The following is a 288,358-nucleotide window of genomic DNA, read 5'->3' as shown; positions in this document are numbered from 1 at the left end:
CCTGGTCTTTTGTGTTCAAGAAAGTTGACTTGTTCACTGGCCCACTCCAACACCAACATGGAAAAGTGTTGATACTCTTCCTATCCTACTTCTTCACGGTTCACTTCCATGCAGTCTTGTAGGGGATGCCATGGCTTGCTCAATTCTGATTGTTATGGGCAGAGGTGGGTTGCTGCCGGGGTTACTGCTGGTTCGTTTTGCTCGCGCGCACGGGCAGAATGCACAGAACATTATAAAATGACAAAAAACCATGCCAAAAATGGCATGGGTGACGGGGGAACCAGTTCAGGGGCATTGCCAGCCTGCCATCCATATTGGTTCGGTGACTCAGTCCCAAATGCCACTACCGGTTCACCTGAACTAATGCAAACCAGTAGCAACCCACCTCTGGTTATGGGGTATATCGTGGCATTTGAATATTTTTTCCATGGCCCTCCTAGCTACTCAGCCAAGTTCTGCACTGCCTCTCTTGGCTGCTGCTTTCTTGACTGTTGATGCTTGATTCTAGAAAGCAGAAGCCTTCTACTGCTTCCATATCTCCTTTAATCACTGGTTCTATTGTTCTCCTTGATCTTGTTATTTTAACAAGAGCTGGAGGGTATAACATTGAATTAAGGAAACCACAAGGAGCTCTGTGTTTTCCCATTGCTTTATGCCAGGACCTATCTATAAGAATTAACGATATCAGGGCTACAACCACAAAGTATATTTTGATCCACAGGTAGTCCTCGATTTACAACTACAAACTCACAATTTCTGTTGCTAAAGTGAGATTTGTTAAGGGACTTTTGCTCCATTTTACGACCTTTCTTGCCACCGTTGTTAAGTGAATCATTGCAGTTGTGAAATTAGTAACACAGTTGTTATGTGAATCTTGCTTCCCAATTGACACTGCTTATCTGATGGTCACTTGACCCCCAGGACACACCAACCATCATAAATATGAGTTAGTTGCCAAGTGTCTAAATTTTGATTGCATGACCCTAGAGATGGCACAAAGTCATGGTGTGAAAAACGCTCATAAACTCAATTTTTTCAGTGCCATTGTAACTTTGAAAGGTCACTAAACAAACCATTATAAGTCCAGGACTGCCAAGTGTTGATCTCAACTTTATTGATGCTGGCCTCTATGGCTATCACGTTGTTCTATTTGTACACCGCTCAGAGTCGTTGTATGAGGGAGATGGGCAGTTTCTAAATATGATAGGTCAATGAATAAAGTATGCAAAAGAAAATTAAATTATTTTAATTCTTCGATGAAGCTAACAGATCCACTGAAAAAAGCCACAGAATCCTGCAGATGGAAGGGATCTCACAGGTCTTCCTTGTCCATGTAGAATGCCATCTCAGACAATCAACTGTGAAGCAATTGCTTGAAAATGTCCACTGATGGAGCGCTCACACCTTCAGCAGAGAGGTTGTTTCACTGCTTAGCAGCCCTTGCTGAATCTCTCTCTGTAAAACTCTCGATGGTTGGTTCTATGCCACCTTTGGGCATTATGCAGCATAAATCCCTACCTTCCTCCTAGCAAGAGACCTCCAAGGCAGTTATGGGATTCAGCCAGTTCGCACCTATTTGGGAGAACTGGTTGTTCACTTTCTAAGCAGTTTGGACAACTGGTTGTTGGAAGAAATCTCCTATTGTTTTTTCCCACTTTACAGGGCTAATCCTGTAAGGAAGGCAGGAAGGAAACATTCTGGTGTTGTTTCTAGCCTAATCTTTATTGTCCTGCCTACAGAAACTGCCCCTCCTCATTACATTGTAACAGCTAAAGTGAAGCGCCCATCAACGTGAGTGACATTGAGTTGGCCATGCCCACATGGTCACATGACCACCGAGCCATGCCTATCCAGCTGGTAATTAGGGCAGAGGACCGGTTGTTAAATTATTTGAATCTCACCACTGCTCCAAAGATTAGAAGACTGCTATCACATCTCCTCCCATTCTTCTCTTCTTGAAACTACGCATTGTCAGTTCTTTAAACCATTCCTCCTAGGAGAGAGCTTTCCAGCTTCTTACCCGTTTTGTGGCTCTTCTCTGCACTCTCCCTTCATCTCCTTTTTGTATTGTGGTGACCAGAACTGGAGACAATATTTCTGGTATGGTCTGACTAGTGCATTGTAAAATGGAATTATCGCTTGTACCTTGACACTATGCTCTTTTGATGCAGCCCAGATTACATGGGCCGTTTGGGCAGCTATAGCACTCTGCTGGATCATGAATGGTCTTCTAGGATGCCTAGATCCTTTTTCACAAGAACTGTGATTAATCCAGGAGCTGCCTCTCTTCTCTCTATGCATCTGGATTTTCTTACCTATAAGTGGAGAAATTCACATTTCACACCATTGTACACCATTTGGTTGGATAGTTCAAGTTTATCAAGAACATTAGAAATCCTAACTTTGCCTTCTGGTGTGTTAGAATTCCTCCCCAAAGCTTTAGGTTCTCTTGTCTCATTTAAATCATTCCAACGTATTGTTCTGACCTAAGCTTTCTGAGAAAGCATAAATCACAATCTTAGTCCCCCAAACCCTCTTTTATTTATACAGCTGTGAATTATGGTCATTCACAACCCGCAAGGCTTCACAAACACTCTGTGAAGATTCTGACAGATGTCTGTTCGAGTTGCCACAGTCTTTCAGGGTAATTTTGATAAACACCCACCTTATCTCCCTTAGAAAGCTGCCAGACCTAAGTGCCAAATTAGTTTTGCAAGACCAAGGCACAGAGTCAAATAGAACTTCTCAAAGCTTGAACCGACCAGAATGAATTAATTGCTTCCTGCAAAAGTTCAGGTTCTGTTCGCTCCTCTTTTATGCCTTATGGGAGGGGCCAATCATCTCCAAGTTTTACTCCTGAGCCGACCCTGTTTTCTTAATTGTTCTTACCTTCTGGCAGCTCTGCGCATGCGCATACTGGGAACAGGCTACCACTGTTCTTCTGCCTCACTGATGTCAGACTCTGGAGGCTACCAGACAGCCTTGGCCCCCTCTCTGCCTCTGACGCAGAGCCCTCATCTGAGCCTTCCCCAGACTCCAGGACTGGCCCATGTTCCTCCCCAACCTCCTCACTGTCAGATTCTGCTGCCAGCTCTGCAGGCCACCAGCGGACCACAAGTATGCATTCTTTGACACCTGAACTTCTGCAGTGTTAAGACACTTAGCTTCCTGCTTGCTCTCACAAAGACATTTTAAAGAGAGTGGGACGTATTTTATGATAACCTCCCAATATTTTACTGAAAAGCAGCAACAAACAAACACCTAGACTTCAATACAGCCACCGAAGGCTTGGAAGGTCATTGATCACTAAGTTAAAACTGTGCGTACTGCAGAGTGTGTGCATTTGGAATACTTAAACCATTGGAGCTTATATTCCACTTTCCTTTCAGATTTATGCCATTTTCATATTATTGTCCCTGACAATTTGGTAATTGCCAGTATGAGTCGCGATTGGAAATTCAGGTTCTCTAGAATCGTCATTGCTTCTTTTTGCTTCCTCTCTTTCTTGAAGCAAGGGAGGATTCTGAAGAGAAGATAGGAAGACAGCATTGCTCTTCCGACCTTTGACGGAGGCACCAGCATCACAACCCTATTTTTAACTCTGGCTCCCACTTTTATCTCCTAGAGCTTTTATTGGAAGTATCAAGTCAAAAAGGCAGCTGGCAAGAAGAAGCTAACCTCTGAATCTCTACACCTTTACAAAGTGAATGACTTTGCTTTGGTCAGATACAACTGGATTCATTCAGTGTTTTTAAAAAAGTAAGTATAATAGCCTCAAAAAAAATTCACATTCCACATGTACTATATTTGCCTAATGCAGGGGTGTCCAAACTTGGGAACTTTAAGACTTGTGGACTTCAACTCCCAGAATTCCCCATCCAGCTGGCTGGGGAATTCTGGGAGTTGAAGTCCACAAGTCTTAAAGTTCCCCCAAGTTTGGACACCCGTGGCCTAATGAATATACAATTTTGTATGAAAATGTGTTTGTTCATTCTATTTGTATGTTGCCAAATCAATATAGATTCTTGGCATGTTAGAATCAGCAAAAACATCTGTAAGAATTTTTTTAAAAAAAATCAAGACTAAATATAAATAAATTAAAACAAAAAAATGACTAGTCAACACTGCCACAACACAAGGACAAATTATAATAAGAGTGATAATGAGCAATGGATAAAACTATGGTATTTTTCGGAGTATAAGACGCAGCTTAGTTTTGGGGGAGGAAAATAATAAGAAAAAAAAATCTGCCTCTGCCTACCAGCATCCATGGTATTCAACTGACACATGGTAACAAGGTCAGCCAATGAATAGGCATAGCAACTAAGTCAGCCAATGAGGGCTATTTGGACCCTAAAATTTGCCATGTGAGCAACAAGGAGACAGGAAGGAGCCTGGCTTAGTCCAGAACTGAAAGTGAAACTGCTTGTGTTTTGCTTGTATTTACTGCTCCCTTGGAAAACCTGCTTTTGGCATTGTATTGTATATTATTATTATTTTGAATCCTGCTGAATCAGGTACTTGTGTGTGCTTTCTGACTGAGATGGCTGCTGCACACTCTGACCAGCCAGGTCAGCTTCAGCACTTATTGCAGCCTGATTCAGCACAGCTGATTGGCGGGTGGATTGGACTGCTGGAATATCCCTAATCAGCTGTTCCAGGCTGGAGGGATCGCCACAGACCATCGCTGCCTCCATGCCTTATGTTTTTGGCCTCTGGTGGGGGTGGGTGGGGCTGCATTCAGTGTAGCCCAAATTTTCACCCTCTTTTTTTTGGGGGGGGGAGGTGTGTCTTACACTTCAAAAAATACGGTAATCATAATGAACCAAATGATATATCCAGAATTAAATCAATATCAGTAATTCAACTGAAATAAGATGGCAAGGATAAAGAATACAGCGAAATGTCCTTCAGAAAAGTTCCATCTCCAGTAACTTCCAGAAAACAAGGGGTGATGGAGCAAGGCTTAATCCCAGGGGAATCTCTCCCAGAAGGCTGTGGCACATCTGTATTTATCATCTCTTCTGTATCTCACTCACATTTCCTGGCCTCTCCCTTCTTTTCACCAGTGGAGTTTTGATGGAAGGCCTCTTCTGGACCAGACAGCCTGCTTGAGCCAATTCAGAAAGGAGAGCAGAGTCTGCCGATTTGTAGGTGCCACGCAATAGGAAGTCCAGGGTTAAGAAGTGCTCCCTCTTATAATCTAAAACAGCATCCAGGCGGTAAGAGAACTCTGCTTTAGGAATGTTTATTTATCTGAGATCTAATTCACAGCTTGATTCAATGTTTGGAAATCAAGCTCATGCCAACCTCAACTAAATCAGTCTTCCTGTTTCAAATCAGGACCCAATCCAAAGCAGCATTTGTACCTCCCATCAACTGACATTGGGAAAAGCACAAAAAGGATAGTTGCTTCTTCTTCTTCTTCTTCTTCTTCTTCTTCTTCTTCTTCTTCTTCTTCTTCTTCTTCTTCTTCTTCTTCTTTTTCTTCTTCTTCTTCCTCCTCCTCCTCCTCCTCCTCCTCCTCCTCCTCCTCCTCCTCCTCCTTCTTCTTTCTTCTTCTCCTTTTCCTTCTTCTTCTTTCTTCTTCTTCCTCCTCCTCCTCCTCCTCTTCCTCCTCTTCTTCTTCTGCTGCCTCCCCCTCCCCCTCCTCCTCTTATTCTTCTTCCTCCTCCTCCTCTTCCTCCTTCTTCGTCCTCTTCTTCTTCTTCTTCTTCCTCCTCTTCTTCTTCCTCCTCATTATCTTCCTCTTTTTCTTCTTCCTCCTCCTCTTCTTCTTCTTCCTCCTCTTCCTCAACATCATCTCCTCCTCCTCCTCCTCCTCTTTCTTCTTTCTTCTTCTTAGCATTCTGAAGCTAACTGCTGTTTCTGTCAATTTTTCACTCACAGATAATAAAAAAAAGAAGCACGCACATACATACAAACATACATACAAACATACATACATACATACATACATACATACATACATACATATATACATACTCTTGCTAAACAAAGGCTCATAGCACTGGTTACCAGGCTAAGGAGATACACTAGAGTGGGAGAAGCCAAGAAGATCAGTGTCCTGTTCTCCAAAGAATCATCCAAGGCTTACTCCCAACTGCAATGCAATAACACAGTAACAGCACAACAACCAACACCAGAAACTGAACAGTACTGGAAGAACATCTGGGAGAAAGAGAAGATATATAACACTGGTGTAAAATGACTGCAGGCCCAAGAGGAGACCACAACAACCTCCCAAAACAGGAAGCAGTTCTGCTCACGGTAGAAGTGGGTTAAGAACACGAAGAGCTGGACCGCAGCTGGTTTGGACATGATTCTCACCTACTAGCTGAAGAAACAAAGAGCAGTGAATGAATGCTCAGCAGCACAGATGAACCAGAGGCCAGCAGCAAGCTCCCATCCCATAGAAGGGGACAACTTGCCCTGCCAGTTTGCCACCACTGGGTTGTCCAAGCTGGGCCGCCTCTGCTGAGTTGATGGAAGCAACCTGGCAGAGGTGACCTGGTGGTGGAGACCCAGCTGCAGTGAACCAGGTCACCACCGTCAGGAGAGGTTGACGAATATTTAAAGACGATGTTAGACTATCCACATCATGGGAACTTGAGAATTTTTTATTAATTGAATAGCAATAACTTCTCTATAAAGAAAAGATGCTGAAATTCAAGCTATCTGTGAGGTTGAGCACATCCAAACTCGGAGATGTTGAGTATTTCTTAAAATCTCCAACCCCTTTGAAAGGATCCCAATAGGGAGGTTCGAAAGAGCCCTAAAACTTGCAGGGACCACTCTTGGTACACAAGTTTCCATTCTGTGCAGAGTTTACCATCATCTTCCCCTCCTTGTATCTGGTCAGCCAGATCTGATCTTTCTTCTGGGGGGGGGGAGTGTGTATTCCCCTCCCCATGAGTTGTCCCCATGCCCAGATGTTTCTTCAGATGGGGGAGAAGAACGTCTTCCCTTCCCTGCTTTGTACTTTGAATTGTCACATGGCAGTGAGTTGTCTCCACATCCAGTTGGCCAAGGTGACTTGTCCCATGTCCAGTCAGCTGGGGCAAGCCTGTGGTGGTAACCTAACTGGGGTGTGCCAGCAGTGGTAAATTGTCCTAGACCCCTTCACCCAAACTGACCCAAGGAAGGACAATGCTGATCATGGAGGACCCTCACAAGGGAATGGCAACAGCCAACTGCCAGCCAAGAACCTGCCTCCTCACAACATGGAAAGTCCTGTCAGACATCCACCAAGGTATAGGCCATAGGGGCCAAGGCACACTCTATCAAGCATTCAAAACTAAAAATGGGGATCAGATGTGGTATTCAACAGGTTCTGACCAGTTTTGGAGAACTGGTAGTGGAAATTTTGAGTAGTTCAGAGAACTGGCAAATAGTACCTCTGACTGGCCCCGCCACTATGTATTCTCTGCCTCCTGAGTCCCAGATGATCGGGAGGAAATGGGGATTTTGCAGTAACCTTTCCATGCCATGCCATGCCCACTAAGCCAAGCCATGCCCACCAAGCCACGCCCACAGAACTTGTAGTAAAAAAAATTGAATCCCACCACTGATGGGGCTGCTAAGAAAAGAAAAAGATAAGTGGGCCACACATCTGAAATAAGATTGAGGGGAAAAAACCGAAGGATATAAAAGTCATCACATCTCCCTCAAGCAAAACTGTACCATGTATCACTTTCCATTTATGGTAATTAAATTTAGAATGAATAATTGTATGATCTAACAAAATATATAAAACTTGTTTAAAATCTCTATCTACAATTATCTGATTGGCAGCAAGATTAAAAAAGGTTATTCAAAATATCTATGAAAGACATGAATGCGGTCTATTCATATGAGTCTCTGAAATTAAGAAATGCAATGCAGTTATTAAAAATCAATCCAACAGAATTAAAAAATACCTTTACAATTGCTCATAGAAGAAGCAGCCGTGGGACAATCAGAAGCCGCTAAGCCAAACATTTCCTTTAAGGACCACAGTTCAGGGAAAGGTAGCCAGGTGTCCTCCATATGTCAGTTTATGGCTTTTTTAAACCTCAGCCCCGCCATAAAGGTAAAGGTTAAGATTCCCCTTGCACATACTGGATGTGCTAGTCATTCCTGACTCTAGGGGGCGATGCTCTTCTCTGTTTCAAAGCTGAAGAGCCAGCGCTGTCTGAAGACGTCTCCGTGGTCATGTGACCAGCATGACTCAACACCGAAGGGGCACGGAATGCTGTTACCTTCCTACCAAAGGTGGTTCCTATTTTCCTATTTGCATTTTTTACATGCTTTCAAACTGCTAGGTTGGCAGAAGCTGAGGAAAGTAACGGGAGCTCACTCCGTTATATGGGAGTGAGGGATTCAAACCACCGAACTGCCAACCTTCTGATTGACAAGCTCAGCAACTTAGCCTGGGTTCTCATACTAGTCTAACACCTAGAGTGACTTATTCTTGAGAAACAGATGCTGGTTCTAAGTAGGTGCCCTTTTCAACTCTCAAAGTCTGCAACAGCCAATTGTTAAAGCATCAGGATAGAAAGTGGGAGGTCCGAGTTCTAATCCCATCTTAGCCATGAAAGCCAGTGGGGTGACTTTAGGTCAATCCCTCTCTCTCAACCCAACCAACTCTTTTGGGGGAAAAGAGAAGGAAGGTGTATTGGATATGTTCACCACTTTATTATTTTTATTAAATAAACAAATACAAAGCGATTCCTAATTACATCTGTATTGTCTTGCTGCATACATACATACATACATACATACATACATACATACATACGTACATACATACATACCAGTGGAGGGTTTCAAATTTTTTTAGAACCTCTTCTGTAAGTGTGGCCTACTTTGTGGGAGTGGCTTGCTGGCCATGTGACCGGGTGGGAGTGGGTAAAATGATCATAAGTCACTTTTTTCAGTGCTGTTGTAACTTTGAACGGTCACTAAATGAATTGTCGTAAGTTGAGGACTACTTGTACATAATTATATATTATATAATAATTGCACACAAATGTTCTATTTAAAATTGGAATCTCAGGTACAAATATCTAGAAGTATGTGTACTTACACACTCAAAACAGATAACATTTTGAATGGCAAAGTTAAAAAGCAAACAATTTAGAACATTCTAAGCAGAGAAGCACAGAAAATTCTAAATTCAGTGTTGAACACTGGAAATACAAAGACATAAACCCATAATCAGGCCTACTGCTGATGTATAAAACTTTGTTCACACCTTGAATGCACAAATATGTAGACCAGTGAGAACGTATATCGTGTGTTGCATCTGTGAAATGTTCCTGGTCAACTACAGTTAGGGTGAAAGGTTGGAGACCATGATTTATTGCAAGAAGATAAATATGGATTAAATGAGTATATCAAGGTAAGCCAAGAGAAAATGCTTATCACTGTTTGCAAAGAAAACATCCTGAAAGTAGCAGAACAAAATATAACTAAAAAAACGAAACTATTTCGAAAATTGGAGACTGGAAGTAAACATTGACATGCTGATGCATAAAAACTGACAATGAAGTGAATAGCAATTAGCAATGGTTATAACTTGGCAACACCAAGTAGGAGACAGAAGGATTCGTTTTTGAATTCAAGAACAAGATCTGCCAAAATCAAGAACAAACGTTACAAACAACCATGATAAATTCAACATGCATCAACCAGGAACAAATACATGCTCTATAAAGAGAAAAGGTGAAACGGAACCACATAATTAGGGCATCCTTAATTATTCATCATTCATTCATCCAACAAAATTGCTTAGACTATAAACATGTTTAAAAAATTGGTTTTTCTATTAAATACATTTCTTAGTGCTTAATAAACATCAGGTTGTCTGGGTATTTAATTTGCTTAACAATACACGCTTACATTCTTAATCTCCACCCCTTTTTTCCAAACATTGGTAAAATAAATTCCATGTTGGATAATATTCTACATCTTCTTTCTGTTTAATTTTCAATGTCAATCTATCCATTTCTGCACAACCTAGTATATTCCTGATTGTCTTCTCTTCATCTCGTGGTATATCTTCATTTTTCCAGTATTGTGCAAATATAATCCTTGCTGTTGTTAAGACATGTAATATTAAATACATACTTTTCTTATCATTTTTTCTGATATTATACCTAATAAAAATAATTCATTTTCAAAATCTACATTTCCCCCAATTTTCTTTTGCTTTCACACAAGTCCACCACAAATGATAAAATGTGCCCGTTTTTTGGTTACATTCCCAACATTTGCATATTTTTAAACATTTTAGCTAACTTAGCAGGTAGTAAAAGCCATCTATAAAACATTTTATACAATTTTTCTTTATAAGAGGTTACCATTGTTAATTTATGGTTTCTTTCCCAGAGATTTTGCCATTTCTCTAGTTCTATGTTATAGCCAAAAAATTTTTTCCCATTGTACCATTGTATCTTTTATTTGTTCATTTTCCATTTTCAAATTTGACTATAAACGTTTTCAACAAGTATGAGTTATTACTATTTATTTATTTGTATCTCACCTTCATTATTTTTACAAATAAGTCAAGTTGGTGAACATGTCCAACGCGTCTTCCTTCTTCTATTTTCCTGAAAACAACAATCCTGTGAGGTAGGTGGAACTGAAATTCAGCAGGTTCTGGAGAACCAGCAGTGGAAATTTTGAGTAGTTCAGAGAACCGGCAAATATTACCTCTGGCTGGCCCCAGAGTGGGGTAGGAATGGAGATTTTGCAGTATCCTTCCCCTGCCGTGCACACCAAGCCACACTCACAGAACCAGTAGTAAAAAATATTGTATTTCACCACTGGCTGAGAGAGAATGACTGGCCAAGGTCATCCATCCAGCTTTCATAACTCAGATGGGACTTGAACTCATGGTCTCCTGCTTTTTAGCCTGGAGCCTTAACTGCTAAACCAAACGGGCTCTTGCTGGGAGTTGGGCAGCCAAATTTAAGAAATAATGACTGATAACATCTGTGCAATTTTTTTTAAAAAAATTCAAATTTCCCAAATATAACTACAATAGTTGTTGGGAATGATCCTGTATTTTTTTTAACATTTATCAATTATATTTATAATATTGTTATAAATATCATAAATAGTACATTAAATATTATTCAATCATGTATTGCATATAATTATATATGTAACAGCTTGTCTCCAACAGCTGTGGGTACTCCATCATGGAAAGCATTTAAGAAGAGATTGGACAACTACTTGTTTGGAATGATGTAGGGACATGGTGGCTCAGCGGCTAAGACGCTGAACTTGTCAATCAGAAAGGTTGGCAGTTCGAATCCCTGGCGTAACGGAGTGAGCTCCCATTACTTGTCCCAGCTTCTGCCAACCTAGCAGTTCGAAAGCATGTAAAAATGCAAGTAGAAAAATAGGAACCACCTTTGGTGGGAAGGTAACAGTGTTCCATGCGCCTTCAGTGTTGAGTCATGCCGGCCACATGACCACAGGGACATCTTTGGACAGCGCTGGCTCTTTGGCTTTGAAATGGAGATGAGCACCGCCCCCTAGAGTTGAGAACGGCTAGTATATATCTGCGAGGGGAACCTTTATCTTTAGGGTTTCCTTTATGAGCAGGTGGTTGAACTAGAAGACCCTCAAGTCTCTTCCAACTCTGTTATTCAGTTATTCTGTATAATTAAAAATGAAAGAATTTTTTTGTATTTGTGGCAGTCAATGAAACAGATTGGGGAAAAATATATGAAGATATAATGATCAAAATGGGTAGAATGGAGAAATATACATTATGCAGAATAACAAACAGATTACACCATGTTTTACATGAATGAAGTATTTCAACTATGGCAACTGAGGATTTACTAAACAACCCACCTTGCCAAGCACATGTTCTATATCTTTAGAATGATGCTACTTGGATAATTCTGGTACTGTTCCAAGGTACTGTAGAAGTCTACTATCTTTCTATTCAGTTATAGTCCATGCTCAGCTGAGCCGAGCTGGCAGTCACATAGATGGTGTGCAAGAGTTTCTCCCAACACACTGAGAGCCTCATTCCACCTCTGCCTTGGTTCAGTCTACTTCTTTCATAAGCTGCCTCTTTGCAGGATTGTCCAATACATGGGTCGACTTGTTTTCCAAAGCACCAGAAGGCCATACAAGAAACAATGGATGGAAACAAATCAAAGAGAGAAGCAACCTGGAATTAAGAAGAAACTTCCTAACAATGAGGACAATTAACCAGTGGAACCAGTGGTTGCCTCCAGAAACCATGGGTGCTCCATCGCTGGAGGTTTTAAAAAAGAGATTGGGCAGCCATTTCCCTGAAATCATGTAGGGCCTCCTGCTAGGGTGGAGGGTTGGACTGGAGAACTTTTGGTGTATCAACCAACTCTATTCTGTTATTCTTTCTATCATCACATGTATCCATCCCATCAAACCCAAAGAAAGCCTGGAACAGTATAGAATCTTCTGCCACGGGTGGAGGCTGGACTAGAAGACCCCCAAGGTCCCTTCTGACCCTATTGTTCTACGTTAAATGAAGGCGAATATACGTTTCCCAGAATAATCTTGCAGGATTGAATCTGAGTCGCTCACCAGGATCAGAGGTTTAGTCCTCAGGTTTTGGACTCATGCTGGAGCCCACCCTCTCTCTCATTCGTATGTTCTGTTGTTGTTGTTCCATTGTTTTACATTTTGGTTTTTTTTTTTGTTCTTTTGGAAGCACCAAATGCCAAACACCAATCACTGAGGGTAGCAGCCGCAGATTTTGCAAAATTCCCACAAATGCTGGCATAAGACAAAGTTTTCAGGGGCCCTACAGAGCAAGGGTTCCTTGTGTAGGCAAACCAGAGTGATAGAAATTTGACTAAAGGGGTAAAACCTTCACTAAGCCGACTTATAATGGGATGGCAGAGCAAATGAAACCAAGACAGGATTTCCCAGGGTTCACGTGAATCAGAAAAGTTTCTCTGAGGGGGACCAAGCAGACTGTGCTTCTACTAGGAAGTCCTGGAGAGGCTCTCTGGCTGCAAGAAGAGCCATCTGGTCTTTGGGGGGAATGAGTCTGGTAGATCCCTCCACCAGGCGGGAGGCCCTCTGTGCTAAACCACAGGCCAGAAGAGTTGAGTTACCTATCCAGCCTGGCTGAAATGTATTTATACGAAGAAGTTGATTTGTAAATGTGATAAAGTGGCATAAAATTAACTGCAGCTTTCTCCAACCAAAGAAAGTTGTTTCAGTTATTCAGCTAATCAGAGAATGAACGAAAGAGAGGAGTTGTTTACAGAACATGGTTACGTGGACCGGCCAGGCAGGATATGTGTATTTTTTTGCTTTTAAAAAAAGCAACACATCCATTTCTGAGTGCTGCTGATCCAATGATAGGAGGTTTGCTGTAAAAAGACGTAAGCAAATGCTAATGAACATAAAGCATTTGGTAAGTTGATTGATTTGCTGAAATGGCACATCCCAGCCTTGGGGTGTCTTATAACAACATTAATGCAATAACATGAATATCAGGAGCTGAAGGAGCTGAAACCTCTGTCGCTTTCAGAGATCACCATTCATGGTGGACCCATTGGCTGTTGGCCCTTTGCATTTTCACTGTCTTCTCAGGAGCAGAGGTTTCCTTCATGGGATCCATGAGAAGATCACAGTGCTTCCTCAACCACAAGCATGGTGCTCTCTGGTGAGCCTGAGATGGGATAGGCACTGAGTAGTTGATCAGCCGGTTCCTGTCTTCACATATCTGCACTCGTCTTTGTCCTTTGCTTTCTAGGCTGGGTGAGTCCGATGTGGAAATGTTCATGACTGATCAGCTCACAAAACTCCGCAAACTTTTAACATTCCTCATGGATCCTCAATCTCAATCAAGCCCAGTCCTCTAGTTCAATATCGGCCCATCGCGATATTCCCTTTCAAGGTAAGGTACATTATGCAAACCATAGACATGGGCTAGAAATAGTAAGGCAAGGAAAGCAAAGCAGGAGATAAGAGAAAAGAAAAGAAAGTTAAACTAGTTTATCTCAACACTATTAATATGTCCTTTATCATCTTCTATCTTTGAAGGCCATTCTTGCTTGTCAATACATTACATCGAATATTCTTTTCAAGGATATCATCGGTTGCATCCAACAGTGACTTTCTTAGTCTCCTTCCTTCCTTCCTTCCTTCCTTCCTTCCTTCCTTCCTTCCTTCCTTCCTTCCTTCCTTCCTTCCTTCCTTCCTCCCACATTTGTTTTGCAAATCAGTCCTCATTAATGCTCTCTGTATGACCATCTACCTTAAGATACTTCTTGTGTATTGATTACTCATTTTTGTATTCACATTCATTCATTCTCCATTCGTTCTTGACCGTCTCTCTCCATGCTTTGCCACACACATTTATGAAGAACTCCCCCCCTGTAATCAACTTACCATGACCATCTACCATAATTTCTTGACAAAGCCAACTCTTGCCTCTATGCTTGTGAGAACAAAACCTGCTCTGTGCACAGATAAGCTTGTCTTCACTTCTTCCTATTTAAGGATGTGACCCAAGCAGAAAGAGAACAATTTTAGAAGTGAATATGGACCATCTAGATCAGAGGTGTCAAATTCCCAGCCCACAGGCTGAGTGCCTCAGGCGCTGGCCCCACCCTGCCTGGTTTAGCGAAGGGGGGGGGAGTCCTGATATGTCACATGATGACGTGAGTTTGACACCCCTTATCTAGATGATGCCATGGAGAGCAGATTGGATTCTTCAGTAATGGGATGAATGCTGAGATGAGAGACCACTGGCAAGAGATGGGCTACCCTTCGTGAGAAGAAAGGAGGTGCCTTACAAATCTGATTCACAGTGGTTTTTTTTTTCTCAGTCTTGTGTGGAAAGAGAAGAAAAACCAGAAAATAAGGTTATTTATTTTCCTCCCCCCTCCCCACAGGTTTCCAATGAATGTGCCCCAAGGGATAGCATCTAGAAAAAGCCCGAGTCACTGGAGGGAACTCGTACCAAAATCTTTTCAATGAGAATCATGGAAAAGGAAGCAACTGGTGCTGCCTTGTGCACACAAGTGGGAAAGGAACGAAGCAGGGGTTGTGGTGACATGGATTGCCTGACTGTGAAGGCTGAAGCAAGGGCCCTGATCTGGAGAACACCTTGCAGGTGGTGTATTCTCACACACAGTCCCTCTCTTTGAAGGAAGGTGCCCATGTTCAAGATAAACACATTGGTGGTGTGAAATGCTCCCATGTGAATGTCGAGGCAGAATATCAGTGTCTTTTGTTTCAAAAGACATTCAACCTGGAAATGGAACTCAACTATCCATTTCTTTCCTTGATACTGGAAAAATGGGTGTGTCCCTTTCCTAAATTAAATAACTCCCAAATGTTTGCTTCCTGTTTATTTGAACTGGATTGAGAAATGCCATTTTTCTGTGCCGGGACAAACAGATCCATCTGCATTCGTAGTATTTTTTTTCTCCAGATTATTTTCTCTCCTTTAGAGAGTAAAACAATTCTGCAGGTAATTAGGGTGCATAGTTACAGAAATATGTCATTTTTTTCCATGTGGTGGGGAGGAGGCTTCCCCCTTGCACTTTCCTCTCTTTCCTGCTTATGAAATGACCATGAATCCGTCAGTGGTTTGAGCATCTTTTTATAACAATATGAAGAACGTAGAGAACTTTCCAGTTGCTCAGCTCCTTCACTGAAGAAGAGCAGTAGTGATCTTGGCCACATGACCTCCATATGTGTTTAAGACAGTTCCTGGGAGATGCAACGCTACTCAACGCCACCCCTCTCAACAGACATTTCAGCAGGGAATAGAGCTCTTTTTTTTTACCACACTCCCTCCGGCCCTCTTCTGCCTCTCATGGTCAGGCCCTGTGGCAACCCTTGCAAAATGCCATGGCCACAGCTAAATAAGATTGGAAACAAACCCTCTGCAGGAAATCAGTAATTCCTGGGTCCTTCACTTTTGAACTGAAAGGTTGACAAGAAGACAACCTCATCATAACAAACATTATCACAGACAAGAGGTCCGTTTCTTTTGCTTCCTCAGAGTTTTCCCTGTGATTCTGCTCTTCCTTTTCAATGCAGATACTTTCTCCTGGCCCAATGTATTAAGGTGAACGTAACCAAATGAGTTGAGTCTTGGCTTTCATGAAAAGCAGTTGTGATCCATGGCGTATCAGTTTCCAAAGCAACGTGTTCAAAGGTCTATACCTAAAGAAATTTGAGTCTTTTTTCAAGATAATAGATGCATAAATCTTGGGTGGGCAACTGGAATATATACACATTATATATGTGACTACAGTATGCCAGTGAAACATGGACACTAACATCACAATCGATACAAAAGCTACGAGTGGCGCAAAGAGCCATGGAAAAAGACATGCTCAGCATCACAAGATAAGATAGAAAGACCTGCACAGGGATTAGAGAACAAACAAAAGTAAACAATGTCATCAAAAGAGTCAAAGGATTGAAATGGTCACATAGCAAGAAGAACTGATGGTAGAGGTACAATCAAGATCAAGTGAGGTACTAATATCACTCTATGAAGCCCTAGTAAGACCACACCTAGAGTACTGCATCCAGTTTTGGTCACCATGCTATAAAAAGTTGTTGGGACTCTAGAAAAAATGCAGAAAAGAGCAACCAGGAAGATTAGAGGACCAGAGACTAAGACATACAAGGAACGATTGCAGGAACTGGGCATGGCTAGTCTAGTGAAGAGAAGGACCAGGGGAGACATAATAGCAGTCTTCCAATATTTGAGGGGCTGCCCCAGAGAGGAGGGGGTCAAGCTATTTTCCAAGGAACCTGTAAGCCAGACAAGGAATAATGGATGGAAACTGACCAAGGAGATATTCAACCTAGAAATTAGGAGGAGTTTTCTGACAGTGAGAACAATCAACCAATGGAACAAAAGTTGCCTTCAGAAGTTGTGGGAGTTCCATCACTTAAGACTTTCAAAAAGAGATTGGACTGCCATTTGTCAGAAATGGTGTAGGGTCTCCTGCTTGAGTGGGGGGTTGGACTAAATGACCTGTAAGGTCCCTTCCAAATCTGTTAATCTGTTAAAAGACTTAAAAAAAAGATGGAATAACAACAACATCAGAAAATATGACGGGCCCAACTGGCAGAAGAAAGCTCAGGACCGTCTGGGTTGGAAACATGCGGAAGAGGCCTTCATCCTGCAGTGGATAGACAATGGCTATGATGATGATGATGGTGATACATACAGTACATACATACATATAGTGATGGCAGAATATATTTTGTGATTTCCTTCCTGCAGGACCTGCATTATCCATTTTGGCCATTTGCAAGAGGGCTAACCGTGCCACACACACCCCATTCTCTCCCGCAGATCTTTCTTGGCAACATTCAATATTGCATTTCACTTTATGTGTCATTTAGGTCCAGCTTGAATCTCAGACCTTTTGTTACTCATGATGAAAGAAGTTCGTGACAGCTTCTCCAGCCCCTGCCTGCCTGCATTCATACCTTCTGCCAGCTGCTAGCCTGAGTGAAGGTTAACCTTCTCAGGTTTCTCAGACATTTCCTTTCCGCTTCTCCATTCATCACACACCTCAATTTTAGGCAAAACTACTTCCTTACAAATGTGCATCGCTAAGGAAAGGGTGAGGTGAATGGACAACTTCAGGCCAGAGGTGGTATTGAGCAGGTTCTTACCAGTTCTGGAGAATTGGTGGCAGAAATTTTGAGTAATTTGGAGAACTGGTAAATTCCACCTCTGGCTGGCCCCGCCCCATCTATTCTCTACCTCCCGAGTCCCAGCTGATCAGGAGGGAATAGAGATTTTGCAGTATCCTTCCCCTGCCACACCCACCAAACCACACCATGCCCACCAAGCCATGCCTACAGAACTGGTAGTAAACAAATTTGAATCCCACCATTGCTTCAGGCTGTGCACAGGTAGTTCTTGACCTATGACCAGAATGGAGCCCAACATTTCTGCTGTTAAATGAGACATTTGTTAAGTGAGTTTTGCCTCATTTTATGCCCTTTCTTGCCCCCGTTGTTAAGGAAATCAGTGCAATTGATAAATTAGTAAATATGAACCAGTGGCTAGGCATCTGAATTTTGATCCCAGGATCATGCTGCAAAAGTCATAACTGTGAACCACTGTCATAAGTCACTTTTTTCAGTGCTGTTGTAATGGTCACTAAACGAAGGGTTGCAAACTCAGGACTACCTCTGTAGATTTCATCTCTTTCTGGCTCTGAATTACTCAAATAGAATAAAAAACTTCACTGGAGGGAAACCTAGAATGATTCTCCATCCAAGGATGATTCTGTTTATATTCGCACCAGGAGAAAAACTAACTCGTGAATGGCAGAGTCAGCCTGGGTCGCCCACTGCTGCACCTGGCAAAACAATTCCCAGGTTTGTCACCATCCTTTGTGCCATGGGGGTCTCTTTGAAAGCAGCGAGGTGTTCATGAAAGAAGGTAAGGTGTCAACTCCTAAAGTTGGCATGGTGAGGGAAGGGTAGAGGAGCGCATTCCATGTATACCTTTGGCTAGAGTCGGATCTCAGATTACTGCAGCAGGCTTGGGAGGGGTGCACCTCATTTGGGAATGTGATTTATGACACAGACTGAGGGGAGGGGAGGAACAGGGGTAAAGTTCACTTATAACTCAAACAAAGCTCAGATCTGACTTCAAAAAGGCCTTGCCTAATGGTGCTCCTAATAAATGCCTAGCTTTGTATTGAAACGGCTCGATATTCATGAATCAATAAGGGCATTTTTAGGAAACCAGACATAAGGATTTGGGAGGAAAGGAAGCCAAGGTGGAGGTGGAGTTGGTGAATGACATCAAGGGGCATCCCCAGACAGTCACAGCAGGCCAAGCATCTGCCTCTCACTCCAGATGTTCTCTGCTCTTCTTCCTCTGTCCTCCCTGCCAGCTGCATTCTTCCAGTGCGGTGCTGCCTCTCACTTCCCCAGGACTGCTTCTCATTTTTTAGAAGTCCTCCTTTGTTTACGTTTGGCAGCTCATTTCTTGTGTGCATGTTTGTTTTCTGTGGTGCATTAAGTATGTCATGTTTGAAAACAAAAAGGTCTAGTTACTAATGAAAGACATTCTGAAGGGGACTCGGGCAGCCGGGCTGTGCTTTCGATTAGTGGCTGCCTGCCACCCTGACGAGGAAGCAGCCCTGATGAAATTTGTCAAGATAATCCAATTGCATTCCACTCGTGATGTAAGTCTAGAGAAAGGGGTTAAAATATAATTGTACTTCTAACCACTAGGAAGAATATGGCGAGCTACTACTTTATGCCTTTCCGAGTTCCTTTATAACTTCCTTTCTTTAATTCCTCTGTTTTTCCTTTTTTATTGCACTTTTAGCATTTTCTGTTATTGCATTCTTTTTGTTTATTCTGGTCTAATTTAATTCAAAACCTTATTATTGCTATTAAAACTTTCAGTAACAATTACTGTGCTTTCCCCAAAATAAGACAGGATCTTATTTTCTTTTGACCCCCGAAATAAGCGCTTGGCCTTATTTTCAGGGAGATCTTATTATTTTTGAGGTGCAGGAGGCGGCGAGCGAGGTCACCTCATGGCTGATGCTGTGTTGCAATATTTTCAGGGAGGGCTTATTTTTTTGGGGGAAGTCTTATTTCAGCGCATGCCCTCAAAAGCCAATGGGGCTTATTATCCAGGGAGGTCTTATTTTCGGGGAAACAGGGTATATTTGCACATTTCTTTCTGCCTTTATTTACGTGTATTTATATACATTATTCTTTTCCTTTGGGATGAAAACTCTGTTTGTCAGATGTTCTAAGCAGGTAATTATTAGCCTGTTAAGTTTTGGGGAGGTGGGGAAATGACATGGATGAAACTTGCTGAAAGCCCCTTGCCCCCAAGAATTTAACGTGACACCAAGCAAAGAAGAAATAATGAACCTTTACAGGTGAAACGCTACGTCATAACAAACTAGGTTAATCATCCTATATGTCTAGCTGTTCGTCATGATCATCTGAGGCATCTTGTAGAAATGAGCTCACCTGGATTGTGACTGGACAAGACTTCCAACTTTGAAGATATGGATATTGAACCCAGACAATACACCATTAAGTAGAAAAGGCAGGGAAGAGAGGGGGAAATACGGAAGAAAATAATAATATTCCAAAGTAAGATATAAAGGGGGAAAAACACAATCAGGATAGATTTGAGAAGGAAAGGGAAAGGATATTCAAGTATTTTTGGGTCTGCGGAAATACCACCCCAAGAAAACAAAAATTAAGAGCCGGAAGAGACACCTACAACAATGGAAAAGGAAAGGAAGAGAGGAGCTGAGAGAAAGAGGAGGGAAGGAAGATAGAGGCGAGGAGAGGAAGATGGAAGGGAGAAGGAAAGAAGGAGAGAGGGCAGGAAGGGGAAGAGGAAGAGGAAGAGAGGAGTAGGGGAGAGGGAAGGGAAGAAGGAAGGGAGAGGAGAGGAGGAAGGAAGGAAGTAGAGAAGGGAGGGAGGGAGAAAAGAAAGGGAAAAGAAGGTGGTGTCAAAACAGGCGAGGGATGATAAACAAAGCAACCCAAACAGTATGTTATAACCCTGTAAATAAAATGTATAAGATTGATGAATGTAAAAAAAAAGAATAATAACTATGTGAATGTATACCTATAATTGTATATAGAGAACAAAAAATAAAAATAAAAACTTTTTTTTAAAAAAAAAAAGACTTCCAACTTTGCTGAGGTGGTCAGGTAGCGGATGCCCAGATGAGAAGATTTCCTGGGACAATTTTGACTGGCTCCCAGAATAATGAAAACACGACCCCAGACAGACCATACCCACATGATCATGTTATTAGAATGACCCAAAGTCACCTTGTAGAGGAGATGGGCGGTATGAGTTTTTAATTCAAAATTTTAATAAATGAAGTGAACATTTAATAAATGAAATGAAATGAAAACAAACATTTCCTATTGCAATTTTCTCAGATACCATACTTGGAAGGGTTCCCCTCCTCCCTCCCCCTCCCCCGCCCCGATACAGTCTGTGATAAACTTCAAGAACCTTTAGAAATAATTCATGGCTCTACTTTTATTGCCCAAAGGTTGGGTTCATACATGGCGTTGATGCATAATACGTGTTGCTTGCATTTGCCTTAGCGTGCTGTGTTAACCCAGATTTTGTGCCTTGTCCATCAGGGCTGGTGGCTGAATACAAAGCCAGACATGTTGGCTTAGCCAACAAAGCATGTCAATGCTCAGTGTGTGTCCTACATCAAATCAATTTGGCCAGGTAGTCCAGGGTCCACTGCCATGGCCAAGTGCTGCCCACAACTGGTGTGAGGGCTCAGACGTCAGAGGCAGGGATGCTGAGGCACAAGGACTCAGACATTTTGCTCTCAAACCAAAGAGGCAAAATGATGTGGGGGCTTCAGGAACATAGAAAACCATCAAGGGTGGGACTGGTGGCCCTGGGTAATACACTTTGTTGTAGTCAGAAGACGGAAAATGGCAGTAAACAACACAATATTCTGCCCCTTGCACAGCTGCAGCTGGTTCCTATGGAATCAATTGGAATAGAATAGAATAGAATAGAATAGAATAGAATAGAATAGAATAGAGTAGAGTAGAGTAGAGTAGAGTAGAGTAGAGTAGAGTAGAGTAGAGTAGAGTAGAGTAGAACAGAACAGAACAGAACAGAACATAGCTGGAAGGGACCTCTGAGGTCTTCTAGTCCAACCCGCTCCTCAAGCAGGAGAACCTATAAACCTATACTAATTCAGATAAGAGGCTGTCTAGTTTCTTCTTTAAAATCTCAATGATGGAGCACCCACGACTTCTGGTGGCATGCTGTTCCACTGGTTAATTGTCCTCACTGTTAGGAAGTTTCTCCTTAATTCCAGGTTGCTTCTCTCTTTGGTTAATTTCCAACCGTTGTTTCTTGTCCTTCCCTCCGGTGCTTTCTGGAATAATTTGAGCCCCTCTTCTTTGTGGCAGCCCCTCAAATTCTGCTATCAGGTCTTCCCTGATTTGTATTCAGAGTTTTTTAGATTTTAATCCTTCCTTATAAATGAAGCTTGCAAGGTTTCCAGAGTGTGTTTAACATTAATTGTAATGCTAGCAGTTAATATACTGAGTTATTTCATTGTGAGACACTATAAAGAAGTCCTTGAAATTCTATTTCTGGGTGTGTCGAATGCAGATTAGGATTGTGTGCATATATTCTTCGGCCTGAGTTCCATTGTGTAAATGGATCTTTATTTGGGGTGAGGGAGGATTGAGTCACTCTGTGTTGCATATACCCACATTGCAGCTGCGGTGAAATCCATGCATATCCCCAAGACACAAGACACTCAGTGGATGATCTTAAATAGCACAGAAGAGGTGAATTCACAAGCTTTTTCAAACAGCCACTACAAGAACACAGTGTAGAATTGACCATGTGAAGAAACATAATCTTCCTCCTGGGGGGCAGAGAGCTTTCCTCAGAGAACGAAGGGAGCCTCGTTGGCTTCTTTAAAACAATAATGTGGTTGAGATGATGATGATGATTTCCAAATTGTGGAGAGCCATGAAACAGGTTCAGGAAGTGCCTGGAAGGATTCCTGAGAGCAGAGGAAGGAGAATGACTCACTCCTCAAGAGGGAAGCAACAGCAGTCTAGACCACCACCAAGCCAGCCAAGGGAGCCACAAAGTCCCATTTTCCTGCCGGGAGCATCTTCCCACCTTTCTCCCCATCCTGCCCTCAATGGCAGGGATTTTTGTTTTTTGTTTTTTTGTTTTTTATTTATTTTTAAACAAACATAAAACAAACAGACATAGACACACACAGTACATAAAAATCATCCTCCAGTTACATACAGTATGTCGATTGGTTACAAAGCTTTGTGTTTCCACACAATAGTCTCTGCTTGCAATTTACACAAATTCTCATATCATCAATCCAATATATATACAATTATTATGAGTATTAAACATTCATTTGACTATAACTGTTATTACATCCTTTTATGTAAAATATTCTAAATTTAAAATAAATCTATATTATGGCATTTCATTACATCATCCTAAAATCATCCAATAATATTACATCTTTATACCATATTCTATATATAAAAAAATTATATTTAATAACAAGACTTTTAAACATTCTCTCCATAGTCCTCACTTACAATTTGTATAAAGTTTCATGTTATCAATCTGGTGTATATATATGCATTATTATCATTATTATTCATTTATTTGACTATTCATTTATTTAACTATTATCACTTGATTTTATACATGATACTCTAAATGTAACTAAATTTAACTTAATTTTTATTATGACCTTTCATTACATCATCCTGTATCCTTCCAGTAGTAGTGCAATCTTATATCTCTTGCCATTTGTAGTATTAGTGTTCTGATTGCTTTCTTGGTGAATCTTATATGGACTTCTCTTAGCAACTTGTTGCTCGTTGCATATCTTGTAAAGACTCAAAACCCTCCATCTGTTCCTTCCATCAACTTGCCTTTGGTTATCACCAATGCTTCTGTCAAAATTTCTCTCATTACTTCTGTCAAATTTTCTCCCTTTTCTTCTTCTATGTTATGAGGTCTGAGATAGAGTTCCAATCCGTCAGTCTCCCCTTTCCATTTTCCACTTGTAATTTCCAACCACGCTCAATTTGCTGTCAATATCAACAATTTTCTTATCTCTTTGTTCATCTTTTTTTTTGAATTTTTTGAACTCTGTCCTCAAATTTCATCATCGTTTGATAAATATTCTCAATTTTTCCATCTATTTTTCTGTCCTTTGTTCTATATTCTCCATTCTCATCTCAATTCTCTGTTGTTACTAGTATTTTTTGAATTTCTAGCATAATCATTTATAATGTTAATGTTTCTTTTTCATGCTGCATCATTCTTCCACTTGTAAATACTGCCACTATAACATCCAAGCTTTTTTGTTAAATTTCAAGCAAGTTCACTATAATCTTTCAAGTCAAGGCTTTCTCTTCACTCCAGTCCAGTTACTGATAGTACTCCAGAAGAGCACCTGTATAAACAACCCGTGCTCTTCCCACTATCACTTTCAATAAACAAACTCAGAAGCCTTGAGATGTTCAAAGAGGAAAGAGAAAAACAATGTTTCCAAACCTCCAGCCTCTAGGTGGCAGTGTTACTTATTTTTCCTCTGCTTTTACACCCCTCTTTGTATTCCAAACTTAAGGAGAAAAGTTCTTAAAAGAAAAACAATCCAATTGAGCATTGTAAAAAGAAAGAAATTCTTAATCCATAAGTATGAAAAAAATGAAAAATGGAAGAAGAAAAATTAACCAATCCAATTTAAAAAGTAGAAAACATTTGTAAAAACGAAAGATAACACACTAAGTTTAATTCTGGCTTAATCTTGCCGCTTACTCTCTTCTGTTTCAATTTTAATTTAACTTTTGGTTTTTTGTTGTATTCTCTTCTCTAATAATAAAATTTATCTCACCTATTCGACACACTTTCTCTCCCGCTTTCCTTCCATTCTGGAGCTGTCCCAACTTCAGCAGCTTCAATGGATCTTTCTCTGTTGATGGAAAAAAGAGCTTCTCCTGGATCAATCAGGGACTTTGTGATGTTCCTGAGATCAGCAAGGTGTACCCATCTCTATCACCGTCTCTACGGAGTGTTTAGGTCCAAAAGAACCATCCAGTGGCAGAGATATCGACGGCAATCTTGGAGCTCCAAGATCGCACGTTGTATCGTCATGACGTCAGCCCCACCCCAATCCTCAATGGCAGGTTTTGTTTACACCATACCCCAAACCAAGCATCCTGGGCTAGTCAGAAGCATGCAGAGCCTTCCAGGTCCCTGGGAGGTGAGCAAGAGCAATCAAGATTGGAGGCTGATGCTGGACGACTGGATATCACTGACAGGACAGGCAGATTATTGGGGAAATCTGGGCCTTCAGGTTCACGGTGGTTAAAAAAAAGCTAGATAGATGGTGACGGCTTATGGAAGACTGCAAGTTCTTCTCCTTCATTCATAGTCTTCTATTCCAAAGAAAGTCACAAATACTTGGTGATCATGTGACCGGGTGGGAGTGGCTTGGCAGTCACGTGACTGGGTGGGAGTGGCCAAGTCGATGTCACTGAATTCTTTGCCCCATAGAATGACCTACAAAAAGAAGCTATAAAAATGAAATTTATTATTTTGTGCGCTTACTACTTAAATAAGAATAAAATAAGTATACAAAACAATAAAACAGCTACTTACAAAGGAAATATAGCTGTCCTTGGCGGTCTTCAACATTACTGACCAGTATACGTATTTAATTTTAGCATATATCTTCCTTCTTTTTTTTAAAGAGAGAACAAAAATGTATACATATTTAGTCATTATACTTTTAAACCTCCCCCCCCCCCTTTGCCTAATTTTGGCTGAGATGCAGACCTGGTGACAATTCCCAGTAATTCTCATCATTATGTTTATATAATTATACTTCTTTAATGTATTGAAGGCTGCCTGTGTGCCTCATCCAGCAAGGATGACCCTGTGCAGGGGCTGCTGCCATGGACGGGAGCTTCAGCTGATTGGTGAGTCAGTGTCCCGAGCTCTGGGTGCCACTTCTTCCAGGGAAGGGCCAGTGAGCAGAAGGCACCCTCAGGTACTCCTGCCAGTGGTGACCTCCCTGCAAGCAACTTGCAAAAGGTAGCAATGAAACCACACACACACACACACACACACACACACACAAACGGGCCCTCAAAACAATACCAAGAGCAGGAACAATAAAATGGTGTCCACTTCCAAGTAATGATTATTGAAAAGAATCCTTTTTAGGATTTAGAAAGGAATTAAGCATGACAGGCCATTCATATCAGTAGTGCCTGCAAGCATCTCCTATCAGCAGAGAAATAGCTAGATCTCCTTCAGGAGAGACATCCCAGCTTTATCTTATCAACTAACTAGTTGATATACCCAGCGTTGCCTGGGTATTTATTTATGGGGGGAGGGGGGGAAATGTCCAGATCAAACGTAATTTCTAAAGTTGCAATTTCCTCCTTATCTGTGGGAGCCTCCTTGTGGAGTATTGTGGCAACTGCACTGTGCTGTACAGTAGAAGTCATTTTATGGTAGAACAGTAGAAGCCATTTTAAGGAACAACAGGCTATATCTTAACAGAACACAAACCCTGAGGGGTGTTAGGGTTGTCTTACTCCCACAGTATTGGTTTCCAGAGAGTAAATCATTTGTGTACCAAGTTTGGTTGAAATTGCTCAAGGCGTTCCAGAGTTATACTGGAACCCATACACACAAACACACACACAGATATATGGGCATACCAGGGGTTGTAACACAAATACATACATACATACATACATACATACATACATACATACATACGTGTGTGTGTGTGTGTGTGTGTATGTATTGAGTTACAACCCCTGGTATGCCCAAATATATATATATATATTCTGTAAAGTCTCCCAATTTCATTCAGCTCCCTGGTCCCCAAAAGTGCATCACCCAGGGTATGTTTAGGATGGGTTGAGAGTTTAATAATGGCATCTAAATAAATAAACCCACAAAATATCTCAAAAACAAGCTCAGTTTTGAACAGCAGATTAAACCTTGATGACAAACAAAATAGCATTGTTTAATCTTTTTAATATGACGAAGAAAAAAGCCAACTCATCAGTGTAAAGCCAATGTATATTTTTCAAACCAAGATTTAAAATCAGGTGCAGCAAATTCTTTCCATTGAACTAAAACAAACCTTCTGGCCCTGCGCCAAGCACTATAAATCTAATTTCTTTGCCGTTTGTAAATTCCAGGCTTATAATACATAGTTCAACACAATATGTAAAACTTATTTTTCTTCCCAAGGCACCAATATTCAACCAAAATGGGAAAATCTGAAAACATTTCTGTGGGGGATCCCTCATCATCCAACAAATGCTTTCTTGATGCCACCTGGAATATTCCCAGGACCACAGAAAAGCAGGCCAACTCTTTACTCCAATGTGCCTACAGTTCAGTGGTGAAATTCATTTTTTTTTACTACTGGTTCTGTGAGCATGGCTTGGTGGGTGTGGCAGGGGAAGGATACTGCAAAATCCCCATTTTCTCCCCATTCCCAGGGGAAGGATATTGCAAAATCCCCATTCCCATCCTACTCCAGAGGATGGATACTGTAAAATCCCCATTCCTACCCCACTCCACGGGAAGGATACTGCAAAATCCACACTCCCACCCAACTCCAGGGGAAGGATACTGAAAATCCCCATTCCAACTCCACTCCAGGGGAAGGATACTGTAAAATCTCCATTCCCTCCCCGCTCCAGGGGAAGGAGACTGCAAAATCCACACTCCCACCCAACTCCAGGGGAAGGATACTGCAAAATCCCCATCCCTCCCCACTCCAGGGGAAGGATACTGTAAAATCTCCATTCCCTCCCCGCTCCAGGGGAAGGATACTGCAAAATCCCCATTCCCACCTCACTCCAGGGGAAACATACTGTAAAATTCCCTCCTGATCAGCTGGGACTCAGGAGGCAGAGAATAGAAGGGGGCAGGGGCAACTAGAGGTGGTATTTGCCAGTTCTCCAAACTACTCAAAATTTCCACTACTGGTTCTCCAGAACCTGTCAGAACCTGCTGACTTTCACCCCTGCTACACTTCACCACTTACCTGCTTCAGGGACTGTGAAAAATGAAAGATTGATTTGAAAGATTGAGTCATCCAAACACCTTTCCATTTTTCTACATAGAACATAGATTAATAGAGTTGGAAGGGACCTTGGAGGTCTTGTAATCCAGCCCTCTGCTTGAGCAGGAACCGTATACCATTTCAGATAAATGGCTGCCCAGCACCCATAGCTTCTGGAGGCAAACAATTCCATTGGAATATAGTTTTCACCATTAGGACATTTTGCCATAGTCTTAGGTTTCTTCTCTCCTTGGTGAGTTTCCGTCCATTGTTTCTTGTCCTGTCTTCTGATGCTTTGGAAAATAATTTGACCCCCTCATCTTGTAGGAGCTCCTCAAATATTGGAATACTGCTATCATGTCCTCCCTAATCCTTCTTTTTACTAGACTAAACATACCCAACACATAGACAACACATGGCTAATGTGTTCTGCCCAAATTATATGGTCAAATGTTATCCACTCTAATGATGAGTAAGTGAGCAGATGCCATAGGACAGATCTCGACTGATCTTTTGGTATGAAGCCACAGACTAAACATCATCCGTCTCTCTCATCCACCCTCTCACATTCACCAATCTCCTCCTCCATGGCACATTCTGCTCTTCAGCAACTTCCAATTTCAAGGGCACTGAACCTTGAAAGACCATTCACTCTATCATTATCCATATTTTCATAGTTATTATTGGTGTAATATTGCTTATGGACACCACTGATGTTCTCAAAGTTTTACAAGGTTAAAAGGAGCAGATCCTTAAGGAAAGATACTCATTGGTGTAAAGTAAAGAGGTTGACAAAGGGGAAAAAACAAGGAAAGATTAGAAGCCGAGGATGTCGCAGGAAACTGGAAAACTGTGCTATGAATCAGAGCCAATGCATGGGACATTTTCATGAAATTGGAGCCTTAGTTGCCGTCAGTTCTAATATGTGACAAGCATGAGGTAACTCTTGTCAGAATAAAACAGACCAGAATAGAATAGCAGAGCTGGAAGGGACCTTGGAGGTCTTCTAGTCCAATCCCCTGCTCAGGCAGGAAACCCTATACCATTTCAGACAAATGGTTATCCAACATCTTCTTTAAAACTTCCAGTGTTGGAGCATTCACAACTTCTGGAGGCAAGTTGTTCCACTGATTAATTGTTCTAACTGTCAGGAAATGTCTCCTTAGTTCTAGGTTGCTTCTCTCCTTGATTACTTTCCATCCATCGCTTCTTGTTCTGTCTTCTGTGCTTTGGAGAATAGGTTGACCCCCTCTTCTTTGTGGCAGCCTCTGAAATCATCTAGCCGAAGCCATGTCCTTCAAGAGGACTATGCAGACTACTTATGTCTGAGTGATTAGTTTGTACTTTCCTGGATCAATATTTGTATCTTTTTTTGAAGATTGGAACTTCTGTTGTTCCACTATGCTCCAGGAACTTTGAAAGATTTCATTGTGGTTCCAAGATCACATCTGCCAGCAACTTCAGTATCCTGGGATGGAAACCATCAAACATGAAGTGGTTCAGAGCAGGTAGGTGTTCTTTAACCAATTCCTTATGTATTTTCACCTGCATTTCTCTTCTCATAGTGCTGCTTTTGACAGGTCGGGGTATTTTTATCTTTTGCATTAAAAAAAAGTTGCAGAAAAGGAATTAAGCAATTCTACTATCTTCCTGCTGCTTGTCACCTCCTTGCCATCATCTCCCACTAGTGGATCAACCATTTCACTGATTTTCCTCTTGCTTCTTGCAGTTCAAAAGAAAGGGGTTTTTTTTTGTTATTTTTGGCATAGACAAGTCTTAGCTCATGCTTAACCTTCCTAAACCCATCCTTTCAGATTTATGCTATTTGCTGGGATTCTGCTCTAGTTACAAGCTCCTCTTTCCATTTTTTAAAATACTTGTCCTGGTCAAAGTGTTCTTTTGGAAACATGCTGGTCTTATCAGATGTTTCTTGATTTTCTTTCTCTGTGGTATTGTTTTTGTATCTTTATTATTTTGTTTTTCAGAGTTTCTCAAATACCTTTCCTGTTGACATTTCCATCCATGGAATCCTTCCTAGTCCATGGTCTTAGTTTATTTTATTTATCTTAAAATCCAGAACACTTGAATTTAGTGTGACTTCTAATTAATGTAAAGCTATAATTTCATGACCATATGGGCCCTTAATTTATTTTTACTTTATTCATTTATTAAATTTGTTTGCCACCCATCTTGCCATTAAGCAACTGGGGGAAGCTTTATATTAAAGTGAAAACATAAATATATGAATAAATACATAAAATCACATTAAAATTACAAGTTATACATTAATCAATTGTTAACTTTCCAAAATCCAAATTCTAAGCATTCTTTTTTAGTTTAATCCCAAAAGTAATAATTTCCCAAAGCTTTAAAATTGTTCTTAAAAGCTATTTGTCAAGGAGAAGGCAATTCACTCAGTGATTGTAATAGCACTTGCTGATCTGAAGAGGCCTAAAATTTCTGAAGCAATTAAAAAAAACCAAAATCCAAAGTGTATGAGAAATGAGGCCTGGTTGAACTGTATGTCCTTAAATAGCAATAGTAATAGCACTTAGATTTATATAGCACTTCACAGTACTTTACACCCTCTCTAAGTGGTTTACAAAGTCAGCATATTGCCCTCAACAATCCGGCTCCTTATTTTCCTGACCTCGCAAGGATGGAAGTTTGAGTCAAGCTTGAGCCGATGAGAATCGAACTGCTGGCAATTAGAAGAATTAGCCTGCAATACTGCATTCTAACCACTGTGCCACCAGGGCTCTAAACGACTGTATTGATGACTGTGAGTAAACTTGGTTCCTCCCTTGACCCCTCACAAGTAGATGGTGAAACTTAGATCCCCGCAGTCTACTCACAAGGAGCAGCTGTATGGAGAACATGTGTGTTATCTCAAAGATCTTTCCTTACTCTGGAGAGAATTTTGGCAGTCCAGATCCTGTGTTCAGTTGCCAACTCAGTCACAATGCCATTCTGCTGTGAAAGCAACATCTAGCTCACCTTGGCTTTAAACCAGAAGTCCAAAACTTCAGATCTCTTATGAAGATACAGATAAAACTTAGTTCTTTTTATTTTCCCCCTAATTTTTAAAATCTTAATCAATGTAACATATTTACATTCTTACTCTGCTATCCCTCATTGTTTTTTTTTTTGTTAGAATTTACTAATACAGTTTTTAAATTGAAAAAAATAAGTTTAACCGGTGATCAGCATGGAGATGCCTTTTTTGTATACTACTCCCAATCTCCTATGCTCTCTGCTTTTGCTTTTCATGTTCTCTTTCTTATTGCAGAATTTTACATTTCTCTCTGTTCAATGGCATCCTATTCGGTTCAGCCTTTTAAAAACTTCTTTCTCTCTTCTAAAGAATTTAGCCACTCCTCCCGGCTTTGTATTATCTGTACGCTTGACAAGTATCCCCTCAGCCCTCACACAAATCATAAATAAGATGTTAAACAGCATGAGAACTGCCAAAAGCAGATTCTGGGATGCTCCACTCAATACTTTCTTTCAAGTTGAAGTGGAACTGCTAACCAGCATTCTTTGGGTGGGTCACTCAGCCAACCACGAGTCCATCTCTCTAATAATCTCAATATGTAAGCCACATTCAACCATTTTATTAAAGCAAATGCCATGTGATGCTCTAATAGATTTCATCAGGTGTATTATGTCTACGATCTTCTTCTGAGTCAAATAAGCTAGAGCCACTTTATCTCCAAAGAAGGAGATAAGATCTCTTTAGCAGAAACAGTGACAAACTTCTGCTGGCTCCTGTTAATTATAGAATGCTTATCTAAACACTCTCAAGCATGTTCTTTGATCATCTGTTCATGCAGCTTCCCCAATATAGGCATCAAGCAGATGGGTCTGTAGTTTTACAAATCCTCCGGCTCTTCCTTTTCAAAGAAGGGGGTGACATTTGCTGTCTTCCAGCTTCCTAGGTCCTGGCCAGGCCTGTAAGTGTTCACAAAGTTCACTAAGAACTCTTTCACAATCTCCTCTGCTTGTAGGCTAGGATAAAGGTGAATCTTTGTGGTCCGGAATTTGTTTGAATTTGTTGAAATTAGCTACTGAGCATCTCCTTCTCTGTCCTAAGGTGTAGTTTCTTCCTTCCCAGAGCAGCATATTGATTAGCAGGATGAGTTGCCAAAGAGGAATTGGGCAGTTCAGACTTCCCATTATCATCCGATGTCATGTTACTTCTTCCTCGTTGCAATCTTCTTTGACTTACTTTTAACTTTGACCTACACCCAAAATCCCTTTTTAAAAGTATCTTATGGCTTATTTGGAGCCATTCTGAAACAGTTCTGACACAGTTCCCATAGACTTAGACTTAGAATAACGCTATTGTCACTTTGAATGTACACTAATCGGCATACATTAAAATGAAATTTCATTGCATACAGCTCTCAAAGGGACACCACCTCTAATATACACTATCTAAACATGACTAAATAAATAAATAAACAAATAAATAAATACAAAATTGTGCACATACCCACATATATTATATGGCACAGAGAAACAACACAGTCTAGTTCAGATGTACACATGTACATGGCAAGAAAAATGAATCTTGTGAGTTTACCAGATGGATGGCACAAGGAACAAGCTGTTGCATAATCTGGTAGTCCTACTAGAAATCCTTCCCAATGAGAGCAACTGAAACAGATCATGGGGTGTGTGGGTAGGTCTCTAATAATGCTTCAAGCTCTAAGTACATAGCACTTATAAGCAGTATTCTGAACAGCGGGAAGCAAGCTTCCTATAATCTTCTCCACTGTCCTCACTTCTCACTGTAGGGGCTTTCACTGCAGTGATGCAGCATACTTTCTGGAGACTACTGTACATTCTTATTTTATTATATCCTCCACTTTCCATATACGTCTCTGTTCCTCTGTTGCATTTTAGAGACCTCTCCATGTTTAGATTTCTTCCATTTTTCCATTTTGTTGAAATAGTTTGCATCTGAATCCTTAATATTTCATTTGATAGGAATTTCAATCCTTCCCAGATATTCTCTCTTTCAGGATATCAAGCCATTGCGTCAAACTTCCCCTCCCTTCCCTTAGAGTGAATTAAAAACCACTCTTCTCATCATACAGTTTTGACTCTTCTCGGTTCCTCCTGTCTTGGATATCATGAATTCAAGGATAACACAATCACTCTCCTCCAGAATGCTGGTCCCCTTCATTTTTTCAAACAGTTCCTACCTGTTGGTGAGGAATAGTTCCTTCTTTTGCCTTCTGATCAATAAAGTCAGTGAGAGAAGAAAGAATTTGATGGGGTTCTAATACTTTTTAAAATAATTGTTAAGATAATTGAAACCCCCCATTATAAGTACTACATGGCTATCAGAAATGTCCTGACACAGAAAGGTTTCCAAAAGATGTGAACATTTGTAAATCATGGTTGAACTATGTCATCCTTGCTCTCTAAACTTGGTTATCTTCTTGCAGACATTTCATGATCCAATTAGGTAACATCATCAGCCCAATAGCAAGCTCATAGAGCACAAAGGACCCCACCAAAAAGCTTCATCTTCATATATTCTGCATATTCAGAGATGGTGTGTATGTGTGTGTGTATATATATACACATACATACATACATACATACATACATACATACATACATACATACATACATACGCCCTGCCTTGTTGGTAACACTTTTATTCCTCTCTCCCTTTATTCTTACCCAAGCATTTTCAACCGGACTTCCATGTGTAGACGAAGAAATTAATGACTATTAGGTAAACATCAACTTAGCCCTAAATGGCAGGTGGGAGTGAGGAAGAAGCTCAAGATTGCCTTCCCTTGATTCTCTTTTGTATAAGAAGACGAATGAGAATCTCTCACATTTTCAAAGTTATGTTGTTAAATCTTGCAATATTGGAGTCCTATTAGTCTCCATGGGGTTAACATAATACACTGATTTCTTGATTTCTGAAGTGTATATTATTTTTCCTTTACATGCAATGTGTCATGCTCACCATTGTTGTTGGATCAATTCATTTTGAATAAATTGTAGTCATCACAGATCATTCCAACCAGTTTCAGTGATGCCCATCATATCATGCTTATCTTCCTGAGTTGGTTCTCTCTGTTTACTTCATGCAGCCTGTGCAGTGGTGTAGAAACAGCAGAATCTTTGAGTGACATCATCCCCTGGCACCTCTGGTGCAGCGGTCTGCAAAATTCTTAATTCCTACAATGGCCTCCTGCTTCTTTGTGTGTGTGTGTGTGTGTGTGTGTGTGTCCTGCTTTCTTGGGCCCAGTCCTTGTCTGCATATTTAGTTCTGGGCTTTTACCACTCTCCCATCTGTTCTGGATGAATGCCCTCCTGATGAGACTGGGAGATACCTGCCAAAACTCTCTTCACAATGTTGATAAAATGCAGGAAGACCTCTTCCTAGGGGTCCTTTGTGAAAGTGGCAGTTGGATCCAGATCTCACTCAACAACTTCATCTTTGTAGCCAGTTGTCAACTTCTGTTTGGTCTTCTTGTGCCATGGCCCTGAATTGCAAGGATTGACAGAAAAGGTTCCTACACTTTTAGTTCCTTTACCTTCCTTCCCACGGTCTTGTCAAGCACCAGGGAAATCAGGAGATTCAGGCAGTTCAAATAGGAATCAAGATTTGTTACAAGCTTAAACTCTCCACAAGAATCTGAACTACTAACGGTCAAAGCAATTTGGCGGTAGATAAGGGATTCAAGGCAGGCTGGACATAGATCTTTTGTGGATGTGAAGAGACTCATGACTGATGACACAGTTGATATCTCCCTTGGGCACATCTTGGTCATCTCCTACATGCCTCATAATAGAGCAATAAAGATGATCAGGCGACTGGAGACTAAAACATATGAAGAACGGTTGCAGGAACTGGGTATGTCTAGTTTAATGAAAAGAAGGACTAGGGGAGACATGATACCACTCTTCCAATATCTCAGGGGCTGCTCCAAAGAAGATGGAGTAAAACTATTCTCCAAGGCACCTGAGGGTAGAACAAGAAGCAATGGGTGGAAACTAATCAAGGAGAGAAGGAACTTAGAACTGAGGAGAAACTTCCTGATGGTTAAAACAATTAATCAGTGGAACAGCTTGTCTCCAGAAGTTGTGAATGCTCCAACACTGGAAGTCTTTAAGAAGATGTTGGATAGCCATTTGTCTGAAACGGTATAGGGTTTCCTGCCTAGGCAGGGGGTTGGACTAGAAGACCTCCAAGGTCCCTTCCAACTCTGCTATTGTATTGTATATCCAGAAATTCTTTGGAATTCTCTTCTGGCTGTGTCATTTTCCTCCACATGCCCCCCCAAAAGAAAGGCTAATTGGGGGAGTTGAATGTTTTTTGGTAACAAGGTTTGCAAGCTGCATGGAGTCACCTCTAGACAAGATGGGTTGCAAACAACTCTAATACACAAAATAAATCAATGAAGATTTTTGCCACTGCCAGGATACTAGTGCGTGGAAAACAGCGTATCTCCTGGGATGACATGTAGGGTTGGTGCACACAATACACATAGTAGGGAATGACTTACAACCACCACAGCAAGGGTGAAATCCTCCCGGTTCGACCGAACCAGTAAGGATGATTGTCATTGGTTCTATGAACCAGTAGTAAAAAATAAGCCTCCAAAGTTCCTGTGGATCAGCTGAGAGCCGCGTGATCATCAGAAACTTTCCCCTCGCTTTCTAAAGCCTTTTTTTTCCTGCTGGTTTGGGCAAATAGGCAGGAAAAACATGCGTTAAAAAGCAAAAAAAAGAACTTCTGACAATTGCGCGACTCACAACTGATCCATGTGATCATTGGAAGCTTTTTTTCCTCACTTTTCAAAGCATTTTTCCCTGCCTGTTTAGGCAGGAAAAACATGCTTTAAAAAGTGAAAAATAGTTGGCCACACCCCCTAGTCACATGACTCTCCCCCACCAAGCCACGCCCACAGAACCAGTAGCAAAAAAAATTTAATTTCACCACTGCACCACAGGCTCCTTTTTCCTAGAGAGGCTCTTGGGTTTCTTCAAGCCGTGGAGGTCCAAGTGTCCTTACAAAGGCCCTCATTTGCTCAATTAATTTCGAGATCAGTGCTTCTCAACCGTGGCAACTTGAAGATGGGTGGACTTCAACTCCCAGAATCCCCCAGCCAGCTGATCTAGAAGGTTCTACGTCCCAACCTCTGCAGGCACAGATTGCTTTCTCATTATTTTGCTTCTTGGGGTCACTTTCTTCCATGTGTCACTTTACCATTTTGTCTTGTCCTCTGATACTCTCTTCCCCTGCTGAGAGCTTCAATTAACTTGTCCAGGAAGTTCCTGCCTTCCTTGATCAGCATTTCAGGGGAGCAACACTCTCCCCACATCTCTTCATATCCTCCTCTTAGAGGAGAGGTCAGCAATTTGTGGCTCTGGAGCCGCATGTGGCTCTTTCATCCCTCTGCTGCAGCTCCCTCTCACCCATCAGCTCCACAATTGATGGGGCTTTCAGTTAGGAGAGGTAGAGGAAAAAGGATGCCTTTCTAGGAGGAAACTCTAGGAGGGGGGAAACCAGATTTCTGGTCAGCTCCATAATTGAATGGGGGGGGGGGTTCTGGTTAGGACCTTTGTGGCTCTTTGAGTGTTTAAGGTTCCTGATCCCTGCCTTAGGGAGGCCCTGCAGCAGGCGTGGTTGGGTCCTCTTCGGGCAGGAGGACAAAGAATACGCACACAGTTTGCCAGTCACAATGACTTCCATGGCTGTCATAGGATTATAGAATCCTATGGGTTGGAATGAACCTCGGAGGTCTTCTAGTCCAATCCCCTTCCCAAAGCAGGATACCATCCTGAACAAATGGAGGTCCAATCTTCTTGAAACTGGCAGTCATGGAGTACCCACAATTCCAGAAAATAAACTGATTACCATATTTTAGGAGTATAAGACGCACCTCCCCCCCCCTAAAAGAGTGTGGAAATGTTGGTGCATCTTATACACAATACAGCCCCCGCTCCCATTTTTGCTAAAACTGAGTTGTTTTTCACAAAAAAGGCTCATTTTTTTGCCTGACCGCAGCCCCCAGCAGCACTCTGCATGCTTCAGTCAGGCTGGCAGAAGTCAAAAATGCCTCAATTTTTGTGAAAAATGGCCTGTTTTCCGCCCATTTTTTCGCAAAAACTGGCATTTTTTGCCTTTCCCCAGCCCTGCTGAAGCCTGCAGAGTGCTCCTGTGGGCTGGGGAGGACAAAAACTTTTTTTCTTACTTAACTATTCGAAATCTTGGTGCATTTTATACACCGGTGCATCTTATAGTCCAAAAATACAGCAATTGTTCTTATTGTCAGGAAATTCCTCCATATTTCCAGGTTGAATCTCCCTCTGATGAGCTTTCACTGGTTGTTTGTCCTCAGGTGCTATGAAGAATAAATAATATGACAGCCCTTCCAGTATTGGAAGAGAGGTATCATGTCTACCCTGAGCCTTCTCTTCATTAGACTAAATATACCTAAGTGTCTTTTAGCCATTCATCATATGGTTTAGCCTCCAGATCTCCTATTATCTTTGTTGCTCTTCTCTGCACTCTTTCTAGGACCTCAACTTCTGTTTTTGTGTCATGGTTGCCTGAACTGAATGCAGTATTCCAAATATGAACTCAACAGTACAATGTAGAGCAGTATGACGTCTTCCTGTGATCTTGATGATATTCATCTGTAATTACAGTCTAGAACTGTGTTGGCTTTTTTTCACTGCTGGCTCATATTTAACAGGTTCTCCACTAAAACTCCTAGATCCCTCTCATTGTTACTGCTATTGAGCTGACAACTGTGGCTCTTATATACCTGTGCTTTTGGTTTTTCTAGCCTATGTGTAGAAACTTACTTTCCTCATCACTGAATTGCATTTTGTTGGATAGGGCCAAGGGTTCAAGTCCTTCAAGATCCTTCTGAATATCAAAAGTAAGATACAAAGGGGGTGGGAAACACAATCAGGATAGATTTGAGAAGGAAAGGGAATAAGAAATGATATTCAACTATTTTTGGGTCTGCGGAAATACCACCCCAAGAAAATAAAAAGTAAGAGCTGGAAGAGACACCTACAACAATAGAAAAAGAAAGGGAGAGAGGAGGAGAGAACAGGAGGGAAGGAAGATAGAAGCAAGGAGAGGGAGATGGAAGGGAGAAGGAGAGAAGGAGAGACAGCAGGAAAGCGAAGAGGAAGAGAGTAGGGGAGAGATAAGGGAAAAAGGAGAGGAGAGGAGAGGAGGAAGAAAGGAAGTAGAGAAGGGAGGGAGGGAGAAAAGAAAGGGAAAAGAAGGTGGTGTCAAAACAGGCAAGGGATGGTAAACAAAGAATCCCAAATGGTATATTATAACCCTGTAAATGGAATGACAAATGTAAAAAAAGAATAATAACTATGTGAATGTATACCTATAAATTGTATATAGAGAACAAAAATAAAAAAAACTTTTCCAAAATAAAAAAGATCCTTCTGAATATGCCAACATGTGGTGTTCTACCATCAGTATGTAGGCTGCTGCATTCTGGACTAGCTTCCAAGAAACCTTTAAAGGCAAACACAAGTAGAGGGTCTTGCTGTAATGAAGGTGTGAGTACAGAAGTCCAGTTTCCTGTCCTACAATTGGGCTGACAGCCTTCTAGATACCTCTTCCACCGTCTGGTCAAGCATGAGGCATGACTCCAGAAGGAACCCCTAATCCTAGACTTGCCCTTCATGGGTATTGCTTGCCCATCCAGAAATAGACCTAATAATGTTCTGGGGAATGCAAGTGGGGACTGAAAGCTCCTTTTTTCCCCAGGCTCTGGGCTTGATTGAAACCCTTTCTATGTCTTTGGCATGTTTTTGTTGTTGGCTGGATTCGCCATCTTGTTACCATTTTATGCTTTTTGAGATTGTATATTGCTTTGGTTTTATACTGTGAATTGCCTAGAGCTAAGGAGTTGGGTGCATCTAAATCAAAGAAGAAAAAGAAGGGAGGGAGAAAGGGGAAAAAAGAAAGGAGAAAGTGGCTCAGAAATGCTTTCGTGATATAAAAGAGAAAGGAGATCGATCAGTACAGAACTAATAGAACTACAGTTACACTAAAATAGAAATAAAAAGTCATACAGAAAGAATAAAATGAAGCGAAAATGAAACTATTAAAGTAAAATTACAGAGTACAGGAGTTAATATGCAAGAGAATTCTATAAAATTACAGTTAATTTAACAACGAATAAGCTAAATGCTATAAATAACTAGGAAAGGGCACAAGTAGTACTGGAATGTATAAAACACTTGGAGAATGTAATGCTATGCTAACTTTACAAGTCTAATGCTTGCTGAAGCCATGCTAAGGTTTGTTGAGATCAAGGCAATTATGCTTCAACCAATTATAACAAAGCAGCAACAAAATAAAAATAAAATGATATGTGTATAGCTAAAAGGAGGAGAGAGAGAAAAGGTAGGAAGAGAGGAAGAAGGAAAGAGGGGGAAAGGAAGAGAAAATATATTGAGTTATTGAAGCTGAGTTAAGGCTGAGCAATGCCTTACTTGGGAGTATCTGAATCTTAGGTATCTGAATCTTGGGAGTATCTGAATCACTGAATCATAGTCTGACCCACGGCCTGATCAAATCCCAACAGAATCAAAGCATCAGGGAGGAATACACAATGGCCTAGGGTGGCACCAAGTAATTTTCATCAAGAAGTCTGGAATTCGTCTTGAAGAGTCAAAGACACAAGATAAACTGTGTTGAAAATGAGTTTGAGACTGTAACTAACCTATGCTGTTTGGGCACAAGTTTTAATGGAAACCATTCCAGCTTCAGCCTGAAAGTTTGAGTAAGAACACGACAAGGAACCAAAACCAGGTTCCTTCCAAAGCTGGATTGTAAATCCTCTAATGGTTCTGGATTCCTAAATGCACTTCACCTGAAACTGTAGGATAGCTGTGACATTATTTTGGCCTCAAATGTCAAGAATCAGGGAAATCAGGCAATCCAGGCAATTCAAATGTATATAAAAAATTATTGTAAGCTTAAGATCTCTACAAGAATCTGAACTATTATTGGCCAAGGGGAATTAAAAAGCGGGAGTTAAGCATAAAAAGGAATTTAAGATGCGCTGGACTTACATCTTTTGTGGGCACACAGGGACTAATGACTGATATGTATGATGCCTCCCTTGGGCTCAGCCTGAACATAAAGTAAAGATAAAGGTTCCCCTTGCATATATGTGCTAGTCTTTCCCGACTCTAGTGGGCAGAGCTCATCTCTGTTTCAAACCTGAAGAGCCAGCGCTGTCCGAAGACGTCTCCATGGTAATGTGGCCGGCATGACTAAGCGGCAAAGGCGCACGGAACGCTGTTACCTTCCCACCAAAGGTGGCTCCTATTTTTCTACTTGCTTTTTTATATGCTTTTGAACTGCTAGGTTGGCAGAAGCTGGGACAAGTAACGGGAGCTCACTCAGTTACACGGCACTAGGGATTCGAACTGGCAAACTGCTGACATTTCTGATCGACAAGCTCAGCATCTTGGCCACTGAGCCACCTTTATTTTTACTTACTATCATGTGGAAAAATCTTAAAATGGCAGTTATGCTTCTTCTGACCTTTTCTTTCAAGAACTGAATTTGGGGCCTTCGTGAGTGCTCAGTGTCATTCCCAATTCATTGCCACATGTGAATGCATCTAGAAGGCTTCTTTGAAAAAGACACCCTCCCTATAATTAATAATCAAATCATTGTCTATGCAGTAGGAGGTAGATATTGTTAAAATAGCCCTAGTGATACCACTTAAGACTTATATACTGCTTCACAGTGCTTTACAGCCCTCTCTAAGCCATTTACAGAATGATCCTATTGCCCCCAACAACCTCATTTTTCCAACTTTGGAAGAATGAAAGGCTGAGTCAATCTTCACCCAGTCAGGATCGAACTCCTGGCAGTGTGCAGAGTTAGCCTGCAATGCTACATTTTACCTACTGCACTACCCTAGCTCCTAATAATAATAATAATAATAATAATAATAATAATATTTAATGCTTCTAGACCGCCCCCTCTCCCGCAAGGGACTCGGGGCGGTGTACAGTTCATACAAAATATAACAGGATACAATAAAATTAAATTAAATATGTACAGTTGACAATTGACATGGAGGAGGTTAAAATGTAGTTAAAAGAACTGTACAAAGCAGATATAAAATAAATTCAAACCCCTAAAAACAAATACAGTAAATTAAAAAGCCCCTAAAATAACCAGATATAATACATTTGCCAGGAGGGACAGTTGAATTATGCCAGGCCTGCTAATCGGAACAGGTGGGTCTTCAGTTTTTGCCGGAAGGAGCGGAGGTCAGAAGTGGTTCTAATGTCGGGGGGGAGGTCATTCCAGAGGGTTGGGCCCATCACAGAGAAGGCCCTACTCCTCGGTGTCGCCCGCTGGCATTGCCTAGTGGACGGCACCAGGAGAAGTCCCTCCCTGTGTGAGCGTATTGGCCGCAGGGATGTATGTGGGAGGATGCGATCCCGCAAGTAACTAGGTCCCGTGCCATGGAGCGCTTTAAAGATGGTAATCAGCACCTTGAAACGCACCCGGAAAACCACAGGCAGCCAGTGCAGCTCGCGCAGGAGAGGTGTTACGTGGGAGTACCTCGTACTCCCCATCACAGCCCGCACGGCTGCGTTCTGAACTAACTGCAGTCTCCGGGCGCGTCCCAAGGGCAGCCCCATGTAGAGAGCGTTGCAGTAATCCAGGCGGGACGTCACCAGCGCATGAGTGACCGTGCGTAGGGCATCCCGGTCCAGTAGGGGGCGCAATTGGCGCACCAGGCGAACCTGGTGGAACGCCCCCCTTGCCACGGCTGCCACATGGTCATCCATTGACAGCCAGGCATCAAGGAGGACGCCAAAATTGCGCGCCCGTTCCACAGGGGGCAATTGTTCGCCCCCTATGGCCAGCGATGGGATCAGCTGGCTGAACCAAGGTGCCGGTAGCCACAGTCACTCAGTCTTGGAGGGGTTGAGTTTAAGTCTGTTGTCCCCCATCCAGACCCCGACAGCCTCCAAACACCGGGACATCACTTCGACAGCCTCGTTGGGGTGGTTTGGAGTTGAAATATACAGCTGAGTATCATCAGCGTAGAGGTGATACTCAACCCCAAAACCACGGATGATCTCACCCAGCGGCTTCACATATGTGTTGAACAGGAGAGGCGAGAGGACCGACCCCTGTGGCACTCCACAAGTGAGTGGCCTCGGGGTCGACCTCTGTCCCCCTGTCAACACACATTGCCTCCAGTCGGAGAGGTAGGAGCCAAACCACCGCAAAACAGTACCTCCGACTCCTATCCCCTCCAACCGGCGCAATAGGATACCATGGTCGATGGTATCAAAAGCCGCCGAGAGGTCTAATAGGACCAGGATAGAGGAACAACCTCTATCTCTGGCCCTCCAGAGATCATCAACCAACGCGACCAAGGCCTAAAAATTGTTTGGGCAATTGAAGAGGTTGAAGGGGCCTCCCAGGTCCCAGAATCAGACTTCCTGGGTCTGAAAAGGTGATCAAGAGAAGCTCCTCTGGCCCAAGGCACTTTCATCCTGTTCTTTTCCTGATAATATAAAAAGGGCCATTTGTTTTTCTCGATACTTCATGCCTGTTTTGAGATATAGCCATCCAGTTCACTTTTGTAGCCTCCATAGGGAGATGTGCAGGAGCAGGAGGGGAAAAGCGGGCTGGGAGAGCCAATTGTAGAATGACGAGGGTGGCCTTCTGTCCTGGTAAAAGGAAGAGCTTACTCCGAGGTGGTAGGAAGCTGGAATTCCATCAGGAGCAGGGAGAGCTTGGATAAATCGCTCTCCTGCCTGCTCTCAAAGAAGAAAAGCATCACATGAGCTCATGTCAACCATTACCCTTCAGTTCCACTGAGTCTCCTGTCCCAGCAGGCTCAACTGATTGCCAGATAAGACTGAAGGCTGAAAGGCCAGAGAGTGCAGAGGGAGGGAGAGACACACAGACCTTGCCATGCCCATCCTGATACACAATTAAGTCAAAGGCAGCATCTGGGCAAAGGGACCAATGTTGCCCAGTTTAGCAAGCCAAGGAGAGTTCTTCTGACTTATTCCCAGGAGCTACATTTTAAGGATTTTAAGAGTCAGATCAGTGTATTGTTTAAAGCACCAGGCTAGAAACCAGGATACAATGATTTTTTGTCCAGCCTTGGGTATGAAAGCTGGCTTGATGACCTTGGCCCAGCCCTCCTCTCTCAACACAACTCCTCTCATAGGATTATTGCAGAGAAAATATGAGAAAGAAATATTAGGTATGTTTGATTAATTTATAAAAGTAATAAAGGAAGGATAAAACATTAAATAAATCAAATGATAGGCATTGTGAAAAGATGCCTAAAATCATTTTGTACTATCACATCAGGTTAAAGTCCGCAATCATCACAACAACTGCAATAGTCTAGAAGCTGAACTATATAATGAATAGTTGCAGGAACTGGGTACATCTAGTCTAATGAAGAGAAGAACTAGCAGTAACCTGATGGCTATCTTGGGCAGGGTGTTGGACTAGAGCAGAGGTCTTCAACCTTGGCAATTTTAATGTTTAGAGCCGAGGGAGTTCACTGTCCCTCAGATACCCGGGTGTGAGTCCCTTGGTGTGAGCTGGGGCCCAGGGAGGCAGTGGGGCTTGCTGATTGTATACTTGGCTCCTCGCTATGCATCAGCAGCCCTGCCCGAGCTCCTCGAGCTAATCGCAGCGACGGCAGTTGAGACTCCCAGACTTTTGGTCATGGGGGACTTCAACTTGCCGTCAACGGGAGCGGCTTCCGAGGTGGCTCGGGAGTTCATGGCTTCCATGACGGCCATGGACCTGACCCAATTAGTGCAGGGCCCCACTCACGAAGGGGGCCACACACTGGACCTCATTTTTGTATCTGAACAGTGGACGAGTGATCTGGGAATAGGGGATTTAGTTATCACGCCCCTGTCATGGTCAGACCACTCATCCCTCCGGCTGGACTTCCCTGGTGCTATCCCCCACCGCGAGGAGGCGGAACCAGATTCTATAAACTGGTACCGCCCCAGGCACCTGATGGAATCGGATAGATTCCAGACGGAGCTTGGGCCAATACCTGTAGCCTTGTCCCGCTCCCGCTCCGAGGACCTAGTGACTGCCTGGAATAGGGCGACGACTGGGGCCTTGGACCGGGTTGCGCCTTTGCGACCTCTCCTGCGGCATCGACCCACCCGGGCTCCTTGGTTCACTGAGGAGCTTAGGGTGATGAAGCGCCACAGGAGACGTCTAGAGAGCAGGTGGAGGTCCTCACGCTCCGAATCTGACCGAACACAGGTAAGAGCCTATTTGCGGACTTACCTTGTGGCAATAAGAGCGGCCAAACGTAGATATTGTGCTGCTCTTATTGCGTCCGCGGATAACCGCCCTGCCGCCCTGTTTAGGGTGACTCGCTCCCTTTTATCGCAGGGGGCGCGGGAGACACCCTTACAGGGTAGAGCAGAGGAGTTTGGGGAATATCTTCAGGACAAAATCGATCAGATCCGGAGCGGGTGGACCTCCGTCAGTGGACCAGACGAGCCGCCAACAGCGAGTCTTGAGAGACCATTCTGGGAGGAGTTTGACTCTGTTGCCCCCGAGGATTTGGACAGGTTGCGTGGACGGCTGCGACCCACCACTTGTTTAACGGACCCGTGCCCCTCCTGGCTGGTACTGGCAGCCTGGGAGGTGACACGAGGCTGGCTCCTGGGCCTGGTGAGCGCCTCACTGGGTGAGGGATACTTACCAACCGCCTTGAAAGAGGCGGTGGTGAGACCCTTGCTCAAGGGGCCTTCGCTCGACCCAATGGAGCTAGCTAACTATCGTCCAGTCTCCAACCTCCCCTTCTTGGTGAAGGTTGTTGAGAATGTGGTGGCGCAGCAGTTCCCACGACACCTAGACGAATCCGACTATCTAGACCCACGCCAGTCCGGCTTCCGACCCGGGCACAGCACTGAGACAGCCTTGGTCGCGTTGGTTGATGATCTCTGGAGGGCCAGAGATAGGGGTTGCTCCTCTATCCTGGTCCTATTAGACCTCTCGGCGGCTTTTGATACCATCGACCATGGTATCCTATTGCGCCGGTTGGAGGGGATGGGAGTCGGAGGCACCGTTTTGCGGTGGTTCGGCTCCTACCTCTCCGACCGGAAGCAATGTGTGTTGACAGGGGGGCAGAGGTCGTCCCTGAGGCCACTCACTTGTGGGGTGCCACAGGGGTCGGTCCTCTCGCCTCTCCTGTTCAACGCATATGTGAAGCCGCTGGGTGAGATCATCCGTGGTTTTGGGGTTGAGTACCATCTCTACGCTGATGATACTCAGCTGTATATTTCAACCCCAAACCACCCCAACGAGGCTGTCGAAGTGATGTCCCGGTGTTTGGAAGCCGTCGGGGTCTGGATGGGGGACAACAGACTCAAACTCAACCCCTCCAAGACCGAGTGGCTGTGGTTACCGGCACCTCGGTTCAGCCAGCTGACCCCATCGCTGGCCATAGGGGGCGAACAACTGTCCCCTGTGGAGCGGGCGCGCAATTTGGGCGTCCTCCTTGATGCCCGGCTGTCAATGGAGGACCATGTGGCAGCCGTGGCAAGGGGGGCGTTCCACCAGGTTCGCCTGATGCGCCAATTGCGCCCCCTACTGGACCGGAGTGCCCTGCGCACGGTCACTCATGCGCTGGTGACGTCTCGCCTGGACTACTGCAATGCCCTCTACATGGGGCTTCCCTTGGGACGCATCCGGAGACTGCAGCTAGTTCAGAACGCAGCCGCGCGGGTTATTATGGGAAGTACACGTTACTCCCACGTAACACCTCTCCTGCGCGAGCTGCACTGGCTACCTGTGGCCTTTCGGGTGCGTTTCAAGGTATTGATCACCATCTTTAAAGCGCTCCATGGCAGAGGACCTAGTTATCTGCAGGATCGCATCCTTCCACATACGTCCCTGCGACCTATCCGCTCACACAGGGAGGGGCTCCTCCTGGTGCCGTCTGCTAGGCAATGCCAGCGGGCGACACCTAGGAGTAGATCCTTCTCTGTGATGGGCCCAACCCTCTGGAATGACCTCCCCCCAGACATTCGAACTACCACCGACCTCCGTTCCTTCCGGCAAAAGTTAAAGACTCACCTGTTTCAATCAGCTGGCCTGGCACTTTCTTAGTTTTACCTCCCAGGGATTTATTTTATTTTAGGGTTTGGGGTTTTAATTGTGATGTTTTTAGGATTAGAATTATTTATTTCTTAGTACAGCCTATCTCCCCTCCAAATGTATCTTAAATGTAGCTTAAATGTATTTAATTTTATGACTGGTTTTATTGTATTGACTGTACACCGCCCCGAGTCCCTTTTTGGGAGAGGGGCGGTCTAAAAATCTAAGAAATAAATAAAATAAATAAGACTTGTGGGCTTCAACTCCAAGAATTCTCCAGCCAGCAGAATTCTGGGAGTTGAAGTCCACAAGTCTTAAAGTTGCCAAGTGTGGGGGACCCCTGGACTAGAGATTCCAACTCTCGTTTCTTTAGAAAGGCACAAAGCAGAACTTGACACTCTACATTCTTGCCATCACCTCTAACAATTCACTCTTTTCTCTGTACAACCTTCAGTTCCTGCAACTTATTTGCCTTTCCTATTCTTTATGACATACCCAAAGCATGTCTTGTTCTTTGTGGAAATCCTTGCAGGTCAAGAACTGGGTGTGTCTAGTTTAATGAAAAGAAGCACTAGGGGATACAAGATAGCATTGCTCCGATATCTCAAGGGCTGCCACAAAGAAGAGAGAGTCAAACTATTCTCCAAAGCAAGAAGACAGAACAAGAAGCAATGGGTGGAAACTAATCAAGGAGAGAAGCAACTTAGAACTGAGGAGAAATTTCCTGACAGTTAATACAATTAATCAGTGGAACAACTTGCCTCCAGAAGTTGTGAATGCCCCAACACTGGATGTTTTTAAGAAGATCTCGGATAAACATTTGTCTGAAATGGTATAGGGTTTCCTGTCTAGGCAGGGGATTGGACTAGAAGACCTCCAAGGTCCCTTCCAACTGTGTTATTCTATTCTATTCTATTCTATTCTATTCTATTCTATTCTATTCTGCCCTTCAGCCTTTCTGTCACGATCCTTATAAGGCTGGTATCCTTCTAATGGAGGAGAATTGGAACAAAATGGGAGCAGTTCTCCGTCTTCTGGGAATATTTACAGAAAGGGAGCTAAAAGGAGTGGGGTGAGGGAGGCCCTTCTCCTCCTAATCCTCTGGATCAGAGTAGGAGCAGAACTGGATCGATGCCAACCAAGGAGCCATGCAAAATGGAGAGCACCAGTGTACGGCGCTCCCTGGTCTGCGTGGTGGCAAGGGTTAAGCTCGGCGCTCCCTGGTCTGCATGGTGGCAAGGCCGAGAGAGCAGACTTTGTATTCTAATTGACCCATCCAGGAATGCCGCAAATGGAGTGGAATGCCTTCCCTTGCGCTGGATCCAGCTATCACTCCTTGATCATCCAAATATTTAGACTCCAGAACGGGCTGAGATAGAAACAGCCATAAAAAAATAAATATTTTAGCGAAGCAGTAACCAAAAACCTAAATAGCAACCTGGTGTTCTCTTCGCCTCTCCAACTTTCTTCCTCCGTGCTTTGCCTTCATGACCGACGTGGAGACGGATGGCTACATACTTCACAGCCGGGCTCCTGACATTTCACTTCCTTACAAAGAAATGTTATGTGCCTACACAAAAACATCAGGCAACTTTTATTAGGCTTGGAGAACAAGGATAAACTTTTAAAAGCCCCCCCCCAAGTCCCTTCCAAAGCCATGTTGCTCTGCCTGTGGGATTGCAATAGGGCAGAAAGAGGTAGGTTCATGTCATGCCAGTAGAAAAGATTATCCAGCTTTTTCCTTGGGTCTGTGGGTAGATTTGCTTCATTATTGTGGTTGTTTTGTTTTAAACATCGATAAAGAAACAGGTTTCAAGGAGGAAGATGCTTGGTCCTGAATGATCTGGCCTCCCTGGTAACCCATCTGTTGTACCTTTCATGTTGGGATGCAATGCAGACACAACTCTGGTAGGACGTCTAATGGCCATTTTGATGCCAAGGGGCGCCTAGATTTCCCTTCCCCATTTTCAAGTGGATATGATGCTTGCTGGTATGTTCTCGGCAGAGGCCATTCCTGAGCCCCAAGAGTCTCATATCATATGGAGGCAGGCATGGCTGGGCCTGCAGCTGGATTGGGGGTGGGTGGGAGAAAATAAATCCCTAGGATGGGGGGGGGGGTAAAAAAGGGGGCGCTTGGTCTTTGTGGCCATGCAGGTTTGTCCTCTTCAAACTTGTTGAACTCTGAGGGAGATTTTATGAAGGCATCTGGATAATCAAGATGATTTGGAGGAAAAGGTCAGCCCTGCAAAAAGAGTGAGAGCAAAAACACCTTCCAGGCACACTGGATTGGTCAAATCATTCTGATGTCAGGAAGCTCCTCCTGCCTTCAAATGCCCACATCCAACTTCCTTGACTAGTTCTGAAGGAGCTAACAATGTGGTCTCGGAACTACTGAACCATGTCTTTCAAAGCTCCTGGAGCAGCGAGGAATTAACAGAGGACTGGAAAAGAGCTGATGTGGTTCCAATTTCCAAAAAAAAAAAAAAAGGGGGGGGGGAACAAATCCAGGAAACCACAGACAATCAGTCTGACATCAATACCTGGGAAGACCCTGGGAAAGATAATCACACAACAGAGCTGTGAACATCTAGAAGGCAAATTAGAAGCCAAATTAGAAGCCAATATGGATTTGTCAGAAACAGATCATGTCAAACAAATCTTATTTCATTATTGGACAAAGTGACTAAAGTAGTAGACCAGTGAAATGCTGTGGAGATAGTAGACTTAGATGTCAACAAGGCATTTGACAAAGTAGACCACAGCCTAATTCTTGGTATGCTAGAAAAAAACATATGATAGACAGCATCACCACCTGATGGATTCTAACTGGCTGATCAACCGCATTCAATGTGTACTCAATGGAATTACATCTACGTGCAGTGGAGTGCATTCAGTTTTGGATGCCACAATATTGGCAAAAATTGCAGAGACTCTAGAAAGAATGCAGAGAAGAGCAACAAAGATAATTAGGGAGCTGGGGGCTAAAACATATGATGAATGGTTGCAGGAAGTGGGCATACTTAGTTTAATGAAGAGAAGGACTAGGACAATAGTGGGTTGCCAATTTTTTTACTAGTGGTTCGTGTGCGCTTGCGCGCACAGCACTTCTGCACATGCGCAGAAATGTCCAGGTGGGTGGGTGGAGCCTAACGCCGCCCCCACTACTGGTTTGCCTGATCTGGGCCAAACTGGGAGCAACCCACCTCTGGACTAGCGGGAACATGATATCAGTGTTCCAATATTTGAAGGGCTGCCACAAAGAAGAGGGGGTCAACTTATTTTCCAAAGCACCCAAAAGGCAAGATAAGAAACAATGGATGGAAACTAATCAAGGAGAGAAGCAACCTGGAAATAAGAAGACATTTCCTGACTGTGAGAACAATTAACCAATGGAACTGCTTGCCTTCAGAAGTTGTGGGTGCTCCACCACCGGAGGCTTCTAAGAAGAATCTGGACTTGTCTGGAATGGCATAGGGTCTCTTGCTTAAGCAGGGGGCTGAACTAGAACATCTCCAAGGTCCCTTCCAACTCTGATCTTCTGTTCTATTATTCTACTATTCTTTCTATGACACCATCAATCTCAAAGAAAGTCCAGAGTGGTATGGGGGAGGGTGAATTAGAAGATCTCTGTGGTCCCTTCTGACCTATTCCTCTATAAGAGAGGGTTGTGGGAAGATATGGGGTAAATACCTTGCCTCTTTTATACCCCTCGACAGACCCCGGCATGACTCTGTTTTTTTTCTGCCTGCTGTCACATTAGGAAGCTCTGACCCCAAACTCTTCTTAAAAAGTGGATCCCTGACAACAGACAATTTCAAATCATTCCTTCAGCAAAGCCTCTTAGGCTCAGATTCACGCCAGTTGCTGCTCTTCTTTCTCTAAGCAGTTCTTCCAAAAAGGTGCTTCTTTAGAGCTACCCAGGAAGTTATTTTATTTCTGCTTTTCCCATCTTTCCACCACCACCTCACTCCCACCCTCCCAGTTCAGTAGGTTCCATTTAGAGATGCTGCAGGGGACCATCCTTTGGAAGGTAAAGGGATCACGGAGTTCCAGAGTCTTCTTTCTTAGGATTTCAATTTCAATTTCAATTTTATTTAATTTCTAGACCGCTCCCTCTCCCCGAAGGGACTCGGGGCGGTGTACAGGCACCACATTAAAAAACCATATACATAGAATAAATACCCTTAAAATCAAATTAAACCTTAAACCCTGTACAAATTGATAAAAATTAAAACTCGGCCTAAAACCAACCCATAAAATTTAAAAATGCAGACTTGAGGTGGGTAAGCTGGGATTAGGCCAGGCCAGCTAAATTGAACAGGTGGGTTTTAAGCTTCTTACGGAAGGAGCGGAGGTCTGTAGTTGTTCTGATATCAGGGGGAAGGTCATTCCAGAGGGTTGGGCCCATCACAGAGAAGGCCCTTCCCCTGGGCGTCGCCCGCTGGCACTGTCTAGTGGACGGCACCCGGAGGAGTCCCTCTCTGTGTGAGTGGATCGGCCGAAGGGATGTATGGGGCAGGATACGATCCTGCAAATAACTAGGTCCTGTGCCATGGAGCGCTTTAAAGATGATAATCAACACCTTGAAACGCACCCGAAAAGCCACAGGTAGCCAGTGCAGCCCGCGCAGGAGAGGTGTTACGTGGGAGTACCTAGCGACTCCCGAAACTGCCCGCGCGGCCCCATTCTGAACCAACTGCAGCCTTCAGGTGCATCTCAAGGGGAGCCCCATGTAGAGAGCGTTACAGTAGTCCAGCCGGGACGTCACAAGCGCATGGGTGACTGTGCGTAGGGCGTTCCGGTCCAATAGGGGATGCAACTGGCGCACCAGGCGAACCTGGTGAAACGCCCCCCTTGCCACGGCTGTCACATGGTCATCCATTGACAGCCGGGCATCTAGGAGGACGCCCAGATTGCGTACCCGATCCACGGGGGCCAGATGTTCGCCCCCAATGGCCAGTGATGGAGTCAACTGGTTGAACTGGGGTGCCGGTAGCCACAGCCACTCCGTCTTGGATGGGTTGAGCTTGAGTCTGTTACTTCCCATCCAGATCCGTACGGCTTCCAGACACCGGGACATCACTTCGATGGCATCGTTGGGGTGGTTCGGGGTAGAGATGTACAGCTGGGTGTCATCCGCGTACAGATGGTAATCTACCCCGAACTCACGAATGATCTCGCCCAGTGGCTTCATGTATGTGTTGAACAGGAGAGGCGAGAGGACCGACCCCTGCGGCACCCCACAAGTGAGCAGCCTCAAGGTCGACCTCTGCCCCCCTGCCAACACAAATTGCACTCGTCCAGAGAGGTAGGAGGAGAACCACTGCAGAACAATGCCCCTCACCCCCAGCCCCTCCAGTCGATGCCATAGGATACCATGGTCGATGGTATCAAAAGCCGCCAAGAGGTCTAATAGGACCAAGATGGAGGAGCAACCCCCATCTCTGGCCCTCCAGAGATCATCTACCAACGCGACCAAAGCCGTCTCCGTGCTATGGCCGGGCCGGAAACCAGACTGGCGCGGGTCCAGATAATCAATTTCCTCCAAGTGGCGTGGGAACTGTTGTGCCACCACACTCTCTACAACCTTCGCCAGGAAGCAAAGGTTGGAGACGGGACGGTAGTTGGCTAACATAGCTGGGTCCAGGGAAGGCTTCTTGAGTAGGGGCCTCACCACCGCCTCTCACTCACGGAGTAGGAGATGCATTTCTCACATGGGGAATTCTCTGCTTTTCATCTTAAGTTTCATCATCCCTTTGATCCAGTCATATGGCAAACGGTTTTTGGTTATCTATGAGGTCTCAAGATAGGAAACAATCCAAGTGTATTTATATATGCATCTCCTTTCTTCCTGTCTTCCTTTCTGTCTCCTCCTCCACAGTAAATAGTTTTAGGCAGAGGAGCTCCCACACTTGGAGAAATACCTAAAGATGCCAACCCTTTCACACATGTGCTTGACACAGGGCAATGCGGTTTCTTTTAACTGGGGATGTATTTTGCTTTGCCAGGGTGTCAATTGAGATAGAAAAATTAGGTACTGGGGGTCTTTGTGCTCACTCCTATTTACAGTGCAGCTGTTTATAAGAATTCCTGATGAATGTATTTTTTTTCCTTTTCCTTTTTTTTCCTTTTATGTACACTGAGAGCATTTGCACCAGTGGTGGGTTCCAGATCCTGTTGCAACCGGTACGCTGCAATGGGGCCCGGTGTCCACCATTGGTAATGTACGCAGCACACGCATGCGTACTTCGCGATGCTCCAGCTGCTTGGTGTAGCATCGGGCAGGCGCCGTACACTTCATGCACGTCAGCCCCAATTGGCTCAAATAGTGGTAAGGAGAGCGGGTGGGCGGGTAGGCCTTCTGGAGCACTGTACCAGAACGGTACCTGGTGTTCCCAGCAGGCACTGGTATGTCTGTACTGGGGCATACCGGTTGTATTCCAACACTGATTTGCACCAAAGAAAAAATCCTTCTGTGTCCAACCACACTTGGCCAATAAAGAATTCTATTCTATTCTATTCTATTCTATTCTGTTCTTTTCGATTCAATTCTACTCTACCCTACCCTGCCCCACCCCACCCCTCTCTACCGTACCCTATACTTATTCTACTCTACTCTATTCTAATTTACAGCTGACATATTCAAGACAGTCACCCTGTGTCATGTCTCCCACCCAGAGATTATTCCCTCTGGTTCTCCTACTTCCTTTCCCTTCTCTTTGCCTGCCTTCCCCATTCCTGGGCTTATGGGGAGGACAGGAAGAGAAAATTCCCCAGCCAGCAATCCAGAAGAACATAAAGAAATTCATCCTGTATGACTTGAGGAACCGATAAAAGACGAGCATAGTTCAGGCTAGCTTAGCATCAAGGGCTTCTAGGAGAAAAGAAGAACATGAGACATGGAAGGTGAACATCTGGAAGCAGATGTGCAAGAGCAGCTCTATATTCTTTCTTGGAGGATTCTGAAGAGAAGCTCCAGAGTAAGAGTCTGTGGAAATGTCTCACCGGCCCCTTGGTCTTTCCATTGGCCATTGGCTCTGCTTTCACCGAGCCATCTTCTGTTAGCCATACCCCGCCTCCTCTGCAAGCCCCCTAGGACCCTCAGGAGCACTGCATCCCAAATGAAAGGCACTGCCTCCTCCCTGCATTCAGTTGGGAGGGAATCTTTCTCAAGTGCTTCTTATTTTTAATTGAACTCTACCGTCTTTGTGTTCCAACACTCTGGAGGTTTACAAACATTCCTAAGATGAAGTTTCAAACTTTACAATTCTTACTTAACTGTGTGTGTGATATCAATGTAGTGTTTCATTTTGTCCTCAAATTTCTGGTGAAGTCCTCTCACCTCTGAATCTGAATGATTGGAGGAATTGGGTATGTCTAGTCTAGTGCAAAGAGGGACTAGGAGCAACATGGTAGCAGGGTTCCAATATTTGAGGGGTTGCCACAAAGAGGAGGCGATCAACCTATTTTCCAAAGCACCAGAAGGCAGGAGAAGAAACAATGGATGGAAACTCATCAAAGAAAGAAGCAACCTGGAATTAAGGAGAAACTTCTTAACAGTGAAAACAATCAGGGGCCTCCAGAAGTTGCCTCCAGAAATTGTGGGTGCTCCGTCGCTGGAGGTTTTTAAGAAGAGACTGGACAGCCATTTATCTGAAATGGTCTAGGTCTAGGGTCTAGGCAGGCAGTTGGACTAGAAGACCCCCAAGGTACCTTCCATCTCCTGGGAATAAGTCAGAAGAACTCTCCTAGGCTTGCTAAACTGGGCAACATTGGTGCCTTTGCCCAGATGCTGCCTTTGACCTAATTGTGTATGTTCTAATTGTTCTAATGTACCTTCACCTCAAGAGTGAGATGAGCTTAACTCAAAAGAAGGAGAAAATTGGAAGGTTTTCCTTTTTAAAGGCTTGTGTGGAGAAGAACAATATGCCATAAGGTTTGATTTAGGCAATTATTTTTTCCCAATTCCTCCAGGAAGGAAGACTAATAAGACTAAGGCCATCATGGGGTCCAGCAATAGCAATGATCAATTTGGTCCCAGGATCGAATGGCTGTGGAACAGAGCATCATGTAGAGGTCGAAGTTTGCATAAAAGCATTACAGTTCTCCATCAAGTGTTCCACCGAGTCCGTATTTGGCTGGTAACTCTTAGCACGTAACAGATCGCTGTGTACAGAAAATTCAGCAGCAAGATGCTTAAGTGAACGGGAATTATTTATGGCTGTTTGTTGCAGCGAACAACATGCAGAAATCCTTCGAGCTGAGGGTTTTTTTTGGGGGGTTAAGAAGCAAGGCAGCGTTCTCTTAATGAGGATGCCTCAAAATCCAGCACCCATAAATCAACAACCCTGCTCCCATAGTCCTCTGCCAATGAAAGTGATCGTGAATCAGGGAAGGGAAGACCCTGGAAGAAATCAAGTACATTCAATTTCAAGCAAGCAACATCCAAAGGTTGCACTCTTGGGTGGAAACATTGGAGGTTACATAGCAGAACATGGTTTTATGCGGTTGAAGCATTTGTATGAACAAATTGTGATCCGTTACTAACACAAATGCTTATCTCAAGGTTAAACCAGGGGTGGGTTTCAATTTTTTTTACTACCAGTTCAGTAAGTGTGGCTAGATGGGGGGGGGGGGCATGTGACTGAGTGGGCGTGGCCAATTTGATGTCACTCATGCACACTCAGTCACATGGTCCCATCACCAAACCATGCCCACCGAAACAGTGGCGAAAAGTTTTGACATGGGGGGGTGGGGGGGTCTCCAGCCTCGCCAGAGCTAAGGGAGTGCCTGCAAACTACCCAGTAAGAAAACAAAAGGTTTTGACTTCCCTGGCCCCCAGGATCACTCTGCAGGCTTCAGCAGGGCTGGGGGAAGGCAAAAATGCCCCCGGTTTGGGGAAAAATGGGGGGAAATGGGCTGTTTTTCACAAAAACGGGGGCCTTTTTCCCTTCCTCCAGTCCCGTTGAAGCCTGCAGAGTGCTTCTGGTAAATGGGGAAGACAAAAACGCCTCTGTTTTTGTGAAAAACAGCCCATCTCTGGGCCCTCTCTGGGACTGGCATGCACACACCATTAAAAAAAAAGGGGGGGGGGATACATTTTTTTCAATGAAGATTGTTCTGCGCATGTGCAGAACAGAAAATAAAGGTAGCAGCACCCAGAATAGTACGGTCACATGTCCGGCCAAGTTACTACCTATTCGGCCAAACTGGCAGGAACCCACCTCTGGGTTAAAAATTTTCTAAATGTATGAATAGCTTCACTGTGGAGGAAAAGAAGAAAACGGCTGGCAGAGGCCAAAGGCTTTTCTGATCCAGGTTCTCCTGCCCCACAAGCCACAGGACGGGCTGGAATCTCTACACAGGTTGGTGTGTTTTATAACAATGTAAGCAAGATTCCTTTGTTAAGGCATCTTTCATTTGCTAAAGGGTAGAGGTGGCTGCTGCTAACCCAAGCTGAGCAACTCCTTTTTTGGCCATTAACTGGAGTAGGTCTGTAATAGTCATGTAATGAGGAGTAAATTTCACCAAGGGTCTACAAATAGCTAGAAAAGGACAAAGCAGATTTAGGTCCTTGGGGATTGAGGTTTATAGAATAGCCTCTACCTTTTTTGGATCAGGCTTAATTCTGTTAGTTTCAGTGGAGACAACCTATCCTAATGTAATAATAACAGAACTACAGAGTTGGAAGGACCTTGGAGGTCTTCTAGTCCAACCCCTGCTCAGACAGGAAACCTTATACTATTTCAATACAATACAATACAATACAATACAATACAATACAATACAATAATACAATACAATACATACAATAGTATTGTACTGTATTGTATTATTGTATTGTATTATTGTATTGTATTGTATTATTGTATTGTATTGCATTGCATTGCATTGCATTGCATTGCATTGCATTGCATTGCATTGCATTGCATTGCATTGCATTGCATTGCATTGCATTGCATTGCATTGCATTGCATTTCAGACAAATGGTTGTCCAATCTCTTCTTAAAAACCCCCAGTGATGGAGCAGCCACAACTTCTGAAGGCAACTTCTGTTCCATTGGTTAATTGTCCTCACTGTCAAGAATTTTTTTTCTTAATTCTAGGTTGCATCTCTCCTTGAGTAGTTTCCATCTGTTGCTTCTTGTCCTGCCTTTGGGTGCTTTGGAGAACAGGTTGATCCCCTCTTCTTTGTGGCAGCAGCCCCTCAAATACTGGAACACTGTTATCATGTTACCCCTGGCCTTCTTTTCACTAGACTAGACATGCCCAATTCCAGCAACCACTCTTGATATGTTGTAGCCTCCAATCCTGTAATCATCTTTTCTGCTCTTCTCTTCTCTCTTCTTTCTAGGGTGTCAAACCTGTGTCGTCAGGGTGGTGTCACGTGACATATTGCAACATTTCCCCTCCCCCCGGTCTCTAAACCGGCAGTAGGCGTGGCCAGCGCGTGACACATCCAGCTCCTGGGCCACGAGTTTGACAGCCCTGTTCTAGAGTCTCAACCTCTTTTCTACATTGTGGCAACCAAAACCGGATGCAGGATCGTAAGTGTGGTCTTACACTTGGAATACTGGATTAAGCGCCATAAAAGTGACATTTGCATAGGGTTGGGGGAGTTGGTGCCATTATGTCAGCGGAGGTAGGTGACTGCCTGCACTAATCTGACTCTAATGCCATTCTTCAACAATTTGTCTCATTAAGAACTCATAGCTTCTCACATGGCATATGGCTGTGATGGTGAACCTATTGCACACGTGCCCAAAGTGGCATGTCGACTGGCATGTACAGCATTTCCCACTCCTCTTTCTGGTGCAAATGCATGTGCAATGATCAGCTGGCCTTCGTGCGCATGGCAGTGCTGGAAACTGGAAGAGCTGTTTTTTTGTTTTCCGGAGTGAGCATGCGTGCCAGCCAGCTGATTGACTCAAGCACATACACGCCAGTAACTGTGAAGACTAGCTGGTCAGTGTGCATGCACACACCAGAAATCGGAAGTTTATTTTCCGGCATGTGCATGCCCCCTGGGCAGCTCCTCTTCTGAGTTCTGTCCCAGATGCAAGTGGGCATGCGCTCCCTTTTTGGCACTCAGTGGCACTCCATGCCAAAAAGATTCGCCATCGCTGGCATATGGTATACATCTGAGGTTCCATCAGAATAGACTAACCAAATGTATCTTTGTGAGAATATTCAGTCATTTAGCCAAGTCTCTTAAACAAGGAGTTGTGCCATGCAGTTGACCCTGACAGTAGCCAATCATGCTCTTTGGCTCACAGGGACCCCTTTGTGAAGAGTATTGGGGATAAAAGAACTTTTTTGGGCAAGGATGGTTCCAGACCTTCTTTAAGAACAGCTCCAATATCATCAACCTCACGATTGTTCTAGGAAACTCAGGTGCAACATGAGCAGAAGTAGTTGGGCTAAATGCAGGTAAAAATGGTTTACTTTTGGCAACACTTGATTTTAGACAATGCTTCATTATATTTGATGCAGGAACTCCCAGGCTCAATCCCCATGTCTCTTCACTCTACATTTATGCTCATAATTTATTTCTCCTCAGAAGCCACAGAAGGAGCAAACTCTTTCTCCTCCCAGTCTTCATTTCCCATTTTTCCTGACGGTTTTCACAAGCTTTTTTCAACCAATGGAACAGAAGTTGCCCTCGGAAGTCATGGGAGCTTCATCACTTGAGACTTTCAAGAAGAGACTGGACTGCCATTTGTCAGAAATGGTGTAGGATCTCCTGCTTGAGCAGGGGGGGGGGGGGGGTTGGACTAGATGACCTATAAGGTCTCTTCCTACTCTGTTAATCTGCTTTCTCCATGCTTGTGATGGGCTATGCCACTGCAACTTTCTTTAAAATAAACCTGAGATAGAGCTTCAACTCTTTTGCAATATCAACAGGTTGTGTTCAGTGCACCACCTTGTTCTCCAAATGACACCATAATCCAGAGCAACAAAAAAGACTTCAGCCTGTGACTGAGGGAAATCCTCAGCTTCCTTTTGCCTGCACCTGGCTGGCCTTGCAAACCCCCTTTTCTGATGAAGAAGCCAATCCATGCTGCTCATCCCTGCCACGAAGCGGCTTGTCTCTTAAATGGGTAATTTCACCATGGCAACTGCGTCACTCATTGTCAGATCTTCCTGCATCAGATATTCATCACCATTTGATCTTTGATCCGATCCATTTCTGAGCCTGAATATATGTAGCCTCCTTAGGCGTCTCCAGAGTCACAATGTTTATAGATCATCTTTTAACTGCATTCGCATATAAAGGTGGTCTTCGACTTACAACAGTTCGCTTAGTGACCAAAGTTACAGCGGCACTGAAAAAAGTGACTTATGACGGTTTTTCACACTTAAAACCATTGCAGCATCCTGATAGCCACACGATCAAAATCCAGATGCATCTGACTGATATTTATTCACGAAGATTCACTTAACAACCGTGTCACCAACTTAACAACTGCAGTGGTTCACTTAGCAACTAAGGCAAGATAGGTTGTAAAAGTGGGTAAAATTCACTTAACAAAGGTCTCACTTAGCAATAGAAATTGTGGCCCTACGTCGAGTACTACCTGTATATCTATAGATTTGTTGGGTGCTATATCCCAGGGGCAAATGTAATCATTTCATGCCCTCACTTATGAATGGAATAAAGTAGTTATTCAAAGCAGAGCTGGTTGGTGGAAAGATGCAATTTCCGTGGAAAAAGTCACTTTGCTAGAGCCTTCAGAGCAGCCCAGGAACTGGCTCCTCCCAATTGCATCCTCTTCCGTTGTCATCTGATCACAATTCCACAAAAAGTCAAGGGCTCCATCCATCTTTAGACCTTGCATACAGGTAATCTGCCTTAATATTCAGAGGCCGGGGAAGCAGCCAGATTAGTGGATTCTGTGCTTAGATGGTGTTCTTGGATCCCCTCTTCATCCCCAGCTGTATTTTTTTTAAAACTCCTTAACACAGATTCCAGAAGTCAGCTCTAATCCCATAATAGTACAGCACAGTGTTCGCAGTTCTCCATCCTCTCCTTTTCTCCAGCTTTTAATTAGTCAGAATTGAGCCAGAAGGGACCTTGGAGGTCTTCTAGTCCAACCCCTTGCTCAAATAGGAGACCCTATACCCGTGATGGCGAACCTATGGCCCACGTGCCCGAAGTGGCAAGCGGAGCCATGTCGCCTGACACACGCAGCATTTCCCGTTCCTCTTCTGGGTTTCTGGTGCACATGTGTGTGCAACAATCAGTGGCCTTGCATGCAGCAGTGCTGGAAACTGGAAGAGATGGTCGTCTGTTTTCTGGCGTGAGCATGCTGGCTGGAGAATTCTGAGAGTTAAAGTCCACAAGTCTTAAAGTTGCCAAGTTTGAAGACCTCTGGTCAAGATCATCTTCTTTGCACCTTGGGGAGGAGGGCCTGTTGCCTCATATCAGAGACAGGAGCCTGAATAAAAGGGGTAGAGCGGGGCTGGTTCACCCAATATGGAAGAGTAAGCAGAAGAGTCACGTTGTAAAATGAGGAGTCTCCTGTTATTGTGATGTCTGCTGGGCGTCAGGCTCTATTAAAATGGAGAGATCAAATTCCCGTCTTACCTCACAGACAATCTCATTTTCCAGGCAAGGACATCAGTCTTCTTATACCTGATCTTCGCTGACAGGAAGAACTGGGGGAAAAGCGGTGGAGACATTGGGTGGAAATGACCCCACCATCTTGGGATCTATGATATTATGGAAATGAAAGATGAGCACACCAGATGTTTCTGTGCGTAGGCAAAAAAATAATTGTATGCAGTTTCTCGTTTTTCCAGCCTTACAACCATCTCTCCTATTTCTTTATCAAGGAGTGATTCTTTGGTGAAAGTTTCTATGAACACTGATGGGCATTTTCATGTCCATCTCTCAGTTTTTTTTACCATGCAAATATTCTAAAAAATATTTTCCCCAATATGTCTATGCATATACTTTTTGATGTCGTGATTTTCCATATTTTAATGCATGCTGTGGATAAATTTGTGTAACCCGTGTACTTTAATGCATTTTTGGGATTGCAGCATGCATTATCAAATTGAGGAAAGGGTGCAACTGCATTTCATTTTTTGCATTTTGGCTTGGAAAGTGGGGCTGGGTTATAGGCTTCCATTAACATGCACGCTGTATGATTGTTGCCCTTTTCCAGGATCCTGATTGTAATTAGCTTAAGATAATCCTGACTATAATCTCCTGAACAGAAATACTGAAGTAGAAAGAGTGTCTGACAGGTGGGAGCTTCTTAAAAGTGAGCGATGAAAAATAAAATAGCAATGGAATAGAATGGAGAGGAGAAGAGAAGAGAAGAGAAGAGAAGAGAAGAGAAGAGAAGAGAAGAGAAGAGAAGAGAAAATAGTGCAATACAGAATAGAAATATTGAGACCCCTCATATTCTGGACATAAACAGATTCAACTATTGAAACAGTCCAGGATGCTAGTATAGGGCATTATATGCCAAAGCAACTAGACACAGAGACAGTTTTTGGCTCATTCTATCAATATGCTAAACATCTATTTCTCACAGTGTTGTCTAATGTCTATGTATTTTACCCACGCAGTATGGTTATAGTGTTATCATTTATCCATTTTAATATCTTCTTTACTCCCCCTCTTATTGGGCTGATGATGATGATTCTCTTGCTTTGCACTGAATGCTTCTGCACCGGAGATAAAGTCCTTGTGTGTCTGGTGGCACATGGCCAAATAAAGCATTCTATTCATATCACCTTCTGCCTGCAATTTTCTAACTAAGAGAAGTGCTGGAGACTTCGAGTCAGCAGAGACACATACAGCCTCATTGTGCATAAAGAGAACATATCTTGCCCCAGTAACACAACTGAGATGTGCTGTTCAAAGTCAACCTCATCCATTGACCAGAGTATAGGAAGATAATAGAATTAACCCAGTTAAGATGAATGAGATAAATTAGGAATAGGAGTAAAATTGGGCCAATAAAAGTCAATATGTCTGTGTGGATGTGGGCATCAAATCAAATCAAAGTAATCCTAGCAAAGCCCTGATCAGCTAAGAGGTAACTAAGGTGAAAAGAGTCTGTGTAATCTGAAACCGGAGATAATGAAGCTGCAATAAATTTGCTTTGCAGTTTATGGTAAAATGGATAGTAAAGAAGAATGCGAGGAGTTGCTTCCAGGACTGCTTCTTGGCCTTGAGAAAGGCATTTGTTGCAGGGATTTCTCTGGAGTCTCCATTCCAAGCCCACCATTTGCAAAGCACTGTAATGTGTAAGTTTTGCAGCTCTGCAAACTTTTGGGACAGCAATGGGATTGAGATATCTGGCAGGCTGTATCTGGTGACTTGACTGTCAAAATAGACATTGGTGGATTAATCATTCATGTATTAACCGCAGCTAGAATTGTATTTGCACAACATTGGAAAAGTGTAGAGATCCCTATTGATGAGAAGGTGATAAGGAAAATATTAGAATGTGCAGAAATGAACAGATTAACATTAGCAATTAAGGAGAAAGAGGAAACTGAATATTATATGATTTGGGAAGCATTTTACCAATGGTTGGAGAATTTTAAAAAGGAGTTTGGAAATGAAGAAGGCTAAAAAATAAGTAGACTTAGATAAAGATATAAATAAGATTAAAACTGTTAGTATGTGTATGATGAGAATAATGATGTTTAATGTTAATATGATATTATGATATTATTACTATCTTTGTTTGTCAGATCCATTTGCCCCTGACCTGTGTGGCTTCAAACCATGTAGAATAGGATAAAACCATTGCAGAATCAACAGCATCAAATAGGAAGAAAAATCCTAGTAAGTCCAATTTCAGACAGCACAGAATTACTCCCCAAATACTCATCTGCTTTACCTTCTGGAAGGCCATTATTTGTGGCAACTAAATGTATGGAAACATTTGGAAAACCAAACACTAAATAACTTTAGTAGCAGTGAAAAACATTTTAGTGTTGTGAAGCACATTCTTTGTTGGACCTTCTGGCAATCCGAAGGGGGGCTTCATGGGACCTTAGAGAAGGGGAACCTTAGGAAGACTCATCCCAAAGGATGCAAGCTGTGTTCTGCCCCATTAGATGAGAACCCTTTGGGTTTCTCTTACCAAAATCCTACGCTTAGGTAAGAAAAACCAAAAGGACACATATAAACTGGGTGAAACCAGGCTTAATAGCAGTGACTGTGAGAGGGATCTTGGAGTCTTAGTGGACAACCAGCTAAATAGGAGCTAGCAGTGTGCAGCAGCAGCCAAAAAAGCCAATGCAATCCTAAATTGCATTAACAGGGGGATACAATAACACCACTCTATAAAGCTTTAGTAAGACCACACCTGGAGTACTGCATCCAGTTTTGGTCACCACACTATAAAAAGATGTTTAAACTCTAGAAAGAGTGCAGAGAAGAGAAACTACAATGATGAGGGGACTGGAGAGTAAAACATACAAAGAATTGTTGCAGGAACTGGGCATGGCTAGTCTAGTGAAGAGAAGGACCAGGGGAGACATGATAGCAGTCTTCCAATATTTGAGGGGCTGCCACATAGAGGACGGGGTCAAGGTATCTGAAGGCCAGGCAAGGAACAATGGATGGAAACTGACCAAGGAGAGATTCAACCTAGAAATACAGAGGGACTTTCTGACAGTGAGAACAATCGGTCGATGGAACAGAAGTTGCCTTCGGAAATTGTGGGAGCTTCATCACTTGAGACTTCCAAGAAGAGATTGGACTGCCATTTGTCAGCATTGGTGTAGGGTCTCCTGCTTGAGTGGGGGTTGGACTAGATGACCTATAAGGTCCCTTCCAACTCTGTTAATCTGTTAAATGTTTCTCTGAAAGGATTTGCCCATTGGCAAATCTGCCAATTGTCCTCAGTTTCCACATCCATTTAGGGAGCAACCACAGGTTCTTCTGTGCAAAGAGCAGCTGGGTTTGATTTCTGGGCTTCTCGGAGAAAAAAGAGGCAAAATCGTGTGACCGAGAATGACTCAAGCCTTTAATGAGGACAGTTTGCTTAAAAGTTCCCAACTGCCTTTTCTTCCTTCTTGTTGCTTATAGCGGAGGTCCTACACGTCTCAGCAATAGGACCCAGGAGCTGCTGGACGGTCGGCGAGTCTCCTTACCCGAGATCTACATCTAGTGGCCAAAGAGGGTTAGGCGGCCTCGGAGGAACCAGGGGCTCTCCTTGGAAACAAGCAGCAGCTGTGAGGGTCTGCCCTCCTCCCAGGCAGCCTGCCAGACTCTGCTTCTTCCCTCCCAACTGGAGGAAACCTGTTTCTCCTGGGGCTTCCTGCCAGCTCTGCTACCTGTGGGAGGACTGAGCCCTCCAAGGGACAGGATGAGAGTTGAGAAAAAAGGCCTGTAGTGGTTGGAGAGGAGGCAAGGAGGGAGGGGGCACCAAATGCCAGCCTGAGACCTTCCTGAGTCTCAAGGCTAATTTCTTCTTGACCTTGTTGATTATCCAGAAAGGGGAAAGATCAGATTGCTTTGCTTAAAATGCACATCAATTTGATCAAGCCAAATCCCTGCCTGTTTTGACACGGCTTCAGTTTCCCTCCCTTTGTCACCCCCTCCCCACAGCCTTCTCCCCACCCCACTTCCTTGGGGAAGGCTTACCCCCAGCAGCCTCTAGTGCAACGGCCAGATCGGAGCATATTTAACAATGGGGGCAAAATGAAGTGGCCGTTTTAAAAGGAAGACCGGCTACAATTGCGTCTCTATTTATCTGTAGGGATGCTTGAGGGTTGTGTCCTTAAAAGCCGACGGTGCTCTGCTATCTTTCAGAAAAAAAATCAGAGAAATAGTTGGGCTTGGGCTACGAAAAAGAGAAATGTAATCCTAAAGCAAATGTAGGTTGTTGTTTTTTCTCACAGCAAGATGTGAGTAAAGGAGACTTGGGATTAAAATCCTCAGAGTTACCGTCGCTGCCCCCTGCTCTGCAAAGGTGAGGGGTGGGAGAGTCTCTTGCAAAGATCCTCCCACTCCAAAACATAAAAGGACTGGACAAGGAGTGAGGAGGCAACCTTGGAGCCTTCAAGCTAGTCTAGGAACTGGGGGTCCCACACTAATAGGTTAACCATGTAAAAATTAACAGTGATCACTAATCTGTCTTTATAATACTTTATTATATTAACCGTCTTACTCAGTCATCCAGCAAAGAAATACTCCTGGCCCATTGTTTTCACCAAGAGCAGAGCTGTCAAACCTGTGCTCATGCACTGGCCATGCCCATGTCCAGTTTGACAAAGGGGAGGGGGAGTCATGATGCATCACGTGATGCCGCAAGTTTGACACCCCTGACCAAGAGTATTCTTTACTAAAGCTTAAGTGGTTACAGAAGTAGCAAATCTGGATCTGGTGTTTTCGTGTGCAAACAATACATTTAACTTTTCTTTTTCCCCAGTCATCTCCTTGTTATCAAGTAATGTCCAATTGGGTTGTGTGAATGTTGTTTGGGTAACGGTCCTTCAGTCTGTGAACTTTCTAGTTCTGCATACCGATGGTGACCTTGGGCTGGCTGGCGTTTCTCACGCTTCAGGGCAGCACAGCTTGGTTTCCATCCCTCCCCTAATTCCTCCCTAAATTCCAATCCTCTCTTCCCTCCCCCCCCCACCTCCATTGCTAATGTCAGGCCGTCAGCTTGCAATGCTTGGCTAGCAGAATGGCAGCCATGACATATTGTCTATGGAAAGAGAAGGTTAGCAAGGAGAATTGCCAGCCATTTTTAGCTTAATGGAGCACAAGCTAAACTTTGATAAAGATGGAAACCAGTGGGGAAATAAGGTGTCAGAACAAAACGAAGCAGAAAATAAGAGAAGAAACATGGGAAGATTTCCAGAATCCCTCTTTTCCTTTGGATAAAGAGAAGGGAAGGGAAGGAGGAAGTCAAGGGAAGGGAAGGCAGGCAGGAAGGGAAGGCAGGCAGGAAGGGAAGATGTCTGTGTGTGGTGCCTATTTTATAAGAAAGAGGGACTCTGAACAATGAGAAAGTCAAACGGTGATAGAAATTGAGGGCTGCAAGATGGGATATCCTAGATTGGTCAGCCAGTTTGGGGGAGCTAGTCAGTTCTGGCCAATGTCCCTGGGGTGAATTTCTTGTTGGGCAAAAGGGGGCTTTTAGGAGGTCAGCTGAGCTGGGATAGCCCCATGTGAAGGAGATCGGGGTCATCAGCCAATGGAGAAGTTTGGGCTTCTCTGAGTTGCAACCTCCTTGCAAGATCTGCCTTCAGACTGGGCTGTGGGTGAATGAGGAGACTTTTACTCTTGGGTCTAGATGGACTTGGAGTGGCTTTGTCTGGGGCAGGGAGGGTGGGCTTGGGGCCAGTGAGATTAGGCAAACTGGATTTGACTTTGGCCATCTTTAAAAGACAGCTGGGAGCGAAGCCTCCACTTTGTTTGTTTATCAGGTTTATTTTCTCCACCGTGGTTTGGAAGCAGGTGGGAAGGTCTGCCAGTGGTCACCTTCCAACATCTTGTGTCCTCTGAAGCATATCTGGGAGTGGTCTGAGGTTGGAGGGTTTTAAAGATTTAAGTAGGAAAAGACTGAGGCAGAATCGTTAAAGCTAACTCATTTATTAACAAAACTAACTGACTGGAACGAACAACACTGAACTCATCTGACAGCTATTTATAGGTGTAGCTGTCAGATGGGGAACCAATGGGAAGTGAGTATTTATCCCGCCGGCCGGCAGGCCCGCCTGGACCAATCAGAGGCGCTTCTCCGAACACCATCTGGTAGCCGAGGCTGGTAGGACACAACATCCCTTTCCCCTGGATGGTGCAGGCGTAGTCCTGGAGATAGACAGGCCTCCTGCACACGCGCTGGGACCTCCTGGCCAAAGATGGAGTCACCGTCGAAGGAGGAGGAGTGTCAGCTCCGCCCGAGTGTCAAATCGGCAGCGAGGGATGCACAGGAGGCCCAGCCCCGAGCAAGGCGCCAGTATTCAAAGGTAGGGCAGCCGGCGAGCATGAGACAGGAAGCGCGGACTCGGAGATAGAGTTTTTGTTGTTGTTGGGCCAGCAGGCAGCGTTGATAGGGCCTGTTTGTTCTGGCACGGTGGGTCTGTCCTCAGGCCTCTCCGGGTGGCGCCGGCACAGCTGGTCTATATGGCGCCACCACTGTCGCCCATCATCGAGGAGGACCCTGTAGGAACAGGGCTCTGTTATCTCGGTAACGTGCCCCGGTACCCATTTCAGATCGCCCGCGAAATTGCGGGCAAAGACCCCCTCCCCCAATAGAAAGGACCTAAGGGGGCGAGAAGGGTGAAAGGAGGAGGGGGAGTAGAGGGGGTGCAGACGGTCGAGGATAGTTCGGAGCTTCCTGCCCATTTCCTTATTAAGACCTTGACAGGGAGGAGAGTGAAAGGGAGGCAGTGGAGACAGTATCAATCAGAATAAAGCTGGAATGGAGCTGCCTGGGCAAGCAGGAGACCCTGTACAATGTCAGACAAGTGGCTGCCCAGTCTCTTCTTTAAGACCTCCACTGATGGCGCATCCACAACTTCTGGAGGCAAGCCGTTCCACTGGTTAATTGTTCTCACTGTCAGGAAATTTCTCTTTAGTCCCAGGCTGCTTCTCTCCTTGGTTATTTTTCATCCATTGTTTCTTGTCCTGCCTTCAGGTGCTTCGGAGAATAGGTTGACTTCCCTCTTCTTTGTGGCAGCCCCTTAAATACTGGAAGACTGCTATTATGTCTCCCCTAGTCCTTCTTTTCCCTAGATTGGCCATATGCATTTCTTGCAACCATTCTTCATGTTTTAGTCCTGTTTTAGTCTCCAGGCCTTTCCCTTGGGCTTTCTGACCTCTTGAAATTTCTCTTCAAGAGTGTTGTTTTGTTCTCTCCCCTCCTGCCATGATCACCAGATTATATTTCTGTTTCTGCCGGGAACGATTCTCTGCATTTGACATCAGATTGCAAACCCTTGTGGTACTCTACAGAAGTCTTCATGCTTCCTGGTTAAAATCCACCTTCCTTCCCAGTCCATCTCTTTGATCATGCACAAACTCATCTGGATTTCTGTGGTCTGCAGATTCATGGACTCAGAGTGGTGTGTGTGATTGTGGGTCAATGAGCATGTTTGTCTTCAGGCTAGAGAAAGAAATCCTGCCCATGGGGAATCCGTTCTGATCAGGGTCTGCGCCTTTATTGGCTTCATGAATGTGTGGAGTTTGGAAAGAGTCAGACTGAATAATGGACCGAAACGTGCTGTAGGTCTGTAAGTCTTTGTTGACTGTCAAGAAAAAAAATATCTATGCTTGAGAGAAACTTAAAGGAAAAGCACGCACTAAACTCTGCTAAAGATGGGAAACAGTGGAGAAAGAAGATGTAAGAACAAAATAGGACAGATAATAAGAGAAGAGACATGGGAAGATTTCCGGAATCCCTTTTTTCCTTTGGATAAAAAGAAGGGAATAGAAGGGGGAAGGGAAGGGAGAAGAGAAGAGGGAAGGGAGAAGGGAAGAGGGAAGGGAAATGGGAAGGGAAGGAAAGGAAAAGGAAGAAAAGGGAAGGGAGAAGGGAAGAGGGAAGAAGGGAAGAAGGGAAGAGGGAAGGGAAGGGAAATGGGAAGGAAAGTAAAGGAAAAGGAAGAGAAGGGAAGGGAGAAGGGAAGAAGGGAAGAGGGAAGGGAAGGGAAAGAAAGACAGAGCCAGAGAAAAGGACAGATTAAGGCAATCAGGCTGTCCTGCTTACATTGTTTTCTCTCTGTAAAGCACAGCAGCCAGCTCCTCACAATTAACAAACCTGCAGGAAGATTGTATGGAGGTTTGCACCTTTCTTAAGGGATAGAGAGCCTTGGAGCATGTTCATTTTCCTGCATGTCTGTGTATCAAATGTGTCTCTCCCCCACTTCTTCTTCGCCAGCTCCCCCTAAGCACATGGAGCATCTTTGATCACCCAAGTTGCTTTAAGAGACACTGTGGCTCCTGGATCTCTGTCTCCTCCAGAGACGTTGCCAGAACCTTAAACCTTCTCCTGGCATTTTGGCCGTACAAGAAAAAAAGGCGCATTTTCTTGTCAGTTTTCTGAAATTTCAAGATTTTTATTCACATTGTAGTTGTAGATGATTGCCTCATTAGGGATGGGGGAGTGAGTGGGGCCTGGGAAGCATGGGCAAATAATCTAGGTAGTGTACACCAACAGCATATAGTGTATTTTTCAGAGTATAAGACACACCTTCCCCCCACCAAAAGAGGCTGAAAATCTGGGTGCATCTTATACATGGAATACAGCATTTTTTGCCTCCCAAAACCCTGCCCCCTTCACCAAAATGGCCATGCATAGGCTTTAGGAGGCTTTCAGAGAGCTCCTGGGGGCTCGAGAGGGCAGAAATGAGCGGAAAATGGGCTGTTTCTTGCTCAATTTTGCCCCTGCAGCCCCCAGGAGTACTCTATAAGCCTCCTAAACGCTATGCATGCAAAAAGATTTTGACAAAAAAGGGGCCCATTTTTGCGAAAAATGGGTGGGGTTTTTTGCTCATTTTGCCCCCCCCCCCAAGGAGCACTCTGCAAGCCTTCTAAAGGCTATTCATGCCTTTCTTTGGGGGGGGAAAAAAGGAGGGAGGCGTTTTTCATTTTCAGGAGGTTTGCAGAGTGCAAAAACTTTTTTAAAAATTTTGCCTCTTCAAAACCTTGGTCTTATACTCCGGTGCGTCTTATACTCCGAAAGATACGGTAGCTTCCACTCGGTCAGCAAAGCCAGAAGATCATCCAGCTGCCAACGAAAGGCAGTTGGCATCACTGGAGGCTTTCAAAATTAGAATGGAAACCATTTGTCCAGGATGGTACAAGTTCTCCTGCCTTGAGCAGGGATAAAGAATAGAAAACCTCTGTTTAAAAGTTTTTTTTTTTTATTTCTCATACATACACTCACAACTGTACAATCCCATAGCTCTCACTAATAATAGGTGTTATCTTTTAACATTTATAACAGTTCTTCCTCCTCCTCAAGTTAAAAATACAATTGAGGTTGCTTTTAAATATACAACTTATTTTTTAAAAATCACACTGTTTTCCACTCAGGATCTGAAACACCAAGAAGGAACATCATTGTTTTCACAGGAAGGATGTTGCAAGCCACTATTTAGGTACAATGCAATCAATGGACAAATCATATCAAATGATATAGGGGTGGACAGGTCAAATGGGAGTCAACATTCCACTGAGGAAGAGCTGAAGATGTTTTGGAATATTAATCTAGTAACTGGATTAATCAAAGAGCCTTCCTCACTTAGCATTTCCACACACCAGCTTCAGACTCTGCTGTCTCATAACTGACTCATAGCAGCATCTCTTTGTTCCATGTCTCAAGGTCATTCTCACACGCCACTGCAACTTCCTTACTCTTTATGAACGATGCACTTTTGGGAGACCTGAATGGCTCCCCATGAAGGCTGATTCTTCATCCTGGAGAAAGTCTATCAATATAGGCATTAAATGTCAACATCCACTTGATAGCACATAATCAGTAAGTCACATAAGCTGTATATCACTTGGTGCCAGCAGATGACATGCTATTGACTTGTAGATTCTTCTACTTGCAAAAGAATGGAAGGAAGCTATCCATGTTTTCTAACATCTTCAGTCATGCTGGCTTTTCTTGGGATTATCCTAACTCCAATCCTATAGGATGGCTTTAAAGGACTGCAGCATCTATCCATGTTGTAGCTGTTCTCATGCCTTTGGAGAATTTTCCATCTGGGTGTTGTTGCTTCATATATTCACCATCTTTTCTTGTGTTTACTTACACAACTTCATTCAGGTATTTGTCCACTTGTTAGAGAAGTTAACATCTTTTACAAGACTCCTCCTACATATGCACAATACAAAGCATTAACAATGTGACTGTCCTAGGGCATAAATAGAGCCAGTTTGATGTAACAGTGAAGATGCCAAGCTAGAAACTAGGTGTCTGGGAAGTCCAGTTCTGCCTTAGGTAACAAGTTAATTGGGTGACCATGGGCCAGTCACTCTCTCTCAGCCCTAGGAGGCCATCAATGGCAAACCACCTCTGAAAAAACTTTCTTACATCAAAGGAGAGAGGGAAGCAATAATACTGTAATCTACTACCCCGTGTTTCCCTGAAAATAAGACCCTGTTTTATATTTTTTGCCACCAAAAGAGGCACCAGGTCTTATTTTCGGAGGGGGGGATTCACCTCACTTGTGTGTGTTACCCCACCCCTTCTCTCCCTGGGCTTTTCACTGTCACAGGTCTCAAACCTGGGCTGTCAGTTTTCCAGCCAACAAACTCAGCATCTTTAATGCTAAGCCATCATGCCCCCTAAAAAACCTTTCAGATGAATAGCTAATTGTCTGTTAAATCAATAGTTTATATAATGACAGGAAGATTCTGGGCTTACAGAATGTATTTTTTTTTTCTGAACATCAACTATTGTTTTAAAAGACACATTTCTAGACCTGAAAGTTACAAAGATATGCAAGGAACCGACCGGGCAGGCTGGTGGCATTCAAAATGTTCGGACTACATGAACCCCAGTGAGCACAGACCTTAGGAAGCAACTGCTGAAACATCTGGAGATACCAAATCACTGCTTGGCTGCTGGTTTTTCTGCAGCCAGAAAGGTCTTCGACTGAGGTGCCCTGGCAGAGGTGCTGCATGCTCAATCTTCCACAGTTAATGGAATCAGGCTTAGTCGTGCCACATTAAAAAAAAATAGTGGCACAGCAGTTAAACTGGCGTAAGAACTCTTGTTGCAGGGTTTGGCTGTTGAGAACATTTTTCTTTAAATTCATTTTTAGCATGCAGGGCCCACAGCTCCGAAGAATATAAAGCTCAAACGTGAAGACATATCCTATACGGAGGTGCCTGCTCTTAAGAAACCATTTTCAAGGGCCAATTTCTGCTACAATGTTCTTGGAACTCCTTCAATTCATCCCAATTCACAAGGCCTAAACTGAGGTAAAGAAGAAAATCCTTGAATCATCAGTTATGCTTTCGCCCCTTGCTTATGAGGAGGCCCCAAACCTGGAAGATCTTCAGGCCAGACAAAGAGCAGTTCATTCTCTGGAGGAAGAGGAGGAGGAGGAGGACGTGTGGTGTGCTGGGGGCCAAGCTTGGCAAGGAAGCTTTCAAAGGCTTCAGGAAATGGACATGGCTGCAGTTAATGGATTTCAAGGTCCTTCCAGCCAAAGACGCCTTCAGGAAACTCTGGGGAGCATGGAAGGCATTTCCTGCCCTGGTGGAGCTGCATGGAGCCTGTTATCAAGAAAGCCCACCGTTCAAGGCTTGTTTAAGGCATTAACAAGGTGCTCCCTTCAGCCCCACATGGAAGCCACACCTGGAAGGTGCTTCAAAGAAAAGCAATCAGCAAGAGATGGTTAACCCTTCTGACAAGGTGCCTTGTATGAGCAATAGGGCATGTTTCTCATGCGATTGCCAACCTGAGATGTCTCTGAGCACAGCATGACTTTCTCTCTTTCATTCATTAGAGGCTATTCCAACTTTATACCAATGTTCTTCTTCTCCTTCTTCCATTTAGAGGAAAATGCTTCCTTGTCAGTTACTTTTTTAAAAACAGAAAGAAAGAAGGAAGGGAAGTGAAAGAGAGAGAGAGAGAGAGAGAGAGACAGAGACAGAGACAGAGACAGAGAGAGGAGGGAGGGAGGGAGGGAAGGAAGGATTATTTTTTTCATTGTTTTGTTTCAAATAACTGAGTACAAAGAAGATAAACATAGAAAGCAGGACAAGAAAGAAAAAGAAAGGAAGGAAGAAAAAAGAAAAAGGAAGGAAGGAAGGAAAGAAGGGAGGGAGGAAAGGAGGAAAGAAAAAAGGAAGGAAGGGAAGGAAGGAAAGGAAGGAAGGAAAGAAGAGAAAGAAAGGAAAGAAAGATAGATGGATGGATGGAAAGAAGAAAGGAAGAAAGGAAGAAAGAGAAAGAAAGAAAGAAAGAAAGAAAGAAAGAAAGAAAGAAAGAAAGAAAGAAAGAAAGAAAGAAAGAAAGAAAGAAGCAAGCTGCGTAGGACCACTGTCCAGGGATGCCTTCGGAGGAAAAGAATCCCCCCTGCTTGCTCCCCCAGGGCAACCCCTTCTGCTCCAGAGTAGCAGTGGCACAGCAAAGGGGATCCCCCTTTGAGCCATGACAGCAGAGGTGCTTTAGGCTCCCAGCACCTCTGCCTAACTGGCCGCCACCTGGGGAGGTGGGCTGCGTCTGGCAGGGGGAGGCAGCCAAGGGAGATGGTAGACGGTGGCGCCAGAGCAAGATCTCTCTGCTAGGCACTGGATCAAGTTTCCCTCTTCCTATCCTGGAGGAGTAAAAGCTTTTCCCAGCTGCAGAGGCAGCTTCACCTACCTGCCAGAGAGAGCTGGTGAGCCCAACTGGAATTGCTGCTCCCTTCTCTCGGGTCTTGGCTAAACGGAGTGAAGCATTTATACCATTCTGCCGACTCCCAGCATAACATGGCCAAAGGTTTACCCAAGTCAGAACAAGGCCTTTTGGACCTCCACCGCTCCCCCCAGGCAGAAAGAGAAAACTCCCCCCCCCAACACACACACACAGCAGAGGACAAGAAAAAAGAACACAATCCAGTCCAAGTGCTTGCTGGAAAATCTGAGAAGAAGCGAATGCCCAGATGGTATCAGGGGGTGGCTTCATCCAGGAGCATCTCCTCATCCTTTCTCCCGAGAAAAGGCATCTCTCCCAGTCTGACTAGGTCTCACTGAGACCAGAGCCTATGGGAAATGATGCTGCCAAGGGTCCAGCACCTGCAACCGCAACTATTGGGTAGGTCACAAGAGAGACAGGAAACGAGAGGGGCTTAAGCCGTAGAGTCCCAGCCTGATCAATGAGCGAAAGGGCAGGGCTACTTTTATTTTAATGCAACAGCTGTAGGCTCCTCTTAAATAAGGTACCGCGCGGGTGATTATGGGGAGTACTAGGTACTCCCATGTAACACCTCTCCTGCGCGAGCTGCACTGGCTTCCTGTGGTCTATCGGGTGCGTTTCAAGGTTTTGATTACGATCTTCAAAGCGCTCCATGGCACAGGACCTAGTTATCTGCGGGATCGCATCCTGCCCCATACATCCCTACGACCAATTCGCTCACACAGAGAGGGACTTCTCCGGGTGCCGTCCACTAAACAGTGTCGGGGGGCGACACCCAGGAGTAGGGCCTTCTCTGTGATGGGCCCAGCCCTTTGGAATGACCTCCCCCTTGACATCAGGATTACTTCCGATCTCTGCTCCTTCCGTGTAAAGCTCAAGACCCACCTTTTTCAATTATCTGGCCTGGCTCAACCGTAGTTTCATCCTATTCCTCCTGACAGTCTTTTTTAAATTTGTAATTTTTAATGTGGGGTATTTTAACTGCTAATTTTATTCTGTTATTGTATGTTTTAATGACTGTTACCTCCTCCGTGTATGTGTATGCGTGTATGTGTATGTTTATATGTATATATGTATGTGCTCTTATTGTACGCCGCCCCGAGTCCCTTGTGGAGAGGGAGCGGCTAACAAATTAAATGTATTATTATTATTATTATTATTATTATTATTATTATTATTATTATTATTATTATTATTATTTATTTCTTTTTTGTGGAAATATATGAGATGCAAGTCTGCTTCAATCTAGGCCAGTGATGCTAAACCTTTTGTTGTCGTGTGCTGAAAGTACGCACATTTGTGCAACAGCGCATACGCACGTGCTCACACCCATAATGCAATGTGTGCCTGACACCACCCCCGTGTGCCCCACACCCCTGTGCAGGCGCACTTGAACCCTCCTGCATCCCGATTTTGGCCTAGCAAACCTCCCTGCAACCTCCTGGGACCAAAAATGGGCTGCGGGAGGGTGCACGCATGGTGGAGCTGAGCTGGGGTGATGGCTCACATGCCCACAGACAGGGCTCTGTGTGCCACCTGTGGAACGCGTGCCATAGGTTCGCCATGATGGATCTAGGCCAATGAACCCCTGGGATGGACTGACCTTGTCTTGGCCACATGAAAAAAATCAGAAATCTATGAAGTGTCAAGGCTATGCTCCATTTTAAGGACTTGTGAAGAGAACACGGAAGCTGGCAACTGAGAGGAATCCCTGCCAAGAGGTAGAGACCACTGCGGCCACACACACCCCACCCTGAGAAGTGCAGCTTGTTGAGCAGAAAGAGCCCTTAATTTTAGATGCCCTGCAGTTGACATAGGTTCCCCATCAGCCCACCTGCTGGAGATGAAAGCTCTGTGGGGTTGGTGCGTGGAAGTGCTCAGTGGGGAAGGTCCTTTGGTCACCATTTGTGAGGTCCTTTTGGGAAGCCCTTGGAAGGTGGCCAGGAGTGCATGTTCACACACCCATCTGGCCAGGGGTGGGTTGCTGCTGGCACCCGTGCACATTTGCACCTAAAAAGGTTTGCACATGAACACAATGTGAAAAGGGGGGGGGAGAAGTACATTTTTGCAATGAAGGTTGTTCTGCGCATGTGCGGAATCCAAAATCAAGATGGCGCTGCCACCGATCGAACCAGTTCGGGGGTTTGGCAGACTGAGTTACTACCTATTCGACTGAACCAGTCCAACCGGTTCGAACCCACCTCCACAGCTGAGGTATTAAGCATTGCTCTTTTCATGCACCTTGGGTAGAGGGAACCCAGCACAATGCCTACCTCAAAACACCCAAGAAGGAGCTTACTTTCTATGTGAACTCACTTTAGGTACAATGTGGGCAGAATATTTGTCCCTGTGTGTGTGTTTGAGGCAGTGCTAACTCCTGTCAACTTGCCTGAACAGGTCCCCACACTTTTCTTGGCAAGGTTTTTCAGAAACAGTTTCCTATTGCTTATGTCCTAGGGCTGAGAGGCCCAAGTCACTGGCCCAAGATTTTCCCGTGGGACTAGAACTAGAACTCACTGTCACCCAGTTTCCAGCCTGGTTTTCTCGATACCAAGCTGGCTCTTGGGCAGCACAAAATCATCCACATGATTCAGGGGCTGGATGTGGAAAGTGACCTGGGTGAATAACAGGCAAAGGAGCACAGAGGACCTGCGGGGGACAGGAGCAGGCGTTAAATGCTACCGGTTTGGACCAGTTCACCTGAACCGGTAGCAAAGATGCCAGCTGTCTGCCTGAACTGGTAGTAAAAAAAAAATGCTACCGGTTCAGGCAAACTGGTTTTTCCGATGATCAGCTATGCCGCGCAATTTATATTAGATAGAAAACAGGATTTCCTGCTTTCTAGCTAATCTAAATTGCATGGCAAAGTGGATTCCCCCTCTCCCCTGCTGTTCGCTTACATTTGTGGGCACACTCAGTAGCAGGCTCTGCCCACCCGCCCGGACGTCATTTTGACACTCTGTGCAGGCGCAGAAGGTCCTGTGTCTGCGCGGAGGTGGTGCATGCAAGCGAAGCGAGTGAGTGCACACTGACATTGCTACCGAACCAGTAGCAAAGGTAAGTAGATTTCACCCCTGGACAGGAGATGTTGGAGGTAACCCAAAGGGAGCGGTGGGATTCCCAAGAGTGTGTTGGAGATACCTGTCCACTTCCTCAGTGAGATGCCTAAATAAAAGTGTCCTGATGAAACATTCTTTTGAGTTGCTATTTGGGAGGGGGGGAGGGGTCTGGGATACTTCCCCAGACCCAAAGACAGGGCTGTGCTGGTGGAGGAAGAGGCTATTTTTGGTTTCTAGGACAGAAATGATCTCATGTTTTGTCTAATCTAAATTCTGTCAAGCAAGCAAAATAAGAGAGAGCTGGTGAGCGAGAAATACACATTTAAGAGAAGTCTGCCAGCCACATGTTCCCATTTCTCCAAGGCAGGGAAGGGGATGGAGGGGCCAGCAGCCTCTTTGCTGCAGGACAAAATGGGATTCGGCTCAGGCTCATACAGGCCTGCCTCCTTTTAACAGAGCCGAAGTTCATCAAACCCCAAACCACACCAGCTGCCCTGGGGCCAAATGGGAACCTACTGGGAGTTTCTGGGACCCCTCAAGCAGGCCTCAAGGCCACTAGGCCTTTGCTGGACATTGGTAAACTCCAGCTAGAAGAACACCTTGGGAGCCAGAAAACTCCACTTGGGGCGGGGGTTCCATCAAAATGCAGTGGCAATTTTAGAATCGAAAAGGAAAAGTGATTTCCCTGAACAATTATATGTTCAGGATGTGGAGCTGGATAAGTCTACCTGCCCATCCCCGAATGTGGTCCTTACAAGGCAAAGGGTGGAGACCCAACCTGAACTGATGCCGTCCACATATGGAAACACAGGCAATCCTGTTTTGGCCTTGCTCACAAATCAGAGGTGGGTTCCTACTGGTTCAGGCTGCTTCGGGCGGACACACGACCGTACCGGTTCTATCCTGGGTGTCACCATCTTTATTTTCTCTTCTGCACATGCGCAGAACAATTTTCATTGAAAAAAATATATTTTCCCCCTTTTTTTAATGGTGTGCGCATCCACAGACCTTTTTTATGCATTTGGCATGCCTGCGAGTGAAGCAAGTGAGCTCATGCAAAACAATTTGGGCACTGAACTGGTAGTAATGCTGGCAGGAACCCACCCCTGTCACAAATATATGAGCCGTGGCGGGGCAGGGTTGATGATCCAGTACTGCAGGGAAATTCTGCCCACTGACAGGAGTTTGATCCTGATGGTGCACAAGGCTGACTCAGCTTTCCATCCTTCCGAGGTCAGGAAACTGAGGGCCCAGATTGTTAGGGTCAAAATGCAAATAATGTTTCTACAGAGAGTGCCGTAAAGCACTAAGAGGCAATAGACAAGTCAAAGAGGACTTAGCCATTGTTATTGTCATTTTGTGCAGGTTTATGTCTCAGAACCTTCCAAATACCATTGCCCAGAACCAATGAATGCCCAGAGGGTGGCTGCATGGTGATACCATGATTAAAGTGGGGGACAAAGAGGGGAAGGTGGGGATTTATCCCGCAAAGTCTGTCATTCAGAATTAGGAAGCGAGATGTTTGCAGAGGAGAGTCCTGCAAAGTGCTACCTGTCTTTTTGCACAAATGACACTGGAGATGCCGGTGCCTGCAGAAGGGAGAGGCAAGGAAGGATGGGCCTCTTGGCATCCACCAGCAAAAGTGGGAGATCATCTCAACCTCCAAGAGATAGATGAGCAGATCAGAAGGATACAGCCAGCAATTCTGCAACCTTTTGCTCTTCTGAGAGTGGGCACATCTTCATCAGGGCCCTGGACATTGTCACTGTCTTCAGTCTATCCATTGACCCAGTGGTGAAATTCATTTTTTTTTACTACCAGTTCTGTGGGCGTGGCTTAGTGGGCATGATGTGGCTTGGTGGGCTTGGCAGGGGAAGGATACTGCAAAATCTCCATTCCACCCTACTCTGGGACCAGCCAGAGGTAACATATGCTGGTTCTCCAAACTACTCAAAAGTTCCGCTACCCGTTCTCCAGAACCTGTCAGAACCTGCTGGATTTTACCCCTGCATTGGCCTACAGGATGCACCTCCAGCCCTTCCCCATTTCCTGATAGTTCTCTTGCTTGAATCCTGCCTGAAGCCCGATATCATCTGTTTGGAATAATTTTGCATTCAGCCAATCTCATACAGAAACAATTCTCATGAATGAAGGCAAATATACTGTACGTGTCCCAGGATAATGTTGCAAGATCCAATCTGGGTTGGACACCGGGACCAGAGCTTTAGTCTCCCAAGCTGTCCGATTGATAGCAGGTAACAGATTAACAGAGCTGGAAGGGACCTTATGAGTCATCTAGTCCAAACCCCACCCCCACTCAAGCAGGAGACCCTACACCAATGCTGACAAATGGCAGTCCAATCTCTTCTTGAAAGTCTCAAGTGATGAAGCTCCCACAATTTCCAAAGACAACTTCTGTTCCATCGACCGATTGTTCTCACTGTCAGAAAGTTCCTCCGTATTTCTAGGTTGAATCTCTCCTTGTTCAGTTTCTATCCATTATTGCTTGTCTAGCCTTCAGATACCTTGACCCCGTCCTCTATGTGGCAGCCCCTCAAATATTGGAAGACTGCTATCCTGTCTCCCCTGGTCCTTCTCTTCACTAAACTAGCCATGACCTGTTCCTGCAACTCTTCATCATATGTTTTAGCTTCCAGTCCCCTAATCATCCTGGTTGCTCTCCTCTGCACTTTTTCTAGAGTCTCAACATCTTTTTTTATAGTCTGGTGACCAAAACTGGATCCAGTACTCTAGTACTCTAGTGGTCTTACTAGGGTTTTATAGAGTGGTATTATAAAGTGGTATGCTGGAGCCCATCCTCAGGGAACTTCTCTCTACTGGAATATGCGCTTTGGGCTGCTCTTTGCATCATATTTATGTGTTGCCTAGTTAGATGTGGCTTCCTATTGCTCGATTGGTGTTTTGATGGCTGGCTATTGGCTGTTGTTTCCTTGTGCTGCCAAGTTCAATTCTGACCTTAGCAGGGCTTTTCTGCTTCATGTCTGAAGAATGGGGTTTTCTTGCCACTCCAAGGGGAGTTTTGTAAACTGTTGCTTATATGGGACTCTTGGACTCCCATGAAATTATTGCTTTTGGACTCAGAGATACCAACTGCAAGTTTCCTTCTATTTGGACCTTCTCCCCATCCCCTCCAAACTCTGGGCTTCTCACAAAAACATGGTTTCCCTCACCCCAGCTCTAGGAAGCCAGTGAAAGACAGAGAGGGACCTCTCTGCATATTTACCTGTATAGGGGAAGAACCACAAATGGACCAGATTAAAGAATAAACTCAAACATTTGAGTATTGTACTGATCTAGAGGCTTCACTACCCTGTACAGCTTCACTATTCCAGCAATGGACTCCTCCTGGCCAGTCTCAAGGGCTGTTTTGACTCAGGGATTGCTACAGCCCCTGGATTGGAGGGGAAGCTCTTTTCCTGCAGGCATCTGGCCAGCATCTGGAATCAGTTTTCCATTGCCATCCACACTGCCATCCATCTCACCCCCAAAAGGCCTCCCCCTTTTTGAACCACAACACCCACTCTTCCCTTCTTGACCCGTGGAACTTTTCAGTCTTTCAAGCACCTCCAGAGGACAATCCCAATGCCTAGCAATCGAAGGTGGGGCTCATCCAAGGCAGCTTGGATCGGCTCAGTTTGACACCTGTCCTTTTGAGAGAAGACCCATCAGAAGATCCCACAAGAGAGCTTTCCATTGTTGACAGCACTGGGGAGAACTTGAGCAGAGGACCTTTCTTGGAATTTGGCAGGACAGGGCTTAGAGGGCCAACCCCCACTTCCAAGCTGTGATTCCTCTGCTTTGGTTGTAACAACACAGAGCAGATTTCAGGAGAAGCCTAGGAAATGCAGGGCCCGTAATGAAGCAGCCTGGGATCGGATCCTGCCTTTATCTCTCCAGTTTTCTGATCTTCAGGGCTCCATTTTTCCCCCAACTCGGGTTGGATAAACAATATGGGATTGTGTATGCAATGAAGCTCTAATTATCCTCACCCCCCCCCATCCCACTCTGGGTGTATTTCCTTAAAGGAAATGAACTGGGCATGGCAGGCCAGCCGATTCAAGAAACTCAGCACTGCAATCACTTCCAGATTTTTCTTCGTTTCATACAAAAAAATAAATAAAAACAGGCAATCTGATTGCTAAAAACGGTGCAAAGAGAGGGAGAGCAGAAATGCCGAGCCAGTTCTGCTGACTGGGGCGCCCAAGGACTCTGCTGATGGGGAAACTGGGGCAGCTCCAGGAGAGCCCCGGGCTGTTTTTCCCCTCCTGAGAGAGGGGAACCGTAGATCTGGCGCTCCAACCAGGATGGGAGTTGGCAGAGTGGGTAGGGAGAGAGATTTCTGCTGCTGCAATTGCACCAGCTGAAGATTTGTCAGCAGGATCCTGCCCTGAGCAGATTTAGTCCCAAGGGGGCGAAGGGGAAGACAGATGAAGAGGGAGATGCAAAGCCCGGTTTGCCATTTGACAGACTCATATGGCAGGTCTGTCTGCTTTCCCTCCACTTCGGGGTTAATCATAACGGAATAACAGAGTTAGAAGGTACCTTGTAGGTCAGTGACAGCAAAGCTTTTAGCCACTGAGTGCCCAACCTGTGTGCACGCATGCTCAAACTGAAAGGTGTACACGCATGTGAACATGTGCATGTGCGAACATGCATGTGCATGCAGAGACCCAAAGACCATCTGGCCAGAGGGAGGTGGGGCATCCCAAAACCGTCAGCACACCAAGAGATCTTTTTCTTTCGTGAGCTTCTGTTTTGTCATTTGCAGGGAAACAGAAGCTCATGAAAGAAACGCCACGGAGGTCTGACCTGGGATGATGGTGTGTGTGCTAGCAGAGAGGGCTCTGCGTGCCACCTCTGGAATGCATGCCATAGGTTCACCATCACGGTTGTAGGTCATCTAGTCCAACCCCTCAAACCACCCAAGAACATCAATTCAAAAGGAAATATTTCTGTATCAGATACAAACAGCAGAAATCAGGTCCTTTTGGTCCATAATAACAGTCCGTAACCCCCTAAACTCCCTCCACCCCAAACCCTTCCTTTGGTCACCACGATGTAGAAAAGATGTGGAGACTCTAGAAAGAGAGCAGAGAAGAGCAACAAAGAGGATTAGGGGACTGGAGACTAAAACATATGAAGAACGGTTGCAGGAACTGGGTATGTCTAGTTTAATGAAAAGAAGGACTAGGGGAGACATGATAGCAGTGTTCCAATATCTCAGGGGTTGCCACAAAGAACAGGGAGTCAAACTATTTTCCAAGGGCAGGACAAGAAGCAATGGGTGGAAACTAATCAAGGAGAGAAGCAACTTAGGAGAAATTTCCTGACAGTTAGAACAATTAATCAGTGGAACAGAAGTTGCCTCCAGAAGTTGTGAATGCCCCAGCACTGGAAGTCTTTAAGAAGATGTTGGATAGCCATTTGTCTGAAATGGTATAGGGTTTCCTGCCTAGGCAGGGGGTTGGACTAGAAGACCTCCAAGGTCCCTTCCAACTCTGCTATTCTATTCTGTTCTATTCTATTCTATTCTATTCATTTGCAGAGCAATTCTGAGTCCTGTGGCTACTCCAAGAACCCAACAAGGTTGTCCAACCCCTCAACACGCCCCCCCGACACATACCTGCACTACAGGTAGACCTCCTCTTTGACCACAATTGAGCCCAAAAGTTATGTTGTTACCTGAGACCTTTGTTAAGGGAGTTCTGTCCCATTTCATGATCCTTCTGGCCACAGTGGTTAAGTGAATCACTGCCATTGTTAGTAAGAAGGCTGTTAAGTGAATCTGGCTTCCCCATTGACTTTGCTTATCAGAAGCAAAGTCAATGGGGAACGTCACAATAAAGGGGGGGGGGAATCACATGACCCCGGGACACTGTGACCACCGTAAATATGAGTCAGTTGCCAAGCATCCAAATGTAGATCATGTGACCATGGGAATGAAGCCACAGTCCTAAGTTGGCTGTGTCCTCTTTGGCCACGTCCACACCGCTGCTGGCTCTTAGCCCATCCCTGTCAATGGGAATAGCCAGAAGAGTATAAACTGAGAGTAAACTCCAACTCTTACTAGCAGTGATGATGTTACCAAATTTGGGTAATGAAACATCTGCAAGAAAATATGCAAGCTTAGAGAGCCCCCAAGGACCCCTCAGTTCATCCCTGGGCTATAAATAGTCTCCTCTATCTCTTGCTAAGGTCCCCCTCTTCCCCGCTACCCATATTTGTTGACCTTTCTCTAGGAATTTCAAAACAAAACTGAAGGGCTTCCGTAGGACAGGTGGTTTTGCGGGAGAGCAGAGGGCAGACGCCTTGCCAGGAATTCATTAGCAAAGCAACATGGGCTGCAAATGTTCATGCAAAGCCCTTCATGTGGCTGTCATTATGGCGATATGGCACAGCCTGACATACACACACAGACACAGAACCTGTCTTGCGTTACAGAGACCCATTTGCACCTCAATATGGGGTGGGGAGGGGAGGGGAGAACTGCTGTGAGCAGCACAGACAGAAATATCAGGAGGTTGGAAGCTCTATGAACAGAATATAACAACTCTAAAAAGGAAAGAGAGAAGATGGCCTGCAGGTGCTGCATTTGTCCTGATTTCAAAAATAATGAAAGCAGGATACAAGGGAGGGAGGGAGGGAGCAAGGAAGGAAGAAAGGGAGAAAGGAACAGAGAGAGAGAGAGAGAGAAAGGAAGGAAGGAAGTGTAGGAAGTTATCACCCAGCCCTCTCCCAGAAAAATGAAATATCCTAGGAATATTGAAAAGGCAGAATATTATATTTCCTGGATGTGAAAAAGGGAGAAACACATTTTAAACACAAAGTAAATTCCTGCAGCTTCCCCACTTTGTCAATGGGCCATTAAGAAGGCCAAGCTAGTCCACTTTACATAATAAAGAGTTCTCCCCTTCAGCTCCAGGGGGATGGGTGTAGAGTTCTGGCAGTGACAATGAAGGCATGATAATATAAGCCTTTACTCAACTGACCACATGGCAGCTGAACTCAATCAAACCTGAATTCAAACTCAGCCTAGAGGGTTGCCCTTGCACGGGCCCATGGGAGTCTGGCAACCAATCAGAATACATTTCTTACACAGGAACAGGAAACAGATAGGTGGGGCAGAACAGATTATAAAAAAGCCCTGCAAGCCCTTCTTCTCTTCTCTTCTCTTCTTTTCCCTTCTCTTCTTCTTCCCAACATTGAAGCATGTGATCACCTTTTCTGTTCAGGACTCAAGCCATGCGGTCCTGTCCACCATTAAAACCATCTTTCCAAGCAGCCTCCATGTCTCCAGTGTCTTTTTCCCCACTTGGAGCCGAACCCAGAAGGACATTTCTTCCAACAGAAGAAACAGAGAGAGAGAGAGAAAGGAAGGAAAGAACCAAGAGAGAGAGAGAGAGAGAAAGGAAGGAAGGAACAGAGAGGGAAAAAAGAAGGAAGGAATGAACAGAGAGAGAGAGAGAAAGGAAGGAAGGAACAGAGAGAGAGAGAGAGAGAGAGAGAGAGAGAGAGAGAGAGAGAGAAAGGAACAGAGAGAGAGAAAGGCAGGCAGGACAGAAGGAACAGAGAGAGAGAGAGAGAGAAAGGAAGAAAGGAAGGAAATCTGGGAAACCCATTGGCATCCTATTCACATCCATCATCAGCACATAGTATAACAACAACAAACAGCAATATAATCTTTTCAAAGGAAAATGCATCTTTTTATCATTTTGGGAAGAGGCTCCGGAAGTGAAGAAGTTAAATCATTCTGCACTGTGAAAAGTGCCAAAAGATGGGGAATTCTTCTGTCAGATAAAAAATAAATAAATTTGGAAGGCTTCTAATTCACTCCACCATGCATTAGGGGTTAATCCAGACATATTAGGAGCTTACATGTGCTGGGCATCAGGAAAACAAAAGCGATATGATATTAATAATAATAACAACATCTTTCTTCTGATCCATGAACCTGTTTCTCTCATCTGGCCCCTTACCTCACTGAGTAAAAAAAATCAGAAAGAAGACTCCGAAAGAAAGCTGGCGGTTTGTCTTTCTCAGTTGATGGGAAACAAACAAATTGAGTTTAGGCTTTAGTAGAAGAGTAAAGGCAAATTCTCTTTCAAACTGAGCTCAGTTCATGGATGGGAGGGCAAATATAAGTCAATAGATTTAGGACATCACAAAGCAATTGAAGAATGTAATTTCTGCAAAAGAATCAATAGAAATGGAGGAGGAATTACACAGCATAGAACTGTAAATGTGGGGATTAGGGCACCTGAAGTTCTGATTGAGTTAAGCTTGATAAAGGACATCAAGAATAGTAAGAAGAGCTGCTTCAAATCAATCCCAAAGAAAGGAAGATGATCACTGAAGATAAGAAAATGCTAACTAGTAAGAAAGAAAAAGCAGACCTACTCAGCTTCAAATTGGTTCAATCTTCTGCAACATGTTTCCTCAGCAAGTTGGGAAGAACATGAGATGATTGAAGCTTTAAACTGATCAAAGTAAGATCAGAGAATATAATTCCTTGATTGTGTGCTGGGATAGCGAAAGAAGTATCCTCTGATGGTCTGGCTAAGCCTTTATTATCTTTGAAAAATTGAGAAGAATGAAAGAAGTGGCAGATGAAAAGAGGAGTGCAAATGTGGATCCAATCCTCAGAAAGAGGAAAAAGGATGGAGAGAAATGCAGATACTTTGACATCAATCCCGAGAAGATCCAAAGCAGATTTTAAAGACATTGAACTACAAATATGCTGTGGTGGAAATTACATGAAATCAGCACAAGTCCTAAAATGACACAATAACAACAAAAGCAATCAGTCTTGGAAGACTGACTTTTTAATCAAGTATTTTTAATCCTTAATAGACTGAACCAATAATATAATTCAAAGTAGATAAAAAAGAACTTCTTCAGAAAAAGGTTTGATGAAGAACCTTCAGATATGCATATTAGCAAGCTGGATTGACTGATCCATATTTATGACGGTTGCAATGTCCTGGTCCCCCTTTGCGGCCTTCTAATAAGCAAAGTCAATGGGGAAACGAGTTTCACTTAATAGCCATGTTACTAACAATCACAGGGATTCACTTAACAACTGTGACAAAAAAGGTCGTAAAATGGGGCAAAATTCATGTAGTAACTCTCTTGCTTAGAAATGGAACTTGTGAACTCAATTGCAGCCAGAAGTCGAGAACTATCTATAAACATATACCTGCACACTATAGAATTTCCTCTTGGGAAGGATTCTTATAATTAGTTTCAAAATCTTATTCCATATCCAACTAGGACCATAATCTGCCTATAACTTTTCAAAATTAATACTCTAACGAAGCTTTTGCTGCTTCCATAATAGCCAGAGTAAGTGTTTCACATTCTCAGCCCAGATATACTATGGGGAGAAAGATGACATTATCTAAAAGATTTTTCAGTTATCACTACCAGAAGTACTTAAGCTACATTATGTGACATTCAGATTTTGTTTACTTATTAAATTTATATGCCAGCTAGTTCACCACCAAGAGCCACGGTGGCGGAGTGGTTAGAAGGCTGTACTGCAGGCTACTCCTGCTGACTGCCAACTGCCAGCAGTTCAGTGGTTCGATCCTGACCAGCTCATCCTTCCATCCTTCGGAGGTGGGTAAAATGAGGACCCAGATGGTTGGGGGAAAGAGGCTGATTCTGTAAACCACTTAGAGAGGGCTGTAAAGCTCTATTGAAGTGGTATATTAGTCTAAGCTATCAGGCAACTCTAGACAGTTTACAACAAGATAAAAATGACGATAAAACAGTGATGGCGAAACTTTTCGGCACCGAGCGCCCAAAGCAGAATGTGCATGCATGCCTGTTTTTTGGAAATTTTTCAGGCCATTTTCAAGCCATTTGGGGGCTGTTTTCCAGGCTGGTTTTGGCCCACAAATGCCCCCAAAATGGCCCAAAAGCTAGCCTGAAAATGGTCCAGAAAACAGTTTTCTGGCACTCCAGCACCTGCAAAGACCAGCTGGCCGGCACATATGTGTGTGCCAAAAAACAGACTAGCAGCTGGCACCGATGTGTGTGCCCACAGAGAGGGTTTTGTGTTCCACCTCTGGCACGCATACCGACGGTTCGCCTTCACAGCCATAAAACATTTACATGATAAATATCAATATGAATATTAACAGAGATGACTAAGGAAAGGAAGCAATACAACGTAAATATCTTCTCTAACCCACCAACCACCTCCAACATGGAACCTCAGACCAAGCAACAGAACCAGGTTTTGAGGCCCTTCTGGGAGGCACAGAGGCTGAGGGCAGATCTTGTCTCCGGGGCTGGGGGGGGGGGGAAGAGAATGGTGTTCCAGAGGGCAGGAACCATGGCAGAAAAGAGTCTTCTCCTGGACCTCACCAGCCAGAATTCCTTGACCAATGGGGCCCACAGCATGTCCCTTTCGCCAGAATAAGTGGGGTGAGGTGGTTCCTCAGGTAACTGGACCCAGGCCACAAAAGGTTTTAAAAATAATAACCTTTCATATCAGATAGTTCTTCACAGTGGCTGCAGTGATTACTGACTTCAGGTTGCCCAGTGATTTAACAGATTTAACAGATTAACAGAGTTAGAAGAGACCTTGTAGGTCACCTAGTCCAGTGGTCGGCAAGCCGCGGCTCGCGAGCCAAATGTGGCTCTTTAAACATTTTAATGCGGCTCTTCTGTGTGCCGGGCGCCCGCTTCCCTCCCTCCTCTCGGGCTTCGGAGGGAAGCTTCTGAAAAACCCCGGCGAGTGACAAGTCTCCCAGGCTGTAATTTGCCGAGCTGTACGTGCGCGCCTGTTTTCCACGGTGTGGAGCAGCGGCGAGATTCTGGGCGGTGAGCGATGATTCCGGGGGCCATCAGTGGGGGGGCAGGGTCCACGCCGTGGAAAACAGGCGCATGCGCACAGCTCGGAAAATTACAGCCTGGGAGACTTGTTGTCACTCGCCCGGGCTTTTGCAGAAGCTTCCCTCCGAAGCGTTCCGAGGGAGGGCTGTAAACTTCCCTCCGAAGTCTTGGGATGTTCTGAGGAGCCCCCCAAGGCAAAACGCCGCTGCCAGGTAGTTAAAAGTACGTCTCTGATTCGTCTCTGTCAGTCTCTCTCTGATTCCCTCTCTCACTCCCTCTCTCTGTTCCTCTCTCTGTCTGTCTGTCTCACTCACACACATACACACTGTGGTCACCTTGTTGAGTGTTCCAATCACATTTGAAACACTCAACAACTGGCCTGCAAGTTGTTGAGTGTTTCAAATGTGATTGGAATACTCAACAAGGTGACCACAGTGTGTGTGTGTGTGTGTGTGTGTGTGTGTGTGTGTGTGTGTGAATGAGACAGACAGAGAGAGAGAGGAACAGAGAGAGGGAGTGAGGGAGGGAATCAGAGAGAGACTGACACACACACACACACACAGACAGACAGACAGAGAGGGGGAGGGAGGGAGAGAAAGATAGACAGAGAGAGAGAGAGAGAGACACAGAGTGAGTGATTAAGTGAATGAGTGAGAGACAGACACACCCACATACACAGAGTGACAGAGAGAGAGGAAGGGAGGGGAGAGAGACAGAGGGAGAGACAGAGACAGACACACACACACAGAGTGAGTGAGAGACAGACAGACAGACACACACACACACACAGAGTGACAGAGATGGGGGAAGGAGGAGAGAGAGACAGAGATACAGAGAGAGAGACAGACAGATAGACACCCAGAGAAAATGACAGAGGGAGACAGAGAGGGAGGGAGAGAGAGAGAGACAAAGAGCCAGAGAGAGAGAGAGAGAGAAAAAGAAAAAAAGAAAGAAAGTGGGAGAGAGAGATGAAATTAAAAACAACAACATACAAACCTGACTTACTCAAACTATCCAAGGAAATGCAAGGCCAATGTTCACATTAGTGGTTGTGACTTTGTCAGTCATTGTCAGGATGTAATTTTCTCTACATTGTAAGGCAAATTTTACGGAATTTAACATTATCGATAAATAATATCGTTCTAAAGTTTTTGTTTTATTAGTTGTGTTATTTGTATCCTCCCGACCTATGTGGATACTTGCATGCAGAATATTCTCAATAAAAACTTATTGAAACTAAAAACAGTGTACCATCCTATGTATTTTCGGTTTTAAAAATGCGGCTCTCCAAATAAATTTCAATCGTGGTTTTGGCGAGATTTGGCTCAGTTGAAAAAAAAGGTTGCCCACCACTGACCTAGTCCAACCCCCAGCCCAAGTAGGAGACCCTACACTATTTCTGACAGATGGCAGCCCAATCTCTTCTTGAAAGTCTCAAGTGATGGAGCTCCCACAACTTCCAAAGGGAACTTCTGTTCCATGGGTTGATTGTTCTCACTGTCAGAAAGTTCCTCCTTATTTCTAGATTGAATCTCTCCTTTCCATCAATTGTTCCTTGTCTGGCCTTCGGGTGCTTTGGAAAATAGCTTGACTCCCTCCTCTCCGTGGCAGCCCCTCAAATATTGGAAGACTGCTATTCTGTCTCCCCTGGTCCTTCTCTTCACTAAACTAGCCCTGCCCAGTTCCTGCAACCGTTCATCGTATATTTTACCCTCCAGTCCCCTAATCATCTCCTCAGCACTTTTTCTAGAGTCTCAACATCTTTTTATAGTGTGGTGACCAAAACTGGACACAGTACTACAGGTGTGGTCTTACTAAGGCTTTATAGAATGATCTTAGTACCTCACTTGATCTTGATTGTATCCCTCTGTTAATGCAATTTAGGATTGCATTGGCTTTTTTGGCTGCTGGCTTCTATTTAGCTGGTTGTCCACTAAAACTGAAAGATCTCTCTCACAGTTACTACTATTAAGCCTGGTTTCACCCAGTCTATATATGTACGTTTAGTTTTTCTTGCCTAAGTGTAGGACTTTACTTTTCTCTACATTGAATTTCATTTTGTTAGATAGGGCCCAACGTTCAATTCTGTCCAGATCCAGCTGGATCTTGAGCCTCTCTTTCTGGAGTGTTGGCTATTCCTGCCAGCTTAGTATCATCTGCAAATTTGTTCCCCTTCTATTCCTTCATCTAAGGCATTTATGAAGATATTGAAGAGTACTGAAAGAGTACCAGATGAAACGTTATGGTACCCCACTGCTTACTTTTCTCCATGTAGACTCAGGCCCATTAACGACTACTCATTGAGTACGATTTGTCAGCCAGTTGCAAATTCATCTGGTGGTGAAGCTGTGTGTTAGATGGACACATAAAAAATGGTTAACAGGCATCCTTCTTCTGGGGCGATCACCTTCCCCTTGCAAGGAAAACTAGAGCAGAGCAATTGATTCTTAATGCACCTGCAGGAAATGACAAGCAAGCCAAAAAGGAGATGAGCCATGGCATTCAAGCAGTTTACCTTTCGCACAGTGCTCGGCACTCATTACCGACGCTGCTGTCTGTGGCTTGGGGCTATTTTTAGACTTTTATTGCTGATTGTAGCTTCAATGCTATGGGTAGTTAACTGGCAATTTTGAAGTAATGCAGAAGGCGTCCTTCTCTCTGGAGCCTGAAATCAAATTGCAGAGTGACAAAGGATGAGCGGCACACTTGTTTTGCTCTGCAGCCCTTGACCTCCATGGATCACATTCCACTTAGATGAGAAGTGACTTCGCCTGGCTTCAGAACAAAAAAAGGGAAACTTCACGTCAGACCCAAACTACCATATTTTTTGGAATATAAGACGCACTTTTTTCCCTCAAAAAAGAGGCTGAAAATCTGGGTGCGTCTTATACACTGAATACAGCATTTTTTGCCTCCCGAAACTGCCCCCTTCACCAAAATGGCCATGCATAGCCTTTAGGAGGCTTTCAAAGAGCTCCTGGGGGCTGGGGAGGGCAGAAATGAGCAAAGGATGGTCCATTTCCCCTCCCCCAGGCCCCAGCAGCACTCTATAAGCTTCCTAAAGGCTATCCATTCCAATTTTTTGCTCATTTCGCCCCCCCAAACTCCCCCCCCCCCGAGGAGCACTCTACAAGCCTCCTAAGGGCTATTCATGCCCTTTTTGAAAAAAGCTGTTTTGGGGAGGTTTGCAGAAAGCAAAAACTTTTTTAAAAAAAATTCCTCTTCAAAACCTTGCTGCGTCTTATACTCCTTATTCTCCGAAAAATACAGTAGCTCTTTACGTCTCTGCAGTCTTTTTCTTCTCTTTCTCGCAGAGGGCCCACTTTTGAATCTGCCAATATTTATCAAAATTCATTCTTATCAACCCTCAGAGATCAGCCAAAGAGGTATTAAAGTGAAACACGATGAACAAAAAGATCGGGTGAATGGTTAGTGTCATTTTCATAAAATGAAGATTGACTATCTTGATAGAGGGTCTCCTGCTTAAGCAGGGGTGGGGCTGAAGGTCTGACTTTACTGGGGTCAACTAGGTGGTGGGCTTTTTCTTCTGTGCCACTGCTTTGCGGCATCTTCTCTGCCCTCAGGGCACATGACAGGTGTTGTGCAGATTAGGTCGTGTGTGGAGATGGCAGGGGTCACAAAGGGTGCATGGGGATCACGGGGACATGTGAGAAGTGCTACACGGGTCAAGTAGGAGATGGAATGGGTCAGGAAGAATACCTGAATGTGTGAGAGGTGCTGGGCCAGTCAGGAGGGTGGGTGGGTTAGGGTTTACAATCATTGTCAAGTATAATTTTATCCCTGAACTTACATCATGACTCTCTTCTTTCTACAATCTATCCTACCTCATCATCAAATCCATAGTCCATAAGTCAGCAAATAAATTAGATAGATGATAGAGATAGATAGATAGATAGATAGATAGATAGATAGATAGATAGATAGATAGATAGACAGATAGATGTAGGTAGGTAGGTAGGTAGGTAGGTAGGTAGGTAGGTAGGTAGGTAGATAGATAGATAGATAGATAGATAGATAGATAGATAGATAGATAGATAGATAGATAGATAGATTAGAGATAGGTAGAGATAAATAGAGATATAGATAGATAGATAGATAGATAGATAGATAGATAGATAGATAGATAGATAGATAGATAGATAGATAGATAGATGATAGATGATAGATAGATATAGATTAGAGATAGAGATAAATAGGGATATAGAGATATAACAAGATAGATAGATAGATAGATAGATAGATAGATAGATAGATAGATAGATAGATGATAGATAGATAGAGATAGATAGATTAGAGAGATAGAGATAGATAGATAGATAGATAGATAGATAGATAGATAGATAGATAGATGATAGATAGATAGATAGATAGATAGATAGATAGATAGATAGATAGATAGACAGACAGACAGACAGACAGACAGACAGACAGACAGACAGACGATAGGGATAGATAGATAGGTAGATGATAGATAGATAGATAGATAGATAGATAGATAGATAGATAGATAGATAGATAGATAGATAGATAATGATAGATGATAGATAGATAGATAGATAGATAGATAGATAGATAGATAGATAGATGATAGGTAGGTAGGTAGGTAGGTAGGTAGGTAGGTAGGTAGGTAGATAGATAGATAGATAGATAGATAGATAGATAGATAGATTGATAGATGATAGAGATAGATGGATATATAATATTTTAACCTCCTGTCCCCTCCCCTGCTTGAGGGAAGGGACTTTGGAGGTCTTCTAGTCCAACCCAGATGAACGTCTCTCTTCTCACAGTCTCCCCTCGCTTTGGGATGGAACCAGAGCTTTGAGGCAGCCCTTTCTATCCCATTCTCAGAGTCGTCGTGGCAACCTGGCCTCACGATGCTTTTTCTCTGGAAGGCTGTTCCCCGGGAGATGATCCCCAAGGCTTATGGCATTGGCTATGACATTGTCTTTCGAGGACAGAAGATGCTTGTGGAATCCCCTTTAGTCGAGCTTCTCTTTTGTAATTGACTGTGTTGCTCTTCCAGTCAGCTATGCCTTCTTTGTATATGTACTACTTTATTTGCAAGCTGCCCACAGTCATTCCGGCGTTGAGTTATCCAAGCCTTGAAATTGGATAATAAATAAATAAAAATTGATCTGGAAGCTATTCTGGGAACGCTCCTGCTCCAGATTAATAAATAATCAGTGGATTAGCTGAGGAGTTTTCAGCCTTGGGGTCACAATTCAGCTTTCAATTAGCTTTTCAACCGAGCAGTAGAACTGTAATTAGCATACAATTACTCAAGCTGAGAATCGCCTGCCATGAAGCCAGACAAGTCAAAGTACACTCAAAGAGCCCTAATGGTCTACCTGTTAATATAGTCATGGCAATTTGTCCAAGTGGTCAAAATCTGGCTCAAAAGCCCACCTGAGCCCATTGCCCAACAGATTTCAGGGGAAGATGTGTGTTCAGAGCTAGCCACCGACTTGAGGCTACTTTTGCCTGATCTGTTGATGGTTCTGTTAGTCCCCTGAGGGAATAGCAAAGATTTGCCTTTCTGGTTTTTCCCAGCTAGAAGCTTTATTAGAGGAGGCTTGCCAGCTTATTGGGGGTGGGGGGGTGGGCAAGGGCCTCCTTGGTGCTTCTGCAGCAACTCTTGAGAAGCCCAGAGCCAAATGCTGTTCCTGGGGGAAGCCACCAGAGGCTGGCAGGGGATGCCAGAACCCTTTCCAGATGGGCAAGGAAAACAGATGTGAGAACTCAAACCTTAATTCTGATATATTTTACTCCTGAATTACACGCCCACCACATGTGCTGGCCTGGAAGGCCTCCTGCACCAACCTGGAAGCCAAAAGTGGGCAAGGGGGGCGGGGCCTATGTACGGGGGTGGTGGGGCATGTGGGAGGGTTGCACCACATTGCATTATGGGTGCAGGTGCGCGGAGGCTTTTGGCACACGACAAAAAGGTTAGCTATCACTGGTCTACTCTATACCTTTGCATCTGTGGTCATCACATTCCTCACCCCTGAGATGCATTTTGTTGGACTTTGAGCTGACCTTAGAGAGGGGAAAGGAAGGAAGGAATGAGCCATGAAGAGGGTGCTTTGAGGAAAAGGCTTAGCCCTGAGAAAAGCGTTGACACTTTGGGATCTATTTCCAACAAGTGTATGATTAGGATATGTTATCCTAATCAGGATGACATTAGATTTCCTTAGGTCCAAGGGAATCTAATGTGATCCCCTTGGACCGGTAGATTCTATAACCTTATGTCAGAAATTGGATGAAGGGAGAACCTACGTATTAGTACTCCTGAAGTTCTTCTGGGTCTTGCATTCCATTCTTTAGAGTGATTGCAGTCTTTCCTTCAGACCATTTCTAGAAAGTGACTTTGGGGACCACTGAAGGATTGCTTCATTGGGTCATTATTCCTATTCCGTTAGATGAAATTGCTGGAGTAACAACTAGCTCTGTTCTACGTTCCTTCTTGGGCAATTCCAGGGAAGCAGTTGGGGTCCTGGAACATTTCTGGAGTTCACTATCACTATACTTTGGTCAGAGAGCAAAGGAGCATGAAGCACAAAGAAGAGAGAGGCTCTCTTGGTAAATAGCTAAGTGGATTTAGAGACTGAGGTTCAGCCTCTTCCAACTGTCCCTTGATTTGCAGGTTGGGACTTGGGCAAAGAGCATCGGAGCACAGAATGAAGTCTAAGTACCATCTGTGACTCTTCATCAGCTAGTTGGATTTGGCAACGACATGCATACCTTGGTTGCATCCTGTTTAGACTACTGCAAGTTGTTTTACTTTGGACCATGCTTGAAAACTGTGTGGAATTTGCAATTGTTATGAAGTCTGGCAGCCAGACTGCTAACGGTGTAAGATATTGGGATCACACGCTACTTCTACTTAAAGATCTGTACTGATTGCCAGTTGTCTACTGGGCACCAACTGAGATGGTGATTTAACAGGGAGAGCCCTTCAATGCCTCTGGGCTTGAGTGAGGGATCATCTTTTCTATTTTGAGTCTATCCAGCGTTTAAGACCCACCTAAAGCTGCCCTTGTTGCCCACACCTGTCAATCTGGCATGGAGGTCTTAAATGGAGACAGGGTGATCGTGGGTTGTATTTCTTTGCGAGCTGAGCTTGGGCACCTTGAATGCTCACCTGAGTAGAAAGGTGGGGTAAAAATCAAGCAAGCAGACAACCCAACAGGCCATATTTCTAAGTGCCTTTGGAAATGTCACGCAACAACCTCTCACCACATTATGAATCCTCAGAATGAGGCCTAATTTCTCTTTCCAGATGATTCTCCCTGTGCAATACCTAAGATTTCACCTTAACAGAGGCAGAGATGGATGGTGAAGTTTCCACGGAGTTGAAGGGCAACCAAACATAGGAATTCTGCAAACGGGGGCTATTTCTTTCTATTTTCTTTTGGGAAAACAAGGCAGGTCACCTTCTCCAGCTACATCTGCAAACACTTGCTGGGCATTGAGACTGGTGCAGTAGTGAAGCAGGATGGGGGCTGCATTTTTGCTAGCCCCTCTCTCCACATCTTCCAGAGTTGCCCAGCAGTGAGGTGGGTGCAAACAGATTTCATAAATAAAAAGTAAATCTCTGTAAATCCATAACTACTCACTCAAAGGACTTTCACCTAGCAGCTGCTCATGGATGGGATTCATAGGCGGTGGTGAAATTCATTTTTTTTTACTACCGGTTCTGTGGGCATGGCTTGGTGGGTTTGACAGGGGAAGGATACTGAAACATCCCCATTCCCTCCCCACTCCTGGGGCCAGCCAGAGGTGGCATTTGCTAGTTCTCTGAACTATTCAAAATTTCTGCTACTGGTTCTCCAGAACCTGTCAGAACCTGCTGAATTTCATCACAGGACAAAGTTGTTGATCCAGGAGTACCCTGATCACAATGTGATCCATGCCAGGATCAAGTCAGGTGCAAAGAGGGTTTGCATTGTCTCCAAATCTCGGAGATCATGGATGAAGGGAAACATGTTGACTCTAGAGGAAAGCTGTACATCTCCCAAGCCGTTCTTGAGATTTTACTCATATGGATTTGTTTCTCTCAAATATACACGGGAGAATGTGATTGATGTGGCCCAGGGGAAGGGTGCCTAGCAAAACTCAAGGTGTGGAGAAGCATAAAACAGAAAACAAAGGCTTTTCAGATGAGAGGAGAAAACTGCTCTCCCCAGGCTTTGTTTCAACACAGGGGTCTTGCATGATTGATGGGGTTTTACACTCCACCCATAGCCCCCCACCCCACCCACCCCATTAGAAAACCTGCACATTGGAACAGCAGGAACAATGATGTTGATGATGCAGGCAAGTTAAGAGGCTGCCTGGTTGACTTTATTAAAAATTGGTGAAGAGAGCCTGCATGAGATCTGCAAAACCTGTAAAAGGTAAAAGTTCCCCTCGCACATATGTGCTAGTCGTTCCTGACTCTAGGGGGCGGTGCTCATCTCTGTTTCAAAGCCGAAGTGCCAGTGCTGTCCAAAGACGTCTCCGTGGTCATGTGGCCGGCATCACTAGACGCCAAAGGCGCATAGAACGCTGTTACCTTCCCACCAAAGGTGGTCCCTATTTTTTACTTGCATTTTTACATGCTTTCAAACTGCTAGATTGGCAAAAGCTGGGACAAGTAACAGGAGCCTCCTCCATTACGTGGCGCTAGGGATTTGAACCGCTGAACTGCTGAACTTTCTGATCGACAAGGTCAGTGTCTTAGCCCCTGAGCCACCGTGTCAGGCAAAACCTGAGTGATGTCTTATTTGGGGGGAGGGGGTGCCAGGAAGAGATTGCTGAAAACAGAGAAGTGGGGGTGCTGTTTATTTGTCATTCTGGGAAACTTCAGGCTCCCAGTAAATCCAGTCCTTAGTGATTAACACCAAGCCATTCAACCCAAAGAAACAACTTCAGAAGCAAAAATGGTAAATCTTAATGGTATCTGAAGCCTATTTTCTGGAGTGTTGGCTATTCCTGCCAGTTTGGTGTCATCTGCAAATTTGATGAGTTCCCCATTTATTCCCTCATCCAAATCATTGATGAAGATGTTGAAGAGTACTGGGCCTAAAACAGAGCCTTGGGGTACTCCACTGCATACCTCCCTCCATGTAGATGCAGTTCCATTGAGGACTACATGTTGAGTGTGGTTGGTCAGCCAGTTACGAATCCATCTGGTGGTGATGCTGTCTAACCCACATTCTTCTACTTTATCTAGTAGTAGGCTATGGTCTACCTTATCAAAAGCCTTACTGAAGTCCAAGTAAACTATATCGGCGGCATTCCTCTGGTCCACTAATTTTGTCACTTTATCAAAGAATGCAATAAGATTAGTCTGGCATGATCTGTTTTTGACAAACCCATGTTGGCTTTTGGCTATTACTTCGTTTGCTTCTAGGTGTTCGCTAATTCGTTGCTTGATTTTCTTTTCCAGAATCTTTCCTGGGAATGAGGTCAGGCTGATAGGTCTGTAGTTTCCTGGATCTATTTTTTTTTCCTTTTTTGAAGATGGGAACCACATCAGCTCTTTTCCAGGCCTCTGGTAGTTCCCTGGTGCTCCAGGATCTCTGAAAGATATAGTTCAGTGGTTCTGAGATCTCGTCTGCTAGTTCCTTCAGAATCCTGGGGTGTAATCCATCCAGTCCTGGTGATTTGAACTCTAGGGTAGACAGGTGCTCACTTACCATTTTCTTCCCTATTTCAACTTGTGTTCCTAATCTGATTTCTGTGGTGCTGTTTTTGATAGGTTAAACTGTTTTATCCCTTTGTGTAAAGACAAATGAATTAAATAGTTCTGCTTTCTCCCTGTTGCTTGTCACCTTCTTGCCACTTTCTCCCAGCAATGGACCAATTGTTTCCTTAACTTTTTTCTTGCTTTTAACATGTTGGAAGAAGCTTTTTTGTCATTTTTTACTTTTGTGGCAAGCCTTTCTTCATTGTGAGCCTTAGCTTTCCTCACTTCATCTTTACAGGCTCAGGCTATTTGCTGATATTCTGCCTTAGTTACACCCCCCTCTTTCCACTTTTTATACTTATCTTTTTTCAATTTGTCAGAGAGTTCTTTATGCAGCCATGCTGGTTTCTTTTGGGAGCTATTATTTTTCTTCTTCATTGGTATTATGCTAGACTGGGCTTTTGTAATTTTTCAAAATTTCCCAAGCTTCTTGAGTTGTTTTCCCCTTGAGGATTCTCATCCATGGAATTTTTCCCAGGCTCTCTCTAAGTTTATTGAAATTAGCTCTCTTAAAGACCAAGACTCTAGTTTGACTTTGTTCTACTACTTGTGTTTGCATAATGTTGAATTCCAATATTGCATGGTCACTTGCTCCCAGAGTTCCTGTTGCTTCAACACCTTCTATCATTTCCTCTATGTTAGTGAGAATTAAGTCCAGTATGGCTGATCCCCTTGTACCCTTCTCTACTTTTTGGGAAACAAAATTGTCTGCTAGGTTTGTTAGGAGCCTGTTGGATCTTCAGCTTGGTGCAGAGTTTGTTTCCCAGTTGATGTCAGGGTAGTTAAAATCCCCCACTACTATTGTGACTAGAAGATCTCAAAGGTCCCTTCCTGGGCTACGATTTTATAATTCTATTATTCGATTAAGAACGAGTGTAACAGTGGTATCCTGAAAGCCTGGCATTAATTATTTTCCTTTTTCCAAAAAGTGCCGATGATACTGACCTGAAGGATGAAACACAACCCCCTCAAGAACCAACTGTAGCTTCAGGCCTAGTGCTCAGCTGGCAAGCAAACATCCCCTCTGGCTGGAGAACAGGTTCACCCACTTAGTCAAATAGCCGTCCTCCGAAGGAGCTCCCCTACACAAACCTCCCCTTTTGTAATGGTATGTGAGAAAGACCTTGGGCACCTAGGCCAAGCGATGCTGCCAAGGGAATAGTCTGATAAGGGACAACATAGCTCACAGCTGTATAATGGGCAAGGCAAGAGGGTCAGAAGAAGTCCCCTTAGTTTCATAGGCTGTAAAGGAGATTGGGGGGGAGGGATTATACTCTCAGATTTGACCATTTCATAATGCATTTCCAAGGACAACATGCAATCAACTCATGTGAGCATTATAGTGCAAATAGCAGGTCCCTCCTGTCAGTCTGACTGGTTTCCCTTCCAGGTGGCTGTGAGAAATGAAGAAGGAATGGTGGTGGCCTCGTTTAGCACCACTTCAGATGAAGGCGAGACCTCTGCTTGTGACCTCGTCATGCTGCCAAGAACATAATGCCATCATGTATAGCACTTTGGATTTGAAGGGCCATGTGCTTTTGAGGATGCAGGCGAGGGAGCCCAGCACCCATCTGCAGTTCCTGAACTGAAGTCTGCTTTTTCTGCCCCGTGCAGCACTGCTTAATGTAGTCCTGAGCGATTTTCTGAAGTTGCAGGTTGGCTCCAAGCATCCATTGCACATACTAAAGCAGAGTTTTGCCTTCAACCCTGAAGTGCTGCAGAGACATAACGACTGAATTTCTGTCCAGTTCAGTCAGAAGAATGGGTGGGTGAAATCCAGGATCCTCTTGGGCAGACCTGGAAAGGAAAGAGGGTCCCTCAAAAACTCCTTCCCCAACTGAGGGTTTCTTCTCTTTTTTCCTATGATATTTTTTGTATCTTCCTCTTGCACACGGAAGAGTATTATTTATTTGGGGATTAGAATTGACCCATGCTATGTTTTTGCCCTTTTTATTTTCCATATTTAATTTTAGTTCATTCTATTTCTGCAGTAACATCTAGATTTCAACAACTAGGTGAATTTTTCAGCAGTGTGGATTGATGTATGCTTCCTTTGATGTAAGGTTACATCATGAAATCTATAGAAGTGGAGGTTTCGAAGCAAAACTGCCTTTGGTTTACAATAAGTTCAAAGACCTGTTTGAATGTGAGCAGAAGAGTTTCCTCCAAGCCAGATTCACGACAGGAGCTCCTGTTCTGAGGCTGTAGCCTGTTCTGATCTAGGCTTCCTGATACAGTAAAAAGCACATGCTTAGTCCCCAAAATTCTATTTTTATTTCAACGGTTGTGAATTATGTTCATTCACAGCCTGTAATGAGTCACAAATAGTTTGTAAAGAGTCTGACAGAAGTCTGCCAAAGTCTTTCAGGATAAGGCTGATAAGCACCCACCTTTATCTCCCTTGAAACTCTGCCACAGACCTAATTGCCAATTAGCTTTACAAGGCCACATGGAGCACAGAGTCAAAACAGAGCTTCAGACTTTAAACTGACAGTACAAACAAAATTGCTTCCTGCAATGCCTTTGCTCCTCCTTTATGTCTTATTGGAGGCGCCAATCATCTCCAAGGCTTACTCCCAGGTCACCCCTTTTGTCTTAACTGTTCTTGCCTTCTGGCAGCTCTACGCATGTGCGCACTGGGACCAGACTCCCCCTGTTCCTCTGCCTCACTGATATCCTACTCTGGAGGCTCCAGAGGTAGCACATAACTCCCAGATGGCCCTAGGCCCCTCTCTTCCTCTGACACAGAGCCCTCATCAGAGCCTTCCCCAGACTCCAGGACTGGACCATGTTCTTCCCCAACTTCCTCACTGTCTGACTCTGCTGCCAGCTCCACAGGCCACCGGTGGACCACAACACAGCCCTGGGCAGGGCAGCAGGTGGGCAATTGGGAGACAGGGCCAGAAGCCAGAGCCCAAACTTCTCAGGATGCTCTTTTCTGTCCTTTGCACTTATCTTTTTTCCATTTGCAGTGGTTGGCTTAGGAATCCGAACAGAGCCCAGGATTTGAAATAGAGCTGCTCATTCAACTCATTTGCTTATTTCTTACAGGCACTCTTTTAGTCCTCAAAGATGCTTGCTGTGCTGTGCAAGGCAGATTGTTATCACTTCCTGCCCAAATCCCAAGAGTGGCCCAGGCAAAGATAGAAAGTTAAGCACAAGAGGAGGAGATGTGGAGCTCAACAGGGCAGGCTCCCCACTTCATCTCTGACCATTTAAGCCATGTTGTCAGAATGGGACAACTTACCACAGCCAACTCACCATGGCTAACTCACCATGGCCAATTTGTCGCAGGACAACTTGCCACCGCCAACACACTGAAGGACAATTCAACAATTCAATTTAAATATTTAATTTTTTTTTGTTATTCACATTTCATTTTGTCCCTCTCTTGGCATGCTTTCTTCAATGATTCCACTTTTCAGTGCTTTACAGCCCACTCGAAGTGGTTTTACAGAGTCAGCATATTGCCCCCAACAATATGGGTCCTCATTTTACTCACCTCAGAAGGATGAGTCAACCTTGAGCCTGATGGCATTTGAACTGCCAAATTGCAGCAGCCGGCAGTCGGTACAAGTAGCCTGCAGTACTGCACTCCAACCACTGCGCCACCAAGGCTCTTCTCCAATGATTCTATTCCACCATTTCTTTGATATTAATGTATCTCTTGTTCTGCGGCAAATTCTCCTGTGCCGGGTTTGCCATTGTGAATTTTCCTGCAGCGAGTTGCCCTCCCAAAAGAAAGAAAAGCTGTGAGATCCCAGGGGAGGCTGTCATTTCTCCTCCTGGCAAATATGGGGAACAGGAGAAGGGAAACTGGGGGTTTCATTTGCATGTGCCCATTATTTAAATGTAGGTCTTTGCTGCAAATGTTTTAGGTTGCGCTTTAAAAATACCTCAGAACTTTACTGGCTGTTGACCTATTTATGTTTCTGAAACTCTTTCACTAGGATTGTGGTAACTGAGCCGAAAAGCAAAGATATTCACCCACAAATAATACCATTGTAGACAAGGCCATGCTTTATGGTTAGTTTATTCCAGCAGTTTCCCACCCCACTTTCTGGATAACAAAGGATAAGTGCCAGAGGAAACCGGACTATCCAGCTTCAAGGGAAAGATTTAGGAACAAAGCAGCATCTGAGCATCACTAAGCCCCCTCAGGATGACTCCTCCCTGGGAGAGGCCTGGGTCCTGGAAGGGAGTAGATCTCCCAATGGATTTGGGGTTGAAGCTAAGAGAACTGTGGAGGCCCACGCAACCCTCACAACAAACTTGCTTTGGACCTGGAGCTTTTCAAGATCATGCCCCCAATGGAAGGGGCATGGAAGGGGCAACAACCAGTGGTGGGATTCAATTTTTTTTACTACTGGTTCTGTGGGTGTGGCTTTGTGGGCATGATGTGGCTTTGTGGGCATGGCTTTGTAGACATGGCAGGGGAAGGATACTGCAAAATCCCCATTCCCTCCCCACCCCACTAACCTGCTTTCCAGCTCCGTTCTCCTGTTCAGGGCAACAAAAGAAGATCAGCTGGGAGGCAGCAGAGGCGCGGCCAGCCTATTTGTCGGTTCTCCAAACTACTCAAAATTTCCACTACTGGTTCTCCAGGCTGAGTACCACCTCTGGCAACAACCCAGGTAGAATGCTCATTCTTCTTCTTAAAAGGAAGGTATTACAATAGACACATTAAATCCCTAGTAAATTTAATATAACTATTTTAGTAACTCTCTTAATCTCCAAAAATATTTGAAAAAAGGCCAGACGTTCCAGTCCTAACTTCTCTGGAGACATAAAACCAAAACTGTGGAGTCGGAAGATACCTTATGATCAACCTTTTGCAATCTGCAGGGAAAAAATAAAAGCTGAACCTTCCAGGAAAAGGGGCTGCCCAGCCTTTAGTTTGAAATCTCCAGGGATGGAGGTCATCACATCACTGTCTCTCATGCTCACAATCCAGGGATTTTGTATTCAAGTGCTGAAAATCCACAATAACTATAACTGCAGAACAAAACCTCTCAGCTCAGAAATGACAGGAGCAGATAGCTGTGGTGTCTGTCCAGTTTCCAAAACTCCAACAAAGAAGGGTTTTCAGACTATCTATCTGTTCACTTAGCTGAGAGAGTGCATTGACCTCAGGCAAAATCCAAATGGAAAAGGATTTCCTCTGGAGGTATTTATAGATCCTGCAAAGCAAAGAAAGTCTTGTCTGAAACAAATAGAAACAAGATGGACCTCCTCCTGAATGCCACTGGATGTATTTTTGAACCTCTCAAGAAAGTTTCCTCGGATAGAACTATCAATGAGGCAAGATGAAGAAAGCAGTTGGTGTAATTTTCTTCTTATTAAGCTGGGAACTTATGGTGGTTCTCCAATCAAATTACTTTTATGAGGAACATTAATCAATTGAAGTTATTCCAGGGTTTTTAACAGCCTACTTGCATCACTGAAGTGTTTATGGAGTCACAAATTATTTGCATGCAGCTTATTCTGCTCCAGTCCAGACTAATCATTTCCAAAGATCCTTTCTTAACTTGCATCACTGGCATCTAATTCTGCTGTTTGCATTCACTTGTAGTGCTCATTCTTAGCTTGGCTCTACTTGCTCTGAGTAAGGTAAGGTAAAAGTAAAGGTTCCCCTTGCACATATGTGCTAGTCATTCCTGAGTCTAGTAGTGGTGCTCATCTCCATTTCAAAGCTGAAGAGCCAGTGCTGTCCGAAGACGTCTCCGTGGTCATGTGGCCATCATCAAAGGTGAGTTCCTACCTATTCGATCCAGTTTGGCTGAATAGGTAGTAACTCTGGCGGACACGTGACTGTACCGGTTCTATCCTCTGTGGCATCATCTCGATTTTCTGTTCTGCACATGCGCAGAACAACCTTAATTGAAAAAATGTCATTTTTATTCCATTTTTTAATGTTGTGGCCTGTAACATATACCTATGGCAATGCCATTCCCCTCCCCCCTTTTATATTGACCCATATGGATTCTAGGAGGCTTTCATCATTGGTTTTGTGCATTTCGTCCAAGCTGTCAATCTTCTATATGGTCCAGATTAGATATTAGATTGCAGTTTCATTCTAGGAGTTGGCCAGTCCTGTCAGTTTTGTCTCATCTGCACATTTCATTCACATCCCATAAATTCTGTTATCTAAGTCCTGAATAATAGTGTCAAATAATACTGGTCACAAGATGATCCCTGAATGATGCCATTGGTTACTGCTCAGTCAGGTGATCCAGGAAGATTTTCCTCATCTGCCTTTGCTGACTAGTTAAAGGATCTTGATGTTCACGGGGAGTGACAGAAAGGCCGTGCAGCCTCCTGATCCTCCGTTGGCTCCCTGCTTCCATCCTCTTCTTCAGAGACCCAGGCAGACAAGTCTCCAGAACAGGAAAAATCTCCTCTGTGCAGGCCGAGGATCTTGCGCGCCAATCCAGGCAAGACATGAAATAGTCAGGAGGAGAAAAGGATCAACCTTTTGATCAACTCTTTGCCAATGACATAGAACTATTTAGCACCACAGACAATACGACCACCCTACAAAACAACCTTGACTATGTATCTGAATGGTCAAACAATTGGCAACTCCAAACTTCTGCTAACAAATGCTCTGTCCTACACATTGGCAACAAAAACCAGAACACCAAATACAAGCTGAGCAGATACGACCAAATGGATGACCCACAGTCTGTCAAGGACTTAGGAGTACTCATCTCAAAAGATCTAAGCCCCAGAGCTCACTGTAACAACATTGCCAAAAAGGCATTAAGAGTTGTCAACCTCATTTTACGTACTTTTTTCTCTGGTAACACTATGCTGCTAACTAGGGCACCCAAAGCCTTTGCTAGACCAATCCTTGAATACTGCTCACAACCCCCGGAATCCATACTGTATATTGGACATTAATACAATAGAGAAGGTCCAGAGGTATTTCACAAGAAGAGAACTCCTCTGCTCGCTATAAAATACCTTATGCCATCAGGCTTGAAATTTTAGGCCTGGACAACTTCAAACTATGTCACCTACATTCCGGCCTAAGCACAGTACACAAAATTATCTGCTATAATGTCCTACCTGTAAATGACTACTTCAGCTTCAACTGCAATAATATAGGGCAAACAATAGATACAAACTCAAAGTAAACTGCTCCAAATTCAATTGCAGAAAATACGACTTCAGCAATAGAGTGGTCAATGCCTGGAACACTCTACCTGATTCCATTGTTAGTTGCTCAACCACCATATTTTTAAACTTAAGCTGTCTACCGTGGGCCTTACGCATTACTTAAGAGGTCCCTAAGGGGGCGTGCATAAACACACCAGCATGCCTACCAGTGGTGGGTTTCAAAATTTTTAGAACCTCTTCTGTAGGTGTGGCCTGCTTTGTGGGAGTGGCTTGCCAGCCATGTGATCCAGTGGGAGTGACTTGGCAGTCATGTGACTGGGTGGGCGTGGCCAACTTGTAAAATATGGTGAAACTCACTTAACAACGCTCTTGCTTAGCAACCAAAATGTTGGCTCAGAAACTCAGGCATTTGAAGCACACAAGTCTTAAAGCTGTCAAGTTACAAGACCCTTGCACCCCTAACCCTTTAGAAAAGAAAACAACCCATGGGTGTTCAAACTTGACAGCTTTAAGACTTGTGAACTTCAACTCCCAGAATTCCTCCTCCAGTCATGTTGACTCAGGAACTCTGGCATTGAAGTGTGCAAGTCTTAAAGCTGTCAAGTTACAAGACCCTTGCACCCCTAACTCTTTAGAAAAAAAATTAAGGGGTGTTCAAACTTGACAGCTTTAAGACTTGTGGACTTCAACTCCCAGAATTCCTCCTCTCGCTCTTCATCTTGATGATGTGCGGACGGGCAGGGGGAGGGAGCTGGAACCGGTTCTAAACGGCACTGTAGATTTGTGGAACTTCTTCTATAGAAGAGGTTAGAACTGGCAGGAACCCACCTCTGGTGCCTACCATCCCTGTCCTACCGTCCCCATTGATATGTACCCACCTGTTCCGATTAGCAGGCCTGGCATAATTCAACTGTCCCTCCTGGCAAACGCACTATATCTGGTTATTTTAGGGGTTTTTTAATTCACTGTATTTGTTTTTAGGGGTTTGAACTTATTTTAATCTGCTTTGTACAGTTCTTTTAATGTCATTCTTACCTCCTCCATGTCAACTGTCAACTGTACATACTTAATTTTATTGTATCTGATATATTTTGTATGAACTGTACACCGCCCCGAGTCCCTTTCGGGAGAGGGGGCGGTCTAGAAGCATTAAATTAAATTAAAATTAAATTAAATTAAATTAAAAATTAAATTAAATCTATTTGTACCAATCTCATGTGACAATGTCCATCTCTATACGAATAACTGTTACCTTGTACAGGTTGACAAATAAATGAAATAAATAAATAACACATTATAAGAGGAACTGAGGAAGATGAAGGCTTGCAATGATGTGGAACATGAACCTATTGTGCTTTATGCAGTTGATAGTAAGGTGGCGCCTGATGATCTGCAGTCAGTGTTAGCTGTGTATGATGGAGTCAGGAGGGTGGATCTTAGAATCAAGAACCAGGAAATGGTTGCAGAAATGTTAAGACATGCTGGTAAACACTGGTAGAAAGATAGTGGGGAGAATGTGGGATGTTTTCAAGGAATGAATGTTGAAAAAAGGGAGCATGACTGCATATAAAGACATATTACTGCTCACTGATTTATGAAAACATGAGTTAAGTAGGTCAGAAGACATGTGAAAGTAAGTGGAAGGCGGTGGGAAGGAGGGAAAGATCAAGCATGTGAGTGTATTGAAACAAGAAGAGAAAAGGTCAGAAATGACTGGATGCTGAACGAATGCAAACCAAATACATAAGCAAGCATAATGGTATGTGGGGATAACAGGGTGATGAACTGCTACCAGAGGAATGGTTCATTAGCATAGGACGGCATAGCCTAGGGCTACATAGCAAGTGGGGCAAGAGGCTGAGAAGGCTCCCTCTCTAGTTTCTCTGGTGGTAAAGGCTTAATGCAGGGGTGTCCAAACTTGAAAACTTTAAGACTTGTGGACTTCAACTCCCAGAATTCCCCAGCCAGCAGTCCACAAGTCTTAAAGTTCCCAAGTTTGGACACCCCCGGCTTAATGGTATGTGGGAATGGCCTTAGGAAATGGAGGAAGACATTCTGCCTAGGGAGCGATGAGATAAGAGAGTGAAGAGCCTGCAGTTGTATAATGGGCAGAGAAAGAAACCCAGAAAGGACCCTGCCTAACTTTTCAGGCTGTAAAAGAGACTGAGGAAGCTTCTTATTCTGTTTATATATGCTTACAACAAGGTGGAATTAGCTCATCCGGTTGCTTTCCATGTCTGGTCTATCTAAGAAGGCTGACAGATGGCTTGGTCACACAAAGATGAATGAGAATTCAATCACAAAAGCAAAGCAAATCTGTGAATGGATGGAGAAGAAGGGGGGGGGAACCCGAGAGTGAATGATTAGTGAGGGATTGGTTGGAGTTGATAAGATCTTCCACATGAGAGGGCTGAGAAAGCTAAAGGGCAAAAGGCAACTGTTGAGGCATTTACAGATGTGGTGGAAGCCAGGATGATTCTCAAGGCAAGAAAGACAGAGAGGAAGAGCTGATTCTGAGGGTGCAAACTCGCTCTTGGTTTTTCTTTCCTCGTGTCTCTCCTTTCGTCACTTATAATTGTTCCTCTTTCTCTGCTCTGTGTACACTGATGCTTCCTCACCAAAGGGGAGTGTGTTTGCATAGGGAACTATGCCTTTCCTGGGACACAAGGAAAAGGGAGCTCCAATACACAAAGGTGACTTGAACAGTGTCTAATCTTATGCCGTGAAGAATTCACCAAATCCCAGCTGGTTGTAGATGCTTCTCTTTTTCTTTTATCCAGAGACAGCTCAGAGTAAAGCAGGCCTCCCTCTGCCTTGGGAGCAGACCAGAAATAGATGTCTGTTGACCGAGATGTGTGCCCAGCAATAACTGCAAATAGTAAATGGGCTGATTTCTAGCACTGCATTTGGCCATCACTTCCCTCTGCCCTCCCTCGCTTCAATGAACTTGGATTAAGCAAGAAAAAAGCACACCCATGCTGGGTGGGGTGAGGGGGAATAGCTTCCCCTTTGTTTCCAGAGGGCTGCCAAATCATGAGAACGGGGTATTTTTGAAACAAACAAACAAAAACAACCCCTGGCTATCAATGTTTTTGTCAAATGTCTATCTTTGCTTTCTTTCAAGCTCACTACAGAAGTGGTATTCAGCAGGTTCATACCAGTTCTGGAGAATCGGTAGTGGAAATTTTGAGTAGTTCGGAGAACAGGCAAATACCACCTCTGGCTGGCCCCAGAGTGGGGAGGGAATGTGGATTTTGCAGGATCCTTCCCCCAGGAGAGGGGTGGGGATGGGGATTTTGCAGTATCCTTCCCCCAGGAGAGGGGTGGGGATGGGGATTTTGCAGTATCCTTCCCCCAGGAGAGGGGTGGGGATGGGGATTTTGCAGTATCCTTCCCCTGGAGTGGGCAGGGAATGGGGATTTTGCAATATCCATCCCCAGCCACGCCCACCAAGCCATGTCACACCCACCAACCACGCCCACAGAACCGGTAGTTTAAAAAAAATTGAATCTTACCACTGGCTCACTAGCAACTGCCATAACCAGGGGGAGGGGAAGAGTCCTGGAGTGTGAACGAATGTTGTGGGAAATTAGGGAGTATGGACACTAACGGGAACCAGAGGTGCCAAATGGAGCCATCTTCCTGCCTTCAAGAATGTTGGCCACAGGAAAGGAATTTACAGCAGCACCGAAGGCATCGGGTTCCCAAAACATTGGATCAAGACTTGATTGGACTACTCACCCAGGGGGGAGGGTTTTGGACATTGAGGATTGCTTTCAATATATGATTTTCATATGGTTTTTCTTCAGAGCTTGCCTTGCTTGGGGTGAACTCAGCACCTCTAGTAAAAGTACCTTTTCTCTAACACCTATGGAGTCAAGGGTCTTTCTCTCCTAGGGAGCAGGTTGTGGCCAGTCTGACAGTTTTGCTCCAGAAGAACCATATAGTTTTTCATGAGAGTACATGGTGCTTGCCCCTGATGGTGTTTTTGGATACACTGAGCCTCAGGAGGTCCTGTGTTTTGTCCTTATTGGGACCATAAGTGGGTAGCCAGATGTTCTTCCATGGGATGCACCTTCCCCCTAATCCATGCAGTAGCTTTAGGAGATAGCCTGGTCCTGGTGCTTTGGTCGGTTTCTGTGTTGCAACAGAAGCTACATTTGGATGCTTCTTACAGTCAGAGATTGTAAATGCTCCCAGGGAGTAAACCTGATAGAAAAACATAAGCTAAGAAGAAGAACTGCAACTTCTGAGAGTTGCTGTGGATGACCTTGATGGCCAGCGAGGGGAGGGGAAACTCTGTTACCAAGGTAACGAGGAATAAACATTGCAGAAGCCCAGACAAGGAGGGAGAGTTGCAAAAGCATCTCAGACAGCCTTCCCCCCACCAAATAAACATGAAGATGAAAGAGGGAGAGGGAAGACCACTCAGTCGTCCAAGATGCTACTACTCTTGCCACTCTTCAGGAAAGCCACCTTAGACCTACCTGCCATCTGTTCCGTCGGTCTGCTCTACCTTAGAGGCAGGGGTGGGTTCCGGCAGGCACTACTGCTGGTTCGCTCATGGCACGCTGTTTGTGCATGCTTGATGTGCGCTGCCTGTGCAGGTGCAGTGCACCATAAATGTTCTGTGCATGCGCAGAAGCAAAACACAAGATGATGACACCCGGGAAACCAGTTTGGGGGTGTGGCAGGCCTGGGCCGCTGCCCGGTTCCAGCAACCCAGATCGCCAAACCACGATCACTTGGGCCGATTTGCTGGCTGGGGAATTCTTGGAGTTGAAGTCCAGACATCTTCAAGTGGCCAAGGTTGAGAAACACTGGCTTAGAGGGTTGACATGTGGAGATTGAGAAGCAAAAGAAGAACATCAGTAGAGGTGGTCCTTGACTTACAACAGTTCATTTAGCGACTGTCTGAAGTTACAATGTCACTGAAAAAAGTGACGTATGATTTTTTTTCACACTTATGACCATTGCAGGATCCCCATGGTCACATGATGATCAAAATTCAGATACTTGGCAACTGACTCATACTTACGGCGGTTGCCATGTCCCGGAGTCATGGGATCCCCTTTTGCAACCTTCTGACAAGCCAAGTCCAGGGGGAAACCAGTTTCACTCAACGACCTTTTTGTGTGCTACTCATATACCAACTACAATGATTCACTTAACAACTGTGGCAAGGAAAGTCACAAAAATGGGGCAAAACTCACTTTGCAAAGAGAAATTTTGGGCTCAATTGTGATCTTAGGTTGAGGACAGGGGTGAAATCCAGCAGGTTCTGACAGGTTCTAGAGAACCAGTAGCGGAAATTTTGAGTAGTTTGGAGAACTGGCAAATACCATCTCTGGCTGGCCCCAGAGTGGGGACGGAATGGAGATTTTCCCCTGCCATGCCCAGCAAGCCACGCCCACAGAACCGGTAGCAAAAAAGTTTGACTTTCACCACTGGATGAGGACTATCTGTATCACCAAAGTTCAAAAACAGCAATATTTTCTCTCTCTTCTGCTTCTTCAAAGTCCAACTTTTGCGTCCATTGAGCAGCAAAGGGAAACGGTTCTCTGCATGCACCTTTTCCTTACAGATTACGGAGACGTCATGGTGTCTGAATCTCACCTTCACTGCCGCCTGCCAAATGCCATTTTTCTTGACTGCTGGGCCCTTCCTGTTGATCCTAGAAGGCAGCAGCTCTCTTCTGCTTTTGTGAGTCCAGCAAGCTGATTGCAGGTGAGGAGGGATCACCACCTCTGTCAGCCCCATCAGAGAGACCAGACCAAGACTTCAACTTCCAGAGGAAAGCTGAAACGGTTTTTATTGAGATGGGCCAGGATCGCAGAATCTTGCAAGGCCGATTGTGCTTCCAGTGAGTCAGGGAGACATCTCAGTCGCTTCTGAACGCTGTCTGTTGGGGACATATACAACATGTTTTATTTCCCCATCTCTTGGTGTCAGATCTTGCATACACTATCTCTGCCAGGGTCATTTTCTGTAACTGTCTACTGAGGCATTTTACTACTTTTATTTGCATTCCTGCAGCATCTTTTAAAATCTTCAGTTGACTTGCTGAAGCATGGACCGCTTCATTGAAGCATGCCTCAATCTTTCTCCCAAGCTGAAACTCGGAGCCAGCACAGTTTACACCTTTCTGCTCCCACGGTGTGGGGGATTGTGAGTTCTGTTTGGAATGAAAATGCTGCATGGTTGCTTCAGGTAAAACCAGACTTAATAGCAGTAACTGTGAGAGGGATCTCAAACTCTTAGTAGACCACCAGTTAAATATGAGCCAGCAGCGTGCCACACCAGCCCAAAAAGCCAATGCAATCCTAAATTGCATTAACAGATGGATACAATCAACATCAAGTGAGGTACTAATATCATTCTATAAAGCCCCAGTAAAACCACACCTAGAATACTGTATCCAGTTTTGGTCACCACACTATAAAAAAGATGTTGAAACTCTAGAAAGAGTGCTGAGAAGAGCAACCAAGATGATTAGGAGACTGGAGACTAAAACATATGAAGAACGGTTACAGGAACTGGGCATGGCTAGTCTAGTGAAGAGAAGGACCAGGGGAGACAGGATAGCAGTCTTCCAATATTTGAGGGGCTGCCCCAGAGAGGAAGGGGTCAAGCTATTTTCCAAAGCACCTGAATGCCACACAAGGAATAATGGATGGAAACTGACCAAGAAGAGATTCAACCTAGAACTAAGGAGAAATTTTCTGACAGTGAGAACAATCAACCAATGGAACAGCTTTTGCCTTCAGAAGTTGTGGGAGCTTCATCCCTGGAAGCTTTCAAGAAGAGTGTGGAGTTGGACAAGATGACCTCCAAGGTGCCTTCCAACTCTATTATTCTGTTCTGTTCTGTTCCGTTCTGGTCCAGAATGCAGGCTGGAGCATAACAAGGCTCCTGCTGAAAGTTTGCACACCAGTCATAATCCAAGAATTCCACTTCCAACTGCAGTCACTTGAAAAACTCTAAGTTCATCTAGGCTGCAGAAGACCAGGAAACAGCCATGTTACCCTATTTCCCAAAAAATGTGCTAGAAAGAGTGCAGAGGAAAGCAACCAGGATGATTAGGGGACAGGAGGCTAAAACATATGAAGAACGGTTCCAGGAAGTGGGCATGGCTTGTCACTAAAGAGAAGGACCAGGGGAGAATAATAGCAATCTTCCAATGTTTGAGGGGCTGCCACAGAGAGGAAGAGGTCCAAAGCACCCAAAGGCCAGACAAGGAATAATAGATGGAAACTGACCAAGGAGAGATTCAACCTAGATATAAGGAGGAACTTTTTGACAGTGAGAACAATCAACCAGTGGAACAGAAGTTGCCTTTGGAAATTGTGGGAGCTCCATCACTTGAGATTTTCAAAAAGAGACTGGACTGCCATCTGTCAGAAATTTGTAGGTTCTCCTGCTTGGGTGGGGGGTTGGACTAGATGACCTCCAAGGTCCTTTCCAACTCTGTTAATGTGTTAGACTGAGCTTTGTTCTGTCTTTGAAACAGCCAAAGCCATTTTGTTGCACTGAATGAGATCAGATGTTCTTAGTGTCAGGCCTGCAGTCATATTCCTTTTAGGATCTTTGGCCTGCCACACTCTCTATTATTTTACTATGCTGTTTCATTAGTGGGGTAATTGGGAGGGGGAATAGTAAGGAGTAGAATGTGTTGTTGTCAAAATAAAACATTCCTTTCTAGAAGCCCAAGGTCATCCTTTGTCTTTGCACCTCTGCACCTGACCGGAACTAGACGGGTAGAAATGCTAGCGTGGCAGGGGAAGATTGGACCATGAGATGGACTTGTGGGTGTGGGGACAAGATCATGAACTTTCAACTGGGTGGAAAACCCAGGAAGCTTTCAGGTTCGGGTTTTCCACAGATGTGCCATCATGTCTCTCTTAATAAATTGGAAGTTTGAGGAAAGTTCTGCCTTGGACTCTGATTTAATTTTGGATGATAGTTGGAACGCTGACACTTAGACTGATTCCTGGCATGGAAAAGATTTGATACTTGAGTTGTGCCCTAATTGTTCAGCTTCCATGGCTGGCTTCCTGGGTGGGGTGTTTGCCTTCTCTATGATTGTGAGTGTTGCCAACACTTGTCTGGTGCTTTAAAAGAAAGATATATTTTTATTTCCTTAGAACTCTGATTTTAAAATCAGCGATAAATCTCCATCTACACATCTACAATGTTACCAAAATGACTGACCTCCCCCGAGGGACCGGCAGCTGCTTTCGGATAAAACTGCCAGCAATCAACACACGCACACACATATATACACAGCTTTGAATGCAAATACTTTTAATGATAAAGAAAATATTAAGAGAAATAAATAATATCCTGATGTGCTAAACAGAGTTGCTGTGATAGGGAGATGACAGACATATTGAAAGACAAGTTGGCAAGCAAAATCCCACAGCTGCAACTTTTATGTCATGAAAGAAAAATGCTGGGTATAAATCCTTCAGAAATGAGTTGTGGTGGAGAACACAAATGAGAGACCAGAGAAATTATCAAACTTTTTAAACACTGGAAATGTTTGGGCTTTCAAATTATTCCTCTTTAAATAAAAAGGCCATTGTTATGAGGGTGGATCTGAGAATGAAGATCTTTGGGCAGAAAATAGTTGTAAATGGACCCATGCTCCCAAGTTTGGGAAGGAAGTAGGATATATTCAAAGAGAAGCAAACATTTTCAGATGGGAGAACATTTGCTTGATGTGTTGACTATAACTTTGACCCTAACTATGGAAGCTAATTGTGAAGTTTGAGCACACATCTCTGCAGGAAATTGTGGTTTGCAAAACTTTTCTTGGCCATGTGATATGGAGAAGATCATCCTTGTGTCATCAGTACTTATGGCTACCCAACATTTGATTTTATGGGTTCTGGAATTAACCATGAAACTGGAAAGGTCTTGTTGGCTTAGCACAGAGGTCTTCAAACTTTGCAACTTTAAGACTTGTGGACTCTGCTGGCTGGAGAATTCTGGGAGTTGAAGTCCACACGTCTTAAAGTTGCCAACTTTGGGGACCCCTGCCTTAGCAACTTGCACCCTAACCTGTCACACAGCTTTGCTATGGGATCATTCTGGGACAGAATGATTTCGATCGAGTCTTCATGCAGGTTCGCCTACAAAGCAGGTGGGCAAAAGGCACTGTGAACTTCTGATGGTCTTCATCCACTTAACAAAAGCCATTTATAGTCTTCTAATGTCATTCAACTGTTGTTGTACTGATATAGTGAGAAGAGGCTTAATTAGCACTTATGGAGATGTGATAATATCAGAAGACTCTAAATCTTCTGGAAGCTTAACGAAAGAGATTCAACCTAAAACTAAGGAGACATTTTCTGACCATGAGGACAATTAACCAGTGGAACAGCTTGCCTCCAGAAGTAGGTGGATGCTCCATCACTGGAGGTTTTTAAGAAGAGATTGGACAGACATTTTCCCAAAATGGTATAGGGCAGTGATGGCTAACCTTTTTGGTGCCGAGTTCCCAAAACATGCCCGCGAAACCCCAAAATTCAATGTGAGCTCCCCTGCACATGTGCCCCCCTGTGTATGTGCCCTGCCCCCATGCATGCGCCCCACTCCTTCACCCATTTTTGACTTCCAGGTTGGTGCCAGAGGCTTTCCAGGCCCAAAACAGGGCATGGGTGTGTGTGCACGCCAAAATGCTATGTGAATGCCCCCGCACATGAGTGCGAATGTCCCCTGCATGTGCCCCACACATTTGTGGCAGAGGCCTGAAGACCAGCTGACTGGCGGGAGGTGTGCACAGAAGCGCAGTGGAGCTGGGCTGGGGCAATGGCTGGCGTGCCTGCAGAGAGGGCTCTGTGTACCACCTGTGGCACATGTACCATAGGTTTGCCTTCACGGGTATAGGGTCTCCTGCTTGAGCAGGGGGTTGGACTAGAAGACCTTCGAAGACCCTTCCAACTCTGTTATTCTGTTACTGTTACTTTTACTGATTCTCTCATCAGGTTCTGGAGGGAGGGGGGACTTTTTCGACTGATCCCGTAGCCATAAGACCATCCTCAATCTGCCCAGCTGCAGTCCCGAGATGGGACCTTTTCCTGAATGAGGCAGGAACCTTCATATTTATGACTGTCCTTTGTGCAGCTGTTGTGATTAGAGCTTAAGAAAGAAGACAATGCTGTTGGTTGTGGTGTCTCTTTTTCTGAATGCAATGAGTAGGTTGAAGATGCTTAATGAAGATGAGAGTATGCTTCTATCAACAAATGCTGGAATGAAAAGAGACTAAACATGAACCACACACTTCTTTGTGAAGCAGCTACTCAGTGACCAAGAATGATGACAACGATAGTAACAATTGGTTGCATAGTCAACCAGATGTTTAGACTGGAGTTGAAACTTCTGTCCGCCTATTGAGTCCTTCCCAAGGATCTAGGCAGATGTTGTTCTTTAATAATATTAAAGGAATAATCACAGGATGTAAGCTTTCCAAGTAAAGTTGCCTTTTGCAATTGATTTATAATTATATATACAACAACATGAAATTACAGTTGACAGCTGTTTCGCGGATGTTAGTCTTCATATGCATGAAGTTCTTTCCAAGAACCTAGAATGTCATAATGTATCAGCATGGTATATGTGCAGATCCAAACAAAGTGGTTTATTGTAATTGACAGATGGAAATATTGTCAATGAACAGATTTTCTAAGTGCCATCCAAGAGTTTTTGGTAGGGCACCCAGTGTATTGATAACCACCGGGAACATCACTGTTGATTTATGCCATAATCTTAAACTCAATCTCTCTCTGTGTGTCTCCATCCAATCTTCCTTCTTTCTTTCTTTCTTTCTTTCTTTCTTTCTTTCTTTCTTTCTTTCTTTCTTTCTTCTTTCTTTCCTTCCTTCCTTCCTTCCTTCCTTCCTTCCTTCCTTCCTTCCTTTCTTTCTTTCTTTCTTTCTTTCTTTCTTTCTTTCTTTCTTTCTTTCTTAGTTTATTCAAAGAAGGTTAAAATACAGAAGGCCAAAATATTTTTAAAAGACAAAAGAATTTAAAAAATCACAACAAAGAAGACATTTAAGAAGTGTCTTTTAAAAAGAAAAAAAAAGACTAACACATATAGAAGCTGAGGTGGTGCGGTTGGTTAGAATGCAGTATTGCAGGCTAACTCTGCTGACTCAGCAGTTCGATCCTGAGCGAGTCAAGGTTGACTCAGCCTTCCATCCTTCCGGGGTTGGTAAAATGAAGACCCAAATTGTTGGGGGCAAGAGGCTGACTCTGTAAACTGCTTAGAGAGGGCTGTAAAGCACTGTAAAGCGGCATATAAGTCTAAGTACTGTTGCTATTGGACTGCAAGGCGATCAAACCGGTCAGTCCTAGAGGAGATCAACCCTGATTGCTCTTTAGAAGGCCAGATCCTGAAGAGGAAACTCAATTACTTTGACCACCTAATGAGAAGGAAGGACTCACTCTGGAGAAGAGCCTAATGCTGGGAACAATTCAGGGCAAAAGAAGAAAGGTGGCTGGATGGAGTCACTGAAGCAGTAGGCGTGAGCTTCAATGGATTCCAGAGGATGGTAAAGGACAAGAAGGCTTGGAGGAACGTTATCCATGGGGTCACAATGGGTCAGACATGACTTTGTGACTAACAACAACAACTGTTGCTATTGCTATATACACAAACCATCCTTCCTAGTTTAGGACTCGAGTTGGCAATTGAATATTACAGAATAAAGTACTATTACACCTGTGATTTGAGAATCAGGCTTTCAAAAATGCAGCTTAAGCCTACATTTGACTTTCCTGCGGGCATGTCACACTCAGTTAAGTCATGCTCAACGTTTTTCAAAGAATAATCGCAGGGGGTGTCGGTTGGGGGCGGGGGAGTGCCAAGGAATATATTGGTTGTCCCAATTGCCAGGTTAGGTCAGCAGATCTGGCCAGTTCTTTTCTTTTGATTCAGGGGAAGACCACCCCAATGTGGCCTTGAGTGGCGCATTATGCATCCAACTGTGCTTTCTTGTGCTCTCTGCACTCGCTTTCATGCCTTAACTTTGCCTCTGCAATTTTTCCTTCCATCACAATAAGGTTTGTTCTTTAGCTCGAGCTGACATCTTCCAAAGCTCCGGTGCCTTTCCTTTCAATTAATCTCTAGTCTGAAAGCAGTGTACCATATGGAAGAAGTATTTTTAGGGTGAATGTTAAAAAAATACACCTTTGCAGTTTCTAACCCTTCCTTCTGTTCTGCATATGGCATAAGCAGATGCCTGTCACAGCCTTCCCCTTACCCAAAACAATTTGACAGCCAATTTCCTCCCTCTCTTCTATTCTCTTCCTTCTTCCCTTCCCTTAACCCTCTCCCTCCCTTCTTCTCCCTTTCCTCTTCTTCTCCCCTCTTGCCCTCCCTTCCTTTTTCCCTTCTTACCCTCCCTCCTCCCTTTCCTTCCTCCTTTTCCTTCCTTCCTTCCTTCCTTCCTTCCTTCTTTCCTTCCTTCCTTCCTTCCTCCCTCCCTCCCTCCCTCCCTCCCTCCCTCCCCCTCCCCTTTCTTTTTTCCAGGGTTGCTTTCTCCTTGGTTAAACTTGCTTGGGGATTTGTGGGGGGGAGGGGGAGAAGAGAGGATAAATTCTTCCTCTGCCTTGATGACCCACAAGGGATCGCAGGAGCTGCACAGGAAATGTCGGCCCTTTTTTCATCGTCTCAGCTCGAACTGCCTCTCACCTCATTTAAGCAGGAGCTGAAAACTGTTTGTTTCAAATGAATGTTCTTACTGAAAGAATCTGCAGCAAACCAGGCAGCTGCGAGGGGGGTGGGGCTGGGAAGTCCTCTTCTTCCCACCATTCGTGTGCATTTGGTGCAAGAGCCAAGGAGTCATCATCAGCAAGGCAAGAGGGGAGAGTTGATTGCATTTGATTTTCCTCTCAGAAGACAAAAACTGCTGTTTCCTCACTGCCCCAATGGCCACCTGTCACATTTCTTGCCAACGGACCTGGGGGTGCGTGGGGGAAGGCCCAAGACATGAGGGGAGATGAACCTCCAACAGACCTGGGACATATATTTCCTGCCAGGGTGGGTGGGCTAAGCAGGAAACTGCTAGGGAGAGCTTTAGCCTTTTTCCTGACGATCATACTTTCCAAGCTCTTCTGCCTTGTTCCCTCTGAAAATCAGCCCCTCCCTCCTGGGAATCCAGACCCCATTCCACACCACAGCTCCAAATGCATGGCATAAGCTCCTCCAGTGACGCCATGCTGAATTATACAAAAACAGAGTGTATGAAATGACAGCTTTCAGGGCTAACAGATAAAGGTGTTTAGAGGCCCTCTTTATTTTTAACTGCATACGTACCCTGTTTCCCTGAAAATAAGACCTACTTGGATAATAATCCCAAATGGGCTTTTGAACGCATGCGCTAAAATAAGCCCTCCCCTAAAAATAATCCTTCCCTGAAAATATTTAAATGCATGCGCAGCCAGTCCCTGCCGTTTCCTGGAGGAGGGGAGGGGGGACCATGCCTCACATGCCCCTGCAATTCCATGCGGAACAGCCTTGCAGAGGCTGCTCCTGCCGACCCTAGCTACCATGCCCCTTCTCTTAGTGGCGGCCGCAAAAAGAGCAGCAGGCCCAGCGATGCTAGGGCTGGCAAGAGTGTGTCAGAAAAAGAGCAGAACTTCTGGCCCTCTCTGGATCAGCTGATCCGCGGGCCGAGGTTAAGGGGCCTCCTGCACCTCAAAAATAATAAGACCTCCCCGAAAATATTGCAACACAGCAGCAACACCACACTCGCCGCCTCCTGCACCTCAAAAATAATAAGACCTCCCTGAAAATAAGGCCGAGCACTTATTTCGGGGGTCCAAAGAAAATAAGACCCTGTCTTATTTTTAGAGAGACAAGGGTACAAATTTGCAAAATCCTTATATTTAAGTATTACGACTTCATTGCTATTGAGGTTAACCATAAAATTCACCCAAATCTGATAGAATTGTGGTTCCTGCTTCTTTTGTCTGCAATTTTTTTTCTAATGTGACCATTGGAGAGCTCAGTTGTTACATCATCTAGACCAGGAGTGTCCAAACTTGGGAACTTTAAGACTTGTGGACTTCAACTCCCAGAATTCCCCAGCCAGATGCTGGCTGGGGAATTCTGGGAGTTGAAGTCCACAAGTCTTAAAGTTCCCAAGTTTGGACACCCCTGGTCTAAACTTTTCCAGTCTTGGGCAATTATTATTTTAATTTCTAAAATTAAATAGATAATAGGTTCCTAACGTTATAGCTTCAGATTTGACTCTGTAAAGAAATGGAGTAGCGAAACTCTGTGGAGAATTCCATACTTCACTTCGTAATGGTACTGATCTCCTCAGGAATTTTACATCAAAAGGTGTAGCTTTATCAGTGATCACCACAGATGAAAAACGATTCCTCTTCTTTGACAGCCTCTCCAACATTTAGGCATTTAGACACTTACTACAAATATCAATCATTTATTGTTAATGATTATATACCAACATAGAAGAAATTAAGCAGGATTTTTTTAAAAAAACAAACTGGTCTTGGTACATCATGCCATCTGAATCAGCTAGAATGTATAAACAGATTGTAAATAAAAGGAGAGATTGGATAAACAATGTCCTTTCCCTATTTCCAAAATCTCCGTTCTTTAAAACTATTCAAAATGGAAAATATCCAGGCCTTGATGGACTGTCACAGGAATTTTATACAAAGAACTTAAAGAGTTTTTAATAACTGGATTTTTACTTTTAAGCACTACTTTGCACCAGAAGGACCCCTTACCAACAGGGAAGGAAAGGAAACACTCTAATTCTGATCCTTAAATTGAGTAAAAAAAAACCTCTCAGCAATTTGCATCTCATAGACATATCCTACTTCTTAGTATGATGGACTATAAATTTGATATTAAATAATTAGCTAACCATTTAAAAGGGATGCGGTGGCTCAGTGGCTAAGATGCTGAGCTTGTCGATTTTGAAAGGTCAGCAGTTCAGCAGTTTGAATCCCTAGCGCCGCATAACGGAGTGAGCTCCCGTTACTTATCCCAGCTTCTGGCAACCTAGCAGTTTGAAAGCACGTAAAAATGCAAGTTGAAAAATAGGAACCACCTTTGGTGGGAAAGAACAGCGTTCTGTGCGCCTTTGGTGTTTAATCATACCGGCCACATGGCCACGGAAACATCTTCGGACAGCGCTGGCTCTTCAGCTTTGAAACGGAGATGAGCAGCGCCCCCTAGAGTCAGGAACGACTAGCACATCTGTGCAAGGGGAACCTTTACGTTTTAAACCATTTAAAAGTAACAATAAGATTATTCACACAGACTTATCTGGCTTTATTACAAATTGAAATGTGTTTATCCCTATCAGGAAATTATTAATAAAATGAATACGTTTTCGCTGACCTTATGTTCTTTAGATGTATTTACAGTCTGATTCCCTGGAACCACATGTCTTAAAATGAATATTAAAGGAATGTGGTTAAAAGTCAGTGTCTTCTTTCTGTGTGAACATTTCCTCGGTAAAACTGCTTAATAGTTTGGTTGCTTTTATTTATTTCTTTATTTGTTTATCAAATGTATATAGCTGCCCATTATGAAGCCCTCCAAGCCATCTCCTCCTGGCCCCACCGATGACTCCCGCTGCAAGAAGGGCGAAGAGGCAGCCTGGCTGAACTTTGCCCACCAATGCTTGTTTGGCTGGTCTCCATGTAGTTCAGAAGATTATAATTGGTTCAAACTGGGGGAAAGAGGCAGTTTTCCTTCTGTTATTTATTCACAAGGGATTATGCTGCACAGGGCAAACACAGCATTAATTGTGTCTCTTCAAAGGCTACACGCAAGAGTAATTTGCTGGAATGGGAATTTTTTTAATTAAATCATTTTTAAACCTTAGATCAGATTAGATCATAGGCCCATTTGCTTGTAGTTTTCTAGAATGTCACTAAAGGTAGAGCTGAATTGAAATGAATTAGAAGAATGGACTTCCGGTTGGACTACGAAGATATTTGCAAGTGGTTGAGTTGCATCTTCAATGCTGCCTTTCTGAGCCCAGCTGGGACCTTGTAGGGTGGAAGAGTTTGGGATTCTCCTCTGGGACAGATCATATCTTCCCATTGCATGTGCGCTTTGTGGCCACACGTAAATGGCTACAAAACAGCAAATTTCATCAATCCACAGGGCATTCTTGAATTCCTCCAGGCCCAGAAGAATGGAGGCAAGAACTTAGCTGCTCTTGTGGTACAAGAAGGCAAGTTTGGGTGAGAAATTCTTAGAACCCCTTGACTTGACTGTGGTTTCTTCTAGTCAAGCCTTCTGTCCCACCCTAAGACAGCTGGGCACAAGCCTGGGCTGGCAAGCAAGCCAACACTTGCTTCCAGGATGCAGTAGACAAAGCAAGATCCCTAGTATTCTGGAGGCACCGAAGCTGATCTACAGTAGAAGCCTTGGACTTCTTGTCCTCCATGAATCAGTCCTGACCAGTGGTGAAATTCAATTTTTTTTACTACCAGTTCTGTGGGTGTGGCAGGGGAAGGACACTGCAAAATCCCCTTTCCCTCCCCACTCCAGGGGAAGGTTACTGTAAAATACCCTTCCCTCCTCACTCTGGGGCCAGCCAGAGGTGGCATTTGCTGGTTCTCTGAACTACTCAAAATTTCCACTACTGGTTCTCCAGAACTGGTCAGAACCTGCTGGATTTCACCCCTGCTCTCCCTCTAATAGTTTGCTGCTAAGAGAGCAGGCTCACTGCACTCCATAGGTTTACGTGTACCCATCGTCCCCTCCCCTCTTCAGCTCTTCCTAAGTATCCCCAAAGGCTCTTCTTATAACAGCTGCCCTGGCTGACCTTAGCATCGGATTGGGCCTTGTCCTCATTAGAGGCAAAATGTGGATTTTCTTTTTGTGCCAGTCAGCATTTCTTTCCATTCCTTCTAGGTGCAAGTGGAAGGGTTTTGGGGAGGGGGTTCCTTTGTATAATTCAGAATTGGGACAGAAAGAACCAGATCTGAGCAGGCTTAGACACCAATCAAACACAGCTGATCCTTGAACCCAGCTCGGAAAGCTCTCAGGGGCAATTATTATTTGCAGAATGAATCTGGCGCTTCCGTGGTTTTTATGCCAATATATTCTGACTTCTTTCCACTGAGCCACGACGAATCCCTGGGTGAAGATTTGCAACCTGCTGAAGGGCTCAGGATGCGCAAACTCCTCTCAAAAATGTCCGTGCCAGATGTTGAACCCTGAAAACTGCAGGGCAATGCGCCCCCAGACCTGGCTGAATTTTGGATGCAACTGTTTCCCCCTTCTTGTTTTTATTTTTTAAAGGCTGGAACTAGGGATGGGTAGGAAGTTTTAAATTCCTCTGATTCCCTCTGAAAATGGCAATTTCGGAAAGGAGATTTCATTGTTTAAGGATGAAGGGGGGGACTTTGCTTCCTTTTGCATTTCGGGTTCCCAAATTGGGCTGTAATTGGCTTTCTTGAGTATGGGCATCCCTGGCAAATTTCTGCCCAGTGGCAGTCCTAGCCTGACTCCCTTGACCTTTGTGCCAGTCCCTTTCAGGGAGACCCTGGGAAAGGAAAGCTGCGGGGCTGGAAGGGGTGAAGCGAGATGACTAGAAGGCAGGGACCTTCTTTCCCTTGGTTCAGAAGAGGGAGGAGAAGGGAGGCTGATCCCCCTGAGAGAGCCGTGACTGGTACCTGCTCAACCAGGAGGCGGATGAGCTTCAGGGATGGAGACGACCATCAGAAACTCTTCCTTGGAAGGCTGAGCTTTGAGCTAAAGTTGCAGGGAGAATGAATTGGGGGCCAGGACTATGCTGGTCTGGAGACGGGGGGGGGGGGTGTCAGAGGGTTGGCCTGCAAATGAGAAAGTCCTCTTTCCAAGTGTCGACCTCCACGCGGTGTGACCCTCTGCTGGATTTGAACATTAAGAAGCTTTACAATATTTCTTTAGCTCAGCAGACAAATCACAGTGAATATGCACAGCTCATCTCTTCAGGCTGGAGTCAGGACAATAAGCCTTTTCATTTGCTAGCTCTCTTCCTTGAGCTTCTGGAAAATTAAAATCTGTAAATTTTGTACCGCAGTTATAACCCTTGCAGTTGTAATTCTGTTTTTATTTCCCACTGTGTTTGTTGTTGCTCTGGGGAAAAAAACGGGCCTTCATTAAATTTCCTGTAATTGCAGCCACAGACCTGCTAAGAATGTGCTGCTTTAGAGTCCCCGCCTTACCCATTTTATGTAATTTGAGGTTTCTGCAGGCCCTCCGCAAGGAAGCTCATTTCTTCATGAAGAAGGAGCCGCAACGTGGATGGGAAACTTGCAGTTTACCTAGTTTTACACCACGTCCCATCAGGCCTGCACAGGGAGAGCAATTTAGGGAGATGCGTGCTTGAGCAATGGCTGCGTGGGCTGAGATGGGAGTCCAGTATGAGAGTGAGAAAGCAAACTGCTGAAAGAAGTTCTCCTGCTCAGGAAGCCTTACTGAAGGGGACAAGAAGGCCAGATGCATTGTATGGAAGAGATCTGCCATTGTCGTGGGGGGCAGGGGAATTCAATTCCCAGTAGAGCTTCCAGCTCTTAGTGGTTTCCTCCAAAGACTATCCAGATCCCTGGCATCAACTGGTTGACGCAATCCCAAGCAGGACACAAGGAGGCCCCTATTGCACAGAGTCATCATGGTGCTTGTGGTTGCTGGGTGTCCTTGTGGCTCCCACCAGATGGTTATTATTAGGAATGTAAGCTAACGGTTGGGTCAGCAATATATAAACCATGATGGTAGTACTGTAGCTTTAAGTACTGCTGTAAAATGTGATTGGTTGCTATTACCTCAAGCAGCCATAAGATGGAGCCAGAATGACTGTTAGCTCTCTGTTTGTTAGATGCTGATCAGTGGATACTGCTTGTAGACTGTATCGTGAGTTACTGTGCGTTTTGCTACTGTTAGTGTGCTGAACTGATTATATGATACTGGACTGTGTTCGACAGATCACTTCTTAACTGAGAACATTGATAACTGACTGACTGAACCGTGTGTAAATTGAACTCTGAATACCTATATTTTCCACGAAAGTAAAAACCTATTTAAACTGCAGTGTCTCTGTATGCTGGTTTGTGTGTTCTCCAACACAACTCTCATTATGCTTCTCTGCACACTTGCTCTTCTAACGGGGAGCTTACCTAACAGTTATGACTGGTCTGATCCTGCCTCACTTTTCATAAAATCAACCACTAGGACCACCATCTCCCTCAAGCCAAACACAACTGGTTGTCACTGCCTTGTTCTGATTTTTTTCAGCTAGCCTACAGCCCTTAGATTTCCTAGTGGTCCCTTAGTCTAGCAAGTCCAACCCTGCTTAGCTTTTCCAGACAAATCAAACTGAACTAATAATGCCACCAACTGCTTCCTCCACAATAATACAATTTAAAATAGCCAGCATAGAAAAAGAAAGGAAAGGGGACTTTGGAGGGTGACCCTTCTTCTCATCTAAAGCTCTGCAGAGATTGGGAGCCTCACACCCCGCATTCAAGTGGGGACATCAGTTTTAGGAGTGGATGGCAGAAAACTGCCTGGACCCAGTGGGAGGTTTTGGCATCTCTTTGCATCCTCTGGATCTGACTAGCCAGATTGAGCAGTCCTGGTTGAGGTGAGTCCTGTTGATCAGCTATCCTCAGAGCCGGGAACAGCTTTCTTCCTTTGATGGGCCGTCCCTGGGAATGCAACCCCTTGCAGCTTTCTGCATCTGCACCATTCCGTGGATTGGGATAACCCTAAGCAGCGACCTCCATGGTGCCAGATTTGGGGACCTTTGTTCATGGGCCTCCATTGCAAGCTTGGTAGAAAGCCGGGGTTTTGCTCCACTTTTGATCTCATGCCCAGTTGGGATCCGTCAGGATCGCCTTCTTCCTCGGATGAAGTCTGCACCACCATGGCAGTGGTTTTCACAAGACTCCCAGCCCCACTGGCTGCAAAAAGAACAGTGGAACAGATGGCCTTTAGAAGACCCATCACTGGAGGCTTTAAAGAAGAAATGGCCATTTGTCTGAAATGGTAGGGGGTAAAGGGTGTAGGTCATGTTAACAGCTCTCAGTTTCCTTGACAACCAAGGGAAATTCTGGGAGTTGAAGTCCACAAATCTTAAGGTTGGACACGCTTCATATAGGGTCTCCTGGCTGAGCAGGGAGTTGGATTAGAAGACCTCCAAGATCCGTTCCAACTCTACGTTCTATATTCCATGTTCTAAGAAGGGAGAATAATGATGGCACCACTTGGACACAGGACAGCAAACCTTGGTGCTAAACTTCAGGGGTTTCAGTTGGCCTCCTTCCCAGTTCTCCCTGATACACAAATGGTTTGGAGAAGAATAGAGACCATCCCCCTGTTTTGAGCAAATTCTGCTTTAGACCGACTTTGATGAAAGACACAGTTTTCTCTCTCTTTCCTTGTGTCTAAAAAACATTGAATCTCTATCTAGTTCTTCAGTGCTGTACGCTGCCCAGAGTCACTTTTGTGTGAGATGGGTGTGTGATAAATAAAACGAAATAAATGTCAAAACCAAAAGGACATAGAGAAAAAGAACTTTGATCCATGGCCTTTTCCCATCTTCAGTTGCCCAGGAGGTTGAGGGCTGTTAACGCGACCTGCTTGCCCTGGTTGCCTCCTTTCCATCCCACAGGATTAGAGGGCAGCACTTCTCAGAAGAGCTCAATTGACAGGGTAGCACTTTGGGCTGGATTAATCCTGCTTTCTCCAGCTGTAATTTGTGGTTGCGTTCAATGAATCAGGCTCACAGTGGCTCCATTGTGCACCTTGTTGAAGTGAGCTTAGAGGGAGGAAGGTCTCCATCACCTCAAATGCTGCTCCCCTTTAAGGAGACCGAGAGAAGCACAGTGGGATCTGGATCACCGTAAGTGATGAACCCAGCACTCTCTTCGTGAGAGGATAGTCCTGGGATCCAGCCTTGGAATGGGACCATTCGTCTTGTACCTTTGACCCGATGGTGGGTTCCGGATCTTGTTCCAACTGGTATGGTTGGAACGGGCCTGGCGTCACCCACATAGATGCGCGTGGAAGTGCCAAAGGCTTAAAGGACAGGTAAGGAGCTTGGGCGGGTGGCTGGGCCCTCTGGAGCACCATACCGGAATGGCACCCAGTGCTCCAGGCAGGCTCTGGTACGCCCGTACCGGGGCGTACTGCCTGCAACCCACCACTGCTTTGACCGCACCTGCTTCACCACCAGGGTTCTGCCCCCAGCAATTGACTCTTAATATTTCTTCTTGGCTGAGAAACCCTTAGCTGTTTGCCATGGCCAATGGGCCCCTCCATGCCATGCCCATCACCATGGCCCATTTGCCGAAATACGGTTTTCATATTTCGTGGAATACAGAAATATAGTTTGCTATCTGTGAGGTCTCCTGGTGGTCTCCTTTCCACATGCCAACCACATTATTTTGAGTTTTCTAAATTAGCCATACTTTAACAACGCTCTTGTTTATCAACCAAAATTTTGGGTTCAATTGTGGTTGTAAGTTGAAGGCTATTGCTTCCTTCCTCTGCATGGCAGCCTTCCTTTTTCTCTCCCTCCCTCCCTCCCTCCCCCCTTCATCTCATTCCCTTTCCCCTTCCTCCCTTCCTTCCTTCCTCCCTTCCTTCCTCCCTCCCTCCCTCCCTCCCTCCCTCCCTCCCTCCCTCCCTTCCTTCCTTCCTTCCTCCCTTCCTTCCTTCCTCCCTTCCTCCCTCCCTCCCTTCCTTCCTTCCTTCCTTCCTTCCTTCCTTCCTTCCTTCCTTCCTGTATATCTCCCATCCCTCCCTCCTTTTCTTTCTTGTATCCCTTCTCCCTCGCTTTCTCCCTTCCCTTCCTCCTTTCCTCTCTCCTTCTAAGGCTAAAATACCCACCCAAAACAAAAACTCCTTTGGATGAAGCCCGATTATTTAACACCCCCCGTCCTTCTCTTCCCGTTGTCAGGGAGGCACAATCTGATACAGTACAGGGGAGCTTCCACTCCCCCTCTTCCTTTCTCCTAACAAGCGCCTGAGGCTGCAACGGCTCCCCCAAATCCTTCCAGTCCCTGAATTGATCGTGCTGTGGCTTTTGGCTGCCAATTGGCTGCCAGCAAACTGTCCTGTGCACCCAAAAGCCCTGGGTGAATCATATTTCAGTGAATGGGCCATGGCGAAGGGCCTGGCATGGTGGGGCAGGGGCCCATTGCCCATGGTGAACAGCTAGGGGCATCTCAGCTGAGAAGGAATGTTAGGAGCCAATGGCTGGGGTGGAACCCTGGTGGTGAAGCAGGTGCAGCCAAAGGTACGAGACGAACAATCCTAGATCCATCCAGCCTCTCCCCACCTCTAGAAGATATGAACCTGTGATATAGTAACTATGTTCTCACCTTTGCCTGATCTGCCTGCAATCCCCCCCTCCCTTCTTTTCTATTTCTTGGAAACCCAATCATGTGTTGGAGAAATCTCTTGAAAATCACTTGGACTGCAGGGAGACCAAATCAATCTATCCTAAAGGAAATCAACCCTGATTGTCCTTTGGAAGAACAATACTGAAGCTGAAGCTCTTGGGCTGCCAAAGGAGAAGAGAGGACTCTGTGGGCAAATTCCAGGAGACACTGAGGGCCCGGCATCCTGTAACCCCATGGGGTTGCAAAGAGTCAGGCACAATTTACCCAAATCATGACTATTAAAATGGCAGCCTCCATTGTGGTTTCAAGAGTTTTGTTTTTAATCAGCTCCAAAGACACGTGAAATTAATTGGCCCCATCCTCTTTTATCCCTTCTCTTCAGGTGGCATCGGGCAGCCCTTTCTCCAGCCTGTAGCAAGCACAGGATCAAAGATGTGGAAAGGAGTCTTAATAATCCATTGATTCCAATCCCGTATTCAGTGTCGGAATCTGATCAACACAGAACAAAGGGGAAAAATTCCTTTCTGTCTTGTGGAGGTCGTTCTCCTCCTGGACACATTTTCACACTGTATTTACTCTCATCCTCCTCCCCTCCCCCTTTCCCTCCCCTCCCCCTCCTCCTTTTTTTCTTTCTTCCTCTTGCCAATCACCCTGCTGGTTGTTGTGCTGTTTGCAATCAACTCCTATTCCAAGATCATTTTTACAAATATCATTGCCAAGGCAGGTAGTTCGGATCCTGTAGCTGTCTACTGCATTTCCCCTTGTTGCTATTCAATTTCATTGTCGTTTACAAGCCCATTTCTGCAAGCTACTAGGATGATGTTAAATTTTATTTATCTGTTCTGCGGCCTCAGCTAGGCTACTCAAATTTGTAAGACTTACAAATTGACATAAAGTTGACGTCTGTCACCTCCAATTCTTCTTCCAAGTTAGAATGAAAGCAGATTGTTCTTGACATAAGCATGTTGACGTTTAATCATTACCATGCTGCTTTCAATGTACATACAGATCAGTCTCTTTATGATCTATTCTTCATATAATCCATTGTGGTTTTGACATCTGCAGTTCTCCGGGCCCTACTGTTTCCCTTTTGAAGAAGGGGGACAGCGCTGGCACTGCTCCAGAAGTCTGGCTCGTCACCCCTCTGCCAGACTCCCTCGTCCAGTCCTTGAGCACCCTCAGGTGGTCTTCATCTGGCCCTAATGGAATGAGACCCCTTTGAAGTAAAGAGGGATTTCCTGCCCGTATTTCTCGCAGCCTTAAAGTTCCATCTTGCCTCTTCATAGTTGCCTGATGAAACACAGGCATTCATCTCGGAGCAAAAAAAATAGTTCTGCGTTTACTTTTTTGACTTCTTAGCATTTTGCTACCTTCATTAAGCAGCTGGCACACCAATTTCTTTCCCCCTTTCATTCCGAACACATGGGAAGAGGCATCTTTCCGCTCTTATGTTCAAACTGTGCATTCTCTTTTCTGACAGCTTTCTGAATAGCAATACAAATTTCTTCTACTGGCTCCCTCTCCATTAACACCCCCCCCTTGCCCCCGATCTGGAATTCAGGAGAGGTGGCTGTCAATCCTTAAATGTCTCCAGAGCCTAAGAGCCCACAGCCTGTAGAGGCAGACTGCTCCACCTATAGTGGTGTGTGGACATAACCTCAGGAGATAGGAGGAAGAGCCGCAGTCTAGACAACTATGACGCAAAGGTATCTCAGCCCACAGAAGCGAAAGGGGCGTGGGAAGAATTGGAGAAGGGACCCTCCCGAATTGCCTGGAAAGTAAAAGTAAATGAGGAAGAAGTGTTTTCCGACTTGTAAGATTCTGTTACGCCTGCTCGCGGGAGACCATTTTTCTTTTCTTCTTTGGTATCCTCCCTTTCCTGACACAAAGAGAAAGCAAGGAGGCACCACTTCAATTTTTTCTGGCATGTGCTAATCCTCCCCCTCTTCCATCTAATGCGCACAAATTCATTAGTTACTCTCCAAATGAAACAGCACATAGAAAACTGGCCAGAACACCAAGTATAGTTTATCTCTCTCGTCTCTAGGAGATTTGCAATGGAATTAGCCTCATTATTGACATGTTGATCATAGCAAGACTGAAGCCATGATTAAGCAGGTGGTGACTTTGAGAGCTGGAAGATTCGGTTTCTTTGTGACACCTGGACAAACTAGTGCCGTGATGGTGAACCTATGGTACGTGTGCCAGAAGTGGCATGCAGAGCCATCTCTCCAGGTACGTGAGCCATCGTCCATTGCTCCTCTGGGTTCTGGTGCACCGGCCAGCTGGTCTTCACACATGCGGGAGTGCCGGAAACTGGAACAGCAGCTGCCCAGTGCACATGCGTGTTCTGGGAAGATGAACTTCCAGTTTCCTGCGTGTGCATGCACTCCAGCCAGCTGGTCTCCATGAGCGCATGCAGACCAGAAACCAGAAGATCAGGTGGCCAGTGTGCATGCACACACCATAAACTGGAAGATCATTTTCCCAGTATGCGCATCCGCACTAGGCGGCTGCTCTTCCAGTTCCTGGCATGGTGCCGAAAAGGTTCACCAACACTGCACCAGTGACACTACTAGTCTTTGCGTATGACTTCCCTTCCCTTCCGGCATTTTCATTATGCTCCTAAGCTGGGTAACAAACAGAGCTCCAGGGAAGGTAGACGAATAAGAGAGGGAAGCACAGGGAGAAAGACTGGAAGAAGAGAGTTCCTGGGGAAGGGGTGGGTGGGCATGTCCATTTCCTAGAAGCTTATAAAATGGTTATAGGAAGGAAGAACAAGCACAGCTTGCTAAAGAAGACGTTTTGGGCTTCTCAGTGAGCTGCTGCTTCTTCTTTAGGTCCATCATGGTGTGGAACATTTTGTGGTTCATGTGTTGCACTAGTCTCACAGGTTCCTACTAGTTCGGCCGAATAGGTAGTAACAGTGACACGCAACGCAACAGCAGCCATAAGGTGACCATGCTTGCCACCTCCTGCACCTCAAAAATAATAAGACCTCCCCAAAAATAAGGCCAAGCGTTTATTTCGGGGTTCAAAACAAAATAAAACCCCGTCTTATTTTCAGGGAAACACAGTAGTAGTCAGCCTTCATGGGAAAAGATACCCAAAAGCTCACCTTTTTTAAAAATATGTAATTTTTATTAAGCTTTTTACAAAACAAAAACATAAAAATCAAGTTCAACATCCATTCTTCCCATTCCTAAGTCATCGGTATATATATATATCCCCTTTCGTTTATCATCTTACATACTTTCCATTCGTTTTTCATTCACAATTTTCTCTTTGCATTTATAATTCCTATAACCTAATATTTACATATATCAATATTCTACTTTCATTCATTATTCTTATTCTCTAACCACTGATACCATTTGTCCCATATTGTATAGTATTCTTTTCCTTCTTTATCCTGCAGTTTGAGAGTTAATTTAACCATTTCTGCGCAATCCATTATTTTTTTAATTATTGTGTTTTTGGAGAGTATGCCATCTATTTTCCAGTTTTGGGCGCATGCTATTCTTGCTGCTATCAGTATATGAATTATGATATAATTGATTTCCAAAAGCTCATCTTAATGCCTGCAATGGCTTCTCTTCCCCTTTGAGCCACTGACCTCCAAAGGGTTTCCGCCTATTAATCACATGGCTTTGTTTCCTCTTTTGACTGAGACATTGATATTAGTCTAGGTTTTTGTCTGAAAGACCCTGAGTGGGGGGAAAAAACTGCCCTGAAATAAAAGTCCCTTTTATTGAAACAACCGTAAACAGTTGCATAATAATAATTAATAATGAGGCATTCAGCTTCTACTATTCAAAGACTCTCTAAGAGTAATCCCTCAGCTTCCCTCTAAGGCCCCATGCAGATGTGGTAGCTCTGGATCTCACCAGGGATGTTGTCGTCCATCTCATAATGCTAAAGTTGAGAGGAATCCTCTTTACCCAAAGCCATGATTCCCCCAAGTCTTGAACATGATTGGCTTTGTGGAATAGATTATCTCACCACATCGGAGGCTTCCTCGGTTCCTGGCAGCTCTGCAACCTTGGAGACAGCATTCTGCAGCTCCTTTAAAAATAGCTTAATTGAGCTGTTGAAGTTACAAAACCTGATATGAGTTGATAGATATGAAATCATTTATACACAGAAGACAAAGCAACTGTAGATCTCCAGTATACTCTGGATGTTCTTTGCTAACCGTGGGTCAAGTGCCAGGCCTGTAATAAGGTTCCCTCAATATTTAATATTCATCAGTGGTAGATTACATTATGAATTCAAATTCTTAATTTTTAGATCTCCAAGTACCCATGGCATGAACAAGTTGCAATCATGAAAGCAAGCAATCAGGTCAAAGCATGTTCATTTTTGTCTGAAAATATATTTCTGCAAATGTTAGAATTTTGTCCTTACTTTCTTAAAATAGCTATGAAGTGGTATATCATCCACATCAGTGTTTCTCAAACTTGGCGACTTTAAGTCCTGTGGACTTCAACTCCCAGAATCCCAGAATTCTGGGAGTTGAAGTCCACAGGACTTAAAGTCGCCAAGTTTGAGAAACACTGATCCACATCATAATGGAGCTTGTTATTTATGAATCCATGACAAAATCTACCAAAGAGAACCATGAAACAATTTTGCTTCTTATTTAATGTCATGCAGTTTGGATCCATGATAAGATTTAATTGGCCCCTAGCCACATCATCTTTGGTAAAAAAAATAGTACCTTCATCGCCTTATTCTCTGGTCAGGAGATTTAAGTCAAAATATCAAGAAACATTTAATGGTCCATGTTGGCTAGTGACTTAGAGGAGCTAATGGAGAAGGCTAGAAGAAAGGGGCTGTGAGTTTGAGTCTCACTTTAGGCATGAAAGCCAGTTCTGTCAGCCCACAATGTCAAGCTCATGTGACAAGCCAGTCAGTCAGTCCCTGTCACAACCAATGAAGCAACGCTTGGTTGATCCCGAAATAAAAATGGATGCTGCACTTGTGGGAAATTTTAGGAAGGAAAAAAAGGCAAGGGGTGGAAGGGAGAGGGGGGTTGCTGCCGGTTCGGCCCAGATCGGGCAAACTGGTAGTAGCGGTAGTGGAAGGTTCCGCTCACCCACCTGGACGCTTCTGTGCATGCATAGAAGCGTCATACATGTAGGAGCGCACCTGAACCAATAATAAAAAAATTGGCAACCCACACTGGTGAAAGGGGTGGATGGGGGAGGGGAAGAGGGAGAGGAGAGGAGGAGAGGAGAATGTGACTTAAGTTCTAGGAAATAGTACCCAAATATAACCTCTTTTGAAGACATTTTGGATATTTCTGTCACTGCGTTAATTGTTTGCTAGCCGTGCTGAAGATGTACTGCGCAGGTCATAGGCCTTATCAGCAAGTGATGTACTGCGCCTGCTCACACACATTCCAGAAAGAGATTTCTGAACTTCTGTTCGTCTGCCAAGGAGGTGGGCAACAGAGCTCTTGCCAGAATGTAAGAATTAGATAGAAAGGATTTATTTTTATTTTTCATATTGAAGTTTGTTTTTCATTAGAACATGTTATCGGGTTTTATTTTCGCTTTTTCTGAAGATATGCTGTTAGGAAAGCCGACGGTCTACACCTCATTAGCTCAGGGTGAAATTTCCCCTGACAATTTCAACCAAAAGACTTTTCCCACAAAAGAAAGTTTTTGGTCCTCGGTTCCTGGCAGGTGGTCCTCCTCTGAAGCAGCTGGACAGGATTCCAACCATTTTGGGATGGCTCCAGGAGATTTTACACTCTCCACCATGGCAGTGTCTGTTTTGGTCTTTGATTTTCACTGGAGCTAAGGTTTATGAACTGGTAGGGATGATGATCAAGGAGAGGAAAAAGCTTGGAGTTAATGTGATCAAATGTGGGAAGAGGTCTTTGGCAACAAATTCTTCATGCAGCAATGCTGACTTTAAATAGAAACCCCACCGAAAAAAAATGGGCTCCTGAGATCATCAGGCAAAGCTGCTCTGAGTACGATCTACTGTGGAGTTCTGAAGTGTTTTGAAGGCAAAAGGAGGGACTGAAGCTTGAAACTATAGAAAGAAGGTCAGAAAGGATGAATTAACTTTCTGCAGCCCAAATAACTATATCTAAGGATCAAATGATCTGGCTGAACTTTCATTATTTTTGAAAAATCCCAAAGAACTTTTGAAGTTTTGAATAGTTTATTTTGCAAAAGATGAAAAAAAGGGTTGGGGACTACAATCTAGAGGAGCCACAAAATGAATATTTTGTGCAGCAAACATCTTGAAAACGAAGCAATAAATTATCATAAGTCAGCATGGACGTGACAAGATAAAATCTTTCCAGACTAGTCTTATCTTATTCTGCTTTGGTTAAGCTCCCTTAATAAGTTCTAATAATGCTATAGACATGATATACCTAGATTATAGCAAAGCTATAATAATGGAATTAAGGAGAAACTTCCTGACAGTGAGTACAATTAACCAGTGGAACAGCTTGCCTTCAGAAGTTGTAGGTGCTTCATCATTGGAGGTTTTTAAGAAAAGATTGGAAGAGCCACCTGTCTGAAATTTTATAGGGTCTCCTGCTTGAGCAGGGGATTGGACTAGAAGACCTCTAAGGTCCCTTCCACCTCTATTTTGATTGATTGAAATCAAGCGTGCAGGACGAGACTGGAGGTCCCTGGATTAACAATGGTTCTTGTGAAAAAGTGGTGGAAATCAGATTTGATTTGAAAACTGAGTATGAGCCAGGAGCATGATGGTAGCACATAGAAGCAAATGCAGTTTTAGATTTTATCATCAGAAGAATAATTTCCAAATTAGAGGAAGTAACAGTTCCTCTAGCTGATTCTGCTTTGATCACATCCCAATTTAAATGGTGGGTCTGCTGTGGTTACTAGACTTTTTTTTGGGGGGGGGGGGGAATCACATAAAGTTGCACAATACCAGAGAAGGGCAAAAAGGCTGTTCAAGGATCTAGAAATTAATTTCTATGAAGAACAATTGAAGACATTATACAGCTTTTTCAAATACCTGGAAGGCGTGGCCTAGAAAGCTAGGATCTGGCTGGAGAGGCTGGATGGGGAATGGCAGAGTTGACTAACAGAAGCAGATGCCAATTGAAGGTTAGAGAAAGCTTCAAAGAAGGACAGTTCCACCATGGAACTCATGACAAGCTGAGGAGTCAGAGGTTGTTAACTGTAAGCTGTACACTGCACGAATCAAAAAGAGGACTGTGAAAATATCTACAGACCCCTTGCATCCTGGACATAAATTGTTTCAACTCCTACCCTCAAAACGACGCTATAGAGCACTGCACACCAAGACAACCAGACACAAGGACAGGTTTTTTTCCTGAACGCCATCACTCTGCTAAATAAATAATTTCCTCACCACTGTCAAACTATTCACTAAGGCTGCATTACTCTTAGTCTTCTCATCTTTCCTATCCCCCATCTCCTCCCACTTATGACTGCAGGACTGGAACTTTGTTGCTTGTATCCTTACGATTTGTATTGATACTGATTGTTTCCTGATTGCTTATTTGTACCCTATGGCTATCATTAAGTGTTGTACCTTATGGTTCTTGACGAATGTATCTTGTCTTTTTATGTACACTGAGAGCATCTGCACCAAAGACGAATTCCTTGCATGTCCAATCACACTTGACCAATAAAGAATTCTATTCTATTCCATTCCATTCCATTCCCTGTTCTTATCTGTTCTGTTCTGTTCTCATCTCGTCTCGTCTCGTCTATTTTAATCTTTGGATTTCTGCCCATAATAGGGAGTTGGACTCAGTGACCCAACTGGTCTCTTCCAACTCTGTGATTCTGTGAAGAAAACCACATGTCTCCTTGGCCTGTGTCCTTCCAGTCAAGGTGAATTGGCTACAGTAGGACTTTTTAATTGGGACGACGCCTGTTCAGATTTCAAGAGGTCATAGAGTCATGCACATTGTTGTTGAATAGTAGGAGCTAAGATACTGTAGAAAACCTGCCTCTCCTTTGTTAGACGTTTGTAAACAGAAGCTGAACGGCCACCTGTCAGGCTGTAGTAGTGTGGTTGAGGTTGCATCCAGCAGGAGTTGAACTAGGTTATCTCCGAGGCATTCCAAACTACATAGTACATATACAGCTAGCTGGACTCTGTTTGGCTGCCACTCTGTGAGTATTTGGCACAGCTCTGAACAGAAAACCTTTCTTTCTTTCTTTGTTTGCTTGTGTGTTTGTTTGTTTACTTATAGAATCTTTGAATGCAATAAACATGTAAAATGTTAAAGAAAAAAATAAGAAAGAGAGATGATAGATGATAGGGAGGTGCGGGGGAGAGAAAGAAAGGAAGAAAGGGAGAAAGTGAGAATGGGAGAAAGGAAGAAAGGGAGAAAGGAAAATGATAAAGAAAAGAAAGGAAAATGGGAATGGAAAAGCGGAAGGAAGGAAGGAAGGGAGGGAGGGAGGGAGGGAGGGAGGGAGGAATTAATTTGATTTCTTCCCTCCTTTGTATCAGATAGTTGCCATCCTCCTCTGTTCTCTCCCTCTTGAACTCTTTCTAAACCCAAATCCATAAACCATCAGCTCGATCTTTTTTTCTTCTTTCAGCAAAAAGTCCATATAAGGATTTTCCCCTTTTAAAACAGTCTTTACCTTTTTTTTTTTCTCTGATCAAACTGGTCAGCTTTGCCATTTTTGTGAGCTCTGACAATTTTATAATCCAATTTTCTGCTAGGTATTTCATTAGTCTTCCATCTCTGTGCACACAATAATCTTGCCACAGTTACCATATACAATATTAATTTTCCATATTTCTTTTCTAGCTCAATGTCCATAAAATCCAACAGAAATAACACCAGTTTCATCATAATGTTAATGCATAATATCTTTTGCATTATTCTATGGATTTGCATCCAAAATTTCTTTGCTTTTTGACAAGTCCACTATGCATGATAAATAGCCCCCTCTTCTTTTTCACACTTCAAATTGGTTTGATGTTTCTTTATACATTTTGACAGCTTGAACAGTGTCATATACCGACAACAGAACATTCTATTAAAATGTTCTTAAATTATGACACAGTATACATTTAAAAATTAGTTTTCCCCCTTTTCTCTCCTATATTCATATTTCTCCTTGGAAAAAAAAGGTTGGAGAATTACTGCACAGTCTTTAACTTGCAGATCTTCCGTTTCAAATCTTAATAATAAGGTATGCATTTAAGCTATTTAACGATCATTTGTACATAACTCCACTTCAGCTTTCTTCTTCCAATTCCAATTGCCTGTTTTTTTTTTCCATATTAAACCTTATAAGAAAACTATTGGAAAAAAATGGAGCTACTCATTCTTTCGTCTTTATCCTAATTTCTTCCTCACTGAAATGGAAAGCCCTTTCAGATGTATCTCACATGGTCCACTGAAGAAAACCAAGAGGGGCGACAGAGAAAACCTGAATGAAAGGAGTCCTCTCCTTTGCAAATATAGACAATAGAATAACAGAGTTGGAAGGGAACTTGGAGGTCTTCTAGTTCAACCCCCTGCTTAGGCAGGAAACCCTACACCACTTCAGACAAATGGCTATCCAACATCTTCTTAAAAACTTCCAGTGTTGGAGCATTCACAACTTCTGGAGACAACTTGTTCCACTGATTAATTGTTCTAACTGTCAGGAAATTTATCTTCCATTCTAAGTTGCTTCTCTCCTTGCTTAGTTTCTACGCATTGCTTCTTGTTCTACCCTCAGGTACTTTGGAGAATAGTTTGACTCCTTCTTCTTTGTGGCAACCCCTGAGATATTGGAAGACTGCTATCATGTCTTCCCTAGTCCTTCTTTTCATTAAACTGGAGATACCTCGTTCCTGCAACCATTCTTCATATGTTTTAGTCTCCAGTCCCCTAATCATCTTTGTTGCTCTTCTCTGCACTCTTTCTAGAGTCTCAACATCCTTTTTACATCATGGTGACCAAAGCTGAATGCAGTATTCCACGTGTGGCCTTAGCAAAGCATTATAAAGTGGTATTAACACTTCACATGATCTTGATTCTATCCCTCTTTGCTTTTGGAAGTGCAACGAGAAGCAGCTTTTAAGGATATGCTTCATTCTTTGCAGCTTCACAGAGTCCTACTAAATAGCATCAATCAGTCTTAGGTGAAAGCTTAAAAAATGTTGAGAGTCCATGATGAGGCTCATAGATTATTTTAGATTGACCCATATCCATTTTTAAGCTGGAGTAACTGTTGAATGAGGGAATATTCTGGACATATCATACCTGGAAATAATATAAAATATGTACTATAGTAGAGGACTCAACCAAATATGTCATAATAATCTTATAAATGCATGTGGACTACTCTAAAGAGGGACTTTAGTGGCTTTGCAATTGATGGAACAGTTGCACTCAAAGGATAGTAGTCAATGACACTATATTAACCTGGAGGGAAGTCTCAAGTGAAATCCATCACTGACCCGCTGTAAAGGCTGGTGGGAGGTCGGGATCCGCAATTCAAAAACACAGGCCATTCCCAACAAGACATGGTCAGCAATGACAAGAATAAGTCACTCTGTATATAAAGGAAAAAAATGAAATGCAGAGATACAGGCTGGTGAGACCTTGCTTGGTCAATCTAGGAGTCATCAAGTTGAAATAGACAAGGATTGGACACTCTGAAGATCCCACGTTTTACTTCTCAGGAAGGAATGGTGTGGCTTTTACAGCTGGGAAGGTTACTGCAAGAACAGCACTTGTTTGCCATGCAATCAATGGTCTGCTAGACTTCATGGACAACCTTGTAATGGGACGATCATTTACGCTCAAATCACTGATGTAGAAGAAGAAGAATTTTGATCTTTGATAACTTCTACTCTGTTTCTCAGAAAAAAAAGCCCCTGTTTTATATATCTTTTGCCACCAAAAAAGACAGCAGCAGGTCTTATTTTCAGGGGGCTTACCTCCCTTGCCTTCGTCCCGTCCTACCCACCCATGCCCGCTTGGTCTCTTTTTCACTGCCAGAGGCCTTCAGGAACTTTTTCAGAGTAGGTTGCATTTTCGGGAAAACACAGTATGGTCAAGTTTAATTTAAAATCAACAGAACATGCTGTTTGTGATTGGTGACTGGAACGGCAAAGGCGGAAATATGAAAGAGGAAAGTATAGTTGGCAGGTATAGCTTATAGCAGTGATGGCGAGCCTTTTTCTTAAGGCATGCCAAAATTATGTGTGCACGCACTATCGCACACACACACAACACGCACACACATGCCTACACCAATTCAATCTTCCCCACCCAGCTGTGACCAGGGCGGCTGGGACTTTCCACTGTGGCACCAGTTACAGCATGGGGCTTGAGGCATTGGTGGAGGTGGCAATGCCAGAGGCTTTGGGGCTGAAATAGAGGACGGTGGGTGGTGGGTTGAAATTGCTGAAAACCTTAGGCCAGAGGTGAAATGCTACCAATTCTGACTGGTGCTAAGATTTGCTCAAACTGGTAGTAAAAAAAAAAGCTTTAAAAAGTGGCGTGGGGGGGAAGGTTCTGTGACACTCAGCTGCATTGCGTGATCGCCAGAACTGTTTCCCCCCCCCCCCACTTTTTAAAGCATTTTTACTACCTATTTTCTGGAACCAATAGTGTAGAGGTTATACAAAGGTTACGTACAGACATGCGCAGCAAACTGCCATGATCTCAGTAACCGATTACCTCAACTGTTTATGAGCTCACCTAATTAGAGGAACCAAGCACTACCAGGAACTGTTGTGTTATGTGAGATTCTAACCTGGCTGGGATGGTCTTAGAGATTGACAAGGAGAATGTACCAATAAGATGCTGTTGCTACCTATGCTCTTGCTTTGCTTGTTAAAACTGTATAAAAGCCAAATAAACTCTGCAAAGGCAGACAGACATTTTGGACACCACCTGCTGTGATGGATTTCTGAGACCTACACAGTAGAAAAAAAATGCTTTAAAAGTGGGGGGAAAGATTCTGATGATCACGTGGTACAGCTGTGAGGCGCCCGATCGTTGAAACCTTTTTTCCTACTTTTTAAAGCAGGTTCAGGCGAATAGGTAGAAAAAAATGCTTTAAAAAGTGAAAAAAAAGTTGGCCATGCCCACCCAGTCACATGATGCCCCACACACACACACCAAGCCACGCCCACAGAACCAGTGGCCAAAAAAAAAAATAGATTTCACCATTGCCTTAGGCCTCTAGTTCAGCTCCATCATTGCTTGGAGTTGCCATTGCCACTGGGAGGGCCATTGCCCAGGAGGGCAAAGATGGGGAAGACAGGGAGGTGAGGCAATTTATACAATATACAATATGCAATAATATACAATAGTAGAGTTGGAAGGGACCTTGGAGGTCTTCTAGTCCAACCCCCTGCCTAGGCAGGAAACCCTATACCGTTTCAGACAAATAGCTATCCAACATCTTCTTAAAGACTTCCAGTGTTGGGGCATTCACAACTTCTGGAGGCAACTTCTGTTCCACTGATTAATGGTTCTAACTGTCAGGAAATTTCTCCTCAGTTCTAAGTTGCTTCTCTCCTTGATTAGTTTCCACCCATTGCTTCTTGTTCTGCCCTCAGGTGCCTTGGAGAATAGTTTGACTCCCTCTTCTTTGTGGCAACCCCTGAGATATTGGAAGACTGCTATCATGTCTCCCCTAGTCCTTCTTTCTATTAAACTAGACGTACCCAGTTCCTGCAACCGTTCCTCATATGTTTTAGTCTCCAGTCCCCTAATCCTCTTTGTTGCTCTTCTCTGCACTCTTTCTAGAGTCTCCACATCTTTTCTACATTGTGGTGACCAAAACTGAATGCCGTATTCCAAGTGTGGCCTTACCAAGGCATTATAAAGTGGCATTAACCCTTCACATGATCTTGATTCTATCCCTCTGTTGATGCAGCCTAGAACTGTGTTGGCTTTTTTGGCAGCTGCTGCACACTGCTGGCTCCTATTTAAATGGTTGTCCACTAGGACTCCAAGATCCCTTTCACAGTTACTACTACTGAGTAAGGTACCACCTATACTGTACCTGTGCATTCCATTTTTGTTGCCTAAATGTAGAATCTTACTCTTTTCACCATTGAATTTCATTTTATTAGATAGTGCCCAATGTCCAAGTTTGTCAAGATCCTTCTGTATCTGAAGCCTATCTTCTGGAGTGTTGGCTATTCCTGCCAGCTTGGTGTCATCTGCAAATTTGATGAGTTCCCCATTTATTCCCTCATCCCAATCTAATCCAAATCCAAATTTAAGAGGAGGTGGTCTCTTGAGGGTTGATCTTGGGGGGAATAATCTGGGGAATGACTTGGATTAGAGTGGGCCCTCATCTCATGAGCTCAGAAAGGATTCACTTAAGGACAATAACAGGGACTGTTGAATTGCCGTCACTCAGAGAGAAGGACCTGGTATGGAGAGAACGCAACCAGAGCTCCTGGATAACAAAGGAGTGTGACAAGGCTGTACATTCATCTTATTTATTTAATCAATATGCAGAATATATAACTTAAGGGAAGCTGAATTCGAAGAAGATGAACATGGATTTCAGATTGGAGGAAGAATCATCAGTAACCTTCACTAGCCAAAAATACAAAGGATCTGCAAATTTTAGTAATAAAAGTTCAGAAGAACAGGACAAATGGAACTAAAATTAATACAGCCTCTCTTTTATAAGCTTCCTCATTTAGTGACCATTCATAAATACAACAGGAACGTTTCCAACCCACGCGTACATTTAGAAACAAATTTCAAGAGGTTAACAACAAAAGCCTCCGGTGTGAAACTAATTAAGATCTGGTCAGTTTCAGGTAGCCTCAAGGTGACAGGAAGGTTCTACTCAACTAATTAAGGTCACAGAGCTGAACTTGCTAATGTGCAGTTAGCACATTTTAGGAAAGCGCTGAGCTGTAGACAGGAGCAGATAGCTTGTTTAAGCAATTTCTCCACTTTGCAAGGGGGCAAGAAAAGGAGGGGGGAATGGGTCAGGGACAGGACACCCTATGAGAGAACTTTAGCTGAATGAGATGGAGGCAACCAATTGATGTAACAGATTAACAGAGTTGGAAGGGACCTTGTAGGTCATCTAGTCCAACCCCCAGCTCAAGCAGGAGACCCTACAACCATTTCTGACAAATGGCAGTCCAATCTCTTCTTGAAAGTCTCAAGTGATGAAGCTCCCACAACTTCCGAAGGCAACTTCTGTTCCATGGGTTAATTTTTCTCACTGCCAGAAAGTTCCTCCTTGTTTCTAGGTTGAATCTCTCCTTGGTCAGTTTCCATCTATTACTTCTTGTCTGGCTTTCAGCTGTCTTGGAAAATAGCTTGACCCCCTTCCTCCTCTCCGTGGCAGCCCCTCAGATATTGAAACATTGCTATCATGTCTCCCCTGGTCGTTCTTGAACCTTTCCTGCTGTGGCCCGATCCCTCTGGAAGACTCTGCCAGCAGAGGGGAGAACTACCCTTTAATCTGAAAGAGTCTTAAAAATGTTGGTGCCACTTGGCTTGGGGTCATGAGAGGAGCGCTCGCTGCTGAATGTGGTTGATGGAGTAAGAAGACCCCCATCCCCACCTGTCTTCTTTGTTCTGTTGTTGTTGTTTTTGCACAGTTCTAGAATTTTAATTTGCATAGCTGTAGAATTTTAAACATGTTTCTATGATCTCTTTTTTGAAAAAGAATCTGTAAACCTCTCAGTCACCTATTCAGGGAAATAGACATATAAATCCAACAAATAAATAAAAACATATTACCCACTAACAATCAAGAACATCCCTCACCTGTGTGCCTAATAGCCAGCAGAGGCTCCAGTCCCATTCAATCCATCCCCCCTCTCTCTTACACACACACACACCAAATCCACTTCTGGTTTTCACACGGAGGAAGGAAGGAAGGAAGGAAGGAAGGAAGGAAGGAAGGAAGGAAGGAAGGAAGGAGACCATCCACAGCTCTCAAGCACTTCACATGAGGTGGGAATAGCAGTGCTTCCTCTTCCTCCTCGGCATTACAGAGGAGAAGGCAAAGAGGCCTCTATGGTGGGGGAGCCCACTCTACTGTAACACACACACATAAACCACCCAGCCACTGCCCAAATGGACAACACCCCAGCATCCAACAACAAGCAGACAGTGAGAAACAAAGACACACAATTGAGCTCCTAAAATACAGTCAAAATGGCAAGGGGAAAAAACATGGAGTCTTCCATCATAGTCCCTCCTTTTGCTCTCTCCCACCAAATTTGAAAAAGCTGCCCAGTTCACCCAAGCAGCCAAAGATAGTCCATGCAGTAGATGCAGTCAACTTCTGACCTGCTCCTCAGCCTCCTCTTCCAGGAAGCAACCCGAGTGGCTCTCAAAGCAGCTGGACTGAAAAACCTCAGCAGCCAAGGCAGTCCAAGGATGCCAAAGAGGCCACCCAGTTCATAAGAGTGGCAAACACCGTCACCGAGGTCATCCCACTTGTTCCGAGCAGTCTGGTCCAGCCATCCAGCCTCCCTTCGGGCGAATGCCACTCCAACATCCCTCAAACCACCACACAGCAAACAAACAAGGAGGGCAGCTTGGAAGTGCCTGTTCCCTCCGCCAACTTAACTGGAATAATTACGTTGTTCTTGATCCGTGCTTCTGATTCCTGTCTCTGAAAGTCCCTGAACCAAAAAAAAATGCTGTGTCAGAAGTTTGCATTTGTGATTCCTTTGCCCCCATGATTGGCTTCTTCCATTACGTTTTAAATGTATACTTGGGAAGATTTGCGTCCCATTTCTAGCACCAACTGTACAAAGTACTTCTGCACGGCTGCTCTTGGCTCAGAGCTGAACACAGCTGGCCATTTCACACACTGTGGCTTCTCTAAATCTTTTGACGAATTGATAATTATGGGATTTACCAAGGGTAGAAAACATCAAGTCAGCTTTTCCATTGTAAGAGTCAGTCACACTGAAGACAGAGCCCAGCTTTCCCCAGTGCATCATAGGCCCCCAAGAAGGCAACAGAAGAGCTGGAGACCTTCCTGGCCTGAGAACTGAAGGCGATGTGTCCCCACATTTCCTTCTGAAGCACTGGAGGCTCTAAAGGAGTAAAGGCCCAGATATCGGGAGCCTTGCCGTGCTAAAACAAGGCTTCTCACTTTGGCTCCATAGTCTTTCCCAAGTGTATGGTATAGGGGTGGGTTCCGGCAGGGACTACTGCTGGTTCGCTCATGGGTGTGCCGCACACTTGATACGCGCTGCGTGCGAATGTGCACTGCAATAAAAATCACTCTGTGCATGCATCGAAGCAAAAAACAAGATGGCGGCACCTATGGCTCCATCGGGAGAACCAGTTCAGGGGCATGGCAGGCCTGGGTCTCTGCAAGTTCTAGTGACCCAGCCCGCCAAACAACTTCCGGTTCTGCTGAACCGGTCTGAACTGGTCCGAACTGGTAGGAACCCACCACTGGTGTGTTTTTGTATGGGCTTCTGTGTGCCTAGAATGGGGTATTATGTAATTGATGCTTCCGTTGAAATGGCAAAACAATGCGATGTCCTAGTTTTTTTCCAATTTGGTGCTCAAAAATTGGTTCAGCTTGGCACAGAAACCAGTCAGAGCCAGACACAAGACTCGGACTTTTGCAAAACCTTCATTCAAGGGCTTCATCAAAAAGGTCCCAGTCCAATTTGGGAGCTGAGACCCTGAATAACAGCATAACACGATCGTTCATACAGTCGATTTCCAGAAATAGGGAACATACTATGCAAAAGTCTGGCTTCTGTGATTTGAGACCCAAATGTCATATTGACTCTGTCACATAGCAACCGCACGTGTTTAATCGTGGGGCAGATGGAGGGTGCGAGGGTCTCATCAAGTCTGCATTTCAGAAAGCAGTTATAGCGTTGGAGTTAAAGAAAAACAAACAGAGATATTTCTGGGCTGATTCAAATACCGTTTTTATGCCTACCATTCTTGGAGGCTGGCTATTCTCTTCGTTGGTGCAGAAGCTCCGGTGCTTTCGTTCCCTCCTTTACCTCCTTTACCGAGAGGGACCGCCTGCCTTCTGTGCGATTATCCTGCAAACCCAATTTACATTTTCTTAGCAAAACTGCAATGAGCCTATTGAGAGCGACAAGGTCAGTTACCTAACATCAGCAGCTGTAATCTCCCGAGGTAATGATTACAAGCCCCTGCCCACATCCCAGGGTTTCTTAATCACTGCTAAGGCATTTCTTTGTAATCCGAGTAAATTACTTTAATTGCTTGCAACTACCAATTAGTTCCTGAGTGTGCCCACCGAGGACTTTGCACGCACTCCCCCTTCCTTCCGAAGGCTCAGTCCACCTCCAAAGACAATTCCTGGTCTGTGCTTTACTGGTCATTGGGCAGCCCCAGCTGGAGACGCTTCCCAGCTCACGTTGCTGGACAAAGCCTCCCCTTGTGGATGGGCTCATTGTTTGCTAGAAAAGGGCCAAGGCAATTATCTCCTTTAGGTTCATAATTAACCAGCTTCACAAGGCAGGATTCCCAGGTTAGGGGAGGGAAGTTCAAGTTGAGTGGGGGCTCCTGTCTTGACTCAAACTCTGAGGTAGGACTTGGGATCCAGGCGATTGCTGCCAGCATGGGTGCATCTCATGGCCCCAAAGAAGCCACTGTCTGTCAGGGACGCTCATAAATATGCTGTGATGGAAAATGCAACTGAGACGGCCAACAACCGTGCAAATTTAAAGTACCCTATCAATAATAAAGACAATATCTAAGTACACTAAGCACATAGGTCATAAAAATGTAACATAGCAAAAATGCAATAAAAGAAAAGAATGATACAGGAAAAGCAAATGAGAAAAAAAAATGCTAGATATAATCAAAGGGCTAAAATGGGTTGCAGGAACCTAACCACGAAATGTTGGAAATGTATCTGCAAGAAGATCCTTCACCCATTTGAGCTCGAAGCCGTTGAGTTCCCCCTCCATCAGTCACCTGGCCTTGACTTAATCATAAAGGAAGTAGTGGAGGACGCAGAGCATAATCTCCTCCACTTGATAGGCACCACAGGGACAGAGACACTGCTCCATAGGACGCTTGCAAGGTGTACCAAATCCGCCGTCTGCAAGCCGAGGGATGCAATCACCTTTCTCAATGGGGTGTTGCTAATATTGGCCTGATCCCAGAAGAGGCTTCTAGGTTTTTAGACCTATTATTATTGTTATTGTTGTTGTTATTGTTATTGTTATCGTTATCGTTGTTGTTGTTGTTGTTATTATTATTATTATTATTATTATTATTATTATTATTATTATTATTCTTCGATTGTATCACAGCGGCCAGTTGTTTCGCCGGATTTGGCATTGATTACTAGTCGGGCCCCACCCAGGAGCCTAGGACGTCGTAACATATTTTCGTAATATACGTGCAGATCCAAGCAGTGCAGCTTTTTGCATTTGACTGATGGTGATTTTGTCAAGTTTTAACTGTTTTAAATGCAATTCCAGTGCTTTTGGAATAGCACCCAGTGTGCCGATTACCACTGGAATTACCACTGCTGGTTTGTGCCATAATCGTTGGATTTCGATTTTTAAGTCCTGGTATTTCGCGATTTTTTCATGTTCCTTCTCAGCGACCCTGCTATCACCTGGTATTGCGATGTCTATGATTGTAACCTTCTTTTTCTCAACCAGTGTGATGTCTGGTGTATTATGCGCCAGTATTTTATCCGTTTGTATGCGAAAATCCCACAAGATCTTGACCATCTGACCCTCAACGACTTTTTCAGGCTTATGTTCCCACCAGTTTGTTGCTGTTTTAATATTATAATTTTTGCACAAATTCCAGTGGATCATTTGTGCCACTGAATTGTGCCGCATTTTATAGTCAGTCTGCGCGATTTTTTTACAGCAGCTGAGTATGTGGTCAACAGTTTCATCAACTTCTTTGCAGAGTCTGCATTTGGCATCATCAGAGGATTTTTCGATTTTGGCCTTAATGGCATTTGTGCGGATAGCTTGTTCTTGCGCAGCCAGGATTAGTGACTCTGTTTCTTTCTTTAATGTACCTGTTGTTAACCATAACCAAGTTTTTTTACTGTCCACTCTATCTTTTATTTTTTCCAGAAATTGACCATGTAATGTTTTGTTCTGCCAACTCTCCATTCTTGATTTTATCACATCTTTTCTGTATTCTTGTTTCGTCTGTTGGGCCTTCAATAGATTTTTGTTCTTTACTTCGATTAATAGATGTTCTTGACTTTCTTTTAAATAATCAGCCAGTGCATGTTTTTCTTCTTCAACTATTTGCTTCACTTGTAATAATCCTCTGCCACCTGATTTTCGGGGCAGGTATAGTCTATCAGTGTCACCACGTGGATGTAAACTGTAGTGCATTGTCATTAGTTTCCTGGTTTTTCGGTCCAAAATGTCCAAATCAGCTTGTGTCCAGTTAACTATACCAGCTGTGTATCTTATAACTGGTATTGCCCAGGTATTTATGGCCTTGATTGTATTTCCACCATTTAATTTAGATTTCAAAATTTTCCTAACTCTGTTGGTGTACTCTCTCCTGACAATAGTTTTTACTTCTCCATGTTTGATGTTATCCAACTGCAAAATGCCTAAGTATTTGTAGGCTTCATTTTCGTTGCATTTAATTAGTTGGCCATTGGGCATTTCAATTCCCTCACATGTAGTGAGTTTGCCCCTTTTTATGGATACAGTGGCGCATTTTTCCATGCCAAACTGCATTGAAATATCAGTGCTGAATATTCGGACTGTGTTTGTCAGTGATTGGATTTCTATTTCTGACTTTCCATAGAGTTTCAAATCATCCATATATAATAAGTGTGAAATTATTATTATTATTATTATTATTATTATTATTATTATTATTATTATTATTATTTTACAACCCTGTCATCTCTTGATTCAGGATGGAGTCGGGGCCCCTGAATGGAGTTGAGCATTTACTGGTCGGATGCCCTTCCTGATGCCTATGCAAGGTTTGCAGCACATATTTTCTCTTTGCACTCTGATAGAGAAATATCTGTCATTGCTTAGGATTGAACTCACAACCTTCCGAGTAGGAGGTGAGTGTCTTCACCTCTAGACCACCGCGCTGCTCATTTTTAAAGCAATGATACCAGGATGAAAATTTAAATGGCTGTACTGGAAGAGCATCTTTATTGGCGTCGCTTTCAAGGACCCTTTCTTCTTTCTTCTGTTTCACACCTAAGTTCTCCCAAAAGGGATAAAGGATGCATTAATAGAGCAGGTAACAAACATTTGCTCCGTGGATTTCTAACTGTGTAATGGAGACAACAAATTTGGCAAGGGGGAGGGGCTAGAGATCCTTGAAGACTTTCTAGTTGCTTATAATCCCCCAACAGTGAGATGTACTCATGGTTTGATGGGAGGTGACCCTATTTCCATCCTTTAGATAAGCAGCCAAGGAGGTCCTTGATTATTGGGGTCTTTCATGTTGACTGTTAATCCTAAAAGGCCAAAGTATCACTGCTAAGCCTCGGGGTCTTCACTGCGTTTGTTATCATTCGTTTGATCTTTTTCAATTGTAAAATGTGAAAATAATTTAATAGGAAATTAATACTCTGAATAGTCATTTGAAATTTTGCATTGTCCAATGTGATCTCTTCCTGAAGATCAAGGATCTCTTGAGGGAATTGTGTTTGTTTGCATACTTAATGCGGTTTATACTGTACATATACAGATATTATCCCAACTCATCTAATGAAGAAGAGACAACTTGTGAATTGGCCTTTATTAGTTGTCCACTAGGCACAGGGAAGAACCCATCAAAGAAGAATGAGGAGTACACATGTGAAATTGATCAACATTAGGATGTTTGCATTTCTGTGGGGACTGTAGGATGAGAATGTTCCAAAGGTGCTTTTTTTTTTCAAGAGGCAACTGGACTTTCTGGTTTTTCTTCAAAGATGTTTCGCTTCGCTGAAGCACCTTCTTGAGTGGGAAGTAAAACCTCTTCAAAGAAAAACCAGGAAGTCCAGTTGCCTCTTGAAAAAAAAAAACATCTTTGGGACAACCATGACCTGGAGAACTGGGAATCGCTGTTGACTATATTGAATTCTACTATATAGGGTAATATTAATGTAGTATCAGGGGTTTTCAATTCAATTTTGTAGAACCGTGATGGCAAGCGTATGGGACAGTGACGTGCAGTCAGGTGAGGCACAGCCTCACCACTCTCATCATGAAAAGAAAAAAAATGTAAAAGGAAAAAGCTGAGCTAGTTGCTGCCTCAACGTGGATGACTCTGCTTAACTGTTAAAAAAAGCCTCTAAAAAAGCACCCTCTACTGTGAGGCAGGAGAACTGCATGCCTCCTCTAGTCTGACTTTAGGCGTTTTATGATCACTCAAGCAGAGTTAAGCAAGGGTTAAAAGCCTAAAAATTCCTGACGTAGGTGAGGCACGCAGTTCTCCTGCCTCATAGTAGAGGGCGCTTTTTAGAGGCTTTTTTAAAAAAACAGTTAAGCAGAGTCATCCACGGAAGCCAGGCAAAGAGCCATGCTGTAGCACACACACTTTCCCCCAGCCTCTTTCTTTTGGAAGGCTCGGATCAGCTCCCCTCTGGCTTCTCTGGTCTCCTTTCACCCCACCCTGCCAGCAGGAGGTGAGTGGATGGGCTTTATTGCGTTCCAGGCATTTCCCACCCAGACAGAAGGCTGCATTTGCAATGGTGGAGATGTTTGGGGAAGGCAGCAGGGGAATGGGGGGGGGATGGCAGAGGAGCTGCTTTCAAGCCACTGGAAAAGATATCCAATCCAACTTTTGTGTCTGTGTGTTTGTTTGAGAGTGAGTGAGAGAGGGAAGGGGTAGGAGAGATAGTCCAGTCCAACTTCTGTGTTTGTGTGTATGTGTGTGTTTGTGTGTTTGAGAGAGGGGGAGGAAGGGAGAGAGGGAGGGAGGAAGGAGGGGAAGGGAGAAGAAAAAGAAAAAAGGAAACTTATTTCTCAAAGGAGAAATGCTGTCGTTTTAAATCGGAACTGTGCATGCCTGGCTGTAGAATTCTGGGAGTTGAAGTCCACAAATCTAAAAATATTTGAAACCCACCAATGTGTCAGTGCCTCACCAGCCATAAACCTCACCGCACGTCACTGTTAGGGCACATGTGCCAGAGGTGACACACAGAGCCCTCTCTGTGGGCATGTGCACCGTCACCAGATACTCTTCTGGTTTCTGGCCAGCTGGTCTGCACAAATGCTGGAAAACAGCCAAAAACAGGACATTTTTTGGGCTGTTTTCAAGCTGTTTTTCAGGCTGTTTTCAGGCCATTTTTGGCCCCCAAAAGGCCAGAAAACGGCCAATAAAGGCCAAAAAACAGGCATGTGTGCATTGGCCAGTTGGTCTTTGAGTTTCTGGCACACAAATGGACGTGCATTCTAGTTTGGGTACTCGGTGCTGAAAAGGTTCGCCATCACTGGTATAGAATGTGAAGGATGTGTGCTTTTGTTTTACTTTTATGGTTTTCTTATGTTTGATGTACACTGAAGCTGGCATTTATTTTCGTTGCAGGAGGTGTAATGACAAGAAAGTAAACTTAACTAAACACGTAGGATGAGAATATGGCGTGTAACTGTCATGCAGTAAATGCAAAGGCATCACATCATAGGGGCCCAGAAGTCCAGGTGAGGGAACAGTGGGGTAGCTTTGGAGAGGAAGTCTTCGCACATTTTGATTAAGGATAAAAGAAGGAAAGAACAGCTTGTCTCCTCTCTCTCCCCCCGTCCCCCACCCTATTTCCACACAGAATCTCACCTCTTTTTCCAAGCCCTGATAGGTTGCACTCCTGACCTGACTGAATGCAAATAGGCCAGTAGCAAAATTCATTTTTTTTTTTTTACTACCAGTTCTGTGGGCATGGCGTGGAGGGCATGGTTTGGTGGGCATGACAGGGGAAGGATACTGCAAAATCTCCATTCCCTCCCCACTCCAGGGGAAGGATACTGCAAAATCTCCATTCCCACCCCACTCCAGGGGAAGGAGACTGCAAAATCCACATTCCCTCCCCACTTTGGAGCCAGCCCGAGGTGGCATTTGGCCAGTTCTCCAGAACCTGTCAGAACCTGCTGGATTTCACCCCTGAAAAGGGCCCCATTAAAAACTGCTTCCTTTGGCCTGCAAGATCTCTATTTTGGGACTCGGGTCATGCTCTTTTGCTCTCTTGGTTAGTGACAACAATTACTTCTAGTGCTCCAGTCACTGCCCTGGCATCGTTTAGCTAATTGTTTCTATTGATCCCTTTAGTTTTTATTAGCGATTCCTGGCTATCCGGAGAGGTAGAAGGGGAAGGCAATAAGGCAGAGTCCCTTGGGTGTTGTTCTCTCCTTGATGTGTGCTCCATCTCAGAGAATTTGTCTTATTAGTTATTCCCCAAAGGAATAACTGAGTTATTTATTTATCATATGGCATATTCACATCATAATTCATTAAAATAAACCACACGGGATAAAAATAAATGAAATATACAAATCTAAAATATTAAAAAAGTATGTCTAGATAGATAGATAGTGTCAGGGTTCCAAGTAAGACCCCCAGCGGAAGAAGGCTCTGACGCTTGAAGTTCCTCACAGTTCCATTTTATTACAGATGTCATATGGGCACATCTGCGAAAACCCGTATCTGAATACTTCCAGATTTTCCCCACCCAAAAGAAAGTTCAAGCTCTTGCCCAGCACCCACATGTCCATCACATGGTCCAATCAACTCACCATCCCAACTGGAGATGCCTCCCAGTCACACCCCTCCAAGTGCAGGGCAGAGTGGCCTTGACTCTCTCAGAGGAATGTTGTTATGACTATATATCTCCCCAACTCCATACAATCTCCCACTTTCCCAAAGCACTAAATGTGGCAGGCCTGAAGGCTCAATGTAAAAGATAGCTTCCAACCTGACAGATAGATGGATGGATGGATGGATGGATGGATGGATGGATGGATGGATGGATGGACAGGCAGACATACAGACAGATAAATAGATATGATAAAGATATACAGATATATATGTAATCTAGACATAAATTAATAATATTTTAGATTTTTATATTGAAGGCTCAATGTAAAAGATGGCTTCCAGGCATGACAGACAGACAGACAGACAGACAGAAAGCAGACAGATGGATGGACAGACAGATAATAGATGATAATGGATGGATGGATGGATGGATGGATGGATGGATGGATAGATAGATAGATAGATAGATAGATAGATAGATAGATGATAGATAGATAGATAGATAGATAGATAGATAGATAGATAGATAGATAGATAAAGATATATAGATATATATATGTAATCTAGAGATACATTTATAATATTTTAGATTTTTATATTTCATATCTTATATTTTTATCCTGTAGAGGATGTATGTGTATATGTATATGTATAATGAGATCCTTGGTTGGGGTGCTGTCCAGATGCATCAGGTTGCAACACAAATTGTCAGTAAATTCTTCCAAGGCTAGAAATCGAATGCCAGAAACAAGGGGTGCTTACAGTCATTTCAGCTGTGTAATGCCCCCAAAACCAAATCCCAGGGAGAGCAGCTGCCTGAAAGGAATGTTCCGAATGAGAAAAAGGTATATTTTTTTCTAAATGGGTTACCTGCCCTGCATAAATCCCACGGGAAGCCTCACATTTTCAGTTTTCAGACGCTGATTTGCACCAAGTCCAGGAAGAGCCTTGAATAATTCCGTGATGGGATTGCACACACAGTTTGTCCTCCTGGTGGCATCTAATTTCCTAAAAATGTCAGAGGATGGGGAATATTGGCAAATGACGTGCATAAACAGGAGGGTGTGCAAATGTTCACACACAGGCAAAGTATTTTTGGGAGGAAAGTGTAGTAGTTATCTAGTTTACACATGGGAGTTGCCAGTTTTTCTCAGATTTCATTGCTTTCGTTTTGAGGTCTCCTTGCTGTTTTTATGGTCCTATTACCTCCTCGGTCTTTCATCGGCTGGAGGAAAAGTGCCAGACACTAGCAGGTTCTTCTAAACAAATACCACAACTACTGTAGAAGCCAGTTATGTGTCTGACAGCCACATTATTGGCAGACACAAATCTCCAAGTATTTAACATACAAAATCCAAGAAACTCAGAAGTGACTCTCTGAATGATGGGCTCGCATAGGCAACATTCAGTACAATTGATAATGCTTCAATTCATCAGATCAGATTCCTGGAACGGCTTGCCTTCAGAAACTATGGGTGCCCATCACTGGAAGCTTTCACGAAGAGACTGGACAGACAAATGTCTGAAATGGTATAGACTCTCCTGCTCAAGCAGAGAGTTGGAATAGATGATCTCTAAGATCCCTTCCAACTCTTTGGAAGAGTTCCTTTGGCACTGTGGCCATTCCGGCTTTCTTTCTACAGATATTAGCTACACGCCGGTACACTTCCTTAATAATTCAACTCATCTTTTATTTCTTCTACACGCTCTTATTAATTCACAGTTCAATTGAATATGCTCTATGAATCCATATGGCTTTACTAAGTCACACTTCATGGTTTTTCTGGAATTATAATGATTATAATGAATGCCTTGTTTTTTTAGATATTCCAGACCCACCATCACTCCCTTTGACTTGAGGGTTTCTACCCTTGGAATAATTCCGACCTAGGCTTTCTGAGAAAGCATAAATCACAATCTTAGTTCCAAAAACCCTCTTTTATTTATATGGCTGTGAATTATGGCCATTCCCAGTCCTCAAGGCTTCACAAACACTCTGTGAAGATTCCAACAGACGTCTGCTCGAGTTGACACAGTCTTTCAGGGGAATATTGATAAACACCCACCTTATCTCCCTTGGTATGCTGCCGGAGACCTAATTGCCAAATGCAGAACAAGGCCAAACTTAGCACAGAGTCAAACAGAACTTCTCAAAGCTTGAACTGACCAGATGAACTAATCGCTTCCTGTAAAGGCTCACATCCTGTTCACTCCTCTTTTATGTCTTATGGGAGGAGCCAATCATCTCCAAGCCTTACTCCCAAGTCGGCCCTGTTTTCTTAATTAGTCTTGCCTCCTGCAGCTCTGTGCAAGCATACACTGGAAACAGGTTCCTGCTGTTCTGTTCTTCTGCTTTGATTATGTCAGACTCTGGAGGCAGCTAATAACTACCAGGTGGCCTTGACCCCCTCTCTGCTGCCAATGCAGAGCCCTCGTCTGAACCTTCCCCAGATTCCAGGACTGGCCCATGTTCCTCCCCAACCTCCTCACTGTCCGACTCTACTGCCAGCTCTGCTGGCCACTGGCAGGCCACAACAGGAATCTTGCTAAGGTGATCACAATTAACTCTCTTGAAATCTAGAGTGCAACAGGACTAGGCCTCAATTTCCCTTTCTGGAGTATCTTGAATCCCAATATAGCACTGCCATTTTCTCACAAAGTTCCCACTCCTCCCCCATCTTAACCAGCTTTTCCATATTGGTTAGAATCAAACTAGGTGGGCCTTGATTTTTCTTTATCTTGTTAAAAAAATGAATCAGTCAACAAGATCACTGACAATTGAGTGTGTGTGTGTGGGGGGGGAATATTGTAGACTCGGCCAAGTTTGTTTTCTCAGGAGGTCCTAGAAGTTAGTGTTGCGTCATTATGGCTTCTCTCCTTTCTGGAAGTTCAGTCATTTCACCAGGGGTGGGTTGCTGCTGGAATTACTGCCGGTTATTTTTTGCGCTCTTTGCATCTAAAAGGGTTTGCGCATGAGCACAACATTAGAAAAGGGAAAAAACATTTTCGCAATGAAATTTGTTCTGCGCATGCGCAGAGGCAAAAATCAAGGTGGCACCGCCGCCGATAGAAGCGGTTCAGAGGCGTGGCAGGCGGAGTTACTACCTACTCGGCTGCACCAGTCCAAACCAGTAGGAACCCACCTCTGAATTTCACCCAAAAGCGCATTGTCCAGATCTTTATCCTAAAATCCCATCCTTAAAATCTGATCTGGGGCGTTATGGGATTCTGATGGTTAGCAACACCTTTGTTGCTGGTGGAGCCCATGGATTATTGTCCATATTGTCTACGAAGAACTATGGTTTGTTGGCAATGCTGTTCAGGTTCTTTTCAGCCTCTGCATTTTAGCACCTTTCTGCAATACACGGGATTCCCTGCAGAGACACAGATCATTGTTAAGCTTTTAAACTGTGGGATAAATGTGGCCTTAAAGCCCTTCTGGCAAATCTGCACCAGGGATACGAACATAAATAATGTCTGGGGAAAAAAAAAAGAGAAAGGAAAGGAAGCAGGTTTTTAAAAGCTATTTGTGTTCTGAAGGAATACGATATTGTGTGGTTTTTTTTAAAAGCAATTTGTAAACTGCAGATAGCAGCCAATTCCGCGCCCGCCTCCACTTGTTTCTGCCGATACAAGGCCAGCTTTGCATGCACGTTAAAAGAAAGGCAGAGAAAGAAAGAAAAAGATAAAATAACCCCAAAGCATCCTGTCTACTACATTAGCTTTTAAAATAAAATCCCTTTATTTATAAATGTTGGCTTTTTTCCCAGTCTCTGTAGAAAAGCTTTTCTATATTAAACGCTACAATGAATTAAATTAACCATAATGATTTCTTTGTGAATGGAAACCCACTTTCCTGTGTGACATGATTTTGATCATTTTCTCCAACTACGACTCTCCATCAAGCTGAAGATTTGGGTTTTTTGGCTATTTGCACAACAAAATGCAAATTACACATTCACTTTTGTGTTCTTAAAATAAAATCCAGCATTGTCATGTCCCTGTGCTGTACTGTCGTTGTGCGCAGACAGAGAGGAGGCCAACACAGCAGTGGGTTGTACCTCCACATTGGATCAGTTTTAGCCCTCAGACATCAAGGCGTGCTGAGGGTGGGAACTGTGGAGGGTCAAGGAGAAGGCCGGACAAGGAATAATGGATGGAAACCGATCAAGGAGAGATTCAAGGAGGAATTTCCTGACAGTGAGAACAATCAACCAATGGAACAGAAGTTGCCTCCAGAAGCTGTAGGAGCTTCATCTTTGGAGGTTTTCAAGAAGAAACTTGACTGCCATCTGTCAGAAATGCTGTAGGGTCTCCTGCTTGGGTGGGGGGTTGGACTAGATGACCGACAAGGTTCCTCCCAACTGCATTATTCTATTCTATTTCAGCCTGGTCTGAAACCGGAATCGTTAGTTGGATTGCTACCAGACAGTCACCTTCACGCCATCCAAAGGGATATTGTACAAATCCATTTCAATCACTTCTAGAGTCTGCATTGTATTATCATCCCAAGTCAGCGTTCAGCCACTGGAAATGACTGGAGGCTTCGTCACTGATGCAACTCAGTGGCGCTGATGAGCCTGCCTGCCTTTTGCGCCAGTCTGGCAGCCGGGCTCGGTGAGGCATAGCCAGGAGAACCAGGGCAGATAGCAAAGCACAAGCGAACTCTGGGAGGAAAGAAGGAAACCGACGGCTGCTCTGCCTTGACCATCACTGGGGATAAGAGGGAGGGAAGGAAAAGCTCTGCAAGACAGTTCAGATCAATGTCAGCCCTTCAAGGAAGGCTAGGCCAGGAACCACAAGAAATAAATAGCAACAGCACTTAGACTTATATACCACTTTGCAGTGCTTTACAGCCATCACTAAGTGGCTTATAGAGTTGGCATAAAGTCCCCAACAATCTGGGTCCTCATTTTACCAACCTCGGAAGGATAGAAGACTGAGTCAACCATAGAGTAGAGAAGAGTAGAGTAGAGTGGAGTGGAGTGGAGTGGAGTGGAGTGGAATGGAATGGAATGGAATAGAACGGAACAGAACAGAACAGAACAGAATATAGAGTGGAGTAGAGTACAGTAGAATAGAATGTAGAGTAGAGTAGAGTAGAGTAGAGTAGAGTAGAGTAGAGTAGAGTAGAGTAGAGTAGAATAGAATAGAATAGAATAGAGCTGGAATGGATCTTGGAGATCTTCTAGTCTAGCCCCCTGCTCAAGCAGGAGAACCTATACCATCTCAGACAAGTGAGTGGCCTCCAGTGATGGAGCTCCCACAATTTCTGAAGGCAACCTTCAACCAGTCAGATTTGAACTGCTCGCAGTCGCCAGAATTAGCCTGCAATACTGCATTCCAACCACTTGTGTCACCATAGTAAACTCCTCTGGTTGATAGAAAAGACAGAATCGAACCTCCAAAGCTAATGCCAAAGAGAGTCCAGGTAGGGAGCTCTTCCTAACGTCTTTCTTTCTCAGGCTGCCACATTCATCCTCTGAGTCAGACAAAGCCCCTTGAGAAAGAAAGTGGAAGGAAGAAGTAGCTCTGTGTGGAAGGAGGAAGTAGCTCTGTGTGGAGGAGAGAAACATCATCCCTGCCAGCCCTCCTGCCACCCCTCCTGCTCCCCATGACAGAGGTGATGGGCAACAGTTTTCTCTGGGTGATTCTGGCTCTCCTGAATTTCTTTATTTGATGCCCATGCATAATCGCGGGATTGTTCAAAATCAGCCTCCCTTGCCTGAGTAGTCCAGAACAGACTTGGGAGGCAGTGGGGACTTGGTTCTCAGAGGGCTCCCTCCTGCCCACCACCTCCCACTTCTCACTTGTCCCAAGCTTGACACCAAACTGCTCCAGCAACATTTCTCCCGCTGCCTTCCTCCTCTCTCCCACCCAAGAGGCTGAGTGGCTGAAGTGTCTTTAGCTGCCCCAGTTTTAAAATCGTACTTGTGGCCACAAAGTGTTCAGTATCTGTTATGCATCACACACACACACACACATACACACACACACACACACACACACTTATTGGAAGTGAAGTCAGATGGCCAGCAGTCCTACTCCTGACCACCAGCCCCAGCATGGTGCAGTTGTAGCAGCCAACTCTTGTGGGAGTTGGATAATTTAGGAAGGTTGAGGATGACTTGTGGATGTGAAGGAGTTTAGAGATTGTTTTCTAGATTTCAAAATTCTCCAGGGGTTGAATGTGTGGGACCAAGGCTGAGCATCTACGCTCTAGTTGGGCTGGCTTGATCCTGGCTCTTTGTTGGGCATTTGGGTGATGGAAACCCAGAGACTGTGGGTGATGGCTTCTCATAGGAAGGGAATGACATGAGAGCCTCTTGGGGTGTCAGTAGACATGGTCAAGTTGGGCTGTGGTAGATGGCACATCAATTAGTTATCTACCAGTGATTAGGCATTAATTGGATGGATGGATGGATGGATAGATAGAATGGGTGGGTGGGTGTGTAGGTAGGTAGGGGGATGGATGGATGGACGGACGGACGGACAGACAAAGATTAGAATTTTCTATCTATCTTCATCATCCTCATCATTCTCTATCAGAATTTCCATGCAGGAGAGAAGGGGGGGGGGAGGAGAGATGCTTGAGACTCACCTCTCCCAACTTCATTCAGTCAGGGTAAGAGTGGGACATAGAGGAAGATGCTGGGAAGAAGCCCAGAGATGACAGAGCTAATCCTGCTGTCCTTCCCACAAGCTGTAAATGGGATGAAGAGTTGGAAGGCAACAACCAGCCACTCAAAGTTTTTTTTGCTTGCAGATCCTCTTTTGTGTCACTGACCCCTGGTCCTTCCTCATCATTTAAAGAAGCCATCAATAAATTCATTCCTATAAATAGTGTAAGGGGGGGGGGGAGATTTAACGTTTTTGGGAGAATGTAAAACATGAATAAAGTTGGTGACCAAATAGGTAAAGCTCATTTTAAAGTCGCTGAATTCTTAATTTGATTCTTAAATTTCATCTATGAGCAAAATAAATATTTAACGTTGACGCTTACTTTTTGCTTTAATGTTTTCCACAAAAGCAGGAAATAGATGTCGATGGAAGAACCAGCATTTGCCAAAATAAAAATGTATTTCGAATGTTGCAAATATAATCCAATTTTATGCCAATTTTATAAATTGGTATTGTTATATTTAGCAGGCAACCAAATAATTCTATGGCCCGAGATTATCTTAATAAATATAATTCTGATTAAACTGAGTGTGCCCTAGTTTGTCTTGAAAAATCTAACTGATCAGTTGGGTCAGCTTCCCTCCCTCCTTCTTTATTTCCTTCTTCATAGAAAGTAGCACCCCAAAGAATTCACATTTAACCAAGAATTAACTGAGTGAAAGTGCTTTACACTCTAAAAACCTCCACTGTGGATTTTTCTTAATATGAAGACTGAAATTGTCCTTTGAAATATAGATATTTTCCTGTCTTGCTGGAGTGATAAGGTAATTATGCTTACAAGGGTAGGAGAAACCAGCTTTGGTTCTTTCCAGGCAACGCAGCTTCAGGCGCTTAGGAGGGAAGGCACTTGGTTCCAATTTCCCTCCATGAAATCTGCATGAGATTCAAAATGGATTATGCCATACAGAAGAGAATCAAGACAAGGAAAATCCTTTTCTCTCTGGGTTCTTGTTTGTGGTTCATCAGGGAATGAAATGTCTACAAGCAAACAGCCCAGCTCCAACCGCAATTAGGACTTCAACACTCAATCTGAGCTACCCTGTTTCCCCGAAAATAAGTCCTCCCCAGATAATAAGCCCTCCCCGAAAATTTGCAGCAAAGGAGCAGCCATGGGGTGACCAGACTCCCCGCCTTCTGCACCTCAAAAATAATAAGACTTCCTAAGTCATTCAGAAAATAATGGAATGTGCTGAAATGAGTAAATTGACATTTGAAATTAGAGAACAAGAAGATAAACAATATTATAAAATATGGGACTTATTTTATCAGTGGTTAGATAAAAAAACATGGAAATAAAAGTCACTAGAGAATTTTATAATACAAGAATTATAGAATGATGTAGAATACAATATAAAGATACAGTATTATTGGATAGATTTAAGATGATGTAGTGAATTGTTATAATAAAAATGAATCCAATATCTAGAATATCTCATTTAAAATGAAGGAATAATAGTTATAGTCGAATAAATGACGTACAATGATAATAACGTATACACATTTATTTGATTGATAATATGTGATTTTATATAAATTATATATAAAGTGAGGACTATGGAAAGGATGCACAAAAATCTTGTAACCAATTGACACGCTGTATGTAATCGAAGATGTTTTTATGTTTTATGTTTTGTTTGTCTATGTCTGTCTAAAAATAAAAACTCTTATAAAAAAAAATAATGAGACTTAGTCAAAAATAAGGCCAAGCACTTATTTTGGGGGTCAAAAGAAAATAAGTCTTGTTTTCTTATTTTTTCCTGTCCTTTTTTTTGGGGGGGGGGAGAAACACGGTACGGATATTCTCTCCTGTTGGAGTCTCCAAGGTGCTTTTTCAAAAGGCAACTGGACTGCTTTTCCTTGGGGAAGAAGAACAAAACATTCTGCTTCTCATCCAAGAAATTCCATCAGTTCTGATGTCAGGGAGCAGAGGTTCTCTAACCCACCACTTGCGGGGAGTGGGAGTGGGTGGTGGAATGGAGAGGAAAGAACTGAGACTGGATGTGAGGGGGAATGGAAGATTAAACCTCCAAGTGGCCTCAAGAGCTTCCAGAGAGTGTGCTAATGACCCTGGGAGCTCTGGAGGCCACCTGGGGGTTTATCCTTCCATTTCTCCACCATCCAGTCTCAACTGTCAGTACCTACCCTTCCATCCCCCCACCATCACCATTAGAACTGATGAAGCTTCTTGGATGAGAAGCGAAATGTTTTAAAGCCCCTTTGAGACAACTAGGACCTGGATGACTGAGAATCTCCACAGACATTCTATTATTGGAATTGGCTCTTTTCACATATCTCCCCAAAAGTATTATTTATGAAAAAGCATTATTAAGACCAGGCATGCTGGAAAAAGGTGCAGTGTTGCAGAAAACCAGCAACTGCCAACCTAAGCCTCAAACAATGAACGTGCAGCCTAGCAACCTAGTGGTTTAAATCTGACGTCTTTTTTCTCTGTTGGGAGCTTCCATGCACCAGTTGCAATTTTTTTTTCTCTATGCAAAGAACGGTCAACACATGAACCTGGTCCTTGCCAGAGATACGTCTGGGAGTAGACTCCTTCTTCTCACCTTGCTCCTTATAACCCTCACATAGGTAGGGTGCAGGGGTGAGATTGAAATGTTTTACTACCAGATCGGTGGGTGTGGCTTGATGGGGGGCATGTGACTGAGTGGGTGTGGCCAACTTGACATCACTCACGCACACTAAGGGAGCGCCTGCAAACTACCCAGTAAGAAAAAAAGTTTTTGTCCTTCCTGGCCCCCAAGAACACTCTGCAGAGGCTTCAGCAGGGCTGGGAGAAGGGGGAAAAAAAACCCATTTTTGCAAGAAATGGGTGGAAAATGGGCCGTTTTTCACAATAATTGAGGTATTTTTGCCTTCCCCCAGACTTGCTGAAGCCTGCAGAGTCCTTCTGGAGGCTTGGGGAAGGCAAAAATGCCTCCGTTTTTGCAAAAAATGGCCCATCTCTGGGACCTCTCTGGGACTGGCATGCACACGCCATTAAAAAGGGGGAAAAGTTACGTTTTCTCAATGAAGATTGTTCTGCGCATGTGCAGAACAGAAAATAAAGATGGCGGCACCCAGGATAGAACTATACATGTCCGCCCAATTTACTACTTATTCATCTGGACCGGTCCGAACCATAGGAACCCACCTGTGGTAGGGTGGATCCCATGTAGGAAGCACAGAAAACTGGATGTCTACAAGTGACAATCTTGTGGCTATTCTGTCTACTGCCATGTGACTTCAGAATTGGAGCATCACTCTGCAACTCCTTGCATAACAACCCCAGAGTCACATAAGGATTTGCACAGGAGTTATCAAGCTCTTCCTAAGAGTCCATCTCCAGGTTGTGGGAAAGCCAAGCAGAATTATGCCCAGGGGCCCAATCTAGGTTGTACTGACCCAGTAAAATTAAGAGATGTGGTGATTTCAGGAGAGTGCAGAAGGACGCATTGAGCCTGATAGATTTGAGAGCTGCTGTAGTTTCTGTGTTTCTTTGATGTAAGCAAAATTGCTAGAGTTGCCGCCAAAGCTTTAATTTGGATGATTTATGAACTTTTTTCATTCCACTGAAGACCTCTGCAATTGCTCAGGCTCTGACCGAGAACCAATTACCTCTTTCAAAGGGGGAAAGGAGCAGGTAGGAGAAGGAAGGCCAACTTTTCTCTCTAATTGGGTGCTCTGCTCAGCTCTTGCAAGTTGACGTCTTCTCTGATGGAAGGGGGGAGGTTTCCATTCAGAGGGTGGGTCTTTAGGACAAAAGGATGAAATACTTTTCATCAGCAAGGAGTTAATTTCCAAATCCTACAAGCAAAGCCACCCTTTACAGGCTGCATTGCATGGGAAAGTTATGTGCAGTAGGATGGCTGCAGCCGTGTCAGGTCAGACAAAGCCAAAGAGACAAAGAAGTAGAAGGGGGCAGCACTCCAAGGAGGGTTGTTGAAAGGGATGAAGGAGAGGACAGGAAGAGAGCCAAGCCAGGGAAAGGGTGTGTGCGTGTGTGTGTGTGCGCGTGCGCAAATGAGTCAAGGGGAAGGAGGCCCGCCTTCCACAGCCCAGCCCTAGCTTTCTTCCATCAGCATCTTATTGCTTGAGTAGCAAACCGAGGCCAAGAACAAACAGGCAGCAAGATAGAGGAAGGGGGGACTTCCTTAATCCAGCACAGGGTTGTGTTCCCCCTAGCCCCATGATGGCGAACCTATGGCGCACGTGCCACAGGAAGCATGCGGAGCCATCTCTGCGAGCACACAAGCCATTGCCCTATGTCAGCTCCAGTCAGGGGTGGGTTCCTGCCAGTTCTAAGCTCTTCTATAGAAGAGGTTCCACAAATCTACCATTTAGAACCAGTTCCAGCTTCCCCCACCCGCCCGTCCGCACATCATCAAGATGAAGAGCAAGAGGAGGAATTCTGGGAGTTGAAGTTCACAAGTCTTAAAGCTGTCAAGTTTGAACACCCCTAGGTTTTTTTTTAAAGGGTTAGGGGTGCAAGGGTCTTGTAACTTAACAGCTTTAAGACTTGCGTGCTTCAAATGCCAGAGTTTCTGAGCCAACATTTTGGTTGCTAAGCAAGAGCGTTAAGTGAGTTTCACCACATTTTACAAGTTGGCCATGCCCACCCAGTCACATTACTGCCAAGCCACTCCCACTCGATCACATGGCGGGCAAGCCACTCCCACCCAGTCACATGGCCAGCAAGCCACTCCCACAAAGCAGGCCACACCTACAGAAGAGGTTCTAAAAAATTTGAAACCCACCACTGGCTCCAGTGTGCATGTGCATGCCGGCCAGCTGATTTTCAGCCTCTCCGGAGGGGTGGGGAAGGCTGTTTTCGCTCTACCAGAGGCTCCAGGAAAGCCTCTGGAGCTTGCGGGGGGCAAAAGACAGAACTTCCAGAAGTCCAATTTTTTGCCCTTCCCAGGCTATGGAGACTTTCCTCGAGCCTCTGGAAGGACGAAAACAGCCTCCCTGGGCCCTCCGGAAGCACTCCCTGAAGCCCCCTGGTGCCAAAACCAAGCGTGTTTCTGGCCTCCAGAGTGCCTCCTGGGGAGGCCATTTTCACCTCTCAAAGGCTTGAGGAAAACCTCCAGAACCTGGGGAGGAAGAAAACTCCCGCCCAGTGTGGGGGGTCATGAGTGCATACGCTGGGGGTTGCATGCGCAGGTGGGTGGGGTGCATTGCATTGTGGGTATGGGGCACACGTGCGGGCACTATTGCATGCGCGCACACAATTTCGTCAGGCAAGGACAGAAACGTTCACCATCCCTGCCCTAGCCAGTGTTGTTCACCCTGTGGGCAACTTTTAGACTTGCAGCTTTTTGTTGAATCCGCCAATATATGTCTGTAGCCGAAGGGGCCTTTTCTGCACCCTTTATGGTCTTCCCTGGAAGAAGAGGCTTTGTCCACCAACGTTCATGCCTTGGCCATCTGATAACTGGATCCTGGAATGTGCTGTACATGATTTTATCCCTGAACAGAGATAGGATTCAGCCAGTTTGGCCACTTTGGGAGAACCAGTTGTTAACCTTCTGGGCAGTTGGATGAACCGGTTGTTGGAAGAAACCATTAGGGCAGAGAACCGGTTGTTAAATCATTTGAATCCCACCACTGCCCCTGAAGAACCCTGGGAAGCTTCAATCCCCTTAGCATCAAACAGTCCGGCAGTTAAGGACTTCCCTGTACTCACCCACCAGGTGCCACCAAGACAGAAGCTATGCTGAACTTCTGGTTGTGATCTGAAGTCTCCTGTTTAAAGTCCCACAGGAAATTCAATTGTCCTCACGGTTAAGAAATTGCTCCTTAATTCCATGTTGCTTCTCTCCTTGATTCGTTTCCACCCATGGTTTCTTGTCCTGCCTTCGGGTGCTTTCTTGCTTTGTGATTTCCCCCGCTTTTCTCATCTTTGCTCCTGGCTCTGACTTCACCTCCCAGTAGGTAAGTGCAAAAACGGGTAGATACCTCCAGAAAAAATGCACTGAATCGCACTCAACGGTCGCTTTCCCCTTTGCTCTGTCTTCTATGATGGCTATGTTTAATCTGCCCCTTAGCTGGATTGTGGGGGGCCGAATGAATGGAAGCATTTTGTTTAATTTGTCTGATTGCTTGCTTGTCACACAATATCGTTTTTAAATATGGAGATAACAAAATCAAATTAGTAAAGCACGCTCCGGGCATGGGAGTCTCATGTTTCTGCTCAGCTGCTGCTGTTATCTGGTTGGGAGATAGCAGGGTAGGAAAAGTGGGTCATGGACCACAAGCATCATTGGGCAGGATTAAATCTTGTCAAAGGGGGGGAGGGAGAGAACCCGGAGCAAGATGGAATCGTAGCCTGCTGTTTGACGTGCCCCTGAATCACAAGAAACACGCTTTAATAGAATTCTCTAGTTACAGTCCCCTCAGTTACTTGATGCCGCTGCCTTGTCAATGCACACTACACTCAGCCACACTGTGGCCTGCTTGCTTGAGCATTGAGCATCACTGGAGTGGGGTGTTAGACTAGGAGACCTCTAAGGCACCTTCAGCCCCCATGGCACCCCATAAAGGAGCAACCTCTTGCTCCCCATTGAAATTGATTGGGACCATCCTTGGAGGAAGGAAGTGAACCAGTACAAATCTGTGCTGCCCACCTCCAGCCCCCTAAGTCAGCCCCAAAGGATACTATGGTCAATGGTGAGAGGTTAAGGAGAGCAAGGATGGATGCACCACTTCCATCCTGCTCCCACCAGAGATCATCCATAAGTGTGACCAATAGTAATAGCAATAGTATTTAGACTTATATACCGCCTCACAGTGCTTTAAAGCCCTCTCTAAGCGGTTTATAGAGTCAGCATCTTGCCCCCAACAATCTGGGTCTTCATTTTAGTGACCTTGGAAGGATGGAAGACTGAGTCAGCCTTGAACCAGTCAGGATTGAACTCCTGGCAGTGGACAGAGTTAGCAATAGCAATTAGATTTATATACCACTTCACAGTGCTTTTACAGCCCTCTCTAAGTAGTTTACAGAGACAGCCTCTTGTCCCAACAATCTGGGTCCTCATTTTACCAATCTCAGAAGGATGGAAGACTGAGTCAAGTTTGAGCCTGGTGAGACTTGAACTGTCAAATTGCAGGCAGCCAGCAGTCAGTAGAAGTAGCATGCAGTACTGCCTTCTAACCACTGTGTCACCAGAGCTCCAATGCCATTTCAGTTCCATATCTGGGCCTGAGAAATGACTGAAAGGGTCCAGATAATCATTTCCTCCAGGAGCTTCTGGAGTTGCTGTACCACCACCATCTTCTCAACCATCGTTCCCGAAAAAAGGGAGATGGGAGTGTGGACAAAAATTGTCCAGAATGGTAGGATCCACCATCATGCTGAACAACAAATCCCAAACCCCACTTGAGCACAGTCTTCTGTTAGGAGTAACTGATAAAATGGAGCAGACAATAAACAAATATGATGGAATCATAGACCCAGAGAGGAGAAGGAGACTGCAGGCTCATAAACCAAAACATGATGTTTTTCAAATGAATGATTATGTTCTGACCCATCCTTAACAGAAGCAAGAACCCAACTCCTTGCCACGAAAAACCTCTCTTGATTTACCTCTTGTGAATTAATTGCATTCACCCACTGAAAAGTCCAGGCAATAGTCCTTCAAGGAGTTAACTGTAGTACAGACCTTATCAGTTCCTTGCGATAATTGCAAGGCCGTGAGCTCCCACCCGAAAGGCTGCAAATTCAGTTCTGGCAAGCAGCCTTTGTGGCACAAAAGACCATGAGCAAAATCTTCAGAAATACAAACTGTTGTCTCCTACGACAAACCATTCTGCTTTCTGTCCATTTATTCCCCAGCCAGGGAGGGGCCATTCAGCATCCATGTGTGCTTTGCTTCCCGAGTCAACTCCTTGTCCTCCGTTGCTCACCTCTTCTAACTGCTCTACGTGCATCTGGAACAGGCCCCAGCTGTTCTTCCCCCCACCTATCTCAGCCTCCAAAGGCAGCTGCCTCTCCGGTGGGTGGCTCTCTCTCTGCGTCCAATGCAGAGCATTCATCAGAGCCTTCCTCACATTCCAGAACTGGCCCATGTTCTTCCCCATTGCTCCAAAGTTGTTTAAATGTTTGGTCCATATCATGAATCCCAGGAGAAGCACCCCTGTTGGGCATCTGCTGAGCCTGTGGCTTTTCTAGGGAATTCACTGATAACCCATCAGCAATTTGGCATTGATGAGGAGGACAGGAGAGGCCCCAAGGTCCACTGCATACCAGTCTGTCCTTCACCCATATGAAGAACGTTGCAGGATTTGGGTTTGGCTAGTCTAGAGAAAAGGAGGACTAGGGTGGACATGAGAACAGTATTTCAATATTTGAGGGGCTGTTACAAAAAAGAAAGGGTCAACCTATTTTCCAAAGCACCAGAGGGCAGGACAAGAAGTAATGGATGGAAACTAATCAAGGAGAGAAGCAACCTGGAATTAAGGAGAAACTTTGTAACAGTGAGGACAATTAAACAGTGGAACAGTTTGCCTCCAGAAGTTGTGGGTGCTTCATCACTGGAGGTTTTTAAGAAGAGACAGGACAGTCTGAAATGGTATAGGATCTCCTGCTTGAGCAGGGGGTTGGGTTAGATGACCTCCAAGGTCCTTTCCAGCTCTATTCTGATTCTGATTCAGCCCAATTTGTGCATCGATTGGGGATCTGCTCCAGGAACCAAGCAGAAGCTCAAGTCACAGACCTCTGGGAGCTGCTCTCCTTCCTGAAATCTGGGGAAACGGCAAGTGAAGAAATGCTCCTCTTGGTCTTTGTTTCCTCCTCTCTCTTTAGTGCTTTCCAGATCCCTTTGAATTCCCAGCTGTTGCCACAACAGAGGGTTTTTTTTATTTTAACCCTTTTTAAAAGAGCATAAACTAGCTTGGAATAATGACTAAAATGGAACAATAAATCATAGAACACCTGACTGAGAAGCTGTGCTGAGAAGTGAGAAAGTGAGAATGAAAAAGCTTATGCCATCAAGGAAGCTACAAAAGGGGGCCCAAGGCAGCTAAAAGTTGGGTCCTCCCATCTCTCACTCAGCTCCCCACAGATCAGCATTGGCAGCTCCGTTCAGGTCTATGCGTGCAAAGATAAAAAGGCAAATTGGAAAGAATTCGGGCTACAAATGGTGACATTAACAAGGAGGAAGAGCCTTAAGGATGCAGAAGCCACACAGATGGTGGAAGAGATGAGGAGATTCCATCTGGAGCTTTACGTCCAAGGATTTAAAATTCCAGATAAATTTGGGCAATAGGTTCAGGCAGTAGATCCTGAAGCTCAGGAAAGATTTCTCAAAGCTAGGAAAAAAAGGAAATGGTATCCAAAAAAGAAATTAGCCAAAAATAAAGAGAGAAATAGTAGGAAGAAAAAAAGAAAAAAAAATGGGGAGGTTAATCTAAACAATCTATTGAAAAGTGATAGAAAAGATTCAGAAGGAAAGATATAATACATATAAAAGAAAGAAAAGGGGGGGGGGATCTAGGAATAGGGATTAGTAAAATGAAATGAAATATATTAATTAATGGTACGTAGTTAATTAAGATGTGAGTGAACTATACTAATATTAATTGTATAACTTAATTAAGTAAAATGTTTATTATATTAAAAAGCTGAATTTGAATATACATGTTACTTATAGAAAATAGATGGGAAGGAAATGATAAATTTGGTTTATTTCTAAAGGGATAAAAATGACATTGTTATGTATGTAATAAAAATTAAAAGTTGGAAAATATGGGAAGAAAATAATACGGCTAAAATTGGAAATGGCAATATAATGTAAAATGAATTACGGTATGTGAAAATGTTAAAGGGGGAAAAGCAGACAGCACTCTGTTTACAAAAGAATTTTAGCTATGTAACAAAAAATAAAAAAACTTCATTTGTAAAAAAAAAAAAAGGAAAGATTTCTCAAAGCCTTTTCATCACCCTGCGAGGAAGGGGCAAGGTGGGCTGGCACAAAAATATCCATTCCAGCATGGCAAAGGATGGGTGGCAGCAAAGGGTTTCCTTCGAAGGGTCTCTGCCACGACTCGCCGCAGCCACTCATGGCCAGTTGGCTGCAGAACAACTCACCGTGGAACAAGAGTTACATTAATATCAAAGAAATTAATGGAATAGAATAATTTAAAAAGTGGAATGGAGTAATTAAAGAAAGGATGTCAAAGGAGGGGAAAATGAAATGTGAATGACAAAAATTAAAATATATTTTTAATTATTTTAAATATTTAAATGGAATTGTTGAATTGTCCTGCAGTGAGTTGGTCATGGCAACTTGTCCCATGGTGAGTTGGCCATGGTGAGTTGTCTCATTCCACCATGGAAGGAGCATTCAGGAGCATGGCCTGTTTAGCCTCTCCTGTGCTCAGCCAGGAATCAGACGTAGCCAACATCAGGCCTGGAATGTAGCTGGAGAGGGGCTACTAGGCTAACATCTGGCACTGGCAGGGCCAAAGGTGCAAAGGGGGTGTGCCCCTGTCTTGTCTCAGGAGAAGGCGTCCCCTGGCACTTCTCCCGCGCTTTTTGCAACTGTTCTCCTTGAATGCATTGGGTTTAAATTAAAATAAAATACAATTTCCAGAGAAAAATGGACACGGGGGAATTCTCGTAAGTGGCTGACTGAATGTTTGTCCCTGTGCCCTTTATGGTTGAGGCTGGAGTTTCAGGGAATGAATAAAGTACTTCTCCAGCAATCTGTAGCTTCTGATCGATTTCCACATAGCAATTGGGCTCTAAGGGGCAATGCTCATCTCTGTTTCTTAGTCAAAGGAGCCAGCATTGTCCAAAAATGCTTCTCTGGTCATGTGGCCAGCATGGCTAATGCACTGAGGCACACAGAACATGGTTTCTTTCCCAGTGAAATGGTACCTGTTTATCTACTCACACTTGCATGCTTTCCAACTGCTAGATGGGTAGGAGCTGAAGAAAATAACAGAAGCTCACCCTGATGCAGGTAACCTGGGACTCAAACCCAGGCTGCCATCTTTCCAGCTGGCAAGCCCCAACATCTTTAAACCCTGAGCCATCACACACACACCTTAAACTCTAAGGAAATTATAATATACAAAAACAAACAGTTTGTAAAAACACAAAGCCTTCTTTCAAAGACCAGAAAATGGGAGTGGGGAGGAAAGGGGGTTAAAATTTTGAAGAAGGAGGTTTCCATAACATGTGTGTGTGCACAGATGTGACAATCTGCCCAGGTAAACATGTCAGAGAGTGCCATCCTTTCTGGGTGTCCTTAAAGCCCCTTCCTTTTGTCTAGGAATCGTTTTCTCCTCCCTGTGCCTCCCTGTGTGGGGAATATGGACCACTGTTATGCAGGAGAAGAGATGCAGCTGCCCCTTTCCCAGAAAATACGGCCGCATGGGGAGCAATGCAGAGTTTCCTAGCCAGACCACAGTGGGCTTCGGCAATGCAAAGTGGTTGTGCCACTTGGGAATTCAACCCAACGACTGAGGTCAGCTTTTCACCTTGAAAGCAGCAATTTTCTACTGAAAAGGAAAGTATGACTCACCATTTGGTGCCAAGCATATAATTGCCTCTGAATATACAACCTCAAGATATCTGGCTTGAACCTGTTTGGAGATATTTAGATCCATGAAATAACATGGCTAGGAAGGAATCCTATTATACCCCAAGATGTTGTTGCAAACCTTTAACTGCCCTTTGACAAATTGCAATTCTTTCTTTAGCATTCTGAAGGTGGAACTCTGCTGCTTTGACTCTCTTGGCCCCATCCTATCCTTCCCATAATTTGATGGAAAGCCCTTTTTGTGCTGTTCATGCTTAATGGGGGGGGGGGGGGTTGACAACCATGTCAGCATCTTCATTATTCCTGCCCTGCAAGCTGTAGCTCTCTCAACACATCTCCCACCACCTTAGCTGACCATGGGTTCTCTTTTTTGATGTTCTTCCCTCATTCAGCTCTTACCTGCTTCTCCTTGGACTCTGCACCTGGAACCTTTAGTTGAACAGTGTGTCAAATGGCAGGGCCTCCGGAAGACCCATAGAAGAATGACACCCAGCCAGAAATCCCTGTGCCTTTGTTTTCTACAGACTTACTTCAACCCATCCGGACACGTCTAGAGGGCTGGTGCCTTTAAGGGGGATCTGAGAAGTTATCCATGGCAAAGTCATAGCAACTTTCCCCAAAGGCTTAAGGCTCTGTGACTTACCAGGTTCTGTCATATTTTGGGAAGATATCAGGGGTGAATTTCAGCAGGTTCTGACAGATTCTAGAGAACCGCTAGCGAAAATTTTGAGTAGTTCGGAGAACCGGCAAATACCACTTCTGGCTGGCTCCAGAGTGGGGAGGGAATGGGGATTTTCCAGTATCCTTTCCCTGGAATGGGGAGGGAATGGGGATTTTGCAGTATCCTTTCCCTGATTGGGGGGGAATGGGGATTTTGCAGTATCCTTTCCCTGGAGTGGGGAGGGAATGGGGATTTTGCAGTATACTTCCCCTGGAGTGGGGAGGGAATGGAGATTTTGCAGTATCCTTCCCCTGGAGTGGGGTGGGAATGGGGATTTTGCAGTATCCTTCCCCTGGAGTGGGGAGGGAAAGGGGATTTTGCAGTAACCTTCCCCTGGAGTGGGGAGAGAATGGGGATTTTGCAGTATCCTTCCCCTGGAGTGGGGAGGGAATGGGGATTTTGCAGTATCCTTCCCCTGGAGTGGGGAGGGAAAGGGGATTTTGCAGTATCCTTCCCCTGGAGTGGGGAGGGAAAGGGGATTTTGCAGTATCCTTCCCCTGGAGAGGGGAGGGAATGGGGATTTTGCAGTATCCTTCCCCTGGAGTGGGGAGGGAATGGGGATTTTGCAGTATCCTTCCCCTGGAGTGGGGAGGGAATGGGGATTTTGCAGTATCCTTCCCCTGGAGAGGGGAGGGAATGGGGATTTTGCAGTATCCTTCCCCTGGAGTGGGGAGGGAATGGGGATTTTGCAGTATCCTTCCCCTGGAGTGGGGAGGGAATGGGGATTTTGCAGTATCCTTCCCCTGGAGTGGGGAGGGAATGGGGATTTTGTAGTAACCTTCCCCTGGAGTGGGATGGGAATGGGGATTTTGCAATATCCTATCCCTGGAGTGGGGAGGGAATGGGGATTTTGCAGTATCCTTCCCCTGGAGTGGGGAGGGAATGGGGATTTTGCAGTAACCTTCCCCTGGAGAGGGGAGGGAATGGGGATTTTGCAGTATCCTTCCCCTGGAGTGGGGAGGGAATGGGGATTTTGCAGTATCCTTCCCCTGGAGTGGGGAGGGAATGGGGATTTTGCAGTATCCTTCCCCTGGAGTGGGGAGGGAATGGGGATTTTGCAGTATCCTTCCCCTGGAGAGGGGAGGGAATGGGGATTTTGCAGTATCCTTCCCCTGGAGTGGGGAGGGAATGGGGATTTTGCAGTATCCTTCCCCTGGAATGGGGAGGGAAAGGGGATTTTGCAGTATCCTTCCCCTGGAGAGGGGAGGGAATGGCGATTTTGCAATATCCTTCTCCTGGAGTGGGGAGGGAATGGGGATTTTGCAGTATCCTTCCCCTGGAGTGGGGAGGGAATGGAGATTTTGCAGTATCCTTCTCCTGGAGTGGGGAGGGAATGGGGATTTTACAGTATCCTTCCCCTGGAGTGGGGAGGGAATGGGGATTTTGCAGTATCCTTCCCCTGGAGTGGGGAGGGAATGGAGATTTTGTAGTATCCTTCCCCTGGAGTGGGGAGGGAATGGAGATTTTGTAGTATCCTTCCCCTGGAGTGGGGAGGGAATGGAGATTTTGTAGTATCCTTCCCCTGGAATGGGGAGGGAATGGGGATTTTGCAGTATCCTTCCCCTGCCATGCCCACCAAGCCACACCCATAGAACCGGTAGTTAAAAAAATGAATTTCACCACTGGAAGATACAATATGCTATTGTGCCTTTTTTCCCTGTTTTTTTTTTCTTTTTACTCACTCTTCTGGCCTTCCTAAACTCTGCTTAAAAGATAAATCGTCCTCTGATCTGGATGCATCCTGAGCCAGGCTCCTCAAGCAAAATGAAGCCTCATGTCAGAGAAGGCATCTGACCACAGATTGAGGGGATTTGCTGACCTCACTCTTTCCAAACAGACTAACAGAAGTGAAACGTGTTTTGCATGGTATTAGCATTTTTCCTTCTACAGCAAAGTTAATGATTCAAGATGGCAGAAGTCAAGAGGTTATTTTTGCTGATTCCCTAAATGTTCTCCAACATATTTGGCCCAAGGAGAACTCCAGCTTCAGTCTCTAGGTATACAAACATGGGTAAATTTAATATTGGGCTGATCATGACAAGGCCAAGGAGGAGATAGTAGCATGACATCTAGATGGCCCCAAACTCTGGCCTTCAGCCAACAGGCAAGAAGAAATCTGGGGTGTCACTTCTGTGAAAACGTCACAGAAGCTAAAACTGTTCAGAGAGTCTGAATCTCACATATGGCCGCTTTGTCTGGGGAAGAAGGGTTTCTCCCAGTCATCATTCACTTGCTTCCTCAGATGGAAGGAGAGCTGAGGTCAACCATTCAGACAACAGCTTCTGGAAGGGTGAATGGGACTTGTGTAGTCCTATGTTTATTTATTTATTTATTTTATCAGACTTATTAGTCGCCCCCTCTCCCCACAGGGACTCGGGGCGACGTTTGGATATGCAGTGTGCATTGCCATGTTGCTATCTGTGCGTCATTTTTCTAATTCATTTGATCTCATTGGCTGCATAGCGTTGTTTTTCTATGTTGCTTTTTTGTGAGCTGTCCAGAGATGGCTGGAGTCAAGCGGCATAAACATTGAATAAAATATAATAAATAAATAAATAAAATAAATAAACAAAATCTCATCAAGTTATTGCAAGAAAGACTTCAAAGTACACGATACTCTTCTAGCCCAATTTGAGAAATTGCTATTTGAGCTTCCTTTTCAGCCCAAGCAGACTGGACAATAGAATAACAATGGGCTCAACTCCAGAGACATTCATTTTTTTTCCTGTGTTTGCCTCAGACTGGACTAGCACCCAAATGAGCTAAGCAATTTTCTAACTGCTTTTGGCTACTTTCCCAGACAAAGCAGAGCTACCGTTCCCCTTAACTCTTTGTCCCCGTGGTCATCCCTGCTATAATAGGAGACATATGGGAACATTCACTACAATTAAAGAACAAGTTAATATAAGTTCAACCTTAAAAATACAGCTAGGAGACATGGATCATGATGTAATCTACCAAAATTGTGTATATAAATGCATTATTTATAATAAAATGTCCATTTAAACAAGTATTTGAATTTTTATGTAGGTGTAAAAATTATGTGGAAGATTAATGCAGAAGGAGAAGATAAAATGGCTCGGAGCATCTCTGGAACTATCACAAGGTCATAAAGCCTCTTCTATCTTTACTACACTTGAGATCAAACAAATTTCACAACACATTTTGCCTGCCTTAATGTGTTCCAAAGTTCCCTCTGGGAAGCATGAAGTTGCAGGGATTCAAACCTCATTCTACTGTGCAAATTAACACTTAACAGTCAGAGGTTTTAATTGATGGATCACATCAACTTTAATGTGTCTTTTTCAAAGAAAGATCTCAACGTGTCCTGATGGGTTTTCTCCATTTGCACGTAACCATAAGCACAATCATGCTCTTGCAGCCTCCTTTTTTTCCTGCCACGACCCCAAGATCTTTATCTTGAGAGACTTACGTCATCCTTAACAATGATAAAATGTCTTTTTCCTCTTAAGCCGGCAGCACCAGAAGAGCAGGTTGACACTTCAGAGCTCATCATGTCAGGTGAGGAGATTGGTGCTTATTAAGGAGTCCAGGTGGCCCAGGGGTTAAAGTGCAGAATTGCCGGCAAACTCTGCCCACAGCCTGCAGTTTGATCCTGATGGGGCTCAAGGCTAACTCAGCCTTCCATCTTTCCAAGATCGATAGTTCAGGGAAATAGGCTGACTCTGTAAACCATTCAGAGAGGGCTGTAAAAGCACTATGTAGCGGCATATACGTCTAAGCGCTATTTTGCTATTGTTATTGCTGTTATTGGTTGGGGTTTGCAGCCCTAGACCCGTGATGGCGAACCTATGGCATGTGTGCCACGGGTCCTCTCCACGGGCACGTCAGCTGTAGTCCCAGCCTGGCTCACCGTGCATAAGCACGCCTCCCGCTGGCCAGCTGGCCTTCAGGTCTCTGCTGCGCATGTGCGGGGGTGGGGCATTCAACGATCTCCACAGTTTCCTCCCAGCGTGCCCTACTTTTCTTCCCTCGCTGTGCCATAGTTTTCTCCTGCATTCCTGCCATCCGTGCCCCCCGATCTCCGCAGGTTCCACCCTCTGCAGATGCCTCTCCATGGCAAGAGTGGAGGAGAAAGCCTGGGCACACTGGGGAGAGAAACTGAGGAGTTTTCAAGCCTCCTCCCCCGCATTTTGGGCCCGAAAAGCCTCCTGCACCAACCTGGAAGCCAAAATAGGGGGGGTGCATGCACAGGGAGGACTTGCATTGCATTTTGAGGATTGGGGCAGGCGTGCCTGCATTTGCACACACGCATACACACTTTGGGCACTCAGCACCAAAAAGGTTAACCATCACTGCCCTAGACACATGAACAGATCTCCAGCTGGATACCACTAGCAATATCCCCTAGACTTATATGCCGCTTCACAGTGTTTTACAGCCCTCTCTAAGCGATTTTACAGATATTACAGAGTCAGCATTGTTAGATCTGGGCAACGAGAGACAGACTGCGGACACGAAGTGACTTAGCAGCTCTTTATTAGTAGTAGTTGTGATCCAGCTTGCTCTGTGGTCGGAGGGTTCCCCTTTTATAGGGATCGGGTACGCCCCTCGACCAATCAGAACGATACCTGTTTCCCGCTGTAGCAGCGGACCAGAGGGGAGACTTACTACGATATATGCTAATATCTAACACCCCTCCCCTCCTAGATGGAACGTTGCGGTAGGTAACATAGTCTTTTAGGTATGTGGGTGTTTGTCTTGCTCGGGAGGAGTGTCGTAGTTCGGGTTGGTTAGAAGTGGTTGCAGGATCGGGTGCTTTTCCTGTTTCACGTTCGGGAGGTTTTGTGCCTTCGTTGCTAAGGCGTTCTGGAGTCTGCTCGGTTGCGTTGTCTGGGGTTTGCTCTGCTTCGTGCGTGTTTCCCTGTTCCAAGCTTGGTTCGCAGGTGTCGTAGTTTTCTATGATGGGGCTCTCGCATGGCTGACTTTCTGTAGGCAGGGAAATCTCGTCTTCGTTTCGAAGGTCTGAGTGTGCTAGGCGACCCCGAAGTTGATCGATGTGCCTTTTCCAGTTCCGCCCATCTTCTAGTTCCAGCAGATACGATCGTGGACCCGTGATGCCAATGACCTTTGCCGGCATCCACAATGTTCCCCCTGCATAGTTGTGGGCGTATACTGAATCCCCTATGGTGAAAGACCGAATTTTGCTTGTGGAGTCTGGGGGAGCTGTGGCAGAATAATTTGGGTGAAGAGGGTCCAGGTGAGACCGTAGACGGCGGCCCATGAGTAGTTCAGCGGGACTCCTACCCGTCGTTGCGCTTGGGGTAATATGCTGAATTAGGAGGTAATGGTCAATGCGTGTTTGCCAATCACCTGGACCCATCCTAGCGAGGGCCTCTTTTGCGAATCGCACCATTCTCTCCGCCTGTCCGTTTGATGCCGGATGGAATGGCGCGACAAGGGCATGCCGAATTCCCTGACCTGCTAAAAACGTTTCGAAATGCATGGCCGTGAATTGGGGCCCGTTATCGGAGACTAGGAGGTCGGGCAGGCCATGAGTGGCGAAAAGTCGCCGTAGAACCTTAATGACTGCCTCTGCCGTGGTTGAAGTCATTAGGACTACATCTAGCCATTTTGAGTATGCATCCACAACTATAAGGAAAGTCTGACCTTGGAATGGCCCTGCGAAGTCGATGTGTATTCGCGACCAGGGTGCTTTAGGTTTCTCCCATTCTGTGGCGGGCGCTTCCGGGGGTGCTGGTCTCGATTCCTGGCATGGGTCGCAAGTGGCCACCCACTCCTCTATTTCTTTGTCCATGTTTGGCCACCAAACGTAACTTCTTGCTAACGCCTTCATTCTAACGATCCCCGGATGACCCACATGTAAAGCATCTAATACATTCCTACGTAAAACATACGGAATAACAACTCGATCCCCCCACAATAAACAACCTTGTAACACTGAGAGTTCGTCCCGTTTTGACCAAAACATTTTGAATTCCGGGCCCACGTTTCCTTTCGGCCACCCCCTCCAAACCCAAGTTTGAACTTGCTTTATTAAATTGTCTTTAGAGGAGAACCTTGCAACGTCATATGAAGAAACCGGTCCAGAGTCCAAGCAGTCAATGAGCAATACCGGTACTTCTGGAGTGGGGTCTGGCAGAATGTCAGGTAATGGGCAACGGCTGAGTGCGTCTGCGTGTCCGAGAGTGGAGCCCGGTCGATGAATCAATTTGTATGAATACGCAGCCAGGAAAACAGTCCACCTGGTCATGCGTGGAGAAAGGGAGACTGGGGTGAGGCGGTTTCCCGCCAAAAGTCCCAACAACGGTTTGTGATCTGTAATTAGTTCAAAATCGCGGCCGTAGAGGTATTCGTGGAAACGCTTTACTCCAGCTACAGCAGCCAGCGCTTCCCTGTCCATTTGGCTGTAATTCCTTTCAGCCGATGAAAGAGTTCTGGAGTAGAAGGCGATGGGCGCTTCTTTTCCGTCGGGCATCCTGTGGCTGAGGACTGCTCCAACTCCGAAGGGTGATGCGTCGCAGGTCAATACTAGCGGTAGGGTCTGGCTGTATTGGACAAGCAGTGAGTCAGTGGTGAGCAGGCGCTTTACCCCGGCGAAAGCTGCAGCTTCGGATCGTCCCCATTTCCATGGTGCGTTCCTCTGGAGTAGACGGTGTAGTGGCTCAGCAACGGTCGCCTTCTGCCTCAGGAAAACGCTGTAGAAGTTAAGTAGTCCGAGGAAGGCCTGCAACTCGGTCTGATTTCGTGGTGTGGGGGCGTCCTGGATCGCCTTAATTTTCTTTGAAGTGGGGTGTATTCCCTGACCATCGATTCTATAACCCAGGAATTCTACGCTAGGCACGTTAATTTGGCATTTTTCCTTTTTGAGGCGGAGACCCTTTTCTCTGATTCTGGCCAAAACAGTTCTGACTCTTTTATTTAATTGCTCCTCATTTGCAGCGGACACCAAGATGTCGTCAAAATAGGGGACGACTCCCGGTATCCCTTGCAAAAGTCGTTCCATGACGCTCTGGAACAATCCTGGGGCAATACTCACGCCGAATTGTAGCCGGTTGCATTTGAATGCTCCTCTATGCGTCACTATAGTTTGGGCCTCCGCTGTGGCGCTATCTACTGGCAGTTGCTGGTAAGCTTGTGCCATGTCTAATTTAGCAAATACCTTTCCTGGCCCCAACGAGTGCAATAAGTGCTGTACTACAGGCACAGGATATGCGCTCTGTTGTAGCGCGACATTAATTGTGCATTTATAGTCCGCGCAGACGCGGACTGATCCGTCTGGTTTGACTGGGGTCACGATGGGTGTTTCCCAGCGCGCGTGATCCACCGGCTCAAGGATTCCTTGCTCCACTAACTTATCTATTTCCTTATCTATTTTTGGGCGGAGTGCAAAGGGCACTCGTCTCGGTTTAACTCGTATTGGCGCCACTTTGGGGTCTAAATTGAATGATATCGGTTTACCCACATACTTACCAAGACCGGGGCTGAACACATCCTCGAACTCCTTAAAAATCTGTTCAGCGCTGCTGTTTCTCACGGCGTTGATTCCGGTGACTTCTAACCCCAGGGCTTCAAACCAATCAAGCCCCAGAAGGTTCTGTAATGGCGCGCTGGCGATGGTCACGGGCAGCTGGGCTTCGATGTCCTTGAAACGGATTTGGAATGTGCCTTGGCCCATGATGGGGACTTGGTTCCCCTGGTAGTCTCGTAGCAAGACATCTGGAGCGCGTAGTTGGCTCTTTCTGAGGCTAGGGATAGCCTGTTTCATGGATGCCCATGAAATAATCATCAGGGTCGATCCTGTGTCAACTTCTAGCTCGCAAGGTGAGCCCTCCAAGAGGACTGTGACTCTCAGCCTTTTTGGCCGCTTAGGGCGGACCTGATGTATTGTGGTGAGATACGTTCGCAACTCCTCTCTCTGGGTCAACTCTATCTCATCGTCTACATCCTGAAAATACTCTCGTTGAGCGTCTTGATAGAACGCTCTTTCAGCTCTTTGTGTGTATTCTCTCTGGGGATACGCTCGCTCAGCTCCTTGTGAGTAATCTCTCTGGGGATACGCTCGTTCAGCTCTTTGGAAATTTTCTCTCTGGGTAAACACTTGTGGATTTCTCTCTGGGCGCCCTTTTTGATTTCGCCAAGCCCCTGGGTTGGGCTTCTGTTGGTGGTACATGGGTGGCTGCCGTGAGGCAGGGACTCCGCTCCGGCACACTCGTGCGATGTGCCCAAGTTTGTTGCATTGCGAACAAACAACGTTCCTGAACCTACAAGTAGACCTGGGGTGATTCCCTCCGCAACTTGCGCAGGGCGGCAAACGGGATCCGGGTCTCCCCCCAGGCCTCAAGTGACTGCTCTGCATCATGTGACTGTCCTCGAACTCGGGATTCTCGTAGTCGGGGCTTGTGTCCTCGTAGTGTACTCTGGTTTGCCTTGGTGCTGGCTGTTTTACGTTGGCCCCTCGTTGTATGGTCACCGATGATTTCTCTGCTGACTCTGACGCTCTTGCTTCGTTTAGCGCTATCTGTAGGGTTAAATTCGGGTTTGCCAACAGCTTCTTTTGTAGTGAAATGTCTCTTAACCCACAGATGAGCTGCGCTAAGATGTGCTCGTCCAGATCCCTGAACTCGCAGTGAGTTGCTGCTTTTCGCAGGGCTGCAACATATTTATTGATGGATTCTCCCGCCTTCTGGTTCCTCGTGTTGAATTCCTTGCGGCAGACATGGCGGGAAGGTTTTGGCGCGTAATGAGTTTGCAGGGCCTGTTGCAACGCCGTCCACGATACTGCCTGTATTGGAGTAGGCGCGGTGAGGTCTCTGGCCGTATTGAAGACTTCCTTTCCGCAGTAGCCGAGGAAGATGTTTTTCTTCCTCGCGTCGGTGATCCCCATGTATTCGTTCGCTTCGAGGAAACACTCGAAACGAATCATGAAGGCTTCCCATTCGTCGTTTGCTGGGTCGAAAGGAGCGGGGGGAGCATGCATCGCCATCTTCTCTGTTTGAATTTGCCGCGCTGCGGTGATCTGAGATGGCTGCCGGAATTTCTGCCGAATTCCTGGGCTGGATCAAATCCGGAGATTCTGGAGGTAGCGTTCTTCGTCCTATCTGCCTCTCGATCCCACCTTCGTCGCCAATGTTAGATCTGGGCAACGAGAGACAGACTGCGGACACGAAGTGACTTAACAGCTCTTTATTAGTAGTAGTTGTGATCCAGCTTGCTCTGTGGTCGGAGGGTTCCCCTTTTATAGGGATCGGGTACGCCCCTCGACCAATCAGAACGATACCTGTTTCCCGCTGTAGCAGCGGACCAGAGGGGAGACTTACTACGATATATGCTAATATCTAACAAGCATGTTGCCCCCAATAATCTGGGTCCTCATTTTACCAACCTCGGAAGGATGGAAGGCTGAGTCATCCTTGAGCCGGTCAGAATCAAATTGCCAAAATCAGCAGAAGTAGCCTGCAGTGCTGCATTCTAACTACTGCACCACCACGGCTCTGGATGCCACAGTGGTGCTCTTTGAGATGATTTTCCAGCTACAGTCTTCCCAGCAGCACCTTCTGCCACTTAATGCTCTTGGCTGGGATGGTCTCACCAAGCTCAGGTGACCCCATGCCAGTGGTGGGTTGTAGATGGTACGCCCTGGTACGGGCGTACCGGAGCCTGCCCAGAGCACTGGGTACTGTTCCGGTACGGTGCTCTGGAAGGTCCATCCGCCCGCCTGAGCTCCTTACCTGTCCTTTAAAGCCTTCGGTGCTTCCACGCATGGTGCATATAGCACCTACTCGATGCTCCAATGAGCAGCTGCAACATTGCGGAGGCTTGCGGAAGTGTCGCTGGCAGCTACAATGCATGTGTGCACCATGTGGGCAACGCCGGGCCCATTCCAACCATAACGATTGGAACAGGATCCAGAACCCACCACTGCCTGACGCAATGCAGAGGTGGGTTGCTCCCAGTTCAGTCTGGTTCAGCCGAACTGGTAGTGGTGGCTGCGGGAGCCTCCGTCCACCTTCCCAGACGCTTCTGTGCATGCGCAGAAGTGTTGCACGTGCAAGCACGAGCGAACCAGTAGTAAACCTGTTAGCAACCCACCACTGATGCAATGCTATCCCCACAAGCAGAATCCTTGGCATTGTAGCTAAAATTCCATAAAGCCCATGGAGGGAGAGAAGAAGAGAAGAAGAAGGATGCCACTGAGGTCAAAACAGAAGCCAGGACAGAAACAACCTCTCCCCAAATTTATCACCAACCAAAAGGTCTTATGAGGTGAACGTTTCCAGTAATGTTTTCAGTTGTATCGAACAAGCCATGTTCAAAGCAAATTTCACAAAACTAGAGAATATTCAGGAGAGAGTAAATAAGGAGAGAGTCCACCAGGCGTAACTAGAAAGCATCTTTTTTTTTACTGCTGAAAGAAAGATGGCTGCCACCGGCCTCCTTTGCTCTCCCTGGATGTCTTTGACTCAGCTTAGGATGGAGCCCAGGCAAACGGTGGGCCCCGTTTAACAGATTCCCCCAGCAGATTTCCCCAAACTCCTCCATCGCTTAGAGTGGAAACTGAGAACAACACAAATAGAAAACACACCGAGGTTAGCAGTCCAGAAAAAAGAGCAAGAGCAGACAAGAATCAGCCTGGCCTTGATTACAGCAATCCCATTGCAGGGGTTGCTGTTTATAATTCCAGCAAAACAAAAAGAGAGAGCAAAAAAACAGAAACAAAATCCTCCATCATTTTTATTATCTTTACTTCATGTTTGACTGTAAAGGGACTTTGACATGTCGTTTAGTCCTTGAATCCAAGCTCCTTGCAAATTGTCCTAATCTGATTAGTTGGGAATGTCCTCTAGATTTGAAACATAATTGTTTTAATTCCACTGTCCTAGGTTGTCAGATATCTTGTTTCCTTTGAAAGAAGAATTAAATCTAATATATCCTGATTTCTTTGCAAGGGACGCCTGCTGTACTTGTGGCTGGTTTGCATTGGCACCTTTCCCACCAAGAGGAGGAGTGGCTGTAAGTTGGTCAGCCCTGCATTACGATCTGCCTTGAAGATATAAACAAAGAGTGAATAAAGCTAGCCTACTTCCTTCAGATATTGGTTCAATGATGATGATCTAAACACATGAACAGATTTCTGGCTGGATAGCACTAGCAATAGCCCTTAGACTTATATACCACTTCACAGTGCTGTACAGCCTTCCCTAAGTGATTTTACAGATTTTACAGAGTCAGCCTCTTGCCCCCAACAATCTGGGTCCTCGTTTTATCCACCTCAGAAGGATGGAAGGCTGAGTCAACCTTGAGCTGCTGAGATTCGAACTGCCGAACTGCAGCTAAGCAGCTAGCAGAAGTAGCCTGCAGTGCTGCACTCTAACCACTGCACCACCTTGGCTCTGATAGATGCCAAGTGTTGCTTCCTCCTCAGCTGGTTGAGGCATCCTAAGGACATGTATAAGGAAGCCAACCTCTGGAGAAAAAGCTTACTGGTCAGAAGTTTACTAGGAAAGTTCTGTTCTTTTTCTTTTACCAAAGAGAAATACCATACCATGCAGAGAATGTTTCCCTTTTTTTCTTCCTCGCAGATGGCAAAAATTGCACTTGCTCCTCTTAAAAGAGAAAGGAAAACCTGCAGTCTTAATTGCAAGCTGCCCAGAATCCTTGGCTAGGCTATAGATCCCATAAATAAACAAACCTTGGTGGGACAGAGATACCAAGAAGTCTGTCAGGGTTCCAAATAGCATCAAAGGTTAAATCAGAGTCTGAGGCAAAGGATTCCTCAAAGTTCCAATTTATTACGAGAGCCATGTTGGCACATTCTTTCTAGAAGCCCAAGATCATCCTTTTTCTTTGCACCTCTGCACCTGACTGGAACTGGATGGGTGGAATTGCCAGCATGGCTGTGGGAGTTTGGACCATGGGATGGACTTGTGGGTGTGGGGGCAAGATCTTGAACTTTCAACTGGGTGGGAAAACTGGGAAGCTTTCAGATTCGGGTTTTCCCAGATGTGCCAACATGGCTGTCTTCATAAATTGGAACTTTGAGCAATACTTTGCCTCAGATTTTGATTTACTTTTGGATGCTATTTGGAACCCTGACAAAAGAATCTACCTACGGAGGCTGTGGCTTCTTCATTCCCTGGAGATTTTTAAAGAAGAGACTAGGTAGCCACATCTCAAGAGTAGTTTCGTCTCAGAAGCAGTTTGGAGTATACGAGGACTGGATGATCCTTGTTCAACTCTACAGTTCTATGATTCTAGGCTGAAAAAGAACACCTGCATGGATACAGAAGACTGAAACCCAAGGGGGTTGGTTGTGGGGAGTGTCTGTTTAGCTTTCAGAACAAGAGACTAAGTGATATAAATGGGTCTTCTTCGAGTATCTGGAAGATTATTACACAAAAGACCAGAGCCTGTTCTTTCTGTTTGCTAAGTGCAAAAGAGGGTAACGGTTTGAAGTTACAGGAAGGAAGATTTAACATTACAAAATGTATTCTATCTAATGGCAAGAGCAGCTGATCAGCAAAACCGAAGAAGAGATTTGGAACTAATCCAACAGGTTTCCCTGGGAACTGATGAGTTCTCTTCCACAGGTTCAAGCAGAGGCTAGATAGATCATTGTCTCAGACGCTTTGACTCTCCAGCAGAGGTGGCTGAAGCAAATCCCTTCTCATTTCCAACAGAGCCCCTCCGTCTCTCCTGCAGCCCTGCTCTATTTGACAAGAGTTACCTGTCTTCTGTGTTTCTGCCTTCCTGGAGATTTGGTTGATGTTCTCCTTCTTGTTCAGTCCAGCCCTTTCTCACCCCCCCCCCCTCAACCCCATGTAATTGAAAAGTCTGAAGCCTTTGAAAAAAAAATTCAGCCTTTCAGCCAGTCACATATGGTGGTGATACCCAACTTGCACTGTAAACCTGCTGGCTTCAATTATGGGACCGAATCAGCTAATCCCAGTTAAAATTACCTGTGTCACCAAAGCATATTTGCAAACCAGGTTATTTCCTTCGCTTTTCATTCTTCTTCAAAATCATTATTGCACTATTCTTCTCACCAAGGCTGCAAAGTTTTTGGGGGTGAAGGAGAAGCCCCCAAGCAGATCAGTTTCTTTTGCAGTTGCGATGCTCTCTGTCTCCCACCCCGCTTCCTCCCCCTCCTCCTGCCCTTCAGCCAAATTCCAAACACATAGTCCCAACCCCCAAGATGCAGCATATGTGGGCCTTTCTACTGATTCATGATGGTGCACATATGAGACCTTTTAAGAAGAAGAAATAAAGCTACAGAAGGGATTTTCCACTTGGAGCTTTCACTGTGCAATGGCCAAAAGAACAAATATCACAAAGTTGCAAATGTTCAGAAGGCAAACAAATATAGGAGATCATTCTCCTTGTTAAAGCAGAGTAAGACTGGCTATAAACAAACATCAGAGGACATAACTTTCAATTGAAAAAAGTTTGCTAATGTTATACTTTAAATTTGATATTTTTATTAGCCAATCAATATCTGAAAACTACCCAGAAGGAGTCAATGATGCCTTGAAAGCCAGCTCGCTTCCAGTCTGGCAAACAGCAATAGCAATAACACTTAGACTTATATACTGCTTTACAGTGCTTTGTAGCCCTCGCTAAGTGGTTTACAGAGGCAGCATATTGCCCCCCAACTATCTGGGTCTTCATTTTACCGATCTCGGAAGGATGGAAGGCTGAGTAAACCTTGAGCCTGGTGAGAATCGAACTGCCAAATTGCAGGCAGCCGGCAGGGAGCAGAAGTAGCCTGCAGTACTGCACTCTAACCCCTGTGCTGCCGCAGTTCTTGCACATAAGGAGTCATGTAAATGGAGAAAACTTTGTTTCAATGAAATCAAAAGTTCTCTGAGGATCCCGTCCTGCTTGTCGTTGTGGGACAAACATTTTGTATTTTCTTATGATGATGACTTGGAAAATCCACTTCTGAGTAAATGAAGCCAACCAAATTCATTAGTCAACCAAAACACAAAAAAATAGAACATTGTCCAAAATATCCATAACCTATCAACAAGGTAAGGTCACCATGGGAGAAGCTTGAGTTTCTTGGGTTCAATTTGGGATAAGTTTTGCACAATGCAGACCCTGCGAGCTGTGCTCTTCTTTGAGGCCAAGAGGCCACAACTTTTGTTTGAAATCTCCCCTCTTCCCTGACAGAAATGTTTTCTGGACAAGAACTGCCCATGTGCAGCAGTGGTGGGATTCAAGTTTTTTACTACCGGTTCTGTGGGTGTGGCTTGGTGGGTGTGGCATGGCTTGTTGGGCGTGGCAGGGGGAGAATACTGCAAAATCCCCATTCCCTCCTGATCAGCTGGGACTCGGGAGGCAGAGAATAGATGGGGTGGAGCCAGTCAGAGGCGGCATTTACAGGTTCTCCAAACTACTCAAAATTTCCGCTACTAGTTCTCCAGAACTGGTCAGAAACCTGGTGAATGCCACCTCTGATGTGCAGATGCATCTTCAGGTATTGCTGGAGAAGAAGGCAGATATCCGGTCCTCTCCCTTGTGCTCTGCATGTTCTGTACCAAAAGTGGGTTTTTCAAAAGACAACTGGACTTTCTTTGTTTTGCTTGAAGACATTTCGCTTCTCAAGAAGCTTCTTGGATAAGGAGCGAAATGTTTTCAAGGAAAAACAAAGAAAGTCCAGTTGCCTTTTGAAAAAACACCTTTGTGACAATCACGAACTGGATGACTGAGACTCTGCATAAACATTTCATAGGCTGGAGCCCTTTCTCTTCTCTGGCACCTGCAAGTGCCAGGGGATTTGAGACATCCTTATTTGGCAGCTTCCAGCCTTTGCAAACGTTGGAAGAGAGTTTCTCCCTGGCACGTTGTGGATTCTAAACTCCTTCCATCTTCGATGGGTGAGCCAGAGGGATGAGGAGAGGGTGGGGAACCGAACCATGGACCTCCTTCAGCCACTTTTCAGGAGGAGGCTTCACAGAGCAGCTTTGAGGGGAGATTTGATTGGCACCCATCAATGTAATGTGCCCGTTTAAAGATTTGCAACACCCAAAGACAAACCCTTTCCAGAACACAGCAAAACTTGCCGCAAAAGCTATTATGAATCCTGCCATTTCTGTTGGCTTCCTGTGCATTAATCCATTGATGTCATCATTTCTACTTTTTTTTCATAAGTATTCTTGCTTTCCTTTTCTCCAAAGACGCACTCTAGCATTCCCAAAAAATTTGGGTTGTTTCCAAGGATTGACATTGTAACTTGGCTTTCTTTAACGTTTTCTGTCTCTTGCATTGTGTCCGGCTTCATATGACCGGTGGGTCTGGCATGCTTGGCCATCTAGGAAATCAAATCATTTTTCTGAAATAGAGGCTGTTGACTGAAACAGATAATGAAACACGATTCCCATGAATATTTAGCTCTTTTGAAGTGAGGATCTCCTAGTTTCAAATGTCTGCTGAAATGGTTTCCTTGGCTGACTGGGAAGCCAGCATTCCGGGAAATTTTGAGCTGTTCCAGATGCTTTTGAAGTGTTAAGGTGGTTAGAAAAGCATAATATTTAAATGGTTTCAGTTCCTAAATATTGTTCTCATTTGTCTGAAACACATCCCACTGATTTTGGAATCCGTTCTGGCTTATGTACTGCTTTTTTATTGTCAAGCAAGATCTACTGAAGATGCTTTTGCAAAGCATGCTGGGAAAATCTCTCGGATGTCCAGCTGCTTAAATCCTGCATGAGAAAACGGGACTCTTGTGCCATGGATGAATTGCCTCATCAGTTGTAGAGCCTACACAGCCTGCAACTGTACACAACATAAATCACTAGCATCATGAATAAAGTCAATAAAACACTTTAGTCACAAGTAAACCCTCCAACCTATTATAACATCTTTAAGTAGAAGCAACATAAAGATAATTAATGATATAAAACTTCAAAAGAGAATAAGATCAAGGTGAGTGTTTTAAAACAGATTCCAGGGCAAAGAGCTTACATGTAAAAGTTAAGCTTTAGTCTCTTTTTAAAGCAAGCTGGTGATAATGCACTCAAATTTCTATGGTGATCAGAATTCCATGGGGTTGGTGCTGATATCATTGGAACAAACACAACTTTCTGAAGTTTAGCCAAACTTTCCTCTGAAACTGCACACCGAAGAGATTCATCCAGGACAAAAAAATTCCTGGATGGGAACGTACAGGGAAGCTACAAGTACCTTAAATTTAATCTGGAAATCTCTTAAGTAATCAGGGCAACTTGGCCAAACACAGTTCTTGCTAGGAGACACTTGATAGGAGTCAACATTTTGGTAGGAGCATTTTTCTCCTACTCCTACGTTATCTTCTGAGTTTCATTCAAAGAAATATCCACATTGACTGTGAAACCGTGGTCTAAACAGGGAGAAAACAAAGATAGTGGTAAACAGGTCAGAACCCTCCAGGAAGCACCAGAGTTGGTAAACCACTTGTAGCTAGAAGAAGGCATTCCTCCCCACCGCTCTGCCCTGAACACTTGATGGATGAAAGAGCACTTGACACCATGTTCTTCCTTCTACAAGAGAAAGAAACCCCAGATGTAAAAGAGGGACTGGCAGAAATGGAGGAGCGGTGAACAAAAGGGACAGAGAGAACCCCCCCCCCCAAAAAAAAAAGTTGCTTTGCGTGTGTTGTAAGAAATGTCCACATGGGTTCAGTTCCAAGTGGGGAGAAAGACACTGGAAACATGAAAGCTGATTGGAAAGATGGTTGATTGATGAACAGGACCACATGGGTTTGAAGTCCTGGTGCAGCTGAACACCTGAAGGAGAGGAGAGAGGGGAATTTATACCATCTCTTGGGCCTTGCCCTTGAGCTTCCTGCTCCTGTGCAAGAAATGTTCTATTTCAACAACCATTCTATTGGTTGTTGTCAGGCTCCCATGTGGAGTCATGTTTGTCTGAATACAGTTTGGTTGAACTTTGAGCTGATATAATATTCCCAGGTGCCACGTGGTGAGCTCTGCTGCTAGATGGGGAGAGGGCTTATCCTATTATGTCCTGAGGGGGAAGGTCATTTGTCTTGTAGATAGGCTGGCCCAGTCTTTTGTCTTGTAGATAGGCTGGCATCAAAATATCTGCTGGGAGCAGGGAGATGGGGCTGAGTTTCTCTTTCCTTTAAGATTTTTATTTCTCTTTTAGGGTAAATATTTTTCATTTTTAATATTTCCTAGAATATTTCATTCTTCTAGAGAGGAGTGGGTGCTAACTCTCTACAGCGTACGACTCAGATCTGCAGCAAAAAACTCAAGTCACTCAAATGGGCAGTGATTTCATTCCAGAATCAACTGCCCTCTGCCTGGCCTTCCTAGGGGTGTCTGTCTGTCTAAGTCACTGCATTTGTCAATCAGCAAGGTCAGCAGTTCGGCAGTTCGAATCCCTAGTACAGGTCTCCTGCATGAGCAGGGGGTTGGACTAGATGACCTCCAAGATCCCTTCCAACTCTGTTACTGTTTACTGGTCCTCCAAGGGAACCTTATCCCAGATTCACCCCAATAGTCTCTCTCTCCTCCTAATTGTGCTTCTGGGGTCTCCACTTCCCTGGGTCTCAGCAGAGAAAGCAGAGTCTGGAGATCAATGATGCTCCTTAGTTGTTCCGAAGTGGTTTCTCTTCTCCTAAGAGCAGCCTGGCATTTATTGACCTATTAGTGCATTCCTTATTTTTCACTCTCACCCAGGAAAACTACAACCTACTTTCAGTCCTAGAGCCACCTTGCTTTCTAAGCCAGAATATTTCATTTTAGGTCACTACGAACTCTACAAATTGGAGGGAATAATGTGCTTTTTATAGCTTCTCACACACATATTTGCATGCTCCTCATGCGGACAGAAGCAATAACCTAACAGATACATACCTTTTTTTACAAATAATATGTACAGGGTAATTGGTCCCAAGCCTTTTTAGGAAATTACCCCACCTTTTTTCACTTTAATCTTACATGGGGTGTAATGTATTATTTTGCAAACCATGGTTAAAAACAAGGCAATTTATTTTATTTTGTTGTTGTGGCTTATCGTTTTAGTTTTTTATTCACCTTCTCTCAAGAGTTATGTCTCCTGCAAGAAGAGGGGGCCAAATTATTCTCAATTTATTCTGGTTGGAAACTAATCAAAGAGAGAAGGAACCTGGAATTAAAGAGATACTTCCTAACAGTGAGGACAATTAAGCAGTGGAACAGCTTGCCACCACAAATCATGGGTGTTCCATCACTGGAGGTTTTTAAGAAGAGACTGGACAGTCACTTGCCTGCCATGGTATAGGTTCTCCTGCTTGAGCAGGGGGCTGGACTAGAAGACCTCCAAGGTCCCTTCCAGCTCTAGTCTATTCTATTTTCAACCATCCAGTTTTGGTCACCGGGACAAAACACAGAAGAAAAGTCTTTGATGATGTTGCATTGTGCATAGATGCTCGACATGTTTTCTACATCCCTCCCTCACCCCCCCAAAAAACCCTCGAAGGTTCCCACTGATTCGGGTGAACCGGTAGTGTAATGTTGGCCTGGGTCACAGAACTGACAGTGATCCAAGCCTGGTCTCCAAACCGGTTCCCCTGTCATGGTGGCTTAATTTTGGGGGACATTTTTTAATGTTCTGCGCATGCGCAGGCAACTCCCAGTGTGCGCATGTGCAGAGCTGCCAGAAGGCAAGAACAATTACAAAAAAGGGGGCAACTCGGAAGTAAGGCTTGGAGATGATTGGCCCCTCCCATAGGACATGAAAGAGGAGCAAATGGACGTGAGCCTTTGCAGAAAGCGATTAGTTCATTCTGGTCGGTTCAAATTCTGAGAAGCTCTGTTTGACTCTGTGCTCAGTTTAGTCTTGCTCTGTATTTGGCAATTAGATCTCTGGCAGCCTTCCAAGGGAGATAAGGTGGGTGTTTATCAACATTCCCCTGAAAGACTGTGGCAACTCGAGCAGACATCTGTCGGAATCTTCACAGACTGTTGGGGAAGCTGTGTGGGCTGTGAATGAACATATTTCACAGCCATATAAATATAAGGATTTGGGGGACTAAGATTGTGATTTATGCTTTCTCAGGAAACTTAGGTCAGAACACCAGGAGTTGAAGCTGCGCAAAACTCCTCTGGCCACAGCTGCCACTTACTGTACATTTACAACTATATTTACCTACTTATTTTATGATACATCTTTTAGTGAGGAAGTCAAGGCAACACACCCCAATTTTATCCCCAGGCAGCAGTGAAATTCATCTTGTGAGGAAATTGAAAATCAGATAAGATTCCTCTGAACAAACAGTCCTTGGGCACCAAACAGAAATCCACTGTGCTCAAAAAGACCATCATTAAAACATCTCAAATTTTATATTTAGTTTGAGTCTCATAGCAATTTAATGTACTATAGGTAGTTTTTCAAAGGGGCTTTTTCTGTTCAAAATTTAATAAAACTCAGAGTGATTGGCATTTAACATGCTCTGGTGTATTAATTTTTGTCAACTAAAAACATCACACAACTTGCAGACACATTTGAATTAATGGAGATGCTCTTCACTAACTTGGAAAATTGGTTTAGTTGTCTTACTTTTATAATAAATGCCAAGAAGATGCAGTGGTTGTATCTTTACAAAGAGATAATGAAGCAGAAATGAAGCAGCAGTGAAGTGTTAATGTAAGCAAATCTTTACTGACAGATCAGTGGGGGGATCAGCCCCACTTATGAAACTTCTGAGACCAGCTGAAGGAGAAGGCCTGAATCCGTGGTGGACCTCCAGAAGATGGTATACGTGAAAAGCAACTGCAGAAGCTTCACTTGGATCCAAATTGTGAGGGTGACCCCCTTCAACACTTTTCATGGTCCCAGAGCTTCCTCCAGCTGAAACTGGAGGAAATAATTCCTGCCACTTTGAGGCTGGACACCTAAAACTTGTCTTGGAAGCCCAATTAAACTTCAGTAAAGTTCTAAAATCTCTAAACTCTTTTCCCCTTCTGCTTTTTTTCCCCTTCTGCTTCCTCTCTTCTTTTTTAAACATTTCAGAAATGTCAGCATATCCTTCCTTAATCTATTTGTTTTCTTCTACTATAAACATCTCCTATTCGTTCAAGCTTTCCTTGTGGGATGTGTCACGTAGGGATTTAAGATGGCACTTAACAAGAAATGTCTTTACAATCCAGGATACAGTTTCCCATCACTTATGCTGCGCGTTGTCAAGAGTTTTTTGCGGGGAGGGGAAGTCACTTTCTGGAGTGACAGCCAGACCAGATTTACCTCTTGATTTCCTGGCCTCAGCAGAGTTTCTCTCCAGGCGAAAGAAAGGCCACCGCAGCACAATGAGGTTCAACAGTCAACACCCTCCAGAACTGCATCAATCTTGACTCCAACACAATCGTCCTCTGCATGAGTGACGGCGTGGTGGGAACTGGACCTCGTGGCAGGAAGAGGATGCGAGGGGGGTGGGGCATAGTTTTGGAAATCCAAAGGGCTCCTCCAGCTTAGCAGCTTTGTGAACCCGCAAAGCAGGAGGCCTCTCCTGCCGTGTTGCATCTAAGGCATCTCTGCTCCCCTCAGCAACGGGGCTGCCCACCTTGGCATCTTTGATACCCCAGTTGAGGAGAGTAAATGGGAGCTGGCAGGAGAAACACCCATCTGGAGCTGCTACTCTGCTGAATGTGTGGGCTGGGGCCAAGAGCTGAGTTGTGATACACAACTAGGCCCTTGGGCTTAGCCATCGGTCCAAACCTGAACTGCAAGGCTGGTAAGTGGTTTCTGCAGCGGTGGGTTCCTGATCCCGTTGCAACTGGTTCGCTGCAACAAGGCTTGGCATCCATCACATGCATGCACGCAGCACTTACCGCCGCTCCAGATGCTTGGCGGAGTGTTGAGCAGGTGCCGTACGCTCGGTGCATGTTGGTTCAAATACAGGTAAGGAGGGCAGGCGGGCAGTTGGGCCCGCTGGAGCACCATAGCAGAATGGTACCTGGTGCTCCCAACAGGCACCGATACACCAGTACTGGGGTGTACTGGTCATATCCCACCACTGGGTTTCTGCCTCTCTTGCCTTACCAGGAAGTATCCATTCATGCCAAGGATGAAGGGCTGCAGGTGTCACCCATCCTACAGAAAGTCTGTGGATCTCCCCTCCCTCTCCCTTGCTGTCTCCCTCCCTCTAACACCCAGAGAGATACAAAGGCAGGTGTATATGTTATAACCCAAAGTAGTCAGTAGGAACTAGATCAATCCAAGCCCCTACCAACGCCACAACTGCCATCTAAAGGTTGCAAATGGTGCACACAGGAAGGTTTCATCATTAGAAGTTAGGAATTACTACCATCCTATCAAAACAGGTGGGAAAAAACCCCATGAAGTTAATTGGCTAAAACATGAGAACAAGGCTACATCTGACAGAACTGTCCAGAAAGAACATTTGGCCACCAGGGAGCATTTCCCTCCGTTTTTTACAACCCTGTACCTTTAATTTGGGGGTAGAGTGTTTACTGACTGGATGCCCTTCCTGATGCCACATGGAGTTCACAGCAATTTTTTTTTTACTTTGCACCCTAGGAGAGGAATATCTGCCACTGTCCAGGACTGATCTCTTAAACTCCTGAGTGGAAGGCGAGTGTCTTCACCACTAGGCCACCTGAGACAGAAATTCTATTCTGAGGGCTTGAAAGCTCACAAAAATGCCATCATCCCAACATCACCCTGCTTGCTCAGCTAAAAACTCAAAGCAGAATGGTGATTCAGGGGCAGGACTCCAGAAGCAGTGAACTGAGGTTGGGAAAAGCCATGATTGTTCCCCACAGATTTTAATTATTGTTGAATATTTCCTAAGAAACTGGATTGAAGCAGCAGACCACCTATTTCATGAGTTTCCTTTCTGTACAGAAGTAGGCAGAAACATTGTCTACAAATATTTTGAGTTCTCCAGGTCATGGTTGTCCCAAAGATACTTTTCAAAAGGCAACTGGACTTTCTTGATATTTTTTCCCTTGAAAACTTAGCTTCTCATCCAAGAAGCTTCTTCACTTCTGACTGGATGGTGGGGAATGGAAGGATTTATATTCTTTGCAACCATCTGGACATTAGCCCCCTGAAGGCCATTAGTTATAGCAGTCGTTGGTTCTCTGAGAGTCATTGAAGCCATTCGGGGTTTATCGGTGTCCTCAGGGTCACTCGGTGCAAATGGCTGTGGCACCTTCTTGGCACTGCTGAAAGGAGCTTACGAGGCAGTGGCGGGTTCCGGATCCATTGCAACCAGTACGGTGCAATGGGGCCCGGCAGCCACCACACACATGCAGCAGGCACATGCGTCCTTACCTCCTGCCACGCTCCGCAACACCTCCGCGATGCTCCAGCTGCTTGGCAGAGTGTCGCAGAGGCGCCGTAAGCTCCGTGCACGTAAGCGCCAAAGAGCTCAAATACAGGTAAGGAGTGCGGGCGGGTGGACCCTCTGGAGCACTGTACCGGAACGGTACCTGATGTTCCCGGCAGGCACTGGTAAGCCCGTACCGGGGCGTACTTCCTGTAACCCACCACTGTTACGAGGTTGCAAGATGAAGACAAAAGTAAAACACAAGTAGTTTTAGAGTAACCATATTGCTTTAAAAAGGTAAAGTTTTCCTCTGGTCTAGCCTGTCTGATTTAAATACATAGGTACATTTGTGTTGTGTCTTTTTTTAAAAAAGATTTTTCATGTTTTAAGTTTTTATTAGTTTATAATATAGCAAACAAATAGCAATAACATTTAGACTTATATACCGCTTTACAGTGCTTTACAGCCCTCTCTAAGTAATTTACAGAGTCAGCCTCTTGCCCCCAACAATTTGGGTCTTCATTTTATTGACCTTGGAAGGATGGAAGGCTGCGTCCAGCTTGAGCCTGGTGAGGTTTAAACTGCCAAATTGCAGGCAGACGGCAGCCAGCAAAATACAAAATTAAATAGCAGGGAAAATAGAGAAGGAAAAGGGAAGGGGAAAGGGAGGGAAAGAGAAGAAGGGGGAAAGAAATAAAAAGGCATTGATTTCCTTTGTGCAATAAAATAAGATAGTACGATCAAACTGCAACTTTTTACTTTTGCAAAGTAGTATAAACTAGCCATTTCTATAACAGCAAATCCATCTAATTGGTAAAACCCAAAATCAAAGTTTCATTTTTTTTCCACCTCAAGCACAAAGTCCAGAAGTGGTTTCCAAGTAGAAATAAAAGTGTTTATAAATGTTTTCTTTTGATCAAAACAATACATTTAGCAATCTCTACTAACTCCGTCCCTTTTTGCAGCCATTCATCCATTGTGGGGATCAAGGTGACCTTCCATTTCTGTGCATGAAGTTGTCTTGTTGTGTCTTCTTGACAACAATAAGTAAGTGACTTGCCATTGCCTTCATTTCAGCCACTCAGTCTAATGTACAGGTTTGAAATTTCCTGGTGATTCCACTTCCCAGGGATCTCCTAATGGGGCCCAAGTCTGCCTAGCTTTTCCAGTGGCAGCCAAGGTCCATTGCATGGCTTCTGAAAGCCCATTTGACCATGGACTTTGCCCCAAGCCTCACTGAAGAGGCAGGGGACAATCAAGATCCTCATTAGTGGAAGAATAGACATACTCTTGGACTCTGGGAGGCCTTGTGTGGAAGACACTCCCCTTCCCCCCATCCTGGAAGGTCCCTGCCTTGCAGGTGTGTCTGATGGGCCCACGGAGTTTGAGGTCAAGATGGGGAGGTTGAGTCTGGCCATTGACCAGCCTGGTGCAGAAAAGGAGGCTGTTTTCAATCCTTCTAGATGCTGACTTTGCTCTCTGGAATGAGTGATGAAACCAAGCGAGACATAAATAGGAAGAAAAGGAAGGGAGAAGCCGGGCTGGATAGCAGCTGCTCAGCCTGCAAAAACTCCCTTTTGCCAGGGGAGTCCGGAAATAGAAGCGTGAAGAAACCCAGAGGGCCTTTGCTCGACTCTGCTCTCCCCCTCTTTCCTTGCCTGGGGATCCATTAGAAGAGCCCCCTTCCTCCCCCCAACTTTCTGGCAAGAAGGTCTTTCCCCCTCCCCTCCGGAGGAAAAACTGGGGGGAGTTGAGTCAGCAGCAGCTTGTTGAGGGATGGAGGAGCCATTCGAGGCTGGGAGAGGAAAGCCCAGGAGGGAGCAGGAGCTGAGCTGAAGGGGCTGGAAGGCAAGGAAGCATCCCCACTCCCCGGGTCACCAGCAGGCTACAGGAGCTGCTGAAAACCCACAAAGGAGTGCTAATAAATCAGGAAGTTCCCCACACACACACTTGCTTTTCCTATCCTTGAAAAATGGAAGAGGTTCCCAGGTGAGCTGAGCCTCTCCTGCCCTTGGGGGGAAACCCAGAGAGGAGTTGGGATGGTGTTGGTGCAACAGCTCACACTTCGTGCTCCTGGATCCGAGCAGTGGTGGGATTCAGCCAGTTTATACCACTTTGGGAGAACCGGTTGTTAACTTTCTGAGCAGTTTGGTAAACTGGTTGTTGGAAGAAATCATAAAGGGCAGAGAACTGGTTGTTAAATTATTTGAATTATCCCACCACTGGATCCAAGGCTGAGCCTCAAAGCACAACTTCTGGCCCAATTCTTACTCCTGCTCTAGAAAACACACACAGACACACGCAGACACAGAGAGAGAGAGGGAGGGAGGGAGGTTCTTGGACAGCACAACTTTGGATACGCATTGTCCACTCCTCTTGGTTCATTCATCTCCTCAGGTCAGTTGTGGATTGTGTTCTAAAGTGTTAAAGATCCCGTGAAGTGTTAATACCACTTTATAATGCCTTGGTAAGGCCACACTTGGAATATATCCAGGTTTGGTCACCACGATGTTAAAAAGATGTGGAGACTCTAGAAAGAGTGCAGAGAAGAGCAACAAAGATGATGAGGGGACTGGAGACTAAAACATATGAAGAACAGTTGCAGGAACTGGGTATGTCTAGTCTAATGAAAAGAAGGACTAGGGGAGACATGATAGCAGTCTTCCAATATCTCAGGGGCTGCCACAAAGAAGTTGGCTTGGCCTGAACAGAATAAAATAAATGATTAATTTAATTGTTAATTTTAATCTAATTTTTTAAATTTTTATTGTTAATATTAATTGGGTTTGTTTTGGGATACTTTATTTAATTTCCTTTTTAACTTTTGTAATATGTGTTTTTTTTTATGTTGTATGCCTCCCTGAGTCCTTTGGGAGAAGGGCGGCATATAAATCCAATAAACAAACCAACAAGTTAATTTATTCTCTAAAGCACCTGTAGGCAGGACAAGAAGCAACAGTTGGAAACTAACCAAGGAGTGAAGCAACTTCCTTCCTTCCTTCCCTCCCTCCATTCCCCCTACCTGCTTTTCTGCGCTCTGTTCTTCTTCATGCTTCTTCCCCTCCTTCCTGCACAAGGACTGACATTATTATTTTTTTGCCAATATAAACCTGTCTGCCCTTCAGGATTTTAAAGTAATGAAAGTATAAACACCTGATAATCTCTGTGTCTCTGTCTGTTTATCTCTTCCTATCTTGCTTTGCAGGCCTTCTGCCTTCCCTTGCTCAGTCTCAGGTTTGTCTAATGTAGCATCCTGGTTGGGAAATTTTATTTATTTTCTTATTGAATTTTTACGAAATAAAGAGAGACCAGATCTCAGCTGGGAAGTCAGCCTGGCAACTCTTTCAAACTCCAAGTGGCTGAACCAATGGAAGAAACAGCCCTTCAGGGAGAATCTCCCGTGCTGACTTTTGCAACCTCTAAAAGGGAAGAGATGCACAGCATTTAAACACCTAATGTTGCTACCAGGAAAAGAAAATCCAGTGAATGAATTTCAGACTCTCCCAAGAGAAGAGAAGACAGTGTTTGCAAGGAAACTATGGCAAGAGCTAAATAAGGAGAGGACTTTTATGGAAGGCCTTGGAGAGTCACGACTCATCTCCTACACACCACCACACAGTTTTCTTCCAGCAAAGATTTTATCCCCTGAAATCCATCATTGCTCAGCTTTATAACTGGGAATTTCAAGAGAACTCTACCCTCCCCTCCAGTCTGGTCCTCTAAGAAGGACCCACAAAAACTGATTCCAATCTTTCTGCATCCTCATTTTTTGCTACTACTTGGAGGGGACAAACCAAATATTGCAAAAAAAAAAAAAAACCTTCAGATCTTTTATAAGCAAGTTCACAAATGCTTGTATCTCCTATTATAATTCATTGGGAAGAGAAACAAAATGAATGTAAAAAAAAGGAGGGTGAAACTACGAGCCAACAGTTGAAAAGGTGCAGCTGAGGTGATCAATCACGGCATAACTCACACTTTGGCATTTTCGGAATTGCAGTACAGACTTGGGGGGGGGGGATCACTGAAGGCTTTTCAATTCAAGGAAAAGCCAAATCCCTTTGGTGTAAAGAAGGACTTTCAGATTATTCAAAGATAATCTTTGTCCCAGATTTTCCTTGCCAGAGTCTTTATTTTCTCTGTGTGGCTGATCAGGTCCATGGAACAACTGCAGAAGGTTTCAAGCGGCCTCTTCGTCCTTCATAAGCTGTCAGAAAAAAGAAGGCAAGATGAGAAGGTAGCTCCTTCTGCTTCAGAAGATGTCAGAGTGTTTGTGGGAAGCAGACTATGAAGTGGCATCATACAACACTTGCTGAGAACTAATTAGCTTCTAATCATAGTGAAAACAACGTTGTGTTTTTATTGTGCGTCTGCATTTTAATTTTAACATGGGCCCTTTTCTTTGCTAACTTTATGGCTGCATATAAATGCATGAAGTGTGTTGCATCCTGGTTTCATTCTCGTAATTGATTTAATAACAACCTTTTGAAATGAAGCCGCCTTTAGACTTCACGGGACAGTTAATCTGGGTAGCATTTTTTTTTCCAGATTGGCTTTGTCTCCTGCTAATTTGCAGAGTGTCGATTAACCACATGGAACGTTGTGGAGTGATGTGATAAAGACCAGCTGCTTCCCAGGCCTCCTTCCCTCCCTGCCGTCTCAAAGAATTAAAACATTACCCAGCGGTTGAGGCTCATCAAAAGTTACTCACATTTGCAGGAGAGACGTTTGTGTTGTATAATTAAGTTTTCTCTTGTTCAGACTGATGGATAAGCTTCTTAAATCAGACTCGTGCTCACCTCTGCCATTTGCTCCAGAGGGAAAGATCAGAGCAGCCCAAGCAAGGGAGGAGAACACCTTGCTGGCATAAAGAGGTCATGTGAAGCACCATGACTCAGGCTCCTGGTTGCACTTCAAAGTCCAATTTCCTATTATTATTAGGAATAAAATTATAACAGAGAAAATTATTTGTATAAAGTTGGGATCGCTGAAATGCCACCCCAAGAACCCACCAGAGAAAGTAAATAAGCAAAGGCGACAACGGAAAGGAGGAAGGATGAGGAGGGAAAGGAAGAAAGGGTAAAGCAGAGGAAGTAAGGGAGAGGAATTAAGAGTAGGAGAGAGGAGGAGGGGAGGAAAGAGGGGAAGAAGAAGGGAGGAAGGATGAGGAGGGAAAGGAAGAAAGGGTAAAGCAGAGGGAGTAAGGGAGGGGAAGTAAGAGTAGGAGAGAGAGTAAGAAGGAGGAGAAGAGGGGGAAAGAGAGGGGAAAAAGAAATGAGGAAGGAGAGGAGGAAAGCAGAAGGCAGAGAAAGGAGGTTGGGAAGAGAGAAGGAGCAAGGTTGTTGCAAAATAAGATGGAGGCCTGGGGTGGCATGAAAGTGACCCAAACTTGTATTCTATATATTTGTAAGAAAATAATGATAAAGATTAATGATGAATAGATAAATGTTAATAGCAATTATAAGAATGTATATTTGTGAATGAATTTGAAGGAGAAAAATTAAAAAAAAAACTTAAAAAAAAACAAAGTCCAATTTCCTTTTTGGATTCTGCTTGACTGACATTTAAACATGCACATTCATGTTTTGATGTCAGTGACAAAGGTACACTGTCATTATAAAAGGAAACATCCAAAATGACCCCCCCCCCCAAAAAATTCTGCACTATTCTGCTGGATTTCATCTCTTCGTTGCCTATAGTAAGTTTCCTTTCCTGCTGCCTTGGTGTGATGGTGGTGGTGGTGATGGTGGTGGTGGTGGTGTGTGTGTGTGCGTGTGTGCCAGGAGTGCGTATTCCCATCAGGGTCACCCAAGGCCAGAATCATCATCATAGGAGCCCAGATAGATTAAAGTCTTCGGGACAACCAGTTCATGCTGCTGCCATCCAGGAAAAGCAAATCTGAAGCTGCAAAGACAGAGTTACACTGGGAACATGGATTGTATGAAGCATAAACATGGGAAAGCAAAACAGTGAAAAAACGGAAGAGAGCTGGACTAGAAAACCTCCAAGGTAACTTCCAGCATTATGAGTCTATGATTTTATGAAATTAAACAAATACAAGTGGACATTTCAGGCATCAATGAATTGAAACAGACTGGGATTGGACACTCAGTCAGAAATTCACAGGGTTTATTATTCAAGACATGAAAAATAAAGAAGGAGCATTGTTGCCTTGATAGTTAAGAAGGGTATAGCAAGAGTTGTACTTGGCCATAGTGCAATCAGTGTTGAAATAATATTGATTAGACTTAGACTATGGAATAGAATATAGACTAATAGAGGTGGCAGGTCTAACTCCCTGTCAAGCAGGAGACCCTACACCATTTCAGACACATGGTTGTCCAGTCTCTTCTTGAAAGCCTCCCATGATGGAGCTCCCACAACCTCTGGAGACAAGCCATTCCACTGGTTAATTGTTCTCACTATCAGGAAATTTCTCCTTATTCTGAGTTGGTTCTCTCCTTGAGTAGCTTCCATCCATTGGGGTTTTTTTGTCTTGCTTTATGGTCATTTGGAAAATAGGTTGACACCTCCTCCAACTCTTCTTTGTGGCAGTCCCTGAAATATTGGAAGATGCTATTATGTCACCCCTAGTCCTTCTTTTCTTTAAACTAGACATATCCAATTCCTACAACCATTCTTCGTATTTTTAGTCTCTAACCCCCTAATCGTTCTTGTTGCTCTTCTCTGCATTCTTTCCAGTGTCTCAATATCTTTTTCATATTATGGTGACCAAAACTGGAGGCAGTATTTCAAGTGTGGTCTTTGCAAAATTTGTAAATTTTGTGAGCAATCCTTTAATATGGCTATCATCCAAATGTATGCTCCAATTATAATCAGAAGAGGAGGGAGGTGAGTTTCATGATTAAGGTCAACCTGAAAACAGAACATGAAAGCAAGATGTGCTCCTTGTGATTGGAGACTTGAATGAAAAAAAGTTGGAAATATGAAAGAGAAAGATGTAGCTGGATTGTATGGCTTAGGAAATGAAAAAGAAGCAGGGGACCAACTTATTAATTTATGGAACAATGGCTTTTTCATCGCTAACATAGTTTTCAAATCAAAAGTACTATATTTTTTTAGCGTATAACCTTAGTTTTGGGGGAGGAATATGAGAAGAAGAAAAAAATTCTGCCTCTGCCTACCAGCATCCATGGTATTCAGCTGGCTAGCTTCCTGTCAGTGTGTGAGAGTTCATGACTTGGAACACATGGTAACAAGTTCAGCCAACGAATAGGCATAACAACTAAGTCAGTCAATGAGGGCTATTTGGACTCTGAAACAGTATTTGCCATGTGAGCAACAAGGAGACAGGAAGGAGCCTGGCTTAGCCCAGAACTGAAAGTGAAACTGCTTGTGTTTTGCTTGTGTTTACTGCTCCCTTGGAAAACCTGCTTTTGGTATTGTATTGTATATTATTATTATTTTGAGTCCTGCTGAATCAGTTATTTGTGTGTGCTTTCTGACTGCGATGGCTGCTGCAAACTCTGACCAGGCAGGTCAGCTTCAGCACTTATTGCAGCCTGATTCAGCACAGCTGATTGGCGGGTGGATCGGACTGCTGGAATACCCCCAATCAGCTGTTCCAGGCTGCAGGGATTGCCACAGACCATGCTGCCTCCATGCCTCACGCTTTTGGCCTCTGGTGGGTGGGGGGCTACATTCAGTGTATAAGACACACCCAAATTTTCACCCTCTTTTAGGGGGCGGAGTGCATCTTATACTCTGAAAAATATAGTTTATAAAAGGACTCACCAGAAGGAATGTAAAGAAATCAAATTGAGTGTCTTATTGGTAGATGAAAGTGGGCTCAGTTTTAATAGCTAAATGATTGTAGATGATTGTAGAATAGATCACAAACTGTCTTGCTGAAGTTTGAAGTTAAGCTAAAGTGGAAGAAAAAAGCCAGTTGGTTTCCACAATATAACCTTGAGCATGTAACCAACATTTTCAAGGAGGAAATTGGAATCAGTTTGAAGCCCTGAACCTCAGTAAAAGGCAATTGGAGGAATTGTGGAATGAATTTAAAGACATTGTTGAGAATGAAGGTGAAAGAGACTCCCAAAAAGACTCCTGCTCAAGCAGGAGAAGAGAGCAAACTGGGTATCAAACAGTACAACAAAGTGCCAAGAGAAGAAGAGATGCCAAAGCCAAGAGAGGCAAGCGCACAAGAAGGAATTCATCAAAGAACTGCAAAGTTCTTAAAAGAAGCAGAAAGCAGGATTACAACACAGCAAAAACACTGAAGAGGAAAAGAGAGAAAAACAAGGAAAGTCTTCCAAATGAGCTCACAACTAGGTTCCAAACTCAAATGGGCATGCTGGTAAATAATAACTGATTCAAAGATGATCAAAGATGGATGGATGGGTACTGAAATTTTGCACATGGGAGATCAGCATCCTTAGAAGATATTCCCACCCAGATTTCCACCAGACCTTTCCAGTGCATGCTTGTTGAACATACACACAGTTTAGAAGCCAGGACCTGCTGTAAATGGTAGTTTTTCATAGTATGTAACTCAGACAAAATGTCTATAGAAAGCTGACTGTGAAGAAAACTACTATCATTAAAAAAGTAACATACATATAAAACCACATAATATTAAGAAAATTTCATCTAAAGATGCTACATTAGGACACATGCATGCAAAAAACGTTGGGAGAATGGAAGTCAATCCCTAACCCACCCTTAACCCATCATATCTCCATAGCTTTATTTACATTATTTATGCAATTCCACCTTGCTATTTATGGGCCACAATGCCACTCACCTTCTAAGGACTGTAAGATAAACTAGGATTGGATAAATCAGCAACCCGAAAGGATGTGGAAAATTATGGTCCTTGTCCTCAGATGATCCAGGGGGAACTTTTCAATTTCCCAGCTCCGGAGGATTCTTGGGGGAAGTGGTTTGCAGCACCGTTAATTAAGTAAACAGTAGAGCCGTGCCATTCTAAATTCACAGAAACTGGAGTTAATGTCCCAAGAACAATTCCCTCCTTAATATAATTTTCAGACCCCACAGCAGACTTCATCTGTTCCTGCTGGAGTCTGCCCGGAGGTTGCAGGATAGAACCTATGATTAATGTTGCAGAAGATTCATTAAGTCAAGGCCCCCAATTAGGTTAACTCTAATGCCGATGAAAGGAAGGCATCACTTAGCACTTCTTTGTGGTCTAGATATAAAAAAAAACGATTGGTTGCACCTTTCAGAAAGTATAAAATAATTATTGTAAAAAACCTGAGAAATCTGGCTTCCCGTAAAGTTGCCTAACAAAAACGTGATGAGGAAGATTTCAATGGGAAGCCATGGGAAATGTTTCTCACATGAGGGATGTACTCAGAGGGGTGATGGCAGGGACGTGCAGTCAGGGGAGGCAGGGGAGGCAGAGCCTCACAGCTCTCATCATGAAAAGAAAAAAAAGGGAAAAGGGAAAAGGCACATGTGGTCCGGTTCCCTGCCTTCCTGAGTCAACATGAAGGGGACCGCGAAGCGCGGTCTGCCGGCTCGTGCTCCGTGGTCCCCTTCATGTTGACTCAGGAAGGCAGGGAATGGGACCACGTGTGCAGGAGGCTGAGGCTGCCTCAGCCTCCTGCACACATGGTCCCATTCCCCGCCTTCTTGATGACGTCACCAGCCTCACCAGCCATAAACCTCACCGCACGTCACTGGGTGATGGAGCATCTCAACCTCCCCCCACTTTGGTTACTTTCACACCTCCTTCTCTGTGTCCTGATGTCAGGCTCCAAAAGCTAAGAAAAACTACCATGGGGTTCTTTTCCTTTATTGTTCCTCACCCATTGGCAGAAATCATTCCAAATTAAAGGAACTACTTGCATCATTAAAGATGTACTCTGAGAACTTCTAGGAGGAGCCATCTGGACCTTCTACCTCCCAACCAAACTAAACTTCATAGTCTTTTCGCCCGAAGGCCAGACAAGGAATAATGGATGGAAACAAACAAGGAGAGATTCAACCTGGAAATAAGGAAAACTTTTCTGGTAGGGAGAACAATCAACCCATGGAACAGAAGTTGCCTGCGGAAGTTGTGGGAGCTTCATCGCTGGAAGCTTTCAAGAAGAGACTGGACTGCCATTTGTCAGAAATGGTGTAGGGTTTCCTGCTTGGGGGGAGGGTTGGACTAGATGACCTACAAGGTCCCTTCCAACTCTGTTCATCTAATCTACTCTTGATCCTTTAATCTGTTACTTCCTTGAAGTAGGGGGTCATCTAGTTTAAAGATAATTTGGAGCAGCTCTTTCAGGGTCACCTCGGGCTTCTCATGGCATCCTCTCTTTGGACTGAGTCCTGAAGAAGCTATTTTTAAAGCTTTGTGGAATTTATACTTGGGTTTGATTGATCCGAGGGAGGCTGTGGGCAATTTGTTCAGTTTAAGCAACTGTTATTTGGGCTACTTTGCTCTGAGGTTTCTGAATTCTCTCAGTCATTAGAGAGTTTGGAGGAATCAATCGAGGTCCCTAAGCCAGCAGCACAATCCTTTTAATGAAATTGGACGACGATAAGGATATTGATGTGAATTATGTATACAAACGTTGAGTCCCATTTTTAGAAAGCAGTGGGCTGTTGCATTATAGAATTTAAAGCTAAAATGAAGGGAATACAATGGAGAATGTCATGTTGGATATACTAAATGCTTCTGAAAATATTTAGAAGATTTGTTGGAAGTACAGGTTAGCACCGGAATGTCAGCCTGCTTTGCAACCAATGTTGGTTACCATACTACAAAAAAAGAAAAGAAAAGAAAGAAAGAAATTAAGACTTCAGAAAAAGTTCAGAGAAGAGCAACCTAGTTGATGAAAGTCCTGAAGACTAAAACATATGAAGATTTGTGTTTGGCTAGCCTAAAGAAAAGAAGAACTAGGGGTGACATGATAGCAGTATTCCAGTATTTGAGGGGCTGCCACAAAGAAGAGGGGGTCAAATTATTCCCCAAAGCACCAGAGGACAGGACAAGACACAATGGATGGAAACTAACCAAAGAGAGAAGATTCGCCAATCACTTATCTGAAATAGTATAGGTTCTCCTCCTTGAGCAAGGGGCTAAACTAGAAGACCTCCAAGGTACTTTCCAGCTCTATTCTATTCCATTCCATTCCATTCTATATTCTATTCTATTCTATTCTATTCTATTCTATTCCATTCCATTCCATTCCATTCCATTCTATTCTATTCTAATCTATTCTATTCTATTCCATTCTATTCCCTCTTATATCTATTCTATTCCATTCCATTCTATATTCTATTCTATTCTATTCCATTCCATTCTATTATATTCCATTCCATTCCATTCCATTCTATATTCTATTCCATTCCATTCTATATTCTATTCCATTCTATTCCATTCTATATTCTATTCTAATCTATTCTATTCCATTCTATTCCCTCTTATATCTATTCTATTCCATTCCATTCCATTCTATTCCATTCCATTCCATTCCATTCTATATTCTATTCTAATCTAATCTAATCTAATCTATTCTAATCTATTCTATTCTATTCTATTCTATTCCCTCTTATATCTATTCTATTCCATTCCATTCCATTCTATATTCTATTCTATTCTATTCTATTCTATTCTATTCTGTTCCATTCTATTTCCACCTTTATCTATTCTGTTCTGTTCTGTTCTATTCTGTTCCATTCTATTTCATTCCATTCTAATCTATTCCATTCTATTCCATTCTATTCCCTCCTATATCTATTCTATTCTATTCCATTCCATTCTAATCTATTCTATTCTATTCCATTCCATTCCATTCCATTCCATTCCATATTCCATTCCATTCCATTCTATTCCATTCCATTCCATTCCATTCCATTCTATTCTTGTCTGCAGTTCTCCTATTGTCAGTAGGACCTTAACCCTGTGGATCCAGGTGATGTGCGAGCCCTCCCCCCCAGTGATTGGACTTGTCAGTTCATCAAGAACTGTAGACTTTTCATACAGGGCAGATGGCAAAGGAATTATTGTACAAGATTGGGAAGACAAATCTACACCTCATCCATCAGAGGGGGGGGGGGTGTTTGCCTGCCAACAGTGATTTTCTTCTCCCCCCCCCCCCCTGCAAAGCAGAAGAATCGTTTTGAACAGTTTTGTCAGAGTTTTTGTTTATTTTGAGATGCTTTCCAGGCTTTTAAAAAATTAAAAGGCACACAGTATAATATTAGAGTGTGTTGTTTAAGTGGTCATATGTGCAGTGTGTATTTCTTTACTGTTAATTAGTGCACTAAAAATCTTTTCGAAACTAAATTGGTCACAAAGAATAGCAAGGGGGAGCAAATTGATTACAGCACGCTAACTGGAAACGCTGAGCTTGCAGACAAGCAGCCCCCAAATCCTTTCCACACAGCTGTTTGGAATTTGGCCGGCTCCCCCTGGCAGAGGGGGCTCCTGTGCATTGGCAGAAATAGCAGACCCCCTTCAGAACCTCCCCCCCCCTGCTTGGAAGATAATGCGAATCCTGCCGCACCTCTTGGTCTTATAGTCCGTATCTTGCATTTCTTTATTTGAGTGTCCTATTATTTGTCAAGTCATACTCGGGCTTTCTTCCTGAGATACGAGGGGATCTTTGTGCTACCAGAAGCCCTGAAAGAAATCCAGCCCTGGATCTGTTTTCTCTTTCCGAGGGTCACTCCAGAGGGCGGGCACTTCGATCATCAAGGAGCAGCTCCAGCTCCAGCTGAGATCAAAAACTAAGTGGGCCCAAAAGGAGAGTCATCTTCAGACATCTTCTTTAAAAGTACGGTGCATAGAATAACAGAGTTGGAAGGGACCATGGAGGTCTTCTAGTCCACCTCTCTGCTCAAGCAGGAGAGTCTATACCAGGGATGGCGCATCTTTTTCTCCTTGGATGCCAAAAGCACACACACATACTACCGTGCGTGCTCACATGCCCACACCCATAATTTAATGCCCCCTCTGCACATGCACGCCTCACCTCCCCCCTCCCACTGCTCGCACATGTGCACCCAGTTTTCTTGGAGCCTGGGGAGGGTGAAAACGGCCTCCCCGCCCCCTGGAGGCCCTCCAGAGGCTGGAAACGGCCCATTTTCCAACTTCCAGTGGACCCGGTAGATTGTTTTTTGGCCTCCCCAGGCTCCAGAGGCTTTCTAGGAGCCTGGAAAGGGCAGAAAACAGCTTAACACGTAAACCGGAAGTTTGGGGATGGACTTCCAGATTGCCCGTTGGGCCATTTTTCTTCCTGTGGAGGCTTTAGGAGGCTTCCCTGAAGCCTCCAGAAGGCAAAAAACAGCCCAACATGCAAACCGGAAGTCCATTCCCGAATTTCCAGTTTGTGTGTTGGGTGGTTTTTCGCCCTCCAGAGGCTTCACAGAAGCCTCTAGAGCAGGGGTGTCCAAACTTGGCAACTTTAAGACTTGTGGACTTCAACACCCAGAATTCTGGGAGTTGAAGTCCACAAGTCTTAAAGTTGCCAAGTTTGGACACCCCTGCTCTAGAGGGTGAAAAACAGCTGAAAATGAAGGCCGAAATCAGCTGGCCAGCACACGGATGAAGCTAACAGGGCAATGCCTCACAATATCTCAGAAATGGCTCCACGTGCCACTTATGGCATGTGTGCCATAGGTTCGTCATCATGAGTCTATACCACTCCAGACAAGTGGTTGTCTAGACCCTTATTAAAAACCTCCAGTGGTGGCGCATCAACAAACTCTGGTGGCAAGTTGTTCCATTGGTTGATTGCTCTCACCATCAGAAAACTTCTTATTTGCTTCTCTCCTTGATTCGCTTCCCTCAATTGCTTCTTGTCCTGCCCTCAGGTGATTTGGAGAATAGGTTGACCCCTTCATCTTTGTGGCAGCCTTTCCAATACCGAGTCCACTGTTGTAATAATTGAGGATGTTATTCTGTGATGCCATTCATGGATTTCTGCTAGTTTTAGGTGGCATTTGTCTTCCAAGCCAGGGGAGGCTTCAGAGCCCAGGCCTTGCTTGCCAAAGGCTGCTGTCCGCAGCTGCAGCTTCCAGTTCCCTTGGCTGGCTGTCCCAGTGGCATAGGGACCTTCTTCACAGCACGTACATGGTTGACCTTGAGGCTTCTTCCCAGGCTCCAATAGAATACAGAGCAACTGATGAGGGGTACAGAGGTCATGCGTTCTGATGACATATCCCACCCATCTCATCTGTGCTCTCCTAGTCAGGTACTCAATCTTAGTGGACTCCTCATGATCCAAGTCTTCCAGGATGGAGGCAGTCTTGACATTCCAGGATGGAGCAGAGAGTGTGCATGTGAAATGTCTCTAGTTGTTTGAATGCCTTAGGTACAGAGTCCAGCCTTGCCTTCACGAGGAACAGTGGATGGAAACCAAGAAAGACACCATGGGGTTCTTTTTCTTTATTGTTCCTCGCCCATTGGCAGAAATCATTCAAAATTAAAGAAACTACTTGCATCATTAAAGATGTACTCTAAGAACTTCTAGGAGGAGCCATCTGGACCTCCCAACCAAACTAAACTTCGGTCTTTTCACCTGAAGGCCAGATGAGGAATAATGGATGGAAACAAACAAGGAGAGATTCAACCTGGAAATAAGGAAAACTTTTCTGACAGTGAGAACAATCAACCAGTGGAACAGAAGAGGGAAGGGATAATCACAACTCTATAAATATTTGGCTTTGCGGAAAGAGGGATGTTGCATTGCAGTTGCCCCAGAGCCTAGTTGGCCTTGCTGAATTTCTTTGTCCAAAGACCCACCACCCAAGGTTATGCTTTTTGACTCTTTGAAGGTGGTTATATTTGCCAGCTGGGTGTCATCGGCTGAGATTTTTGGTTCTATGGGCTTGACATTTGGCATGGGCTGATAAAGTACATCAATCTTATTCAGGTTGATAGTCAGGCTGAAAGTCATAGCAGCATCTGAGATTTTGTTCCGCATCAACTGTTGGTCATTGTCCTGCTGTGCCAGGAGCACATGGTGTTCAGCAAAGACGGTTTCTTGAATGGAAGCCCTTCATCTGTGCCTTGAAGCAATGAAGGTCCAAGAGAAAGCCAGCCAACTGGCACCTGCTCTACACTCCTCCTCGACCTGGGCACCAAAATGGACCAATCCAGAATGAGTGCAGGTCTTCCTTGCTCTCATCCTCCCATTTCCTCTCCCAGCAGTGCCATTCACCCTCCTTGAGCCTCTGATGGCTTTCCTTGGATTGCCAATCACATAAGCACAGCTATGCCCTTGGGGAGTGCAAGGCTCCATTCCATCACACAGGACCTTCCTTGGTACCACTTCTACTTTTATGGAGGCTTTTTCATGCCAGGGAGGTAGACCTTTGAGAGATCTCTCCGCATCAGGTGCCTGTCCTGCTAGTTGGCAGTCCATAATCCTGGTTGATTTCCTCTGCTGTTGCTTCCTCGTGCTGCTCCTTTCATCACAGATGGCTCACAGCCCTTCGGATCCGGAGAAGCAAAAACAGATCCGCATCTTTATGGCTCTGGCACAAGACGACGCATTACAGCCACCCCCTGAGGTTATGTTCCCCAAGAAGGCTCCTACCAGGCATTTGCCCCACCAGCTCTCTTTCAGGCTGCCCAGAGTTGCAGGCCTGCCTTTCCTTTGGTGGGAGAGCTTGGGCAAGAGACCCACCTGGGGATGGCTCTGCAGCAGCCCCTGCCGCAGGCTGGCCACTTTGAGCCGCAGTGATGCTCTCCCATGGAGGACAAGCCTCAGTGGCTGCATTTCCTCTGGGGTGCCCGGTTCCCTTTCATCCTCCCGGTTTCCTGGCAAGGCTTTGAACACACAGAAGAGCTGGAAGGTGCTGGAGGACAGAGTCTGGCGTGCAGTAGGAACACGGCCAAGGCACCAGCAGGGCGCCCCATGGTTTCAGCCCATTTGCAAACTATAAGGCTGCCTTTCAGCCGAGGAGGGGGTGGGCGCAAACAAACATGTGCTAAACATCATGTAGAGAGGCTTAGCGCATTAAGAGGAACAGGGCGCTGGCCATGGACAAATGGAAACAGTTTGCAATTCGTTACAGGGGATGGGAGGTAAAGAAAAAGCCTGCCTGGATACAGACTTTCTGAAACCAATTTTGGCAAGGCGGGCACCACGCAGAGCGAACCTTCTGTGCAGATTTTCTGCCATAGAAGGATCGGCATGCAATAAATCAGAGCCACAGGTTGCAGCCTCTCATCAGAATTCCGGATTTGAGAGTCTGCATGTGAAGCGGCTGAGGTGTGTATGTGTCTTCCAACTGGATACTGTGTTTTCCCAAAAACAAGACAGGGTCTTATTTTCTTTTGACCCCCCGAAATAAGCCCTTGGCCTTATTTTTTGGGAGGCCTTGTTCTTTTTGAGGTGCAGGAGGCAGCAAACATGGTCACCTGGAGTCTGGAGAGAGTGCAGAAAAGAGCAACAAAGATGATTAGGGGATTGGAGACTAAAACATAAGAAGAACGGTTGCAGGAACTGGGTATGTTTAGCTTAAGAGAAAGAAGGACTAGGGGAGACATGATAGCAGTGTTCCAATATCTCAGGGGCTGCCCCAAAGAAGAGGGAGTCAAACTATTCTCCAAAGCACCTGAGGGCAGAACAAGAAGCAATGGGTGGAAACTAATCAAGGAGAGAAACAACCTAGAACTAAGGAGAAATTTCCTGACAGTTAGTCAGTGGAACAGCTTGCCTCCAGAAGTTGTGAATGTCCCAACACTGGAAGTCTTTAAGAAGATGTTGGATAGCTATTTGTCTGAAACGGTATAGGGTTTCCTGCCTAGGCAGGGGGTTGGACTAGAAGACCTCCAAGGTCCCTTCCAACTCTGCTATTGTATTGTATTGTACCTGATGGCTGCTGCTGTGTTGCAATATTTTCAGGGGAGGGCATATTTTAGCGCATGGGCTCAAAAGACCAATAATCCAGGGAGGTCTTATTTTCAGGGAAACTGGATAGCAGTCTGATTTCCCCTCAAAAAGGAATGGCCCACCAAATGCTTGGCTGAACTCTGACTCCCAGGAATGGGCTGGAAAAGATGTGCTCTCCATCAAGAGGAAAGTGCATCCTTTGGACGCTGCAGGGCCCCGATTTCTGGCCTAGTGGTTATAGCAGGAGGCTCCATTTCTTCCCGACCAAAAGCCGTGCAAAGCCCCTCAGAGTGTTCTAGCAGCTGAGTTCCAAAAACGAAGTAGGACAAAGTTAACATTAAAAAAAAAAAATACACCTGCTTGAAATTAATAATAGTTACCCCTTTCTGTTAAATGTTTTAGATTTCTTAACCTTATGGATGTAAAAAGGCTGCTCAGAGGCCGTTTCAACTGTAGCAGCATGTAAGGCAGGGGTGTCCAAACTTGGGAACTTTAAGACTTGTGGACTTCAACTCCCAGAATTCCCCAGCCGGCTCCAGCCCACAAGTCTTAAAGTTCCCAAGTTTGGACACCCCTGATGTAAGGCCTGCAAGCATTACATTAAATAATTATCTTGCTGATTGTGTGTTGAAGTCGGTTTTTGACTCCTGCGCTCCCTACACATGTTCTTTGGCAAGGTTTCAGAAGATGTTTACCATTGCCTCCTTCCTGGGGCTGAGACAGAGTGACTGGCCCAAAGTTAACCAACTGGTTTATTGCTCAAGGGAGGACCAGAACTTGACGTTTCCTGGTTTCTAGCCTGGTGCTTTAAACCATAAGCTTAAACTTTGCCGTTTATGTCCTACTAAAAAGTGCAAATCAGCAGCAGTTTTTGGAAGTCTGTGAGATCAAACTTCTCTGGAAGCCATAGAAAAAAGCAGTTAGGACAGAAGATCCATCCAAGCAGTGGTCCTCAGGAACAACCAGGGTAGGGCACTGGCTCCACCTCATCTGGCTACTTATTTGCAGCGGTCGTTAAGCAAGTCGATCCCACCACTTGCTTTAGCCCCACCCCCTCTGTGGCCCTGGGAAAGAGGAAACCTGATCTACAGTGTTGCATGCCCTTCCTCAACAGAAGGGGGGAGAAGCAGGAATGGAGAGAAGAGGAGGACTGCCAAGCATATCCATGGTCATTAAGTGAAGCAATGGTTCACACTGGATGAGATTTTGCTGAAAACGGGAAGTAAATGCCAATTTTCAGCAACACCACCATAAACCGTGATCATGTGACCAGGGAACCCTGCAAACATCCATAAATGCAACCCAGCTGGTGAGTATCAGAAGTGGGGTCATGTGACCTGGGGGCGGAGCACCCATCAGAACTTCAAATCCCAGGTCATAAGTGGCCCCAGGTAGATCAGTTGGCAGTTCACATGATCACTAAGCAACAGGTGATAAACCTGGCTAATAGGCAGGGTTGAGCCACATGGGCTTCCCAGCCAGAAGTAGCCTTTGGCCTCTTTCCAAAAGCTTCCCGAAAGCAATCCATGAAAATGGGTCCCCATCCCAGGACGGGGGCCCTGGAGTGCAGAAGATGAGGGGTGGGTGGGTGGGTGGGTGAGGGAGTCTCAGAGAATGGACATCAGCCCCACCCAAGCCCCACTTACTTCAGCTCCATCTACTTGATGGCCCTGGAAGAGTGAAGAGAAAAGAAGTGGAGCCAATTTAGAATAACAGAAACAGAATAACAGAGTTGGAAGGGACCTTGGAGGCAGTGGTGGGATTCAAAAATGTTTACTACTGGTTTCATGGGCATGGCTTGATCGGCATGGCAGGAGAAGGATACTGTAAAATCCCCATTCCCTCCCCACTCCAGGGGAAGGTTACTGTAAAATCCCCATTCTCTCCCTACTCCAGGGGAAGGATACTGTAAAATCCCCATTCCCTCCCCACTCCAGGGAAAGGATGCTGTAAAATCCCCATTCCCTCCCCACTCCAGGGGAAGGATACTGTAAAATCCCCATTCTCTCCCTACTCCAGGGGAAGGATACTGTAAAATCCCCGTTTCCTCCCCACTCCAGGGAAAGGATACTGTAAAATCTCCGTTCCCTCCCCACTCCAGGGGAAGGATACTGTAAACTCCCCATTCTCTCCCTACTCCAGGGGAAGGATATTGTAAAATCTTCATTCCCTCCCCACTCCAGGGAAAGGATATTGTAAAATCCCTGTTTCCTCCTGATCAGCTGGGACTCAGGAGGCAGAGAATAGATGGGGGCGGGGCCAGTCAGAGGTGGTATTGACCGGTTCTCTGAACTTCTCAAAAATTTTGCTTCTCTTGAACTGTTCAGAACCTGCTGAATACCATTTCTGCTTAGAGGTCTTCTCAAGCACGAGATTCTCTACCATTCCGGACAAATAGCTGTCTAGTTTCTTCTTTAAAACTTCCAATGTTGGAGCACGCACAACTTTTGTAGCCTGACTAATTGTTCTAACTGCCATTTAGGGGATCACAGGTCCTTCCTCAAGAGAATCCGGGTTGTGGGAGGAGAGATGAGGAGGGGTGAAGGATGACCCTCCAACCACTCAGGGTTTGCATTCACCTGAGCACCAGACAGTTTTGGGCCGCCAAGCTTTCACGGGGCTTCTAGGAAACAGCCACAAAGGTATCTGCTCCTCCGAAGCTTGCAGAGCTTCTTCCTGAGCCGCCTCCCCCCCAAAAAAACCTCCAGTGGTTCAGTGATTCTGGCACCGCATCCCCAGATGCGTCTTGCTTGGTCAAATGTACCCAGCAAAGTAAGCAAGAAAAAGTAATTTCTTTGTTCCACTTCTATGAACCTGGAAGTGAGAACAAACCTTAATAGGATCCAGTGAGGCGGGAAGCAAGAATAAACCCCAACCACATTAATGGGATGTAAACCATTTACTTTTGGCGTTGGCAAAAAATATAGGGGGTTGGCAAGCCTGAAAATTTCTGTGTGTGTGTGTGTGGTTTTAACCAACGGGAAGAAGAAAAAAATCTCATTTGGAACCCCCAAGTAGAGGAGGATGTGTATGTGCAGAAGCTGGGGAGGCCACAGTGACCCTGGGAGGCCATGGGAGAATCAGAATGCAGGGGGCCTTCCCATCACTTAGCTCAGGGGTGTCCAAACTTGGGAACTTTAAGACTTGTGGACTTCAACTCCCAGAATTCCCCAGCCAGCCGGCTGGGGAATTCTGGGAGTTGAAGTCCACAAGTCTTAAAGTTCCCAAGTTTGGACACCCCTGACTTAGCCCAACCAGTGCCCACTCCAAAGATCCACTGTTAGAGCACCTCTTTTAAATCTGTCCCTCCATCCAGCCTCCTTGTCAGGGTTCCAAGTGACACCCCCAACAAAAGAAGACTCCGAGACTAGAAGTTCCTCAAAGTTCCACTTTATTAGAGATGCCATATTGGCACACCTGGGAAAACCCGAATCTGAAAGCTCCCAGGTTTTCCCACCCAAAAGAAAGTTCAAGCCATTGCCCAGCACCCACACATGATCCATCACATGATCCAATCAGGCACTATGCAAAACTGGAGATGCTTCCCATTCACTTCATCACAGCTGCAGGGCAAAGTGGCCTTGACTCTCTGAGAAAGGAATGTTATTTTGGCTATACATCTCCGCAGCTTTATACAATCCCCCCTCCCATTTTCCCATGGCACAAAATGTGGCAGGCCTGAAGATCCAATGCCCAAGATGACTTCCGGGCCTGACGCGCCTCTTTTCAACCTCTCTCGTGAAGGAGACCTCCCCACCACATCTGTTTCCTTGCTGAAATGTCTTAACGTTGGGAGGTTTTCCTTGAAATCCAGACAAAAACTGCTCCTTGGCATTTAAAGTAAGTTTTTGTCCCATCTTCTGAAATGTCCCCATCTTCCAATTGATGGGGTTATCTAGAAGGGCATGAGAGGTGCCACATGGGCTGCGGGTTGCACAGTGCTGCAAGGCGATGCACAAGAGGTGCCACACAGGCCGAGGAGGGCATGCAATGATGCAAGGGGGTGTTGAGAGGTGCCATGATGGTTGGGGAGGGCACACAAAGTTACGGGGAGGGTGCTCAGGGATGTCTGAAATGCCAGCAGTCCCCATTGCTGCCCACTAAGCACAGTTTGCCATAATGATAGCACAGGTCGTTTTGAACTATTACTTTCTATATGGGTTTTTTTTCCAATGTTTGCTTTTATTGCTGACTGCCATTCTATAGTCTCTTTTCTAGCAGGTTTCATTAAAACAGTAATGTCAAATAGTCTTGTACATGTTCAGTCTGGCTCTGTTTTTAGCACTTTCTTTGCAGATTCCAGACTGAGATCTCAATTCATCATTTATCCTCTCACCGAATTTAAATTAAGGAACCTTCTGAATGTTGCAAATACCCAAACTGTAAAATCCAGAGAGCTTTTTAAGTGCACTTTTGAAACCTGGAATTCTCTGCAAATAATAATGGTGTCAGGGTTCCAAACAGCATCCAAAATTAAATCAGAATCCAAGGCAAAGTATTGCTCAGAGTTCCAATTTATTAAGAGAGCCATGTTGGCACATCTGGGAAAACCCGAATCTGAAAGCTTCCCAGTTTTCCCACCCAGCTGAAAGTGCAAAATCTTGCCCCCACACCCACAAGTCCATCACACAGTCCAATCTCCCACTGCCATGCTGGCAGTTCCAGCCATCCAGTTCCAGTCAGGTGCAGAGGTGCAGAGACAAAGGATGACCTTGGCTTTCTTGAAAGGATGTTGTTATGGCTACATATCATCCAACTCTGCACAATCCCCCCTCCCATTTCCCCACAATAGAAAATGCGTAGTAGAATAATAGAAAGTGTGGCAGGCCTGAGATCCACAAGAAATGGTGGCTGCAGGCCTGACAAATGGTTTGGGCATCAGGCTTTCCTGCTTTCCACCAGATGCTTTTATTATAGCTGAATTGTATGGGTTTACGTGGGGCTGGGGGAGGATCTTCTAACTCAACTCTGTACTTGTTCCCCAGAACATTTGCCTCTTTAAAACCTCTCCTGTATAGAAGAATCATCTACAGCACCATCAAAATATTCCTCTCTCCATTAAAGATGACCGTTTGGCTGCCATCTTCCTCCCTTTGCCTTTTCCTCTAATGTTTCTCTCTCTGGTTTCTTGCTTGTTTTTACTGAGTCTTGGGAGGCCCTTAAAATCAATTGGGGCTACCTTGTGTCCTGGCTATCATTCAAAAGAAAAAAGAAAAAGAAAGAAAGCTTGGTTCAGGAGTAATCCTTTTGTCAGGCCTGTAATTATATTCTTTTTTAGGATCTTTGGCCTGCCACACTTTCTTATAATTTTCTATGCTGTTTAGAACCCTAACATTATTCCAACTCTCTACTTCAAAATAATTCACTAGCACCCTCCCCCTCTCAAGGGGGAAGGGCTGGTGATGGAAGATCTGGTGATGGGGTCTCGGCATTCCCAATGCTGACCGGGACAGCGTAAATATCAGCGAAGAATTAATGAGAAGCTTTTGGTGATAAGAAGCTGAGTGCGGAACTTCAAAGGCAATGGAATGCTGCTTCCAGTTTAATTGCATCAGGAGGAATGCAGGAGGAGACACGACAAGACGAAGGAAGGTCGCAGACGTACCTCTTCAGGAAAATTGTGAGTGCATGCTCCCCCTCCTTCCCCCCAGCTTGGAAACAAGGCTTGGAAAAAAAAAACCTAGAACAGAGGTTGGGCTCCTTCCAGACAGCAATAAATGAAATGGCTTATCACCCTGCAACTAGCTGGGAGAAAGATTCCCTTTCAAAATGGGAATTTCAAAGGAGGCAGGAAGAAGGAATTTTTCCAGCATCTGTCACTTGCAAGCCACCACAAATGGGGCTGCAACCAGTAAATGAAGCAAATTGGACAGTAAATTGGGCTTTCCTCCCAGGACTTGGATGGAAGAGATGCTACTTACCAACTCCTTTGCCATCAGCATGGGGAAATGCTCCAAGCCAGCAGAAGGCACCTACTTGGCCCATAACTCATCCAAGCCAGCAAAGGGCACCTACTTGGCCCATAACTCCTCCAAGCCAGCAGGAGGGTCATTGGCACGTAAAACCCCCTAGCCAGCCATCATTGGTTGAGCTGCAACCTGTGAAGCAGGCAACCCCGTGATGGGTCTTAACCCCAGGTCATGGATGGGAGGGATGCCAGTGGGCACCTGCCCTCCCTCAGCAGATGGCACCATGGCAGAAAGCTGGGCAGTGGCCAACCGAGGGATTGACCTCCCCACCGGTTCCAGTCTCCCCTGCAAGGCCCAAAAAGGTTCTTACCAGACCTTCCTACAGAGAAGAAATCTCCATGGAAGAAGGGATTACCAAACAGAGGCCTGCATTGTGGATGGCGGGAAAATGTGCGCCTGCAAGGCCCCAAGTGGTTCTTACCCCACCTTCCTACAGAGTAGCAATCACCAACATGGAAGAAGGGATTACCAAAGCCAGGCCTGCAAGATGGGAAGCGGGACAAGGTGCATCTGCCATGCCCCAAAAGGTTCTTACTCCACCTTCCTACAGAGAAGCAATCTCCACCATGGAAGAAGGGTTTACCAAGGGGGCAGCTGCAAGTTGGAGAGTAAGGCAGTGTGATGAAACGGTTCCTGAGTTTAGAGATGTAACTAGGTTCCATTCCTCGTGGGGCTCAATTAAATGCCACCATTGTTGTCAACTTGGCCACAGAGCGTCAGAGTGCTTGGCTCCAGCCCCAATGCCACCAACCGCCACGGCGGTAAGGAGAGGGTCCCAGATGCCACCACAGAAGAGTCATCTGGGCCAACAACCTCTGGAAGAGGATCCCCAACTTAAGGTGAGGAAGTGTCCTACCAAGGGGGAGGCCTCAGAAGAGGAAAAGGGCAGACATTCTCCGGAGGAGGATCCCCAACTTAAGGTGACAAAGAGTCCAACTAAGGGGGAGGCCTCGGAGGGGGAAAAGCCTAAACGACCTCTGGAAGAGGATCCCCAACTTATGGTGACGAAGAGTCCTACCAAGGGGGAGGCCTCGGAGGAGGGAATTGGCCAGCCGTGGATGATTGGATCCAAGAGCCCAGAACCTACAGCACCTGCAGCAGAGAGCCCGAAACGGCCATGGGAAGAGGTCGCAATGGACTTCATCATGGAACTCCCAGACAGCAGTGGGCATAAAGTAATTTGGACTGTTATTGATTTGTTTTCTAAGCAGGCGCACTTCATTGCTTGCTCAGGATTGCCATCCGCAAACGAATTAGCGAAAATGTTTGTGAAACACATTTATCGCCTGCATGGAGTACCCAAGAGGATCATTTCAGACCGCGGAGTCCAGTTCACAGCCAAGTTCTGGAGAGAGGTCCTGAGATCTATTGGGTCCACACAAGAACTGAGCTCAGAGGTTCATCCCAGCATGAACGGCGCAACAGAGGGAGCCAATGCGGTGGTGGAACAATACATCAGGTGTTTTGTGGACTATCAGCACGACAACTGGTCAGACTTGCTACCCTTCGCCGAAGTGGCGTACAACGATGCGGTCCACAGCAGCAGAGGATTAGCGGGTTTCCAGATTACCAGTGGCATGGAAGTTGTTGCCATGCCTGAGTTGCCTAGAGAACCTCCTTCTTTCATGTCTTTGAGTGAATGGATGGACATGCTAAAGAAAGGATGGGAGAATACGAAGAAGGCTCTAGCAGTTGCGGCAGAAGCCTACCAGAAGCAAGATGATCAACGTCGCTCACTCCTAAACCCCTACCGTGTGGGGGACAATGTTTTTGTATCTACCAAATACATAAGATTAGAAATGCTTAGCAAGGAATTGGGTCCAAAATTTCTAGGTCCATTCCCAATAGTGAAGATAGTTAACTCAGTTACAGTTCAACTCAGTCTACCCAGAAGTCTAGGGGAAATTGACCCAGAATTTAATTGTAGCTTGTTGAAACCAGTAATTGGGTCTAACAGAAGAGCATCCACCCAAGCTCAATCTCCTCCTTTAGTGATGGAAGGGGAAACACAATCTGAGGTGGAAAAAATTGTAGATTTCAGGCTGAATAGGGGTTGCTTACAGTACTTAGTGCATTGGAAGGGTTACCCTTGGTCTGAAGCTAATTGGGTGAACAGTGGGAACCTAAAAGTGGAGAAGTTAGTAAAGCAATTCAATGGGAAGTTTCCCGAGAAGTCAAGGCGTTCCCCTGGGTGGAGAAGAGGTGGTTAATTTTGTTATATTAACTTTTATGTTATTCTCTTTGCAGGAAACGTTTTTCTTTTGAGGAGAGGCCGCCAGTCAGGCCGGTAATTATATTCTTTTTAGGATCTTTGGCCTGCCACACTTTCTTATAATTTTCTATGCTGTTTTATTAGTGTAGTAGTTGGGAGGGGGGAATAGAAAGGAGTAGGATTGTAGAATGGATTGTTGACATTCTTTTGTAGAAGCCAAGGTCATCTTTTGTCTTCGCATCTCGACACCTGGCCGGAAGAAGATGGGTGTACATGCCAGCGTGGAAGAATATGATTGGAACATGTGATGGATTTGTGGGTGTGGGGATAAACCATGAACTTTCAACTGGGTGACCCCAGAGGATGTAAATCCACAGTTGGAATTTTCCATAGCCATGCTAACATGCCTGCGGAATAAATTGCACCTTTAAGGATGTTTTGCCTTGGACAATGATTTATTTCTGCATGGTATTTAGAACCCTAACACCTTTACTGAAATTTCCAGAAGGACAAAATCTACTGAATTTGCAACAATTACAATATCTGCAGGAGGTCCAGTCCCAGGACAAAATCGCTGCAGTCCCAACCCATGAACCAAGTGCAGCAGAGAGCGCTTCCTTCTTTCTTGGTCTTCCAAGGAAGCAGTCCCATAGTTCCATAAGATAATGTATCATTGGTATTTAACTCCAGATAAATCGTCAAGAAAGTATAAAGGTACCTCAAATGAATGTTGGAAATGCAAATGTAAAGAAGGGACTTTTTGTCATATATGGTGGATGTGCGATAAAGCAAAGAAATATTGGAGTAAGATTCATAACTGAATACAGAAAATTCTTCAAGTGAATATAGAAAGAAAACCAGAGACTTTTCTTTTGGGTTTAATGGAACAAGACTTGGGGGGGAAAATTCGGAACACTGATGTTATATATGTTGACGGCAGCAAAACTCCTCTACGCACAGAAATGGAAGCTCACCTCCATCCCCACAATGGATGAATGGCTGGACAACTGATGGAGTTAGCAGAAATGGCTACATTGACTGCTTTGATTAAAGAAAAAAAATGCAAATTACCTTTATTTCCACTTGGAAACCACTTCTGGACTTTGTGCTTGAGGTGGGAAAAAAATGAAACTTTGATTTTGGGTTTTACCGATTAGATAGATTTGTTGTTATAGAAATGGTTAGTTTCTATTATTATGAAAAAGTAAAAGGTTGAGGGTAGCCTTATTTCACTGCACCAAAGCAGTCGGAAGTCAATGCCTTTCCCCCCCCCCTTTTCCCCTTGCTTTCCCCCCACTATCCACTTCCCTTTTTCCTTCCCTAATTTCCCTGATATTTACTTTTGTATTCTCTGTGTATGTCATATTATAAATCAATTGAAAACTGTTTTTAAAAAGGAAGCCTTCCCCAACTTTTCCAGCTCCATGGACCAGCAATGGTAGCAACAGTGGGAGGGAGGGAATGGCTGCACAAACACTTCACACACTCATTCACCACCTGTGCAGTCCAGTTCCCAATGGGCCATGGACCAGTACCAACCCAAAGACCTGGGATTTGAGACCCTTGTTCTAAGGCCATTACCCCTTCCCAGAGCAGAGGCAGGAAGCAGAAGTGGGTGGAGAAGGGGCACATAGGCTGAGTCAGGGGCTACACAAGCCTGCACAAGTTCACTCACACTCTCTCATACAGATTGTGAGTGCACCAAGATTCTCTCTCTCTCTCTCTCCCACTTCCCTCCAGCCTCACTTCCAAACTCATTGGTAACCTCCCGCCTTTCTTTTACCGCTCTCCTTTCCTTCCTCCTTGAGAACCAAAATGAAATTTGGGAAGCCATAACTGTATGTATGTATGTATGTATGTATGTATGTATGTATGTGTGTGTGTTACAACCCCTGGTATGCCTAAATATGGGAGGAAGGTCACTACTCCCTCTTTCTGTCCTTCGGCTCATCACTGAAGACCATGCAGGCAGAAAACCATATTTTTATTTTTAATGTTGCCTTTTTATATTTGTGTTGTATTTGTACTGATAAATAAGTAAAGGGAGACTAGTATAGATCTATTTCGAGCTAATTAGCTCTCATCAGCTAGCCATACCCTCACTGGGATTTGAACCCGGGCTGTATATATCTTAGGCAGAAGTTTTAGCCACTAAGCCACGGGCTCACTTCCTTATCAGTTGAGCCAGGGAAATAGGTATGTATTTGTGTTACAACCCCTGGTATGCCTAAATATGGGAGGAAGGTCACTACTCCCTCTTTCTTTCCTTCGGCTCATCACAGAAGACCATGCAGGCAGAAAACCATATTTTTATTTTTAATGTTGCCTTTTTATATTTGTGTTGTATTTGTACTGATAAATAAATAAAGGGAGACTAGTATAGATCTATTTCGAGCTAATTAGCTCTCATCAGCTAGCCATACCCTTACTGGGATTTGAACCCGGGCTGTATATATCTTAGGCAGAAGTTTTAGCCACTAAGCCACGGGCTCACTTCCTTATCAGTTGAGCCAGGGAAATAGGTATATATTTGTGTTACAACCCCTGGTATGCCTAAATATTATCAGTACAAATACAACACAAATATAAAAAGGCAACATTAAAAATATGGTTTTTAGTCTCCCTTTATTTATTCTAGTCTCCCTTTATTTATTTATCAGTACAAATACAACACAAATATATATATATATATATATATATATATATATATATATATATATATATGTGTGTGTGTGTGTGTGTGTGTGTGTGTGTGTGTGTGTGTGTGTGTGTGTGTTGTAATTGTACTGATAAATAAATAAAGGGAGACTAGTATAGATCTATTTCGAGCTAATTAGCTCTCATCAGCTAGCCATATATATATATATATTTGTTTTCGTAGATTTTCACTGGTGTAGGTATGCTGGTTTTGTTGTATTCGGGTCTTTTCCCGTGTAAGGTTGAAATTGTCTTTGCAACGTTTCGGCAGGATCTCACCTGCCATCTTCAAGCTGTGGGCTTAAAAATCAACTTTGAAGGAGCCAGGTTAATCTCGAAAACAGAACACCTCCACAAGAGAATAATCATGGAAGCCATCGAAATAGAGAAACACCCCCACAACATGAACAAACGTGATGATACCTCCCGCCTACCAAACATCTGGAAACCAGCCCTAGCCAACAAACGAACACCACCCACCACCCAAGCCGTTACAATACAAAACAACAATGCACACACAGCCTGCACCAATCAGCACCAATCTACCAATCATGATACAACCACACAACCAATCATTCCACTTACTGAAACAAAGCCAATATATATATATATATATATATATATATATATATATATATATATATATATATATATATATATATATATATATATATATATATATATATATATATATATATATATATATATATATATATATATATTTGTGTTACAACCCCTGGTATGCCTAAACATGGGAGGAAGGTCACACTCCCTCTTTCTGTCCTTCGGCTTCATCACAGAAGACCATGCAGGCAGAAAACCATATTTTTATTTTTAATGTTGCCTTTTATATTTGTGTTGTATTTGTACTGATAAATAAATAAAGGGAGACTAGGATAGATCTATTTCGAGCTAATTAGCTCTCATCAGCTAGCCATACCCTTACTGGGATTTGAATCCCAGGTTCAAATATATATCCTTTATAGTCATTGTGCAAAATAAATACAGCGAAATTGATTTTTAGCCCACTGGTGCAATCCATGACAACAAATACAAACAACATAAATAGTATAAAGAATAAAATGCAAGTAATTTGGGGAAAAGAAAAAGAAAAACTAGTCATACGTTTCCGTGTGTGCGTGGAGCGATTATGGTTGTATTTAAGAGTCTGACAGCCCAAGGATAGAAACTATTTTTATACCTATTTGTTCAGCTGGCTGTGCTTTGATGCCTTCTGCCCGATGGTAGAAGTGCAAAGAGACACTGACCAGGGGGTGAATCATCTCTGAGCATCTTCCTTACTCTGCTAAAGCAGCGAGACCTGGCTATGTCATCCAGTGGTGTTAGAGAGCAGCCAGTAGTTTCTTGTGCCAAATTGATCACTCTCTGTAGTGCTTTCCTCTCTGCACATGCACTAACTTGCTGTCCTCCTCTATTTATGTGGGCCCATTTGACTCTTCTATTCCTTTCCATTGTCTTATGCTGACTTCTCCAAGACTGCCTCCATAAAGCTACAACTGACCAGCATCACATAAACTGGAAAGTCTTTTTTTTTTTTTACATGGAAGTTCCCATTCCCCTTCTTGCAAGCAAAAGGCAAGGCTCTCTCTCACATGTGCAAATGCACCAATGGCTTCTGGAGGAGAAATGGTGAACTAAGGATGGTTCTGCTTAAAAAGGGAGCTGATAACTATGCCATGATGATGAGATGGCAAGTAGAATATTTTTTTCTGATTTGTCTTCAGATAAGGAGATCACCCGAAAGTGTCCAGATAATTGCTCCTTGCAAGGAGACCACAGGATTCTGATCTCTGATGGGTTTATTGCTCTGGGAGACAAGGGAAGAACTAAAGTAGGACATAAAGTGAGATTTGGACATTAAGAGTGAGCTTACTGGGTCAGGCTGGACAGCCTCTTGCGGGCCCTTTCCTTCTTTATTAAAAGGCCACATAGGCAGAGTTTGCAGCTTGCAAAAGAACAGGAAGTGAGTGCCTAACCACAGAGTTCAATAGTTCTCAGAAAACCACAAGGTTCAGCTAAAGTTCACTTAGAGATGCGTAGTCAGTACCTATGACCCAAGACAAAAGGAGAAGTAAGACCCTATCTACTTATAAGGCTCTTTCCTCAAGATAACCAATAAGAAGTGAAGTTACCGGTAAGCATTTCTGTGTACGTTGCTCTCAGAAAGGTATAAAGCTTACTGTCTTTTCTATAGGTTTTTGTCCAGATGTTAGAAATTGTTATCTCTGTCTGGACCTTTTGGCCAAAATAAAGCTTATCTGGATCTCGCAGTCCTATCTCTTGATTTTCTGCAACAGAACTATCTTGCTCATTCCACAGTCAGAGCCTTCAAGGACGCCAAATTTGCACATTTCTTGTCCTAATCACTTCCGGAAAATGCCTTTTAGTTTCTTTTCCGTTGTTAAGAACTTCGGACTGAAACGTTTTACAGCACCAAGTCAGTTTCCTTCAATCCTTAGTGAAAGAAGTTTTAAATACAAGTTTAATTACTTGACAATTTCTTTCTTAGAATAAAAAGGGGGGGGGGATGATTAGAAATTTGATTTTGAAAAGTTACAAATGGACTAAGGGTCCAGATGGATTTGATTTTGGATAAGATTTTGGAATTAATTATAAGAATTCTTCCTTCCCATAGGAAAATAATTTTGTTTTGATTCTTTTTAAAGAATATGAAAGGATGGGACTTTGAAGGTCGGACACTAGAGGGAACTAGAAGGAACTAAACGTCATAATTAAAGGAGAAGAACACTTACATATGGCTTAGACTACAAAATAGAGCAAAATATTTTAATATTGGCTATATTGAAAGATATTTTGGAATAATGTAGCCAGATGTTAATTTTAAGAATGCCTCAGAGGTGGGTTGCTCCCAGTTCGGCCCAGTTTGGCCCGGTTCGGCCAAACCTGGCAGTGACCCAGGCCTGCCATGCCCCTGAACCAATTCCCTCGCTGCTGCTGGGCTGCTGCCCATTTTTGTTTTTAGTGATGGTACATGCGCAATTCACTGTGTATTGTTCTGTGCATGTGCGAAGGACAATTTACATTGAATAGTGCACGTGCCGTTGCATGTGGGTTGCAAACCGATAGTAAAACCGGCAGTAACCCACCCCTGGAGTGTCTGCCTCTATAGATAGGCTGTGTTTAAAAGATGCCATGGAAGAGGAACAAGGAAGATGGAAGATGACAGACTACAAGAATGCCATGGGAAAAATATTATACTGGGCATACAAAAGAAACTGGCTGATGTCTTAATAATTATTAAAAGGGATATACAAATAACAAACAGACCAACTTGACTAATTTTCCTATACAGGTAGTCCTCAACTTACAACTTTTTGTTCAGAGACTGTTAGAAATTACAATGATGCTGAACTGCACCCAACATCATGGCCTCTGCAATGCCCTCGTGGTCTTGGGAACAAGATTTGGGTGCTTGCAACCTGCCCATCCTTACAACCAACCAGAGAGTTGTTGCAGCAGCCCCCACCTATGTATCTTTCCCCCCCTCCCCGCCTGCCTCACTGGGTCCCTTGGGCCTGCCTCCCACCCAGTTGGGCACCCAAAAGTTTTGGGCCTCCCCCTCCCAATGATTGGAGAATTGCAATCTCTTCCAAAATGGCACCTGCTATTGGGATGACCGCAGAGGGAAGTGGTGGCTCAGTGGCTAAGACGCTGAGCTTGTTGATCAGAAAGGTTGGCAGATCGGCAGTTTGAATCCCTAGCGCCGTGTAACAGAGTGAGCTCCTGTTTCTTGTCCCAGCTTCTTGCCATAACCTAGCAGTTCAAAAGCATGTAAAAATGCAAGCAGAAAAATAGGAACCACCTTTGGTGGGAAGGTAACAGCATTCCGTGCACCATCGGTATTTAGTCATGCCAACCACATGACCACGGAGACGTCTTCAGACAGCACTGGCTCTTCGGCTTTGAAACAGAGAGGAGCACCGCCCCCTAGAGGACTAGCACATATGTGCAAGGGGAACCTTTACCTTTACCTTTTTGGGATGATATGACCCAGCCTCCAACAACTGCTTTGCCCCAAAAGTGATGTTCAGAAAAGGTAAGTTGACAGAGGTGTGATGGGGGAAGGAGGCCTCAGGGTGTGCCTCAGGGGAGGGGGAGGACCCCAAGAGACCTGGGGCAAGCCACTTGTGAGCTAGGGAAGTGCTGCAGTGTGATGCCCCAGGGCCTCTCTTCTCCTCTGAGGCACTCTGTGCCCTGCTTAATAACCACAATGGGGAGAATAGGAATTGTAGTCATTAAGCAAGGTAATCACATGGGCATCCTATTTAATGACCACCACAACTTACAATCATAATTCTGTGTGTTCTGTGTCCTCTGTGTTTACACCTAGTAGTAAAATACTCCAGAACAGGAAAACACAAACACATTCCCCTGGTTTGCAGGTAAGTCTGGAGCTTCCCCTGGTTTCACAGAGACCCTGGTTCTCTGTGGAGGAGGGCACATCACCTACAGTCTCCCGATTTTTGTGGCTCTTCAACTGAAGGCAACCTAACCTAATATTCCTATTTTATTCCTATTGTCCTTTCCATATTCAACATATGCCTATTGTCATCATTCCAGCATGCCCAAAGCTTTGGAGCTTTGATGGCAATGGATTCAAAGAGGGAGTGTCAGCCTCTACTTTGCTTGCTTGCTATCGACTGCCATAGTAACGGGGAGGGTGGGGCTCATGGTATTGGGGGTGGGGGAATTACTAGGTACTGGAGGAGTTATCATGAAGGGAGGTTTGTTCTCACCATCTTCTGCGCATGCTGATGGCTCGTGTTTGGGCTGATCAAGGTCAACCATCTCTGCATACCAGCTGAATGAGGCCACCTGAAGATGCGTCCCACATGACACCTTTGGGAGTTGCAGATTGGACATTGGGTCGAGGTAACTGGGGGGAGGGTCTTGGGCAAACATTTGATATGTACACGTTCACGCTTTTCTGCTTCAGATCTTGTTTTCATTTCATGTCCAGTAAAAGTGCCTTTATCTTTATTCAAATGGAGTTGGGGATTTTGTTTCTTGGACACTGAATGAGGATGATTGTTGAATGAGTACTCTGTGAAATACACACTGGGTTGTGAAGCATGCCTCATTGTGGCACTAAGAACAATCTGAAGACAACCGGACAGAGAGATAGTTCCCAGCGATGGGCAACCTCCTGTGTCTCTCTCCTTCTGCCAGATGTGGTCCTGGGGAGTTTTGCTGAAGGACACACACAGTTGCTGGCCATTTCTTAAGCCCAACATCCATTGGGCTTGGATGCAAACATGAGGTAGTCCTGCAGTTCATATTGCTTGTGCAAGGGATATAACTGTGTGACTTTTGAACAATTTTCCCCCTCCCAAGCGAACTTCCCTTGGTTGTCAAGAAAGCAGAGAAGTTTTGGGGAGGAGGCTCTCCAAGGCCAAGCACCCCTCATCATCTATGCATCCCCAGTCCTTTGTCTACTAGGTCCAGCAGTCGTGTTTTTCACCAAAAGGGCCTCCTGGTGGATTTGTCTCTTCATTCAATTGTTGAAATCTCTCCGAACGTTTTGATCAAAGGAATGAAACCAAGCCAGTTTCAGTGAAGGGAGCATGAAATAATATTTGGCTTAGATACTGAAACAAAGACTCCTCTGATGAATTTCTTCTCCACAGACCTTTGTGGGATTTGCAGGGCTCTGGGCTCTGTAGCTTGCAAGTGGACCTGGGTCAGAGGGGGTATTCAGCAGGTTCTGACCAGTTCTGGAGAACCAGTAGTGGAAATTTTGAGTAGTTCGGAGAACTTCTGACTGGCCCCGTCCCCATTTATTCTCTGCCTCCGGAGTCCCAGTTGATCGGGAAGAAATGGGGATTTTGCAGTAACCTTCCCCTGCCATGCCCACCAAGCCACACCCACCAAGCCATGCCATGCCCATCAAGCCACGCCCACAGAACCGATAGTAAAAAAAAAAATGAATCCCACCAATGACTGGGTCTTCTAAAGGAAAAACCTGGATAGCTTCTTCTTTCAATTCCTCGAAGCTGCCTTCTCTAGAACTGCATTTCCTCCACGTCCCTTTTCCAGCCTTCAATCAAAGCCAAGGTTTTGAATGGGAAACACGTGTGCAAATTTTAAACAAACACAACCCTGTTGCGGTTCTAAGCCTTCCTTCTTTCTATTCTTCCGTTCTTGTTCCTTCGCTGCTTCTGTTAATGGAAGTAACAGCTAATAAATTTTTGTGGTCACTTTTGTTTTGCCAGCTTCTATTTTGTTAAGATTAGATGTCTAAGTGTGACTCTGCATTCTTAATGGGGCTCCCCAAAAAGCTCAGAAGAAAAGCATCGCAAAGCACTTGAGCTTTGTTTTTGGCGCTTTTCACGCAGCTGCAACTTTGCAAGACTCTTGCAGCTTCTGCGCCTGAGTGCGTGTACAGCCACTCCTCTTCATTGGTAGCCCTAATGTGCATGTGGTCTCTGCATGCACGGGGATGCCCAGAAGAAAACAGATAATTCTGCAAGCCCTTCAGGAGAAAAATGATTAATTTGGGAAGAGATTCATTTTGTTCACGTTAACTCACATCCTGGTATATCTCTTTCAGATGCATTGCTTTGGCTTCTCACTGAAGAAGAAAACAGCGCTTGCCAGCGAGGCAGGGTGAGGAGGAGGAGGACAATATTTTTACTTCATTTGTGGTCGCAGTTGGCCATTTCCTCCCAATGAGCAGAATGTTCTGAAAGACAAAATGGAATCCACCCAAAATGGTTAACCAAACGCCCAATTCTCTCATTTCCATCTGAGATGGTGATCAGCATTGCTGTAACAAGGTGCCATCTTTTTATTGTCTAATGACATCACAAAATGGGGTAAAATATGTCCATGACTTCACCTGTGTGACAAAGTCACAATCTTTATGTTCTCATTTGCCCCACCTAACAGGCCCCTGCGGTGGTGGTGATGGCATTCCTAGAAACGTGATCAAATCAAGGAAAATAAGGGCTATTAATTAAAACCATGGTATTCTTTAATCAAAGATGGCATACTTCCAGGAAACACCTGTAGGCCAAAGGTCTACCTGTGTTTCCTAGAACAACAGGTCTACTTGGGGACCTGTTGTTCTGGAAAATTCAGATTTCCAACTCACGTAGAAATATTCACTGGGCATTTGCTTTGGAGTAACATTCTGAGGTGAGTTTTGAAATCTGTAGGTATTGCTGAAACTTAAAATCTTTGGCAAAAGCTGAAGTTCATTTCTTTGCTGCAGAACCCAACAATTAAATGGTTTTCCTTGGAATATCCTTTCCTGAAAACTTCTGGCTGCTGGATTCATGCTTCACAAATCCTGGAGTTCAAGCTTCGTGCTTCTTCCAGGCTTTCTTGACTCAACTTCCTGTTAGAAGGTCATGCAGCTTGAATTTCCAGGCCTGGGTGCTGCAAGATTTCCCCCTACCCACCCATCCGCCCCATTACTGTTAGGAAATGCGGTGTGAAGATTTACAAAGCCTCCGTGGTCTTCTGAGGCACATTTGCACCACAGAATGAATCGAGCCTTGGCATCTGAGCCTTGCCTGGGTGGGGCTGAGGCTCCCTGGCCTGGCAGTGAAAATGGCCAGAAAAGACCCCATGGTCACTCAAAGAAATATGGGGCAGTCTATTTTTATCCTGGAGTTTAAGAAAGCGGGAGAATCTAATTCAGTACTATAAATACAACTGAATTGAGAACAGAAGCTGTGTATGGAGAGAGGCTTCCGCTACTGGATGTTTACTTCACCCCCCAAAACTGCTCTCTCCCCTCATTGTAGCCCACGGAATCATCCAGAAATGGCACAACCACCTCCTCTTCAGAAGGTGGAGCGACTCCAGCCATGGGGCTGGAGAAATGGGAGCCATTTAGTTTCCCAGTGCATCTCAGCAAATCCGGTCTGACTCCCAGAGGTTACTGGGGATGCTGTCAGCCCATCCCTGGCAGGAGGGCCCCTGTGGTCAGCTCCTCGGTCAACCCTCCACCACAGCCGCTCTGCTCCCCAACCTTCCGTTAAGGAAGGCCTTCCCCCTCCAGCCCCACCAAGTTGGGGAACCCAACATTGCCTTGGCCCAACTCTTAGTAGGGTCTCAGTAAGCACATTTTCTCCCGTGATAGGTGAAGGGTGGATGAAGGGTGAATACATACTTTAAAAATGAGATGAGAAAGTGGGACTTGGAAAGGGGACAAAAAGCAGATGACGACCATTTGGGCCGAGAAGCTCAGCTGTCCTTGTTGTGAAGTTGAAATTGGGGCTCCTACCACTATGGGAAGGAAGAGAAGTTTGTTGTAGGCCCCTTCCTTCCCTCCCTCTTCCAACCACCCCTGATCTCTTTAACAGCAGGCACTGCCATTTTCATAAGGCAACAGAGAAGCCAAATGTGAGGCAGAGGTCAGGGCCTGGTCAGCTGGCTGGCCATCCTTGCAAATGTTTTCCTGTGGCCATTCTGGGCAATGGTGGGTTGCTGCCAGTCCTGACCAGTACGGCCATAATGGTAGTGGCCTGGAGCAGCTGAGAGCATACCAGTACGGTGGCTTGTTTGGCCCGCCTGCCCACCTGTGCTCTATAGCTGTATTTAATGCCAAAAGGCACAGCATGCAAAGCCTGTGCGTGCCCCAACAAGCAGCTGGGTGTCGTAGGAGCGGTGAATTGTGAATTGTGTATGCATGCACAGCTCACATGCACGGCGCATGTCAGGCTCCTGCATCAGCATACTGGTAGCGACGGTAAGAGGAACCCACCACTGATTCCAGGGTAAGGTTTTCTGTGGTGAGGATCAGTAGGAAAGCATTTCTGAGACTTTGGAGCCCAGAAGCTCCAATTTGAGTCTCTCTCAGTGATGATTTTAGCCATCCAGGTTTTTAGGAATTCAGAGAACCTCAAATAGTGCTAGAATCCTGAGTGGAGAGAAGGAAAAAGTAGCCCTTTTAAGTGAGAGAGCCTTCCTGGGAAATTTGGCTGGGTCTCCTGTGGGAACATGGCTAAAGCGATCAAATTCTTTTGCCGTTGCATTCCCTACAATAAGATCTCTGCAATCTACCTTTCCTTTTCTTTTAATTATTCTGCATTTTGGCATCTCAGTCTGTTTGGATCTGAAGGCTGAGGCCCCTCAACCTAAGGCTGCCCAGAGACCCCAAGCTTGATAAGGGAAACACCTTGATTTTTAAAGCCAACAAATCCACTTTGGGAGATGCCATGTGGCAGTAGTTCATAGTGTTGGCATCAGAGGTCGGTTCCTACTGGTTCAGACCAGTTCAGCTGAACCAATAGTAACTTGACGCCTTGGTCGTGGAACCAGCAATGCCCCCGAACTGGTTCTCCTATGGCACCACCATCTTGATTTTTGGTTCTGCGTGTGCACAGAACAATTTTCATTGCAGAAATTATTATTATTTTCATGTTTTAACATTTTGAGTGTGCACAGAGTTATTTATGTGCAAATGTGCACGTGCAATTTATGTGCAAATGAGCACGTGCAAATTTTCTTGTGTGCCAAACCAGCAGTAATATTGGCAGCAACCCACCCCTGGTTGGCATATTGACACATTATGTGTGCCATATGTGCACAACACAAAAGATGGGTTGATCGTAGCTGGGAAAGGGGACCTCTGTTTATTATACGAAGAAAGAGGGCCCTCCTTTTCCCAGTTCATTCCTTGTGATGCTTGTGGTGGAAATCGAAGCTGCATCTGCCGATCCTCAGGAGCATGGGAAAAATGAAGCTGAGCAGGAGGAAGTAAGGATGGGCAGCCAAGTTCAATAGAAGGAAAGGAAGGGGAGGAGAACATCAACAATGAAAACGGAGCATCTGTGAGCAAAATAGAGAGGAAAAACATGAACGCTGGATCAAGGGACCTCCCCAGATCAAGTCCTACCATCCACATCTTCTTGAATGTTGGCACCAAATGAGACAACCATCAGTACCGTCATTGTGGGCAGACTGTAAAAAGGAAGATGGTTTTCTTTGAGTGATGGCAGAACTTTCTCCGATTGATAACAGGCATTCTCAGAAAAAGTTCCTGTCTCTGCTTCGTTGGCCTTTCCGTAAGGTCTGTTCCCTGCAATCTCCTGCTAAGCAAGCATTTCTCATCGGGACAAGCTGGGAATTGTCACCCATGTTGTTGTGATGCCTCTTGACGCGAGGGGCCTGTGACAGCCCTCTGAAGCTCTGCATCGCTTGTGAGGCAGAACGTGCGGGAGTCACCTTGGATGGGAGAATCAGAACCATCTGCTGGTGGTATCAACTCGGCAATCTTGTGAAATATCTTTGATGTTCAAAAATTAAACCTTTTAAAAAAATGTTTAAGGCTGGCCCAAAACTAAAGCGCCTGAAGTTGTTATTGTATATGATTCAGAAAATAAAGGGCAAAATGGGGAGGGAGAGGGAAAATGACAAACTCACTTTCATTTAAATCAGTCTCGTCTCAATCTGTTGCCTTTTAATATCTATAATGTTCTAATTCTATGAATTCTAAGTAGTTTCTCTCAGTTGTGCACACCGATTGGTCACCACACTATAAAAAGATGTTGAGACTCTAGAAAGAGTGCAGAGAAGAACAACCAGGATGATGAGGGGGCTGGGGGCTGAAACATGCAATGAACAGTTGCAGCAACTGGGCATGGATAGTCTAGTGAAGTGAAGGATCAGGGGAGACAGGATAGCAGTCTTCCAATATTTGCGGGGCTGCCAGAAAGAGGAAGGGGTCAAGCTATTTCCCAAGGCACCCAAAAGCCAGACAATGAATAATGGATGGAACCTAAACAAGGAGAGATTCAACCTGGAAATAAGGAGAGATTTTCTGACAATGAGAACAATCAACCGATGGAACAGAAGTTGCCTTCAGAAGTGGTGGGAGCTTGATCACTGGAGGCTTTCGAGAAGAAACTGGAGTGCCATTTATCAGAAATGGTGTAGCGTCTCTTGCTTGGGCAGGGGGGTTGGGCTAGATGACCTACAAAGTCCCTTCCAACTTCTAGAGGGACATCAGTTTTAACACATTAATAGATTAACAGAGTTGGAACTCTTTCTCTATATATGCCAATCTACCATGAACTATAGGGGGAGAAAGCCAGATAGAAGGGGGGAGGGGAGGAAGGCTAACAACTCAGTGTACTTTACAGAGGCACCATATCAAGGTCCTAGCCCTGGGATGCAATAGATCACCCACCAGCCTGCCATTGAAGAGACTGTTCCCAAAACAATCTATTCAAATATAACGGGACAATAAAGGACCAGTGGAGGAGATGAACTGGAGAAGGAAAGTTATCTGAGAGACTGTGGGACATGAACTTCAGTTTTGGCTTTGCTATACTGTATTCCACTTGGCTTTTAGTAAAGTATACCTTTGAATACCAATGGAGTTGAGTGTCTTTCTTGCCCAAAGGACTAAGTTGGACAGATCTGACAGATACATGGATCACTCAGAGTCCTGGGAATAAGGTTCCATTTTTCAGGGGCATCTTTTAGCTAGATTTGAGGTGGCTATTACCTGGTAAACCTTAGGACTCTATCTCCAGTAAAACATCCACAAGAAGCCCCACAGGTGATAATTTGTTTATTTATTTAATTGTTTATTCAATTTCTATAGCTGTCCATCTCAACCAAATGACCCTGGGCAGCTTGTAATTCTAAAACTGTAAAACAGTTAAAAACAGTAAAAACATCCCCAAAAATGAATACATACAGCAACCAAGATGATTAACCAACTGACAGTAAAGCCAAGAATTGGGCGCATAGCACACTCCGAGTCCCAGGCCAGATACAGAGTGTTAGAGTTTGTTGCAAAAATCACATCCAGAAAGCCCACACAGATAACTGATTCAGCAGGATTCATTATCTTCTTTATATACATAATAATACATGAATAAATGTACAATACACACAGCAGATTCTTCCAATGTGGTAGTAGTTACAGGCAAAACACGGGCAAATTGGTTTCCAGTTTCAATTCAGAGAACAGACTAGATTAGTTCTCTTCCACAGACTCAGAGCTACATAGGTAAGCCACGCCCAGGCTCTGAGCCATCTGGCATGGCTCCCAGTCACCAAATAGTTCCCATTGGCTGACCCAGGTGCCATGCGTATACATTGGCTGACCTTGTTACCATATCCTATTCCAGCCAGTCCCCAATGGCTGACCTGTTGCTAAGTCCTATTCCAGTTCATGAATATTCTGACACAGAGTCACATTTTAAAGCCATGCAAAAGGTGGGGGTTAATCCAGGGGTTTGGAGTGGCTGCTATGAGGACGTTGATAACCCTAATTCTGTTTCTCCATTACCACTTTCGGAGGATGAGGGCTGATCAATGAATCCATTGTGAGGGGTTAGAATTCCAGAAAGATAGTCGAGCATTTCTGATTTGGACTACATTCTTCCTGAAGGAGCAGAAACACAGCCAGAAGGTACTTTCAGATGCAGATTTCCCTGATTTCTCAGAATCAGCCAACAGCGGGAGTTCCTTTTCTCGTTTGGGTTGCTAACTGTGTCCTGTCTTGAAAGAAAACAATCTTAAAATTGTGAGGCGTGCCCAAGCCTTTGACCGCTGAAGCCTGCTGTGCTTGGAGCAGCTTTGGTGTCTAATCCAGATGTTCCATTGATACAGAGCGCAGCACCCAGGTTGGTCTCTGGAAGAATTCACGGAGATCAGATTGTGCTGTGCTAAAAGCACTCTACCTTCTTCCAATTTGTTTCCAGATGAAATACAAAGTGCCAGTTGTGGCATTTAAAGGCCTGCGTTGCTGAGTTTGGCTACTGGACGGGATCCCTGCTTTCACCACTAGAAAATGTAGCTTCTGCAACGTGCTCTAAACTTTGAAAGCCTTGGAAGCAGCCAACTGGTTTCTCAGAGCCAAATGCATTCGGGTTTTTTTTCCACTGTTATGAACTGTTGGACTTGTCAAAGCCAAGGTAAACAGATGGAAGTTTCCTTTCGCTCATGTCTGAGAAGTAATTATTTATTTAGCTTGAGTGATTGTTTAGCTATGCCTCCCTCTATCCTAGCTTGTTTGTTCTTCTCTGCAGGAACCTTTTGCTCAGCGTTAGCCAAATAAGAATAGCAATTTAACTCAAGGCTAGGATCTTCTCTCCTCCTCCTCTTGTCCCAAAGGTAGGATTCTGGCATTCAGAGGAGCAAGGGGTATTTTTAAGATCTACAGTCTTCCAAAGAAAATAGGACTTCCATCCCTCAAATCACCAGGAATGTCCCAAATTCCACGATCTTGTGGAACCACATCTGCCAAGCTAGATTTCTCCCTCTCTCCCTCTCTGAGAACACACGGCCACTTCCTTTTGTGTCTGTGCTTATCTGTGAGAATGTGGGAAACTGCCTGAAGTTCATAAGACGCCTGTTTGCCACCCTCATTTTCAGGCCAAGAAAATTTAGCGGCAGCCTCATTGAAAGTATCCCCCAGATAAATTTGGAGGAGAGGAGGAGAACTCAGTTGGTTCCTTAGAAATTCCCACCCATATTCTGGCAGAATAATAAAAAAACGGTATATCTTTAAGTATAAAAATCATACGATTTCTATAAATTATCCATACATAAATTATGTATTTCTGATTTACAGCTATCAAATAATAAACACATCTACACAGCCTTTCTCCTAAAGCAAAGGTGCATAGTTGGGATATTTCATGCCTCCACTGTTTTCTTTTAAATGAAATTAATAATAATTTCCTGTTAGTAACTAAGGCTAAAATCTCTCTGAGAAATGAGTCACATGGAGATGAAAGAGTCTGCTAGGTCTTCCTTAAAGGTCAGGATGGATATTCGTTAAATTCATCCACCCCTTTGAGAGCTGGATGCAATGAAATTTCATTTTAATGTATGCCGATTAGTGTACATTCAAAATGACAATAAAGTATTCTATTCTATTCTATCCTAGTTTTCCTATTCTATATCCTATCCTGTCCTATCCTGTCCTGTCCTATCCTATCCTATCCTCTTCTATTCCCAATGCAACTTTGTGACACAGCATAACTAAGAACTAGGGACTCCTTGGAAGGATTGTGCTTTTCTTATCTCTGAAGGAAGAAATTGGGGAAGAAGCATTTTTAAATGTCCAAATACACTTGGAAAGAATATATGGACTTTCCCTCACTTGCTTAAAGGAGGACAGACTTAATGTACACTGATTTAAAGAATATACCGAATACAGAATAGTAGAGTTGGAAGGGAACTTGGAGGTCTTCTAATCCAACTCCTAGCTCAAGCAATTGGGTGGCTGAAATCTGGATGGCAACCTTGTTTTAACTGCAATTGCATTCACACAACATGGAAAACTACGCTGGTGTTCACCATTATTAATTTTTTGGGTGGCTGAGCATAGTATTGTTCGCTATATCCCTTTAGGGCCAAGGAAGCCCTTAACTATTCTAACTGCCTGCTTCAACTGTCAAGAGAATTTGTATGAATTGCTACTCCTGTCAATCTACCACTAATTTCCATTTAGACAAAATTAGGTGAGAATGATTTCCCTTGGAAATTGTTTTTGAAGGTAATTCTACAATATAAGTGACATCATGTATATTGCCCATTTATATCTTGATCTGTTTGCTGTGCCGTTATGATGTTATGAAAAATATCAACTATATAAAGGTAAAGATAAAAGTTCCCCTTGCACATAGGTGCTAGTCATTCCCGACTCTAGGGGGTGGTGCTCATCTTCATTTCAAAGCCGAAGAGCCAGCGCTGTCCGAAGACATCTCCGTGGTCATGTGGCCGGCATGACTAAATACCAAAGGCACACAGAACGCTGTTCCCTTCCCATCAAAGGTGGTCCCTATTTTTCTACTTGCATTTTTTACATGCTTCTAAACTGCTAGGTTGGCCGAAACTGGGACAAGTAACGGGAGCTCACTCCATTATGCAGCACTAGAGATTCGAACAGCTGAACTGCCGACCTTTCTGATTGACAAGCTCAGCATCTTACCCACTGCGCCACCATGTCAACTATATAGTGAAGTATTAAATGCAATGGTACATAATTTTAGCTACAGAAATAATGACAGATGACAGTCTAATCAAATAAAAAGTAAATGCATACATTCACAATATGATTTTAACAGATAGTACATGCCTACGACTCATCCCCTGCGGATGACAGGATGAAGAGAAAAAGGGGAAAGTTTGAGATGAGCGATGGAGAAGCTGAAGATCAAAGAAGCTGCCCCAACCTCTCTTCACCCAGGAGAGTTGCCAAAAGGCACCTGAAAGAAATTAATCAATAATGCACCCTGCCAGGCCACAGAGACACAGCACCCAAAATAGCACATATCAGAAAAATTGTGCTCAAAATTAAAATGTTCCTGTGGAAAATTCTCCCCACCCCCACCCCCCAAGGTGAAGCAACCCCACCCCCCCACCTTCCTGGCCTTTCAGAAAGGACCCTGCAGCCTTGCATGGGGAGTCCAGAGGAGGGTACAATCAGAGGTGGTATTTAGCAGGTTCTGACCAGTTCTGGAGAACTGGTAGTGGAACTTTTGAGTTGTTTGGAGAACCAGTAAATACCACCTCTAGCTGGCCACGCCCCCTTCTATTCTCTGCCTCCAGAATCCCAGCCGATTGGGAGGGAATGGTGATTTTGCAGTATCTTTCCTTTGCCACTCCCATCAAGCCACTCCTACCAAGCCAAGCCACGCCCACAGAACTGGTAGTAAAAAAATTGAATCCCACCACTGTGTACAATCCAAGGGTTGGTTGGTGCCTGAAAGCCCTCCCCTGCCTCGTAATTAACTTTTAATATATATTTTTAAATTTTTAAATGAAAAACTGTGTATACTGTTTTTAAGTTTTTATATTTTTTTACCTGTACACCACCCAGACTCTCTCTGCAAGGGAGATGGGCAGTCTCAAAAATTTGAGAACTAAATAAACTGTGTTTGAAAGGGATGAATGACAATGAACGTAGGTTTTTCTTAAAGCACACCCAGCCACCCAATAGTCAATCAATGCAGTAAATGTGACATTGACAAACACCTAGCTGACCCTCCCTAGCAATTCACAGTACAATGTGGGATAAACAGGAAAGCAATACATTTGTGGTCCTTAGCAAAAAGAAAGATAAGGTTTTTTTCTTCCAAATAATTTAGCTCTGAGTTAGAGGAGAGGAAATCTGAGATCAGAGTCCTAGAAGTTGTTGCTGCAAACAAACCGATGTGCGCTGGGTGCAAAAGATTCCTGAACAGCTTGGATGCCTCTGTACTTCACTCAAAATTCATCTTCTGGCCTGAACTAGTTTGCCCAAGGAAATCGACTCCTTTTCTGTCCTCCTGTCACGTTCTCTCCCCACCTCCCTCATCCCAATTTTGTTCCTGCTTTCTCATTCTCTGATCTTGCTTTCTCAATCTGGGTATTGATTCCTTCTTCACCATCACCACCCTGATTTTCCCCATTATTTTTTCTGCCATTTGACGGTAGCATACAGAAATGTGGGCTGTTGCATAGGAGAATCGATCTATCTAAAGGTTTAATTTGCAAGAAAAGAGGTTCTAAGTAAAGAGTAGAAAGAATTTAGGAATTGTTCATCGAAAAAAGAGACTGTCTTGAAAATTGGTAGAGCCAAAATTGGTAGAGAAAATTGTTTTAAGCCACCTCTGGGAGATGTTACATCGGAAGGGGATTAATGAGGTGAGTTTGGCTCAACTTTCATGAATGGGCTTTTCCTTATGTTGAAAGAAATGTCCCTCTGGGTTCAGTTCCAAGTGGGGGAAAAGACACTGGAGACATGGAGGCTGCTTGGAAAGATGGTTTAATGGTGGACAGGATCACATGGCTTGAGCTCCTGAATAGAAAGGGGGGATCATCAAATGCTTCCAGATGTTGGGTGAAGAAGAAAAAGAAATGGAGATGCTGAAAGTCCCTGGTTTTATGCCCTCTCTGGCCTTTGATCTTGATCTTGCATTCTGATTGGTTGTCAGACTCCCGTGGGACCATGCAGGGGCAACTCTCTCGGCTGTGAGTCCAAGTTTGGTTGAGGATTGCTTCTTCCCAGGTGCGCTGTGGTGAGATGGGTAAAGGGCTAATACTATCATGCCTTAATCCCATCACTCTGGAACTGAAGTTGGGAGATCTTTGTTATGTAGAATGGACTGGCCCAGGCCTTTTAATGGCCCATTGACAAAGGTGGGGGCTATTAAGAGTGAGCTTGTTTTCTACCTAAAAACATGTTTCCCCATTTGTTATCCAGGGAAATATAATATTCTACTTTTTCAATATTTCCCAGGATATTTCATTTTTCTAGGAGAGGGGTGGGTTTTAACTTCCCACACTTTGGAAAAGGAGAAGCTGCTCTGAGCTCTCATACCTGTCACACAAGAAGAGTTTCTGGATGAAGAGTCTTTTCACACATGAGCCTTTGAAGGGCCTATGGCACTATGTCCAACCTTTTGGCTTGCATGGGCTGCACTGAGTGAGGAGGAATTGTCTCGGGCTGCATATAAAATAATATCACTATTGTAGATAAATCAAACAATAATGTTAAAAGTTTCACAATCTTATGGGCCCGCTTTACTAACTGTCTAGGGCTGCATGTGGCCCATGGGTCAGGCCTGGTCTATGTAATGTACAGCATTAGCTGAGTATTTACATTACTGAATAATTTAAATTATTAGCAAGCTCTCTTAATCTGCCTTTGCCAGGACAGCTGTTCTGCAGTAGTGAGGGGGGGGGGGGGGGCTCTACATATTTCTGTCAGCTCCATTAGATGGACAGACTAGGAAATCAACAAGAATGGTAAAACTAAAATAAACCTCTAGTAAGACCACACCTAGAGTATTGCATCCAGTGTTTGTCAACACACTATAAAAAGATGTTGAGACTCTAGAAAGACCACAGAGAAGATCAACCAGGATGATTAGGGGACTGGAGACTAAGCATATGGAGAAGCGTTGCAGGAACTGGGCATGGCTAATCTAGTGAAAAGAAGGACCAGGAGAGACATGTCAGTAGTCTTCCAATATTTGAGGGGCTGCCACGGAGAGGAAGGGGTCAAGTTATTTTCCAAGGCATCTGAAGGCCAGACAAGGAATAATGGATGGAAACTGATCAAGGAGAGATTCAACCTGGAAATAGGGACAGATTTTCTGAAAGTGAGAACAAACAACCGATGGAACAGAAGTTGCCTTCAGAAGTTGTGGGAGCTTCATCCCTGGAAGCTTTCAAGAAGAGACTGGCCTGCCATCTGTCAGAAATGATGTAGCGTCTCCCACTTGGGTGGAGGGTTGGACTAGATGACCTACAAAGTGACTTCCAACTCTGTTATTCTGTCTCAACTACTTTTATTGAGATTGGTTATAATAATAGATTTTTGCAAATATGATTGGGTGCCAGGGATGGGTTCCTGCCAGTTCTAACTTCTTCTATAGGAGAGCTTCCACAAATCTACCATGCCATTTAGAACCGGTTCCAGCTCCCTCCCACCGCCCGTCCGCACCACACTTGCCTCGCCCACCACTCACTGATTGGCTGGCTCACCAATCGCCCCGCCTGCCTCTAAGAGTCCTATCTAAATCTTAAAGTCTTAAAGCTGTCAAGTTTGAACACCCCTGGGTTTTTGTTTCTAAAGGGTTAGGGGTGCAAGGGTCTTGTAACTTGACAGCTTTAAGACTTGCACACTTCAATGCCAGAGTTCCTGAGCCAACATGATTGGAGGAGGAATTCTGGGAGTTGAAGTCCACAAGTCTTAAAGCTGTCAAGTTTGAACACCCCTGGGGTTTTTTTCCCCTAAAGGGTTAGGGGTGCAAGGTTCTTGTAACTTGACAGCTTTAAGATTTGCGAGCTTCAAATGCCAGAGTTTCTGAGCCAACATTTTGGTTGCTAAGCAAGAGTGTTGTTAAGTGAGTTTCACCACATTTTACAAGTTGGCCATGCCCACCCAGTCACATGACTGCCAAGCCACTCCCACTCAGTCACATGGCTGGCAAGCCACTCCCACTCGGTCACATGGCTGGCAAGCCACTCCCACAAAGCAGGCCACATCTACAGAAGAGGTTCAAAAAAAGTTTGAAACCCACCACTGGTTGTGTGGTACCTCCTCACCCTCATAGCTCCTTGAACTAGGGAGGCATCTATCTGAGCTGCTTTATCCAGACTTAAAAATGCCCCTTTGGCCTAATCAATGGATCTTGCCTCTCTCCTGAACGATCATCTTCCTTGTTTTCTACAAGAATTTACCGTTCCGCTTAACACCCCCCCCAACTCCGCCAGTCTGTTCCCCCTCAGTTGCCTCTCTATGCCATCTCCTGCCTTCCCCCCACTCCTGCAGCCGTCCAAATCCTTCTTGTGGTGCTCATGCAAGCGGATAGGTGAAGAAGGAAACTCATGACCACAAAACCACCCTGGGAGCAGCAAACAAAGTTGAGGATCTGTTTCCCGGCTGGAGAAGGCAAGATGGCCTGGCTGTTCACTTGCATTGCTTGAGTATAATGAGAAGAGACCAGGAAGGGGAGAAACCGGAGAAGCCCCCCAGCCCTTCACTGCTTCACATGGCCACATGACCGGGAGCCTGACAGAGGCCATACGGAAGTAGCTACCTGTGGCGGATCTTGTGAAAGGCACAATCCTTCCCACTGCTGCTTTCAGCTTTCTGTAAGATGGGAAAAGATGGGGGGTGAAGGGAAAGGACTCTAAAAATATCCACAAATCATATCATTCCTTCCTGGTCTCCCTCTTTCTCCCTCCATATTATTAGAAGGACAGAAAAAGATCAGGAGGGAATGTCTATGGGGATTCTCAGTCATCCAGGTCATGGTTGTCCAAAAAGGTGCTTTCCCCCCCCCCCCAAAAGGCAACTGGACTTTCTTTGTTTTTCCTTGAAAATGTTTCGCTTCTTATCCAAGAAGCTTCTTCAGTTCTCTGAACCACTTCTCTGAACTAAAGAAGCTTCTTGGATGAGAAGTGAAACATCTTCAAGGAAAAACAAAGAAGAGCAATAGCACTTACACTTATATACCGCTTCACAGTGCTTTACAGCCCTCTCTAAGCGATTTACAGAGTCAGCCTCTTGCCCCCAACAGTCTGGGTCCTCGTTTTACTGACCTCAGAATGATGGAAGGCTGAGTCAACCTTGAGCTGGTGAGATTCGAACTGCCAAACTGCAGGCAATTGGCAGTCAGCAGAATTAGCCTAAATTACTGGCTTTTGAAAAAAAAGGCACCTTTGAGATGATCAGGAGGGAATAACATGATTTGGGGATATCTATCCATTACTAAAAGGATGCGATGGCTCAGTGGCTAAGATGCTGAGCTTGTTGATCAGAAAGGTCGGCAGTTCAGCGGTTTGAATCCCTAGCACCACGTAACGGAGTGAGCCCCTGTTACTTGTCCCAGCTTCGGCAAACCTAGCAGTTTGAAAGCATGTAAAAATGCAAGGAGAAAAATAGGAATCACCTTTGATGGGAAAGTAACAGCATTCTGTGTGCCTTTGGCATTTAGTCATGCCGGCCACATGACCACAGAGATGTCTTCGGTCAGTGCTGGCTCTTTGGCTATGAAATGGAGATGAGCACCGCCCCCTAGAGATGGGAACGACTAGCACATATGTGCAAGGGGAACTTTTACCTTTACTTTACCTTTATCCATTACAAGACAAAATCTACATGCATTAAAAGGCAGAGTATTTTATAGCAACAATTTAGACAAGATTTCCCCCATCCCCCTAAAAAAATTACTGGGCATTTTATACAATATGTGGAATGAAATTCTTCAAGAACAATTGTTCCAGAGGGCAAGCGAAGTGCCTTGGCTTGAAGACAAAGGGTGTCTGTCCCCTTCCCCATCCTCCAGAAGCCATTTCTGACAAGGAATTCTTCTCTGAACGGCTGAGCCATCCCACTTGAAAAGTTCCATCAAAGGCAAGCACAGCAGGGATGCCACAGTGGGTTTCAGGTTTATCCCCAAGGTTTCTACCGCAATTCTACCATGGCTCTGCTGCATATTTTCCAGGACTTTCTCATAAATATTCAGAAAATACATTCTCAATTAGCCCTAGAATATTTCCTTCCCATCACCTTGAAAAGCGGCTGCCAGGAAATGTCTTGGTGGAAACAACTAAGCACCTGCAGCAATAATGTGACACAACAAATGATTCCGTAACATTTCCTCTTTTGGGGTCACTTAAAAAATGCTCCTACAATGTGCGAGTGTGCATCTGTGTGTGTGTGTGGTGGGAGGGGGGGGTCCCAGTGGGATTGAGATGTATTATCTAGACAACTACTTCCAGATGCCAAATTCTAACAAGCAAAGCCAAAATCCAGAAATAATATAGAAATCATGAGAGTAGAACACTGGTTAGATTTGTTTTTTGATATCCCACCTTTCATCTTTTTATTAATTCACACTACTAAGTAGAATCGATATTAACTCAGACTTGGCAATAACTCTTTCCAGTTCCAGATGCCACTGGAGGTTCTTCAACTTTGACCATGGAAACTGGTCCATTTTCTGCATGGCTGGTAAGTAGACAACTCAGATTCTACAGAAGAATGACCTGAACAGTTAGGTCAACTTTATGCTTACACTGAGATCTCACTTTGATTTATTTATTGTTTTCTTTGATTTAAAAGAATAAAAGATTTGCTTTATTTTTATTTAGCATATGGAGATGTTATATAAGCCAGAAGACTACAAGGCTAATGCAGAGTAATAGTTCCAGTACCTAAGACTGCTAGCCCTGTTTGGTTCCTGCTTGCGTGCTTTCCAAGATGTGCCACATGAAAGCGAATTAACTCCACACTAGGAAGAAAGACAAGTGACTTTCCTGCAGTGTCATCTGAGGTTTTCTCCCTCCACCAAAGTCACCTTGCAAATGGGCATTGCATCCGGGAAAGTCCAGTGCCAGCAGGATTCTAATTGTCCGCATGAAATGTGACTTATCTCCCACTAAAGTGGAACCTATTTATCTATTCATATATACCATGCTTTCAAACTCCTGGATGGGCAAAATCTGAGGTGAGTGATGGGGGCTCACCCCACCATGCAGTGCTAGGATTTGAATCACCAGAGCAAAAACTCTCCAGTGGCATTAAGTCCCTGTGCCACTATGCCTCCTCAAAGAATTCTAACTGGCTAACAACAAATAAAGAAATAACAAAACATACACACCCGCAAACCTTTCGTGCCATTAGGCACCATAACAATCCCATCTCAGGACAACAAATGCTGGTTCTCCTCCTTTCCAAATCCAGCACATGAGGAACGTCTTAATGATGCTCTGAAGGCAGGAGGGTGAGAACTAACTAGGATAATCTCAGTCAAGGTACATCCCAAATGTGGGCATAAGTCACTGACTTCTAATTCTTCTTTAGAGATGTGGACAGACTGGACTGGCTTTACCTGACTAAGAAGGCCCACTTGCTGGGCTGAAGGATGAGCTGGCTTGCTAGGACACTCCAGACACCTTGGAGATGCTAATCCTGCATAGCTGTGGCAAGAAAACTGGAAGAATTGCAATCATTGAGGGAGGGAAAAGAGAGGAAACTTCAGTCTTCTTGCATTCTCCGTCTTCCTCCTCATCTCCAGAAGTTGTGCAACTTGACAAATTATTAATATTATATAATCTCCCTTGTCAGCTAAAAGCAATACAGACATATATATAATCCAGTGGGGATGCAGTTTTGCAAAATTTTATTACTGACCTGCTATGGGTCTCAGTATTATCTTGGACATAGGACTGCTTTTGAAAGTGGCAAAGAGGCTCACCTCATCTCCTGCAGGGACCTCCCTGCTGAAGGAAAGATTGCTTGTTTACTCGCATTTTCCAGCCAAGAAACATGTCTAAACATTTGGCCTCAGATCACAAGGCCTCTTTTAGGAAGGTCGCATTATTTGGGCTGTTTAATGTCCTTAATGTACAGTGACGTGCGGTGAGGTTTATGGCTGGTGAGGCTGGTGACGTAATCAGGAAGGTGGGAAATGGGACTACGTGTGCTGGAGGCTGAGGCTGCCTCAGCCTCCAGCACACGTGATCCCATTCCCCGCCTTCCTGAGCACGCTCCACCGGCTCGCACTCTGCCGGCTCGCGCTCCGCGATCCCCAACAGCAACTGCTTTTCAGTGCTTTTCTGTGTGTCTGGCATTTAGGACATCCGGCTATCTACCTAAACGCCAGACGCACAGAAAAGCACTGAAAAGCACTTCGCCTCCAAGCCACTTCGTCTTGATGACGTCGCCGACGTCGCTGCTGGGCGGGGCCGGACGGAGGTAACCAGAGTGGCGCCGAGGGGTCTGGGGGTACGAAAGAGCGAGCGAGCGAGCGATGGAGGATCAGGCAGCCTGATCCTCGGTCGCTCGTCTGCCGGACTGCCTCGGCACCACTCTGGCTACTTCCATCCGTCCGCGCATGGCAGCTGCGGCAACGTCATCAAGCCCCTGCCCCTTCTGGACGTCTATTGCAGTCGCGAGGAGCGCACAAAGTACAGTGGAGGTAGGAAGGTTGTTGGCGCTTCCGAGAACCCTCCTGCCTCCGCCGGTTGCCCAGCTGGCACTGCCCTGCGCACGCTCCTCCTCCTCCCTCCTCTTCCTCTTATATATATGAAACTCCCTTGTGGATATTATTATTATATATTATTATTTCATGATGAGAGGTGAGGCTCTGCCTCCCCTGCCTCCCCTGACCGCACGTCCCTGTTAACGTATCACCCAGGGACAAATGGTGAAATGAAGAGAATAAATGCTGTGGTGCTTGCTGAGCTTGGTCAGTTGTTTGCAGATGTTTCATGGCCTAGAGTCAGATAACTTCACAATAGCCAGTCCAAAACCCAAGCCAAGGGTCCAACAACAGAGCAAGAAGCAGGAAGAACTTGTGGCAGGGCATCTCAGGAAATAAAAGGGGCTTGAAGGATGCTCTTGCAACCCAAAGCTAATGGCTTTGCCTACTAGGAAACATCTGCTTTCCTAACCAGGAGTTGTGCTAATCTGCACTGGATACCCTTTTTAGCTGCCAAGCATGATTTGCATCCCAACTCCAAATAGAAGCCCCTGAGCTGAATCATCTTTTTCATCAGCTGGTGATTGACATTCTCCTCTACAACCTCAGGGAAGCGTGCAAATTTCTCCTCGACTCTGCAACCAACATGGAAGTTTTGCACACTGCTGGCCATATCCATAATTACTTGACCAGGATTTGGGACCTTTTAACTTCTTCCTTGCCACTGGAAAGGCAGACTCCCTCAGTACAAGAAAGACAAAGGGGTGGGGGTTATATGGGGAGGAAATGTGAGGATTGTTTGTACCAGGGGTGGGCAATCAATTTTCCCATGGGGCCACAAGAGAACCTTGGGCAGTTGTGGAGGACTGAACCAACATGCTGAACTTAATTCTGCTGGTGGCACCCACATGTGGAAGGAGGAGAGAGCACAGAACCTCACCTCTTTTGACCGAAGGAGCTTCTTCTCTTGCCCCCTGCAGTGCTCTTATTTACATCTTATTTTCTAACTTCCAACTGACCTCACATGACCCAGACAGGGACAGCCAAAGGAGTGGGATGTGGCAGAGGGGGAGGGCATGGAAGGGGGTGTCTGTGTCAGAGGTAGTATTCATCAGGTTCTGACCAGTTCTGGAGAACCGGTAGTGGAAATTGTGAGTAGTTCAGAAAACCAGTAAATACCACTTCTGACCGCCCTCCCTCTCCCCATCTATTCTCTGCCTCCTGAGTCCCAGCTGATCAGGAGGAAATGGAGATTTTATAGTAGTCTTCCCCTGCCATGCCCTCCAAGCCATGCCATGCCCACTAAGTCACACCCACATAACTGGTAGTAAAACAAATTTGAATCCCACCACTGGTCTGTGTGTGTGAAATGTGATTCCTGGAGGGGGAAGTCCTGCTCAGGGTGGGAAGGGTGATTTGGGCAGCCCTACTTGTCCTCTCCCCCCTTCACCCAGAGCCCCTGGCCTCCCCAAGGGACAGAATGGAGCAGAGCCTGAGGGGCTCTCTATTGCTGGACTTTCCTGCACTGCCTCCTGGAGTGGAAGAAGTAGGGTTGGGATGGGCCGAGGCTGCTGACCAGAGGCCTCCATTGTCTGGTCCAGGAGAAGATCGAAGCTGCCCATGTCCGAGGCCTTCCTACTGGTGCTCTTTGTCATCCTTTTGCAACATGCCCTCCACCCAGGAAGGAACCCTGAAGCTGCAGCATGATCTCTTGGAGGAGGATCAAAGAGTGGCTGAGGAACATGGGTCCTGGAGTGAGAAACTTCCTAACAGTGACAACAATTAACCAGTGGAACAGCTTGCCTCCAGAAATTATGAGTGCTTCATCACTGAAGTTTTTAAGAAGAGACTGGGACAGCCACTTTTTTGAAATGTGATAGGGTCTCCTGCTGGAACGGGGGGTTGGACTAGACGACCTCCCTTCCAGCTCTATTATGAATTAAAAATGGAATTGAAATTGAAATGCACACGCCTGGTTTGCACACTGCTAAGCAGCTGCATCCCAAACAATCCACAGATGCAGCTACCCCATTTTCGGAGGTGACACAAGACTCCTTTTACCTTGGAAACAGTTCAAGAAGAGAAAGCAGGTGGTCTTAAATTCCCTCTCTGCAAGCATCTCCTTTAAAAGTAGAGGATGGGCTGGAATTCTTAATTCGTCTCCTTAACCATCTTGCAAAGAAACCTGAAACACTTGTTTATTGTTTCCAATTCATCTTTCTGGAAGAGAAGTTTGACAAAGTTCATCTTTCTTCTTCAGATAGGCTTACCAGAAAGATGATATGGCTATTTATTTAGCCAGAATGGTCATTACACACACACCCGTGCGCGCGCACACACACAAAGAAAAACTTAGTGAACCATTTGTTGACTTCTGAGGCTCAACTTGAGCACTTCTAACCTTTGACTTTTGGATGCCTTTGAAAGGATAAAAGATAGTTGGTTCATCCAGATGATTCATTGTGTCTCTGAAAAAAACCACACAAAGAGACTCATTTCAATGGTTTCCTATCAACCTGTTCCTACTCTTCCAGGCAGTCATTATTTTAGGCAGTGATTCCCATTAGGCCTTTGAGTCCAATCCACTTTTGATGCAGGAAGGCAGATTAAAAGCATGCCAAATAGATGAATGTCCATCCTCTGCTCCCTTGGTGTTTGGTTGCACAGTCCATCTGCTCTTACACTGGAATTTTGTTTTGAACATTCAGTTGGAACTGCTTTCTGCTCTCAAGGCTAAACATTTTCAGTTTATTATTATTATTATTATTATTATTATTATTATTATTATTATTATTATTATTATTATTATTATTATTATTATTATTATTATTATTATTATACGATTGTATCACAGCAGCCAGTTGTTTCGCCAGATTTGGCATTTACTAGTCGGGCCCCACCCAGGGGCCTAGGACGTCGTAACGTATTTTCTTAATATACGTGCAGATCCAAGCAGTGCAGCTTTTTGCATTTGACTGATGGTGATTTTGTCAAGTTTTAACTGTTTTAAATGTAATTCCAGTGCTTTTGGAATAGCACCCAGTGTGCTGATTACCACTGGAATTACCACTGCTGGTTTGTGCCATAATCGTTGAATTTCAATTTTTAAGTCCTGGTATGTCGTGACTTTTTCATGTTCCTTCTCCTCGACCCTGCTATCACCTGGTATTGCGATCTCTATGATTGTAACCTTATTTTTCTCAACCAGTGTGATGTCTGATGTGTTATGCGCTAGTATTTTGTCTGTTTGTATACGAAAATCCCACAGGATCTTGACCATCTGATTTTCGGTGACTTTTTCAGGCTTATGTTCCCACCAGTTTGTTGTTTTAATATTATAATTTTTGCACAAATTCCAGTGGATCATTTGTGCTACTGAATTGTACCGCAATTTATAATCAGTCTGCGCGATTTTTTTACAGCAGCTGAGTATGTGGTCAACAGTTTCATCAACTTCTTTGCAGAGTCTGCATTTGGCATCATCAGAGGATTTTTCGATTTTGGCCTTAATGGAATTTGTTCGGATAGCTTGTCTTGCGCAGCCAGGATTAGTGACTCTGTTTCTTTCTTTAATGTACCTGTTGTTAACCATAACCAAGTTTTTTCACTGTCCACTTTATCTTTTATTTTTTCCAGAAATTGACCATGTAATGCTTTGTTCTGCCAACTCTCCATTCTTGATTTTATCACATCTTTTCTGTATTCTTGTTTCGTCTGTTGGGCCTTCAGTAGATTTTTGTTCTTTGGTTCGATTAATAGATGTTCTTGACTTTCTTTTAAATAATCAGTCAGTGCATGTTTTTCTTCTTCAACTATTTGCTTCACTTGTAATAATGCTCTGCCACCTGATTTTCGGGGTAGGTATAGTCTATCAATATCACCACGTGGATGTAAACTGTAGTGCACTGTCATTAGTTTCCTGGTTTTTCGGTCCAAAATGTCCAAATCAGCTTGTGTCCAGTTAACTATACCAGCTGTGTATCTTATAACTGGTATTGCCCAGGTATTTATGGCCTTGATTGTATTTCCACCATTTAATTTAGATTTCAAAATTTTCCTAACTCTGTTGGTGTACTCTCTCCTGACAATAGTTTTTACTTCTCCATGCTTGATGTTATCCAACTGCAGAATGCCTAAGTATTTGTAGGCTTCATTTTCGTTGCATTTAATTAGTTGGCCATTATTATTATTATTATTATTATTATTATTATTATTATTATTATCATTATCATTATCATTATCATTATTAACATTATTATTCATAAATAATATAAACAGTACATATCATCTGAATGCAAAAAAAGAAAGAAAAAAAGAAAAAAACACATATTGCAGTGCACCTCCACCACCTGAAGACCCTCCCTCCCCTTATATTTCTTCGTCTATAACAACTAAAAGATATGCAATATATTCCAATTGTGTCCTTATCCCCTCCAAAATCACATACATTCTTAAGTAGGTTTATTCCCTTTGGTTTTCATCAACACTGATTCTATAAATTCCCCCCATATTTCATTTTTCATTATCCATTTTCCTTAACTCCAACTGACATATTCTTATATACTCTTCTATTCCAAATATTTTTCCAATCATTGTTATGTATTTCTCCCAAATCTGATTCCCAAATTAATTTTAAACTGTTTGCCTGCTCTTCTAATTCAGTTAATATCCTTTATATTTTCCCTATTCTTCCTTTCCCTAATATTCTTCATTCATCTCACATTCTTTTATAATCATTTTAAATTTTGTTAACATTTTCAGTTCTATGATTGCATCCCTTAAGAGTTTCCAGTCTCCTGATTATCCTTCTCTGTGTTTAACCTGGTCTGTTTTTTTAAAGTATGCTGCCCAGAAGTGGATCTTGTACTTGAGGCAGGGTTGGGCCAACACAAAATAAAGTGGAACAATTACTTCCTGTCATTTGGAAATTTGAATTCTTGTTGCCGCAGCCAAATATCTCACTGGTCTTTTTAAGCAGCAGTGTCACACTGATTATAATTAGCTTGTGATCAGTTACGTTTTTGAAGTAATCCAGTGTTTGGATATCAGAGCACAGAAGGTTCTATTTTGCCTTCTGAAGTGGCCTCTGTTTATAAAGACGGAAAGAGATGGTAAGCTGGGCTAAAAGGGGGCAGGGAATCAACAAATATTGGATTTATTCCCTTCCCACTCAACTTGCTCAATCGTTGGCATTCATCCTGGCTTGCAAATTGTATTGGCTGTAGAAGTGATATGCACTTTTGGATTATAGTGAGGTTTTTTTTCTGATAATACTGCTTATTAAAATAATGCTTTTTTTTTTTAAAGCAGAGATTCACTTGAAAACGTTCAAATGAAATAGCTGCATTTTAAAGAGTCTGCTTTTGAGGCAATTTGTACAGGTCATTTTAAAAAAACTGTTGTACATCTAAATATTTCAGGTTAAATAAGCAGACAAACGGCAAAGACAAAATGTAGACAATATTCTTCTCCATTTTGATAAGAATATCTTCTAAGATATTTGGCCTAATGGTTTAAGACAGCAGGCTAGAAAGCAGAAGACCCTGAGTTCAAATCCTGTTTGAGCCATGAAAGGCAGCTGGGTGACCCTGGGTCAGTCTCTCTTTCTCATTCCAAATTTCCAACTCACTTCACAAGGTTTTTGTTGCGAGGAAAAGAGCAGGAGGAATATGTGTTGGATGTCTTCATTGCCTTGAGTTATTTCTAAAAATAATGAAGGTGGGATACAAATAAACAAGTACCGTATTTTTCGGACTGTAAGACACACCGGTGCATAAGACACACCAAGATTTCCAAGAGGTAAGTAAGAAATAAAAGTTTTTGTCCTCCCCGGCCCCTGAAGCACTCTGCAGGCTTCAGCAGGCCTGGGGGAAGGGAAAAACACCCCGGTTTTTGCGAAAAACGGCCCATTCTCGCCTGTTTTTCGCAAAAATAGAATGCAGGGGTAGGGCTTTGGGAGGCCAAAAATGGCTATATTCGGTGTATAAGATGCACCAGCATTTCCACACTCTTTTGGGGGGGGGGGGGAAGGTGTGTCTTATACTCTGAAAAATATGGTAACTAAATAATTGGTTTTCCTGGACTTAGATTATACACACCTTCCTTCACCACCCCGTTTATTTGGCTCTCCTCCTCGGTTTACAGGTGTCTTCTGCAGAACTTGGCAAGTCCAAAACAGACCAGAATTCCCCTCTCTCTGTTCCTTTATGTCCCTCCTACAAATAAATCCACTCTCCTGGTTTGGCATCCAAAGTGTGTTAAGTTTTCCTAGGGAAGCTCTTTATACTACAACATATCTGACATTTATTCATTTCGGAGCCATGTGGCATGTCTTGTCTTTGATTGACCTGCATGAATAAGGAACTAGAACAAGGTCTGGGGAATTATGAAGACATTTAAAATGTGTCCCATTATTATTTCGAATGAAATTCTTCAAATCTGATATGATAAAACCAAAATGAATTCAAGGACTTCAAGGGATGAAAAGATAAATCTGAACATCCCTAATCTGAGTTTTTTCCCACATTTTTCTGGTGGTCTTCCTAATATCAAGATTCTAATATCAAGAGTGGCAGAAGATGTGTTCTCGGCACAACCCACTCAGATCAGGAACTTTGCAGGTGAGCAAAGGCTGAAGGACCTTCCCAGGTAGCATCGGAAAGTGCAGTTCTGGTGGGCTCTGGGCCATAAATGGCATTAACCACAGGTAGGTCATGAGCTGCCCATCATTGTGAGCAGATTTCTTTTCCCACTCTGGAAAACCCTGAATTGGCCCTTTAAAGCTGGAGAGAAGATGAATGGAGGGTGGAACAAGGTCTTCCTCACCCTTAGTTGTTTTCTAGGCTACCAAATTGTAACTTAATACTGGATGGCATTACTGCAAATGTTACTTCACTGCTGTGTCTCGCTTCTATTCTTGGCTTCAAAGCTAGACACATTCTTGAAAACATAGAAGAAATTGTTACATGGGAATATCAGGCCCCATAGATAAAGGGACCAAACTAGGGAGTTTTCCTGGCTCATAAATCCTTAAAGCATTCTGCCAAAAAGCAACTTGGCAAAGGGGGGGGGCAGCCACCCCCTACGCAAAGCCATAGGAATACTCCGTAGATAAGGTAGACAGAGCTTGAACAAAAGAACGCTTTAAAGATCAGGTTGGTAACGAATCTTTGCCTCTGATTGGATAAACTTTGTGTCTATCTGCCTAAAAGGTATATAACACTCTGAGCCACTCTTCCAGGGTGTGGCTATTCCTTACATGCATTTGTTTGTATGTTTTGGAGATAGTTTTGTCACCCAGCTTTTACTATGGCCATCAATGAAAGCTGATACTTTTTGCAAGCCTCCTCTCAAGTCTCACTCTCTCTTTGGCATTTCAGTGGCTCAGGGGAACTGCTGGAACCGTACAATCCTATGAACTATTCTTGGGGGGGGGGATGACAATAAAGTTGGGTTTCTTCCTGACCCACCATTCCTTTGAGGGGGTGCAGCTCCCGAGTCCTCAAAGGCCAAATGCAGCCTAGAGGCCAGGGTGGGTTCCAAGATAATCTCCATGGCTATGAAACCAACCACAATTGGCTTAGCAATCTGGAGCCAGGCTGAACCGTTTTTTCTCATCACCCCCATTGTTGCAAACATTTCGTTTTTAGGAATTTATGAACTAGAGCAGGGGTGTCCAAACTTGAGAACTTTAAGACTTGTGGACTTCAACTCCCAGAATTCCCCAGCCAGCCATGCTGGCTGGGGAATTCTGGGAGTTGAAGTCCACAAGTCTTAAAGTTCCCAAGTTTGGACACCCCTGAACTAGAGAAACTCTTCTGTGATTCAAGGACTCTTATTTACTCCCTTGCAAAAAGGAGGAAACAATTCCACTGTGAGTTTCTACTGTGCTGTCAACTTTCAGCAACACAATTCTGGAAACTGTAAAAATCACAGAACCTGGGCCAGGGCTTAGAACTTGCAATACCCCGTCAGCTATGGTTTATTGAGCAGTTTATAAACCATGGTGACAGATTAATACACTCCCAGAGGTGCAAAAGTGTGTGGGCCATCAGCAAACTCTTTTGAGGGCCCAGAACAGATGGAGGGAAAGTTTTCCGGCCCAGAATTGTGGATTGGATCAGTTATAGGGACAGATGTCCTGCCGTTTACTTTTACTTGGGGATTTTTCATTGGCACCACCATTAATAGTCAGTAGTAGCACCTCAGGGACACGAGTCTTTTTCTCCCAGTTAATAACAGAATAACAGAGTTGGAAGGGACCTTGAAGGTCTTCTAGTCCAAACCCCTGCTCAAGCAGGAGACCAAATACCATACCAGACAAGTGGCAGTCCAATCTCTTCTTAAAAGCAACTTCTGGAAGCAAGCCGTTCCACTGGTTGATTGCTTTCACCATTAGGAAGTTTCTCTTTAGTTCTAGGTTGCTTCCCTCTTTGTTAAGTTTCCATCCATTGCTTCTTATCCTGCCTTCTAGTGCTTTGGAAAGCCTCATATATTGGAAGACTGCCACCATGTTTCCCCTAGTCCTTCTTTTCATAAAACTAGACATACTGTCTCTTCCTGAAATTGCCCCTCCTGGTACTGATGGCTGTGATTTGTTTGTGCATTGCCTTGGGGATGTCTCCTCGTACATCACCTCTCAGTTTTCCAGGTTTCTCTTGAGAGCTGTGACCATTAGAGGAGAGAGCTGAAACCTCCCTTAGTTGGGCTTTTGGTGACTGGCTGCTGTGTCTCTTTTGTAGTGGACGTGTTTTGGTCTGTGACTGTAAATAAAGTATTATTATTATAAAACTAGACATACCCAATTCCTGCAACTGTTCTTTTTTTGTTTTAGCCTCTAGGCCCCTTTGATTACCTGTGATTACCTTTGTGGCTCTTCTCTGCACTGACTCTAGAAAGAGTCTCAACATTTTTTTTTCTATCGTAGCGACCAAAACTGGAAACAATATTCCCAGCGTGGTCTTATCAAAGCTTTATAAGGTGAAATTAACACTTTACATGATCTTGATTCCATCCTTCTGTTGATGCAGTCTAGAACTGTGTTGGCTTCCTTGGTAGCCCACTGCTGGCTCATACTTAAGTGATTGTCCACTACGACTCCAAGATCCCTCTCACAGTTGCTACTGCTGCATCCGTTGTCAGAGTTCCGACTGATGTCCTAATAAAAGCAGGAGCCTCAAGCCAGTTTTCAAGAAAAATCCACTTGTTTATTAGGAGCACCATGTCGGCACGGACCTAGTGAAGCCAGCTCTGACCCCACTCAGTTCGCACCTTGCCCTCTGACCCTGTTTCTCCCTCCCCCCCAAGGTGTGTCATCAATCACATTCCACAATGAAGCAATTTCTCAGGTCTTAGAAGTCACTCCCTCTGACCGTTACTAGTTTCTGTGGAGATGCCTTGACTTTGGCCAGTTAGGGTGTGTGTTGTTTTGACTGAGGTGCACATTCCTCGATGCAGCTGTGAGGCTGGGTTCCCCATCCCCCTACCTATGGCAACTCAGGAGCAGGTCAGGAAAACTTCGCGAGTTGACATCCTTATAATGTTGCATCCTTATAATTATTATTCCAACTTTGATATCACCTCTCTGCAAACGACTCAGAAGAAGGTGGCCTCTTTACAGAAATAATTCACTGCAGGTTGTGGTAAAATATTGCCTGGGAGCTCCCTCCAGAATAGCCCCATTTTTCAGCCGGGCCCATCGCCTGCACTGGATCACACACACACACACACACACACACACACACACACACACACACCATCCCCGCCGAGCATTGGAACAAGCACAGCCAATCCCCTCCCCTCACACCCCACTTCTCTGGTAGGGGCATTTGCCTTTCCTTCCTTCTCTTCCAGTTGAGGCGGTGGAGTCTGCCAGAGTCACCCTCCCCCTTTGCTAGAAGCTCCTAACTCCATTTCAGCAGAGAATCTGTAACAACCCCAACTGAAGGAGACCAGGGGAGCCCTTCTGTTGTGCCTCCCCCTCCCACATTCAGCAGAGGAATGACTGATATGTCGGTCCCAAGCAGTGGTTGGGTTCTGGGCGGTATGGCCTGGTATGGCCGTATCGGGAGTACCCAGGAAAAGCAGTTACCGTACTGGTACGGTGGCTTGTTTGGCCCACTTGCCCACCTGCATTCTATGGACATTTAATACTGTGACCAGCCCATTGCGCAGGAACGCACAGAGTGCGGCACCTGCGTGACCTCCACCAGGCAGCTGGGTGTCACAGGAGTGTGCGTATGTGCTCGCAGTACATGTGTCCATCTAGGACGCCTGACCCCGTGCGCAGCATACTGGCTGCGCCAGGGTCCGGAACCCACCACTGGTCCCAAGGGAGAAACCACACAGAAACTTCCTGATGCAATATCTCCATGCGTGCCACTTTTTCATCTTTCTGTTATTTATTGGCAATTTACTAGCAGTGTATTAAATATTTTTTAAACACAAAATGCAGCCTCTTCCTCCTGCAGAGGGAGGGGGCAGCTTTCAGGGGGAGGGCAGCCATGGGAGCCACGGGTCAACTGCTGCAGCTCCTTGGAGGCTCACAGGATCCAGATCTTCCCCCTCCCCCCTGCCTTCTCTCCCTCCTCCTCAAAGCCCCTGAGCCTCCTGAGGCTCCCTTCACCCACGAGGACCCCCTTGGCAAAATCCCTGCCCGGCTCGCCTTGGAAGAGCCCTGGCAACTTCCTTCTCATTACCTTTAGCTATTCTGACATGCTTAATTGATGCAGAATATAAAAAGCCATGAAGGGTGATAAACAAATGTCAGAGCTGAGTGGCAACTGAGGGAATTGAATAAATGGAAATTTTAAGGTGCTCAAATTAGGAGTTTGTCACCGGTGTCAAATCCCCTTATATTCGCATCATCCATTTGGCAACTTTTTTTTTCAATCTTGCTGACCTCTCTGCAGCCATTCTCACCTGTACAACAATCCCATGAGGTAGAATGATGTTGTGGTTGGGGCCCTGAGATCGGGTCCCCTCTAAAGTTCCCCAGGAATACAGGCGTTTGAGGTCTTCCCACACCCTTTGGATCAACTTCAGGTTTGATTCACTCCTGCGCACTCACGCAAGGACTAAGTGAGCCCCTCTGCACCTGGAGGGCAATGCCCATCTGCCTTGGGCCAGGCCAGAGTGGTAGAGGCATGCAAGAGGAGCAGGGACCTCCTCCCTGCTCTGCTTCTGAAAAGCCTTAAAATTTGGCTTTGGTCCCAGGGCTGGGTCAATGAGGGGGCATCAGGATGGGTTTATTTATTTTTATTTATTTATTAAGACAATATGTATGTATGTATGTATGGATGGATGGATGTATATGTTTGTGTTGTATTTGTGCTGATAAATAAATAAAGGGAGACTAGTATAGATCTATTTCAAGCTATTTAGCTCTCATCAGCTAGCCATACCCTTACTAGGATTTGAACCTGGGCTGTACCAGGGGTTGTAAAACAAATACATATATACACAAACCCATGCTTGGAGATTTTGAGCAGCTTATCAAAGAATGGCTGTAATGACTGTTTTAAGTTCAGGCCATTTTGTTTGGTCTGTGTCTTCATTAATATTAGATTCTGCAGGTCACCTGTTGAGGTGGGTGGCTATATAAAGGTAATGTCAGTGCAGCCTCCATCAGTAACCAAGAAAGAAACCACTCAAGTCCATTTTTCAGAATTAAGAGTACTTTTACTGGTTATGAGTAGAAAGCAGCTAGCAAAGCAAGATCTGAGCCAAAAGCGCGCGTAATCATAGATATCAATATGTGACCCAACTCCCTCCCCCTAGTAACCCCAACCCCCAGTCCAATCCGCACACCCCACAGGTGTCATGTGGGTTGCAGCTTCAAAACCCATCATGAGGTTGGTATGCCAGACGGTTGGCCTTAGCAGCAATTCCACTATCTGCAGATTTGCGCAGTAGATGGTGAGAAAACCACTCCCTTCTTCATTCACTCCTGAGCTTAAGCTTCCCCTCCCAAATACCATATATCTCCCCCCCCCATTTCAATGGTAGCCGAAAGTGAGCAGCAAAGCAGAGGCTGACATCCGGCCCTCCGTCAGGAAAGGACATCACCCCTGGAAAAGGTAGAAAGAAAATAGGAACAAGACAGATTAGACATAAGTATGGCAATACGAGTTAGGGCTTATCGGGATAGGCAGAGTAGAATCTCCGCAAAAGCCTAGGAGCTCTAACATGGGACTTATCAACCCATTCAGCTCGGGATGGGGGAAAATGTTTCTAGGAGACCAGATACTGAATCTGATTCCTATGTCTCCTGGAATCCAAAATTTCTTTGATCTCAAAATGTTGCTCTCCTTCGATGAGAAGAGGGGCAGGAGGCAGCGGGTACGGGTGTTTGAAAAGAAGAGATGTGCACTGGTTTCAACAGGTTAACATGAAATACGGGGTAAATGCGGTTGAGATACTTTGGCAATTCCAACAGTACAGAAATAGGATTAAGGATCTTCACGAAATTGGACTTAAGGGAGGCTTATTACAGAATCAGGATTGAGAAGGGAGATGAATGGAAAACTGCTTCCAACTGCGCACTTGGTTGCTTTCAATTCCGTGTCCTCCCTTTTGGCCTACAGGGGGCACCAGCGGTTTTCATGCAACTAATAAAGGAAGTTTTGCATGCCCACCTATACAAAGGCGTGATAGTCTATCTTGATGACATCCTTATTTACACAGAAACATGTGAAGAACATGTGACTTTGCTGCGTTCAGTTCTCAAAAAACTCCGCGCTGCGGAGCTTTACGCCAAATTGTCTAAGTGTGAATTTCATCAGGAAAAAAATTGACTACCTTGGTTATCGCATCTCCCACAATATCTATGATTGCGCATGCATTTATCTCCCCCCCCTCCCCATTTCAATGGCAGCCGAAAGCAAGCAGCAAAGCAGAGGCTGACAGGTAAGAAAAAAAAATAACTACTGCGAGAAATAAAAACTTTGCTCAAAGCTTCTGTTGGAAGATGATTCCTTCGAGTCCTTAAATCAAGCAGATTTTGTTAATCCAATGGCAGGTCCTTTTAAATTGTTGACCTGTTTTGGATTCTGCGCATGAAACCCCTTCTTTTTCTGGACTGAAATGGTTCCATGATTGGATTTGCAGGCCCAGATTGAATCACATGACCTCCTGAATCAAATCAAATAGTAAACCCAACTGCACATTGTTAAGGTGCTCCCTTTCCACAAAGGGAGAGGAATCTCCCAAAGTCCCAGAAGAGGGAGGCTTCACAGCCTCTGGACTTCAGCAGGGCCTGACACCCCAGCCCCACATGCAAGATCTCAAGGGAAATCAAGACCCTGCAGCTAAACCCTATTCCTTCTGGCAGGCATAGGTGCCCTGCTTGGCCCAATCCCTGCTCCCGAAAGGCTCAAGCATGTAAGACGAAGCCAAGAGACAGTTCAGGGAAACAGGTTAGGTGGAGACAGGGGATTATTTCCATTGGAAAGTCAAGGTCCTTTCACACCAGAGGATAAACGGCGCTACCAAGGGTACACAATCTAATGAGAGGGCAGGGGAGCTCTCTCACATGAGTTTCTTCCTGAGATGGTAGCCCAGAGTCACAGGAGGATGGGCTCTTTCCCAGAAGGCTAAGAGACAGTGGAGCTTGGAACATCTGGTCAGCAAGAAGAGGGCAAAGACAGACCCTCCCTAGCAGCTCACAGGTATATCTATAGTTATATACTGTAGATAATTGCTTTAGTCTGACCACGCCAGGTGTTTTGTGAGCAAGGTAGCTACGTGCTCGGCATTCACCTCTGCTGGGAGGCAATGGGAATGGTGTTTGCCGAGGCCACATTTGGTTTTAAACCGGGCACCACATTCACACAAGTGACTGGAATAATCATCTCTGGGATGGTTGCCTGTGTTACTGGCATTCCCGTCTGTGCTGCTGGAGTCCGAAGGCCCAGGGGGCTAGGACTGAAAAATAATATGCATTATTCCAGCAACAATCTCTCTGCTAAGCAATAGGACAAGCAGAGAGGTGGTTCAGCTCTTAGTTAGGTACTGCTACCTTATCAGCCACAGGGAGGTGTCTGAACCGTGCAACTATGTCCTTCTTAAGAGAATCATAGTTACTCCTGCCTATATACGGTACTGTAGATAATTGCTTTAGTCTTACACGATTCCATCTGTAGGCAAGCAACAATAAAGAAATTATTGTACTCAGAAGCAACTCCACATGATGTTCCTGGTTCTTTGGGCCTGACATTACTAGTTTTGAGGAAAAATAATTTTCCAAAGCAATTGGTTTCACCAGAGGAGAACATTCAGGGAAATGATGGAGTTTTGAGAAAGCCAAAGCTGAAGTTGCCCTGGAGATAGAAGGCCAGACAAGGAAGAATGGATGGAAACTGACCAAGGAGAGATTCAACCTGCAAATAAGAAGAAACTTTCTGACAGTGAGAACAATCAACCCATAGAACAGAAGTTACCTTCGGAGGTTGTGGGAGCTTCATCACTGGAGGCTTTCACAAATAGACGGGACTGCCATCTGTCAGAAATTGTGTAGGGTCTCTTGATTGGGCAGGGGGGTGGACTAGATGACCTACAAGGTCCCTTCCAACTCTGTTAATCTGTAAAAATACTGAGCATTGCTGAGATTCAATTAAATCTGAGGACAGGCCAACCATCGGGATGCCATGGGAGTCTTCTGAGGGCCTATGATTTCTTCCCTGCCTTCCCTGCTTGTTACAGGTAAGTCAAGCAGGTTGCCGCACAGGACAAAGCAAAGTTACTGCCAAGTAGCCAAGATTAATGATGGGTTTGACTAAAGCCCACTTGCTCTGCATCGGCTCCAGCAGAAGCTAATAACATCCTTCCGTGGCTGTCACCAAATGTCCCCTTCAATTGTCTCCACAGCCAGGGAGAAGGTTTATTTAAGGGAGCAGAGGAAGCCTCTAATTCGGAGGCCAAGCTGGGAGCCTGGACTAAGAGAGGTCAGGAGAGACATAATTGCTTCGGCATCAATGTCACCCCTTCTTTTCCCACACTCCCCACCAGGGAGCTCCCAGAAAGGTTGATATAGATGCTTCATTCATTCCGAGGCTGAATAAATTTACCCTCAGGAAATCTGCAGGCTGCACTCAGATGTCGACAGAAGGTCCCTGGGGAATTGGTTCCATTCCAAATGAATGTCATGCTCAGCAATCACAACGCAGGGTCCTGGGGGGGCGCAGGGGAGAGAGGAGAAGGGGTTTTTTTCCCTTGGAGCATCTCTGAATGGAAGTGGCTGTTTCTGAATCCTTCAGGTGGGGTGCAGACTTTGGATCTGGAGGTCAAGTAGAACCCATTTCAGGGCCCTAAAACCACTGCACTCTTTTCCTGGGGTGTCACAGCCACCCCCTAAGCCTGCAGAGTCACCCCGGGAAGAGAGGGGCAGACTGGCACTGCATGCAAGGGGAGATGCTTCTCCATCAGCTGAGCAGAAAACAGTGCCTGCTGGATCTCTGCTTCTCTCTCAGTCAAAGGGGGACACAAACCAACTCATTTATAAGTAACAGAGTCTGAAGCCACTGCTGTTTATCATGGACAGCAAAAAATGCAACAGCTCAGGTTTAGTTTACCATGACACAATTTCTGGGCTCTTCTCTGATTTCACAGCAACTAAGACAGGGGGGGGGGGTTGCTGCTGGAGTTGCTGCTGGTTTGCTTCACTCGTGTACACCTGTGCATGTGCGCAGTTGAGTGTAAATTGTTTTCCGCATGCACAGACCATGAAAAAAAATGATCACCCAACAATGTACAGTCTTTTCAGGAAGGATGTCCCCAACAAACAGGAAAGATGTAGCTTTTCATCTAAGACGTTAGATTAAGAATGAATGTCGTAGAGCAATACAGATTTCTTTTTCTGGAGTTTATTCCTCAGTCCAACAAACAGGAATATATGAATTAGGTTCAGTACTTAGGACAGACCAAGTAGCTATTCAAGAGTTAGTGGTGTCGTGGTTAGAAGCAATGGTAAAGCAAGATATGGATTTAAAACCAGTAATATTTGGTTGGGCATTTCAAAGGGAATACAATACATATTTAATTTTACACGTGTTAACAGCTGCTGGAATTGTGTTTGCACAACAGTAGAAAAACAAAGATATGAAAATGAATAAATATTAGAATGTGCAGGAATGAATAAATTGACAATTAAAATCAAGAAGGCTTCGAATACTTTTTCACATGGAATTTGTTTTAGCAATTGCTAACTAACAGAAACAGAAATTAGAAATCTAAAAATATGAAAGAAAACACCAGTTATGTAAGGAAAGGTCACTAAAACGTATAAGGAAATATTATCAGTTCTTGATCATTATTAATGTGTAGATAACTGCGGGACATTACACCCCCACACACACACAAACTATGACAGTGCAAGGAAAACCATTAACAATTTCCCCCCAAAAGACTGCAGACGAAACCAGTTTTTTCCCCTAACCCTAAGAACAGGAAAGACAAAGCCACTGGAATAAAAACCATCAAGGCATTGTGGGAAATTATAAAGGACAGTACCAGGAAGCTCACAAAACCAGCAACCACCTCACAATTACCTAAACAACCAGGTATCACACAGAAACATACAAAATCTGGCAAAGCTGCCTTGCACCAACCTGGCCTGCCCATAGAAAAGCAGCCACTTTGGGACACATAAACCATGCACTAACCTGCACACTTAAAAGCAACATATTGCATCACAAATAAAACATTTGCAAAAAGGAATAACATTTCTTGTAATAAACATATTCTATAAACAATAAATAAATAAAAAATCCCTAAAAATATTTTAAAGATATTCTATAAATAATAAAAAAATCCTTAAAAACCATTTAAAAATATTCTATACACAATAAATTAAAATAGTCTAAGACAATTTTAAAAAGATTCTACCAACAATAATTTAAAATAAAACCATTTTAAAGTATTCCACATACAATAATTTAAAATAAAACCATTTTAAAGTATTCCACACAGAATAATTTAAAATAAAACCAGTTAAAAGTATGCCACACACAATAAATTTAAAAAAAAAATCTATACACCATACATTTAAAAGTATTGAGTATAGAATTTTTTTAATGGTTTATTTTAATCTATTGTTGATGGAATCTTTTTTTTTTAAATAGTCTGACAATTTTTTAAAAAATGATTCTATCAACAATAAATTAAATCATTTAAAAAAATTCTATACTCAATACTTTTAAATAAAACAATTTTAAAAAATTCTATGTACAATAAATAAAATATTCTTTAAAAGAAAACATTAAAAGCATAAAAGAAAAAAAATGGGTCACTTACTAGCAGACAGAATCAGCAGCTCTCCAATGCAATGGAGGCAGCAGGGAGGAGGCAGGCGACGAGGCAGCAGGTAAGCTGGTCTGAAGGGACAAGGGACAACCGGGTCAGCTAGGCCAACTGGGGACTGGGTAAGCTAGGAGGCTGGGGACTGGGGGGGCGGGGGGTAGCAGGAAACCCCCTTTTGGCCACGCGGCATATGCCAGCTCACGGCTTTCATGAGGGAAGGCCACCATCACTGCCCACCCCCTTTCAGCTACGCGGCATGCGCCAGCCCTTGGCTTTCCCATGGGAAGGCCTTCAGGCCTTCTCTCACGAAAGCCATGGGCTGGCATACGCTAGCTTCCCGCCGCCACGCCCCTTTCGGCCACGTGGCGTACGCTAGCCCCCAGCTTTTGCGAGGGAACACCTGAAGGCCTTCCCTCGTGAAAGCCGCGAGCTGGCATACGCTAGCCTCCCACCACCGTCGCCACCCCTCCTCGCGCTTAGTTGCTTACCTGAGGGAAGCAGCAAGCTGCTAGAAGGTGAAGCGAAGCGAAGGGAGGACTGCTCAGCAAGTGCGATGCGACAGCTGTGCAGGAACGAGAAAGACTCTTTTCAAAAGAGAAAGACTCTTTTCAAAAGAGGAATGTTGGCCGTTGGAGCCACACTTTTAAATGGGTGTTAAAGGCGGGTGGATCAACTCCAGCCCGCTCACTGATTGGCTGGACTCCAGCCAATCAGTGAGTGGTGGGCTGGGCTAGTTTAGTGCGGATGGGCGGGGGAGTGAGCAAGCTGCGACGGAACAGGCGGGGCGAGCGAGCGACAGTGCCGGGGCAGGTGTTCCCGAACTTACTTCAGGGTCCACTGGTAGAACCTCTTCTAACCGGTACAGTAGATTTGACGAACCTCTTCTACCGAACTGGTTAGACCCAGCAGGAACCCACCTCTGGTCATAGGGTACAAATAAGCAATCTGGAAACAATCAGTATCAATATAAATCGTAAGGATACAAGCAGCAAAGTTACAGTCCTGCAGTCCTAAGTGGGAGGAGATGGGTGATAGAAAGGATGAGAAGACTAATAGTAATAGTAATGCAGCCTTAGTCAATAGTTTGACAGTGGTGAGGGAATTATTTGTTTAGCAGAGTGATGGCATTCGGGAAAAAACTGTCCTTGTGTCTAGTTGTCTTGGTGTGCCGTGCTCTATAGAGTCGTTTTGAGGATAGGAGTTGAAACAATTTATGTCCAGGATGTGAGGGGTATGTAAGGTTTCCATCTTCAGCACCCTCTTCCTCCTCTAGAAAGCCTGGGGGGAAAACAGGGAGTCCCTCTTCTATGGAGGCAGCAGTGGGAGACTCTGATGCACAAGGAGCTTCTTCCCCAGTTTGAATTAATAAGCCATCAGGGAGGGAGGAACCCCTCTTGCTCTTCTCCTCGCTGTATTTTGAAGGATGACTTTCTAGGAAAATCTCCCACCTTGTCTACAATCAGCAGCAGGTACCGTCTCCACCCCGGGAGCCCAGCAGTAACATTAATGTGGCTTTGAGGAAGCTCCAGGCATGGATTGCTTAGCTATAGCTTTTTAAGAAAAAAAATACCCCTAGATTTGTATTATTCCTCTCCATTATATGACTTGCTCTGTTTTCTTCAGCAGCCCCTTCTAAGTGGGGGCCACCTGGATTTCTGTCTACCAGGCAGAGATGTCACCCACCATGCACCACGTTTGTAATTTGTTAATTATCTATTTTATTAGATAAACACCCTGTTCTTCTGATAACATTCCAAAACAGGACTATAATTTGTGGGGGAAATTGCAGGGGATTAGACATTTTTCACACTTCTTAAAAATTCATTTAAAAAGCCATTGTGTAGCTTTGCAGCTATAAGATAGTAATATCACTTATATACCACTTCACAGTGTTTTACAGCCCTCTCTAAGTGGTTTACAGAATCAGTCTATTGTCCCCAACAACCTGGGTCCTCATTTTAGTGACCTTGAAAGGATGGAAGACTGAGTCCGCTTTGGGCCAGTCAGGATCAAACTCCTGGCAGTGGGCAGAGTTAGTAATAGCAATAGCAATTAGACTTATATACCGCTTCACAGTGCTTTACAGCCTTCTCTAAGTGGTTTACAGAATCAGCATATTGTCCCCAACAACCTGGGTCCTCATTTTAGTGACCTTGAAAGGATGGAAGACTGAGTCCGCTTTGGGCCAGTCAGGATCAAACTCCTGGCAGTGGGCAGAGTTAGCAATAGCAATAGCAATTAGACTTATATACCACTTCACAGTGTTTTACAGCCTTCTCTAAGCAGTTTACAGAATCAGTCTATTGTCCCCAACAACCTGGGTCCTCATTTTAGTGACCTTGAAAAGATGGAAGACTGAGTCCGCTTTGGGCCAGTCAGGATCAAACTCCTGGCAGTGGGCAGAGTTAGCAATAGCAATAGCAATTAGACTTCTATACCGCTTCACAGTGTTTTACAGCCCTCTCTAAGTGATTTACAGAATCAGTCTATTGTCCCCAACAACCTGGGTCCTCATTTTACCGACCTTGGAAGAATGGAAGCAGTGGTGGGATTCAAATTATTTTAACAATCAGTTCTCTGCCCTATTGATTTTTTCCAACAACCAGTTCACCAAATTGCTCAGAAAGTTAACAACCAGTTCTCCCAAAGTGGTGCGAACTGGCTGAATCCCACCACTGGATGGAAGGCTGAGTCAGCCTCGAGCCAGTCAGGATTGAACTGTTGAACAGCTGGAAGCAGGCAGTCAGCAGAATTAGCCTGCAATACTGCAATCTAATCACGGTGTCACCATGGCTCTTAAATTAAGATAACTTAAAATTCCCTCCAGAATTTTTCAGAGGGAGCTGAAATCCCAGGATAGTTTCTGGAACCAAAGTCAGGCTCCCTCCTATTGGTGGCCATAAGCCAATCCACGACCCTCCTTGGGCTGTAACCCCTGGCTTGTGCGATCCCTTCCACATGTCTTTTCTGGGACAGAGACAAAAGACGTGCAGCCTTTTCTCAGCCACGTTTTGCATCTACCCCAAGAACTTTGAAACGACGACCTTCACAATGAGCACAATGTCTTCTCGGTGGGACCTTTTTGCATGCGCAAATCCCCAGCTCTAGTTAAAATGCCTCACCAGACGCCTGTGGAGATGTTCGCCTGAGCATTCTGCCCTGTGACTTTCCAGAGACAATATTCAGTACGAAGTGCAGTGCTGCATTTTCCAAGCCCCCAGAAGCGAGAAGGACGCCTGGCTCATCGTCTCATTACATCGAAGGCCAAGGTCAGACTCAACCCTCTCCCCGCAGGCTGGTAATTTAAGCAGGATGACATAAATGAGTCACCAAGATCTCTATTCAAAATGCTTGTTGTCACCGACATTTTCAGCAAAATGTGAGAACGGGCTCAGTGCCACTGAGGCCCCTATAATCCAGAAACATGGCTTCTTTATCACCCCAGTTTATAAGGCTCTGCGCAATTGTTATTATTATTTTACTTTGACTTTCCCGAACAGGAAACTTCACAGTTCAGCTTGATAATTAGCTCTGACAACTATAGAAAACACCCCCTGAATAATGCCATTTTCTTGGGCCATTGAAACTATTTCCAGGGTACAACACCCTGTGGCATCAGGGATCTGTGGTCCCATTTGCATCACCAATTTCAGTTGCCCTGAGTCAAGTTCATCTTGGGGCAATACGGCTGAGCTGCTCCTGCCTTCACCTCCTCTCCACCTTCTTTTGTCAAAACTCTTTAGGACACAAGTGCAAAGTTTTCTTGCAGCCAAGGGTCACACTTTTTAAAAAAGTATTCTGACTCTCTACAGGCTTAAAGGAATATGACATTGCTGGTATATAAGACCTATATTCGCAACCTTTCTGCATTTTAGAGGTTTAAAAGTTAAACGGTTGCATTAAACCGCTGCAAAACCAGCACTTCTTTCACATTTTAAATGCCCAAGAAATACCTATTAAAAAGTGAATTGCCTTCCCCCTGCCCCCTGATCTTTGCCTCTGATCCACACTTTTGAAATGCAGTTGTGGAATTGGACCTTACGGATTACCCTATTTCTGTAATTCTCCCAAAATGGATCATTTTCTTTCTTTTTTTTCCATTTTTTAAAATTAAATAAACATTAAAACATTGGACATAGAGTGGCCAGCCACCAAAGTCAAATCTAAGCATGTCCTCCTTAAGTCTCCAAATTGATTCTGGCTTGTCATTTCCATACATATTTTAACATAACAACAAATACAATTTCTACCTATTGTACATAGCTACTTTGATCTTACAAACTTATCCCTTATCCTCCTTTGTATATTTATCTATGTATTGTACAGTTCCAATTTTATAAATCCTCAAAATATTCTGTTCCGTCTCCTTTTCCTCATTTCCAAACATTGATACATTTGGAACCATACATTTGGTTCCAAATTTCATAATATTCTGTCTCATCTTTATTTTTGATTTGTAGTGTCAGTCTGTCCACCAAAATGGATTATTTTCCCTTGGTTGATCTTACAAGCAAATCATGCTGTATAGAAGCCAGCAAAATGTGCCACATCTACTTTTGTAGATTTCTGGTTGGTGGGCCCAGAACCCTCAAAATTTTAATGCAGTTCAGCTCTGCAAGGGGGATCTCTGCAAGTTTTGTTTTATGTGAATAATCACTTTCTCCTTCATTTCCTTGAATCTTACGTTGGGTGGAATATGTTTCTACGTATTCATCCATCTCACTTGAGACACAAATAACCAGGCTCAAATTATCCATGTTATGCAAAGACTTGGCTGTCTTGAGAAGGCTGGTTTTCAAGACCTAGCACCACCTAGAAACATCTTCTCCGTGATGGTCTCATTCTTTCAGCACCGCTCTGCCACTGCAACTGTGCTCATCCACTTTGCTCCTGTTCTTCTCCTTCCTTCCGCTTAATCCAGAGAGCTGGGTCTTGGTTTAATGGGTCCAAAATAGGATAATCCGAGCCTGGTCATTTGTGCCTTGACCCAAAACTCTGGGTCAATTTGTTGCAGATGCATTGCTGTGCTTCTTTGGCTATCTGCAATATTTGTAGGGTTTTTCTCCAACACAAAAGTTCGGAACCAACAAGACTTTTCCTATTCTGCTTCTTCAAAGTCCAACTTTCACTTCTATAGTATGTCAGATAAAGATACAGATTAACAGAATTGGAAGGGACCTTGTAAGTCATCTAGTCCAATCCCCCGACCAAGCAGGAAACCCTACACCATCTCTGACAAGTGGTAGTCCACTCTCTTCTTGAAAGCTTCAAGGGATGAAGCTCCCACAACCTCTGAAGGCAACTTCTTTTCCATGGGTTGATTGGTTGATCAGAGGGAATTACTTGGCTTACATGGTTCTTGTCTCTGTAACTATAGACATAGCCTGACATTTGAATATCTTTTCCAAGGAAGCAAACGCAGGGAGCCCTTATATCAACAAATATCAAACAGAACTGACCAGCAAATGGAGGCTGTTAAGAATAATTGCAGAGATGCTACAATGTGATTTTTCTCCAGGCTTTTGATTCTGTAGTTAAGAACTGAACCAGAACCAAGAGAAACAAAATTCAAGGCTACATTCAGTCAAAGAAACTCAGATGGTCATGTTGGGAGAATGATTCTCACTCAGCCTGGCCTACATCTTAGGACGAAGGTGCTGGGACCAAGCAGAGAAGGGACAAGGCATTGAATTCCTATGGGAAAAGCTGGATAGAAATCCTGAATCTGAAATGCCAAATATTCAAATGACTGAGGAGCCACTTGAATAGTACCGTATTTTTCGGAGTATAAGGCGCACCAAGATTTTGAAGAAGCAAATTTTAAAAAAAAGTTTTTGCACTCTGCAGATCTCCCAAAAGTGGCCCGTTTTTTGCGAAAACGGGCCCGTTGTTTTTTTTTTTCAAAAAAAGGGCATGCATAGCCTTTAGGAGGCTTGTAGAGTGTTCCTGGGTGCTGGGGGGGAGGGCAAAAACAAGGAAAAACAAGTCTGTTTTTTGTCAAAATAAGGGCATGCATTGCCTTTAGGAGGCTTATAGAGTGCTTCTGGGGGCTGGGGGCAAAAACGAGCAAAAACGGCATTTAGAATAGAAGGTTAGAATTCCTTGCTGAGAAGAGAATTAAAAAAACTAACTTTTGGGGAGAGGGGGGAAATCAGATCAGAATAGAGCTGGAAGAAACCTTAGAGATCTTCTAGTCCAACCCATTGCACACGGAGGAGACCCTATACCATTCCAGACAAGTGTCTGTCCAGTCTCTTCTTAAAAAGCCCCAGTGTTGGAGCACCCACCACTTAAAAAGCCCCAGTATTGAAGCACCCTAGTGGCAAGCTATTCCATTGATTAATTGTCTTCACTGTTTAGGAAGTTTCTGCTTAATTCCAGGTTGCTTCTCTCCTTGATTAGTTTCCACCCATTGCTTCTTGTCTGCCTTCAGATGCTTTGGAAAATAAATCATCTTTGTGGCAGCCTCTCCAATCTTGAATACTGCTATCATGTCACTAGACTAGCCAAACCCAAATCCTGCAACCATTTTTCCTGTGTTTTAGTCTCTGGGCTTTTAACCATCTTAGTTGCTCTTCTCTGCACTTTTTCCAAAGTCTCAACATGTTTTTTTGTAATGTGGTGACCAAAACTGGACGCAGTATTCCAGCTGTGGCCTTACTAAGGCTTTATAGAGCAGTACTAATACTTCACGTGATTTTGATTTGATTCCTCAGTTTATTCAGCTAAGGATTGTATTAGCTTTATTGGCTGCTAATAATTGCATTATCTTAGGAAAGATTAGGAGGATGTTTAAAATTTGATTATGCCTATCAAAATCAGCAATATCTCCTGCTTTACTAGGTCTAAAATTTAATAAGAGCCGTATAGAGGGCAAATTTATAATACGGCAGTATTATGAGATTGATATATTTATGTCTGGAGAGAAGGAAGTCAGGTTTTATAACCCAGTTATAAAAAGGAGTGACTCCTTTATTTGAATGCCTCCAGGTGAAGCGCATTTGCCAACCCGATTATGAAATCAACTGGGATGATTAAGACAAATGACCTCTTTCAAAAAGTTAATTCTGGAAAGCCTCCAGTCTCCCCCACAAAATCTGGTTTGTCACAATAATATCATTCTGATGCCCTTGGAAGAAGATGGGAAGCTCCGGTTCCGTTCTAAGAATGGGTGACCAAATCTGGGCGCTGAGCCTTGAGTGACAGATGGAGTATCCAACGGATGCCTTGTGTCGTGTGCTCAGCCCTTTCGGGTCAGTGACGTACAAGCTTAAGCATCAGGTGCCCAGGTTAATAACTGTTGGAAATGCAACAAAAGCAGACCTTACACCTTTGACCCTTGTGGCTGACACATGGTAAAACAATCCAGGTAGATCCAAACACCAAGGGAGTCAGATAACAGAATCACAGAGTTGGAAGGGAACATAGGTCAGTGATGGCTAACCTTTTATGGATCGCGTGCCAAAAGCAGGGGAGTGCAGGGGGGGTAGCGCGCAGGCGTGCCCATACCCATAATGCTATGCCTGCACTACTGGCACGACACGACCCCCCTCCCCGGCTTTTGATGCACTTTTTTCACCCTCCCCAGGCTCCAGGGGCTTTCTAGGAGCCTGGGGAGGGCAAAAACAGCCTTCCCACACACACCCAGAAGCTTCAGGAGCTTCCCTGAAGCCTCCAGAGGGCAAAAAACAACCTTATATCCAAACCGGAAGTTCAAGAACAAGGCTTCTGGTTTGCTCATAGGGCCGTTTTTTTGCCCTCCGGAAGACTCCAGAGGGCAAAAAATGTCTCTACGAGCCCATTCCTGAACTTCTGGATTGCCCATAGGGCTGGTTTTTTGCATGAGGGCGAAAAACAGCCTTAAAAGAAGGCCGAAGTCAGCTGGCCAGCACCTGCATGCGCGCGAGAGCTGACATGGCAATGCCTTGCGTGCCCAAAAAAATGGCTCCACGTGACACCTGTGGCATGTGTGCCATATGTTTGCCATCACAGTCCAATCCTGCTCAAGCAGGAGATCCTACTCTTTTTCTGACAAATAGTCCAGTCTCTTCTTGAAAGCCTCAAGTGATGAAGCTCCCATGACTTCAGAGGGCAACTTCTGTTCCATCGGTTGATTGTTCTCCCTGTCAGAAAAGTTTTCCTTATTTCCAGGTTGAATTTCTCCTTGGTCAGTGTCCATCCATTGTTACTTGTCTGGATTTGAGGTCCTTTTCCCGGTCCGTTTCTCCACATATTGTGGCATCTAACCCTGGCCTTTGCTTCAGGTTGGCCATCAGCCCTGGGAGTCCACAGGTAAAGGAATAAGTGGAAAGAGTGAAGTGGTGCCAGAGGTGAAGTTTCTGAGGGCAGGCTCATTTCCAGCCCAAATCAGTCACAGACAAGTGTTTCTACATTTCCTGAAGTCAAGACTGTAGGCACATAAATGAAACCAGTTCAACTCAATAACCTGCCTGTTTGCGATTTCAGTTTTCTTATGGGGCAGAGAGCAACAAAGCAGTCGGTTTCTATAGCAATACAGATATTCCTTGCTTACCATGATATAAGGTTATAAAAATATTCTAGTCACTACAATATAAAAGATGTTGAGACTCTAGAAAGAGTGCAGAGAAAAGCAACAAAAATGATTAGGGGGCTGGAGGCTAAAATATACGAAGAACCGTTACTAGTCCAACCTCCTGTTCAATCAGCAGATCCTATTCCCATGATGGCGAACCTATGGCATGCAGAACCATTTGTTAGTGTTAGATGCGAACGAAAGGCGAGCCGAGCCGTGAGGAGAATTAACCAACTTTTATTAACAGGACAGTTCACAGTTAAATACAGGAGAGAATCAATCCAGGGTTCATCTGACAGCTATTTATACGAAGCTGTCAGATGAACCAGCCAATCCCCAAGCCAGAGTTTCCCCGCTCTCAGCCAGGTCGCGTCTTAGCCAATCAGACGCGACCTGGCTGTTGCTAGCGCAGATGCCGGCAGACGGAGGGAACTCCCTGACGTCATCTGCCCGGACACAACACTCCTTCCCCCCCAGTGACTGCGCATGTGCAAGCGACGCACAAACGTAGTCACGTAAATATTCTGGGCGGCGCCGGACCCGCCCAGAACGCCTCAGTTCGGCAGGAGGCGTCGGAGAGGAAGGTGGTGTCCGTGGAAGCTCCTCCCGCAAGGGAGTGGAGCTCCGGGCGCCATCTTGGAGGCCCACCCCTGACGGAGGAAAACCAGGCCCAGGTAGGCAGGGCCGAGGGGGCGCGGCCGAAGGCGGGCTTGAGCTGGGCACTTGTTGGTAGGCCTGGCCTGACTCGGGGAAGGCCATTTGGAACCCCGGAGGGGAACGCCAAACGGGCGACACCCCCTCAACAATGGACGGCCGGCAGGCGGCGTCCGAGGACGGAAAAACTCTGGGCAGCTGAATCGGGCGGACGTTTTCTGGTGGAAGGGCACCAGGGAACAGAACGTTGGAGGGCTCAGGCGCAGCGACGTTGATGGTCGACCTTGCAGGGGTGTTGTCGCTGGTGTTGGGCAGGCGGCGCCTCAGTTGATCCAGGTGCCGCCGCCATTCGGTCCCATCATGTAGCTGGACCCTGTAAGAACAGGGGCCGGTTATGGCGGTGATGGTGGCAGGCACCCACCTAACCGCCCCTGAGAACGCCTGAGCCCAAACAGTATCGCCCAGGACGAACACGCGGGAAGGGGGCCCCAGGTTGCCAGGCTGTTCACTTGAATAGAGTGGGTGCAACCTATCCAAGGTGGTCCGTAGGCGCCGGCCCATCAGCAGCTCAGCTGGAGACTTCCCGGTCAGGGGGCAAGGAGTGGCATGCTGTACCAAGAGGTAAGCAGCCACCCTTGAAGGCCAGTCAGCCCCATCCATTCTGCCCAACGCCTCCTTGGCCGAGCGGACCGCCCTTTCCGCCCGGCCATTGCTAGCCGGATGGTATGGGGCGACTGGGGCATGGCGGATGCCCTGAGAGGCCAGGAACAGCTGGAACGCGGTGGATGCAAATTGAGGCCCGTTATCAGAGACAACGACGTCCGGCACGCCATGGGTGGCGAAAAGCCTAGTCAATTCTCTGATCGTGGCCTCGGCTGTGGTGGACCTCATGAGAATGAGCTCCACCCAGCGCGAATATGCATCCACCACCACCATGAAGACCTGGCCTCTGAAGGGGCCCGCGAAATCCACGTGAAGACGGGACCAAGGACCACGAGGCAATTCCCATTCCCTAGGACAGGCAGCCGGTGGCGCCGGTCGGGAATGTTGGCAGGAGGAGCAGCCGGCCACCCAGGCGGCTATCTCGTCATCAATGCGAGGCCACCAGACATAGCTGCGCGCCAGGCATTTCATGCGCACTATGCCCGGGTGGCCCTCATGAAGGCGAGATAGCACCTGATGGCGCAGGCTGGGTGGAATGACCACCCTGTCACCCCACAGGAGGCACCCACTGTGCAGTGACAGCTCCAACTGCCTGGCCCTGAAGGGACGAAGGTGCTCTGGCACCGGACCCTCAGGCCAGCCCCTTTGGACCCAAAGGATGACCTGAGAGAGGTCAGGGTCAGCCCTAGACTTTGAAGCCACCTCTCCGGAAGAGAGTGGCAGAGCCAAATCTGCTATGGCCAAAACCGACAGGCAAGGCACTGTCGGGGGGTCAGCAACGGGCAAGGGGCAGCGGCTAAGGGCATCAGCGTGCCCTAAATGCTTGCCCGGCCGGTAGAGCAGAGTATAGCTGTATGCAGCTAGGAACTCTGTCCACCTGGTCATGCGCGGTGACAGTATGGGAGGGGTCGGCTTGTTACCAGCCAAAAGCCCAAGGAGTGGCTTATGGTCGGTAAACAAAGTAAAGTGCCGACCATAGAGGTAGTCGTGGAACCTTTTAATCCCTGACACTGCAGCCAGAGCCTCCTTGTCGATCTGGCTGTAATTGCGTTCCGCAGAAGTCAGTGTCCGGGAATAAAAGGCTATGGGGGCCTCCGAGCCATTGGGCAGCACATGGCTCAGGACCGCCCCCAAACCCACGGGGGAGGCGTCACAAGCAAGAGTCAAAGGCAGCTTGTCCGAATACTGAACGAGGACTGCCTCTGACGTCAGCAAGTCTTTGACAGCCGCGAACGCATGCGCTTCGCGGCTGCCCCAGCGCCAGGCGGCCGATCGGTCGAGCAACCGATGCAGCGGCTCGGCTAGTGACGCCTTATGCGGCAGAAATGGCGCGTAGAAATTGAGCAAGCCAAGGAACGCCTGCAGCTCCGTCTTGGAGGCAGGCGTGGGGGCGTTCCTAATGGCTGCTACTTTTGAAGGAGTGGGGTGAATTCCCTGGGCGTCAATTGTGAATCCCAGGAAGTCAACCCGAGGCACAGCAAATGAGCATTTGCTGCGCTTTAACTTTAAACCCGAGCCCCTGAAACGCTCGAGGACCTTCACCAGTACTTCGATGAGGCCCGATCGGCTGCTAGCGGCGATCAGGACGTCATCGAAGTACGGAACCACGCCAGGGAGCCCATGGAGCAGCCGCTCCATGAGGCTCTGGAAGATCCCCGGGGCTACGGAAACGCCGAATTGCAAACGGCGGCAACGGAAAGCTCCACGGTGGGTGACGATGGTCTGCGCAGCCGCCGCCTCGTCATCCACCGGGAGCTGCTGGTAGGCCTGCGCCATATCCAGCTTCGCAAAGATGCAGCCCTGCCCCAAAGAGTGGAGCAAGTGCTGCACCACCGGAACTGGATAGGGGTTCGCTTGGAGGGCAAGGTTGATGGTGGATTTAAAGTCGGCGCAGAGGCGAATGGACCCATCCGCCTTAACTGGGATGACCAAAGGGGTCTCCCACTTGGAGTAATCCACCGGCTCCAAGACTCCCTGCGCGACAAGCTTGTCCAGCTCCGCATCAACCTTTGCCCTTAAAGCGAAAGGCACCCTACGGGCCTTCAGCCTAATGGGGGCAACCTGGGGGTCTAGGTTCAAGGAGATGGGCGTGCCCTTATACGCCCCCAGCTGCCCATCAAACACATCAGAAAATCTGGCAAGGACGTCGGCCACGTCGGGAGGCGTGGCCACTACTTGTCTAATCCCGTGCACTGATAGGCCCAGTGCCGGGAACCAGTCAAGGCCCAGTAGGGCCGGCAAAGGCTTTTCCACTACAAGTAGAGGAAGGCATCCCGAATAGTCCCCATATTCCACCCGCACCAGGTGACAACCCAGGGTAGGAATTAGAGTCCCCTGGTAGTCCCGTAGGGTTGCGTCTGGAGGGGCCAGCTGGGTCTTTGCGACGCCTGGACAGAGGCGGGAGAACTCTGTCCACGACAAAAGGGATCGGGACGACCCCGAGTCCACCTCCATGGTGCAGGGGGAGCCCTCAATGAGGAGCGACGCCTTGATGCGCTCCGCACCTGCACCCGTGTGGAAGGCCAACTCTGCGGGGTTGGCGTTGAAGTCCGCGTCCACGGCGTAGCAGCCTCCGCGCGAAGGCTGCTGCTGCTGCTGCTGCTGCTGTCGTCCAGCACGGCCTCCAGGTCGCTGTTTAACGGCGGCTGTGGTCGGGACGTCCTCTGCTCTCTGAGGCAAGGGGAACTGCGCTCGGCAGACCTGAGCCAAATGTCCCTTCTTCAGGCAGCGGCGGCAAACAGCGTTTTTAAAGGGGCACCCCGAGCGGTCGTGGTTGCCTCCACAGCCAAGGCAAGCGGGCACAGCTTCCCGGGCTCGCTGAGGAGCGCGTCTTCTGGCGGACTGGCCAATGCGCGCCACCGCTCCCTCCTCCGGATAGTCGCTTGGCAAGGGAACTAGTTCGTCTACCAAGCAAGTGCGGCCTGGCGGGGGCGGCAGATTGAACATCTCCGCCATTGACTCGTCGGAGAGTTCAGCCGCCCTTGCTTGCTCGATGGCCCCAGTCAGCGTGATGTCCGCCTGTGACAAGAGCCGCCGGCGGAGGCGCAGGTCTTTTACGCCGCTGACGAACTGTTCCGTCAGATTGCGATCTAGGTCGGCAAACTCGCACCTCATCGCCGCGGTGCGAAGCGACTGGAGGAATTGGCTCACCGACTCCTCCGGCTTCTGAACACAGCGCCGGAAAGCGTAGTGCCTCGCCACCCAGGACGGAGTGGGGGCGTAGTGGCGCTGCAGGCGTTCGGTTAGTGTCGCCCAGTCCAGAGAATGAACGGGCTGTGGGGCGGCTATTGAGCGAGCGGCACTAAACATTGGAGTGCCGCAACAGCTCAAGAAGAAACTGCACTTCTCGTCGTCTGGAGCGTCGCGACGACCGTTGGCTATGAGGTAACATTCGAAGCGCTCCATGAACGCTTCCCACGTCTCGCCGTCGCAGCCAAAAGGCACAAAGGTTGGCATTGCCGACATGATTCCTTCAGGAACGGAGAAAAGCCGGCCAGGAAGCAGGTCACCGGTGCGATGGTGACAAGAAGACACGCTCGGTGGCTTTCGGTGGGTTAGTGGCTGCATCCCACCTTCGTCGCCAGTGTTAGATGCGAACGAAAGGCGAGCCGAGCCGTGAGGAGAATTAACCAACTTTTATTAACAGGACAGTTCACAGTTAAATACAGGAGAGAATCAATCCAGGGTTCATCTGACAGCTATTTATACGAAGCTGTCAGATGAACCAGCCAATCCCCAAGCCAGAGTTTCCCCGCTCTCAGCCAGGTCGCGTCTTAGCCAATCAGACGCGACCTGGCTGTTGCTAGCGCAGATGCCGGCAGACGGAGGGAACTCCCTGACGTCATCTGCCCGGACACAACAGTTAGGGCACGTGAGGTCTTGCCCTGTCAGCTCTTCTTTTTCAGCCATTTTTCACCTTTGGGAGGCTTTGCGAATTGACTTCCGGTTTGCGCGTTGGGCCGTTTTTCACCCTCCAGAGCCTTCAGGAATCTGTTCCCAAAGCTTCTGGAGCCTGGGGAGGGTGAAAAACAGGTCCATCTCATGCCAAAGCATGGTGGGTTTCAAAAATTTTTGGAACCTCTTCTGTAGGTGTGGCTTGTTTTGTGGAAGTGGCCTACTGGCCATGTGATCGGTGGGAGAGGCTTGCTGGCCATGTGACCAGGTGGGAGTGGCTTGTCGGCCATGTGACTGGGTGGGAGTGGCTTGGCAGTCATGTGACTGGGTAGGAGAAGCTCACATAACCAGCAACCATCTCACAATTACCTAAACAACCAGGTATCTCACAGAAACACACAAAACCTGGCAAAGCTGCCTTGCACCAATCTGGCCTGCCCATAGAAAAGCCGACACCTTGAGACACCTTGAGACACATAAACAATGCACCAATCTGTACACTTAAAAGCAACATATTGCATCACAAATAAAACATTTGCAAAAAGGAATAACATTTCTTGTAACAAACATATTCTATAAACAATAAATAAATAAAAATTCCCTAAAAATATTTTTTAAAGATATTCTATAAATAATAATAAAAAATCCTTAAAAATCATTTAAAAATATTCTATACACAATAAATTAAAAGAAAACCATTTAAAAATATTCTATCCACAATAAATTAAAATAAACCATTTAAAATATTCTATCCACAAATGTATTGTGGATAAAATATTTTTAAATCGTTTTATTTAAAAGTATTGACACGGGATGGGAAAAAGGTTAGCCATCACTCTCCTATACCATATCAGATAAGTCTAGTCTCTTCTTAAAAACCTTAACTGGTGGAGTGCCCATAATTTCAGAAGGCAAGCAGTTCCACTGGTTAATTGTCCTCACTGTTAGGAAGTTTCCCCTTAATTCCAGGTTGCTTCTCTGTTTGGTTAGTTTCCAACCATTGTTTCTTGTCCTTCCCTCCGATGCTTTGGAGAATAATTTGATCCCCTCTTCTTTGTGGCAGTCCTTTAAATATTGGAACCCTGATATCATGCCTTCCCTGATTCTTTGTTTCTTTAGACTAGCCATACCCAAAACTTCATATGTTTTGGTCCCCAGGCCTTTGATCATCTTAGCTGCTCTTCTCTGAACGTTTTTCAAAGTCTCAACATCTTTTTGACCAAAATCGGTTGCAGTTTTCCAGGTGTGTCCTTACTAGGTGTTTCACATTCTTCATTCTATACTTCTGTCAAAGCATATATTAGTCAAAGTATTAATCAAAAAAGGGGAAGGAAGGAAGGAAGGAAGGAAGGAAGGAAGGAAGGAAGGAAGGAAGGAAGGAAGGAAGGAAGGAAGGAAGGAAATCTTAATAAAATTATAGTCTGTAAGAATATGTTCCAATTGTCCTCGATCTGTCTTTTTTAACTGGAGAAGGATCATTAGCATTGAATGTGCTTTGACTTCTTGAGCCCATTCCTACGGCAGAAATACTGTATCTTCAACAGACAACATGGAAAATTAATTTGTAATGGCTATTATTAGTACTTAATTCTTATCCATGGTGTAAAAATATCCCTATTTAGGACAGAGTGGCAAAGACTCAGAGATGTTGTACCTAAAAAAGAAAAAAGTGGCCGTGAGTTGGCTGTAGCGAGTTGTCATAGACGATGCATCTTTCCCCTCCTCCAATTATTGTGTTTGTGGTTCAGGACAGAGGAGGCTGACTGGGCTGGGTGTCCCGCTTGCTGCATCTCTTCCATTGCTGTCCTGCAAATGAAGGGCTCAAGATGGACTGGCCAACAGCCCCTCCCTAGGAGACTGTCCCAGGCAGTTGTCCACAGTTTGGTATTGCTCCCCAGCAACTCAATTAGAGGCTCTTCTGGTGATGTATTCCTGGCCATCATCTGCTAGCACAGCCTGTTCTGACCTAGGCTTCCTGAGACAGTAAAAAGCACGCGCTTAGTCCCCCAAACCCTCTTTTTATTTCAACGGCTGTGAATTATCTTCATTCACAGCCCAAATTGAGTCACAAACACTTTGTGAAGAGTCCGACAGAAGTCTGCCACAGTCCTTTGGGATAAGGCTGATAATCACCCACCTTTATCTCCCTTGAAACGCTGCCAAAGACCTAATTGGCAATTAATGTCAGGCCTGTAGTTATGTTCTTTTTGGGATCTTTGGCCTGCCACACTTTCTTATAATTTTCTATGCTGTTTCAATAGTGTAGTAGTTGGGAGGGGGGAATAGAAAGGAGTAGGATTGTAGAATGTATTGTTGTCATTCTTTTATAGAAGCCAAGGTCATCTTTTGTCTCCGCACCTCGACACCTGACCGGAAGCAGAGGGGTGTAGATGCCAGCGTGGAAGATGATGATTGGAACATGTGATGGATTATGGGGTGTGGGGATAGATCATGAACTTTGAACTGGGTGGAATTCCAGGAAGAAGATCAGAGTTGGAATTCCATAGCCGTGCTAACTTGCCTGTTATGAATAAATGGGAACTTTAAGGAAGATTCTGCCTTGGACAATGATTTATTTCATACATGCTATTTAGAACGCTAACAATTAACTTGCAAGGCCACTGCGAGCAAGGAGTCAAAAAGGAGCCTCAGAATTAAGCCGACCAGAACGAACTGCTTCCTGTAAAGGCTTACATGCCTTTGCTCCTCCTTTATGTCCTAAGGGTGGGGTCAATCATCTCCAAGCCTTACTCCCAAGTTGCGCCTTTTGTCTTAACTGTTCTTGCCTTCTGGCAGCTCTGCCCATGTGCGCACTGGGAACAGGGTCCCCTGTTCCTCTGCTGATATCCGACTCTGGAGGCTCCGGAGGCAGCACATAAATCCCAGATGGCCCCAGCCCTCTGTCTGCCTCCGATGCAGAGCCCTCGTCTGAACCTTTCCCAGACTCCAGAACTGGCCCATGCTCCTCCCCAACCTCCTTACTGTCCAACTCTGCTGCCAGCTCCGCAAGCCGCCGGCAGACCAAAACACAGCCTCTCATGATCCTGCATAGGACAAACTAGCCCAGAATTTGTGCAAGATAATGGATGGCTACTCATTTGACTTCAGCACTAAAGAAAGGACAAAGCCATATTAGAACATTACAGCCTTGCAGGCTACTTCATTACATACAGATCTAAAATTAGCCATCCCGGAAAAAGGATACTTTCCTTGCATAATTGAGCAAGAGATTGCTGAATTGATGAAGAGATTCATCAAAGACTGCAAACTCCCTTAGCCGACTCCTTAACCAACACAGCCAATTTTTAACCCATGTCAGTTGTTAATTGATAAGGCTTGAGTCATTCACTCATGCTACACAATGGCAGGGGTCCCCAACTGGGCCATGGCTCATTTGGAACTAAGCTGTGGGATAGGCACACACATACAACTCCACTCACACAAGCGATGGTCCCCTCTCCTGCCCCCGCAGCCAGACCCCACCCCCCCAGCTGCAAAGGTTGGGGACAGTTGTTCTATGGGAAGTCTATGGAGATTCTCAACCATCCCGGTCATGGTTGTTTCAAAGATGCAGCTCTCATAGAATGACCCAAAGGTGATTTTGCTTTCCAAATGGCAACTGGACTTTCTTGTTTTTCTTCTTTGAAAATGTTTTGCTTCTCATCCAAGAAGCTTCTTCAGTTCTTTTCCCCACCAGTCAGTTAGAACTGAAGAAGCTTCTTGGATGAAAAGCGAGATGTTTTTGAAAGAAAGAAAAAAAACCAGTTGCCTTTTGGGGGGGGAGGGAGATTACCTTTGGGTCTTTCTATGGGAGCTGCACTTGCAGAGCCAACTGGCCTGTCTTCTCTCTGGTCCTCCTTTCTCCCCCACTTCCTACCACACCCCAATTCCAGTCCCCCTCCGTGCGTTGGATGGCCTGCAGTTCACAAAAGCTTTGGGGTTTTGATAAAATGGGTTACTCCCAAAGGTTTTTTCCAGACCCCTTCTGAATTTTGGCTCCCATGGAATATCCCAGCCCTCCTGGGAAGTTTTGGCAGTTGAAGTTGAAGCATAGATAGAGACATTCTTCTATTCTTGCCAATTGTATGTGTCTTTCTCTCCCTGTTTCAGCTGGCCCTTTTTCTTCTTCCTGCCCGCTGGTTTTGCTGATATTTAATACATAAACCTCCAGCTCTATTTTTGCTAACTTAACCAAGTGCGAAGGGTGCCAGGCGGTGGCTTCCATTTTTTTTAAACTTTCGCTCGGGTGTACACATGCGTGCTTGCGACACATGCACAGAAGCATCTGGGTCAAACTGGCAGAAACCCACCTCTGGTGCTGGCTCTGTCCTGGATATGGGGATAGTCTGAGAGTCCAGCATGCAGACTAGCTTGGAAATGAGCCACAGGAATTTTCCAACATAAAACCTTTTTGCACGCAAACTGTGCAGCTCCTCTGTTTTCAGAAACCTGCCCAGCTCTTGAAAGTGCAAGAGTGCAAGGGGCACACAGCCTCTCAGGGCAAAGGGCATTGAGGTCAAGGAACACACCCACAGGCACACACCTGCACGCCCATACACACAAAGAGGACTCCACTTATATATGTGGCTAAGGTACTTAACTACATTGTCACAAATTTAAGAAACAGTAAAAATAAGTCAACTGATTGTCTAGTTGCATACAAACCGTTCTGTAAAGCTATCTGTTCCGTTTTCTGTACTACGCATTTTCAAACACAAATTATTCTATCGTGTTTCTTAATGTTGCACTTTTCCTTAAAATCCTCATGAACATTTGCGCTCATTTCTTGCAAAAACATTTCAAAATTAAATGATTATTTAGACCCTGTCTATGTAGCAAGATATGATTGAGACGGTCCTGTATCTTTCTCCTATCATCCCGTGACCATCAAGATTTTTGCAACTCAGATTTGGCTGCCACAGAGCACAAATGAAATCGAAGAATTTTATTTCTTGACTTAAATGTATAATAAGAACAAGGGGAATAAATAGGAGAATATTAAATCTGGATTCTTTCACCTCTTAAAAAACAACAAAAACAAGCTACTTATTTCAGAGAATAGAGTTGGAAGGGACCTTGGAGGTCTTCTAGTCCAACCCCCTGTTCAGGCAGGAAATCCTATATCATTTCAGACCAATGGTTGTCCAGTCTCTTCAGTGTTGAAGAATTCACAACTTCTGGAAAGCAAGTTGTTCCACTGGTTATTCATCACTTCAACATTTTAAGGTACATTTATCTAAACTGGCTCATTATAAGGATCTATGTGAATGGAAGAATTCACATGGGTCAAATACTCCAAACCTCAAATGTCTTAAATTATTTGGAAATACAATATGAAGTTGTTGTTTTTTCCTACTGCATTATGCCAACGCCTGTCAGAATGCGGTTAAATAAGCTCTGTAACCATTTTATTACACAGTTGAATGCCTTTATCATTGGAATGAACAGATATTTCAAGTCTGGATTTTAGTTTTAAGGGTGGGAAAGGCAACCTATTCTCTTTTTCAGGAAAGAGGCCTGGAATATTTCTGGGACTCCCTTGGAAGTCTCCTGCACATTGAAATGCCAGAAACGTTCAGTAGCCATGAATGCTGCGGGTGTGCTATGAATGCCATCCTGAACAAACATGCCTCTTCCTTGCCCTCCTTGTATTCCACAGAGCATCAAGTCACTCCGATTCAGTACAAGTTGGGATGTTCGCATTGACACCTAGTGCCCAATTGCATGCACAAATTGTACCACAGTCTTCCGTGATGGGATAGGAAATGTGATGGAATAGCAGTCTAAGTAAGATGTCAAACTTCTCGTGCTCTGCTCTTCCAGACCCAACTGTAGGCATGAGCCTCTCTCCCCTTCACATTCCTGCTCTGTGAAGGACATGTGGCTCTTCATAGGTGCATGGTAAGCCTGGGAGGGGGGGAGCAGTTGCTTGATGGCCCCCATGGATGCTCTATTTCCTATCAGCACAATGCAACACTGCCTGTTGCGCACTGTCCTTTGGTTCTCTGCTAAACAGACCTGTGACCCAGTGCTTGTTGATCAGAAAGATCGGCAGTTCGGCAGTTCGAATCCCTAGTGCTGCGTAACAGGGTATGCTCCAATTATTTGTCCCAGCTTCTGCTAGCCTAGCAGTTCGAAAGCACGTAAAAATGCAAGTAGAAAAACAGGAACAACCTTTGGTGGGAAGGTTAGGGGATTAGGGGACTGGAAGGTTAGATGATTAGGGGACTGGAGACTAAAACATATGAAGAACAGTTGCAGGAATTGGGTATGTCTAGTTTAATGAAGAGAAGGACTAGGGAAGACATGATAGCAGTCTTCCAATATCTCAGGGGTTGCCACAAAGAAGAGGGAGTCAAACTATTCTCCAAGGCACCTGGGGGTAGAACAAGAAGCAATGGGTGGAAACTAATCAAGGAGAGAACGAACTTAGAACTGAGCAGAAATTTCCTGACCGTGGCAACAATTAATCAGTGGAACAGCTTGCCTCAGAAGTTGTGAATGCTCCAACACTGGACGTATTTAAGAAGATGTTGGATAACCATTTGTCTGAAATGGTGTAGGGTTTCCTGTCTAGGCAGGGGGTTGGACTAGAAGACCTCCAAGGTCCCTTCCAACTCTGCTATTCTATTCTATTCTATTCTATTCTATTCTATTCTATTCTAAGGTAACGGTGTTCCGTGCACCTTTGGCATTTAGTCATGCCAGCCACATGACCATGGAGACGTCTTCGGACAGCGCTGGCTCTTCGACTTTGAAACGGAGATGAGCAGCGCCCCCTAGAGTCCGGAATGCCTAGCACATATGTATGAGGGGAACCTTTACCTTTAAGGGGCAGGACTATTGCCTCTGCTCTGGAAAAGACAGAAATCTCAGGACAGCAACTTGGAAATGAAGGGCAAGGAAGCTTTGTGGCTCTCCTTTATTTAGGACAGAATTTGCCTATCTTCAGGTTGAAAGCTGCATTCGAGCACATTAAGCAGCCTCGAGGTGAACCAGGTGGCAAGCGAGGGAAATTGATGACCTCTCAACTTGAGACTGTAGGAAACAGCATTGACTTCTATGAGCAAAGGATGTGATGACTCAAAAGTCTCATATCTGCCGTTTGTGGCCTTTTCTACTTACAGTATCTTTATTGTCTGGGTTTTATTTTAATTTTGAAAATAAGGTAACTTTCCAAAGATTTCTCAAGCTCTCATTTGCTGGATTTACTTGCCTTTTTAGTATTGCAGGAGGTATTTGACACAATTAGTTGATGAAATATGGGAAGATTCCCCACTCAGACAGAATGGAATGAACACTTGGCTTCTGATTTCTAGAGAAACATACTAAGTCTCCCCATCATTCATTGTTTTATGAGGCCTATAAGATGGTCATTCTGAAGCCAGGATTCAGATGAGTCAGCTAGAAATTGTGATCAGTGCCCAGGACGCTCTAGGGAGGGTGAGCCATGCCCAGATGACCTCTTGGGAGCACATTTCAGGTGGGGCCGCCTTTGAGGCCTCCCAAAGTCACAGCTGGCAGAAAAGGTCTCACTGCAACTCCTGATGGACACAGAACTGCCAGGGTAGATGGCCTGTTTTGGCTCTCTGCACTGGTGCATCCAGAGAGCCAACTTGCCCAGATAGGAGTTAATATCATGTCATAACTTTAGGGGAAAAGGAAAATGGTATCTGAAAAAGAAATTAGCCCAAAACAAAGAGAGAAATAACGGGAGACGGAAAAGAGAAACTTGGGGGAGAGATATTCAAACAATCTATCGAAAAGTAATAGAAAAGAATTCAGAAGAAAAGCTATAAGACATATAAAAAGAAGAAAAAGAGAAAATAAAATCTAGGAATCTAGGAATAGTAGAATGATATGAACTAGGAGAATGAAATGAAATATTGTAAACAAGGTAACAGTATGTCCTAATTGGGATGTATGTGAGCTACATTAATACTCCTAAATGTGTAAAGTAATTATGTTAAATGCTTACTATATTAAAAAAATTGAATTTGAAGACATATGTTGCTAATAGAAAATAGATGGAAAGGAAATGATGATTTATTTTTAAAGAGAAAAAAAAAGGATATTGTTTATATATGTAAATTAGAAATGGGAAAATATGAGAAGAAAAGTAATACGGCTAAAATTGGAAATAATGGAAATATAATGTAGAATGAATGAGGTGTTTGTGGAAATATTAAAGGGGAAATCCGGACAACACTTTGTTCACAAGAGAATTTTTTGTATTATGTAATAAAAATAAAATAAAATAACTTTTTATTTAAAAAAGATATCTTGTCATAACTTTGGATCTGAATGAAGGAGGAAGTTCGGTAAGGACCCCGCTTCTACATCCAGCTTCTATATCAGGGAAGAATCTCATGCAGGAACTTTGGCTTACGCAGCACTAAAACCCACCTAGCTCAGCACAACTCACCAGTTACTCCTCCGTGTAAAACCAAGATCCTTTCATCCTGAACATCTTTATTCCCTTTCAACAGCCAATCTGAATCCTTAGCGCATTATTTATCCAAGCATCGAGACTGATTTATTCCTTTTGCACATTAGTCTTCAACAGCTGTTTCTAAAGCAGCCCAAGCATTTTAATTGCTACAGCTCTGTAATCATTTAAATCGCAAGAAAGAGCTTTTAAGCTTACAAGCAATTTAAGATGAGACAGGAGTTTAATAGACTGCTTTTGAAGTTCCTCAGTTGCAGCCCTCCTAATTACAGCCTGTTCTGCTAGCGACTCAAGGAGGAAGCTTGGAAGAGAGGCATTTTTTTCCCTCTGATGACCAGCAATTTACTCACAGATGTTACTTGTATTATCTGCTAGCTATTTAAGTTATGGACTAAGTCCAAAATCAGGACATGACCTCTACAATCGACAGGAATGAGCAGTTATCCTGAAAACCCTTGAAGGGTGACTGTGTCCTCCATAATCAGAACACCATTAAAGGAAGGAGGCTGAGGGAACATAGAAGCTCAATACAACTGGTCTGTGACAGTGATGAAATTCAATTTTTTTACTACTGGTTTTGTGGGTGTGGCTTGGTGGGCATGGCAGGGGAAGGATACTGCAAACTCCCCATTCCCACCCCCATTCCAGGGGAAGGAGACTGCAAAATCCCCATTCCCTCCCCATTCCAGGGGAAGGATACTGCAAAATCCCCATTCCCTCCCCACTCCAGGGGCAGGAGACTGCAAAATCCCCATTCCCTCCCCACTCCATGGGAAGGATACTGCAAAATCCCCATTCCCTCCACAATCCAGGGGAAGGATACTGCAAAATCCCCATTCCCTCCCCACTCCAGGGGAAGGATACTGCAAAATCCCCATTCCCTCCCCACTCCATGGGAAGGATACTGCAAAATCCCCATTCCCTCCCCACTCCAGGGGAAGGATACTGCAAAATCCCCATTCCCTCCCCACTCCAGGGGAAGGATACTGCAAAATCCCCATTCCAACCCCACTCCATGGGAAGGATACTGCAAAATCCCCATTCCCTCCCCACTCCAGGGGCAGGAGACTGCAAAATCCCAATTCCCTCCCCACTCCATGGGAAGGATACTGCAAAATCCCCATTCCCTCCCCACTCCAGGGGAAGGATACTGCAAAATCCCCATTCCCTCCCCACTCCATGGGAAGGATACTGCAAAATCCCCATTCCCTCCCCACTCCAGGGGAAGGATACTATAAAATCCCCATTCCCTTCCCACTCCAGGGGAAGGATACTGCGAAATCCCCATTCCCTCCCCACTCCTGGGGGAAGGATAATACAAAATCCCCATTCCCTCCCCACTCCAGGGGAAGGATACTGCGAAATCCCCATTCCCTCCCCACTCCAGGGGAAGGATAGTGCAAAATCCCCATTCCCTCCCCACTCCAGGGGAAGGATGCTGCAAAATCCCCATTCCCTTCCCACTCCAGGGGAAGGATGCTGCAAAATCTCCATTCCCTCTCCATGGGAAGGAGACTGCAAAATCCCTATTCCCTCCTCACTCTGGGGCCAGTTGCCAGTTCTCTGAATGACTCAAAATTTCCGCTACCAGTTCTCCAGAACCTGACAGAACCTTGTGGATTTCACCCCTGGTCTAGAGATGCAATAAAATAACAGGGAGCCGAAAAAACCAGAAGACAACAAATGAAGCCTGTGTAAACTCGACAGTTACGAGACCAAAAGACCTTGGAAGCCTCAAAGTTTCTGGGGTACTGTGGGGAGCTCCAGCAGCTGAGCTGCTGTCTGATGCCAAGGAATCTCAAGTTGTCCAGGACAGGAATGGAAAGAAACGGAGAAGAGTCAGTTGATCTGACGCCTGTAGTGAGCAGAGGTTTTCATTCTTGGATAGTTCTCAAGATATATCTTTTGACATCACAGTCCAGATGGATTTTTATCAGTATATATTTAAACAGTATGAGCTGCCTTGAATACTCAACGAAACGGAAAGGATGGGTATAAATAAAATATGTAACACACAAAGAAAACCAAAAATACACAGGCAACAAAACCCCTTTTTCAAAAACACTTACAAAGCAAACGATCAGCAAATGAAATGTATGATGAAATATCCCAGGGAAAGAAAACCACAAAACTACAGACAAACTTACAGGCAAACCACAAATGCATACACAAATTACCCAACAACTAAAAGCCCCCTACACACACACACACACACACAGAAAGGCCAATGAATGAGAGGATTGTTCCTTGGCCTCTTGAGGAGGCTTTGGTTTGCCCACTGAACCTCATGCTTTCCATCCATGATCTAATCTCCCCATTTATAGGAAGGCAGTTGTGGGCAGGAGCTTCAGAAGACACACACACACACCCAGGAAGTGAATTATTTGGAGCAGTCAGGATTCCAATCTGGGTTTAGGATGAAAAAGGTGTTTTTTTTCTTTTCAAAAGTTTTTTCCCCTCTCAAATACATTCACAAATATACATTCTAATACTATTAACATTTATCTATTAACTATTGACATTTATCACAATCTTCTTACAAATGTAAGAAACACAGCTGGGGTCACTTTCTTGCCACCCCATATCTCCATCTTATTTTGCAACAACCCTGCTTGTTCCTTCTTCTCAACCTCCCTTCTCTGCCTTCATCTTTCCTCCTCTCCTCCCTCTTTTTTTCTTCCTCTCTCTTTCCCCCACTCCTCCTGTTTTCTCCTTCTTACCCTCTCTCCTACTCTGCGTCCCCTCCCTTACTTCCTCTGCTTTGCCCTTTCTTCCTCTCCCTCCTCCGGGATGGAAACGGTGTTGGGCACACAGAGGGAATTGCTCTTTCAGTGGTAGGAGATTGCCTCTGCCAGGGAATGTCGACATTGAGAGAATATCCTTTCTTGGTATATAACCCTGCTCATTGGCAAATAAATATTATTTGGGTAGTTTATGGCAGGATTTTGTGCCGGTGGTCAGAAAAAGGGAATAAGTGGGAAATCCAGTTCTGCAAATGTTATGGTTAAGCCTCTGAAGTTACACAATTGAACACCTGCATCGCACAGTACTTGGTAACTAGATATTTGGAACGGAATATTGTGGAATATTTAAAATCAGAATTCCAACCTGTTTAGTTTTTTGTACTGTGAAAAAAAGGTCCTAAATTCCACACTTAACATAGAATAGAATCTATTATAAATCTATTGTGTCTAATGCAGATTTGCACGTATGGTTCTACTCTGGAACTATCTAGAAATAAAAATGTTCAAAATGAGGGGGGAAAAACCAGCAACAGTGTCCTTGCCCTTGTAGGAGGAGGGCTTCCAGTGCTTTCTGCCCCACCCCCACCCCCGAGTGAAATGAACCTTCAATTAAATGACTGAATACCAGACAGGATTAATATTAATCCAATACAAGAAGCACATGGGAAGAGTGTTAGATCGGCGTGAATGCAGCAGGCGAGAATCGCTAGTGATTTCAGCACTTTTTATTTCCAGCAAAATGTGACTGCACTCTGCCGGCTGGGCTGCTGGAGTTCGCCCTTTAAAGAGCTCCAGGCAGACCAGCCAGCCAATGACAGCAGTTTAAATTCCCTGTGGTTGGGACAGCCAATCCGCAGCGGGCATGACAACTTATGTAGATTCTAGCCAATCCGCGGTGAGCATGAAAACTTATGTAGATTCTAGCCAATCTGCGGCAAGCATGAAAATCGATGTAGATTTCTGACGTACGTCTGTACGTAACACCCCTCCCCTCCTAGAATGAACAGTGTCCAATCCCCTGACTACATATGTGACATAGTCCTCCAGGTAGGCGGGGCTCGCTGGCTTCCTACTGGATCACTTGTCTCCGGGACCTCAGCTGCAGCGGTTGAGTCTGCTGTTCCTCCGGCTGCTTGGGACGGAACCTTTTGGAGCTCCTCGGCCCGTGAGTCGAGTTCTGGCCTGGTTCCTTTGGCTTCCGAGACTGTCACTTCCTGCTAGATGCCCTCAATCCCAGATAAGTGGTCGCGGCTCGGGTTGACATGTAATTCCCCTGTTGGGCCACTGGGTAGTCCTGGTTCGTCTGCTTCCTGGCTGGCAGTTGAGAGTGCTCCTCGGGGCGGAGATCTCAGGTTCTGCGAGGGTTGCTCTGGCCCTCCAGTCGCGGTCCAGTGACCCTGGTTCCTCAGCACTGTCCCCCAGGCAGTGTCTGAGTTGGTCAATATGCCTCCTCCAGATTTGCCCGTCCTCCAGCTCAATGTGGTATGACTTGGGGCTGGTGACAGCCACGGCTCAGCCAGCCAGCCAGGTCGAGTACCCCGCATAGTTCTGTGTGAATACCTGGTCCTGTATGTTGAATACCCACATAGGCCATGCATAGTCCAGAGGGGTCTCAGGAAGGTAGTCCGGGTGGTATCAGTCAAGTCACAACCTCAGCCTTCTCCCCATCAGCAACTCCGCTGGGCTCTTGTTGGTGGTCACATGGGGGGTGATGTGTTGAGCAAGGAGGAACTGGTTGACTTTTTCCTGCCAAATTCCTGGGCCCATTCGGGTGAGGGTTTCCTTGGTTAGTCTCACCATCTGCTCAGCCTGCCCATTGCTTGCCAGGTGGAAAGAAGAGATAAGTACGGGCCTGGATCCCTTGCTCCATGAGGAATGCCTCTATGGTCTTAGCCATCAGTTTTGGGCTGTTATCAGACGTCAAGTAGACCATGGATGGCGAAGAGTGGTCAGAGGGCTCGAATAGTGGCTTCTACCATGGTTGTCTGCATGATGATTACTTCTAGCCATTTGGAATATGTGTCCATGGCAATCAGGAACATTTGTCCTTCTACTGGCCCTGTAAAGTCAATGTGTATGCTGGACCAGGGTCCCTTGGCCGCTTCCCATTCATAAGTGGGTGCCCGTGGTGACACTGGTCGCATCTCCTGGCAGGGTTTGCATGTGGCCACCCACTCGGTAATGTGCTTGTCCATCTGGGGCCACCAGATGTAGCTCCGGGCTAATGCCTTCATTCTCACAATCCCGGGGTGCCCCACGTGTAACACATCCATGGCTCGCCTCCGAAGCTTTTGGGGAATGATGACCCTTTCTCCCCACAGCACATAGCCTTTTATGGTTGACAGTTCGGTTTGCTTGCTGTGTTAACTCTGGAACTCCTCCCCCAGTCTCTCCTGTGGCCACCCCCTCAACACCCAGTTCAGAACATTCTGTAATATTTTGTCCTTTTAGGTGTGTTCAGCGATGTCTCTGGTGGTTACTGGGCTGGCTGGGTCGATGTTGATCAGCAGTACTTGGGCGGTGGGTGCGGGGTCTTCCACTAGTTCTGGCAGCGGGCAGCAGCTGAGAGCATCAGTGTGGCTGATGTCTTTGCTGGGTTAGTGGATCAGCTCATAGTCGTACGCAGTGAGGAAAATGGCCCATCTGGTCATTCTCGAGGATATGTATGGAGGGATTTGTTGGTTGCTGGCAAGGAGTCCTAATAGGGGCTTATGGTCAGTGACCAGCTTGAAATGTCTCCCATATATGTACTCGTGGAACCGCTTCATTCCTGTCACCACGGCCAAGGCCTCTTTATTAATTTGGCTGTAGTTGCGCTCAGCCGGTGACAGAGTTTTTGAATAATATGCTATCGGTGCTTCTGTTCCATCTGGTAGGTGGTGGTTGAGGACTGCCCCAACTCCGAAGGGGGAAGCATCACAGGTGAGCCGGACCGGCAATGTGTGGTTGTATTGGATCAGGATGCTTTCGGACAAGAGGAGGTCTTTAACTGCTGCAAACGTTTGGTCTTCCCTCCGTCCCCAGGTCCATGGTGTCATCTTCCCCCAGAGGTTGTGGAACAGCTCAGCAATGGTGGCTTTCTGTTGTAAAAAAAATGCTGTAGAAATTTAACAGTCCCAAGAAGGCTTGCAGTTCTGCCTTATTCTTTGGGGTGGGGGTGTTCTTAATGGCTTCCACCTTTCTGTCAGTTGGGTGGATGCCCAACCCATCTATTAGGTTGCCCAGGAACTCTACCTGCCTTACACCAATTTTGCATTTATTAGGGTTTACTTAGAGTTCTTTTTCCTGGAACCTCCCCAAGGTCTCGCGCACGCATTCCATCAACTGGCTTATTGACTCTCCTGATATAAAAATGTCATCAAAGTATGGCACCACCCCTGGGATCCCGTGCAGTAGCCGCTCCATTAGGCACTGGAAAAGTCCTGGGGCTAGGCTGACCCCAAACTGCAACCTAGTACATTTGAATGCCCCCCTCTGAGTGACTATGGTTTGTGCTTCAGTGGTGGCTTCATCTACCGGCAGCTGCTGATAGGCCTGGGCAAAGTCCAGCTTGGCGAATACCTTCCCGCTTCCTAGGGAATGCAACAGATGTTGCACCACTGACACTGGATACACACTCTGCTGGAGGGCTTTGTTCAGTGTACACTTGTAATCTGTGCAGAGGCGGACGGACCCATCTGTCTTCACAGGGGTGACTATGGGGGTCTCCCACACCATGTGGTCGATTGGCACAAGGATTCCCTGGGCAATGAGCTTGTCTAATTGTTCCTCAACTTTGGGCCACAAAGCAAATGCTAGCCTTCAGGGTTTGAACCTGATGGGGGTTTCAGGGGGGTCTAGGTTAAATAAAATGGGTTTCCCCATATATTTACCTAGACCCCCATCGAAGACATCCGTGAACTCTGCCAACAGCTGGTCCAGTTCATGAGTGGTTACGCGGTGCAGTCCGGTGATGTCCAGGCCCAGAGGTTTAAACTATTCTATTCCCAACAGTGATGGCTGGTGGCTGCCAACAACTGTGAGTGGCAGCCGGCCCTGGAACTTGTGGAACATTACTTTAACCTCCATTCTGCCTTGCACCTCTATCTGGTTCCCTTGATAGTCATTCAGGCAGACATTTGGCGGCTTCAGGAACTTCCTGCTTGCGGCTGCATTCACCTTCTTGATTGTTTGCCAGGATACTATTGTGAAGTACGACCCTGTGTCCAGCTCCATTTTACATGGTTCCCCTTCAATGGTCACAACTGTGTGGTATTTCTGCTGCTCATATGCATCTGTGTGTCCCACGGTTGTGTGATGGATTTCTCTGGGAGCTTGGTACTGGTCCTCTCTTCATCTGCTCCGTTGTTGGCCAGCTCTTGGGTTCCCTGGTCTTCCTGACGGGGCTATAGGCTTTGGCTGAAAAGGAATGGGTTGGAGCGCTTTGCAGGCTTTGGCAACGTGGCCCTTTTTCTGGCATCAGCGGCATGTCACATCCCGGAAATGGCAAGCCGCCCTTCTGTGGAAGCCAGGAACATTCTGAAATGGCCCATGTATGTGTGCCAGTCTTCCGTCTGCAGGTCGAAGATCGCTGGAGCAGGCGATACTTGCGATGCCATTCGTGCAGGTGGTCGGGGGTCCTTGTTGCAAGATAGCTGCGTGGTTCATGAGGATGTTCTCATGTTCCTTTGTCCTTCATCACCAGTGTAAGATCGGCGTGAATGCAGCCGGCGAGAGTCACTAGTGATTTCAGCACTTTTTAT

Source organism: Natrix helvetica (assembly GCF_964273705.1).
Source record: "Natrix helvetica genome assembly, chromosome: 11".
Lineage (NCBI taxonomy): Eukaryota > Metazoa > Chordata > Lepidosauria > Squamata > Natricidae > Natrix > Natrix helvetica.
Note: the sequence above shows the minus strand (reverse complement) of the source record.